General features: G+C 46.7%; 8 protein-coding genes across 14 annotated transcripts; 4 read left to right on the top strand and 4 right to left on the bottom strand.

Moving 5' to 3' along the window:
• Window positions 1–2,257: 2,257 nt before the first annotated feature.
• KLHDC1 (kelch domain containing 1) lies at window positions 2,258–23,527 on the bottom strand. 3 transcript variants are annotated; one of them, XM_028719674.2, is made up of 13 exons: window positions 23,247–23,527; window positions 20,723–20,793; window positions 18,374–18,491; window positions 17,391–17,509; window positions 16,696–16,774; window positions 16,492–16,575; window positions 15,492–15,575; window positions 14,319–14,377; window positions 12,923–13,035; window positions 10,866–10,938; window positions 6,513–6,597; window positions 5,930–5,982; window positions 2,258–4,830 (listed from the first exon to the last, which is right to left on the bottom strand). In XM_028719674.2, the coding sequence occupies exons 1-13, from the start codon at window positions 23,385–23,387 to the stop codon at window positions 4,656–4,658; spliced, it is 1,254 nt and encodes a 417-aa protein (XP_028575507.2). In that variant the 5' UTR covers window positions 23,388–23,527; the 3' UTR covers window positions 2,258–4,655. The 3 variants fall into 3 exon arrangements, with proteins under 3 accessions (XP_028575507.2, XP_028575745.2, XP_077781836.1); XM_028719912.2 differs by lacking the exon at window positions 5,930–5,982 and having other exon boundaries at window positions 4,677–4,830; XM_077925710.1 differs by lacking the exons at window positions 2,258–4,830; window positions 5,930–5,982; window positions 6,513–6,597 and adding an exon at window positions 7,891–8,083.
• Window positions 23,528–38,121: 14,594 nt separating this feature from the next.
• On the top strand, window positions 38,122–70,333 carry POLE2 (DNA polymerase epsilon 2, accessory subunit). 3 transcript variants are annotated; one of them, XM_028719068.2, is made up of 19 exons: window positions 38,122–38,280; window positions 41,734–41,834; window positions 43,454–43,529; window positions 46,726–46,803; window positions 47,631–47,724; window positions 48,839–48,913; window positions 49,575–49,658; window positions 49,874–49,930; window positions 52,766–52,814; window positions 54,159–54,231; window positions 54,982–55,154; window positions 55,288–55,377; window positions 57,302–57,356; window positions 58,104–58,163; window positions 58,263–58,340; window positions 58,549–58,657; window positions 60,599–60,775; window positions 61,901–61,968; window positions 70,181–70,333. In XM_028719068.2, exons 1-19 carry the CDS (start codon window positions 38,210–38,212, stop codon window positions 70,197–70,199), a joined length of 1,587 nt encoding a protein of 528 aa, XP_028574901.2. In that variant the 5' UTR covers window positions 38,122–38,209; the 3' UTR covers window positions 70,200–70,333. The 3 variants fall into 3 exon arrangements, with proteins under 3 accessions (XP_028574901.2, XP_028574723.2, XP_028574811.2); XM_028718890.2 differs by lacking the exon at window positions 60,599–60,775; XM_028718978.2 differs by lacking the exons at window positions 38,122–38,280; window positions 43,454–43,529.
• A 7,077-nt stretch (window positions 70,334–77,410) lies between these two features.
• On the top strand, window positions 77,411–98,519 carry DNAAF2 (dynein axonemal assembly factor 2). Its single transcript, XM_077925301.1, has 3 exons — window positions 77,411–79,625; window positions 92,555–92,701; window positions 95,317–98,519. The coding sequence occupies exons 1-3, from the start codon at window positions 77,430–77,432 to the stop codon at window positions 95,833–95,835; spliced, it is 2,862 nt and encodes a 953-aa protein (XP_077781427.1). The 5' UTR covers window positions 77,411–77,429; the 3' UTR covers window positions 95,836–98,519.
• Window positions 98,520–98,896: 377 nt separating this feature from the next.
• MGAT2 (alpha-1,6-mannosyl-glycoprotein 2-beta-N-acetylglucosaminyltransferase) lies at window positions 98,897–100,880 on the bottom strand. The gene has a single exon (XM_028719196.2). It carries the CDS (start codon window positions 100,558–100,560, stop codon window positions 99,169–99,171), a length of 1,392 nt encoding a protein of 463 aa, XP_028575029.2. The 5' UTR covers window positions 100,561–100,880; the 3' UTR covers window positions 98,897–99,168.
• A 4,578-nt stretch (window positions 100,881–105,458) lies between these two features.
• LRR1 (leucine rich repeat protein 1) lies at window positions 105,459–121,663 on the bottom strand. The gene is made up of 4 exons (XM_028719326.2): window positions 121,403–121,663; window positions 111,889–111,987; window positions 109,573–110,300; window positions 105,459–106,698 (listed from the first exon to the last, which is right to left on the bottom strand). The coding sequence occupies exons 1-4, from the start codon at window positions 121,577–121,579 to the stop codon at window positions 106,446–106,448; spliced, it is 1,257 nt and encodes a 418-aa protein (XP_028575159.2). The 5' UTR covers window positions 121,580–121,663; the 3' UTR covers window positions 105,459–106,445.
• Window positions 121,664–127,003: 5,340 nt separating this feature from the next.
• Window positions 127,004–128,394, top strand: LOC114592422 (small ribosomal subunit protein uS14). Its single transcript, XM_028720594.2, has 3 exons — window positions 127,004–127,162; window positions 127,894–127,993; window positions 128,242–128,394. Exons 1-3 carry the CDS (start codon window positions 127,101–127,103, stop codon window positions 128,248–128,250), a joined length of 171 nt encoding a protein of 56 aa, XP_028576427.1. The 5' UTR covers window positions 127,004–127,100; the 3' UTR covers window positions 128,251–128,394.
• Window positions 128,395–132,028: 3,634 nt separating this feature from the next.
• Window positions 132,029–138,378, top strand: LOC114591300 (zinc finger protein 213-like). Of its 3 annotated transcripts, none has more exons than XM_028718416.2 (4): window positions 132,029–132,117; window positions 133,407–134,205; window positions 135,916–136,051; window positions 137,197–138,378. In XM_028718416.2, the coding sequence occupies exons 1-4, from the start codon at window positions 132,035–132,037 to the stop codon at window positions 137,898–137,900; spliced, it is 1,722 nt and encodes a 573-aa protein (XP_028574249.2). In that variant the 5' UTR covers window positions 132,029–132,034; the 3' UTR covers window positions 137,901–138,378. The 3 variants fall into 3 exon arrangements, with proteins under 3 accessions (XP_028574249.2, XP_028574422.2, XP_028574504.2); XM_028718671.2 differs by lacking the exon at window positions 132,029–132,117 and adding an exon at window positions 132,124–132,249; XM_028718589.2 differs by lacking the exon at window positions 135,916–136,051 and having other exon boundaries at window positions 137,154–138,378.
• A 3,424-nt stretch (window positions 138,379–141,802) lies between these two features.
• On the bottom strand, window positions 141,803–142,961 carry LOC114592341 (small ribosomal subunit protein uS14). The gene is made up of 3 exons (XM_028720493.2): window positions 142,801–142,961; window positions 142,236–142,335; window positions 141,803–141,955 (listed from the first exon to the last, which is right to left on the bottom strand). The coding sequence occupies exons 1-3, from the start codon at window positions 142,860–142,862 to the stop codon at window positions 141,947–141,949; spliced, it is 171 nt and encodes a 56-aa protein (XP_028576326.1). The 5' UTR covers window positions 142,863–142,961; the 3' UTR covers window positions 141,803–141,946.
• Between the last annotated feature and the right edge of the window lie 81,384 nt (window positions 142,962–224,345).

The raw sequence follows: 224,345 nt of genomic DNA, 5'->3' as shown, positions 1-224,345 counted from the left end.
TCTTGGCTGGGGAGGGCGGGGTATAAATAAATTATTATTATTATTATTATTATTATTATTATTATTATTATTATTATTATTATTATTGTTATTTTCATTTCTACCCAGGGACTTCAGGGCGGCTTCTAGATGAGAGTGATGTGTTCTCCCTGCTCAGAGGGAGGCAGGGAAGGGGGGGGGATGGTAGAATCATAGAATGGTAAGGGAACCCAATCTTGGGAGAAAAGCAATGACAAACCTAGACAGCATCTTAAAAAGCAGAGACATCACCTTGCCAACAAAGGTCCGTATAGTTAAAGCCATGGTTTTCCCAGTGGTGATGTATGGAAGTGAGAGCTGGACCATCAAGAAGGCTGATCGCCGAAGAATTGATGCTTTTGAATTCTGGTGCTGGAGGAGACTCTGGAGAGTCCCATGGACTGCAAGAAGATCAAACACATCCATTCTTAAGGAAATCAGCCCTGAGTGCTCACTGGAAGGACAGATCCTGAAGCTGAGGCTCCAAGACTCAGGAGAAGAGAAGACTCCCTGGAAAAGACCCTGATGTTGGGAAAGATGGAGGGCACAAGGAGAAGGGGGCGACAGAGGACGAGATGGTTGGACAGTGTTCTCGAGGTTACCAGCATGAGTTTGACCAAACTGCGGGAGGCGGTGGAGGACAGAGGTGCCTGGCGTGCTCTGGTCCAGGGGGTCACGAAGAGTCAGACACCACTAAACAACAAGGGAACCCAAAGATCATCTAGTCCAACCCCCTGCAATGCAGGAGTCCCAACGAAAGCATCCATGACTTATGTGTTGCTCATTCAAGGAATCATAGAATTGTAAAGTTGAAAGGGGTCCCCCAGGGTCATCTAGTCTAGCCCCCTGCAATGCAGGAATCGCAGGTGAAGATTCCCTGACTGGGGGTCATCCGTCTTTGTTTTTTTAAACCTCCAATGAAGAATGGTGATGAGAAGCCAAGCCATTTTTGCTTCTCCCCCCCCCCCCCTTTCATGCTGTCCTCCCAACAACCCTGTGAGGTAGGTTACGCCTGAGAGCCAGTGGCTCACCCATGCAGGTCTCCCAGGATTTGAACCCACATCCTAACCCCACACTGCTTCACACTGATTCTCACCTGCCTGTGCACGCAGAGGATTGAGATGCAAGCTGTTTTGCAGAAGAGTTTGTATTTGATATCCTACTTTATCACTACCGAAGGAGTCTCAAAGCGGCTCACATTCTCCTTTCCCTTCCTCCCCCACAACAAACACTCTGTGAGGTGAGTGGGGCTGAGAGACTTCAGAGAAGTGTGACTGGCCCAAGGTCACCCAGCAGCTGCATGTGGAGGAGCGGGGAAGCGAACCCCGTTCACCAGATTATGAGTCTACTGCTCTTAACCACTACACCACTTGCTTGGGTTTCTTGCGCGCCCACTCTGGAAAGTGAAAGGGCTGTCAGTTAATGAGGGATTATGACAACTCACAGGCACCAAAAAGGGGGCCTGGATTCTAAACCTAAATTCTAAATTCGAGTGTTCAAGTGACTAAAAGTGTGCAGCCTAGTATCCTCTTCCTTCCATTTTCCTTGGGGTGTATGGATTTAGTTTTCAGTGGACACACATATCCTTTCTTCTGGTCTCAACCATCCACTTCACTGTCTACCTGACTTACCTGCACCCCTAACCCCCATTCAGTTGCCATAAATATTCTGTAAACTCACAGGCAATGATGTTGTTTTTAAGTGTGATTTCCTTTCCTTCTATAAACTATGTGCTTCTGAATTCCTTGACTATACTCCTGCCACAGTGTGCAGCTCATTTTATGGGTTATTTGTTTTTGTACTGTATTGCTATTTTGTACTTTGTGTTCATATTTTGTATTTTTCTGTTGTGTTGTGAACCACCTTAGGATCTTCGGATGAAGGGCCGTATACAAATTTAATAAGTAAGAAGCCTCTTTCATTTGTTTCCAAACTAATAAAATGTTGTTGCAGTGTGGAATGCTCCATTCCTTTCCCTTCTCCCCCTTGGTTTTCCACTTCTCTGTCCCCTAACAGTCTTCTATGGCCACTGAACATGCCGAATGGTCTGTTTGTGCGACGGTCTTCCCTAAAGCTTCTTGAGAGTGGTGGTGTGGGTACTTCTGCAAACTGTACGGTGACTGTATACCTGCTGACAACTTGCTTGTGTGCATGGTGTGGTTTCAGCCCCATAATAATCGTAAGTTTGCCATCGGTAAACAGGATTACTGTATATAATTGTATAACAGAAACAAGATCGTCAGAATTCCATGTTTTTATTGCAAGAGAAAATTTCATCTTCTGCAGATATTGTAAAACACACATGAAAACATAATAAGGCAATAAAGGCACTTTTCTTTGGAACTGATTCTGAACCCAATTTCAATATGAAAAACTTAGCGGATACTTCCCTGTCAAAGTTTTCTAGCTCAGGTATGGTATAATCATCAATGTTGCCACTGAAGTTCAGAGTCAAGTTCCCCTGACTTTGACCTCATCAGGATTTGACCTTTTAAGTAGCACCACTGCTATTTGCAAGGTTATCTGGAAGTCCATAGAATTCTCACACCAATCCTAAACACATTATGTAGAGGTTCCATTAAAATAAACGACCATCACTTCAAAATACTGTCGCAATCCACTGAAGTTTTCCTGCTCATGTATGGGAGCTGCTCCCATTTGTTCTGCAGAGGCCTTGTGCAGAACATCCCAGTGGATTGCATTTTAATGCTTGAGGCGTATGGCACTCTTGAGTAACCTGCATGTGCTGGGGACCAGAAGGCAAGAACTGAATGCTCCTGTGCAGCATTCTCCAATGCCGTAATTTCCATAACTGGTCAGATCAGTTCTAATAATGCAATAAAGGGTTCTCATCCTACTAGGCTAGTTTTGCCAGCTTTTCTTTTGGACGGACTCCTTTTGTGTTTTAACAGCTGTGCAACAAGCAGAGATTCAGAGGAAACTAACTCGTTACTTCACCTGCACATCAGAAAAGCTTCCTCTGCTGAATTTCAGCTTGTTAAAAGCACAGAACTTCCAAACACAAGTTTTCAGCCTTAACCAAAACATCTGCCAGGATGATCATTAAAAATACTTCAAGAGAAATATTTGTGACATCTTGATTTGCTCCAAGACGGCTTCATCCGTCAATGCCAAGTGCAACATTTTACCTAGAAGGGAGCAGAACTGGAGTGAATCTCATGACGAAAGGTAGATAAAAAGTCACTTGCTACCTACAATACGTTCAAAGTATGTTATGCCATTGTTCCACAACAAAGGTTGGCATTAATGACTTCACTAAACTGCTGCATCTATTCAGGTGCTTGAACCACCCGATTCCTCTGATTTTCAGTCATTCACATATTAGGTCCAAAGTCAAATATCTGAAACATAGCTCTATATTTGATAAGTCACATACTCGGTTTTGGGAGTAAAAGCCCACATTCCTTATTTTAGCTTGTAGGTTCTGCACTAAGAACAAGGAAGCAAAGATCAGCTATATAAAATCTGCATCACCCCTTCCCCAACAGAAGCAAAACTGCTATGGTGGGATTCGCCTAAAAAGTCCCATTAGCACAAAGATTTCTACTTGCGCAATGGGCTCCCCACACCCCAGGTTTGAGGGAGGGAGTAGGCAAGGGGTTGTTCCCTCTGGGGAACTGAAATGCATGTGCTGGTGGAATGATCAGAAGAGGGTGATGTTGAATTCCTCCCCTGGTATCAAAAATATCCCTAAAGAGATATATGGCTTAAATGTGATACTGAGTTATTAAGCAGCATATCATGGCATGACTCCACCTCCTCCTAATACCACATGTGCTTAGTTATTACTGCAACCAGCCTGAAGGCAACTCAAAGTAGATGTATAAACAAAAAGATTTTCCCCCAAGATTTTTGCTCAAAATGGCAAGTGAGTAAAAGTATTCAGAGTAAGATTCTATTCAAAACATAACAGCAAAATGGTAACAACAGGGTCCCTATTAGCTAAATACCTAAAACTGATAGGAAATTTGTATTTTATAAATACTTTACAATAAATAACAAAAAAACAGCTAAGTTGAATACAAACCTTACACATTGTGGTCTGTGTAACATTTTTAAAATTGTGATTATTTACAGTCCATCAATGTTTATTGCAACAGTAAAACTTTGCCCAGTAAAAACATTTAACACAAAAGTGCAACTTTAAAGTGTTTCTATAAAATAGTGCCAATACCCGGCCCATGCAACTTTCAACCAAGTTTTTTACAGTGCTGTCGAAAGAAGAGAGTTTTGCGGCTTCAGATGTATTAAAGAAATCCCCCTCTTCAGACAATGGCTAAAGTGTAGCAATACGCAGGAATATGACCAAATAAAGCTTTGACTGTCTGAAGCCTCATTAACATATTTAGCTTTAATAATAATAAATGGCTCAACTAGCTTTATGAACTGGCTCAGTAAACCCAATAAAGTTGGTATTAACCTCCAGAGCCCCTAAGTGGAGCTGTTATTACATCAGTAGACTCTGCTCCCATTCCTTATGCACCAGCAAATCAGAGTGCCTTTCACCCGATCTGACCCAACCTTAGAAATTCAGCCCAAACAGTCAAAAGTAACATTTCAAAATTATCCCCAAGAAGGGTCTGTACTGTGCGCTGTATATTCATGAAGAATGGTTGCTAAGAGACATTAATCTGCTCCTGTGCTGCTGCTTCGGCTTTTCTTTCTCGGCGATGGCTAACAGCAGCCCAAAAAGTTATTTTATCCATAGCTTCCTCCAAAAGTCTAGATGGTAACCAGGATAGTTGGTTCTCCAAGAGGGCAGCATTTTTACCAATGCAGTCAAGGCTCAGTCTGAAAGAGACAATGCCAGATTACAACGTTTTGCAGGTTAAACATTAAACTATATAGAAGAAAACAGTTTTATCCATGCGTGTACCTAGGTATTCTCATCTCAACTATGAATTTACCAGGTGGCTTTAGGCAAGTTAATATGGCTTAGTTGAAACATCACGCCAAACTGGTTTGTGCTATCTGCAGTTAAGACTCCACACTGTGATTTGGACGTCCAACATTAAACCATGGCTTAGAGCAGCTTTTGTCTTCCATCTGCTCAGCTTTGCAAGTTTGCTCCCATCCACATGGTGTATTAGCCTTCTGAAGTAGGTCTGTGTTTTCAAGGGTTTGATAACTGAAAACCACAGCCCACATCAACTGTGGTTTGCAAACCAGCTTCAAAGAGAGGCTTGATATCATAGTTTGACAGTGTTTCACACACCATGGTTCGTAAACCGACATTGGTTCAGATACAAAGATAGACAGGCCATGGTTTGGAGCCGACGACTGAAATGCTGTCGCAACCTCAGCCCTGGCTTCTTACCTGCAATATGGGGACTAAAGTGATTAATTCAACTCTGTGCTAAGGTGATCCTCCTGTCAGCTCGTCTGATGGAATGATCCCCCTTCCCCCTGTGCACTGTTCCTGACACCCACCCACACTAAGACAGTTTGGAGTGTGGGAGAGGTTAGTGAAGAGGTGGTGGAAGCAGCCCTATTGCACAAGGCTTCCGCTGACGGGACTCATCGGCTGCGTCTCACCCATAACGCTGACCTATTTAAAGCGATGTTGCAAGGATTATCAAGGGAATGGAAAAGGCTTTGGACTCTTCAAAGTCGCACACTGTTTTGTATGTGGTTTTGAGTTTGAGGTCAACAGATGCGCAACTGAAATAGAAATCATTGCACTGTGTGTGGAGCATTCCCTGACTCCCTGAACAGCCCCTGTATGGGTACAGCTTAGTGTGTGTCAGTGGCTCTGCATGTGCTCTGAAGCCGCTATGTCAGGATAGTTACCGCTTAACATTTTGGAATATACAGTTGCTTTTAAAAAGTGTTGGACTCAATTAGGCTCACGGCTTTATAATATTGTTATCTGAGTAATTTCTCAGCTCACCTGAGAAGTGAGTATGGTTGTGTCTGAAAAATCAATAAATCGCTGCAGTGTCCCTAAGCAAGAACAACAAAAAATTCAAATATTTATGAGTTACTTTGCAACAAAGGTACTTATAGCAATGCACAACAATAAAACATTGCATTAAAATATATGCAATTAAAAATAACATAAAATCAACAATACCAACGTGCAGCAGAAACAGTTAAAAAACCCCAGCAAAACTGGGTAAGGAAGAACAACTAAATATTTTAATGAGGTATTTAAAAACATTGGGCTAAGCCAACAAAGCAGTTCTGATAATGCAAGGATTTCAATTTGTGAAATGGAATATCCTCACCCTCTCCTCAAGCACCCCCCCAGGCGCCCCCCCCCCAAATCTGCTCTGGAGGGTTGTGGGAACCCCAGAAGAGATTTAGGGGTGCACAGGGAAAGGAGAGGGAGGAGTAGTTCAGGAAGGATCAAAACTCCTCTCATGTGATCTGATTCTGTTTACCTAAATTCTCTCCATAAAAATATTTTTAAATTTCAAATAAAAGATTTATCAGCACAATGGTGACATTTAACAGGTGTTCTATTTACTGACCGTGTCCATGAAATGCAAGTCGTCTTTACTTCCTCCAAAGACCATCACTTCACCTTCTTTACCAAGACAAGCTGTATGCCACAATCTAAAAGTATATTATAGTGAGAATAAATACTCAAATAACTGTGCATTAAAAAAAAGTTTTCAGGTAGCTATCATAGGGTTTTAGTGCATTTTGTAGGCTATTGTAGCACTCTCCCCCTTTAATCTCTACGACATAGTAAATAGATTTATTTGAATGGAGCTGTCTCTCAGCTCTTGAACTAACTAACTAGTCCACTCAAATGGATTCTAAAAACATCTGAATTCATTAGACACAAATCAAGAATTTACTACCCTTTTACTACTTACCATGAGTGGGCTTACTTTTTTTGTTAAACACAGCTGTTTAATAAACGTTTAACAATGTATGCATTCCAATTCTTAAAATGATGCTATCATAAAGCCCAGCAAGATAGATTTAAATATGAGGAACACAACCAAAATAGTTCTCTTGTGAGTGCAGATTTAAAAAGTACCTTTAGCAAACACAATTAAAAATGGCTGCTGTGATATAGAGGGACTTGATTTGAGAGTAGGAATGGCCATGGCAATGATTTAAAAACTAGGCCATCGGAGAGAAATCTTTCTTTCTTACAGATCTTGGCCTTCACTCAAAATCATAGGGTGAAACCCAGGCACTGATTCTTGAACTTGCTTATTCTGAAGGGCATAATTTGAGAGTTGGATAAAAATCTCTGGGACAAAGAAAGCACCTCTCTTCCCTCCTCTGTCTCAATTCAAAGGAATCTGACAAGCACTGAGATGGAATATGTTACCTTAAAAACACACTTGTGAAAAAAAGTACAAGAAGAGCTTGGTAATTTAGTTTACATACCAGCTTTCCACAGCTAGAGTGAGCTGCTAAGTTCAGCTTCTCCTCACCCCACCCCTGATATGTCACTGAGGTCAAAGGAACAAAGGGTCTTTAATCTCTCATCCCTCCTTTCCATCTTTCAAGAGGTGGAGCTTTCTGAATGTTAATGGTTTACAAAATTATGCTAAAGGGAGTAAGTTTTCTTTTTGCACATGCCAGTGCAAAATAAACAAATGGGTATGCATGGATACACAGCAGTTCAAAATAGGACCAATTCATATAGGTTTGTAAAGAGAGCTTCACTGCACTGAGCTGAATTTTCTTTCAAGAATTAACAGACTGAGTATAACTCACTGAGGTCAACAGGATTGCAGAATTTGTCCTCTTTTGTTTATTTAACTATTGCAAAAATATGTGCAAGATGACTCGGTACTAAATAGCACTTCTTACTTCATTAATTTCAGCAATTATGCACTGTTCTCCTTACACTAAACTGTATCCCACCTGTTCTCTTCCTCATACCTGTTGATAGGTCTGCCTCTGTCTTATCTGCATTAGGAAAACTCTGGCCTGGACTGGATCATCGCAGAACACTGGAAAGCCTTTCCTGCCTTGACTCTGTGCCTTGACTCCTAGCTTGAAACCTGAAGCTTTTTTCTACAGACTGATAGGTTTATGTCCTCTCACAGCTGCTCTAACTTAGCACCTAGACATTCTAATAAAGCATGTTATTTGCATCACATATCAGCTAGATTAACGTCACCTTTTAAAATAAACCCTCCACCTAGAATTATAGTACTGAGTTATAACTGAATTCTACAAAGTATTCTGCGCAACTGTCAGGGATGGTATCTTTTATTACGAAAAAAGTACTTATCAGCAAGGGCCAATATCGCAACAGGAGTGGCAGCTGAGTCCACACTATGAAAAAAAGAATGAAGTCTAGCCCAGCAGATGTGCTAAAGCACAACCAAGAGAAGGCCAGGCTGTTTTAAGTCTTAATGAAATCACTCTGATCCTTAACCTTTACAGAAGGGTGAGATCAAACACAGATGTTTATCAGCTTATAGGCTGTCATGTAAGGTGATAACTTGGAACAGGCATCACAGGGTAACACCACAGACAGAGACATGGACATCCATCCCAACACAGTATATTTTAAATGGATGCATTCATGTATTCATCTTCATATATTCACGAAGTGTTAAAAAGTGATAGTTTGGGTGTTTATCTATTTAGCAAAATAATTTTTACACCACTCTTCAACTATATTCCCCCCCCCCCAATCAATTAAAATGTAAATAAAGGAAGGAAGGGTCGGTCAAAGCCCACAAAATCATAAAAGCAGCATAAAGCAGTCAGCAGGTTTTGGGAAGCCCTTCACCTTGCCCCAGATATCACATACTCATATGTAAATTTCCTGATCGCCTAAACCATGGTTGGGAGAATGGGACTGCCCCACAGACACAAGCACTCCTTCCTCCCTTCTGGGCCTAGCCATGATGCATCAGTATGTCTGCACCACTGCTAATGCTACTATTGCAATCATGGTTAACAGTAGGGTAGCAAACTCTATGTTGAGCTAACCACAGTTAACAATAGTATCAGCTCACTCAGACCCTGCAGCATGGTTCATTCCAAAAAGGGAAGAGCGTGTGTGTTATGGGAGAAGAGAGGAAGGAAGGAGAGCACAGGGCTGCGGAGTTCTCTGAATATTGATTCTCTGGATTAAAACCTTTACTTAAAAATCTTAGCAGAAATGCAAATGCACTTTGGTTAATGTTTGATTTCCTGGAGAGGACCACTACCTGCTGGTAGTTTCCAGTTAGCAGCTAGTTTTACAAGAGGCTGAGAGGCCCACCTCTCCAAAGGGGTCTGACAGACCTTCCACACAGCTCTCTTGCCTCCAAGGTATTCCTCAGGAGAGCAGATTTGGCCATGGGGCCAACAGTTGCTGATCCCTGCCCAATACTGCATGGTGATGAAAGGGCACAGAGGAAGGAGTTTCTTAGAAGGGTATGTGCATATTTTTCATATTCCTAGTGGCTTGACTGCAGTTCAAGCTAAGGAGAAACCCCCTACATCTGCATTTCTAAAGCAAATATGGTGGAGGAGAAGAAAAATCTCACTCTGATTTCAATCTAATTTTATATAAAATTGCTTTAATACGAGAAGATCTAAGTATCAAAATACATTGTGGTTAGTGTGTGCTGCTGCACAGTCTACCTAAACCATTGGGGGTGGAGACTTCATTAGAATGGAGGGTGAAGATGATAGTTTGGCTCAATTTGAATCAGATTCTATCTACTGTAGAGACTAGCTGTGGTGTGGGAGTGTAATCGCATCCCCATGGGTGGCGCCTGTTCAGTCTTCAGTGATATATTTGCACAGGGCCTGCACAGCTAAAGTCAACATGCAGGCCCTCTGAAAACATGCATATCAAGAATGTTTTGTTATAGTGCAGCCTACACCCACACACCCACACAAATAAATAAATAAATAAATAAATAGAAGGTGTGGATGCAATCTCACTCCCTGACCCATGTAGATATATTCATTTGAATCAGGGCTTTAAGGTCGCCATCCCGATCGCATGAACCAAGCAAGCAGTTTCTCCTGAAGTCAATGTGCCTTTCTTCCAAATAAGTGTGTTAGGGTGGAAGTCAAATAAAATTCAAATAAATGTCCATTAGGTGCATGATTAGGTGAAATTCATCAAACATTATTTCTTCACAATCGTATGTATCTATACTGATACCTTTTTAGTATCACCTGGAAAATTATATTACTGGTTCAGACAGAGATATAGGATAAAGTTAACTGAAAATGTGCACAATTCATTTTGGGGGTTTTTTTTAAAGATACCTGGTTGGATTCTATGAGATTTCCATTGGTCTAACAGGGCTGTCCTGCCTCCACTCTCCCATTCCAGAAGCTCAGGGGACTCTATAGGACAACATCTGATGTGAACAGAACTTCTGCCTGAACACAAGTTTATACCTGCACTTGGCATCACTGGATCCAAGCCTATGCTCCGATGTTGAACATAACATAATGATTTATTCATACTTTCTTCAATTCCAGAAAAAGTTGACTAGTTTATTATATCCAGAGGCATGCCTAGGAGCCCTTAAACCATTGGAAAGGAATTGTACTGGCCCCCTGCCCCCCAAAAAACCAACACTTTACTGCAACAGCCACATTAGAAATGACTGCACTTTATGTGACCCAACTACTCAAAGCATCTGGAGTGAAGGCAGGGCAAGGAGGAAGAGCAAAAGAATTAGCATGCATTTGTGCCATGGTGCAAAAAGGACAGGAAGCTTCTCCTACGTTTGATTTCACCACGACAGTGGAGGCAAGTCACTACACACACCTACACCATACACTCCACAGTCTGATAGGTGTTTTTTGCATGCCTCACCCCCCCCCCCCGGGGCCTGCGCCCCTGGTTGGGGGCTGGTTTCACCAACCCCCAGGCACGCATCTGATTGTACCTCGGTATGCTCTTTGGTAAGTATTTAAGTTGTTGCCATTTGTTTGTTGCGACATCATAAATCCAACCATCACCTGAAAATAAAGAAAGAGGAATAATTACTGCTATTTATTTTCTTTAAACACACACAACTTGACAATAAGAGACCATTTAAGTTATGCAATGTATTATGTTTCGTGTTTAAACATGAAATGATACTGAATATGAAAAACTAGGGCAACTGTGGACAGGACCCAAGGAGCAGCTTGTACTAACCCTATGGGCTTTTGACACCCTCCTCCTACAGAACACTGGACTTTAGTGCCCTATCAGAACTAAAGGTAAAGGTAAAGGTACCCCTGACCATTAGGTCCAGTCGTGACCGACTCTGGGGTTGCGGCGCTCATCTCGCTCTATGGGCCAAGGGAGCCGGCGTTTGTCTGCAGACAGCTTCCGGGTCATGTGGCCAGCGTGACTAAGCCGCTTCTGGCGAACCAGAGCAGCGCACAGAAACGCCGTTTACCTTCCCGCTAGAGCGGTTCCTATTTATCTACTTGCACTATGACATGCTTTCGAACTGCTAGGTTGGCAGGAGCAGGGACCAAGCAACGGGAGCTCACCCCGTTGCGGGGATTCAAACCGCCGACCTTCTGATCAGCAAGTCCTAGGCTCTGTGGTTTAACCCACAGCGCCACCCGCGTCCCTTCATATCAGAACTATCTGCTTTTAAAATTCCCTTCTGTTACAAAAGTGGTGGCAAGGAGGGATGTTGTAACTTGAAGCCTCCTTGAGCACAGACTTGACTAGTTACATGGTTCTATGGGCTGGGACCACTCTGTTTTTCACAAGCATTCAGCATCTCTGCTTGGGCGAGTCCTCTTCTTTTCACCACTTTTCCTTTCTGTCTGTTGTGACAGCCTGCAGACTAGGCTGCACATTTCAGACTTCTGCTGCAGAGGCAGACAATAAACTAGTCTTGGGAGGCAGGGGTACCATTTTAAAGCCCAGATATCTTCAAAAGGGGACACGGGTGGCGCTGTGGGTAAAAGCCTCAGCGCCTAGGGCTTGCCGATCGAAAGGTCGGCGGTTCAAATCCCCGCGGCGGGGTGTGCTCCCGTTGCTCGGTCCCAGCGCCTGCCAACCTAGCAGTTCGAAAGCACTCCCGGGTGCAAGTAGATAAATAGGGACCGCTTACTAGTGGGAAGGTAAATGGCGTTTCCGTGTGCGGCTCTGGCTCGCCAGAGCAGCTTCGTCACGCTGGCCACGTGACCCAGAAGTGTCTCCAGACAGCGCTGGCCCCCGGCCTCTTGAGTGAGATGGGCGCACAACCCTAGAGTCTGTCAAGACTGGCCCGTACGGGCAGGGGTACCTTTACCTTTATCTTCAAAAGGCCTATTGGCTGGAGATGGAAAGTACCCAGAACTCACAGCAGCTTTGTTAGAAGGAAAGGTGCTCTGAGAGTCACTTTTGTGTGAAGACCTGGATAAAACTGCTTTCAATAAATAATAATAAAAATTTATCCTATGTCTGTTTAGTTAGAAGTAAGCTCTGCAGATAAATAGATTTACCCCTAAGTAACTGCAGCCGATGCGTTATAGTACTGTTTTTTAAAATGCCAAGTCTGAAACTAAAAACTAAAGGAACATTTTAAAAAAACATTCTGACACTGATTTTATCTTCAGCTGGCTGCAGTTCTTTGACTTATAAAGAAAGCCACAGCAGTTTCCTTCTGAAACATGAAATCTTCTAGACTTTGATAAAAGATGGATTGAAATATTATCTTTAAGTTTGCTTGTAGTCAGATTTGGAGCAGGGGGACAGGAGCCTGGATGGTGGCAAGTCCTTCAAGAATCATGTATGCAGAATTTTTCTGTTGGTATTGTGCCAGCAATTCATTGACAAGCAAGTTTGTAATTTATCTTAGCATTATAGTTTGTTAATAATGTTAATAATAATATTATAGTTTGTTAATAATAAAAACAAATCATTCAGCTTGAACTTGCTTCCCTCTTAGCATAGTGTACGCAATAATTTTGAATAAATAAAGTGATAACAATCAATTAATATCAAACTACTTACTTAAGGGTACATTGTCTGAACTCAGCCCACCAAACAGGAAAAGTTTACTGTCTGTTACAGATGTCAAAGTATGCCATGATCTGTCTCCTGGTTTTTCTCCATTTGTACAAATTCTAGGAAAAGCAAGCAAAAAACAAAAGGCCTACATATTTCAAGAAACAAACAAAATAATTATTGGGTGGGCAGTTTAGCATCTTTCAGGTGGGGGGGAACAACTATTTTGCGAAGTCAGCATTCATGTCAAGTGATTTGCTTACAGAGCGCTTGCTTACTGCACCACTGCCAGTGAGAGTCCTTCCCATGGGTAATGCTCTATTTTTCAAGTCTTTTTGCTCTTGGGAACCTCCTGTTGGGACATTCTTAAAGGTAAAGGTAAAGGGACCCCTGACCATTAGGTCCAGTCGTGGCCGACTCTGGGGTCCCGGCGCTCATCTCGCTTTATTGGCCGAGGGAGCCGGCGTACAGCTTCCGGGTCATGTGGCCAGCATGACTAAGCTGCTTCTGGCGAACCAGAGCAGTGCACAGAAACGCCGTTTCCCTTCCCGCCGGAGCGGTACCTATTTATCTACTTGCACTCTGACATGCTTTTGAACTGCTAGGTTGGCAGGAGCAGGGACCGAGCAATGGGAGCTCACCCCATTGCGGGGATTCGAACCGCCGACCTTCTGAACGGCAAGTCCTAGGCTGTGTGGTTTGACCCACAGCGCCACCCTTGTCCCATTGGGACATTCTTAGGATCCATGAAAATCCCAAGGTCTGTCTGGGGACTCTCCTTGTTTTTCAAAACCAGGAATCCATAGCTACCAAGGAGGCAGGCTCCTAACAGAAGCACTATCTGATACTGGTGAGAAGGGGGCTACAGACCCTGTTCTCCCTAAAGGCTTTGCATGTGTAATAAATGTGTAATATGGTAATAAATTCATTGGGTCTGAGGCCCAGAACAATAAATACTACTAATTTAACATCAAACAAAATTTAAACAAAAAAATTAAAGGAGGGAATCTGTCCTTATAGAATTCCTTCCTTCCTTCCTTCCTTCCTTCCTTCCTTCCTTCCTTCCTTCCTTCCTTTACAAAATACTGTTTTCCCAGTCTGAGAACACTCATAAGAATGGATAAACGTACTTCAAAGATATGTCAAACTGAGATTTCCACACAATCCAAATAAATGTTCCCCCAAACCATATTGCTGTTCACCACCCTAAAACAATTATCTAAAAAGGGCATCGTTGTTATTTTAAGCATAACAAACAGCAGTTTTTAGCTCAAGCTCCCCCAAAAAAGAAAACCAAAGGGGGGAGGGGAAGTAATGATGGGAGTATTCAGGACAAAATATACAAATACATTGAACATGAATTGTTACATACAACAGAGCTATGACATGAGGAAAAACTTACTTTCCCGACCAAACCCAGGTATCCAAATTCAAATAATGTAAATCATTCATTCTTTTTTGCTGTTAAAATAAAAAAGTTTAATTAGGAAAATATGACAATACAGCCTTTCAGAATGATTTTCAAAGGAAAGCCAAGTAAGATATTCTGTCTGAGAACTCCTCAAATGTGCAAATTGCAGCTGTTTCAAGACAGATTGTGTTCTTTATGGATTAAGGCAATATTCCCTGACCTGGTAACCTCCAGATGTTCTGAACTACAACTCCCATGAGCTCCACCCATGATCAATTTTCTGATTTCCTACCTAGCCCCCTCTCTCTAACTTAAGGCACAGTTCCGATATATTTCATTTGGTCAAGAGGAAAAGCAGGATGGTGAATAGGAAGAACTTTGGCTTCTTGTATTGAATACTGCTGGATGGAGAAAGGGAGCTCCACAGAGGATATCCCTTTATGTCTGCTGGCTGCACTCTCATTAGCAGGAATCATATATTTACGTTATTATTCTTGATCACAGCAACTTCAAATGCAATCTGCATTTTCACAAAAATAAATAAGGGCAGCCCTGCTGGATCTAGACCACCATTCAGCTCCACTAACAGCCCACCAGATACATGGATGGGAAGGCCTCAAAGAGGACCTGGGTGCAAGAGTGCCCTCCCCACTTAATTGGATTTGCTCCTCTGTATCCTGTCCACATAGAGATGCCTTTGGGAAATCCACAAATGGCCCCAAGGGCAAGAGTTCTCTCCTGCTGATACTCGGAGGCAGACTGTCTCTGGTCCTGCAGACAGCAGAAGTATAAACACACTTGTAGCCTAATCTTGCTAAACATTACATGCATACATTAGTACCAACTACAATCCAAAGTATTTTCCTTAGAAGATATATTTTGGGGAGCAGTATCTGGTGACTGCATTCAAGATGTCACTGGCAATACAACCTGCCTTTGTAGTTTTGGAACTCTGTTACTTTGGTAAAGGCTGGCTCACTTTTCAAAACACTGCAGCAATTTTAAAAAAGGAAAATAGGCTCTCTTTCCCTCACAGCAGGCCTCACCATTTCAAGACTTTTCTCTTACAGTATTTTTATTTCAAAGCTGAGTGCTTTTCCCTTTCCAGCACTGACACGCTCCTTTCCCGTTTTTTCATAGTGTAAACATAAAATCAGTACAAACCAAAACACGGCCTCCAAACACGTAACCTTTGTTTCCTAGGACTGTGCATGAATGTGCTGCTCGAGGCTGAGGTGGAACTCCATTCTGCAAGCAAACACAAAAGAAGTACTGCTGTGATTCTTAGGACTGCTGTATTGCATTTGAGCCAGGACTGCCTTTGAAGATGGTTTAGAAACTTTAGTTGCTGCAGAACGAATTGACTGTCTACATTCTGGTATGGACCGGAAAGTCAGAACATTAAATCAATCCTGTCTGTGAGTTTCTGGGGCCAATTTAAAAATTGTTGTGGTAACCTAAATCCCGAAAAGTTTGGGATCAGGTTATCGGCTTCGCCCATATGATTTTTGCCTGCACATTAAGATCTGCATTGAAGGTCCTATGTGGATATGGATATCTTACCACTGGTAAGATCAACAAGGTTGCCTAGCACAAGAAGACAGGATGGGCACCCTTGTCTAGGTTCACCTGTGATGTCTCTTCTGTGTGGATTGCATTGGCCTCTTCAGTTCAGGCATTCAAACTGGCCTCAAAACCAATTTGGTTCACTGCTGTCTTCTCCTAAGACTGCAATAGGTTTTTATTTCTTAGAAATACTTTAAAATGTCTAAACAAAAAAAATTCCTTCCAGTAGCACCTTAAAGACCAACTAAGTTAGTTCTTGGTATGAGCTTTCGTGTGCATGCACACGAAAGCTCATACCAAGAACTAACTTAGTTGGTCTTTAAGGTGCTACTGGAAGGAATTTTTTTTGTTTTGACTATGGCAGACCAACACGGCTACCCATCTGCAATTTAAAATGTCTGTGTTTGCAGATTTGTTTTTTCACTATGGTAGAGCATTACCCTTAAAAGCAGCCTAGAAATACTTCGATAAATAAATGATTCAGAATATTCATATCAATCCAAGAGCATAAGGAAAGATATGTGAGATTGTGTTTGGAAAGCCTCTGGAGGACAACGAAACATGACAACAACAAATCCAGAGTTCAAGTAACACTTACTTTAATTTTTGGCTGATACCAAGTTTGCGTAGTTGTATCAAAAACATGAACGTCATTGTGCCATCCCCAGAATATCCGTTCTCCCTGAAAGAAAAAAGAAGAAGTGAAACAGTAGGTGAGAAGGAACAAAAGACAATAAACCCACTGCTAATATTCCTTCCAACACAGGGTCCTCTTTATCTGAAACTGTAACAGATCTCTTACCCAATATGCATCATGAACATCAAAACAGTCACTCAGCTCACTCTGCTTTCTACAGCCATAGCCACCAAAATAGATGAGCCTTTAAAAAAAATCAGAATTAAAATTTACAAATTAATTCCTGCCATTAGATTGAAGAGGTCAGATGCCCCAATTTAATTCCTCTAGAGCAGCCTTCCCTAACCTGTTGCTTTCTACACCTTTTTGACTACAACTCACACACCTAGAAGGCAACAGGTTAGAGAAGGCAGCTCTAGAGTTCTTTGACACTTGCAATCATCTTGTTTCAATTCTCCTTGTGTGTGAAACCTTCCCACCCTCCAGTGTGCAAGGAACTACTGGAGCAAGGCATTTATGAGTAAAAGGACTTATCTGTGCTACCAAAATGCAGATCAATCAGCAGAGAAAAACTCAAATATGCATTCATATTTTAATCATCTAACATTTCTAAGTCAGTGAACCACTGTCATTTAACAAGGTTTTAATATTGCCTTGGGCTCTAATCCTATCCAGTATCATGCCTCACACATAATTTGCAGGCTGTCGACATCAGGGCAATTCTCATTTTATAAGTGAAGGAACAGAAGCACAAGTGAATTAAGGGAAGACAAAGGTCATCAAGCCACACAGAATTACAACCTGGTCTCTTCACCAGCTAATGCCACCTCCCCATTTGTGAAATCACCCATGACAATTACCTGTCTTTATACACCCAGCAGGCAAGTTTGTCACGTGGTGTAGGAGGCTGACCTTTAAAGTCTGTGATTTTTTTCCACAAATAGGTTCCATTTCTTGTTCGCAAATTAACATAATAGAGCTTAAAAGGAAATTAAGACACTTTCAACACACAGCAATATTCTGGAAAAAATGAAGTGCCAACTGGCAAAAGTGGTGTCTGGAGAGAACCACCAGTAATATTTAGTCCTTTATAGTTTTAATAGAAAAGGCTTAAATTCTTCTTCCTCCACTTCCTCACTGCTAATAATGAGCAGCACTTCTCATTGCAGGGGGCTTCCGTATTCTAATTTTAACTGTTGAAAGTCAGACTGTCCTTAACCTTTTCCACAACAGCAACATAAATTCCAAAGAAATAAAATGAAGCAGAAAGGCTTAACCTCTCAATTTGTTTGGTCACAACTTCTACTAAAATTAATTACTGTAATGCCCCGTCATAAAGAGTTATAGAATCTAGTTACTCCACAGAATCTAGTCAAGATCAGTTCCTAAACATCGGTGTCAAGCAGAGTCCCTCTGACATCAAAGGGCAGCTCTGCAGGCTTATAAAAATTTTGAATGGCAGCATAACAAACAGGTCATCAAATTTACACTGACATGAATGAGTTGCTGCCCTTCTTTTGGTAGCAGCATAAAATGCACAGAACTGCAAAACAAATTACACACACCCAATCAGGCTGCTTCTCAAACATAACCCCCCACATCACATGGCAAACAATTATGGAAATTAGGAGGAGGGTTAAAAGATTTTGTGTGTGTGTGTGATAGGTTCTGCGGTTCAAATACTTGGGCATACCCTTCAAGCCTGTTACATCTGTGTGAAAATAAAATCAAAACATAATGTTAAGATTTCTTGAACAGTTTAATTCTCACTACTATACTATTTCATCCTTAACAAGCTTAGTAATTCTCTCTGAAAGTTTCTAAAAATAAAGGAACCCTTTACCCGATTGCTGTATCCTTTGTCATCATATCCTCCAAAGATGTACAGCTTTCCATTAACAGATGCTCCGCAACTTCCAGACATGGATGGAGGCAATTCACCTTCCATCAGATGCATCGACCTGTAAATCAGCGAGCATAAGAAATCCCATAATTTGGCCCACAGATTCAGGAGAAAATTCCTTCAGGAGCCCTCATGGGAAGCGATTCATGAATGAAATATGTAATAAAATACAGGTAGTAGTTAGCGAAGGGTAGACTGAGGCTTGTTGGGCAGCGCCCCGTTTGCCCTAATGGACCAGACTCCACTGGTGCCATGCCTAGACACAACCTACCATTGGCATGTATCTCTGTCTCAAGAGACAATGGAGTGTGCCTCTGGGAATGAAGTCAAACTGCTGCGTTAGGAGCATCAAAGTGACCTCCCTGGGGTGCAAGCCTGGGCAGTGTGTATGGAGGTCCTGGGGTGGTCAGATGACAATAATAATAATAATAATAATAATAATAATTTTTATTTATACCCCGCCCACCCCAGCCAAGGCCGGGCTCAGGGCGGCTAACAAGCAATAATAAAAACAAGTTGAATGATTACAACTTAAAAACAAAAATAAAATACAACATTAAAATAATGGAACATTAAAATATTAAAATGTAGCCTCATTGCAGGAGGAGAAGGAAAAGAAAAAAGAAAGAGAGGGAGGGAGGGAATCAAATTGGCTCCAAGCCAAAGGCCAGGCGGAGCAACTCTGTCTTACAGGCCCTGCGGAAAGGAATCAGATCCTGCAGGGCCCTGGTCTCATGAGACAGAGCGTTCCACCAGGCCGGGGCCAGTGTTGAAAAGGCCCTGGCTCTGGTTGAAGCTAGGGACAAGGGCCTTCTCTTCGCCTTGCTACGGTCCAAAGAAAAGCAGAGCAATATGTTCAGGCCAACCGTCTTATGGACTCCTCTCCAGATTTGTGTCAGGTTTACTCCTTAACCTTTTCTTCTCCTGAAGATATCCCACAAGGCAGCAGAGGTTTAGGGTCAGAGTTTTCCTTCTCTTAGATGGGCTACATTCCCATGCTGCTCCTCACTTCCCTCTACAGCAGGGGTCAGCAAACTTTTTCAGCAGGGGACCGGTCCACTGTCCCTCAGACCATGTGGGGGGGCTGGACTATATTTGGGGGGGGGATGATGTAAGAGCACCACGAGCCCCGGTGACTGCTTACCTGTGTCTTGCGAGCGGCAGGGGCTGGCGGTGACGGTAGGGCGACGATGAGCGGTGTGCGAACAAAGCCCATCCCCCTTCCTCCTCTAGGCAGGGTGGGGAGAAGCCAGGAGGAGGGAGGGAAGGAATCATAGAGTTGGAATAGACCACAAGGGCCATCGAGTCCAACCCCCTGCCAAGCAGGAAACACCATCAGAGCACTCCTGACATATGGTTGTCAAGCCTCTGCTTAGAGACCTCCAAAGAAGGAGACTCCACCACACTCCTTGGCAGCAAATTCCACTGTCAAACAGCTCTTTCTGTCAGGAAGTTCTTCCTAATGTTTAGGTGGAATCTTCTTTCTTGTAGTTTGGATCCATTGCTCCGTCTCCGCTTCTCTGGAGCAGCAGAAAACAACCTTTCTCCCTCCTCTATGTGACATCCTTTTATATATTTGAACATGGCTATCATATCACCCCTTAACCTCCTCTTCTCCAGGCTAAACATGCCCAGCTCCCTTAGCCGTTCCTCATAAGGCATCGTTTCCAGGCCTTTGACCATTTTGGTTGCCCTCCTCTGGACACGTTCCAGTTTGTCAGTGTCCTTCTTGAACTGTGGTGCCCAGAACTGGACACAGTACTCCAAGAGGCGCCGTCACCACCATGAGAGGGAGAGGGAAAGAACGTGCATGCTGGCGATCCACGCGGTGATTCCCGAACCATCCGCGGGCCAGATCCAGAAGGCAATTGGGCCTGATCCGGCCTGCGGACCTTAGTTTGCCGACCCATGCTCTACACTACAGCATATGCAGAAACCGCCTTCTTGACTATTGGACCCACCGTTGGTCTCGTCTGCTCAATCCGCCAGAGCCTGCCTTTCCCTCACCCATCAGCTACCCTCACGCGTTTTGGCCGGCCTGTCAAAGCCACTCCTGGGGTGTGTCCATTGTCACATGCTGAAAGCCTCCAGGACTAGTCGCAGCAATACAATAAAAAGGAAGGAGAAACACTGATACCTATTTTCCAGCACATATTATGCAGAAAGTCCATGAAAGTCCATGGGATTTACTTTTACCCAAGGAATTTAGGATCATGCCTTTTGAAACAGTATTGAAGGCTTGTGATACAAAGGCCTTGTTAAAAATTGTCAGTAAATAATATGACTTACCATAATCCACTGTCAATTTCATAGATCCACAGCTCATCGTTAGGTAAGTAAACTTCATTTTCTTCAATTGACTAACCAAAATAAGAAAGAAAATCACAGGCATACAAATGTTTCATCAGGGTCACTGGAAATCTTCCTTTTTACTAACAAGCTACTTTTCATTTCAAATTATAGCTTCTCAGCAAGTGATTTGGATTGTGGAAGCAGTGCTGTAATAATGCACACTCATGGAATTATCTTCCTGTATATAGGAGTTTTGCTAGCTACCTAAGATACTCTCTGCTCAGAGTTCCACCAAATTAAATTAAGTCTGGTTCAGCAGCAAATGGGGAGCAGGGAAATCGAGGCACTCCAAAGTATTGTTAAAAGCAATGTAATAAAGAAATTCCTATTTTGAAGAGTTGCCCATCGTGAAAAGTATTAGTGGTTATCAAGACTTTCGGGAAGCATTAGGCATTAAAACCAGCCACCATAAACTGGGATATTTGATGCCTAATCTCATGGCACAAGGCAATCAGGATTCTGGAGCTAGAGAGGTGGAGACTATGCCACTCATGTGGAATTATTATTTTGTACTAAAATCAGTGTAAGATCTTTGTGCCTGAACAAAGGCAGGGAAAGGCAGACTAGCCATAGCAAGGCACAACCTTCTCCCGCACTCCCGTAAATCTCAGCAAAAGGTCAGCCACTGCTCTTTCTGCACTGCTGTTCTGTGATCATTTAGCTGCACACAAATGGCGTATTTGGGAGGATGTGCACGTGTGATATCCATGCAGAACCAAGAACTGTACTTGTGAAACTGAAATGGCATCCCTCCAGTTTGCTAGCAAAGCCAGAGGAGAGAAATCACAACCAGAATCAATCATCCAGCTAATGGCACTGTAAATAATTATTTGAACGATGAAGTTTTGCATATGGGAAGTGGTGGTTGCTGCCAGAGGTCCCTGGCTAATGCTCCTGTGATTTCCTGCAACTGGTATTCAGAAGCATGGAGGCAGAGCACAGCTATCAAGGCTATTATTCTCCAGGAATATGTCCAATCCTCTTCTAAAGCCACTCAGGACCATCTTGGCTGTGAGTCCTGGAAGGCTTGTCCCGTGCAATGCTGGCATGTTTGTGCTGGCTGGGGCTGACAAGGTAGGGCAGTGGTACCTTGGTTCTCAGACTTAATCCGTTCCAGAAGCCTGTTCCAAAACCAAATTGTTCCAAAACCAAGGCGCGCTTTCCCATAGAAAGCAATGCAAAATGGATTCATCCTTTCCAGACTTTTAAAAACAACCCCTATAACATCAATGTAAAATGAATTTTAGAATCTAACGAGACCATGGATCCATAAAATGAAAGCAATAAACAATGTACTGCAGTCACACAATCAATCAATCAATAGCTGAACTGGGTTCCACACAGTCACAAAAACAAAAAAAGAGAGCCGCAAAAACAAAAATGCAAAATAAATAGCAAAAACAGACAGACCTCAGCATAACACTAAAAACGGAAGTGTGGCACCCAAAACAGAAGTGTGAAACTCAAATAATCAGCATAACACTCAAAACGGAGCATGTTTGGCCTCCAAAAAAAGTTCGCAAACCGGAACACTTCTGGGTTTGCAGTGTTTGGGTTCCAAGTTGTTTGAGTACCAAGGCGTTTGAGAACCAAGGTACCACTGTAGCCCAAAACATCTGGAGGGCATCAGGTTGGGGAAGGCCACCCAATGCTATGGCCCCAACAAGGCTGGGATCAGTTTACCTGCAAGGTCGCCTCACCCTATAATTGCCCACCCAGCAGCTTCAACTGACAGAACTGGCACTGTTAAAGGTGTCCCATGAGATCTGTTCCACATTTGTAATAATTTCATTTTTTCATGTGGCGGCACCTACACGTTGGAACTCCCTGCCTATTGACATCAAGCAGGGGTACCCTACACTGCACTTCTACACCTGCTAAAATCATTATTTACACAAGCCTGTATTCGAGTTTTCATGTTTTAAGATGACTGTCATTTCAGCTTTCTGAAAGTTTTTAACCAGTGTTAACTTTTCTTGCTGACAATTTTACTGTTTTATTATTATATTTTGTAAACCGCTTTCAGGTTTTCTTCAACCCCACCCCCCCAAAAAAATCAAGCGGTGTTTGAATCTGATGAAATGAAATGTTATTGGCGAAAGAGTGCGAGTGGCGGGGAACCAAGTCGCCCTTTTAATTTATTGAATTTATACACCGCTCTATAACGAAGGTCTCCTCAGAGAAAATAGGCCGGCCGCCGCGCCTCGAAAAACCAGCGACCAATAGGCGACGTCGCTTAGGTAAACGACGGCCCCTCTCTCCAATCCCGCTTCACCTCTACCTCCAAACCTCCACCCCTCCGGGGCCTCTCGCCCTGTTATGCTTTCCCGCCCATTTTGCTCTCCTCAGCGAGCGCCCGAGTAGTGGGCGGAGCCAGCGCCCCTTCACCGTCTCCTCACGGGATGTTTTGTCGTCGGCCGCCCGGAGCCTCCCGCCGCCGCCTCCCTCGCTCCTTCCTTACCACGTATCCCCCCCACACGTAGAGGCAGCCGCCGTCCACCACGGCGCAGTGCCCGCTCCGCTCCTCGGCCACGGAGAACTCCTGAAGCGGTGGGGAAGCGGCGGCAGCAGCAGGAGGAGGAGTCGCCGCCGCCGCCGCCATCTTGACGCGGGGTGAAAAGGCAGGCTGCCGTCGCCTCGCGTCGTCCCCTCAGCAACCGCGCGACGCCCGACCGCTCGGAACGCGGGCCTGGCTCGGGAGCGCGGCGCCGTTGGCCTCGGGGAGGGGAGCCGTCGCGGAGCCGTCGCGGAGCCGCTTCTTCCGCCGCCGCCTCCTCCTCTCTCCCTTGGCGCGGATGCGCAGGACTCGCCTCGCGCCAACCGCCCCGAGAGCCGTTTGAGGAGGGGGAAAGGCGGAATACGCCAGGGAGAAGGCCGAGGGGGGCGGGGGGAGAGAAGAAGAATAAATATCAATAAACTGACGGGCTGGTGTCTTCGTTCTTGTCTGTTCGTAAAACGGCGCTGCGATAAGGCAAACCCCACGTCCTTGGAAAGGAAAACGAAATGAGTGTTAAGTTGATGCAAGAGTGAAAGCAAATGTGGCATCAGTAAGTTAGACCAGTGTTTCCCAACCTTTTTTGGGCAAAGGCACACTTGTTTCATGAAAAAAATCTCGAGGCACACCACCATGCCAGATGGGGAAAGGTCACTTTTTACTTATGTAAAAAAAAATAAAAAAAAATAGTAACAGCATAGAAGGTAATGGTTAGGCTAGCATCCCTCTTCCAAATATGCTGGGTTTTTATTTGCAGGGACTGTTTTACATGGGAAAGCATTCAGCACTGTCATTCTCCCATCTGCCATCTGAATTGGTACTATTCTGGGTCAACTTACTCTGCTGCATGTGTAGATGAAAATGGCACCAAGTGTGGGGGAGGGGGCAGAACAGGTTTCAGATACAGGATATTAAGCATACACGTACTTCAGATTGAACTGGTTGCTTGCTTTGCAAGTTTTCATTTCCCAAATGACTGCCTTGGCAAGCGCAATACCTACCAGGCTCAACGCCGGTCTCGCGCTGCTGCTTCCCGCGCTCTCAAGGACCCGGGAGGAGGAAGGCGTGAAGGGAATCCCGAAGGCGCAAAAACCTCGCGCATGCGCAGGCCTTCCGCCTGCGACAGCCCAGTAGGCCGGCCGAAGCGAGCGGCGATGGGATGTGGGAGGGAGCTCGCTCGCCGCCCCGCGTGTGCCTATGTGGGGCACGTTACAGCCCCGTGATGTCAGCGCCACGCAGGCAGCCAGGCAGGCAGACGGCGAGAGCCCCGCGCTGGGCGGCCTCTCCTCGCCGCCGCCGCCCCACCTCTCGCCGCCCGACTCGCCCGCCTCCCTCCAGGCAACATCTCGCGGCACACCAGGCAACGTCTCGCGGCACACTAGTGTGCCGCGGAACACTGGTTGGGAAACACTGAGTTAGCCAATAAGAACCTGAGAATAGGTGAAATTGGAGAAAAAAGTTAATTTTATATTGGTTGAAATTATGCCTAATTAAGTACTTAAGTGTTTGGAAAATAAATTTAAAATTAGAGGTATAATATGGGGAAAAATACAAATAAGAAACTAAAATAAGGTGATAATTTGCTGTAAAGAATTTTACAAACCTGGAAAGCAGGAATGGAAGATGTGAGGAAGTCCAAAGTAAGGGAAGCATGAATACCAAGAACCTTGATATGATGTTACAATTTTGTTTGTTTTCTTTTTCTTTCTTTTTCTTTTATGTATGTATTGTTATTATCTCTTTTGTGTTTGTATACTGTACTGTTGGGTATGGGATTATATATGTTGGGTGATAAATGTGAAAAATCTTGAATAAATATTTTTTTTTTAAAAAAAGGAAAGGAAAACGAAATGGCCTCTGGCGCAGCCGCATTGGAAATACCGGCGCCATGGGGTCGCCTCATCCAAAAAAGGGTTGGGAATGTTGGCTATTTGCAGTTGAGTTGCGCTGCAGAAAGCTTGCTGGGGAGACCACCCATTACAAGGAGCTCAAAAATAACTTCAACAAGGTTTTAATAACAAAAGCAAAACCTCCTTTTACACGAAATATATCAACAAACATGACCCAACCACCAACCCATCCCCCAGGGTAATGAGAGAGCTAGGTGCTGCTCTTTATATACTACAGTGGTGCCTCGCAAGACGAAATTAATTCGTTCCGCGAGTTTTTTCTTCTTGCGAGTTTTTTCGTCTTGCGAAGCACGGTTTCCCATAGGAATGCATTGAAAATCAATCAATGCGTTCTTATGGAAACCGCCTTCAGACCAGGTCCGGGGACAGTCTGTCCCCCGACCTCTTCTGAAGGCGGGGGGGGGGGGGACAAGGGCTTTTCTTCCCACCGCCAGCCTTCAGAAGGCTGTTCTGAAGGCTGGCGGTGGGAAGAAAAGCCCTTCTCCCCACCTCCCGCCCCGCAAGCTCCGGGGACAGGAGGGCTTCGCTGCCGCCCGCCAGCATTTTAAGGTCGCCCGGGACAGCGGAGAAGTCTCCGCTGTCCCGGGAAGGCAGGCGGGGGGGGGGAGCAAAGACTTTTGCCCCCCGCCGGCCTTCAGAAGAGGTCCAGGACCTCTTCTGAAGGCCGGCGGTGGGCGAAAGTCTTTGCTCCCGACGGCCAGCATTTTAAAAGCGGTCCGGGAAAGCGCAGCGCAATTCCCTGCTATCCCGGACCGCTTTTAAAATGCTGGCGGTGGGGAGCAAAGCCCTTCGGCCCCCGCCGGCCTTCCTGGACCTCCTCTGAAGGCCGGAGGGGGGCGAAAGGCTTTGCTCCCCACCGCCAGCATTTAAAAGAGGTCCCCGGAGATCTCCCTTTGGGCTTTCTTCTTGCAAAGCAAGCCCATAGGGAAATTCGTCTTGCGGAACGACTCAAAAACGGAAAACTCTTTGGTCTTGCGAGTTTTTCGTTTTGCGAGGCGTTCGTCTTGCGAGGCACCACTGTACAGTGGTACCTTGGGTTACATACGCTTCAGGTTACATACAGTTCAGGTTACAGACTCCGCTAACCCAGAAATAGTGCTTCAGGTTAAGAACTTTGCTTCAGGGTGAGAACAGAAATCGTGCTCCGGCGGCACGGCAGCAGCAGGAGGCCCCATTAGTTAAAGTGGTGCTTCAGGTTAAGAACAGTTTCAGGTTAAGAACGGACCTCCGGAACGAATTAAGTACTGAACCTGAGGTACCACTCTATACCCAATTGCTGACACAGCTTAATTAACACAACTTAGCAGCACCTGCTATACTGTTTCACAGCTGTAAAACGGTCTTGTTATTTGCTCTGACCACACATCTTGTGGTCACAATAATGATCCTCCACATTTAAAGAGACCATTCAACAGGGAAAAGGGCCAGAAAAGGGAAACCCAAAAAAACTGAGGGGCTGGAGCGGCATCCCTATGAAGAAAGGGTTCGACGTTTGAAGCTTTTTAGTTCAGATTGAAAATAGCGAGTAAGAGGCAACATGATAGAAGTTAATGAAGTAACACATGGAAAGGGCATTATTTCATGAAAACCAAGTACAGTGGGACCTCGGGTTACATATGCTTCAGGTTACAGACTCTGCTAACCCAGCAATAGTACCATAGATTAAGAACTTTGCTTCAGGATGAGAACAGAAATCGTGCTTTGGCAGGAGGCCCCACTAGCTAAAGTGGTACCTCAGGTTAAGAAGAGTTTCAGGTTAAGAACAGACCTCCGGAACGAATTTAAGTACTTAACCCGAGGTACCACTGTAACTTTTTAATATTTTTTTTAAAGTAAGCAGTATATCATCATCAAACCTTTACTGGCATCACAAACATTCAGAATAAATAGGCCAGTGCGATCTCGTTGCCATTTCAACAGTACAGTCGTTTGCCAAAGGGAAGAAGAGGAGTGCGATCTATTTCAAAGCAGTATATAAATCTTGTTAAATAAATAACCCAGTGTCCAGTAAGGGTTACTCGTCATCCTGGGGAAAAGTGGAAGCGTTCTGTCCTGGACAGGTTTTTCAATGTCTTTATAAATGACTTGGATGAAGGAGTTGGGATGCTCATCCTCCTCCGGCGATCACTCAAAGCAGAGTAAAATTGTCTTCCATGAGTCTGTAAGTGACCATGGAAGCCAAGTCTGGATCCACATGTCCTTCCACAGTGGGGACATTGGTTTCCAGGCGGGAGTTGATCACAGTGAGGGTTTGCCAAGCGTGCCTTCCTCTTAGCACGTTTCGTCCTGAGGATGCTCATTGTTGTAAATAAAAATATGCCCTTTTCCCTTATGGGGTATCCAAGAGCCCATATAGAGTCCTTACATAGGTTCCCTATTGGTAGGAGAAAATAACAGAGGCCAACCAGAGAATATTGAGAAGCAAAGCAGCTAGTAAGCTTGATCTTTATTGATCTGTTGCAACAGGGTGCTCCCTCACACGCAGGAGAGGAGGAGGACCCAGAAAGATGGTGTGCAAGACTTTATAAAGACTTTTGAAATTCCCATTATCTAGATCAAGACCACCCCCAGAAACATTATGCATACATCACAGAAGGGGTGTAATCTAAGACCACCCCTCAGATACATCCCACCTACATCACAGAAATTTAAATGTTGTTTTTCTCTTGTTACAGTTTATCTCCTGTCTGGCAAGTTACTTGATTGGATTTCCCGGGGAGCCTGGCCATTCTTTAGTGGTAAAATACTTATTTCCTGGGCCAGGTCACAGGCTCACACCTTATTCAAACAGACATATCCTTGAGACAGGATTTGTGAGGAGAGAGACAATGGGGAGACTTTTCCAGTTTGACCTTGCAGAGACAACATTTGGTCAGTTTGGGAATCAAAATGGTTCCAGGTTGGCTTTCCTGTGCTGATCTATGTACGTGTGGTTATGAACGTTGCCATATATCTAAGACCAGTGTTTCCCAACCGGTGTTCCGCGGCACACTAGTGTGCCGCCGGACGTTGCCTAGTGTGCCGTGGGAGTAGTGGCGTAGCGTGGGGGGGTGCCAGGGGTGCCAGTCGCACCGGGCGCAACATCTGCGGGGGGCGCGAGTCCAGAGGGAAGGGACAAGTTCCTTCCTCCGCCGGGCTCCCCGCCGCCACCGCCAGCCTTGCGCCCTAGCGCGCGCGCCCCCCGCCGCCGCTGCGGCTGCGCTCCACTCACTGCTCGCAGGAGGAGCAGCCACTGCAGCAGCGCTGACACCGCCACCGACGCCTGGCCGGGCACGGGCAGCCTCCGCACCCCGACGCCGACGCCATCCCCTTCCCCCTTTTTTTCCAGAGCTGGGGGAGGGGGAGGTTTTAAAAGGGGGTCTTGCATTGGCGATCCTGCAGCACTTTGGGCCGCACGACGCGAGCGCGCAGCACGGATCAGCCACGACCCCACCCCGTGCATTTCCCGGGGAAAAGTGCTCCACGTGGGAGGCGCGTTTCCCCTTCATTCCCTCTCGTGCAAATCCTCCTTGGGTTCCCTCCCCCGTCTTTCCTCTCCCTACCTCACAAAAGCCTCACCTCGTCGCCTCCTCGCTGCCTCTCGCCTCCGCAGGAGCGTTTCCCTCCGCGGAAGAAGGAGCAGGGCGCTTTTGCAACTTTGCCTTCCCCGCCCCACCACGGAGCACATTTTCCTCGCCCCCCCAACCCCCGCATGTAGAATAGAAGCCCTCCAGCCTCCACGGTGCACAAACTCTCCCCTCTGCAACGAAGCGCTTTGTTGCATATCTTTGGTGAGGTTTTTAGGCAGTCTTGGTGCACCTTAAATCAGCGCTAATTGCGCCTGGACGCAGTATTTACTTCTGAGTAGGCCCCCTTCTCCCCCCCCCCCCTGTAGCACCTGACGTTGCTATTCGTATCATCAGGTTTGTTTGTTGATAATTTAATTGTTTTAAAAGCATCATGCTAAAGAGCTCTCTCCCACCCCCAGACCCTTGGGCAAAACAGAAACACACACATACACAAACACAGAGATTGAGCCCTGCAGGTTTTATGAAATGAATGGATTCTGAATGCCTGTTTCAGTGGCTTGTCCGCCTTAGGCTGCTGGGCCAGACACCTGTTACACGGTGCAGTCCGTAAGCTGTGAGCGCTGCTACCTGCCGCCGAGACCACGTAACGACAGTCTTGAAAGACCTACATTGGCTCCCAGTACCTTTCCGAGCACAATTCAAAGTGTTGGTGCTGACCTTTAAAGCCCTAAGCGGTTTCGGTCCAGTATACCTGAAGTAGCGTCTCCGCCACCATCGTTCAGCCCAGACACTGAGATCCAGTGCCAAGGGCCTTCTGGCAATTCCCTCACTGTGAAAAGTGAGGTTACAGGGAACCAGGCAGAGGGCCTTCTCGGTAGTGGCACCCGCCCTGTGGAATGCCCTCCCATCAGACATCAAAGAGATAACCATTACCTTCTATGCTGTTACTATTTTTTTTTTTTTTTTTTTTACATAAGTAAAAAGTGACTTTTCCCCATCTGGCATGGTGGTGTGCCTTGAGATTTTTTTCATGAAACAAGTGTGCCTTTGCCCAAAAAAGGTTGGGAAACACTGTCTAAGACCATAAAATTCCTATCACATTATCCCCCCTTTGGGGCTAGAATTTTTCTTAAAAATTTTTGCCCCACAAATAATAACATCGTATATTGTAAATGGATGTCTTTGGATGTCTTTGTATAAATATATCATATAAAAATAACACATGTTGCATTTTGCTACTAAATTACTTGTGGCATTCTAACACTTTGGGAGAGACTATTTACTCAATAGTGTTCTATGCTTTACACCTAGCAGGAAGGTCCACTAATGACTGAAAAATGCAGTTGGTGTTTTGTCCTTCGCCATTTTTGTGTGTTTCTCAGGTGTCAAGCTAGCTCTTCTGTGGTCTCACACTGACATAGTGCTACAGCAACACATCCTGTCTGTTGAATCCCCTCGGGGCTTTCATTTAACCATGTCGCCTGGCATTCACCATAGCTGGCACAGGTTTGGACATCTCGTGAGGGAGATGCCTTGGCCTTGGCCTTTCTATGGGATTTTATTATAGGCTGTGGTCTTGCACTCATGGGAAGTTGCTCACTTGCACTTAAAGGACCAAAAAGCTAATTGCAGCCTGGATACACTTGCCCAATTCAAACTGAGTCCAATTTGAATTTTTTTCTTGCCCCATGGTTCTCAACTTTTCAAACCAATCTGTTAAAACAAACCCATTCTTAAAGGGCACTTGTCCAAATAAGTCAATTTAACTCTATAAGGGATCATTCCTGCTAAATCAAAGCATATCCACCTTCATGTTTCTTAGAAGCTTCTCCTTGGTAAAGCAAGTTTTGGCACATTTTTTTTTTTAAATGGGTAGGGAAGGTTGGCATAGTGCCAGGTGGAACAATGAAATGTGGTTATAAATTGATCTAAACATTGGACTACACAATAGTGTGAGCTATTAGAAAGTATAAAATGTATGAGAGTCCTCCACTGGGGTGTAAGGAATAAGACATTAAACATAAAAACAATTACACACAAAAATAGCCCCCCCCCCCCCTTTGTGGAAATAACACACTGTCAGACACATTTCAACATCCTTACGTAATAACACATAATACAAAATAAACTAATTAAGTATCAGTTGCATATCTTGAGACAATTGTGATATTTTTACACATGTATCTTCTCAATGCTGGAGCACAGTCTTGAGGTTCAAAGGTGAGAAAATGTCCTTGCAATTCAACTCCTCCCCCCTTTGTCAGCCCCACTCCCCCGTCAGTCTATATCCTTTGAAAGAAGATAGCTGTGGGCACTTTGAAAACTTTGGTGTCTGTTGCTGCAGGTGGTGGCGAAGCTTTTTCATCATAGGTCTGTAGTAACACATCTGTAGAAGTGACATCCTGTTAGGGGGCGGGGGTTTTAGGGACTTAAAAGACAGTTAGAAAAAGAAGGGGCAAAAGCCCCCCCCCAATCTCCTTGAGTTATTAGCTGCAAATAATAAAATCTTAGCATGTTAAGCATTTTACTCATTTTAATATTATTATCACATTTTCATATAATTACTGTTATTATCTGCTAAGTTTGTTTGCTTTCCTTCACTTAGTTTTTGTTGTTCCCCCCCATATTATTACATAAAAAATTACTCCACGTGTATAGAAAGAGAACTGTAAAAAATACAACAAAGGTTAAAAAATAAAAAAGAAAGCAAAAAATTAGATTACCAGTCAGATGAAAACATACTTGACACAAAGACATCAAATTTAGAAAAGAATTATTATTAAATAATAATAAGATATTATCAAAACCACACAGATTACCACTGGACTGAAAAAAAATGGGAAAACAATGGAAAAAAGGTTCAAATTCAGCATGTACTATCTGATAAGTAGAACTTGATGAAAATGACTTTCAACATGTGATGGACATGTCCCCAAAGTAAAACACACACACACACAATGACCTATGAGGAACCAAAAATAAATAAATGCTAAGACACACAATTTGTTTTTGTGTGTGTGTTTTTTTGTTTTTAACCTGAAGTCACCTGAAGTAACTTGTTTTGGCATTCTAACAACCCAATGAAAAACTGATTAATAAATGAAAAACAGATTATTTGTAACCTAAAAAAGTGTCAGAGATAGAGGAAAATCAACTAATATAGCAGGGCTTCAGACTTGTTTTGCTGAACAGAAAGAAAGTGACTGTTTGGCTTTAAGGGAAGAAAGACAAAAGAAATACAAATACAATTACTTTTTATAGAGTATTTAAATCACTGTTTGCATCCCCTCATTATCATTTGTGCTGTGGGAGAAAAGAAGGGACAAACACTTTGTTAATGGGGTTCACATATCCTGTTAAAAGGGGAAATTATTTCATGTGAGAAGTCTGTCAGGAAATGCTGTTCCTAAAATGCATAGGCATATACACACACACAAAAAAAACTGTTATAAAATTTAAATCCCATTGGGGAGGCAAACTACTCAAGAGAGGAACTCACAGTGGGAGTGCTTTGATATTTACCTGTGAAAAGAAATCGGCATGTCAAGACCTGAAACCTGGCAACCTCTTGACCCTTGATGGTCCAGTACCCAACCCCTTTGTCTTAATTAGCCCCTGGAGCAAAAGACACATCAAGGATGATCTCCCCCAATGGTTCCAAGTTCCACACAAGGAAATTTGAATAGGTTTCTTCCCGCAGCACACTCTCCAAACCTCCTCTCCCCCCTCCTTCCTCTCTCTCTCTCTTTTAAGCTGATCTAGCCTCTGTGCATGTGCAGAGTTCATGTCTCAGCAAACCTTTTATACTATTGAAAATGTTGCATCTTTTGGCTAAATTAGAATTTGAAGAAGGGAAGGGAAGGGTAAGGAGTAGATTTTAAAAATAGGGTTAGATTTTAAAACAAAAAGGAGAAACTCAGCAATTCAAGTATTCACCAAAGCTAGCAATTGCAGCCCAAGCAAAGGACTGCTTCCTTTATGTACAGGAAAGGGCTAATATCCCTCTGGCTATTCGCGGAACAATGCCACGCCCTTATATATGGGGGAAATGGCCAGAGTCAGAATTCATAGGATATTATTATTATTATTATTATTATTATTATTATTATTATTATTATTTTAAATATTCTCAGTCATTCCAGCCTCACCATTTGCAGACAAATTTTTCTGTCCTTTATTTACAGGTTGGATGGTTAAGGCTCATTCTACTTGACTATATGAATTTTTATGTGCTTAAACTTTGAATAGACTTTTAAGTTTGATTTTTGTAAATAATAGACAAAATGATAAATACTGTAATCACTCAAATGCTTGATATCACCAGTTGTGCTTCAAAAACATCACGGCTTTCACCCCTCACCTTTTAAAAACAAAGAGCAAATCTGGGCTGAATTTCAACTCATCAGCCATAAATTGGGAAAGTTGAAAGGGACCTGGGGTCATCTAGTCCAACCCTAAAATACAGGGTTCATAGCAAGATTTGTACTACCAGAAACACACATTCTTATGTACAGACACAACTGGGGAAGAGACCACAAGCCATGCACCTATCACAAGCCATGCGCATATCATGTACTAAGGAAGAGGAAAATAAAAGTACCCAACTTTATACAGAACACCCTTTTAGCAGATCTTGAAGCTAGTTTGAGTGAGAGTTTACTTCCTTAGACTAAAGAGTGCAAGTTCCTAGAGAAGTTATCTTTAAAGGAAGATTGAAGTGAACATTTTCCTAAGATAGGGAGAGGGTCTCTTATAAAGCAAAGTTAATTCAATTGATATAACCACTCACAAATAATTAAAACAGCCATAGATTTGATTTAAAAGGAATACAAAAGTGAACAATTTCTCCTGAGCTTGCAGAGGAGTAGTAAGCCTAATCTATGCCCCCCCCCTTGCAGTTTCCTTTAAAGGAAGCTTACTCGGGAGTAAATTTACCTGGCACAGAAGTAAGAAGGAAAAAAAACCTGAAAGAGACAGAATGAAATGGGGGGGGGGGCATTTTCTAAGAAAAGAGGCCAGGAAGTCTTATAGAGACTGATATCTGGACTGGACTCATAGAATTTTGCTGGCCATGGAAGCCTCTACATTTAATAACAATTTTCTTAGAAAGAACACCATACTTTCATAGGCATGTGCTTAATGAAATACATACACTGCATTTTAGCTTGAGACAGCAATTTTGCTCAACTAGGCTTTTGCAGCAGAAACATTAGGTTAACTTCACATTCCAAAATAGACTGGAACACAGGTGTACTCACAAACTCAAGTTACAACACAACATCATTTACCATTAGACTTAAAATCACTCTCCTCACTTAAACTAGAGGAAGGAGGTGGGGTAATCCTCCTTTCAGAACACAAGTAGCACGTATACAGGATTTTACCACTTGGGAGAAAAACTCTTTTAGAGCCTCTCTCAAATAACAAACATTTGCACACTTCATTCTCAATTTTTGTCTTGTTTAAGATTGATAAGGTTCAACATGGCTTTCTTAGATTTAGAACTTGGAGCAAGCTTGCATTTTTATTTTAGATGGCACATTTAAGATAAGCAGCTGCTGGATGTTACCTAAGTACAATTTAACCACAGGAAAAACGTTTCTGTCAGAGTCCAGGCGGGAAGTAAGCACCAATTGGGCTTCTTTCACGCCAGGGGTCTGAGGACTATTTTTCTTTTGATTGAGGTGCACCCATTTTCAATTAAAAGGGGTTTGGACCTGGGCAAAACTCCGAAGGGTCCGGAAAAGGGGAAATCTGGACAAAACCCCGAGGGGGAAAAACCTGGGGATACCTGGGGATACCTGGACAAAACTCCAAGGGGAAAAAACCTGGGGACACCTGGACAAATCTCCGAAGGGGAAAAACCTGGGGACACCTGGACAAATCTCCGAAGGGGAAAAACCTGGGGACACCTGGACAAATCTCCGAGGGGAAAAACCTGGGGACACCTGGACAAATCTCCGAAGGGGAAAAACCTGGGGACACCTGGACAAATCTCCGAAGGGGAAAAACCTGGGGACACCTGGACAAATCTCCGAGGGGAAAAACCTGGGGACACCTGGACAAATCTCCGAAGGGGAAAAACCTGGGGATACCTGGACAAATCTCCGAAGGGGAACCTGGGGATACCTGGACAAATCTCCGAAGGGGAACCTGGGGATACCTGGACAAATCTCCGAGGGGAAAAACCTGGGGATACCTCACTTAATCTCTATTCTACAACCCACAGCAACCTCCCTGCCTCTTACAATCTAACTCAGAGTCCCTACTGAACGCTTGCACACTTGCAATGCCAGATTGAGACTCTGGAATATGAAAGATGGAAAGGAATTCAGCGCCCTTGCGTTCTCTGTTCACAGGTCATTTCTAACAAAGATCGCCATGGCAGAGGTGCGGCTGCGCTGGGAGTTATAGTTTTGGGAATTATAGTTCTCAGTGCAGAAGAAATTGCACAACCTTTCTGGGCAAAACTCCGAAGGAATAGGTTGGCATATAGAATTAAGTGGAAGAAATCACACACAACCTTGTGCCTGGGCATACTCCGAAGGGCTAGGGCTGGTGTTGAGATCAAGAGGACAGAAAGGAGGAGAAGGCAATTTTTCAAGAGTTAAAGTGAGGAAAGAAGTAAGGATTTGAGAAGTATAGGTTTGCTGTGGTTTTCAGAATCCCACCCCACTACCCGTTTTTCCTACTCATACTCACTTCGCAAGCGCTGTCCTGGTGATCCCGGGATCTCTTGACTGGTTGTTTAAGGCCGGCCTGATCAAGCGTTGCTTCCTCTGGTTAGCCCCGCTGAACCTCCAGTTATTTCCAGACCCTGGGATCGATGGAAGACTGGTTATTCCTCCTGGCAAACTGCCTGGTGCGCGCTGGATAACCAGTCCTTCCTCGCTTCCAGAATCTGGGTAACCAAAAGTCCCTTCGTGCGTGGTCGCCATCTGTTGTAAATAAAAATATGCCCTTTTCCCTTATGGGGTATCCAAGAGCCCATATAGAGTCCTTACATAGGTTCCCTATTGGTAGGAGAAAATAACAGAGGCCAACCAGAGAATATTGAGAAGCAAAGCAGCTAGTAAGCTTGATCTTTATTGATCTGTTGCAACAGGGTGCTCCCTCACACGCAGGAGAGGAGGAGGACCCAGAAAGATGGTGTGCAAGACTTTATAAAGACTTTTGAAATTCCCATTATCTAGATCAAGACCACCCCCAGAAACATTATGCATACATCACAGAAGGGGTGTAATCTAAGACCACCCCTCAGATACATCCCACCTACATCACAGAAATTTAAATGTTGTTTTTCTCTTGTTACAGTTTATCTCCTGTCTGGCAAGTTACTTGATTGGATTTCCCGGGGAGCCTGGCCATTCTTTTGTAGTGGTAAAATACTTATTTCCTGGGCCAGGTCACAGGCTCACACCTTATTCAAACAGACATATCCTTGAGACAGGATTTGTGAGGAGAGAGACAATGGGGAGACTTTTCCAGTTTGACCTTGCAGAGACAACATTTGGTCAGTTTGGGAATCAAAATGGTTCCAGGTTGGCTTTCCTGTGCTGATCTATGTACGTGTGGTTATGAACGTTGCCATATATCTAAGACCATAAAATTCCTATCACATCATCCAATTTGCAGGTGACACCGAACTGGGAGGGGTAGCTAATGCCACAGAAGACAGAATCAGAATTCAAAATGAGAACCTGGCGCAAGCTAACAATGAATTTCAATATGGACAAATGTCAGGTTCTGCACTTAGGAAGGAAAAACCTGGTGCACAAATATAGGATGGGGGACACCTGTCTTACTAGCAGTACAGTGGTACCTCTGGTTGTGAATGGGATCCATTCCGGAGCCCCGTTTACAAAATGAGCAGAACGCGACTCGTGTCTGTGTGGGTTGTGATTCGTCACTTTTGTGTGTGTGCGTGCAATCATTTTGAGCATGCGCGAGCGGCGAAACCCGGAAGTAACCCTTTCTGGTACTTCCAGGTCGCTGCGGGACGCAACCTGAAAAGATTTAACCCGAGGCAAACGTAACGAGGTATGACTGTACATGTGAAAAGGATCTAGGGGTCTTGGTGGACCACAAGCTGAACAGTGTGTCAACAGTGTGATGCAGCAGCAAAAAAATAGCTAATGCTATTCTAGGCTGCATCAACAGAAGTCTAGTGTCCAGATCAAAGGAAGTAATAGTCCCACTCTATTCTGCCTCCTGAGAAATCTCTATGTGGGACAAGAAGCTACAGTTAGAACTGGATATGGAACAACTGATTGGTTCAAAATTGGGAAAGGAGTACGACAAGGTTGTATTTTGTCTCCCTGCTTATTTAACTTATATGCAGAATTCATCTTGCGAAAGGCTGGGCTGGATGAATCCCTAGCCGGAATTAAGATTGCCGGAAGAAGTATCAACAACCTCAGATATGCAGATGACACAACCTTGATGGCAGAAAGTGAGGAGGAATTAAATAACCTTTTAATGAGGGTGAAAGAGGAGAGCGCAAAATATGGTCTGAAGCTCAACATCAAAAAAACGAAGATCATGGCCACTGGGCCCATCACCTCCTGGCAAACAGAAGGGGAAGAAATGGAGGCAGTGAGAGATTTTACTTTCTTGGGCTCCATGATCACTGAAGATGGTGACAGCAGCCACGAAATTAAGAGACGCCTGCTTCTTGGGAGGAAAGCAATGACAAACCTAGACAGCATATTTTGAATTATCTTTTGATGCTTTTGAATTCTGGTGCTGGAGGAGACTCTGGAGAGTCCCATGGACTGCAAGAAGATCCAACCTCTCCATTCTGAAGGAAATCAGCCCTGAGTGCTCACTGGAAGGACAGATCCTGAAGCTGAGGCTCCAATACTTTGGCCACCTCATGAGAAGAGAAGACTCCCTGGAAAAGACCCTGATGTTGGGAAAGATGGAGGGCAGAAGGAGAAGGGGACGACAGAGGACAAGATGGTTAGACAGCGTTCTCGAAGCTACAAACACGAGTCTGACCAAACTGCGGGAGGCAGTGGAAGACAGGAGTGCCTGGCATGCTCTGGTCCACACGAAGAGGCGGAGATGACTAAACAAGGGAACCCAAAGGCCATCTAGTCCAACCCCCTGCAATGCAGAAGTCCCAACGAAAGCATCCATGACTTGTGCGTTGCCCATTCAGGGAATCATAGAATTGTAAAGTAGAAAGGGGAACCCCAAGGGTCATCCAGTCCACCCCCCCCTGCAATGCAGGAACCGACTAAACGACTCAGCAACAACAACAGATGCAGATCTTGGAAATGCATATATTTCTCTGCACTTTTATTTTTATTATTTATATTTAATTATTTCGGATGACGACGATGCGTCTGCCCCGTCCAGCCCAGCCAGCCTCCGCAGAGGACCCTTCGGGGTGAAGGAAGCGGAGGCGGAGGCGCCGCGGCGGGCCTTCCCTCCTCCCGAAGGGGCCGGGCTGACGAGGGACGAGGAGGAGGCGGCGGCCTCGGCCTTGGCGGGAAAACCTTTCAAGATGGCGGCGGCGGAGAAGCTGAGGGGCAAAGTGGGCGCCGCCTTCAAGATGCACGGCTTGCTGCTCCGCGCGTGAGTAGCAGGCAAAGAAGGGGGACCCTCTCTGGCAGAAACACCCCGGGGTCCGGGTGGGGGGGAAGCAAGACTCTGCCCCCCACAACCCACGCCCCTTGAATGAAGGGGTGCGTGTACACGTGTACGTGTGAACGCAGCCCCAGGCGCGCGCGGGTGCCGCCTCCCCCCTGCGGCTCCTCAGGTGGCTGAGAAAGAGATGAGAAAGGGTGTGTGTGTGTGCAAAGAATGGATCTTTTTTCGCCATATCTGAGGACTTGGTGTCTCCTCGTGTGAAATGGACAGGCAACGCTGGGGCGGCGCACACAGAGCCAAACTCGGCCCTCCGTATGGTTGTTTTTTTTTGGGACTACAACTCCCATCATCCCTAGCTAACAGGACGAATGGTCAGGGATGATGGGAGTTGTAGTCTCAAAACATCTGGAGGGCTGAGTTTGCCTATGCTTGCCCTTGGCCATGTGAGCTTATGAGGGTAGAGTCCCACAACATCTGGAAGAAATAAAAAAAATGGTCCAGTAGCACCTTATAGACCAACTATATAACAACAACAACAACAATTTATTATTTATGCCGCACAACAACAACAACAATAATAATTTATTATTTATACCGCAGCCATCTGGCTGGGCTTCCCCATCCACTCTGGGCGGCTTCCAACAAAATATTAAAATACAGTAATGCATCAAACATTAAAATCGTGCATGCACACGAAAGCCTATACCAGAACAAACTTAGTTGGTCTATAAGGTGCCACAGGACAATTTTTTAATTATTATTTTTATTTTGACTGCATCAGACCAACATGGCTACCTACCTTAATCTAACATCTGGAAGGGCTGCCATCAGCCACAGGTCGCAAGGACCGTGGGGAATTTGGTGCTGCAAGATGTGAGAAAGGTTTCTACGTACTAGGTTAGAAAGCTGTTAGAAAAAAAGAGTTAAGCCAGGCATCCCCAAACTCGGCCCTCCAGATGTTTTGGGACTACAATTCCCATCATCCATGACTACTGGTCCTGTTAGCTAGGGATGATGGGAGTTGCAGTCCCAAAACAGTTGGAGGGCCGAGTTTGAGGATGCCTGGTCTATAAGGTGCTACTGGACAATTATTTTATTTTATTTTTATTTCTTCCAGATGTTGTGGGACTCCACCCCCATCAGCTCACATGGCCAAGGGCAAGCATAGGCAAACTCAGCCCTCCAAATGTTTTGAGACTACAATTCCCATCATCCCTGACCATTGGTCCTGTTAGCTAGGGATGATGGGAGTTGTAGTCCCAAAACATCTGGAGGGCTGAGTTTGCCTATGCCTGCTCCAAAGGAATAGCTACAGTGGTTTTCCTCCAAGGACGCCTTCCGCAGTTCTGGGGTGGATGAAAACGGAATCACTTACAAATCTCCATGTGTTTTCTGGGCAATTAGTCTGAAAACTTCAGGCATGAGAGTGGTGCCCCAGAGCAGAAACATGCAGTCACAGAAAATTAGTTGCGTACTTAATTTAAACCCAGCATGCACATCCAGGTCTTGATTTTAGCCCTTGGCTTCAATAGTTCTTTCCTTGCGTCCCTGATGGTTTTTGCTCTAGACACCCATTTGTGAACCCATGTTTACTATGGGTATATATTCATATGAATCTTGAGAATGTAAAAAGGTAAAGGTAAAGGTACCCCTGCCCGTACGGGCCAGTCTTGACAGACTCTAGGGTTGTGCGCCCATCTCACTCAAGAGGCCGGGGGCCAGCGCTGTCCGGAGACACTTCCGGGTCACGTGGCCAGCGTGACATCACTGCTCTGGCGAGCCAGAGCCGCACACGGAAACGCCGTTTACCTTCCCGCTAGTAAGCGGTCCCTATTTATCTACTTGCACCCGGGGGTGCTTTCGAACTGCTAGGTTGGCAGGCGCTGGGACCAAACAACGGGAGCGCACCCCGCTGCGGGGATTCGAACCGCCGACCTTTTGATCGGCAAGCCCTAGGCGCTGAGGCTTTTACCCACATTTGGTGCTTGTTAGAGGTTAAGCAGGATCTCTACAAGGCAGCACCTTTAAAGTTGATTTTGTGGTGGGAAGCATTAAAAGGGATTCATGACAATCATTCCTTCTGATGACAAGCTAGACTTGTCAGTTGTGAAGGAGCCCCCACCCGCTGCCACCAATCCTGGCATCTTCCTTAGACATAGATGTCACTCTTGCAAAACTGCTCCCTCCCAGAACGCATTGGGTTTGGAGAGGGCTGGCAAAATTGTTTCCCCTGATAACAAGCTAGATATGTCAGTGACAACAGGACACAGTTTGGGGATGCCTGAGCTAGGCAAATTCAGGAAGGAGGAGAGAGGTCCAGCCGATGACTACTTGGGAAAGCAGCTGAATGAAGTCTCTGGAAGAAGTCTCGCTCCAAATCAGGTCATCAGGGCACATGCTCCCACAAAGCCCTTCCTTCGGCACCCACAGGCAGTGCCAGGTTTACGTATAAGCTAAACTAGCTATAGCTATAGCCCCCCCAAAAATTAAAGGAAAAAACCAAACCCGGATGTACATTTCCAAAATATAAGATAAAAAAACAAATAAAACCTACAATTATTATTTCATGTTATAGCAAGTTTCTAGAGACTAGATTATTGCCAAATGCCAAAGTGTTTGCATTATTAAGTTTGTTATGAATAAAAAATCACTTTAACTTGGAGCTTAATAAAAATCTCACTATTAATATACTTAATTGTATTTCACTGTTAATATACTTCTAAATTGTATTTCAGTTCAACAATTCCTTTGATAAAGTACATATTTTGTTATGTGTAAATGGCTTTAGAAACCTTGTTGTTGTTTAGCCGTTTAGTCGTGTCTGACTCTTCGTGACCCCATGGACCAGAGCACGCCAGACACTCCTGTCTTCCACTTTAGATACCTATTAGGTCCATAAATGACCATATAGCATATACTCAACACAAAAAGCAGCGACAATTTGTTGTTGACAGCTGGACATAAAAAGGGCCCCATTACCTTTAGTAGCTTAGGGCCTCATCAAACCTAAATCTGGCCCTGCCTGCAGGTCCCCTCCCGCTGCTGAAATTAGCAATATACAGTCGTACCTTGGTTACTGAACGCCTTGGTACTTGTACATTTTGGTTCCCGAATACTGCAAACCCGGAAGTGAGCTTTCCGGTTTACGAACTTTTTTGGAAGCCCAACGTCCGACGCGACTTCCGCAGCTTCCAGTTGAGTGCAGGAAGCTCCCGCAGCCAATCGGAAGCTGCGCCTTGGTTTTTGAACGTTTTCGGAAGTCAAATGGACTTCCGGAACAGATTACATTCGAGAACCAAGGTATTTTAGTCGAAAAACTAATGATTCAATGGGGGCCATTTTCGTGTTCAGGTTCACGTCTGTATGCCATCGTCATGTGCATTATTACGATCATTTCAATCACATCTTGACTAATTTTGTTCTTTATTCTTTAATCAGAGAAGCTACCAAGTATCTCACAGAAGCTCTTCAGACAGTTAATGAATCGGAGCTTGAAGACATGATAGAAAATATAATTGATGCTGTTGAAAAGCAGCCTTGTAAGTAGAGTTTTGGTCATCTTAAATGCTTTGAAGAGAAAAGAAAGTTGGATTCTTAAGAGTTTTGTGGCGTCCTTATGTGGATGTGATGCTCATGATAATCAAATGTGTTAAAGTTCTATGGATCTAATAATTGGCACAATATATGGCAGGGGCAGAACTTTGGGTCAGAAGGCTGCATGTGCAACCAGCAAATAGAGGATTATGTTCCAGTTAGCATCTCATTGCTAATAAGATTGCAATTCTACTATGATTTCTCTTGAAGCAAAGGTACCGTATTTTTCGCTCTATAGGACGCACCCAACCATAGGACGCACCTTGTTTTAGAGGGGGAGAACAAGAAAAAAAAATTCTCTCTGCTCAGCGCCCCTTCTGTGAAGTGCTCCCTCTGCGCTTCGGAGGCTTCGCGTTGCTATCGCTGAAGCCAAGGAGCCTGCATTCGCTCCATAGGATGCACACACATTTCCCCTTAATTTTTGGAAGGGAAAAAGTGCGTCCTATAGAGCGAAAAATATGGTATTTTAAAATGCTTTGTGAAATACTTCTTTAGCCTGGAGATGCATAGGTTACCATTTTAATCTTTTTTAAAAAAAAAAATTAGGAATTTAAACAAAACATATTATCTTAAAACATATAATCCTTAATCCCCACCATAAAACAACCCCCCCTCCCTGCACCCCCCCTGACTTCCCTCAGTTCCAATCTCTGGTTTCTCTATAAATGCTATTCTCTGCATGTTACAAAATTGTATAAATCCTTAATTTATCTAACTGGTTATTATCAATAAAAAGTTTGTGGGTGTTTATTCAAAGCCTGCCAAGGAGTCCAATTCACTTTGTTGGATCTTTAGATACTTTGTAAAAGGTTCCCATTCATCTTTAAAATCACAGTTATCCTTGTCCCATAGTTTATGTGTCAATTTTGCCAATTCTGCATAGTCCATCAGTTTCCCTTGCCATAATTCTTGAGGGATTTCCTCAGTCTTCCATCCTTGTGCTATTAAGACTCTGGCCGCCATTGTTGCAAACATGAAGATATTTTTCAACTTCTTTGGCAGGTCTTTTCCTACAATCCCTAACAAAAATGCTTCAGATTTTTAAGCAAATGTTAGATGGAACATTTTCTTCAATTCATTGTACAGTGGTACCTCGGATTACGTACGCTTCAGGTTACGTACGCTTCAGGTTACATACGTTTCAGGTTACAGACTCCGCTAACCCAGAAATAGTACCTTGGGTTAAGTACTTTGCTTCAGGATGAGAACAGAAATTGTGCTCCGGTGGCACAGCGGCAGCCGGAGGCCCCATTAGCTAAAGTGGTGCTTGAAGTTAAGAACAGTTTCAGGTTAAGAACGGACCTCCGGAATGAATTAAGTACTTAACCCGAGGTACCACTGTATATCATTTCCCAAATTTTTTAAAATTTCATTACAATCCCACCACATATGGTAAAATGTCCCCTCCTTTTCCTTACACTTCCAACACATATTTGAGCTAGTTTTATACATTTTTCCTAACTGCACTGGTGTCATATACCATCTATACATCATCTTCATATAATTTTCTTTCAACAAAGAACAATCTGTAAACCATTTTAATCTTTTGAATTGTTCTCTTCAGTGACATGTAATATGATTGAAAGAGCCATGGTGGAAGCAGCAGTCCTGGAGTGCAGCCAGTCCCCAGATGAGACCATGTAAGTTGGCATCAATTCACATAGAGGAGTAAACAAACCGCTGGGAACATTTCTGCCATCGAATTCAGTTAATTGCCATTTGTAGCCCTCCCTGCTGATATTTCAGATTTAAAACTCATTAACGCTAGCCCCTTATTTAGACTCTGAGCAATTGTAATCTTGTTCTTACATTAAAATGGCATGTCTAGGGCACTGTGTGGCTTTTACCAGAGATCATTAGCTGATAGCATTGGGAAGAAAATGTTTAAAAGAACGTTTCCTAAAAACCCAGAAGCTTTCCTTCTGGGAATAATAACAACAGAAACCCCACAACATTATGGATGTTTGTGACTACAGCGGCCCGAACTCTGGTAGCACAAACGTGGAGAACAGATGCGGTACCATCACGGGAAGAATGGCACCTTAAAATATTAGATTATTTAGAACTCGCCAGCATGACAAACAGATTAGGAAATAAGGACGATAAGAAACTATAAGAAGATTTGACAATATATTTAGGTTATATGGAAAAATACTATAACAAGAAAATAAGTGCAACAGGCTGTGTAAATACTCAGCAGTAGACGTGACAAAGTGGGATAGTGTATGGCAATGGAAACAATTTAGTAGAGTAAGAAAATGCAGTTTGAAAAGATACCAGATAGAAAACCAGGGAAAGAGTGAAAGGGGAGTTAATGTCAATGTATATAAGAGTGGAGGAATAAGTTATGTTGCGATTATTGCTCATATACATATGGGTTATATTTAAGTTATTTTTCTTCTTATTACCTTGTGCTTGACTGTAACACAGTATGCATTGATGGTATGATTACCAAGCAATTATACAAGCAAATAAGCAAATAACAAAAAGAAGAATATCTTTTTTTAAAAAAATCCATGAACTTGACTGTCAGTTATTTAAATGAGATAGAGGACTCAGCTATACAGCCACAAATAATAAGTTTTAAGTGTGTTTTAAGTGCAATATACAAGGTGACACTAGATCGCGATGATGAGCCTTAAGGAAAATTCAATGTTTTTTAAAAACGCTTTAAAAAAAAGCATTTTCAGGACAGTTTTTATGTGTGTGTAGATTCCACCTCTGACTCAGTTGGATACAGCCCTTTTCCTGTTAGGCTGCTCCGAAGGCTGGCGGCGGGAGGAGGTCTCTCCGCCCCACCGGCAGCCTTCGGAAGGCTGCTCCGAAGGCTGGCGGCGGGAGGAGGTCTCTCCGCCCCACCGGCAGCCTTCGGAAGGCTGCTCCGAAGGCTGGCGGCGGGAGGAGGTCTCTCCGCCCCACCGGCAGCCTTCGGAAGGCTGCTCCGAAGGCTGGCGGCGGGAGGAGGTCTCTCCGCCCCACCGGCAGCCTTCGGAAGGCTGCTCCGAAGGCTGGCGGCGGGAGGAGGTCTCTCCGCCCCACTGGCAGCCTTCGGAAGGCTCCTCCGAAGGCTGGCGGCGGGGCAGAGAGACCTTCTCCCTGCACCAGCCTTCGGATGGCTGTCCTAAATGCTGTTCTGAATGTTGGCGGTGGGGAGGAAAAACCCTCCTCCCACCGCAAGCCCCGGGAACAGAGGAGAAGCGCTGCGCGCCTTCCCCTCTGTTCCTATACCTGTCCTGAAGGCTTGCCGTGGGGAAAAAAGCCCTTCTCCGCACCGCCAGCCTGGCAAGCGGTTTCCCTAGGAACGCATTAATTGATTTTCAATGCATTCCTATGGGAAACCGTGCTTCGCAAGACGAAAAACTCGCAAGAAGAAAAAACTTGCGGAACGAATTAATTTCGTCTTGCGAGGCACCACTGTACAGATCTGTAGGCGCAGACCATCCCCCGACTCAAACTAGTTCGTGAACAAAATCCCCAAACTCGGTTCCATGGGTGACTCTGGGTCATATCTATGCGGTAGCTTATCTTAAAGTTTTAAGTGTTTATATGCTTATCGCATTTATAAATTTTAAATTTATTCTTGTACATTGCTTTAACTTTTTTCTTTCTGGGAATGTACCCCCAAGTGTGTTTTATAAGCTGGTCTCTGACCGTAATAAATTATCTATCTACAGCCCAGTAAGTCTGGAATGCTCTTTGACTTAAAGTCCTATTCAGATGTTCTACTTGCGTGTAAAATCAATACGAGGGCAGGTAGGAGAGCACTAAGCTTGTAATCTGAACCATAAACTATGGCTCATTTAGCTGTGGTTAGCGAAAGCAAGCCATCTTCATAAACCGTGGCTTAGTTTCACTAACCATCAGTAAGATAAATCACAGTTTGTCCAGGAGTGGACAACTAAACATCCCCTCTGTTAGTCATCACACTGCAACCTGGGGGATATCCAAAGAAGATGAATGTTTGGAAATTTAGGAAGGAGAAAAAGAAAGTCCTTCTTCATACAATGCACACTTAAACTATAGAACTTGCTGCCATAGGAGACAGTAATGGTAATCCACCTGAATGGATTTAAAGGAGTCTTAGACAAATTCATGGAGGATACTGCTATCAATGGCGATTAGTCAGGGTGGCTGTACAGTCATACCTCATGTTACGTCTGCTTCATGTTACGTTCTTTCAGGTTACGTCCCACGACGTCCCGGGTGTCCCGGAAAAGGTTACTTCCGGGTTTTGCCGCTCGCGCATGCGCAGACTCGCAAAATGACATGCGCAGAAGCGGTGAATCACAACCCGTGCGCCACTGCGGGTTGCGTTCTTTTCATGTTGTGAGCGGGCCTCCGGAACGGATCCTGTTTGCAACCAGAGGTACCACTATATTGCCTCAGAGGTGGCACGCTCCTGGTCACTTGCTGGGAATCAGAGAGTGCTGTTGTGCTAATAATTCGGTTTGTGTGCTTCGTATATAGGCAAATGGTTTGCTACTGTGAGAAAATAGGCCTTTGCTCTCATCCAACAAGGATTTTTTGATGTTCTTAGGATGCAACAAACTGGTTAATCAAAAGGGAAAGCTTCTGAACTCCTTGAGCTGTGCCAGGGGAGTGTTTGAACCCCGAGGGAAGCCGTTTATTTGTGTCTGCTAGAATAAATTGAAAATCAAAATAACTGTATTCTCACTGTTCAAGCAAATGTAAAGTGATTTTCTTGTAAATGTGAAAATACATGAATAAGATACAGTAGGATAATGAATCAAATTGTTTTTAAAGTGATTCCCCCCCCCTTTAAAATGCATTCATATGTATGTGCCTTACTGTGTATGTCTTTGTTTTAACCCCCAGGGAACATATTTTCAACATTATTGGAGCATTTGATATCCCCAGATACGTTTACAATTCTGAAAGAAAGAAGTTTCTCCCGTAAGTTCTTGCTTTGCAGTTTCGGAAGAGCTGGCATCCCAAAGTTTCCCCATTTCCTCAGACCAGGTTTGACTTATAATATGCAAAGGTTTCCTAGTGCCCTATTTTAGCACGGAGGCGCAGGTCAATTCTATGTCCAGGGCAGCTGTCTACTAGCTCCACCTGGTACACCGGCTGAGACGCTTCCTGTCCACAGACTGTCCTGCCAGAGTGGTGCATCCTGTGGTTGTCTCCCGCTTGGACTACTGCAATGCGCTCTATGTGGGGCTACCTTTGAAGGTGACTCGGAAACCTTAATAGTAGCCCATAGATCAAAACCATTAGGGGAGGGAAACTTAAGGGTCAGACTGAGTCCAAACCAAAGGCCAGGTGGAACAGCTCTGTCTTGCAGGCCCTGCGGAAAGATGTCAAGTCCCGCAGGGCCCTGGTCTCTTGGGACAGAGCGTTCCACCAAGTCGGGGCCAGTACTGAAAAGGCCCTGGCCATAGTTGAGACCAGTGGCGTAGCGTGGGGGGTGCAGGGGGGGCTGGCCGCACCGGGCGCAACATCTGGGGTGGTGGCGCTCGCACTTGCAGTGCTAAAATCCACGGGTTAGGCGGCGCAAATTACTTGCCTTGCCCCGGGTGCTGACAACCCACGCTACGCCACTGGTTGAGACCAACCTAACCACCTTGCGACTTGGGACCTCCAAAATGTTGTCATTTGTGGGCCTGAAGGTCCTCCACGGGGCAGACCAGGAGAGGCAGTCCTGTATTATTATTAGTGCACACTTTTTGTGCTCACTTAAAATCCACCTTTACACAAGTCTCTGTAAAAATTGATTTCAGCCTCTCAATGACCGGCCATTCCGCTCCAAATTTATTTGGCTCTGCCAGGGATAAAGCAGAACTGTTTCGTGAGCGCTACATCATCTTGCAGCAGGTAAGATAAAGTGGGGAAATACTCCATCAGATACATGTTAATGCCATAAGTACACGACAAGAGTGCTGCTGAATCGGACCCAAGGACCCATGTAGCCTAGCATCCTATGCCCACAGGGGCCACTCAGATGCTCCCAATGCCCACAGAAGGACTTGAGGGCAGTAGCCTTTCTGTGCTGTTTGCCCTCCAGCAACTGATATTGCAAAGTATGCTACCCCTGGACAAGGAGGTTCCACTTAGCTGCCATGGCTGACAGCTGCTGATAGTGTCCTCTTCCTTCACGAATTTGGCTTATTCCCATCTTAAAACTACAGTCATACCTCGGGATAAATACGCTTCAGGATAAGTATTTTCGAGTTGCGCTCCGCTGCGACCCGGAAGTAACAGAGCACATTACTTCCGGGTTTCGCCGCTCGCACGTGCGCAGGCGGTAAAAATGACATCATGTGCGGAAGCGGCGAAACGTGACCCGCGCACACGCAGATGCGCAGTCGTGTCTTACGTTCTGTTCAGGATGCGAACGGGGCTCCGGAATGGATCCCGTTCGCATCCCGAGGTACCACTGTATCTGTAATAGTGGCTGCCACCACATGCTGTGGCAGCAAATTCCATGAGTTGATTAACGTATTTTTTGCTCTATAAGACGCATCAGACCACAAGACGCTCCTAGTTTTTGGAGGAGGAAAACAAGAAAAAAAATATTCTGAATCCCAGAAGCCAGAACAGCAAGAGGGATCGCTGCGCAGTGAAAGCAGCGATCCCTCTTGCTGTTCTGGCTTCTGGGATAGCTGTGCAGCCTGCATTCGCTCAATAAGACGCACACACATTTCCCTTTACTTTTTAGGAGGGAAAAAGTGAGTCTTACAGAGCAAAAAATACGGTATATGTTAAGCAAGCAACTGCAGTTTCCTTCCAAATAATTAACTTTGTAGATGTGGAACATCATTTCGTTTTACCACCAAGCTTGTAAAGCACATATCCCAACCATAGTAGGCTAGGACTGTGGTTAATGTGAGATAATAGCTTGAGGGCATCATTGCACGGGGGGACATGTTTTAACCCTAACTGCACGGTGCTTTCCCTTGCTACCTGGCTTGTGTTTCCCACTGTGCAGAGAACGCATAGGCACGAACTGTTCACACCATCTGCTATTGGCGCGCCTGCAGAGGAAAGCAGAAGTAAATTCCAGGTAAAATTTAAAATGTTTTCATTTACTTACTTAAATATTTACAGAATGTATATCCTGCACCTTGCAACACGAAGGCATTTTGGAGACTTTGGGCATGCGTTTCTCAAACAGCAGCTCCCATTTTTCCTGAGAGCAAACTAAAGATAAAGGTAAAGGGACGCCTGACTATTAGGTCCAGTCGTGGCCGACTCTGGGATTGCGGCGCTCATCTCGCTTTATTGGCCAAGGGAGCCGGCGTACAGCTTCCGGGTCATGTGGCCAGCACGACTAAGCCGGTTCTGGCGAACCAGAGCAGCGCACGGAAACGCCATTTACCTTCCCGCTGGAGTGGTACCTATTTATCTACTTGCACTTCATGCTTTCGAACTGCTAGGTGGGCAGGAGCTGGGACCGAGCAACGGGAGCTCACCCTGTCATGGGGATTCGAACCGCTGACCTTATGATCGGCAAGTCCTAGGCTCTGTGGTTTAGACCACAGCGCCACACGCGTCCCACGAGAGCAAACTAAGGAGTCTTTAGAAACCGCTGAAAGCCGTTTGCATTAGGGCACCAGGGACTGACATTGAAAGGGGGTAAAGTAGCTCTAAGGGCCGTGTAGCTAATTTATGAATCTGGGAAACGCAGGCCTTAACTAATTTAATTTATTTATCTCTGGTTGTAGCTCAAAACTATAGAAACTCTCTTGGGGAACTCAGCTAAAGTTAAGGAAGTTATCGTTCTGGGGATGATAACCCAGCTGAAAGAGGTAAGGCGGGCCACAGGAAGGCTCTTAAGATGACTTTGCTGTTCAGTGTTCTGGTGGCGATGCACATGATTTGTGTTAAAATGTGACCAGGGGAATGGTCCAAAATATTCAACTAATATAAGCAGAAGTATAGTTTTTTACAGTTGCATGACCTCAACGGGAGTGTTTTGAAGCTGAATGGCTTGGCCCTAACTTATTTTATCCATATTTTTAAGGGAAAATTTTTCTTGGAAGATCCAACAGGAGTTGTCCAGCTGGACATTAGTAAAGCAATATCCTTTTACATGCATCCTAAGTAAGAAAAGAGACTGAACAGTGAGATAAACTCAGATTTCCCCTTTTGCATTTCTTTGTGGACTTTCTACTTGTTTTCCCCCCCAATTCTTTTTTCCTACCTGTAGTTTAATCATTGTATAGGGTATAATAATAATAATAATAATAATAATAATAATAATAATAATAATAATTTGCTTTCTTTTTTCTCATCCAGCTGCTACAAAGTTTTCCTTTCTCCAACTCCCTTTTCGTTTTTTTCACATGTTGATTTCTAGTTGTTAACCCTGTGGACTGGGGCATTTCATTCCTGTACAGTACCTAGTCCTCACTTGTCTCCTCTGTTTCAAATGGCCAGACACTGAGTGTTGCTGCTTTTGCAGCCAAACAGCTGGAAAGGTTTAATTAAAAACATACTTCTTCCCACCCAACAGTGCTTACACAGCTGCCTTTTTGTCTTTCTAACTATCAACTTGCCATGATCGCACACAGCTGTAGTCATCATAACCGTCTTCCTGGAGATTCACCTAGAAATGGAAGTTTTCTGTTCCTGCACTTAGAATCATAGAATCATAGAGTTGGAAGAGACCACAGGGGCCATCGAGTCCAACCCCCTGCCAAGCAGGAAACACCATCAGAGCACTCCTGACATATGGTTGTCAAGCCTCTGCTTAAAGACCTCCAAAGAAGGAGACTCCACCACACTCCTTGGCAGCAAATTCCACTGTCGAACAGCTCTTACTGTCAGGAAGTTCTTCCTAATGTTTAGGTGGAATCTTCTTTCTTGTAGTTTGGATCCATTGCTCCGTGTCCGCTTCTCTGGAGCAGCAGAAAACAGCCTTTCTCCCTCCTCTATGTGACATCCTTTTATATATTTGTACATGGCTATCATATCACCCCGTAACCTCCTCTTCTCCAGGCTAAACATGCCCAGCTCCCTTAGCCGTTCCTCATAAGGCATCGTTTCCAGGCCTTTGACCATTTTGGTTGCCCTCCTCTGGACACGTTCGAGTTTGTCAGTGTCCTTCTTGAACTGTGGTGCCCAGAACTGGACACAGTACTCCAGGTGAGGTCTGACCAGAGCAGAATACAGTGGCACTATTACTTCCCTTGATCTAGATGCTATACTCCTATTGATGAGGCCCAGAATTGCATTGGCTTTTTTAGCTGCCGCGTCACATTGTTGGCTCATGTCAAGTTTGTGGTCAACCAAGACTCCTAGATCCTTTTCACATGTACTGCTCTCAAGCCAGGTGTCCCCCATCTTGTATTTGTGCCTCTCATTTTTTTTGCCCAAGTGCAATACTTTACATTTCTCCCTGTTAAAATTCATCTTGTTTGTTTTGGCCCAGTTCTCTAATCTGTCAAGGTCGTTTTGAAGTGTGATCCTGTCCTCTGGGGTGTTAGTCACCCCTCCCAGTTTGGTGTCATCTGCAAATTTGATCAGGATGCCCTTGAGTCCATCATCCAAGTCGTTGATAAAGATGTTGAATAAGACCGGCCCAAGACAGAACCCTGTGGCACCCCACTAGTCACTCTTCTCCAGGATGAAGAGGAACCATTGATGAGCACCCTTTGGGTTCGGTCAGTCAGCCAGTTACAAATCCACTGAGTGGTAGCATAGTCAAGACCGCATTTTACCAGCTTCTTTACAAGAATATCATGGGGCACCTTGTCAAATGCCTTGCTGAAATCAAGGTAGACTACATCCACTGTGTTCCCTTCATCTACCAGGCTTGTAATTCTGTCAAAAAACGAGATCAGGTTAGTCTGACATGACTTATTTTTCAGAAATCCATGCTGACTATTGGTGATCACAGCATTCCTTTCTAGGTGCTCACAGACTGTTTGCTTAATGATCTGCTCCAGAATCTTCCCTGGTATTGATGTCAGACTGACTGGGCGGTAATTATTTGGGTCCTCTCTTTTCCCCTTTTTGAAAATAGGGACAACATTTGCCCTCCTCCAGTCTGCGGGGACTTCGCCTGTTCTCCAGGAATTCTCAAAGATGACTGCCAGTGGTTCTGAAATCACATCTGCCAGTTCTTTTAATACTCTTGGATGCAGTTCATCTGGCCCTGGAGACTTGAATACATCTAGACTAGCCAAGTATTCTTGTACTATCTCCTTAGTTATTCTGGGTTGTGTTTCCTCTGCTGAATCATTTGCTCCAAATTCTTCAGGTCGGGCATTGTTTTCTTTATCGGAGAAGACTGAGGCAAAGAAAGCATTGAGGAGTTCAGCCCTTTCTGTGTCCCCTGTTTGCATTTCACCATCTTCTCCTCTGAGTGACCCCACGGTTTCTTTGTTCTTCCTTTTGCTACGAACATACCCATAAAAGCCTTTTTTGTTGCTTTTAACCTCTCTAGCAAGCCTGAGTTCATTTTGTGCTTTAGCTTTTCTGACTTTGTGTCTACACGTGCTGGCTATTTGTTTGAATTCCTCTTTGGTGGTTTCCCCCCTTTTCCATTTTTTGTACACATCCTTTTTTAATCTTAACTCAGTTAAAAGTTCTTTAGATAGCCACCCTGGCTTCTTTAGGCTGACAAAACCCCCCAATATTTTTGTATATGAGCTCTCTGCGGACCCTTCCCAATTTGCATTTTTACAACAGTGAGAAGGCCTAAATGTTATTGTTCTGTTTTAACCAATACAGGGAAAAATTTAGACTGTTGGCTTTCATCTGGAGAAATGCAGGTGCAAAGAATATTCACAGCCTTGCCTAAAGTCTGTGTTTTCAGCCACAGCTGTTCATTTGCTTTGATTAGAACAATTAGAGTCATTTCTATAGTGCTGCCTACATAGCAAGAATATCTTCCTTAACTGTTTTGTACCAGTTCCACAGTGGCTTATACACAGAGTCATGCTTCGTTTTAACAGAAGGTAAGCCAGATCATTTTTCTTCTTCTCAAGCTTCACTCTTTTCAGTAAGGTCAGACTTGTTCAGCTGATGTAACTACTGGCTCTGTTTGCATGATAAATCCAGGGATCTGAACAGATAAGGGTGGGTGGAGAGGAGAGAATTGTACCAGAGGACGCTGCCTAGGTGTTGTTCTAAGGCTTTGAACAGAACCTATTCATGTAGAAGTTGTGTACACAATCCATACACGCCAGCAGAGTACAGATTGCATCAACAACTTATGTGTTGTTATTATTATTAATTATTATATTATTGGGGACGTGGGTGGTGCTGTAGGTTAACCACAGAGTCTAGGACTTGCCGATCAGAAGGTCGGCGGTTCGAATCCCCGCGACGGGGTGAGCTCCCGTTGCTCGGTCCCTGCTCCTGCCAACCTAGCAGTTCAAAAGCACATCAAAGTGCAAGTAGATAAATAGGTACCACTCCAGCGGGAAGGTAAACGGCATTTCCGTGCGCTGCTCTGGTTCGCCAGAAGCAGCTTAGTCATGCTGGCCACATGACCCGGAAGCTGTACGCCGGCTCCCTCGGCCAATAAAGCGAGATGAGCGCCGCAACCCCAGAGTTGGCCACTACTGGACCTAATGGTCAGGGGTCCCTTTACCTTTATTATATTATTATTATTAACCTGCCCTTCATCATGAGATCCCAGGGTGTGGTCTAACAATTTAAAAATGCAATATTAAAACAATTAAAATGGATTATAATTCAGAGATTAGGGTGCGTCCTAAATTATCTTGGGTGCCAAAGGCACCTAGACTGGTGACTGGGAGCTGCCTCCGGGACCATATAACACCAGTCCTAAAAGATCTACAAATTTCCCATTTAAATAGATGGTAAAATCTAAGGGCTCTAAATAAATTAAAAAATACACGAGCTGTTCTTAAACATCCAGGAAAACAGAAATGTTTTTATCTGGCGCTGCAGTGAGCGTAAGCAGACCTCTATGTGGGCCTCCTTGAGTAAGACATTCCTCTAACCAGGTTATTTCTCCATGCTTCCAACTTGCTTCTTCTTGTGTGGGAATTTTCCTCTGTCCCATATGGAAAAAACCAAATTCGCTTGCGAAAAGGTACTTAGGGATCAGCTTCTTTATCGCATTTATGAATCAGTAGGCGATTAGCTTGTGGTTTTTCTGTTCGTGTATCATTTACACATTTGAGAACCTGGGAGAAAAATAATCTAAAATATGTTCAGAGAGCCTGGCGTCTTTGGTGGAGGAAGTAGCATCAATGGGAGTGATAAGTTTAAAGCATACCATGGTTTTTTTGAATTTGGAAAAAAAAACACATGCTAATCTTATTTCCTAGGCTGGTATGAAGATGAAATATTTCACGTCAATGCGTTTGGCTTCCCCCCTACGGAGCCTTCTACAACAACTAGGTAAAAAACTATAAATTTTCATTCTGCTCCACTGTTCTGAAGGAAAATCTTAGGTGTAAGAGTATACAGTTTATTTAATCTCTTGAGGAACTGATGCTGGGATGGATTTTGTAATGTGGATTATTATCAGCAAAAATTTGCATTTCAGAAACTTTATGCAGGTGAGGGGCAGAGCGAGCTGGGTTGGGGAGTCAGTGATCAATGCTGGAAGCTACAGACCCTCAGTTAAAGTCAAACTCTTTGCAACCAACAAGTGACAAACTGAGGACGTGATCTGGGAGAGGAATGAGCTTAACTTCCTTCTGCAGGGCCTGTAAGACAGAGCTATTCCACCTGGCTTTCAATTTGAACTTAGCCTGATCTTTTATTCCCCTTCCTTCCCTCCCCCTCCCCTTTTTATGAAGATTACCCGCTCTGGGATCCCACAGCTAATTCTCCCCTGGTTTCCTCGCTGGCCCAAATAGGACTAATTTAGCCAGCTAGCCCTGGTGATCATCTAATGTTTATTGGATGCATTTCCCCCCTAAATTGATTTTTGAATTCTGAATTTATTGTTATTTACGTTTTATACTGTATTTTATTGCATTAATTAAGTGTTTTAAATTTGTTGTTTGCCGCCCTGTGCCCGGTTTTCTGAACCGGGAAGGGCGGGGTATAAATAAATTATTATTATTATTATTATTATTATTATTATTATTATTATTATTATTATTAAATGGAGCCTTCTGGCATTTGCTGTTCATGCTCTAGGGCGTATTATGGAAACACAAACTTTTTTGGAGGGCCTTCTTCGACCTCTGTGAAATCTTCTGCGAAATTGAAACAGCTAGAAGAAGAAAATGAGGACGCCATGTTTGTGTTCCTTTCGGACGTTTGGCTGGACCAAGCAGAAGTTTTGGAGAAGCTGCGTATTATGTTTTCAGGTAGCTCTGTTGACCCGTATTCGTCAACCGCTTGCTTAAAGGTTTTGGTTGAAATGTGAAGCAATATGTAAAAACAAAAAAGATGCGTGCTACCAAACCAAAAGTCAGTGACGTTCTTTGTTCCTCTAACCAGGTTACTCCTCCATGCCTCCAACCTGCTTCTTCTTCTGTGGGAACTTTTCCTCTGCCCCATACGGAAAAAACCAAATTCAGTCGCTAAAAGGTACTTTGGAGTCAGCTGCTGTATTGCTTGTTGTGAATAGTTTGTGGTTTTTTCTGTTTGTGTGTTATTTAAGCATTTGAGAGACAGTTCTGTAGAGAGATCCATGGTGGGAATTTGTCATGAATGGGAGGGCTAAGGCTAATTTTAATAATAATAATAATAATAATAATAATAATAATAATAATAATAATAATAATTTTATTTATACCCCGCCCTCCCTGGCCAAGACTGGGCTCAGGGTGGCTGACACCAAATACAAAATACAGTAAAAACTTTTTAAAAACAAACAAACAGTTGATTAAAATATAGGTTAAAATGCTGTTTAAAATACAGCTTAAAATGCAGCCTCGTTTTAGTGGTAGCCCATAAATCAAGATCACAAGGGGAGAAAATGTGAAATATTCACCAGGGCCAGCTATCCATGCTGGTCATACATGGGCCAGCAAAAAGAGCCGAGGGAAAATTTATTTACAAAATCCCATATAAGGGGTTCCATCAAAAAATAAAAATAAAACAAACAAACAAACAAACAAACAAACAAATAAGTGACTGGTGCAAACTTGACATGCTTTGAATGAAGCTGGTGGAATGTGGTGGCAACTGAGCTGTTTCCATTATAATATAGTAGTAGTAGTAGTCTTTGTCCATGGAGTTTTCTTGGCAAGGATACTGGAGTGGCTTGCCGGTTCCTTCTCCAGGTGGATCACGTTTGGTCAAAACTCTCCACTATGACCTGTTCATCTTGTGTGCCCTGCTCAGCGTAGTTCATAGCTTCTCTGAGTTCTTCAAGCCTCTTCGCCACGGCAAGGCAGTGATCCATGAAGGGGGGATGTTTTCGAGGTTACCAGCATGAGTTTGACCAAACTGCGGGAGGTAGTGGAGGACAGAGGTGCCTGGCGTGCTCTGGTCCATGGGGTCACAAAGAGTCGGACACGACTAAACGACTAAACAACAACAACAGTAGTAGTAGTAGTAGTAGTAGTAGTAGTAATAATAATAATAATAATAATAATAATTTATTATTTATACCCCACCCATCTGGCTGGGCTTCCCCAGCCGCTCTGGGCGGCTTCCAACAAAATATTAAAATACAGTAATGCATCAAACATTAAAAGCTTCCCTAACCAGGGCTGCCTTCAGATGTCTTCTAAAAGTCTGGTAGTTGTTTTTTCCTTTGACATCTTGTGGGAGGGCGTTCCACAGGGCGGGCGCCACCACCAAGAAGGCCCTCTGTCTGGTTCCCTGTAACCTCACATCTTGCAGGGAGGGAACCGCCAGAAGGCCCTCAGCGCTGGACCTCAGTGTCCGGGCAGAATGATGGGGGTGGAGACTCTCCTTCAGATATACTGAACCGAGGCCATTTAGGGCTTTCAAGGTCAGCACCAACACTTTGAATTGTGCTCGGAAACGTACTGGGAGCCAATGTAGGTCTTTCAAGATCGGTGTTATGTGGTCTTGGCAGCCACTCCCAGTTAGAAGAGTTTACCCATTTCAATAGTGATTGAAGCGGGAGGGCAGCATATGGCAGCAGGCTCATATCCTAGAGAATGCCATGTTTATTAGAATATGCAGAGCCCCACCCCCCTTACTAGGGTTCTCAGTGTGGCTTCTCACCCAGAAGTGGCTGAAATGGAACTACAGTTTTGCCCACCTATAATTGATATCTCAATTTAAACTTGCTTAGGTTCAGTAATAAAAATACTGCCTTAATGATCTTTGCACTGTGAGAAACAGCTTCCACAAAGCCATTTACAATATAACCAACTGGTTTAGTTACTTAAGGTGGGGGGAAATAAGAGGTGTTCTGCGTAACTGCTGTCCAGCTGTCGATGTAAGATGCATATTGGTTACCTGGGGATAAGATGAGAAAATGTAGGAATAACTATGCAGTTTCATAGGAAAGCTTTTATGGTTGTACCTTTAGGTTCACTGAAAGCCCTTGCAAATATCATCTGTGAATACCCCAGTATCCATAAGAGGTATGTGCTCTGTTTTTATTTGCTTGGTGAAAAATCTTACTGAAGAAGATGTTCTTCAGATTTGTCAGTTAGAGAAAACATTCCACCCTGCAGAATTTAGTCCCCCTTAAAGAAAGAAAGAAAAACTGGGTCCATTCACACCAAGTATTGTATTCAGAATTTTGATAACAGCTACTAAAAAGTTCATTCTCCTTTGTTCAGCCACACGTAAATATTTTGTTGTTGTTGGCAACCTGTCTGTCTTGGGAGACAATGGGGACTGTCCTTTGTTAGCTAGAAACTCCTAGGTAAAGTGTAAAGGGGACCCCTGACCATTAGGTCCAGTCGTGGCCGACTCTGGGGTTGCGGCGCTCATCTTGCTTTATTGGCCGAGGGAGCACGCGTACAGCTTCCGGGTCATGTGGCCAGCATGACTAAGCCGCTTCTGGCGAACCAGAGCAGCGCACGGAAATGCAGTTTACCTTCCCGCCGGAGCTCAACCCGTCGCAGGGATTCGAACCGACGACCTTCTGATCGGCAAGTCCAAGGCTCTGGGGTTTAACCCACAGCGCCACCTGCATCCCTAGGTAGCTTCAAAATCCCCAAAAAGCCTTTCATTCACCTGTCATAACTGGAGGTTTATGTGGCCTGCCATCCACTTCTAAAACTCTGGTTGTATTTGAGTAATGTTGCCATTTACTTTACTGATGCTTTGATTTTTACCTATCAGTTATGTTAAATGTAGTATATGTATTCAACTATTTATAGCAGTCGATTTGTGTTTGTTCCTGGCTCTGAAGACCCTGGCCCAGGCTCAATTTTGCCAAGGTATGCTTGTGACTTGACAATTAAGGTGATTCATTCAAACATCCAACTTTGAGAATACACACAATTATTTCTAATACATACCACACAAATTTATTTCAGGCCACCACTTCCTGAAAACATTACTGAAGAGTTCAAACAGCAGGTGCCATTTTCAGTCTTCACTACAAACCCTTGCAGGTATATGTCCCAATTTAAAAGGGATGTTTTAAATTGAGACCTTTAATATGTGTCGGATTAATAGTACACATAATGCTACATATTTGTGTAGGGTTAATACTCTGGGTATCCGGGGAGAAGTCTGTGTGTGTTTCTGCCTTGCTGATGGTCTCTCCTGGATGCCTGTTTAATCACCCTGAAAAAATAAAATTGCGCTTCTTCCTTCCAGAGTCCAGTATTGCACTCAGGAAATAATAATCTTTAGAGAAGACCTGGTAAATAAGATGTGCCGGAACTGTGTCCGTTTTCCTAACAGCAACTTGGATATTTCTAATCACGTAAGGCAAAAAAAGCACGAAACATTTGAGGATAAGCTTCTGCTGGTTAGGTCGTTACTATTATTCTAGCATGGTTATTTTTAGTAATAAAGTAAGAAATTGAGGAAGAGATCCCGTGTGATGTGATCAGGCACCTGCTTCTCATTCCTTTCCTTACCTCTGCATCTCCCTCGCCTCCAGCTGCTCTGAAGGGTGGGGAGGAAGCAGATTTGGAGGATATGGGGAGGGCTGGAGAGGGAAGAAGAGAAAACTGAACTCCTTACAGTATATGCAAGCAGATTTCTTCATTGCTTTTATTTTTTATTCAACTCCTATACTACCCTTCATCCAAGGATCACAGGGCCGTTTTAAATAAATGGGCTGTGCAAGTGGACTGCCGCATTTGGATCTCACCCAGAGAAAACCATCTAATAATGTTAATAATAATAATAATTTATTTATTTATACCCCGCCCATCTGGCTGGGTTTTCCCAGCCTCTCTGGGCGGCTTCCAACAAAGATTAAAAATACATTAAAATGTCACACATTAAAAACTTCCCTGAACAGGGCTGTCTTCAGATGTCTTCTAAAAGTCTGGTAGTTGTTTGTCTCTTTGACATCTGGTGGGAGGGCGTTCCACAGGGCGGGCGCCACCACCGAGAAGGCTCTCTGCCTGGTTCCCTGTAACTTGGCTTCTCGCAGTGAGGGAACCGCCAGAAGGCCCTCGGCGCTGGACCTCAGCGTCCGGGCAGAACGATGAGGGTGGAGACGCTCCTTCAGGTATACTGAACTGAGGCCGTTTGTGTCTGATTACCAGCGGAGTGGACTCCCACTTGTACTCTGGGTGATATTCAACACTGTGCAAGGAGATTTCTGCTCAAACAATGAGACCTTCCCTTCTCTGCTGCCCCCCACATGCCCTCCCAAATCTGCCGGGGCAGGAGCAGAAGGGGAACTTTGGGTGTCCTGAAGAATGCAGTATGTTCAAAGTAGCCGCCTTATTTTAATCTTCACACACCCGAAGTTCTTTTCTGCTCCAGTGCATTTCTGTGCAAATAATATGGGACACATATACAAGAGTTCTACCGAGGGAGTAGTAGTCTTCATTGAAAAGAGAGAGAGGTGCTGAAATTTCAACTCCTTTCTTCTGCATATACCGTAGAAACTTTTTAATATACCGGTAGTTAATGGAATGTGTGGATGGATTCTGATGACTAAATTGGATTCCAAATGGTTCATCTTCCATACAAGAGGCCTTGCAGCTGCTCTGCTCTGAAAAAGTATAGCTTCCCCAAAGCATGGTCCTCAGAGATCACTTCAGATGCTGTTGGTAGCATGGGAATTTCATTGGGCCACAGTAGTGTTCCCCAGGGACACGGGTGGCACTGTGGTCTAAACCACTGAGCCTAGGGTTTGCCGATCAGAAGGTCGGTGGTTCGAATCCCAGCGATGGGGTGAGCTCCTGTTGCTCGGTCCCAGCTCCTGCCAACCTAGCAGTTCAAAAGCACACCAGTGCAAGTAGATAAATAGGTACCGCTCTGGTGGGAAGGTAAACGGCATTTCCGTGCACTGCTCTGGTTCGCCAGAAGTGGCTTAGTCATGCTAGCCACATGATCCGGAAGCTGTATGCCGGCTCCCTTGGCCAATAAAGCGAGATGAGCGCCGCAACCCCAGAGTTGGTCATGACTGGACCTAATGGTCAGGGGTCCCTTTACCTTTACCTTAGTGTTCCCCAAGTCACCGCACAACCCTGCAAGACTGCAGAGATTTGAATGAGTCTCAATTCTGACTTAGTTTACCAGATTTAGAACTCAAAATGAAGCATATAGTACTATTTTTAACATGTGCTAATCATCAGGAAAGGAAGATGGTTTTGTGATTTATATAGGAGTTTGAAAAACAGGATTTTGCTTTCAAATGGAAACCAAAGTAATTTGTGTGCCCTTGTTCTTTGCCTTGCAGTTTGTAAAGACTATTTTATCACAAGGGCATCTGACTCCATTGCCCCTTAATGTTAGTCCTGTCTACTGGGCTTATGACTATACATTGAGAGCCTACCCTCTGCCGGATCTCATTGTCTTTGCTGACAAATATGACCCGTTCACTGTGACCAACACTGATTGCCTCTGCATAAATCCCGTAAGATCCTATCTCTCTATCTACCCTTTCCTTCCTTCTGTAAGCATGATGAAAAACAGTCTCTAGTAAGAAAAAAAATGTGTTTAATGTATTGTTAGTACACACTCTTAGTTGGGATTCTTCCTACTTAGCACCGCTCATTCTGAACTAAACATTTATTTAGTTTTTCCAAAACCAAAAAATGGCAAGTTAACTGAAAGTTATTGTACCTGAGTTTCCATTCCTTCCTTCCATTATTATTCTTAAATTAAATGCTGCCAGGTGCTGGTGACTAGTACTTACTCTTATGCAAGCAGCGCACTGTTGTGTTAATGTGGAGTTTCAGATTCTACTTTAGTCTGGTGCTAGAACAATGTGTCTTTGAAAAGAGTGGCGTGGATCAGCCTCTTGGAGGTGTCCCCATAAAGCTGAACAAATTGGAGATGCCTTGTGTTACAGGGAAAGCTACTGGTTTAGCCTTTCCAGAATCTAAATTACCGTATTTTTTGCTGTATAAGACTCACTTTTTCCCTCAGGGGAAACGTGTGTGCGTCTTATGGAGCGAATGCAGGCTGCGCAGCTATCCCAGAAGCCAGAACAGCAAGAGGGATCGCTGCATAGCGATCCCTCTTGCTGTTCTGGCTTCTGGGATTCAGAATCCTTTTTTTCTTGTTTTCCTCCTCCAAAAATTAGGTGCGTCTTGTGGTCTGGTGTGTCTTATAGAGCGAAAAATACGGGTAGGTCCTTTTAGAAAGATCCAGGCAGGTACGCAATTGGCGTTTCAAAACAAAAGGCAAGTGTAGAGAGTTCCTGGGACATCCTACACAAGGTCAGGCGATAGACCAGCCATGGGGCATTTCCTGCTCATTAAATCTATTTTATCACGGTTCTATTGCCACAGCAACAAGAACACAGGAAGCTGGTTTTACATTGAGTCAGAATTGGTCTGTGTTGTCCATGTTGATGATCAGTGGCTCTCTAGGTTTCAGATGGGATATTCCCAAGCCTTTATAGAGATGCAGAGGACTGAACCTTCTGCATGCAAAGTAGATGATGTACCGCTGAGCTACAGCCCTTCAGAAGTTCTTAAGAAATCCAAATGACGAGCTTTAAAAACTAAAATCCTTTCTTACCCCCTCATTCCAGGGATCTTTCCCAAGAAGTGGCTTTTCATTCAAAGTATTCTACCCATCTAACAAAACAGTGGAGGACAGGTAAGGTCTTGTTTTTTCATATCAAATAGTAAGTGTGAGAGATGTTTTGACCCTCCCTGCTTTTGCAATACAAATTTCACCGTTATTTGGGCTGCCATCTGTTGTAAACTCTTTGTTTGGTGGAACAAAGAGTTTGGTGTTTGACTGGAATAAAAACAAACTGTTCAATATATAAAGCATGACTACAGTGAGCCTGCAACTTAGGCACATTTAATTTGAGCGTATTCAGCTTTATGTGCTTGGCAAAAAAAAAGTAAAAAATTAAGAAGTGGACGGACGTTTGGGTAAGAAGGCTTTGGCAACCCCCCCCCCCATTGAACCTAGTGTGTCTTAACTATGTAAGATTTTGGCTTTTGGTGCATTCCACAGAATGTAACCCCTGCATGAGTTGCGGGCTTACTGTACTTGCAAGGAAAAATCCATACCCAAGAATTTCAGCACCATAGTGGCTAACAAGGTGTCTGAATAGAAGGGTTTTAATACTATTCAAAGGAAGATAGAGATTCAGACAAACCTTTCCAGGGAGGGAATTATGAAGCTTGTCTACCCTCTATATACCAAAAGGAAATTACCCAAGAATGTGCCCCCCACTCTGCTATTTTGCTCTGCAGAACTTGTGCTTTTGCAAGTGCCCCGTCATGCTTGAGAACCCATTCTTGAGAACTTCCTGCCCATTAATATTTCGCAGGTGCCTTCAGTGAATTGTTCTCCGTGCCTGCTAAGAACTTTGTTTCGGCAAGCCCTGCCTAGGCCTATAATTCTAGCATTTCAGTTTAACAGGAGTACAGTGGTACCTCGCAAGACAAAAAACTCGCTAGACGAAAGGGTTTTTTGTTTTTTGAGCTGCTTCACAAGACGATTTTCCCTATGGGCTTGCTTCGCAAGACGGAAACGTCTTGCAAGTTTGTTTCCTTTTTCTTAACACCGTTAATACAGTTGTGACTTGACTTCGAGGAGCAACTCATAGAACGCGGTGTGGTAGCCTTTTTTTTTTTTTATAAATATTTTTATTGCTTTTCTCAAATACAAAAATCAAGTCAGGTACATAACATTAAAAAAAGAAAAAAAGAAAAAAAAGAAAAAAAAATTCCATCTTTTCAAAACATTTTTTCCATCACCAACCGGACTTCCCCACATCCCCCTCACCCTGCATTCTTTATAATAAAAATATCAGCAAATTGTTATCTTGTTTCATGTATTGCTTTGTACTTTCAAATAGTTATATTTTAGGTTTAAAATACTTATTCACAATTTACTTTTATCTTAATATAAATGTAATATCATTTTAAACTTTAGTCCCTTCATAATTATGACTTAATTTCCCATAACACCGAACCTTGTTGCTGAAGCTAGATTTTTCAAATCATGCAAATTTTTAGCATTCATATAACTTATAATATTTTTGTAAATAGTCCTTAAACTTTTTCCAGTCCTCCTCCATTGTTTCTTCTCCCAGATCTCGGATTCTGCCGGTCATTTCAGCCAATTCCATGTAGTCCAACAACTGCGTCTGCCACTCTTCCAGTGTGGGCAAATCTTGTGTCTTCCAGTATTTTGCAATAAGAATTCTTGCTGCTGTTGTTGCGTACATAAAAAAAATTCTGTCCTTCTTTAACACCTTCTGGCCAACAATGCCCAGGAGGAAGGCCTCTGGTTTCTTAGGAAAGGTGTACTTAAACACCTTTTTTAACTCATTATAAATCATTTCCCAGAAGGCCTTCACTTTTGGGCAAGTCCACCAGAGGTGAAAGAATGTCCCTTCAGCCTCCATACATTTCCAACATTTATTATCAGACAAATGATATATCTTAGCAAGCTTGACTGGGGTCATGTACCACCTGTATATCATTTTCATAATATTCTCTTTCAAGGCATTACATGCCGTGAATTTCATACCGGTGGTCCATAACCTTTCCCAGTCTTCAAACATAATGTTGTACCCAATATCCTGAGCCCATTTTATCATTGCTGATTTGACTGTCTCATCCTGAGTGTTCCATTTAAGCAGCAAGTTGTACATTCTCGAAAGTACTTTGGTCTTTGGTTCTAACAATTCTGTCTCTAATTTCGATTTTTCCACCTGGAAACCTATTTTTTTGTCCAACTTAAAAACCTCTTGGATTTGAGCATAGTGAAACCAATTTTGCACCTTATTTTTTAGTTTTTCAAAGCTCTGCAGCCTCCAAGTTTCTCCAACTTTTTCTATGATTTCCCCATATTTTGGCCAGCCAACCTCCATATTGGGTTTTTTCCAGGCCTTGGCCTCTGCTGGTGATAGCCACCTCGGAGTCTTACCTTCTAATAAGTCCTTGTATTTTGTCCAGACCATAAATATTGATTTTCTGACAATGTGATTTTTGAACATTTTATGAACCTTTGCCTTGTCGTACCACAAATATGCATGCCAACCAAAAGCATTGTCAAACCCTTCCAGATCTAGGACATCAGTGTTCTCAAGAAGTAACCAATCTTTCATCCAACTGAAGGCCGCAGCTTCATAGTACAATCTCAAGTCTGGCAGGGCAAACCCCCCTCTTTCTTTTGAGTCAGTTAATATTTTAAACTTTATCCGGGGCTTTTTGCCCTGCCAAACAAACCTTGATATATCCTTCTGCCACCTTCCAAAACATTCCACTCTGTCCACAATCTGTAGGGTTTGAAACAAAAATAACATTTTCGGCAATACATTCATCTTTATAGCTGCGATTCTACCCAACAAGGAAAGTTTCAGTCTTGACCAGATTTCCAAATCTTTTTTGATTTCCGACCAACATTTTTCATAATTGTCTTTGAATAAATTCAAATTTTTAGCAGACAAATGAACCCCTAGGTATTTCACTTTTTTAACCACACTTAATTCTGTCTCCTTCTGAAACCCATCTGTTTCTGAAGATGTCAAATTTTTAACCAAAACCTTAGTTTTTTGCTTATTCAACTTAAATCCCGCCACCCGACCAAACTCATGAATCAATTCTAAAGCTCTTTTTGTGCTAGATTCTGGCTCCTGTAATGTTAAAACCAGATCATCTGCAAAGGCTTTCAGTTTAAATTGTTTCACTCCGACCTGTATTCCTTGCACCAACCGGTCCTCCCTAATCATATTCAGGAGCACCTCCAGGACTGAGATAAATAAAAGAGGGGATAAGGGGCACCCCTGTCGTGTCCCTTTTTCAATTTTGAACTCATCTGTCACCACATTGTTCACTATCAGTTTGGCCTTTTGCTCTGAATAAATTGCTTCTATTCCATTTTCAAACCCCCGTCCCACTCCCATCCCTTCCAAGTTTTTCTTCATAAACATCCAAGAAATGTTGTCAAAGGCCTTCTCCGCATCAATAAAGATTAACACAGCTCTAGTATTGATATTTGCTTGTAAAAGTTCCAAAATATCAATAATGTTCCTAGTATTATCAAACATATGTCTACCTGGGAGAAAGCCTGCCTGGTCCTTATGAATTATTTCATTTAGCACTTTCTTAAGTCTACTTGCCAAAATGTCTGCAAAAATTTTATAATCCACGTTTAAGAGTGAGATGGGACGGTAGTTCTTCAGTTGAGTCTTTTCAGTTTCCACTTTAGGTATCAATGTGATGAAAGCTTCTTTCCACGTTTCCGGTGCCTTCTTCCCCTCCATAATCTGATTACAAACCTCCATTAGTGGTTGTATCAGGTAGTCCTTTAATGTCTTATAATACTTGGAGGTGAGTCCATCTGGACCTGGAGATTTGCCCAGTTGCATATTCTGAATGGCATCCTCAATTTCCTGTTGTGTTATTCTGTGATTCAGGATTGCTATCTTTTCCTGAGGTAATTTTGAGAGTCCATTAGTTTTTAAAAATTGATCTATCTCAGTCTCTTTCTGAGGCCCTTGTGTATAAAGTTTTTTGAAATATCTCTGGAAACACTTTCTAATTTCCTCAGGTTTCTGTATGTTTCTACCTTCCACCTCTAGATTGGTAACAACGTTCAATTTTTGTCTTTTTTTCAACTGCCAAGCTAGCAGTTTCCCACACTTATTCGCTGATTCAAATGATCTTTGTTTCATTTGTTTAATCTTCCATTCCACTTCTTGATTTATCAATTTCGCATATTGTGCCTGATGAAACTTAATTTCTCTTAGAATCTCTTTGGATTTCGGTTTGGATCTCAATTTTTTCTCACCATCTCTTATCTTCTCCAATATCTTGTCCTTTTTTCCATTCCAGAGTTTTTTCTTAATTGTATTCTGTTGTATCAGAAACCCTCTCATAACTGCCTTACTTGCGTCCCAGATTGTTCTCTTTTCCACTGAAGTGTTCAAGTTAATTTCAAAATAGTCTTTTAAAGTTTTTTGGGCCTTCTTTACAATCTCCTGATCTCTTAGTAGAGTGTCATTCATTTTCCACCTGAAGGAACCGGTTGAAGTAAGTCTCAATTCCACTTTCAGAGCATTATGGTCGGAGCAAGTTTTAGGGCAGATTTCCACTTTTCTGGTCTTAGGAGCCAGCCCTCTAGATGTCCAAATTTGGTCGATTCGTGTCCATGACAAATGGACCTCAGAAAAGAATGTTCCTTCTTTACCCAAGGGGTTCTTTGTCCTCCAAATGTCAATCAGGTCCATGCTGTCAGTTAGTTCAAAAAACGTCTTGGGTAGTCTGCCGTCCTTAGTTAAATTTTGGTTCTGTGACTTATCCATATAAGTAGAGACCACCCCATTCATATCTCCCATCATAATGATGTTGGTAAAGTCCAGATAGTCCAGCATTATCTCATGCAGCTTCTTGTAAAATTCTGATTTTCCCTCATTTGGTGCATAAATTCCTAATATCAAAAATTTTTCTCCTTGTATTTGTATTTCAATAGCCAAAATTCTTCCTTGTTCATCTTTAAATAAAAATTTCGGTGACAGGTTCTCCTTTGCGTAAATCACTACGCCCCTCTTTTTAACTTTATCTGATGAGATAAATTCTTGACCCAATCTTTTATTGATTAAAACTTTCCTGTGGAGCCTAGTCACATGTGTTTCTTGTAAACAAATAATGTCCAATTGTTCTTTTTTCAATATCTGAAAAATCCTTCCTCTTTTTTCCGGGGAATTAATCCCATTTATATTCCAACTAAGGAGCTGCAGAGACATCCTGGTTTAATATATGAGTCCTATAGGGGTGTATCTTCCTTTTCGTCCGGGACTGGCCCAGGTGTTGGCTCAGGTTGGGGTGGCAGCCAAGCCCCTGCTATTCCCTTCTGAAGGTCCTCTCCGTGGTCGTGTAAAAATTTTTGCTGGTCCTCTGGTGTTCTAATTTTAACCTTCTTTCCTTTAAAGTTGAAAGATAGTCCTTGGGGAAATTCCCACCTATAGAGGATTGAGTTGTTTCTCAATAATCTTGCTAGATCTGTGTATGTAACTCTTAAATCCAAAAGCTGTTTCGGGATATCTCTGTAGATCTCTGCCCTCTTGTCCTGGATCACCAGTGGTTTCTTAAAGTGCAGGCCTAGGATTTTATCTCTTTCTTGCCTAGATCTCAAAATGATCAGGCAATCTCTAGATCTGTCCTTTCTCACCAATCTTCCCAATCTAAAAGCGGTAACAATTTTAAAATCCTTATCTTCTTCTATGCCCCAGAACTTTGATAGTTCTGATGTCAAATAGCCAATCAAATCTTCTCCTTCAAGTTCTGGAATTGCTCTAAGTCTAAGATTATTTTCCCGATTTTTCAATTCCACCATAGACAGATAGGCCTGCTGGTCATTGATCTGCCTGCACAGTGGCCTTACTTCCTTTTGTACTTCCTCAGCCTTCTTGTTAGCTTGTTCTGCTTTTTGGTTCGCTTGCTCAGCCAATTTGCGATTTTCTAAAGTTGTTGTTTGAAGATTCCCAATTACTTGTGTATTTTGGGAAACCTGCTCAGTCAGTTTATTAATGGTAGTTGTAACTTGATCAAACTTTGTATTTAAAGCTGCCAACTGTTCCAAGATTTGTTTAGAAATTGGGTCAGACCCTCCCGAGGCCATATCTTCTGAAGTTGGCTCTTGAACTGTCTGAGCAGTTTCTCTTTCTTGCAATGTCAGAACAGAGGGAATAGTGGGAACAGATGATCTGCGTTGCTGAACAGTTAGTGTTGTCTGTAGCAATTGTTGTACAGTTTGTTTTGCTTTCGATTTGGCAGCTCTTGCTCTCCCTGTGCCACTCATTCCACAGCTGTCTATGTGTCAAGGTCAAATTGTAGATCCCATGGGAAAAACAATCCAAAATATAAACATCCACCAAAAGGATAATCCAAACAAAAAGGCAGTTCCCAGAGATTTATTAATCCCAAATCCACTAGGGGGAGCTTCCTTGTATCCTCCAGCGCTCAAAGTAGCTACACCATCTGATACAGTTTCCGCAGTTTGACAGTTCCTTAGTAACACCGGCAGCCCAGAGATCCGGTATTTAAACTTTTATAATCCACTCAAAAGAGGGGGGATTTCCATTCAAATCCAGTCAATTCCTCTGTTCTTCTATCTTGCCAATTCAAGCTTAAACAATTTGCACGAAAAAGAAAGTCTCTTTTTAAAATCCCTTTCACAGCGCTTCACGCTTGGTAAAGACTTTGCTTTGATCTAAAAGCAGTGTCGGGAGACTGACTTCCTGTTTCTCGTCTCCCGCTTTCAGCCGAAATTTACTAATTTAGTCCCAACCAAATTCTTAAAGTCCTTACTCACGAGTATGAAGTTTGGAGCCTGATGTTTTCAGAAAGAAAGGACAGCGCTCATCAGCAGCAGCCTCGCGGCTTCACTTCCGCGGAAAGAGCGATGAACTCACAGCACCGCTCCCCCTTCCACGTTCCGGGGCTCCTTACGGGGTCCCTTCAACGTTTCTGGGGTCGCTCCTGGTGCCCGCCGAGTCCCACGGCCACGGGCTCACTCTACCCGTGGTTTTTCTGGATGGGTCGTCGCTGTGCCGCAGCGCACGACCCTTTTCCGCGGAGCCCCTCTTCAGCAGCTGAGGAGGACAGCCATTGCTGTTTCGCGCCGCCTCCGGAAGTCGGTGTGGTAGCCTTTTTTGAGGTTTTTAAAGACTTTGGTGATTTTTGAAGCTTTTCCAAAACTTTCCCGACACCGTGCTTCGCAAGACGAAAAAAATCGCAAGACAACAAAACTCGCGGAACAAATTAATTTCGTCTTGCGAGGCACCACTGTACATTAGCTGTTCACCAGTTTTAAGTCTGTTTTAAACTTTCATGTCACCTGCTTTTAATACTTGTTTTCTGTTGGTGTTTTTGGTATTTTAACTGTTTTGTTGTTAAACTGCTTTGGGGGCTTTTTTTTTTTTGTTCTGGTAAGTGGTAAATACAGTCTTGTTAAATAGAAACAAATAAATCTCAGTTCCTGTTTTGGAACTCTTGCCCTTGGGTAACAACATGAATTTGGACCAGTCTGCCTTGTGAATACATCTGTGTAGAATTCTCAGTGGTGCATTTGGTTGAGCACTTTTAGTAAGAGGATTTTCATTCACATGTTTTTATTCACAGAATGTAGGCTATAAAAGATGAATATAAAATATAGTCTATATAAAATGTAGATACAAGATATATTAGAATATAAAAGACTGACACCCTAGCTTAGTTAAGAGTGGGCATTACAAAATTTGTATTTCCCCCCACCTTCCCACATATTTGTAACACAACCCTGAAACCTTATTCTGCGTAACTGGCAGTTATTCTCTTAGGTACATTTGTGATTTTCAGACCAAGCTATGGCTTTTAAAACCTTTCTTTTATAACTAAGCTAGTAAACTTTCAGCGACCCCAGCCATCTGGAAGACAGCCAAGCTGAGTTTTAAGGGAATTAAATATGGAAGCATTAGACTCAGCGATCAGAGGCAATCTCGGTAGCCTTCCGTGTGAAGTGTAAAGGGTTCCTTTTTTTGTTGTATTAAACAGAACTTAATCCTCAGGGCCTGGGACAAAGCATTACAAATCTGTGTGAAGCGGGCTCTTTGTGTCCCCATCAAGTGCACTAATCTTGGATCTAGAATATTCACGTAACTTTAATCAAATGCGAGGGTTTAATTCTATGTAACCATAGGAACAGAGATATCTTAGTATGGCAAACTCCTTTGAAGTTGCTAGTGCTTATTTTACAAACTTTTAAAAAGCAAGCATTAAGGCCAAAGAAAGAAGATAAGAAGTTAAGTTTCAAGAAGCACCAATGTAGTTATGGTAACTTGGTTTTTTTCCCTTCCCCCCAGCAAACTTCAAGATATTTGAATCTCAGGAAATAGCAGTAGATCAAGTATTCTGACCTTAATACCATGGAAGCACCACTTCTGGAATCATGGATTTTATTATATGCTGCTGTTACAGATATTGAACGTCTTGTAAATAAACTTTCAAACAATGGATGGAATAGGCTTGTGGCATACTTGCATACGTCTTACAGCTCTACTTGAAACAGCGATGGCGCAATAGCCCAAGAACTTTTTCTCTTAAGTGATTTTTATTCAGACAAAAAAAATTGTGGCTGGATTCTGACTTGAGAAATGTGTGCCCTTTTGCCTTCTGCTGCCATAACAGTTCAACTATTTGTGGATGGCTTTTCTGAATTTGGGGGGATGGGGGAACCTCTCCAAAGGGGCTTGAGAACCTTCCAATACGTGAAACATCAGTTCTAAGCAGACAAATGCTCATTTTACATTATCCAAAACTGGGGTCTCTTAACAACTGAAGGGGATTGGCGTCATAACATGGCCCTACCTAACCACAAACTGGCTGAAATATTTAGCATAGCAGGTTTTGGAACTTTGCTGTGGATGGATGTGCGGAGCTCCCATTTATTAGGCAGTTGCTAAGACTAACTCTCCTGTGCCTATTCTGCTAAAAGCTCTTCTATAATGTGGAACAATTACAGTTCTCCCTACAGCTGCAAGAAGCCCCACACCAAACCCTGTTGGTTTATTGCATTAATATCCTGCCTGCCAGTCTTCCATTATACCGGACACAGCGTACGTATCCTTGAGGCAGTCTACCATCCAGACATCGATCACTTCCGCAAAGTTGCTACTGTATGTATCTTCAGCCCACATCCCAGTCCTGAGAATACACACCAGCAACAGCACTTCAGGCTAGTTTTCAGAATACACAGTGACTGATAATGGGATTATAACTTCTGAATTTACACAGACTCATCAAAACAAGGTAGCCAAGACTGATAGCATAAGAAACAAGATGTTCTCTCAAGTTTCTAGGACCTATGCAGCTAATGTACTGGTTCATGTAGCATATCAAAAGGTATGTTCTAGCATAAGAAAGAAGATTTGGTGGGGAGTATTACTCAGGTTGTGCGCAACTGATGGATGGGACTTGATACTTTTTAAAGCTTAAGTGTGTGCCCTTTTAAAAAATAACTAAGTGGGGCTTCCTGTTCCCGGCGGTGGAAAATGGCAGATCCCACACGATCGGACCTCAGCCGTTCCGATAATTCAGGGCTGATATGGGGGTAATTAGCCCTGGCAGCCTCCCCAGGGCAGCGGAGGACTGTCTCGATGACCCGCGGTTTACCCCAGATTGCCAATGTGGCAGACGGCAGGGGCACTGGGTCACGGAGCAAGGGACGGACTGACACTCCTTCAATGCCACTCCATAGCCGGACGCATCTGTTTGGGAAAATATAAAGATTTGAAAAACAAACAGACGCTCTTAACCGATGAAGCTGGGGAAAAAACCTGCGGTATGTACAGTCTCTGGTGCAAAAGATCGAACTTCAAAGAGATCACATTTGGAGGGGCTTGGTATGTTTTTTTCTACTTCCTTTAACAATCCGTATTGCATGCCAAGTCTCATTAAGAACCTAAATTGTTCTTCAAAAAGTGAGTACAGATGGACTTTCATGTATAATTGGGACCTATTCGCAGCTGCTTTTCTTCTAAGATTTGAAATGCTTGATAAAGACGAAAACAAAAACAAAATGGTTTCTACCCACCACGCACTTACGGAATACCTGAAATACTTCCCTGATTAAGAGAAACAGGAGCTAACTGATAGTTGGTCATAAAGACTGGAAACAATATTATATATACAACTGTTTGCAAAAAGGAAGTTTTTTATTATGAGCGAGAGAGAGGGCTAAATGGATGTCTGGCAGCCCCCCTCTAGGGCCCGGAGGGGGGATTGGATTGGGTAGATTCCAAAGGCTAATTGTTAACTGTCTGATATATGGCTACATTGCAATCAGTCTGCTCAAGAATAAATCAGCAAGGAATTTCAGAAGGAGGTTTCTCTCTGTTTCTTTGATAACACCTGGAGGGGAAAGATTAACGATCTGGGAGCTGCCAAAATAACAACTCTCAAAGAGCTGGACAGAACTCTGGAATTGGATGCAATTAAAGAAGCGGTGCGATGAAAAAACAAAAACAGCTGAAAGAGTACAATATACGGACATATCTGCACTCCATAGGAAAAAAAGTACCGTATTTTTTGCCCTATAGGGCGCACTGGCCCATAGGGCGCACCTCATTTTTGGGGGGGGGAATGAATAAAAAAAAATTATCCCCCCCCCAGCCGCGCTTCCCCCGACCCCAGCACAGGCTGCTATCCGCAAGCCTTGGGAGCCCGGCGGGAACTCCCGCTGGGCTTGCAAGGCTTGCGGATAGCTTCCTGAAGCCTGGAGAGCGAGAGGGGTCGGTGCGCACCAATGCCTCTCGCTCTCCAGGCTTCAGCGAAAGCCTGCATTCACCCCATAGGACGCACACACATTTCCCCTTCATTTTTGGAGGGGAAGAGGTGCGTCCTATAGGGTGAAAAATACGGTATGTGTTTTCTGACATGAATGAGGATCGCAGAACCAGAGTCAAAACGTGGAGGAAAAGATTGGATACGGAATTATGAAAAACATCGATGATGATGAGAGGCAGGACTATGATGTTGAAAGCGCTTCAAAATTCAGACCGTGGGAAGCCAAAACCAAAATTATCACAATTTGGAAGACAATTGGACTTTTTTTTATTTTAGTTTTTTATTGGATTTGATTTGATATGTTAATTAGATGTTCTTATTGGAAAATTAATAAACGCTTTAAACAACAACTGTGAAGAGAATTCACTGAAATGTGTGGGCTTGTTCACCTTTTTTTGGATGATTTTATTTATTTTTCATGGTACAGAAGATACATTTTGAGAAAACAATTGCTACAGCAGTAAACAACAAAGTTGTCCTGCTAGAATTACAGACTTTTGTCATGCTGTGTGATAAAGTTTCATTTGATTCCTCTAAGAGATCACACCACATTTTCCCATGAGTGTTGGGTGGATTCCTGCCACAGTCTGAACAATGTATGTATTCACTAAACATTTGCCATATGTTATAAAAGGAATAGGGATTGTGTTTGCCCTTTGCTGCTCTGACCTGACGTGTTAGTTTCTCAGCCAATGCTATTGACCATACTATGGTATACCAAGAATCAGTGTTCAGCCCAACACCAGTTTTCCAACAGCGGTCAATAGAAAGGCTAAGATGTCATCACTGTGGTAATCTTGAGCAGGTGGGATCCTAAGCCCAAGTAGTGTTAGCGAACGAGACAGTTCAATTGTTTTGTTATATATCAAGTTTACAGTGGTGCCTCGCAAGATGAAATTAATCCGTTTTGCGAGTCTCTTCGTCTTGCGGTTTTTTCGTCTTGCGAAGCACGGCTATTAGTGGCTATTAATGGCTTAGCGGCTTTAAGAAAAAGGAAACAAACTCGCAAGACGTTTTGTCTTGCAAAGCAAGCCCATAGGGAAAATCGTCTTGCGGAACGACTCAAAAAACGGAAAACCCTTTCGTCTAGCGAGTTTTTCGTCTTGCGAGGCATTCGTTTTGCGGGGCACCACTGTATTTCTTTGAATACAGCACTCAAGAAAGATTTGATGAGGTCACACCACCACAATGGCTTTTTCACCATTTTTTTATAAATATAATTTATATTTTATGTTTTACAATTTAAAATAAACATCTTACAAAGTTTATAATGTCCAATTACTTCCCTTCTTCTCTTTCCATGGTTCATTTTACGTATCCTAAGGCTTGTTCACCATTTTTAGTCATCCTGTTTCTTTATGGAACCAGCGTTGATGGCAGCTACCAATCCTATCCTCTGCATTTGTTGCTCCAAATGCTTCAGTGTCTTTATACTAAAAACCAAGCATGAGTAACATGCCATTGTGACCAAGTAAGGAAGTCTGTAGCCCTGAAGTTCATGCCCAGGAGCTGTTGCTCTTTTCATCTTACAAGGCAATTTCATTAGTCTCAAAGGATAGCGGGAGTAGAATTAAAATAATTGGTTTAGCTCTTGCTGCTACACTTCTGAATTAAACTGCGTACTGCTGAAAGTTCAAACCCATTTGACTTTCCATTAATACCTTACACGTGCTTTAGCAATTCATGTCCTCAGCTGTTCACCATGAAGCAACCTTGTGGAAAGTACTTTTGTTCACAGTGGAAGTCTGAATGACTTCAAAATGTTAATGACCAGGAAGGCTGCCCTTGATACATGAGCTTTGTAGGAGATGGGGGAATAACGGTGGTTGCATTTGAAACTTCCTTGCAAGCATTTTCCTCTGGAGAAGGGCCTCACCGCGGGATCACGTTCACCCAGTGCTATACCAGCTGTAACTGGCTCCCAGTGGAGTACAGGATTAGGTTTAAGGTGCTGGTTTTAACCTTCAAAGCCCTATATGGCCTAGGACCCTCGTACCTACAGGACCGCCTCTTCTGATATGCCCCACGGAGGACCTTCAAACAACACTGACGATCCTGGGCCCCAGAGAAATTAGACTGGCCTGGACCAAAGCCAGGGCCTTTTTGGCCGTGGCCCCAGTCTGATGGAACGCTCTCCCACAAGAGACTAGGGCCCTGTGGGATTTGACATCTTTCAACAGGGCCTGCAAGACGGAGCTGTTCTGCAAGGCCTTTGGCCACGGGGCCAGTCTGACCTATTTTTCTTTGCATAAGAACAAGCATGAAGGAAGCCTCCCAGCCCGTTCACAGGTCCTTATATGATCAGTGAAAACAGTTGGCCCTGGCAAGTATTAACTGCTCTCAATCTTCACCTGATAACTGCCATTTGTCCAGATTTTAATTTGTCTGAATTAATTTTAAGATGTATTTTAATTGATTCCTGTTTTTATGTATACTGTGATATTTGTAGTATGATAGCCGCTCCGTCACCTTGACGTCACCTTGCCAACAAAGGTCCGTATAGTTAAAGCCATGGTTTTCCCAGTAGTGATGTATGGAAGTGAGAGCTGGACCATAAAGAAGGCTGATCGCCGAAGAATGGATGCTTTTGAATTATGGTGCTGGAGAAGACTCTTGAGAGTCCCATGGACTGCAAGAAGATCAAACGCATCCATTCTGAAGGAAATCAGCCCTGAGTGCTCACTGGAAGGACAGATCGTGAAGCTTAGGCTCCAGTACTTTGGCTGGGAAAGATGGAGGGCACAAGGAGAAGGGGGCGACAGAGGACGAGATGGTTGGATAGTGTTTTCGAGGTTACCAGCATGAGTTTGACCAAACTGCAGGAGGTAGTGGAGGACTGAGGTGCCTGGCGTGGTCTGGTCCATGGGGTCACGAAGAGTCGGACACGACTAAACGACTAAACAACAACAAGCCGCTCCGTAACCCCCATAGTCGCCTTTGACTGGACTTAGCCGTCCAGGGATCCTTTTCCTTTGCTTATTTGGTAATCCTGCACTGCAGCAACCTCAGTACCATGGGCCCCAAACCTCCCCACTACGCATCCCAGAAAGCGATGCCCACCCTTCCCTCTGCACATGGCCAGAGTTTCCAAAGTACATTGTGGACTATGCCATTCTGGGCGCTGCAGGAGGAAAGGAAGCGGCAAGGTTTTGACTGCCAGCCAGGCAGCATCCTGCTTTTCTCCCAGCAGATTTATGCTTAAGGATTCACTATGGTTAGGTAAACATTTTTAAAGAAAGAACCCAACGCACACTTGCTGTTTCAGAAATGGTTTTCAGCTGAAGACAGAACTGTACCATTAGTTTTAGCAGGTTAGCAAAGGGCTTCGCCTGCGGTTTTTATTAAGCTGCTGGGGAAACCTGAGGGTTCATTCTGGTTTATTTGAACAGAGGAGCCTGCAGGATCAGGCCAGAGGTTGCCATTAATTTGATCTGAACTGATTTTATAATGAACTGATTTTAGAATGTTGTATTATTTTACTGTTGTTAGCCGCCCTGAGCCCGGCTTCTGCTGGGGAGGGCGGGATATAAATAAATTATTATTATTATTATTATTATTATTATTATTATTATTATTATTATTATTATTGCTGGGGAGGGCGGGATATAAATAAATTATTATTATTATTGCTGGGGAGGGCGGGATATAAATAAATTATTATTATTGCTGGGGAGGGCGGGATATAAATAAATTATTATTATTATTATTATTATTATTGCTGGGGAGGGCGGGATATAAATAAATTATTATTATTATTGCTGGGGAGGGCGGGATATAAATAAATTATTATTATTGCTGGGGAGGGCGGGATATAAATAAATTATTATTATTATTATTAATATTAAATGCAAGAGAAAACTTTTGTCCAGTGCCTTTTAGCTACTCAGGGCGGGAAGTCCCATTTGCAGCGCTTTGCCCCATCACCCGCTCCGATTCTGCCTCTTGACCTGACATACCCTATCTGAAAGGCAACGACCATCAACTTGGGGGGCGGCCCCCTCAAATATTTTATTGGGGGAAGAAGAAGGGACATTGGCTCCCACGATCTGGCAGCTCCTCCCCAGTTCCCCGCCTCTGCCAGGAAGGACAGCGAGACGGGGAACGGAAACTCCTCTCTTTCACACTTCCTTTCCGGTCTAGGATCGGAAGCTCTATTACCGCTATTAACCCTTTCAGGACGAAGCGGCAGGAACCTCCGGGCCGCTCGGACAGACGTAAGAGACACTTGCGGGGTGCGCGTCACCCCCAAATATCTCATTGGGCGGTGCGAAAATACCTGGCACCTAGGTCGGCAACGCTTCTACAGCGACTGCGGCCTCCGCCATTTTGCTTGCCGCCGTCTCCACGGCGACGGGCCTCGCCGCCGCCATTTTGCCGGGGTCGTTTCTATAGCAACGGCGGCCTCCGCCATCCCCGCCGCCATTTTGCCGAGGTCGTTTCTATAGCAACGACGGCCTCCGCCATCCCCGTCGCCATTTTGCCGAGGTCATTTCTATAGCAACGGCGGCCTCCGCCATTTTGCCGGGGTCGTTTCTATAGCAACGGCGGCCTCCACTATCCCCGCCGCCATTTTGCCGAGGTTATTTCTATAGCAACGGCAGCCTCCGCCATTTTGCCGGGGTCGTTCCTATAGCAACGGCGGCCTCGGCCATTTTGCCGGCCCCCGTCTCCATAGCGACGGGCCTCGCCGCCGCCATCTTGTTAGGGTGGCTTCCATAGCAACGGCCGTCCTCCTCCTCCATCCCCGGTGGCTTCCCGAGGGCCGGCATGGCGGTCCGCTCGAGCCTGGAAGCCCTGGATCTGACGGGGGACGAGGTGGATCGGCTGAGCAAGGCCTTCCAGGACGAGGGCTTCCGCAAGCTCTTCGCCGACTACGCGGCCGAGCTGAGCGACCCGGCGCAGCGGGCCGTGTACGAGGCGGAGGTGTCGGCCCTGGAGCGGCAGCGGGGCGTCGAGGCGCGCTTCCTGCACCCGCAGCCCGGCTGGGTGCTGCGGACCAGCCAGGCCGGCTCCCGCCGCTGCTACGTCAACGTCTGCGGCAACGCGCTGGTGGCCCGGCCCGAGGCCAGGCCGGAGCCCGGGGGCAGCCGCTGGACGCTGCCCCACTGCCTGGCGCCGGCCCGGGAGGAGCTGGGCAGCCGGCGCCGGCCCGGGGAGCCCCGAGGCCCGCCGCGCCTGGTCTACGACGTGCTCTTCCACCCGGACGCGCTCCGCCTGGCCGCCCGCTCGGCCCGCTTCCGCCGCCTGGTGAGCGACACGGCCCTGGAGGCGCTGGAGAGCCACTTCGCGCCCGGCCTGGACCGCGCCAACGCCGTGCCGCTCCGGGGCGTCAAGTACAAGGGAGTCCCGCAGGCCACGCTGCTCCGGACGCCGCTGCCCGGGGCCGCCCCGGAGGGAAGCGGGGAGGAAGAGAGCCCCTCGTCGCCGCTGCCGCCCTTCCCCACGCCCTACGCCTACCCGCCTCGCCCGGCCCAGCCCCCGAGGCCGGCGCCCCAGCCCGCCCCGGCGGCCACCACGCCGCGCTGGAGCCTCCGGCAGCGCTCCTACGTGGACCTGCAGGACTACCGCTGCTGCCGCGACTCGGCGCCCAGCCCGGTGCCCCGCGAGCTGGTGGTGACGGTGGAGCTGCCCTGCCTGGGCTCGGCCGCCCAGGCGGAGCTGGAGGTCCGCGGACGGGAGCTGCGGCTCGAGTCGCGGCGCCCCGCCGCCTACAGCCTGCGCCTGCCGCTGCCCTACGCCGTGGACGAGGCCGCCGGCAAGGCCACCTTCAACAAGGCCAAGAGGCAGCTGGTGGTCGTGCTGCCCGTCCTGCCGCCGGCCGGGCAAGAGCAGGGGAGCCCCGGCTGCGGCGAGCAAGGCCGGCCGGAGGAGGAGGAGGAGGAAGAAGGAAAGGAGGAAGAGGAGGAGCCGCCGCCGCTTTCGGAAACCGGAGGCTCGGCTGAACCGCAGCCGGGCTGCGCCCCGATCCAAGCCGCGGAGCAAACGCCCCTTGCCGCCCACGTGGAGGCGAGGCCGGGGTGCGCCGCGGAAAGCGCTCCGGCCGCTCCCGAGCCCGGCCTCTCCACGTGTCCGGGGCACAACGATTCCGACGATCCTCGGAGCCCCGCGGCCAGCAGCCCGGAATATCCCGCGGAAAGCGACCCGGCGGCTGACACGCGACCGACCGTCCCGACGTGCGCCGGTACGGGTTTGCCTGCTGCGCCGCGTGAAGATCCGTGCGTGGACAGCACCGTGGAGCTACCCGGCCCTGTTGCGGGAGTAAGTCAGGGGCTGCTCTGCGCCGACATGGATCTGAACGAAAACACCCGTGTCACCAGCGACGTGGTGCCCTCCTCGTGCCCCGGTGGCATCGTGGCTCCTCCACATGTGTCCCGCTGTGAGGGCCTGGATCATTCCGTGGCAACCCTGTCGGGTCCGGACTGCTCTACTGTAGATGAGGATCCGATGCCCTCGACAAGAAGCGAGCTTCCTGCGCCGCCAGCGTGCCCCAGTACCACTAGCATCGTGCAGATTTCTGCACCCGCCTCTCTGTGTCCTGCAAACATAACCTCTGGTTCTCCTCTGCTGCCCACGGAGGGCCCCGCCGTTGATCCGGATTCTGCCAAAAGCCCTGCTAGCTGCCTTGACTCTCCAGTGCCCCCTGCAAGCCCAGCCGCCCGGTGTCCCCCTTTCCAATGCACTCAGGATGAAAACTCTCTGAGGCTGATCTTGCAGGTGCCAGGCATTGCTCCCCAGAGCCTCAGGGGGGAAGTAGGAACAAATTGCTACAGAGTTAGTTTTGCCAGCAAAGACTTTGCTTCTTATACATTCGTTTTGCAGTTTCCTCCAGAAAATAGACTGAGTCCCCCTGAGTTTGGACTTGATGTGTCCCCCGATAATGCTGTTATTTCCCTCACCAAGTCTCTCGAGACCACTGGACTTTGGAGAAAGATGTATTTCGGCCCAAATGGTGATTCCTTGCAGGTAAAACTACATTTCATATTACTCTCACCCTCAGGGTGTAGCAGAATCAAGGGTATATTTTTGAGGCCCTTATTTCGTTTTTATTCTGCTCTTCTTCTACTTGGGGCATTGCGCACTCACTTGTTATCCCATACATTCTCACAGCTACACTTTGAAGTTATGCTGAGACTAATAATGTGATAGGCCCCACATCACCAGTGACCCTCATAGCTGAGCAGGATTTGAATGTGGGTCTCCAAAACTTTCCCCACTAGGCTCCTTGCTAAATGTGTGAGCAACAGAAAGGCGTCTGGGTTCACACAGTGCATAGTTAAACGATGGAAATGATGGCCAACAATTTGGATAGCGTTAATAGGAGACTAGACAAATATGTGGAGTATAAGGCTATTTCTTATGCCCGCTGCCAAGGCAGTGATAAGGAGTGCTGTTGTGCTCATGTGCTTCCCTGAGGCATCTTGTTGACCACTGTGGACAGCAGAATGCTGGACTTGATGAGTCTTTGACCTGATCCAGCAAGGTTCTTCTTCCATTCTTAGGATTTGTGGGAGTAGTAAAGCCCTTTAAAGCCCTAAATGGCCTCGGTCCTGTATACTTGAAGGAGTGTCTCCACCCCCATTGTTCTGCCCGGACACTGAGGTCCAGCGCTGAGGGCCTTCTGGTGGTTCCCTCCCTGCAAGAAGTGAGGCTACAGGGAACCAGGCAGAGGGCCTTCTCGGTGGTGGTGCCTGCCCTGTGGAATGCCTTCCCAGCAGATGTCAAGGCAATAAACAACTATTTTACTTTTAAAAGACAACTGAAAGCGGCCCTGTTTAGGGAAGTTTTTAATGTCCGATGCTGTATTGTTTTTAATGTTCAGTTCGGAAGCCGCCCAGAGTGGCTGGGGAAACCCAGCCAGATGGGCGGGTAGAAATAATAATTTATTATTATTATTATTATTATTATTATTATTATTATTATTATTATTATTGTTATTATTATTATTATTATTATTATTATTATTATTATTATTATAGCAAGTGAGGCCCCAGTTAGTCCTTTACCTGAAGGCCAACTAGATCAGGGGTCTGCAACCCGCGGCTCCAGAGCCGCATGTGGCTCTTTTACACCTTTTCCGCGGCTCCAGGGCAGATACTAGCGAGGGGAGGAGGCGCATTGTGCGCCCCAACACTCCCCACTGTGGCGGGCGCTGTACTGGCTGTGATGTCGCATGGAGGCGGTGCATGCGTTAGTCACGCACCGTCCCGACGTCACCTTCCCGCCCGCTGTCAGATCGCGGCTCCGGAGATATATTTGTTTTAAATGTCGCAATGGTTTTGCGGCTCCCAGATTTTTTTCCCCTTTGGAAACAGGTCCAAGTGGCTCTTTTTGTCTTAAAGGTTGCAGACCCCTGAACTAGATGCATGTGATGTTAAGTTGAAGTGGTTGTTTTCTTATTGCCCATAGCTATTGGGGTATTGGGAACATTTTCCTTCCCTACCACAGTGATGAAAAGAAAATAACCTCCATAGTAAGTAGTGGCTGTTACGTACACCCTTTTAGTATGGCGACCCACTGCTCTCTTCCCATTCTCCTTGCCTCCGAAGGCTTGAGAAGGACCTCTGAGGATGGTTGGCAGTAGTTGAGTAGGCTTGTATGAGAGAGAGAAAAAGTCATTCAGGAACCTAAGTCCCAAACTGTTCAGGGCTTTGCTTCAAGATTGCACCTGACCTCCTTTGGGCTGAACTGGAGAAGGCGCTGTCAGAACACAAGCACCTCATAGTACTGAAGTGAATAGTGTGTGCCTAACCCTACACAGTAGAACTCGTCCCCTGAACTTGCTTTGCTACTTGTTTAGTTTTGTTGTTTAGTCGTTTAGTGGTGTCCGCGTCTTCGTGACCCCCTGGACCCGAGCCCGCCAGGCACTCCTGTCTTCCACTGCCTCCCGCAGTTTGGTCAAACTCATGCTGGTAGCTTCGAGAACACTGTCCAACCATCTCGTCCTCAGTCGTCCCCTTCTCCTTGTGCCCTCCATCTTTCCCAACATCAGGGTCTTTTCCAGGGAGTCTTCTCTTCTCACGAGGTGCCCAAAGTCTTGGAGCCTCAGCTTCAGGATCTGTCCTTCCAGTGAGCACTCAGGGCTGATTTCCTTAAGAATGGATAGGTCTGATCTTCTTACAGTCCATGGGACTCTCAAGAATCTCCTCCAGCACCAGAATTCAAAAGCCTCAATTCTTCGGCGATCAGCCTTCTATTTATGGTCCAACTCTCACTTCCATACATCACTACTGGGAAAACTATACCTTGAACTATACAGACCTTTGTTGGCAAGTTAATGTCTCTGCTTTTTAAGATTCTGTCTAGGTTTGTCATTGCTTTTCTGCTTTGCTACTTACCGGTGTGTAATATGCTATAAAGTTTCTCCTATTTGATGTCAGCAGGGGGCTGAAACTGTCATCCTCCTTCTGACACCTGTTTAGTAAACAAATGTGTGGCCATTTGCAGTTTCGTCATCATGTTTGTTTAGAAACTGAAGAGGCAAAGTAAAGTATGCTTCCTCTCTGTTTCAATACTCAAACTAGCTTAATTTGCAGTTCTGCTCCTTGAAGACAGCATTTCTTGTTATAGCTTCCACCTTTGTGAATAAACATTCCAGACCGAATGCTCATGAATCTGTAGACTGATTCTCTGGAGTTCTGTTGCCTAGAATGTTTCTTTGCATTGGGAAAAAAAAACCTCGTATAAAAATTGTAGAGGGGAGGAGAGATCTAGGTTTGGTCTTCTTGCTGACACTGGGGCTATACATTTTTCCCTGTTGAAGAAAACACACACATTTTTTTACCACTTAATCGGAGTATTGAGTCAGCTCTCATCAACATGAGATACTATTAGAGCTACGGTTGCATTCTGGCAAGGCAGAACCCATGTATGTCAGGACTCAGTAGCTTCAAAATATCACTTGCATTGACATATAATTAATTATTCAAACTCACATAAATATTAATTATATGCCAGTACAAATGACATATTGAAGCTACTGAGTCCTGTATACTAGTGATGACTAAAATAAGCTCTGTACTTTATATAGGGGTGTTTTGCAGGACCTTTTCACCTGTCAGGCTTGGTTTGCTGGGCTAGAAAGCTTTGCCGCTCCTGAAATAGAAGTTTAAAGTCCTAACCAGCACTTTGTTTTGGGTCTGGATATGGGCCAACCCTCAGTGAAACTCTTGTAATAATAATAATAATAATAATAATAATAATAATAATAATAATAATATATTTATTGTCATTGCCCCCTCTCGGGGACAAGAAAATTACTTGGCTGCTCCATCCACCCAGGTAGGGCACTCCACACAAAATCAAAACAACTATAAAAACACTAATTAAAACAATACAGTATAATACAGCAAGGAAGATTAGATGATTAGATTAGATTGTAATAGTGGAGCCACACGTTCCTGATAACTGGCTCCAGTCAGCAGTCTGGCCACAGCATACTGTGCCAGCTGAAGCTTTCAAACAAAAGCTAGCTTAGTTGCAGTGCAGGGCGTGAGGTATCCTGGCCAGATCTGACTTTTCTAGAAACAGGTGAACACCAAGCAAAGTTGCGCAAAGACACTTTTGCCCACATCCAGCTTCTGAACATCCAGGTTCAGAGTGCAAAACTCAACTTTAAAGTGGGGCACAATCCAGACTAGCTGCTGCTTGCTTTTGGTTTAGTTGAGAGTAAACTGATCAAATCAAGCCCTTGCTGTTAAATAGAAACATGTCGAAGAAGAGCTTATAAGTATATAGTGACCTGTAAACCATCACCAAGGGACGCGGGTGGCGCTGTGGGTTAAACCACAGAGCCTAGGGCTTGCCGATCAGAAGGTTGGCGGTTCGAATCCCCACGACAGGGTGAGCTCCCATTGTCGGTCCCTGCTCCTGCCCATCTAGCAGTTCGAAAGCACGAAGTGCAAGTAGATAAATAGGTACCACTCCAGCGGGAAGGTAAACAACGTTTCCGTGTGCTGCTCTGGTTCGCCAGAAGTGGCTTAGTCATGCTGGCCACATGACCCGGAAGCTGTACGCCAGCTCCCTCGGCCAATAAAGTGAGATGAGCGCCGCAACCCCAGAGTCGGTCACGACTGGACCTAAAGGTCAGGGGTCCCTTTACCTTTACCTAAACCATCACCAAACTCCCCTGTGACTTTGCTCTGGTTCTAGAACCAGGTGAGGGCGCTCTGCAGCATGTTACTTTTTGGGGATGGTGTTTGGGCTTCTGTCTTCTGGCAACAGAGACATCTTTATCCTTTCTCAGGTGTTTCAGTTGTGGCCTTGAGTAATTTCGCTCCTGTTCTGGAGTTCAACCCGCCACTTTGTGGCGGATCTTGTCTTGTGCTGGAGTGCTAGTTGTGTTGACCTTCTGCTCCCATCTTAAACTGCACATCCTCGGTTTGGAAAACCACGGCAGTTTTTAAAGAAAGAGACTGAGCCCTTGATACGGTTGGACTTTCCCCACTGCTATTCCTGCAAGGGTTGCATCTCTGAGAGAGGTAATGTGACCTTTCGTTCTGAAGTTCCTTAAAGGCCAGCAGTTTGTTAAATAGGGTTTTAACAGATCAAATGCACTTTTGATTAAAATTTTTAAAATTATATTATCTCATTCAGTATGGATCATTGATGGCAAGGAGCTAAAAAATAACTGTGGCATTTCTCTCAGAGGCTGGTGAAAGGTCATTAATCTAATGCTTTGCAGAAACCATTAACTCCTTATGTCAGGCATTGCCGCTGGCTGGGTGAGAGGACTACGAATGGGAGAAGGTTCAGTTGCAGGTGACTGGTTTCATTTCGTCAGATTTTTCAGCCAAGTAGTACAGTGGTGCCTCGTGATTCTCTTCGTCTAGTGGTTTTTTCGTCTTGCGAAGCAACCCTATTAGCGGCTAAGCGGATTAGCGCTATTAGTGGTTTAGCGGCTTAGTGGCTATTAAAGGATTAGCGGCTAAGCTGCTAAAAGGCTATTAGCGGCTTAGAAAAAAGGGGGGGAAAGCGGGGGGGGGGAATCGCAAGACTAGCAAGACGTTTCGTCTTGCGAAGCAAGCCCATAGGGAAAATCGTCTTGTGAAGCAACTCAGAAATGGAAAACCCTTTCGTCTAGCGGGTTTTCCATCTTGCGAGGCATTCGTCTTGCGGGGCACCACTGTACAGCAAATGCAAATAAGTTTTCCATCATACAGAACAGCTGACACCTGGAGGTTGAAGGTGTGTCCCAGTGAGCAAGATCTGTACTGCCAGCGTTGGCTCAGCTGTGCTCGTGGGTCTTTGCCTTCCGCAGCCCATGGATGGGGCCTGGTTGCAGTGATACCCCTGCAGTATGGACAACAACTGGCCATTTTTTTCTCCAGGGAAGATAGAGAGATATAAGAAATAGGCATGCAGGAAAGCATAAATTCCAGACATGAAGCCTTCAGGCAAAGATGCACTGTTTAGAATGAGAAAAACGGGTTTATTTAGTGACCTTCTCGTGGAGAGAGATTCAAGATTACCCACGTCTTGGTCCAAGAAACCAGATACCTTCTTGTTACAGTATAAACAATTTTAACAGCAGCTCTAGTTTTCCTGTTTCTAGCCTTCCCACATATCTAGATTCTTTTGGAATTAGCCAGTGGAATTAGTTCTTGCTTGACCTCCACCTAGCAACTGAAAATACTTTCGTAGGAGAATGCTTAGAAAAAAATAAATATTTTCAGGTTATACACTGACATTGTAGCATCTGGTTAACTGACAGAGGTGTGCTTAAGAATATATGGTGGCTTTATAAGTCATCCTTCCCCCAACCTAGTTTGAACTACAATTCCCATCAGCCCTAGTCAGCACCATTAGTTCCCGAACACTGTAAATCCTGTCCAATAGCTGCCGACTGTAGTTGAAGAACATACTGGAGGTAGTCGAAATGAATGCCAACCCTTGCAAGAAAGGATTAATAACACTAATAATTTAATGCACAGTTGGGAACAATTTGCTCAATATTAGAATGACTCTTGGGAAAATTAGTCTGGATTGTTGTCTCTTCATTCCATAACTCTTGTGCTAATCATGTGTTGATATGTGTATGAGTCAAGAAGGGAAGGGATTCTACTCCCCATAACAGTGGTTCCCAATTAGCTTAGTACTGCAGGCCCCCTGTTTTTCAAAAGGCAAGCCATGGAGCCCCTACTTCTGAAAATTTTGATATCTCTGTGGTAGGTTTTTTTATGTGAATGGTGCCACAGACTACCCCCTGGGTGGGTTATGTAGACCCCCTGGGGTGTTCGGACCTCCAGTTGGGAACTACTGCCCTACAAGAAACTGATATATTAATTGATTTCAGGCTTCTCATATGCATCTGGTTGGACACTGTGAGAACAGGAAGGTGGACTACATGGATCATTGGCCTGATCCAGGAGGGTCCTCTTATGTTTGTTGTGGGGGAGGAAGAGAAAGGAGAACATTTGAGACTCCTTAGGGTAGTTATCAAATCCAAACTCCTCTTCCTCTTCTTCTTCTTCTTCTTCTTCTTCTGTTTACCAGCACCCACAGAGATCTTTCCTTGTGCCTACAGGGTCTCCTCCAACCTCTGAAATTAAACTTGAAAGGAGCATTCTATATCAGTAGGATAGATTGAGGTCTGTCCGTGGTTGCTGTTCGTATTTGGTGCTCCCAACAGGTTTAAAAGGTTGATGACGTCTGGTTTAATCAAACAAACCCAATTCAAAACATGGTTTATGAAGCTGACTTGTTTCAGTAAACCATAAATAAGATTAATTACATTTTGTGTTTGGACCTAACGCTTGGCTGTGGTAAATAGAAAATGGAAGTGGAAGCTTCAGATGTCCCCATGACTGTGGAGGCAGAGTGTATAAGCCAGGGCTGGGCGATACCTGGTTTCCAGCATCACAATATACCAATGTATGACAATGTCTGAAATAAGGATGGAGCTAGGTAGAGGCACTGGCTGGCTTCACAGTTTCTTCTGCATCGTGATTTTTGCCTGCGCCTGCTCTTGTAATTCGCTGCCCCCTGCATTACTGTATGATACAATAATCATGACTGCACATCAGCTAAGAAATACAGACTAAAATAAAAGTTTGTGCTAATCTACATGAAAAACTTTATGTAAAATATAACCCACAGAAAAGAAAAACGACCTTTCTCCTAACACCACGCCTTTGTGAGTAACATATAGTTGTGGGTTCCAGTATTTCCAAGCTGATACCATTAGCAATAAGCACATAAATAGTTTAATACTCATTTACTTGTATCTTGCATGTTCTAAAATGGCGCGCATGTTACTGTGGAATCTCTTGGGTTTCCCAATGCCTTGGTATTTTTCTGTGGTGCTGGGGTTCTTCTGGGATCCTTTGTTTCTGTCAATCCACAGATTACATGTTTGCCTAGTTGTTCCTTTCCAAAACTGAGCAGTTAGTTTCATGTTTTGCTGGCAGCAGCGGAAAATTGCCAGTTCTTGATGTTTTCCAAATGAGTGGAGAAATGCCAACTAGAATTGGTTTTGGCACGTGGGCGTTTAAGGGGATTGCCATGGTGAAACGCGGTTTGCTCTTCAGAGGGGGAAAATTGTTGCTCTCGGCGTCACCACCAGCAGATAGGCAGTGGAGTTCCTCGCTCTCTATGTTTCTCCCAAGAAGCAGGGGTTGGTTTTTAGTGCTGTGAGAAGGCAACCTACATAAATGTTTTAAAGCAGGATTCCTTTTCGCTTACACATGGTGGCACTAACAGACCGGAGACCGTATTTCACTCTTCTTCACCTGGGAGGAATTCCTGTGTGTTTACTCTTCCAGCTGGAACCGAAGGAGGCTCACACATCAGGGTGCAACCATAGAATCATAGAATTGAAGTGTTGGAAGGGTCCCTGAGGGTCATCTAGTCCAACCCCCTGCAATGCAGGAATATGCAGCTGTCCCATACGGAGAAGCAAACTTGCAATCTTGACATTATCAGCACCAACTGAACCATCCAGGATCTTATGCAAACCAAACCTTTAGAATGCTAACTGAAAGATATTCAGATTGATTAAAAAAAGATGTTCCTTCCATCTCTTTGTATTTCAGCAATGATGTAATAGGCAAATGGGTTCCAAGCCATTTTGTAAGCCAGGGTGTAAGCAATAAATCCCCCTTAGTTAATAATACACACTTTCCCCATAAAACTATGTCCACAGTGTTAATTCCATTTTAATGCCCAGTTCCCCAAATCAGCTTTAGTCATCTGAATGGATTTGCAGTGGGTTGCTAGGATGGAAGTATTTGGTGGCAGCTTTGCTCTAGGCTAGTCTATACTTCAGATAGACAGGAGCATTAGACTCCTGAGTAAGCTTAGCTGCCGTGGGATCAGAGGAGAGGTCCTCTTAAAAGTAAGTAAATGGTTAAGGAACAGGAAGCAGAGAGAAGGCATTAACAGACAGCTCTCTCTTTAGCAATGCTGGGATGGGGCAATCGTGCACAACTTATAAAGGTTTCATGCAGACCTGTATAAAGCAGTTCTTCCCCCCTCTTCTTTTTTCTACAGCAAATTAGTGTAACAAGGAGCAACTCTGAGACAATCACAAAGCGAAAAACACACCTCTCTGAATGGCATGCCCTTTCCCCAAAATAAATAAATTTGTCTAGCTAGTGTCCTCCCTAATGTGGAGCAAAGTAGTCAGTCTTTCCATTTCCTATCCTTTATAAATATCTGATGAAATTAAGTCCACATTTCCACATTTGTCACCAGATTTTATTTGTTCAGTTTACAGTGGTGCCTCGCAAGACGAAATTAATTCGTTCCGCGAGTTTTGTCGCCTTGCGATTTTTTTTCGTCTTGCGAAGCACGGTGTCGGGAAAGTTTTGGGAAAGCTTCAAAAATCACCAAAGTCTTCAAAAACCTCAAAAAAGGCTACCACACCGCGTGCTATGAGTTGCTCCTCGAAGTCAAGTCGCAACTGTATTAACGGTGTTAAGAAAAAGGAAACAAACTTGCAAGACGTTTCCGTCCTGCGAAGCAAGCCCATAGGGAAAATCGCTTGCGAAGCAGCTCAAAAAACAAAAAAACCCTTTCGTCTAGCGAGTTTTTTGTCTTGCGAGGCATTCGTCTTGCGAGGTACCACTGTATTTAAAGCTCTTTTTATCCTGCCTTTCTGTTTGAAAATGCTCAGAGCAGCCAACAAGCAACTCCCTAAAAGTACACCCCATTAGCACATAAAACTGTTCAAAAACATTGTAAGATGCAAAACAGTGTTTTGAAACATTTGCGTAAACCAAGCAGTGCTAAAAGTAAAGAAAGGAGCCCCCACATGCTGTTACGTACTAATTTTCAGTGGTTTATAGATGTTTGCTTTGGTGCCGTTGTTGACCTTTGCTTTGGAAGTTTCTATTTATCTAAGCATTATTTGTCAAAGCAGAGGCGTAACAAATATAGAACTGGGATTAGAATATTTATTGTAACATGGTATTCAAAAATGGGAATGACAGGAGGAAATAAACCCAGGGCCATTTCAAGTCATTTTGCCGTCTTGATGCATCACAGAAACTAGAATAAAGAATAGAGAATACATTTTGAAAAGAAAAGAAAAATCTACCCATCAAAATTGTTACTGATTTAATCGCTGATAAGAAGCACCATCATTTTCTAGAAGCCATTAATATTTAAGTTTCATGTGCCGCCTTCCTGGTATGGGAAACTTGTGTCACCAAAGTTATTAACCTCTTGATTAAGCTGCCGAAAGCCTTTCTGGAGATGTCTTAATTCTGGCCATTGCTAATACCCCCACTGCCCCCCTTTGTGGCTTTCATCTTCCATTGCCGTAGAGACTCTGACTTTAGCTGATCTCCTCTGCAGCAGGATTTGCAAAAAGGCAGAGAGGCTCTGAGATCTAAGTTTCTTTTGAACCTGTTTCCTGAATTCACCACAAAGGCACCTTAACTTAATTTAGATCCAGCGCATGACCTACTTTTGAAATGCCTGCAGTCTGCTGGAGAGAAACTTTCAATTCTAATAACTTAGCACTGGGTATTACTGATAAAGGGGCAAAAATGGATCTGTTAGCTTTATTTCTTACCATTGGCAATTGCTCCAAAGACTACTGTGAACCCCAAATGTGCTTTCTTAGTTGTTTTTATTTCATGCCCTATGAACAGCGTGACATAGTGCTGACATATCGTGTTAAGTCCTAGACATACATAGTTATTGTGGTTTTGTGCAATATTCTCAATATGCCCAGTTGGGTTCAGTGACTTCCCTATGAGTGATGTTCCATCTTGCCATTGGCCTTCTGTTGGTTGATGGATTTGTGTGTTATTTCTGGGCTGGACATGTATTTATTATTGCAGGTTTTCTTAACATTGTGGTTCTATTAGAAGTTTTTTATTTATCTTATTCCTGTCGAAAGTTGTATATTTATAAGGCTGTAAGCCACACTGAATGAGTTCATAAAGTTATCCTATGAATGTTATAAAATAAAAATTTATCTTAATATATGTGAAGCTTCTTGAGAGTGACATGTTCCAAGGGCGCATGTGTGGGTTTTGTTAACTCTGAAACAGTGGCGACAGTGATGTAAGGTTATGAGAATGAGTCTGGGGGAGCCTCTGGCACCTCCCTCTCCTCTGGAAAAGCCACAAGGAAATGGAAGCTCTTGTTTCTGTTTTCAGTCAACTGTAAATACTTATTTTGTTGAAATTGAGGACCATGGTCAGTGTTAACTATAGTTAATACACTGCATTTTGAAGGCAGCTTGTTCTCTGAAATATAGTTAACATTCATCACAGTTTCCCCTAGCTTTGGACATGAGTCACTATGGTTTTCTGCAAATGGTAGCAATCACTTCTGATTTCCTCCTCTTGGTTGTCCTGGAGGAGGAGAGGGCAGGGGAGATTGGCAGGGTATAGATAATAAAACTGTTATTGTTATTATTAAACTACAGTTCAGCATTATGTGTGAATCAGGACAGCATGTGGAGCCATCTCTTTCCGTGATGTGCAGACAGGGAACATGGGCACAAATAAGGAAAGTGAAATCCCTACTGGGCAGTTTGCTTCATCAGCGAACCTGGACATTTTACTTTAGCTTTAAAGGCCAGATCCAAAGACCTCCTTGGGGCATCCATTCCATTTGCTGTTTTCTTCTAGCTGGAGCTCTTCAGAGGCTTCTCCCAGCTGTCCTCCGAGTTTGAGGAAGTGGCAGCCCCAGGCCTTTTGGCTCCAGGACAGAGCATGCATGTACCTGCAATCCAGAAAACAGCTTTGGGCACTGTTGCCTTTGTACTTGCCTTTTTTCTAAACTGAAAAGTCCCAAATGTTGCAACATTTCCTCATAGGGGATCTGCTCTACCATATTTTACAACTGTATGACAAGCAAAAATTCACTGGCTGAAGATTTTATTGCCACATGGTCCAGTTCATTTACTCCATGTGTAAAAAGCTTCACCTGTTGAATTTCTCCTCACCACACAGTTGTACAAGGCGCTGGTGCTTTGCCAGAAAAAAAGGTTGACAAATTTGCATAGCCTCTGTTTTTCTCTCATTGGTGAATGTCTTTTGGGGTTGAGTAATGCAGCACTTTTGCATCTGGAGTCCTGCTCAAAGGCCTTAAAAAAATGTATGCAGCCTAATTGGCCTGTTACTGTATATATTGAATCTTCATCCTGACCTTCAGACCGGTGTACAGTTGGGTGTATCACAGCATAAGCACAATAATGACACAACAGATAAAATGGTTAATCATTAAAATGTACTACATAAGGTTAAAATGCTTCTGTGAGCAAAAACACCTTAGCCTGGTGCCGAAAGGACTCTAATGTGGGTGCCAGGGAAGCAAGGCTGTGTGTGTTGTTGTTGTTGTTTAGTCGTTCAGTCGTGTCTGACACTTCGTGACCCCCTGGACCAGAGCACGCCAGGCCCTCCTGTCTTCCACTGCCTCCCGCAGTTTGGTCAGACTCATGTTCATAGCTTCGAGAACACTGTCCAACCATCTCATCCTCCGTCATCCCCTTCTCCTTGTGCCCTCCATCTTTCCCAACTTCAGGGTCTTTTCCAGGGACTCTTCTCTTCTCATGAGGTGGCCAAAGTTTTGGAGCCTCAGCTTCAGGATCTGTCCTTCCAGTGAGCACTCAGGGCTGATTTCCTTAAGAATGGAGAAGTTTGATCTTCTTGCAGTCCATGGGACTCTCAAGAGTCTCCTCCAGCACCAGAATTCAAAAGCATCAATTCTTCAGCGACCAGCCTTCTTTATGGTCCAGCTCTCAGTTCCATACATCACTGCTGGAAAAACCATGGCTTTAACTATACGGACCTTTGTTGGCAAGGTGATGTCTGTTTTTTAAGATGCTGTCTAGGTTTGTCATTGCTAAAGGCTATGTAGCAAGGGCATTTGAGAGTTCAGTTGTCACTGCCAAGACTTTTCTTTCGTTGGAGTTCCATGACATCCCTCAGACAGATGCACACAAGGAAGAAGGGCCTTGGCAAAAAGACTTTAATCACAGAAAAAGGAAACAAAACCAAGCCAGCCCGGCGCCTGCCCTTGTGCCATTTGCCAGCATATGGAAAAAGCACTATCACCTGCAAGCATGCAGCTCACCATGAAAGGCTTGGCCAAAGGATCTGCTTGAAAATTAGGCAGCTGTATTCTGGTTTCTAGTATAAGTAGGTTGCTTGAAAAGGGAGATAGAAATAATGGTAGCTTAAGGAAAGCATCACTTTGTTGACTAACACGAAGTCTGTCTGCCCACAATAAAATCTACACCTTGTTGCTGATCCAATTGGTTGTGTGTGACTTTCTGATTGAGGGTGCCACAGCTCAAGGTTTCGTCCGTTATTTAAGAATGCCAGCTTTAAGGAGAAGAAGAGAGCTGGGGATTGCGGCAGGTTTGGGGTGCCTAAGGGCTGGTGTTTTGTAACTAAAGGGAAAGTTTAATCCTTGCACTTGTTTCTCCCCTTCAGGAAAGGTGGTTTGTCACTGAAGACAATGTGGATGAGTTTCTGGGCAGTCTTTCGAGGATGTCCCGTTCCAGCCTGTCTGAGATGGAACATCAGCCATTAATTGAAGTGTTGGATGTCTCGGAGGGCAAAAGTCAGATCAGATTAAAGGTAAGGCATTGTTCAGCAGGCCTGCCTTATCATCCATGAACAACACTGGAGTAACCAGTCACTGTCTTACCTGTCTCCAGTTCCATTTGCCCAACACCTTGCTGCTTGTAAGGATATTTTTACCTGTGCCTTAAGGGCGCTCATTGATTCTGAAAACTTCCAAATTAAATGTTCAGCAAACATGGCAACTTGCTACTCCACTGTATTAAGCTCCCCCACCCTGGCATGTGTGTGCTGGGAATGTTCTGTGTTTGAATGAGATTGCCATGCTTGTGCAAAAACATTGAATTTAAATTGCAGAGAGAGATTTAGGATAAGCAAGAATGTTTCTGATGGCCATGAACATGCTCCCAGAACAGACCACACTGTTCCACTGCATTTGGAGAGGATCTTAACTGCATGTCGGAAGTCAGATTTTTCTCATCTTATTGCGGATCTTGTAAGCTTTGTGATTTTGAAGCCCTTTTGGAGAGCATGAAGACTTGTCATCTTAGAAGGAAGAGAAGTCCAAAATCAAATATAAACAGAGGCAGCAAAGTCCAAATTCAAATATAAACAGAGGCAGCTGGCTGGACTGACACCTAATATTTAGAGTCTTTTGAAAACAGAGATAATTTTAAGAATTACTTGGTCCTGTGTGGCGGTTTCTCAAATAGCCTGCTGTAACAAACAGTCAGATTCCCATCACAGAATGAGGGTTTCTAGGATGTCACTCCCCTCCCCTCCTCCCAACTTAATCTGCAGAATCATTACAAGAACTTCGCAATTTGTAAAATTATAGCATATCCCAAATAATAAATGCGGCAGCAGATGAGTTGTAATCTCTTCCTGAAATAGACGGAACAGGGTGTAGCTCCACACGCAGCATTTGCAAATATTATTTCAATAATCATGTGCCTCAGCCAGCCTGTATCTTGGATCAGACTCTGAAAGTTCAAGGCCGCAGTCTGGACTTTGCTCCTGGGGGTGGGTTGCAAGGTGCACTCTCTTTAATTGCCTGCACACAATGAAATGAAAGATAGAGCAGACATCTGTATTTGTAGCCCAGCTCTGCTTACGGACTCTGGGGGCGTTTCTGCTTCCCCTACTGTGAATTAAAAGTGTCTCACACTTTGTATGTGTTGTCAACTTACAGCTTCCATTCAAAGCCTCAGAGGCTGCGTTGCATTTCTACCTTGGGATCTGGCACCTGTTGTTTGTTAGCTGTTGGAAACTTGCCAACTGCAACGAATATCAATATTTGATTTTCTACATTTAATTATTGAAAGGAGAGCAGAGCTTGATATCGCTTGGATGGCAATTCCAGCCTGCACCAGACCTCTTGGTTGGTATCTACGTGGTGTGTTTTCCCTTATCTGTGCTCTCATTTTTCTCAGTCCCACACGAGCAGAAGAGCTTTTTCCATTAACGTTTGCAGCCAGCACCGTGGCACAGACCACCTTGGTGTCCTAGATTGCAGAGGGCCAAGAATATTGAAGTTGGCAACCACCTGCTGCTCATATCCAGGCTACTCTGCCAGCCACCGCGAGAGTTTGTGCCTTATTCTGTATCAGGACTGCTTTATTTGCCAGTGAAAATGAGAGCTGGTCTAAAGTTTTCTGAGCATCACAGAATGTGGCCCGTCCTGCTGCATAGGAACGATTGGAAGAATGTTGACATAGGGACCTTGGCTACCAATCATTGGCTGCTTGTGGTCATTGTCATAGAGGGTCCTTGGAGGATTTAGATGCAGTCCTCCTCAGCAACAAGGTGTTGAGGCTCAAAACATCCCTTTGCCCCAATTTAGACTATATGCATTGTTTTACACTTGTTTGCACTGAATTGCATTTGCCATTTTGACCACCCATTCACCCGGTTTGGTCTTCACAATCTCCTTTTGTTTCATTATCCCTGAACAATTTAACATCACCTGGAAACTGGGCTAGGAAACTAGATTGTTTATGAAGTAGTTAAAAAGCATAGGTCTCAGTATCCATTATTGAGGGACTGCACTTTCTACATCTCTCCATTCAGAGAAATGGCCATTTCTTCCTACTCTCCGCTTCCTGATACTTAACCGATTCCTGATCTGCAAGAGGACCTCTCCAATTATTCCATGAGCTTACTGAGGTGTCTTTGGTGAGGTTCCTTGTCGAAAGTCCAAGTACACCATGTAATCAGAATAAAACCAATTAGTGCACCACTTATGACTTATGCACATTGAGTCTCCTCAGCTGAAACCATGACTCCTTCTCTGAAATGTGCATGATCTAGATGGCCCCAAGGCATTGGGTAACTACGGCTCTGTGACAAGCGCAAGGCATCTTGCACAACCCAGCCAGAATCATCCTTCCTGTGAGGAGCACACAGTGGGCAGCCACCTGGCAGAACTCTTGCAACTTTGCCTCTGAGCACGTTCCCAGAGCTTTGTAGGTCAGGGTCCACTGCCAGGCCTGCAAAAATCTCCAGCCCTGTTTACTGGAAACATTGCAAGACGGTACGAACTTAAAAGGGAGACCTGTTTGGGAGGAAGCCCAGGTTGTTCCTGTTTGGTGGCTGAGACCGTTTTCAGCAACACTTCTCTCTACCTTTAGCCTACAACTGTAACAAACAGCTCTCCCCCTTTCTTTTCACAGCCGCTGGAGCAGAACGGCGTTGAGCTGGGTAAAATGCAAGAAGGAGCTGCTCCCAAGGGAGAGGATGGTGAACAAGAAAATGGCAGTGAACTCTCAGCAGACGCAGAAAGCTGCCCCGCACAAACAGCTCCGCTCACATCCATGGAAACAATGGGCCAAGTTGGCGGGGGACCAGGCCATTGTTTGGAGCTTGACCCCAGCAACCCCAGCTTGGCAAGCCCTGGGAAACAGCAGATAAGGGAGTGCCGTGAGTCAGAACGTGCTTTTGCAAGGGAGGAGGAAAGAGCCACGTCCACACCACAAGCCCAGTTTAACTGGGAGGAGCCTGGCCAGACCAGAGGGGGGGAGGGTGTGCATTCAGAGTCAGCACAGAACAACCAGGGCCAGGACAGGAGCAGGCCGGCTCCTCCTGTGCTAAAGGAAACAGACATGCGGGATGGAAGTGTGCAGTACATTACCAGCCACACAACGCACTGTGCAGTCGCCTTTCAGAATGCTTTGTTGTATGAACTGGATTAATGTGCTGAGCTCCCAGCCGGGCTCTGCAGTGAGAAAAACCTCAAGTTTTACATTTTGCATTTCCTCCAAAGAGCACAGGAAAGGGACAATGCAGAACCCCAACCACAAGTCTTGGCGGAAACAGAGCACCGGTCCCATCTGCTCAAAAACGTTCACTTCCATTTGGGAGATTTGAAAGGATTGGACTCCAGGAAGGGGTTACCAACACAGTGCTCTCCAGATCAGCCCCAGCCAAAGGTCAGGAATGAGGGAAGTGGCCGTGCAGCAACATCTGGAGAGCAGTGCCTTGGCAGCCCTGGGTTTAGTCGAGCATTCAGCAAGTTGCAGAATTTCAGAAAGAAACTGGCAGTTCATTCAAGTCAAAATCCCATTGCTGTGAGTAGTCAGGGGAACATACAGGTCGTGGTCAGGCTACATCTAGGTTTGTTAAACTGAAATAGGAACATGCCTTTTGCCTGTGCACACAACCAGGATTAAACCAGGAAGTCTCTAATCAATTTCCCATTTCCCATTCTCAACTGGGAGACTATAGTTACTTTGGAATGAGGACCTTAAACCAGACTTTGAAGTTTCGTTTAGGATCCTGGCTTGTTCTGAAGCCGGTGACTGAAACAGGGAGACTTCTTGGTTGTGACGTCTTGCTCCCTGGAAGGGCAAAGCGAAGAGGCTGACTGTGTGGGCAGAAGGCTAATTCATCTCTCGGCTGAGCCAACTGAGCCATGCTCTTGCGCAAGGCCTCGTCACAACTTCAGGGTTTCATAATGCCTTTATTCCAACTTCCCCTTCCTCCAGCATTCCCATTTCTTCTCCGCTGATGGGGAAACAACAGCCCACTATTTGAAGGGTCCTCCTGTCTCAGAAGCCTCACATTTCACAAGGACTTGTGCTGCCACAATCACTTTTAGGTGTGAATTTGTATGGCTTGCCTTTGGGGCATCCCTTTCACACTCCGCAAACACCCTTCAAACAGGTAGATAAAAATGCAACAGCACCAGCTGGGCAAAAACCAGCTTGCTTGCTTTCATGGTGGATGCTAAAACCAGTATAAATACCCTGAGTTGCTCTCTGTTCATCAAAAACCATGCAAGTCTCCTGAACGTCAAGTGTTGCAACTGTCTTGGGAAATCCCCTGGGTGCTTGCATGAAAACTGTTTTTGGGGAACTCAAAACCTTTCTGTAATGTATGCAGCACAATCTATTTTGGATCGGGGTGTCATAGCCAGATTGTAAACTGCATTCACAGGAAGATAATCCTATTCATTTTAATGGAATTGATTTCAAAGTAAGCATGCCCTCAAGGGACAGGGCTGTACCCAACCGTTGCAGTTCCACTGCCATTGGGACAGAGAATAGCACACCCCACAAGCAGCGACTGTACATAGATCTATTCCCGGCTCTACGTTTTACAGCAGAAATGTGTTTCGGGTTTTCTGTCGGCCAAACTAGTTTTCACAGTTCAAAGACTATTTTAGAACTTCTGCTTAATTTGTCTACCCTAGCTAGGCTGGATGCTTTTGAAACTGCCTGCATTTTACAGGAAGAGATTTTGTGCCAATTGTTTTAACAAAAGTCATCAATACCCTGGATGTGGCAGGTACCTACCATGAAGCTAAAACTTAGCACATTTTAAATGGAAGAATTGTTCCCCAATGATCTGCATCGGGGCTCAACAGTGCTCTCGGTTGGAGCAGGACTGTAACCCTCTTCTCAGTCCCACAGATTTCACCAGAACCCACTCTCAATTAAGACCTGCTTGAAAACCCATCAGCACTCTTCTAGCCATTAAATTAGAAGTTCTGTCGACATTAATTAGCATGTTCAAAATTGAAATGGAGAGCAAGGGAGAGTAACCTAATGAAGTCTTTCCCCTCTTGTAACCTGAAGAAACACATTTGCATCCCAGAAAGTCAAGTTCTGGAAAACACTCAGCAGTTAATTATGTTAGACAGAATTCAGTAGTTTCCACTAATTGGATTGTCCTGTAAAATCTAGGAACACACTAAAATTCACCAATAAAGCGTTTTGCTGCAGGTCTAAGGGGTGCCTTGGAGATGACTTTGCCATCTTGTGTTTTCTGCTGCTATCTGTATTACTCCACCACAATACACAAATGGGCCTTTGTTACATTTTGGGCATAGAAATGGATTTCATCTTTGGTGCCTTTTTCCAGAGGCAAGGAAGGGCACAATCCACTGGGAAGTTCTTTGGCACAAGGCCCATTTACTTTACGAAGAACGTGTGCAGGAGAATTTTCTGATGGGATTGCGCTGTAACATTCAATACATAGTTAAATTAAATCTGTGCTCTTTCATCAAGAAGGGCTTTTGAAGGTTACTGAGCCTCTTAACACAGATGTAGACTAGGCTCTCAATTAGTATATCTTTTCTCCATATGCTGTTACTTTACATTGCTTGGGGCTTTTAGCTCTTGGATGCTCTCCTCTGTTTCTTCACCCAGCCCTGTTTTTAATTATTCATTAAGCTGGGCTGCCTACGCAGGAACCTGAATTGGTTCTGTAACAGGAGGTAAATGGTTGTCATTGTTTTCAGTTCAGTTCTTCAAATGTTATGTTGTTAATTTACTTTACTTTGTATCATTGCACTGTGCCGTCATTACCATTGTTGAAGCTGTTCTTTTAATTTGGCGCTATAAAAATTAAAAGGGATTGTTTCGGATCACTGAAAGACTTGTATTACAAAAAACATGATTTTTTTTTATTTTGGCAGAACTAAAAAAAAAAAAGTTGCATATTTCTACATTTAAGTGAAAAGAAATGGATTTCCAATTTTCTCATAAGCACATAGCAAATAAAATAGAAGGCTTTTGCAGGTATTAAGGTACCAAATTTCAAGCAAGCATGTACAAGATTATGGAATACTGAATGACTGATTCTCTCTAGTAAGATAAGTGGTTGGCAGAGAGAGGGTGAGGGGTTGTTCAGAAAGCGCCAACCAGTTCAGAACTGGGGGGCTCCTGAGTTGCGGACAGGGGGCCCTGGTCATCTTAGGCACTCGCTCAACCCTTTGACACCCAAACTGCAAAAGAAAAACGGAATTCAGGGTTGTTTGAAAGTGTCACAAACACTTTATAAAAAGGCCTAGGTAAAAATTGTCAATTATTTTTCCAGTAAACAAGTAGCATTTATGTTTATTTTTAACATTCCCCTACAGGACCTTTCTGCCTCAGAAACACTTCTTTTCTCTCTCTCTCTCTGTAATAACCACTGTCCCTATTAAAGCAGAAACCAATCAATACATTTTCGCCGCCCCCCCGTAATAGATCCCACAGGCCCGATGGGGGAACGGCTGAGGCTCCATCCAGGCCCGGCTGGGCTCACTGCAACCTGCGGTAACTTTTGCAGAGCTCGTGGTCCCGAATGTCTCCCCAACCGCCGTTCTTGACGTGGGGGCTGAGCGGGGCCAGCGAGTACCTCTTGCCCACCACCATGGTCTCGGGGAACAGGTGCTGCCGGTTGGCGTCCAGCAGCGCGTCAACTTTGGCACTCTGGGCGGCGGGCTGGCACTGCCTCTTGTGGTGCATGCCGCAGTCGCCCGTGTGGAAGACCCTGGGGATCTCGGGCACCAGCACCTTCCAGAAGCGCGGCAGGCAGCTGACGGTCAGGTGCTGCAGGGTCCAGTCCCAGTTGTAGTCGTCGTAGGTGCAGAAGGCCTCGGCGCAGCCCATCAGCTGCTCGTAGGTGTCCCGCCCGAAGGCCATGCCCATGTTGTGCTCAGTCGACTTCCAGGTCTTCAGCTCCAGCTTGTCGGCCCGTCCGGAGAAGGGTCCCCGGACCGGCGCGTAGGTGCCCAGCGACAGCACCTGGCACTCGGGGCAGTCCCTCTGGCGCGCGGACCACATGCGCTGCAGCACGTGGTAGAAGTCGGGTGCCAGGTAGTGGTCCTCCTCCAGGAAAAGCACCAGCCCCGGGTGGCGTCGCAGGGCGCGCACCCTCTCCCAGACGAAGTGCAGCTTCCACCACCAGTGGTGCTTGGTTTGCGCAAAGGCCGCCTCGCGGTAGTGGCCGAAGGCGTCCGGGTATTGCGCGTTGAGGCAGCCCAGGCGCAGCGCAGCCGCCTGGCCCACGTCCCGGGCACAGTCCCGCGGATCGGTGCCCGGGAACTCGCCCGGGTAGAGCTGCAGGCTGAAGGGGAAGAAGACCTGCAGCACGGCGCAAAAGTCCACCGACGCGGCCAGCGCGTTCAGCTCGGCCGACCACACGTCGTGGCTCAGGACCAGCAGCACCCGATCCGCGCCCGGAGCGCGGCGCAAAGAGGCCAGCAGCAGCCGGAGGTGCTCGGCGCGCTCGTGCACCTGCACCACCACCGCCACCGGCACCGCCCCGTCGCCGCCTCCCGCCGCCCGCCAGCGCTCCTCGTTGCGCACGGGCTGGTCGAAGTTGAGCCGGTAAACCAGCGATCGGTAGTGCAGCGTCCGGTTGGCCGATGCCCCCGCTTCTTCCCCGGGGAGCCACGCCGGAGACGACGCGTTGGGCAGCCGCTGGCCGGACCGGGCGGGGAGGATGCTGCTGCTGCTGCTGCTGCTGCTGCCGGCCGGTACCCCGGGCTGGTCTCCCGGCGGTGGCGGTGGAGGCGGCGGCGCCCGATCGTCCGCCTCCCGCTTCCCTCCGGCTTCTCCGGCGCCTCCCCAAAGCGCCAGGGCGCAGGCGGCGGCGGCCAGGGCCAGCAGCAGCGCCAGCACTTTGCGCTTGTAGATGCGGAGCCTCATGGCGGCGGCGTCTCCGGCTCGGCCGCCCCTTCGATCACCGAGGAGCCGGGCCCGGCGCGGCCCTCCCTCCGGGGCGCATCAGCCGAGCGGCCGGGCGGCCAACGGTGCCCTCCGCCGCGCGCGCGGCATCTTTCGTGGGCTCGATCTCCCTCCCTGCCCGCCTTCTTTCTCTCCGGAGGGGCGAGCGGCCAGTCCCCGCGCCGAGGCCGGATGGGGCGTGGGCGGGCGGGCGGAGGAAGGAAGGAGGGAGCCGGCCAGCCAGCCAGCCGCCCCGCCCCGGACGCGCCACCAGCCGCCACGCTCCGCTCCGCCGGGGCTGCAGCAGCGGCGACGAGGGCGCCGCCTCCGGATCCGCCTCCTCCTCCTCCCGCCGCCGCCGCTCTCCGCCCTCCACGTGCGGCTTCCGCATCCGGAGCCACTGGCTGGCCGGCCGGGGAGAGGGGAGAGCCGGCGCTGGGGGTGGAGGGCGGCCTGGGCCCCGGCAGAGCGGGGAGGCAGAGGCAGCCGGAACGGGGAAATCTCCAACATTTCTCCCCTGAAAAGAGGGACGGGCCATTCGAGCCTAATGGTTTTATTTGTCACCTGCCCATCTCAATGCGTTGCCCCAGCCACTCTAAGCGGCTTCCAACATACATATAAACATTTAAAAAGCTTCCCCCCCCTACAGGGCTGCTTTCAGGTGTTTTCTGTTTCCCTGCCTGGGGGGGTCGCATAACTCCCTACCGTCCAACATTTCTCCAATGAAAATAAGGACATCCTATTCAGTGAGAGATTTTACTTTCTTGGGCTCCATGATCACTGCAGATGGTGACAGCAGCCACGAAATTAAAAGACGCCTGCTTCTTGGGAGGAAAGCAATGGCAAACCTAGACAGCATCTTAAAAAGCAGAGACATCACCTTGCCAACAAAGGTCCGTATAGTTAAAGCCATGGTTTTCCCTGTAGTAATGGATGGAAGTGAGAGCTGGACCATAAAGAAGGCTCATCGCCGAATAATTGATGCTTTTGAATTATGGTGCTGGAGGAGACTCTTGAGAGTCCCATGGACGGCAAGAAGATCGAATGCATCCATTCTTAAGGAAATCAGACCTGAGTGCTCACTGGAAGGACAGATCGTGAAGCTGAGGCTCCAGTACTTTGGCCACCTCATGAGAAGACTCCCTGGAGAAGACACTGATGCTGGGAAAGATGGAGGGCACAAGGAGAAGGGGGCGACAGAGGACGAGATGGTTGGAAAGTGTTTTCGAAGCTACCACCATGAGTTTGACCAAACTGCGGGAGGCAGTGGAAGACAGGAGGGCCTGGCATGCTCTGGTCCAGGGGGTCACGAAGAGTCGGACACGACTAAACGACTAAACAACAACAACAAAATTCAAGGATGATGATGATGATGAGCTGCCCATCTAACTGGGTTGCCCCAGCCACTCTGAGCAGCTTCCTATATTATATAAAGTCGCTTATCTCCTTGGCTCCAGGGTTGCATAATTCCTTACCTTAACGCCGTTTACCTTCCCGCCGGAGTGGTACCTATTTATCTACTTGCACTTTGACGTGCTTTCGAACTGCTAGGTTGGCAGGAGCAGGGACTGAGCAATGGGAGCTCACCCCGTCACGGGATTCGAACCGCCGACCTTCTGATCGGCAAGTCCTAGGCTCTGTGGTTTAGCCCACAGCGCCACCCGCGTCCCCAATAAAAATAGGGACATCCTATTCAATAATGATGATGAGCTGTCCATGTAACTGGGTTGCCCCAGCCACTCGTAGCAGCTTCCAATATATATAAAAACAATAAACATTAAAAAGCTTCCCTCTACAGGGCTTCCTTCAGATGTCTTCTGAAGGTTATAAAGTCGCTTATCTCCTTGGCTCCAGGGTTGCAGAACTCCTTACCCTCCAAAATTTCTTTGATGAAAATAGGGATGTCCTAAGGCACGGATCAGCATCCTAAGGCCCATGGGGGTCGTTTAACCAGCCCATGAGCTGCCCCCCCCACCCAAGCCATTCGCTCAGCGAGTCCCTGCGCACTGTGCTAAACCGGCGCAGCACGGCGTGGGGACTCACTTCCGCAGCACTGGAAATTGCACCTGTGCAGACGCAGACATCGAAAATCGCGCACGCTATCTGGCCCACAGAGGGATCTCAGCTGGAGTGAACCGGCCCAGGCAAAGGTAAACCTTGCTGACCCCTGTCCTAAGGAGAAGCAGGACATTCTCGGATCAAATCGGAAACCGGGACAGCTCCTGTAAATCTGGGACTGTCCTTGGAATACAGGGGCCCATCATGGAAGGTCTACAATATTAGACAATTGCCCCTCCTCCTCTGCATCTTTAATCAAGTGCAAGCCCCGCCTCCCCCTTTAACTCAGTGGGGGATGGGGTATCATAGAGCATGTGCAGAGTCTTCAGCCGTGCAAAGAAGGGGGGAAAGAAGGCGGCGTCTCCTCTACCTAGAACTTTTCCCTTGCAGCTGGTTGTTAGAAGAATCTGTAAGGAAGAACTGGAACTTGCATATTTCCTCCTCCCTTTCGACCAGCTTTCCTTTTGTGTTGTGCCTTTTTAGGATTGCACACAAGAGGATGTGGGTGGCTGTGTTTTTGTCGATCTGCCAAGTCGCGGCATAAACGTTATTTAAATAAAAGAGGAGTTGCTGACACCAGGCTTTGAGATGGGTGCAACAAGCGTGTTCATTTTAATCCCTCCCTGCTTGGGAATGGTGTGGCCTTGCTTTCCAAAACATCTGCCTGCTGCAGCTGATGCATGAAGCGCCAGGTGGAACTCAGAAGCAAATGCAAATTACTTGGCAGTTTAAAAACAAACACGTCCAAAAGAAGCGTCTGGCTGGAACTACAAGACTGAAAAGGAAAATGTTTGTGTGTTGCATAGAAGGAACTGGGGAAGGTTGGAGAGTTCAGAAGAGGAATTTTCTGAAACCTCGGTAGCGGATTTTAATTCTGGAAGGGAGCAGCTATATATTACAGCCCCACTATTCCTTTTGACACTTCATTCTGACAAAAAAAGGGATCTGTGGAACTCTGAACTTCTTGTGCAGTGTTCTCCCCTCCGCAAGCCCAGATATGTCCTTGGCAGTACTCTTAAAGCAGCCCAGGCCTTGACCATAGAACACCTCTCCTGAAATTCCTGGGTCATTCCATATCAAGTGATCCAACTTTTTTACTTCATGTCATCCAATTTCCTTAATATTTTGTACATTTGTGGAATGATCAAAACTAAGTTCAAATCTAAAATTTTATTTTTTTATCTCATTCCGTTTGTGAGTTATGAGGGTTTGAAATTTCAAAAAATTGACCATTTTGGCCTTTAAACCTTTAAAGCTCAGCCCAGGATTGAGATTTGTCAAAACTCAAAACACCAATCTCTTCAGAACTTTAATGTATATCACATGATGGGTGTACTTTAAATTTTAAATTTGTTACAAAATCTAATACGATTAAAATTTCCCAAGAAATTGTGTTATTTAATATTTCTAAGAGCTACCTGCAAAATTTCACCTTGGGATCTCACTGGGATCACATTAATTTTTATTTTTTGTACATACATGTCTGCTTTATTGGGCTCCATTTAGGATAAACGGGTCTCTTTGGAGTAAAATAAAGCAGAATAAACAAGACCTATCATATCAGTTACCTCAGGCAGTTCTTTAGAAAGTTATTCAATTAAAAGGTATCTGAAAAGCTAGTCAGATTTTTAAAAAATGTGTTCCATAGCAGAGCGATGGCTTGCTGTTGCATGATACAATAAACACTTTGAAACAATTCTTTAGTACTTAACGAGAATTCTTTCAAGGCGTTAATTCTATTGGCTGAAGTCTTGCTTATTTTAGATTTGAACTTAGTTTTGATCATTCAACAAGTGTATAAAATATTAAGAAAGTTGGATGACATGAGGTAAAAAAAGTTGGGTCACTTTATATGGAATGACCCTCTTACACTGGGTCCCAGTACGTTACCGAGCACAATTCAAAGTGTTGGTGCTAAACGGCCTTGGAGCATACCTGAAGGAGCATCTCCATCCCCATCGTTCAGCCCAGACACTGAGGTCCAGCGCCAAGGGCCTTCTGGGAGTTCCCTCACTGGCGCCTGCCCTGTAGAACACCCTCCCAGCAGATGTTGAGAAGATAAAGAACTACAGGTACTCAACTTTTAGAAGACATCTGAAGGCAGCCCTGTACCGAGTTTTTAATGTTTCAGGCTTTATTATAATAATAATAATTTATTATTTATACCCCGCCCATCTGGCTGGGTTTCCCCAGCCACTCTGGGCGGCTTCCAACTGAATATTAAAAACAGTACAGCATCAAACATTAAAAACTTCCCTAAACAGGGCTGCCTTCAGATGTCTTCTGAATGTCAGGTAGTTGTTTATCTCTTTGACATCTGCTGGGAGGGCGTTCCACAGGGCAGGCGCCACTACCGAGAAGGCCCTCTGCCTGCTTCCCTGTAACCTTACTTCTCGCAATGAGGGAACCTCCAGAAGGCCCTCGGCGTTGGATCTCAGTGTCCGGGCTGAACGATGGGGGTGGAGACGCTCCTTCAGGTATACTGGACCGAGGCAGTTTATTATGTTTTATATATTCTGTAAGCCACACAGGGTGGCTGGGGAAACCCAGCCAGATGGGCAGGGTATAAATAAAATCATCATCATCATCATCATCATCATCTCCGTGGGGCTGGAAAGCAGTACAGCAGCCCCTGAGTTAAAGAGGCCATTCAGTTCTAATGGGCCAAAGGTTTCTATCTGTGCTGTCACTGTATTTTGTGAATTTAGACCCTTCACCATCCTAAAGAGCAGAGACCAGGGAACAGAAATATGCTGGTGCGATCTATGTTGTTTCTAAAGCCCAGCTCCGTTTAAGAGTAATGCAAGACTCATTTCACACCATTTCAGACTCTTAAGCATTTATTTGTTCTTTTTAAGAAATAAAAGAGGCTTTCAGAAGTTAACTGATGCAAAACTTGCTTCATATGATGCACTCCATAATAATTCTTGCATACAGAGCACACATTTTACAGGCAAAATCCAGACTAGCAGGGGCCCAATCCTTTCCCATTCTTGCATCACATACCCCTGTCCTTTCAAACTACAATTTCTGCACGTGGGCACCATTCCCAAAACACTCTGTGCCTGCATCTGGTACTCAGAAAAACCAGTTCCTTCATACAAATTTTAATGTATGATGAACTGGCCACCACAATATTTTGTTTTGAAGCACATTAGTTTTGCATCGGTTCTTCAATAGCAACACAACAGGTTGTGTGAACGTGACAAACTTCCTTTTGACAATGGCATGAACGTTAAAAAATCAGCATAAACTCTGTGTTAACTACTAATACTGTCCTGTTCAGAGCGAACACCATTTCAGGGAACAGATTTTGGGAGACTGATAAAATAACCTGGAGCTTGTCTACTTCTAGACACACTTTGAACATGTTCTGCTTTAAATAACAAACAGCTAACTATTTTTGTAGGTAGAACAGTGTTCTTATAATGCACAGGAGAGGGAAATCAGGTTCTTGCTTGGGGGCACGACAAGAAGAGTCCTCCAGCTCAATCATAGTGATGAACAGGAAGGTGAAGGAATATGATATCCACATCTTGAACATAACCTGCCACTCTCAGGCAAGGAGCTTCCCTGATCTATGCAGGCAAGAGAGTTTCATAAAGAACCTGCAGCCTTTGCTAAACTGCATTCTGTTTAGAATGCAAGCCTGCCTCCCTTGCTCCTTCTGGATGATGAAAAAAGGAAAGGCCTGGGAGACAACTGATCTCTTGGCTCTGCTTCCTCGTGTCCCAGCATTGCTTTCGATATCAGACAGCGTCTGTTGCTGAGTGAGGCTTCTCAGACCACATGCGGTTTTCAGTTTCAGGTCATCGGATGCTCTGCAGATGTCTGTCCAGGAACTGAGAGTAGCAAGTCAGAGAGCAGAAGTAGCGGAGGAGGGGGGCCTCTGTGCTCCCCATGTTGTCCACAAGGACAACTGTGTGCGCCACACTGTGGAGATTCATGGTCACGGTCGTCTGAATGAAGCTGCTTAGGCAGGCCCGCCCACAGTGACAGCTCTTGGACATGTCCAGATCGTGACAGAGGTGAGAAGGAAGGACGTGGCAGCTGTACGGGAGCCTGTGAAAAGAGAACAAGGCCGGGATGTGAATACAGTTCGTGCTGAGCAGTTTCACAGAGCCTGGAAGCCTGTCTTGGAAAGAAGCCTGCAAGCATTTTAAATTAACATATTGAATGTATGCACCCCAAACACACTTCTGAGCCAAAGTGACCATGCAAGACCTTCATACTGCTGAACCTGGAATCTCCTTAGGTGGTAAAAATAATAATGTAGCTTTATTAAAATGTAAAATCCATTTCGCCTTCCTTCCCCTGTCCTGGTGGCCTCCAGCTGCCTGGAGTAATACATCCTTCAGCCCCGGTCAGCACAGCCATGCTCACTGGAGCTGACGGGAGATCAACTGGAGGGCACTGGCTTGGGGAAGACAGGCTGACACTTCTGTGCTGAAAGAGAGGCCCAAAGCAAGCGTGTTGACTTGACATTTAATAATAATAATAATAATAATAATAATAATAATAATAATAATAATAATCTGTGAACCGGGGAAACTGTAAGTCTATGCAACACAGTCTTGGTATGACGCAGTATGTGGGCACAGGCTTGCCGGCACCCAGAAGCTTGGGGCGCGCTGAGCTCAGCTCACCCCAAGCTTCGGGCTTCACACAGCGCTCCGCTAGCCGTGGGAGAGCCGTGCGGCTCTCTCACGGCTTGCGCATAGCAGCCTGTTCTGGGGGCTGGGGTCGGGGGAAGCTCGGGCTTCCCCCGCCCCAGCCCCGCACTTGGGGGGGAAATTTATTTTTCTTTATTTCCCCCCCAAAAAACTAGGTGCGTCCTGTGGGCCGGTGCGTCCTATGGGGCGAAAAATACGGTATTCAGGCCTATCTTAAGGGGTGGTTGTAACTGAGATAAAGTGTTGTGTGTGCTCCAAACGCTGAAACATATTGTAAAAATGCAAATGTCTGCAAGGCCAGGGACAGGAGGGTGTTAGGAGTCATTCTGCAAAGAAACAGAAAAGAGGATTGTAACTTTAAGAACTGTTTCTGTGAGTTCTGGGAGTGGTTTTCTAGGCTGATTAGGTACAGCTGGTGACGACTACAAAAGGAGAAGCTGCAGTTTGAATTTGTCTGCAGGGAGAGAACACCCACATGCTTTGTGTTTGTTGTTTTTGTATAGCTGTAATAAAACCTTTGTTTGAGTGTTTTACACTGGTCTCGTGGTTCTGTCGTCTGCCACCAGAAGAAAACCCCCATCTAACAGAGGGCAGCGGGAGTGGGGAAGGAGGCAGTTCTAAATAGAGACACCCCACCTGCCCCAATCAGACCCAAAGAAAGTGTCTCACTTTGATTGTTTACAGAAGATTCTGTTGGCATATTAACTTTTTAAAAAAAACATTAAGAACAGCAGTACCTAGAGCAGAGCTGGAGAACCTATGGCCCTCCAGATTTTGTGGGACTAGAAATTCCATCACCCCTGATGATTAGCAAGGCTGATGGGAGGAGGAGATATTGATCTACAGAGCAACTAGTTCTCCATCTCTGAAACTAATGTTATTTAGGCAGGCTCAGTGGCATTAAAAAAACCCAAACTTTTAAAAAAATGAGCATATCATAAATTGTTTGGGTAAATCTCAGTTCCTAAAGAAGTTTGTTGTCATGGACAATGGCTATTTTTGAGAGACACGAGGCCAGTCTCCTCAAGCATGCACATCCAATGGTGTCATTGCTTGGAGTCTGGCCCTTGACACCTTGGGAAGCCAAATTCCCTTCCAAACACCAATAGCCTTACTCATGCCACAAAGTTAATTCTGTTGCTATTATGCAACAGAACTGTAAACATCTGCCTTAGATGACAGTGACTGAGGGTGTGAGATACCGGAAGTTCTTGTTGCACAAACAAGCGTTGGTGAACTTGCACAATTCCACTTCCACTACACTGCAATGAAGGGGAACTGGTTGCTGGAGAGGCAGGCCAACTCAATTCAGCCACAGAACCCATTGGGTGATACTGGATAGTGGCTTAACCTCTCGCGCAGAAACAAAAACAAGATCTGGATCTACAGCAATGTTCCTCCAGCCATTGCCAAGAGGGTTAAGACCTAAACTGATTTTGGGATCGAAGAGAAATTTCTCCCAATAGCTACAAGTGCCTAATGAGCATGACAATTCCTCTGCTGATTATGGATAGCTTTACATTACTGAAATTACCAAACGCCCAATTCAACAACTTAACTGAAAACCCGTAACAGATTCATTCTGATTTATGTGTAAATACAGGGCCATAGTGAGTCAGATGTCTGGTCTCTCTAGCTCAATACTGTCAACACAATAAGTTGCCCTTTTTCCCCCTTTTGGGAAACCTCTGGAAGATTGCTGGAGGTCTCAGAGGATTACTTAATGCACTTGGTTCCTCTTCAGCATCAGCATCTTTGCCAAAACAAACACTGTATTATGAAAGTCCAGGGCTGCGGAACAGAGATCCCAAAGCTTTCTATGGGCCACGTGGGTGGAGGAGTGGAGGGGACCTGTGGCCCAAAGTCCACAGTTTGAGAACGTAACTGCTCAGGTCTACCCTGACTTGCAGAGACTTCCAAGGCTTCCACGCCAGCCAGGCCTGCTTCCCAACCCTACCTGGAACCGCCAGGGATTGACTCCGGGATCTTCTGCAAGTCACTAAATACTGTATTCGTATAGGAAGCCCCACAAATGCACATCAGCACATCATCCTAAGGCCTTTCTGAAATTCTTCCATGAGCTTTACCTATTTTTCCTTCACGTTACAATTGTTTCTTACACTCAACAATAATCTCAACACTTTATAACTGAAAAGTCCTAAAGCGCCGATATGATTATGGACTGTAAGAAACCAGAGGAAGGAAAGGGATGCACCGCTTCTGGGATTCAGAAACTTCCCCCCTCCCCAAAAAAACCCTTTACCTGTAATTGATCGTTGCTCTAGCTGAATGTTCCCACAAAGTCAGTGGTATTTTTAGCTGTATGTCGGGAGCAAGGGGATTGGGCTGCTCAAAAGGATTGCCAAATAAATCCAGGCTCTCAAGGGAGAGTTTTCCAAAGCTGTTGGGTAAAAAGGGGAGCTTGTTCCGAGCCACGGACAAGAAGCGGAGCTGGCTCAGTTGACCGATCTTGAACGGCAGCCTGATCAGATCGTTGTCATCCAACTTCAAGTGAACGAGCTCCCGCAACTGGCAGAACTGGGCTGGAAGCGCTTTGATTTTGTTCTGGCTGAGATCCAGAGACTGGAGCGACTTTCGGAGGGTGGAATTACAGAGGGCTGCGCCAAAGGACTCCAGGAGGTTGCCTTGTAGGCTGAGCTCCTGGAGGGACACGAGATCCCCAATTGTGACTGGCAGCTTCTTGATAAGGTTGTGGCTCAAGTCCAGTTTCCGGAGGCTCTTCAGGCAAAGTATGCGCATATCAATGCGGGGTAATTTGCAGTAAGAGGCCTGGAGTTGCTCCAGAGTGTACGGGAAGCTCTGGGTGAAAGGATAATCCTTCCTGGATGTTATGGTCATCTTTGTCTTTGGCTTCTCAACTTCAGAAGCTTTCGGAGGGGCCAAGGTGGACAGCGGTAAGCTCTCCTCGCTGGTGCCTCGGTCAGCCAGCTTCATTGCAGAGAGGAAAGTCTTCAGGTGGCCGACATTTGCCTGCAGCCAAATAGGACACCAAGATAATAAGCATTTGCAGATTCAACGCTTTTGTCAATGCGCTGGCACTTTCTGAACCATGACACCAACACGTGGGAAAGGATCAGGTGGCAGCCTTTGGAAAGCGAACGGGGAAGAAAGCCCAATGCATTTCTGTCTAGCATCGTCTCTGCCACAATTAACAAGCCACACTGTCAACAGGGGCATCGAGGGAGGCTGGGCAAATACTGCTCTAATATTAAGCGGGGCCTGTAAGAACAGGACTAACTATTGAGACAGCAGGAGAAAGCTTCAGCATTGTCACACTGTACAACTTCCATGAATAATCTGGTCCTACAAACCGAAACCTGCATTGTTCTGAAGCACAAAGCTTAAACTTAAAAATCATTCTCAAAACGACGAGAAAATCTCTTATCTACCTCATTTCTAAAATGATGCAAATATAAAACTTGCCAGCCAGAATCAACATTGATGAAAGGTATTTTTTAAGTTGCAAGATATTGCTCCCAATCTGTTCACTAGCTTAAGAAATGAAATATATATGGGGACCATAATAAGCCCAATGGCCCATCTGGTCCAGCACCCTGTTCTCACAGTGGCCAACTAGATGCCTGTGGGAAACCTGTAAGCAGGACCCGAGAGGAACAGCACTCTCCCCACTCCTGGTCCCCAGCAACTGGCAGTTATGTATTTAATATAGAGAGAGAGATATACATATAGCGTGCACGCTCGCTCTCTCTCTCTCTCTCTCTATATATATATACCGTATTTTTCGCTCTATAACACGCACCAGACCATAACACGCACGTAGTTTTTAGAGGAGGAAAACAAGAAAAAAAAATATTCTAAACGAAATAGTGGATATATGATTTTTGTGGTTCATGCTGTGGCCACAGACATGTGATCTGACAGTGAGTTTGGAATAGCCCAATGCAAAAATCCTGAGGATCCATGCTTTGTAACCACGGAGGAGGGAAGGAAGGGGAACCATGGATCCTCTGCTCACGACTGCAGCAGATCCCCCCCGCCACCCGCAGGCATTCGCTCCATAACACGCACAGACATTTCCCCTTACTTTCTAGAAGGAAAAAAGTGAGCGTTATGGTGCAAAAAATACGGTATATATATATATAATGATATCTACATAATGTAAACAAGTAGAATCATAGAATTGTAGACTTGGAAGGGACCTCAAGGGTCCTCTGATCCAAGCCCCTGCGATGCCAGAATCTCAACTAGATCATACATGACAGATGGCCATCCAACCTCTGCTTAAGAATCAATGAAGCACATACATTATGATGCATTTTTATCTCTTCACTGTGAGACGGCCAAGACGTCACAAAGCTCCCAACCGCTATTTCTTAACCTTGGAAGATCAAAGGAGAAGCTAATGAGCTTCCTGCTGCATCCAAACTCCTGTGAATCAACCCCAAATTTAATCATTTCAGCAGAGACAGGTTAGAGGTTGGGGAGGGTACATGTCTTTTCCTGTCATCCAAGAAGGGCTACCTTGACACCACCCTAATTTGGCAAGTGAGAACACGCAGTTAGAAGACCATCTGCTGCCCCTGGCCTGACGCCATACCTTGCTGAGACAGATGTCCACGGCTGGCTCCTTCAGCCGCACGGTGGCTTTTCCTTCCTCCACGAACTTAGTAAAGAGCTGTTCTATGTTCTCTCTCAGCTGTTTTCAAAAGGAAAAGAGCACAATAGAGCCATGAGCCTGTAAGTAAACATTCCCTGCTGAGCACCCAAAAACAAGCTTCATGTTCAAATTGCCAACCAGATATTCCGGCTTTAAAAATGTGGGAAGGGATTCACAATCTGTTCATTTTATAAAGCCCCTTGTGACTGGACAGTGTCCGAAAGCTGAGCCTGATTCAGCAAAACTCTTCTTAAAATACTGGTGGCACAGCTTCCCACTCCTCTGGAGCAAATGGCACCTTAACCCTCCACTGTTCCCTATTCACCACTGCAATATCCCAGATCTGCCCCATGGCTTTTCAAACCAGGACCAAGGTGATAAGGACTGAAAGCACAAGTTCAGAGCAGGAAGACGGAGGCCGCCGAATAATCATATACAAAGCTAATATTTGACAAAAGCAGCTTTGGAAGGGCTTCTGCTTCCCAAACAACATATTATCTGTAATTTTCAAAGCATTTTACACAGTGGCCAAGTAATTGCCAATTCATTAGTGGAATTAGTATCCGATTTCAGTGTCCTAATCTAGTTCTTCAGCTCCAGGAAGTACTTCACCTTGAGTATCTGGGGACTTCAAGCCTGATAAATTTTTGCAGCCCCTTTTCTTGGGCACGTCCTCCAGCTTTGCTAACGTGGCTGTTGCCATGTCGCTCTTTGCTTCTGTTCTCTGCCTCTTAAGGGACCCGCATGTTCTGATCAGAGCTACAGATAAATCCAAGTAACTAATAAAGAGTACATTTTCCAATGCTCCAGCAGCCCTCACTACAGCTTTCTCCCTCAGGTGCCAACCAGGTGACCCTTAGAAATAGCTGTCAACGTTTCCACTTTTTAAAGGGAAATCCCCTTATTCCGAATAGGATTCCTCGCAATAAAAGGGAAAAAGTGACAGCTATGCCCTTAGAATACCGGTATGTCTGAAGGAGCGTCACCACCCACATCGCGCAGCCCGGACACTGAGATCCAGCCCTGAGGGCCTTCTGGCAGTTCCCTCATTGAGAGAAGTGAAGTTACAGGGAACCAGGCAGAGGGCCTTCTCGGTGGTGGCGCCCACCCTCCCTTCAGATGTGAAGGAAATAAGCAGCTATCCTCTCTTTAAAAGACATCTGAAGGCAGCCCTGTTAGGGAAGTTTTTAATATTTAATGCTGTACTGTTTTTAACATTTGATTGGGAGCCGCCCAGAGTGGCTGGGGAAACTCAGCCAGATGGGCGGGGTATAAATATTATTATTATTATTATTGAAGCTTACAGGCAGGGCAGGATGGGAGTTGGCCTCTATTATTCCCTAGGTCCTGCTTGCAGGCTTCCCCTAGGCACCTGCTTGGCCACGGTGAGGCAGCCAGGCTCTTCTGAGGATGCTTGTTGACAGCCAAAATAAATGAACGGCACCCTCGTCTTGGTCCTCATTACATGCAGAGGAGGGGCTGCTGGCAGTTCTGGGCAAGAGTCTCATAAGAGCTTAAGAAGAGCTTCCTGGATCATCAGTCCAGTGGCCCATCTAGCCCAAAATCCTCCTCTCACAGTGGCGAATCAGAAGCTCACCAGAGGAAGTTAAGACCCAAGCACAATAACAGTCTTCCCTCTTGCAGTTTCCAGCAACTGGTATTCGGAAGCATGCTATCTCCATCTGTGGAGGGCAGAGCGCAGCCATCGTGGCTAGTATCCATTAATACCCTCTCCTCTATGCCTTTGCCCAATCCTCTTTGAAAGCATCCAAGCTATTATCTGCCGGGACCACATAACACCGGTCCTGAGAGATCTGCATTGGCTCCCAGTATGTTTCCGAGCACAATTCAAAGTGTTGCTGTTGACCTTGAAAGCCCTAAACGGCGTCGGTCCTCATGGAACTTTGAAGTGTCAGGCATAGCCCTATTGGCTTTAGCCCAAACGTAGCAGAGTTTTTCCTGCACAGCGAGGAAGCTAGTTGCGGCAGTAATGACAAGTCAGCTAGACTCAGAATAACTATTTACAGGATTTATTAAAAGGAGAAAATAAAACCAGCAGAGTTTCTGCATACAAAACAAAGCAAAATAAACCCTCTCTTTCTCTCTCTCAAAACCATACACAGCACTTCTACTCCTAACACACCTCACTTCAAACTGAGCTAGCAATCCCTTGATAACAGAGTTGAGTGCTGGTCGTTGACCAATCAGAGTAAGTAGTTTCTAGGTCAAGCAGACCTGGGCTTTCTGCCAAGAGTAAATTGACACCAGCCTGAGTTAATTGTGCGAAGCTAGAATCTGCAAGTTTCCCACGAGAACCAATTAACAGAAACTGAACACCCCCTCACAGATTCTGCTGAACAATTAACATCAAATACACCTATGTAGGAGATCATTTTTCCAGCAAACCTAAACCCTTGCACATTCGCTTGTTCTTTATCTTTGCCAATGGTTTAGTTAACACATCTGCTACATTTTCTTCACTTGATACATAAGTACAGGTGATTACATTGTCTTGTACACAGCAACGTACATTTTGGTATTTTACAGAGATATGTTTGGAACGCGATTTGAAACCCTCTGTTTTACTTAAGGTTATACAAGCTTGATTATCAATGTAAACTTGTACTGGTTCTCCACAATTTACATTTAAATCTGCTAACAAATGCTTGAAATAAATCACCTCGTTGCACAATTCACTCAATGCGGCGTACTCTGATTCCGTTGATGACACACTTACAACGTCTTGCTTGCGTGACCGCCAGCTGATTAAAGCTCCACCGACCATTATGACTAGTCCTGTGACAGATTTTCTATCCGGCAAATTTCCCCAATCACTATCACAGTAGCAACTCAACATTTCATCCTCTGAAGAATTTAATTGTAACATATAGCCAATTGGCAGACCAACACGGCTACCCATCTGTAAATATAGCCAATTGTCTGTTTGAGATACCTCAGAACTTGTTTTACCCCTTTCCAGGCATTTAGTGTGGGTTTTGAGACCAATCTACTTAATATGCCTACTGCATAACTAATATCAGGTCTGGACCACTGTGCTAGATACAATAAACTTCCAATTACAGAGTGATATACATCAGGATGTTCAAATTCAGGACTCTCATCTGTATGAAGTGTTTTTATGAAACCTGGATCCATAGGCACCACTGCCCCTTTGCAATCCTGCATCCTGTATGTAGTCAGTAGTTGTTTAACTTTGTTCTGCTGACTAATTAGGCAGCTGCCATCTTGGGCCCAGCACACTTCCAACCCTAGATATGTCCTAACCGGGCCTAAGTCTTTCACTTTGAACTTACTGGACAATTGTTTGGCAAACCTTTTAGTTTGTTTATCTGTTTTGCATGCATACAAAACATCATCTACATAAATCAGACAAAACTCTTGATCACTGCCTGTACCACGTACATAAACACAATTGTCAGCTGTACTCTGCTTGAAACCAAATGACACTAAAGCCTCATGGAAACATTTGTTCCAAGATCTTGCAGCCTGTTTGAGACCATATAGAGCTTTGTTTAATTTCAACACTTTATTGGAACCTGTCTCATAACCAGGCGGTTCGGCTAGATACAGGTCTTCTGATATTGATGCATGTAAATATGCAGTCTGGATATCAAAATGGTTTAACAGGAGTTTTCTCTTTGCTCCAAGTGTTAAAATCAGCCTTACACTGTCCCCCTTAGCAGTAGGGGAAAAAGTCTCGTCATAATCTTTTCCAGGCCTCTGAGAGTATCCTTGAGCCACTAAACGAGCTTTGTATTTGTACTCTCCTGTCACCAGAGGTTTAAGTTTGTACACCCACCTGCAGCCTACAATCTTTGCCCCCTCAGGCGCTGCTACTGGTGTAAAAACCTTGTGCTCATTCAGAGAGGACATCTCTTCCTCCATTGCCTGTTTCCAGCGCTCTGCCTCCTCTTTTGGTAACTTTAACACTTCCTGAAAACTCTTAGGTTCTGCAATTACACTAAACACATTTGCAGTATCTGGGGAAAAACGCACCGGAGGCACTCCTTTGTTTTGTCTTTTAGATCTTCTGGGAGAAAATTTTTCTTCTGACCCACTTTCCTCCTCAGAACTACGACCTCTCTTTTGTTGCTTAGCAACTGGTCTTTGGCTAACTCCACTTTCTTGAGAGCTCTTATCTGAACTTTCCTCCCCCTCAGACTCTGACTCCCTGTGTCTACCTTCAGAGTCATGAAGCTCCTGGGAAGGTTCAAACCAAACCTCAGTATTGGCATGTAGTCTCTCCCAGCCACTATGTTCACAAAAACTGGCATTCCTGGAGATCACAATGCCATTTGTCCCTTCAGCAAAACGGAAACCTTTTCCCAGCTCCTGGTAACCCACAAACACTAACTGTTTGGTCTTAGAATCTCCATTCTTCCTCATTTGTTTCGGAATTAATACCCAGGCTTTCGATCCAAACACATGCAAATGGTCAATTTTGGGTTTTTTCTGAAACAATTTAAAGTACGGGGTTGTACCTATTGTTTGATGAAAGAGCCTGTTTTGGAGATAACACGCGGTGAGCATGCTCTCCCCCCAATAAGACATGGGCAAATCAGCATCATCAAGCATGGCAAACATCATATCTTGTAAAGATCTGTTTTTCCGCTCTGCAACGCCATTCTCCTCTGGGGGAAAAACGTTCGTTTTTCTATGCCCAATGCCACGCTTTTGTAACCAATCTTTAAAGGCATTTGACATAAATTTGCCACCTCTGTCCGTCTGAATCCTTTTGAGTTTAATGGACAGAAATCTTTCCACAGATGCCACCCAGCCTTTAAACTTAGTGAACACGTCACCCTTATTTTTCATGGGAAAAACCCAGGAGTAACGCGTGGCGTCATCCACAATTGTTAGTGAAAAACGTGATCCACCCCTGCTTACAGCAAATGGACCAATTACGTCCATGTGAACCAGCTGTAGCGGTGCCTCACTAACTCTGTCGCTTCTGGGGTAAGAGACTCTGTGGGTTTTAACCTTTTTACACACATTACAATCAAGGTACTTGTTACAACTCTTTAAATTACCCCCATCAGCCAATTCAGACATTTTTAGTACACTTTTCCAGCAAGCATGCCCCATTTTCCTATGCAATAAGTGCACACAGTTGTCATGTATAGCTTTGTTATTCACTGCAGGCTGAGATTTACTGACTACTGCTGCAACTTGAGATCCTGCTTTAAGCCAAAACAAGCCTCCCTCTGACTTAGCAGTGCCTAAAATCTCACCAGCCTTCTTAATAATGCAACTGTCTCCTTCAAAATACACTTTAAACCCAGCTTTTAGCAAACAATCTACAGACATCAGATTGCTCCTTAATGAAGGCACACAAAGTACATTTTGCAGGCATTCACGAAGACAAGGAACAAAAACTGCACCCCCCGAAATCACTTCGGAAGTACTTCCGTCTGCTAGAGCCACCTGGCTGCGCTGTGCTGAGTTCTTGGAAACAAACAATTCATCTGTATTTACGATGTGGCGAGATGCTCCCGAATCGACCACCCAGACCGCTTGTTTCTCATCAGCAATCTTGACCTCGCCGGTCACCAGCTGAGCCGACTGTTTTCGTTTGAAGAATTTCTTTTTACGCTGCTGCTGCTGATCTCGTCTCTGCTCCTGCACTGGCAACTGGGACTTGACCAACTCCGGACATTGTCGTTTTAGATGCGCTGAAGACCCACATTGGAAACAACGCCTAACAGCAAACGCTGACTCCTCACCGGTACGCTGCTTTTGCTTCACCTCTGGCTCGGCATGAGAACTCCTTCCAAACCGCCCACCTGTAGAAGCCTCTGCAGCCAACGACCTTTCTTGCCTCTTCTGCCATTCTTCAATCAAACGCCCAGTAACGTAACTGACTGATAAATCATGCTCCTGCATGCCTTCTAGAGACAAAACTAAATTATCCCAGCTTTCCGGGAGAGAACTCAAAATAATAGCCACCTTCTCTTGCTGGTCTAACGCACAGTCTCTTTCCTGTAGCGCAGTAAACTTTAACTGTAAACTGTGTAGGTGTTCCTGCATTGTAACCCCAGGCTGTAACATTGCCTTGTACAATGCCTTGCGAATGAACAGCTTGGAAACCGCTGTCTCACGCACATGGAGTTCTTTAAGTGCTTGCCACACATCTCTAGCTGTCTTGATTCCCCTCACATACGGCAACTGGGAATCTTCCAGCCCCAAGACAATTGTGGCCCTTGCTCTTTGGTCTTTATCGAGGTCTTCATCATCAGGCTTCGCAGGAAACTTACTCACCACTTGCCAGAGACGATCCCTCTGCAGCACTGCCTGCATGCGTTCCGACCACAGCAAGTAATTGGAGTCGTTCAGACGCTCAAAAGCCATCTGAACTGGTTGTGAGGCCATCTTGAGAGCGATGTCCCTGGAACCCGGAACCAGCTACTCACGACCACCGAGAGAGAAAACAGGAACCACAGCACCCAGCACTCACACGCTGCAGCTGTTGTCCTTGTGTCCGCTGCGTCACCAGCTCACCACAGTCAGGAACCAGCCAGTGTCCATCTGCTGCACCAACAGGAACAACAACTTCTGGAACTACTGGAACCAACGCCGTTGATGATGACACCACCGCAACTCAGGCTGGCAGCACAATGCCCATAACCTCATGGAACTTTGAAGTGTCAGGCATAGCCCTATTGGCTTTAGCCCAAACGTAGCAGAGTTTTCCTGCACAGCGAGGAAGCTAGTTGCGGCAGTAATGACAAGTCAGCTAGACTCAGAATAACTATTTACAGGATTTATTAAAAGGAGAAAATAAAACCAGCAGAGTTTCTGCATACAAAACAAAGCAAAATAAACCCTCTCTTTCTCTCTCTCTCAAAACCATACACAGCACTTCTACTCCTAACAACACCTCACTTCAAACTGAGCTAGCAAACCCTTGATAACAGAGTTGAGTGCTGGTCGTTGACCAATCAGAGTAAGTAGTTTCTAGGTCAAGCAGACCTGGGCTTTCTGCCAAGAGTAAATTGACACCAGCCTGAGTTAATTGTGCGAAGCTAGAATCTGCAAGTTTCCCACGAGAACCAATTAACAGAAACTGAACAGGTCCAGTATACCTGAAGGAGCGTCTCCACCCCCATCATCCAGCCCGGACACTGAAGTCCAGTGCCGAGGGCCTTCTGGCGGTTCCCTCACTGCAAGAAGCAAAGCTACAGGGAACCAGGCAGAGGGCCTTCTTGGTGGTGGCACCTGCCCTGTGGAACGCCCTCCCAAGAAATGTCAAAAAGAACAACTACCAGACTTTTAGAAGACATCTGAAGGCAGCCCTGTTCAGGGAAGCTTTTAATATTTAATGCTGTATTGTTTTTAACACTTGATTGGGAGCCGCCCAGAGTGGCTGGGGAAACTCAGCCAGATGGGCGGGGTATAAATAATAAATAATAGTAATTATTATTATTATTAGGACTGCAAAAGCTCAAGGGCTGCCTCTCCCTATGGGAATGGACCCAGACCCTGCAAGCATGATCTGAAGGCCCTTCTTCATGCGCCTCCTTCATGAGAGGTCCAGAGGGCAGCAACACAAGAACAGGATTATTCTGTGGTGGCTCCTTGCTTGAGGAATGCTCTGCCCAGGGGCGCTCACCTGCCCCCTTTTTACACATCTTTAGGCACCAGGCAAAAACATTCCTCTTCTCCCAGGCCTTTATAATAATAATAATGAATAAATAATTTTTTAAAATTTATACCCCACCCTTCCCGTTTCAGAAAACCGGACTCAGGGTGGCTAACTACAAATGTAAAACAACCGTAGAAGCAGCATAAAATACAGTATAAAAACATGAATAACAACAAAATTCAAAAGTTCAAGAATCAATTTGGGGGAAATCCATCTAATAAGAATTAGATAGTCACCAGGTGGGCTAGGTGGCTGAATTGGTCCTACTTGGGCCAGCGAGGAGGCCAGGGGAGAATTAGCTGTGGGGTCTCAGAGCGGGTAATCTTCATAAAAGGGGAGGGGGAGGGAAGAAAAGGGAAATAATTAAACCTAGTTAACCTAATTGAAGCCTTTTCAACTGTGTGTGCGTGCACATGCATGTAGGGGGGTGTTACTGCTTTTGTCTGTTACTATGTTATGTATTTTTTTGTTTTTATATTTTAAGCTGCCATGTGATCCTCCGATGAAGGGCAGTATAGAATTTTAATGAATAAAAATAAACACTATTAAATTCATTAGTCAAAGCAACTTCCCCAAAAGACAAACCATACGTATGTTAAAACCCGAGAGGGGGAGGGAGGAAAATACATTAAAAGCTTCCCCCACAAAAAAAACCCTGTAAAAGACTTAAAGACCAATAAGACAGTGAAAAGCCAAAGGCCTGATTAGAAAGGCAGCTTGACTTATGAGGGGAGAGAGGCGATTCTTTGCTCTCTTTTATTTCCTTCTTTCATTTGCTTTCCCTTCTTTGCACACGAAGAAAGGGCGCTGGATGTGCAATTGGGTCCCCCCCAAAAACACCTCTTCTCACTGTGGCCAACCCACAAGCATGATTTGAATAAAAGAGCCCTCTCCCCTCCTGCCATTTATACTGGGGGGAGCAAGACCGAGCTATCTGCTCAGGCAGTTAGTTAAGTATTTTTACTGATTTACTTGAATTAAGGGGGCAGCTGCCCCCTGACCCCCCCTGGCAACGCCCATGTGACTTTCATATTTAGGTATCCCAGGCAAAATTAGATTGATTTCCCTTCTTTGCATGGGAAGAAAGAGTGCTGTATATGCAATGGGGTCCCCCCACATATTATTACTATTATTATTTATACTCCGCCCATCTGGCTGAGTTTCCCCAGTCACTCTGGGCGGCTTCCAATCAAGTGTTTAAAAACAGTACAACATTAAATATTAAAAACTTCCCTAAACAGGGCTGCCTTCAGATGTCTTTTAAAGATAAGATAGTGCCACAGGGCAGGCGCCACCACTGAGAAGGCCCTCTGCCTGGTTCCCTGTAACCTCACTTCTTGCAGGAAGGGAACCACCAGAAGGCCCTCAGAGCTGGACTTCAGTACAGTGGTACCTTGGGTTAAGTGCTTAATTCGTTCTGGAGGGCCGTCCTTAACCTGAAATTGTTCTTCACCTGAAGCACCACTTTAGCTAATGAGGCCTCCCGTTGCCGCTGTGCGATTTCTGTTCTCATCCTGAAGCAAAGTTCTTAACCCGAGGTACTATTTCTGGGTTAGCGGAGTCTGTAACCTGTAGCGTATGTAACCTGAAGCGTATGCAACCCGAGGTACCACTGTAGTACTAATAATAATTAAAATACTTTTATAACAAACGGGATAAGGCGACCCCCCCCCGTGGGGCTTCCCAGGAACGAGGAGGAGCCACCACCGAGGAGGCCCCGAGGGCTCGGCTCTCCCTGCGGGGAGAGAGAGAGAGAGCAGGGCCGTGTCCCGGCCTGCCTGCCTGCCTGACCTGGTACTTGGCCCCCGGGCGGTGCCGGGCGGTGCTGACCAGGAGCCAGACTCCCCCTCCTCCTCCTGCGGGCGGCTTCCCGAGGGCCAGCACAGCCCTGGCGGCGCGGCCCGGCGCTCGCAGCCCCGCCGAGGGGAGCAGGCGGCTCGCGACCGACACCTCGCACGGCAGCCGCATCTCCGCCCGGCCGCCGCCTCAGCCGCCGCCAAAAAGCCGCCAAGGCGACCCAGCGCCTTTCCCGCCTCCTGCGCGCGCATCGCGCCGCCGGGAAAGGAATCAAACCGCCACACAGCCAAAGCGGGCCTTCCTCATCCGGTCGCTTCCATACTTACGCAACGGCGCGGCTGTCCACAGCGCTGCCTGCCTGATGAATCCCCGTCTCCCAATCTCTACGCGGCAGCTGCCCCCTGCCGCCAGATCCGTTTCTTTTCCCTAGAGTTGTGGCGCGAACTTCGCTTCTCTCTTCTCGCCCCCCCCTTCCCGCCCTCAGAAATCCAAGTGCAGCAGGCGGATTAGGTAGACGCCTCATCTGCCTTCAGGACCCCCAGTGCGAACCCGCCCGTGGGATAAGCGACGTCTGATTCCATAGAGATGGAGAAAGGGTAGAAAGCAACTCTATGGTCTTCTGCCGTCTCTACTACAGTATCTTCCCGGCAGGCTATAAAAGCCAGTTATCGCCCTCTAGCGGCAGATGATGGTATAGCATCCAACTCTTAACTTCATCAATCTAATTTTGTTTCCAGTAGCACCTTAAAGACCAACTAAGTTAGTTCTTGGTATGAGCTTTCGTGTGCATGCACACTTCTTCAGATACACAGTGTGTGTATCTGAAGAAGTGTGCATGCACACGAAAGCTCATACCAAGAACTAACTTAGTTGGTCTTTAAGGTGCTACTGGAAGGAATTTTTTTTGTTTTGACTATGGCAGACCAACACGGCTACCTATCTGTAACTAATTTTGTTTGGATACTTAAATCTGAAAGTCACATGGGCGTTGCCAGGGGGGGTCAGGAGGCAGCTTCCCCCTCCCTCAATTCAAGTAAATAAATAAAAATGCTTAACTAACTGACCGAACAGATAGCTCGGTTCTGCTGCCCCCAGATTGTGGGTTGGACTCAGTGAGGAGGTTTTCTGGACCAGTTGAGCCATTGGGCTGATCCAAACACAGGCCTCTTCTTATAATTTACTAACAAGTGGGAGGCAGAATAAAAATTTATAATCATCATCATCATTTATTCTTGCTACCCCACTCATCTGGGCGGCTTCCAACAAAAGATTAAAAATACATTGAAACATCAGTCATCAAAAACTTCCCTAAACAGGGCTGCCTTCAGATGTCTTCTAAACGTCAGATAATTATTTATTTCTTTGACATCTGATGGGAGGGGGTTCCACAGGGCGGGCGCCACCACCAAGAAGGCCCTCTGCCTGGTTCCCTGCAATCACACTTCTCGCAGTGAAAGCCCTCGGCGCTGGACCTCAGTGTCCGGGCTGAACGATGGGGGTGGAGACGCTCCTTCAGGTCTACTGGGCCGAGGCTGAGAAGACTTCACCACTGAGTTATTTTTCTGTACCCTGTCCACAGCTTCCCACAAATGGTGATGAAACCTCTGGAGGCAATGGCACAATCCTGGATGCATAACGTTATCACTGAGAGATGTGCCATTCATTGCTTATAGCTGAAATATTGTTTACAGCCTCAAATGCGGGAATGCTGATGTCGATATCTTGACTTCTGCTTCCCTCTGTATGGGACAATAATAATAGATTGTTGAACTGCATTGCCCTCTGCTGGAATCCCAGGTAAAATCAAAGCTGTATTTCCATCTGCAAGCCAGAAGCGACAGGGAGCTGTATGTGACTTTAAAGAATGACAGAACCATAGAGTTGGAGGGACCGCAAGGGTCATCTAGTCCATCCTAAAACGCCTTTGACACCTGACATGCATGTTTTTAGGCCCCATCCTATTCTATTGACTGTAATTCATTTTGTTGTTGTTTAGTCGTTTAGTCGTGTCCGACTCTTCATGCCCCCTGAACCAGAGCACGCCAGCACTCCTGTCTTCCACTGCCTCCCACAGTTTGGTCAAACTCATGCTGGTAGCTTTGAGAACACTGTCCCACCATCTCGTCCTCTGTCGTCCCCTTCTCCTTGTGCCCTCCATCTTTCCCAACATCAGGGTCTTTTCCAGGGAATCTTCTCTTCTCATGAGGCGGCCAAACTCTTGGAGCCTCAGCTTCAGGATCTGTCCTTGCAGGGAGCACTCAGGGCTGATTTCCTTAAGAACGGATGCGTTTGATCTTCTTGCAGTCCATGCGACTCTCCAGAGTCTCCTCCAGCACCACAATTCAAAAGCATCCATTCTTCGGCGATCAGCCTTCTTTATGGTCCGGCTCTCACTTCCATACATCACTACTGGGGAAACCATGGCTTTTACTATATGGATCTTTGTTGGCAAGGTGATGTCTCTGCTTTTTAAGATGCTGTCTAGGTTTGTCATTGCTTTTCTCCCAAGAAGCAGGCATCTTTTAATTTTGTGACTGCTGTCTCCATTTTATTCATTTTACACCATTTTATTAATCTTACACCATTTTAATTCATTTTACACTGTTTTTAATGTCTCAGAAATTGCTGTAACCCGAGATGGGACCTTATGGTGAAGGGTAGGGAAGAAATACAAATCAGTAATAACAAGCAGGCGGAGGATAACTTCTTAGTTTGCCCACCTAGCAAGATGGGACTTAATTACAGGTGTGGGTCTCTTAGCAAGGAGGTGGGACAGACTGTCTCTCAGGTGCTGTCAAGAGCCATGTCTGACCAAAGGACTTTCAGTGGCACTGGTCATGGGGCTAGAAGCTGGTCTGGTAATTTTGCAAATGCTATATCCAGTGCTTTCTTCTTCTTCCAGGGGAGCACTCAATGGTACGCAGTACAGGTACCTCCTTTTTTTGGTTAAAAAGTGCAGCACTTACCGTAACAACAATATGGAAACAACAAGGAGAAGCAGGACTAAGATGCAGAGATATGCTCCAGAGATCCAGACTGTGGGGAGCTCTAAGAAATTAATAAATTCAATTTGGACTATAATTTGATCTTTTTTATTTTCGTTTTTTATTTTTAATTGAAGCATTAATGTTGGATATTTAACTGGATGTTTTTTATTGGAAAATCAATAAAAATGATTTTAAAAACAACAACAAAACTTCATGGTGAGAACCAGCACCTCTTTTTCTAGAAAAAAGCACTGGCTCTACTTTGTGCATACCAGCCAGTTTCCTTAACTGCATCCTTTTCTTCAGCCTCTCTTGTGCTTGTACCTCACGCTCATTAAAAAGAGACCAGCCCACAACGATGTTTGTCAGCTTTTCCTCTAGTAATGCATAATCATCCTGAAAGTGCAGTCCGCCTGGCAGATTGGCATCCGGTAGACTAGAGCAAGAGCGATTCTACCTGTCCGTGCGCAGCTCTTGTGCCTCCGGAGCGCCGGTGCATTTATGTTTCACATTTATGTTTCACAGGGTGCGAAAGAAGGGCTTTGCACCTTTATACGAAATGCCTGTGTGCTTGGGCCCAGGGTCTTTCGCCTCACCATCCCCACTACTGACTCCCTATTGCTACTAAGTTTCAATAACAAAAAAGTGTTTCCGGATACATTGACAAATATCTGGTAACCATACCTTAAATCGCTCCCGCAAAATCCTGGCAGTCTCTGGAGGCACCAAGGGACTCCAGGATGCCCCACGAAGACCAGGGCCCTGCAAGGGTGATGATCAGGGGTGATGGGACTTGTAGTCCCAAACATCTGGAAACCAGTTTAGGGGAGCTTCAATGGACCGTGTCTGGGAATCGGAATATGCATTGTGGGGGATCACGTTTTTCCCCATTTCTAAATAAAGCCGAGCTTGCTCATTTACCCTGTGGTTCCACTTCTGGAAGGGTTTATCTGTTTCCGCAGCTAAAAGATCCTAAAAGCATCTTTCTTCCCACCTTCATACACCGGAGCGCTGCTGCACTGACCCCTGCTGGCGGCTGGGGGAAGTGCGCGCGGCCCGAGCGGCACTTCTTCGCTCTGGCCAGGAGGAGGCGGTCGCGCAGCGCAGGAGCCCATTGGGCTCTGTCCGGTCAATGGAGAAGTTCTTGGGAGGAATGCAGCCCAGCGGGGAGAGAAGGGGCTGGCGAGCCGCCGAGCAAACTCCCTTTCCCGGCCAAGAGTCCCCAGCCCGCTCCCTCCCCGCCATCTCCGTGTCAACGGAGCCCGTCGCTTTTTCTGCGGGCTGAAGAATTCCTGCAAGCGGTCTGATCCGGGGGGCAAAGGCGGGGGGCGAGTTCCCTTGATGGAATCTATTGTTCTGCCCTTGTGGAATAAATGCATTTAGCATTGTTCGTTCTGCAGCGCCTCTCTCCCAATTGCCCTTATTAATATTATTATTACTGTATTACTCTTTCAATGAGCAAAAGAGTCTGGGTTTGGCTGTGTTGCCCCGGCGAGGCTTCAGCGCCTCTCTCTCTCTGCCAATTGCCCTTAATATTATTATAATTATAATTATAATTATAATTTTATTGCTGCTGAATGCAATAAAAAGTCCTCTCTCAATTGCCCTTAATATTATTATTATTATTATTAGTCTTTCCACCAGCAAAAGAGTCTGGGTTTCGCTGTGTTGCCCAGGCGAGGCTGCAGCGCCTCTCTCTCTCCCAATTAATATTATTATTAATATTCTTCTTTTATTAATTCCCCCGGCAGCAAAAGAGTCTGGGTTTCGCTGTGTTGCCCAGGCGAGGCTGCAGCGCCCCTCTCTCTCTCCCTCCCCATTACCATTATTATTATTATATTGCTGCTGAATGCAATACAAAGTCCTCTCCCCATTGCCCTTCTTAATATTATTCCTCTTTCCCCCAGCAGCAAAAGAGTCTGGGTTTCGCTGTGTTGCCCAGGCGAGGCTGCAGCGGCTATTCACAGGCGCGGTCCCACTACTGATCGGCACGGGAGTTTTGACCTGCTCCGTTTCCGACCTGGGCCGGTTCACCCCTCCTTGGGCAACCTGGCGCGCCTCGGCTCCCCGGGGCTCGCCATATTGATGCCGAACTTAGTGCGGACACCCGATCGGCATAGCCCACAGCAGCCCCGAACTCCTGAGCTCAAGCGATCCGCCAGACTCAGCCTCCAGGAGTAGCTGGATTACAGGCACGCGCCACCGCGCCCGGCTGGGAACGAAGCAGGCAAAAGAGGCTCTTGGCTCGCCGCGCCCTGACGTCAGCGGAGAGGGGGCGGAGCTCGGGCGGGGGCGCGGCGTCAGGGAGAGGGGGCGGAGCTCGGGCGGGCGGGGGCGCGGCGTCAGGGGAGAGGGGCGGGGCCTGGGCCGGCGCGGGGCACGACGGGAGAGCCTCCTCTTCCAAGAGAGGTGGCTCGGCGCGCCGTGACGTCACGGGGGGCGGGGCTGGCGGGGGCGCAGGGAGACGCGGCGTCAGGGGAGAGGAGCGGGGCCTGGGCCGGCGCGGGGCACGACGGGAGAGGCTCTTCCTCCAGGCGCAGAGAGAGGGGGAAGAGACGCTCTTGGCTCGCCGCGCCGTGACGTCACGGGAGGGGGGCGGAGCTCGGGCGGGGGCGCGGGGCACGCCGGGAGAGGCTCTTCCTCCCCTCCAGGCGCGCGTGCGCAGTGGGGCCCGGCCTTTCCCTCCACGCTAGGCGCCGAGCAAGATGGGGCACCAGCAGCTCTACTGGAGCCACCCGAGGAAGTTCGGCCAGGGATCCCGATCCTGGTGGGTGGGGGGCGGGGGAGGGAGCGGGGGGAGGGAGGAGTAGGGGGGGGGAGAAGAATCAGGGAGGGGGGCGGAAGAGGGAGGAAGGAGGGAGGGAAGGAGCCCCGCCGCCATGAGGCGCCTCAGGGAGGGAAAGAGAAGGAGGAAAGGGCAGCCAAGCCCGGGGGGGGGTCTGAGGGGAGGGGGGGAGGAAAGGGAGGCGGTCCCCCCGGCTGACCCCCAGGCCTCTCTCTTTCACTCCCCCGTGGGAGGGGGCGCTTCCTCCGAGGGGAAGAGATGGGAATATAGGGAGTGGGGGGTCCCTCCTGCCCCCCTGCTGACCCCCAGGCCTCTTCCTCTCTTCCCCAGCAGCGTGTGAGGGAGGGAGCCCCATCGCCATGAGGCGCCTCAGGGAGGGAAAGAGAGCGAGGCCCCCCCTCCTCTGGGGCTCTAAGGGGGGGGAGTAGAGAAAGGGCAGCCAAGCCCTGGGGGCGTCTGAGGGGGAGTATGGGGGTCCCTCCTGACCCCCCAGGCCTCTCTCTCCCCCGTGGGAGGGGGGCTAAGGGGACTCTTCCTCCAGGTGGGGGATGGAGCAGTACAGGGAGTGGGGGGTCCCCCATCCCGGCGGACCCCCAGGTCTCTTTCTTGCACTCCCCCGTGGGAGGAGGGCTGAGGGTGCCTGCCACGGGGGGAGTGGGGGGGGCCCTCCTGCCCTCCAGCTGACCCCCAGGCCTCTTCCTCTTCCCTCCCAGCCGTGTCTGCTCCAACCGCCACGGCCTGATCCGCAAGTACGGGCTCAACATGTGCCGCCAGTGCTTCCGCCAGTACGCCAAGGACATCGGCTTCATCAAGGTGAGATGGGGGGCAGGGAGGATGGAGGGGCTCTGGGAGGGGGGGGGGCTTCTCTTGGGAGAGAGGCCAGCGAGGGCCGTCAGCCCTGCTCCTTGTGCTTCCCCTGAGCCTAAAAGGCGGGCAGAAGGGGTGAGGAGCGAGTTGCTCCTTCCCAAGAGGAGAGATGCCCCAGAGTACAAAAAGGGGCCTCTTGGGTCCTGGAGAAAGTCACACTAAAGGTCTTCAGTCTTCTCTCTCCCACTTTTCAGCTGGATTAAACATCTGTCCACCCGCAGAGATGGCCTCAAGAGGACGGCAAACATGGAAGCTGCTTCAGCCAGATGAGACCCTCTTGCCGCACATAAGATGCTTTTGTGTACAGAAAAATAAAAAATAGGGACTTGTTTGCCCAGATTCTCAAACTCTGATGTGATGCTCGTGATTTGACATAGTTCTATAGTCAGAGCAAATAGCGCTTGGAAGGAGGAGATAGCAGGGGTTGGATCCAGCACCCAAAAGGGGCCTTGTCATATCCATGGTATGAGTTAGGGGCCCAACTGAAGGGGAGTCTTAGTTACAGAGAGACTCCTCCGTTTCCTGACTCTTTTGTACCCGGTTGCTTCTCATAACAACATAAAAGAGTTCTGCATCTGGTTCAGGCTAGTGGCAGCATCCCTATCCTCACAGTGGCCAACCTGGCACCTATGGGAATCCTTTAAGCAGGACCTTCCTGCAGTTTCCAGCAAATGGAGTTCAGAAGCATGGTGTCTCCGGCTCTCCTTGGCCCTCACTTCCTCTTAGGTTCTTCAGCAGGAGAGTCATCTCAGCAAGTGAGCAGAAGTTTATAACATGTCAGGTTGGGCGCAGGACATACGTTTCAAATGTCCAGTTTTCTCCAGGCAGGGGTGGAAGTTGTCGCCTTCTAGTCAACTTCACACTCCCATCTAAATGAAGGTTTCAATTCCCAAGTTTTGTGGTTTATATTTTATTTCTCTTTTGGAAAATATTTGCTGCCAATTTTACAAAGCAGATTTGTTCTATGATCCACAGGGCTTTGTTGTGGGTGTTTTTACAGTGGTGCCCCGCAAGACGAATGCCTCGCAAGACGAAAAACTCGCTAGACGAAAGGGTTTTCCGTTTTTTGAGTCGTTCCGCAAGGCGAATTTCCCTATGGGCTTGCTTCGCAAGATGAAACGTCTTGCGAGTTTGTTTCCTTTTTCTTAAAGCCGCTAAGCCGTTAATAGCCGCTTAGCCGCTAATAGCTGTGCTTCGCAAGACGAAGAGACTCGCGGAAAGGATTAATTTCGTCTTGCGAGGCACCACTGTACATCAAAAGAGGTTGGAATCACTTGCAGTTTCACTATAGATAACATTCCCCACATGGGACTGCCATTTTGTGTGGCAAAGTTTCTTGACTGGCATGATTTCATCCTTCCTTTTTCAACCTTGTACCCCTCAGTTCCCAAAGGGTAGCCTGAGCATGCATGCCAGTTGACCATAGACCCACAGTGCTCAAGGCATCTACCAGCCTCAGCCTGCGAAGGAGCTAGAATTATAGGCCTTTGCCCAGCTGGTTTATATCCTCTAGACATAAGTTTGAAACTTGTTAAGGTGATCTATGCAACAGCCAGTAGATGGCAGGAGAGAGAGAGATTATACCTGCTATTAAATGTATGTACTGTACATCTAGAATTTTTAAGGTGTGGAGTTGTAGCGATGAGATCTGCTGGTGCTCAAGGCAGCTAGGAAGCCATTTTCTCTAATGCAAGCTTGGGGGGGGGGGGAGAGTGAGAAACCAGGAAAATTTATTTTGCAGGTGCTAAAATGAATGGGTAAAGCAACTGTAAAACAGGCAATGAAATGCCAGTTGAACCACTTCAATTCAAAGTCTGAATGTCATACCAGACTGCGTTGGAGGACCTCACCAGGGCAATCTCACCACAGATCGGTGGGAGTCTTCTCAAATCCACATGTTGAAGGGGCGAAGCTGGAGGTCCTGGGTTCAAGTCCTGGCCTCCGAGTAGGCTGAGGGAGGAGCCTTCCTGAAACTCTGGAGAGCTGCTTTCTGCCAGTCTGCACTAAAGAGATTGATTATTTCAGTGGTTTTCAACCTGTGCCGTAACACCCTGGGGTGCCTTGAAGGATGATCAGGGGTCCCGCAGGCAACACTGGCCTCTGTCCCTCTTTCCTTCTCTCCGTCCTCTGATGCCCTCTTTTATCTCTGCCTCCCCAAGGCTTGCATGGCTGTTTGTTGCAGCAGCCCTGGCTACAAGCTCTGCAGGCGAAAGGTGCCTCTGGGGCTGGCCAGGGGGTGCTTCCCAGGCCCATGTAGGGCAGTGTGAGGAGGTGCCAATCTTTGGGGTGGATGGGGGCAGCTCAAAGACCAGTGGCAGAAGCTGCGGTTGCCCAGAGGAGCAAAGAGAGGTTGAGGGAACACTCCACAGGGGAGGGTGTTCGAAAAAGGGTGAGGGGCTGCCAGCTCTGCAGGCAATGGGGTGACCTAACTGGGTTCCTGAGCCCCACAGGAATGCCGCAGAAAGAATGGAGTAGGTCAGGGGAGCTGTGGACTCAAATAGGTTGAAAACCTGAATTATCTGATTCAGTATAAAACAGTTTTCTATGTTCCTGCTCATCTATGACTTTTTAAGAATGTGGGAGAGAGGTTTTTGGTTTGTTTTTGTTTGATTAGGTGTTTTGTGAACTGCCCTGGGATCTTTGGGGTGCTTTTGAGAGCCAGTGTGGCTTAATGGTTGGAGAGTCGGACTGGGACTTGGGAGACCAGGGTTCAAATCCCCCACTCAGCTATAAACTTCACTAGGTGATCTCAGGGGCTGGTCATTGCTTTCTCTCTTCTTGGAGGAAAAGGAGGGATATAAATGCAATAAATAAATAAATAAATAAATAAATAGGTAAATGATGGTTTGCTGCGGGGGGGGGGGGGGGGCTTCAGTTTCCTGAGCTCTTTCTCTGATATCCAACACTTTTAAATTCAGCTTCTGAAAATAGTGCTCCATTCACTTCCTCTTCTAACATCTTCAGTTTGTGTCTGGCCAGGTAAAAATAGCTCCCTGTGCCAACTTTATGAACCACCTAGAAATAAACGCCTTTATCAGCTCCAAGCCATCCTTGCACCCTCCTCTAGCTGGGACCAGAGATGGATTTAAAGGCAGAGCATCAAGTCAAGATAGCATCCAGGGGCTTCCCAAAAGCCATTAATGGAATATGCCAAGGAAGGTTGCTGAAACAGCTGCAGACATGTGCAGAACTAGCCCATGATCAGGCAGGGGAGAAGAGCAGAGAAGTCTGGCTTCTGGATCCATCCTCTTCTGACAGTAGTCAGACTCTCCAACAGAAAGAAGCCCACAAGCGGGACTGGAACAGCAGCAAATCTCTCCTGGCTCAAATTCATGATCTCCTGCCTCTTGTTTCTGTGTGGATGTGATACTGTGCAGTACCAGCCATGCTAAAAATTACTGGGTCATATCCAATTAAGCCGCCCATTCATTTCATTTCCACAGGCCCCATTTTGAGCATGATTAATGTCCGTAGAGTTGGGACCCCGAGAGTCATCTAGTCCAGCCCCCCTGCAATGCAGGAATCACGGCTCAAGAATTCTACATTGCCTCTGCTGTTGGGCGCAAGGCAATAAATTATGTCGATCATTTAAATGCCCAGCTGTCTCCCAAAGTTGCACGCAAGAATTTTTTAAGAGGAAAGTATCGTTAAGATATTTGAAGCAATAAACAGAGCGTCATAATACGAAACAGCAGGAGATCAGAGCCAAGGGTTGAGAACAGGGGGGAAATCCCTCGCAGGCCAAAGAGGACTCTGCAAGCTTGCAAGGTTTTTAACTGGGGCAATCAGAATAAAATGCACTTTTTGACTATTGATTCAAAACCCTAAAATGTATTCTATATAACTGACTTTTAAGTTTCCATTCTTTGCATATCGTATTGTTGCTTTATTGCTATGGCCGCCGCAAATAAAGATCCATCCATTCATTCATTCATTCATTCACAAAGAGCAGCCATGGCGACGTCTCCTATCTCTCTAATCTTCTCCATGGGAAGATTTCACTTCCGTTCCGGGGCGAAGGAAGGAAACGAGCCCGGAAGTTCAGCCCCAGACAAAAAGAAATACATACAGTAAATCCTGCGGTGACTCTAGACTTTTCTTATCTCTATGCGAAGCCGTGGCTGGGGAAGGTTTGCTACTAAATAGCGCAGCAGCAGAGAAAGAGCCGGACCGGGGAGGAAGGCGGGGGGGCACCTGCAGAGGTGAGATGCAGGAGAGGCATTGCAAAGAGGGAGGGGAGGACAGAGGGTGGCCAGGTCCTTGCAAGACCCCCCCCCCGCCCACCATTCAGCCCTTCTTGCAACACCCCCCCCCCATGTAAGATGCCAGCTGTGCAGCATCAGTGAATTTGTCTGGGGAGGGGGCGCTTTGCAAGGATAGGGGAGGGATCTAGGCCCTTGGGAACCCCAGTGGGGTGGGAAGGGAGGGGGGCAGAGACGGGCTGTTTCTGTATCTAGGTAGCCCTGGCTATGGAGATGCCTGGGGAGGGGGTTATTGGGTTCTTGTTTCTATTTTTATTATGTATTTTATATTTTTCTACTGCGATCTTATCTTGTGAACCACCCTAAGACCAACGTGTATAGGGCAGCATAGAAATGTGTCAGGGCAGAGGGTGTGTGGGGTGTGTGTGTTTAGAGAGGCATCTCCATGGAGAGGGGCAGGTATGGGGGGGCTGACCCATGCACCTCATGTAGGGTGAGCAGGCCAGGTGGGGGACCATTGACTTTACTAGGCAGAAAGCAGCTTTGCACGCTCCCAGAAGGACCCGCCCTCCATGCCAGGCAAAGCAGAGATAGCTCTGCACCCTCCCTGGATCAGAGCCCTTTCTTCCCGGGAGACACATGCCCAGAACCCTAGTGGGAGCATCCATCTGCCCTTGCAGTCCTCAACTGGAGAGGCAACAGCTGGATGCTGTAGGTGGGCCTCTTCTTCATGATCTTATCTTCCCCATCTTGTTCTGCCGTAGGCAAGATTTTGAGGGATTTGGGCTTTCTTCACCTTTCATCCATAGGAGGCCTATCTGACCACTGCCATTCTCACCTCTTTTTCTCCTCTTTGATCCTTGGCCCCCTCCTGAACCTGAGGATCCCAAGATGATGAATCTGGGTTTGGGAAATGATTCACTTTCGAATTTACTCTGAGTGCTCAAACAGCAGAAAAGAGACTGTAGTTAGGTAAAGTTCTGGCTGCATTTACAAAATAAATAGGATTTTAAAAAATCTTTGGGAAACCCTCTAAAACAGGCACAATGTCCATGTTATTTGCTGTATGGACAGTTTGTTGAGAAATAAAAGGCGAAGGGTCTTCTGGAGGCTGACAGCTCCTTTGCTCCAATTCTGCCTTTCCTCTTCCTTGACAGGAGCTCAGCGCAGCTGTCCAGATTGCTGTCGTTTATTCCTGAGCTGCTGGAGTTATTGGCGAAGATGAAGATGGAGGAAGACGCTGCGACAGGAGGCGCCCCAGAGGAAGCAGGAAGAGACCAGGACCAGGACACTGTAGACTGCAAACCCAAGATGGAGGACAGAACGCAGCCCCCAGAAGCTCCGCAGCTGGTGAAAGAGGAGCCGGAAGAGGGCTTCTCCCACCAGTGGGAATCCCAGTGGCAGGACTTCCTGAGGACGGTGGAGCCCCCTTGCCAGGGCCCAGAAGCCCAGCCTGAGGAGCCCACGCCATGGGGCGACACAAAGGCCTTCCTGGCCTCTTTTGAGCAAGTGGCCGCCGCCTGCCGCTGGCCCCGGGAGGAGTGGGTGGCGCGGCTCTTGCCGGCCCTCCGAGGAGAAGCCGAGTTGGCCTTTGGCTTGCTGGAGGGCAGCGACCAGGAGGACTACGGGAAGGTGAAGGCGGCCCTCTTGCGCAGAGATGCCCTCGGCCGGGAGAGGAGGCGGCAGCACTTCCGGCGCTTCGGCTATGGGGAGGCCAAGGGGCCCCGGGCCGTTCATGGGAGACTCCAGGAGCTGTGCCACCAATGGCTGGCCGTCGAGAGGCACTCCAAGGAGCAGATCCTGGAGCTCCTGATCCTGGAGCAGTTCCTGACCGTCCTGCCGCCCGAGATCCAGGGCTGGGTGAGGGAACGGGGCCCTGAGACCTGCTCCCAGGCAGTGGCCCTGGCCGAAGACTTTTTGCTCAGGCAACAAGAGGCTGAGAGAGACGGAAGCCAGGTGATTTCTCCGCAAAGTTCCTCTGTGGTGGGACTTAAGGATATGGGTCCAGAAAGCGCAAACTCCAGGTCTAGTTTTTGGGTACAGCTGTGCCCACAACCTGGCCTGGCCTGACCCTCACAGTTGCCCCACAGAGTAAATAACAGGACACCCGAAATCTAGATGCTCAAGTTTGCATTGCATTCCTATTTTCCCTTCCTTCCGATATAGGTAGGAAAGCCTTATTGGTTAATGATCATGATAATTTTATTATTTGTATCCTGCCTATCTGACTGGCTTGCCCCAGCCTCTCTGGGTGGCTTCAAACATATATAAAGGTAAAGGGACCCCTGACCATTAGGTCCAGTCGTGACCGACTCTGGGGTTGTGGCGCTCATCTCGCTTTACTGGCCGAGGGAGCCAGTGTACAGTTTCCGGGTCATGTGGCCAGCATGACTAAGCTGCTTCTGGTGAACCAGAGCAGCGCATGGAAACACCGTTTACCTTCCCGCCAGAGCGGTACCTATTTATCTACTTGCACTTTGACGTGCTTTTGAACTGCTAGGTTGCAGAGACCGAGCAACGGGAGCTCACCCCGTCGCGGGGATTCGAACCGCCGACTTTCTGATCGGCAAGTCCTAGGCTCAGTGGTTTAACCCACAGCGCCACCTGTGTCCCTTCAAACATATATAAAGACATAATAAAACATTGAACACTAAAAACTTCCCAAGGCCTTCAGATTTTCTTCTAAAGGTGATATAGTTCCTCATCTCCTTGACACCTGATGGGAGGGCGTTCCACAGGGTAGGTGCCACTACTGAGAAGGCCCTCTGTAAATAATTATTTCACCTTTTCCTCCAAGGAACTCCAGGCAGCATACATGACTCTGCTCCTCATTAATCCCCACACCAACCCCCTTGCGAGGCAGATCGGGCTGAGAGGCAGTGGCAGGCCCCTCAGGGTCACCCAGGGAGTTTCCTGGCTGAGTGGGGATTTGAACCCTGGTCACTGAGGTCATAGTCTTACACTCTAACCACTACACCACCCTGGCTTTCTGATCAGCCATGGTCGCCAACCTTTTTGGGACCAGTGGGCACATTTTGAATGTTGAGAAAGTACTGTGGGCTTCCACAGGGAGCGTGGTGTGGAATAATGCAAAATTAAGAAAAAATATAGTCGTTGCTTCTTCTCTCACCCACAATCTTACGCTTGCCATGCAGTCACCCAGGTTTTGCTGGTCCTGACTGTGGGCATCACACAATAGTGATTTCACCCCCACACACATGCAGCATGTGAAGACCGCTAGCAAGCATTAGCCTCTCTCACAAACACTCATACAGATATTGTACCTCTGTCTCTCTTGCGCACTCCTCCCTCTCTCGGATCAAGCGCATCTCTCTCCGTCGCACCCACAGAGCAGGCTGGAGAAACCCATCACCCCATTGAATCTCCTACAGATTCACGGGGGTTGCCCACCTGTTGCCCAGAGAGGCCTCTGCATTAGCCAGAAGATGCATCCACTGAGGGTCCTGCTCTTCCCTCTGTGGCCTCCCCCTGGCCAGCTGCCCCCGGCAGAAAGCCTCCAGGAGCTCCTTTGCTCTGCCCCTGCTGGAGCTGCCCCTCCGGCTGGGGGCCACTTGCTGTGGGTGGGCGACAACCAGACTCCGAATTCATGGAGACAGGCAGCCTGTATCTGACTGTCTGTATCTGGCTTCCTTGCTGCTCTTGCAGGTGGCCTTGGAGGTGGTGGCTGTGAATTTCTCCGAGGTAGAAACTGTTCCTGCTGGTGGGGAGCAGGAGGGGCCCCTGTGCGCTGAAACAAAGCAGGAGGAGGAGGAGGAGGAGGACCAGGAAGCCAGCAAGTTGGGTAAGAGGGGGGGGTGCCTCCTGCTGATCTGAGTTCCTCGTTTCTCTGCAGAAAAGCTCAGGAGATGCTCTTGCCATTAGAATATCCAGGCTCTTTGGGGTTTCTAAGGGTGGGGGGTGGGGACAGTGCCCTGAAAAAACACTCTCTTGATGCAATTTGTATTTATCTCTGGTGGCTCCCATTGTTATCCTCACCAATGCATTAATTGCTGGTGTAATAATAATAATAATAATAATAATAATAATAATAATAATAATAATAATAATAATAATAATTTATTTATACCCCGCCCATCTGGCTTGGCTTCCCCAGCCACTCTGGGCGGCTTCCAACTAAATATTAAAATTCCGTAATGCGTCACACATTAAAAGCGTCCCTAAACAGGGCTGCCTTCAAACCTGCAAACAGATCTATTTAAAACAAAGCAAGCGCAATACAAAGAAGGAGGCGTTCTGGCAGAGATTCGTTCATTCATTCACTCACTGGGAAAGCCTGTAGGAACAAATATATCTTCAATTGTTTCAGGAATGTGCAGATAGTTGGTGCCTGTCGTATCTCAGCAGGAAAGCTGCTCTGCAGAACAGGAGCAGCCATACTTGAGGCCCTGCTCTGAGTAACTGGGGGGCGGGTAACTTAATTGCAGGCTGGTACATTCCTCAGACGTACTGCAGTAAACTACATTAAACCAAACGTCCAGCAGTTATTTAGGTAAAAAACCTAAAGATTGCTTGAGCCTCTCTCAACTCCCTTCTGTGAGCTTGCTAATGCTGTTTCCCCTACTAAATGGGTCATGTTATTGTTTGTTTGCTTATTAAATTTGAATATCACTCCCCACCAAGGAGCTCAAAGTGGCATATGCTCTTATCTTCTCCCCCATTTAATCCCAACAACCACGTGAGCTGGGTTTGGGCTGAGAGTGAATGACTGGCCTAATATCACCCAGTGAGCTTCATGGTCCCGTGGGGTGGGAAATTTGAACCCTGGTCTCCCAGGTCCTTTGCCCCATCACTCTAACCATTACACCACACTGCCTCCCCCTAATGTTCTGATTTTCCACCCTTTATATTTCCCCTGCTTTAAAACTCTTGTTTCTTTTCTCTAGCGCAGGGAAAGAGTCATTTGGGATTCTCTCATTTCTTACGCAGGCAAAGAATGGATGGCAGCACACCAGAGGGAGACGTTCACAGCGGAAGATTCGGGCCAAGCAGGGGTGTCCCTGTGGAAGACGGAAGAGGTGGTTCCCCACTGCCGCTTCCAGGAAAATGCTGCCGCCAGTCAGGAGAGGCCTGAGGGTCAGCTGAGGACCTACTCCAGAGGGGAAGGAGACGGATCTGTACCTTGTGTGGGAGATTACACAGCCCTCATTGTGACCACCGTCCAGGCAGGAGTGGACACAGGGAAGAAGCGGAATACCTGCCGAGCTTACGGGAAAAGCTTCGGCCCGGGTTCCAGCATGCTCAAGAGCCGCCGAGCGGGAGCCAAAGCCCACAAATGCCAGGTCTGTGGGAAGTTCTTCCTTTCCGGCTCCAAGCTCATCATCCACCAGAGGACCCACACGGGGGAGAAGCCCTACGAATGCTCGTCTTGTGGGAAGACGTTCAGGTCCAGCTCGGTCCTGTACCGTCACCAGAGGATCCACACGGGAGAGAAGCCTCACAAGTGCCCCGTCTGCGGGAGGAGGTTCGGCAGCAACTCCAACCTCAATCGGCACCAGAGGATCCACACCGGGGAGAAGCCGTACGAGTGCGCGGAATGCGGGAAGAGCTTCATCCAGAGGGCCAACTTGAATAAGCACCACAAAACCCACCAGGGGGACGGGAAAAGCCGGGAGAGTTTCAGCACAAGCTGAAAGCGCAAAGTGGGTGTGACATGTGTGCACACAGGAGGAAACCGCTTAAGAGACCGGATCGTGCAGCGACACTTTTCAGAGGAATATTTCAGAAAGGGACACAGAAATTCCTGTGTTGCAGCGGGTTGGGCTGGATGACCCTAAGGGTCCCTTCCTACAATTCTGCTTCCACGAACTCCAGAAATCCCAGAGGACTTTTGGGAACTGTTCTGGGTGCATTGATGAGGTGTAAGGTACCGTGGGGGTGAGGGGGGCACTACTGTGAGTGCGCTGGCTGCTCCCCATCATTCGCTCACAGATGCTGAGCGCTTGGGAACGACCCTGGCAAGAGTGCTGTCGCCTTTTGCATGAAGACATCTGCATCCGGTTGCAAAGGCTCCCTATGAAGTGAGGCCTTGTTCTCAGTGCAAGGCAAGATTGTGGGCTGTATTGTATGTTATGTGAAAAAAGGGAGGAGACAAATGTAAACACTAAATAATTTCAGTTGCATCCCTTCTTCAAAAACTCTCCTTGCTTTTTTTTCTTTTTTTAATACTGCCTTTCCTTCAAAATCTCAGCCGAGGCAGCTTATAGTTTAAACATGTCCCTTTCATGTTGAGCTAAGGAGAATGACACCAATAACATGAAGAGAGCAACAGGCAAAGCCAGCGGTCAGTGCAATTGCAGTCGAGCAAATTCAATGTTTTCATCAGTTAGGCAGAGAAAGGGCCTTAGCTCAGTGAGAAAGCACGTACTCAGCATGTAGAAGGAGCCAAGTTCAGTCCCCAATGGCATCTCCAGGGAGGGCTGGAGAAGACCCTCTCTGAAATCAAGGGGGGAGATGATACTGAACTAGTATCTGACTCTACCAGGCAGCTTTCCGGATGAGAAGTTGAGCGTTCTATTGACAGGGATCTCCCAAGGTTGCTTGGAGAGGCAGAAGGTTGTGCATTTATTTATTTTTTAAAGTTTGGGTTGTGTCCAACCGATTCTCAGAGAATCCATCTCATTGAAATTAATGAACTTATGTAGGTCCATTAATTTCTATGGGATGTATGCAGCATAACGCTAAAGCGATCGCTCACTCCAATGCTGTAGAAGCATTTCTGTTTGCCTGATGGAATGATCTCTCCTCCCCAACACCCCTCCCAGCCAGTTTTTGGAGTGGGGGCAGGAGGAAAGTCCCATTGCACTCTCTGATGGGAATGGACTTCCCAGGGGGCACCTGGGGGGCCAGAGCTCAAGAGGGTGATGGATTAGATCTAGAATCTTAAGTCACTAGGTGGACTGTGGGTTGCCTCCTACAAAGCAGCTGATTCTTCTCCAGAAGGGGCATTTTCATCAGTCCAGCACAAACTGAGTGATCCCATCTCTGGAGCAAAGGCACCAACAAATCCCAGGTAAATGAACCAGGAATGGAACCACTGACCATTTTATTTTAATGGGAATTAGCTGAAATGACTGGTTTACGTATTTGTTTCCTCCAAAGAAGGACTTCAGATTCCCCAAACTTGACCAGCTCTCATGCCTGGAAGAAGTTGCAATTGTCTGTGGCCTGGACGATGGAGAGAAATGTTCAGGTAGCTCTTTCAATGTGCGTTTGGATCCTTTGGTGAGCTGAGCATGGTCAGGCTTCTGCAGAGAGGTTACTGAATCCTCCATTATGATACATGCAAAATAAGGCTGCTGACATGGACGTAGCCAGGAATTTTAAAAACCAAGTTATCTGCAACGCAACTGGTCAGTTAAGTATTTTATTTACTTGATGGGGGGCAGCTACCCCCTTTGCTCCCTCCTGGCTATGTTCATGACCCATGGCACCTTGAGATGCATGCAGAGGCTAGTTAAGAGTCTGATGAGTCACTGGGTACAAGAGTTAGGAACACTCCTCTTCCATGGGAGCAATCATTTTAAAGGTAAATCCAAGGTCAAGAGGATGGATGGACAGATCCACAACTTGCTGCCTACAAGGGCATAATTTGGGAAACACTGTGAATTGCCCCTTTTGATGGCAGAAATGCTCAGGCCAAGACAACTCACCAACACACATAATTTTGAAGTGAACTGATTTGAATGTTTCTTTCCCCCTTGGGCTCTGACTGGGTTTCTCTCTTTATTCCAGCAGGTGGTGAAGGGAAGACCAGAAATGAGGGGAAACCGGATAGCATCCCATCAGAAAGAGGCAAGCCCTAGGAAATAAAGGGAATTTTTGCTTCCAAGACGGAATAATGAAGCAAGGGGCAAACTAGATCAGAAAGAGGATACCACAAGTGGGGATAATGAATGTTGTGCACTTGTTGTGCTCAGGTGCTGCTTGCAGGCTTCCCGCTCCTTTGGTGAGCTGAGCATGGTCAGGCTTCTGCAGAGAGGTTACTGAATCCTCCATTGCGAGAACAGGATGCTGGACTAGATGGGGCCCCTGGTCAGATCCAGCAGGGCTTCCGTTTTTTAAAATATTGATTTGGGTTTAGATGAATTTAGGGATGAACTTTTTTATCAGTAGTTAAGGTTGTGTTTCCAAGCTTTTTTACTTGTAAACTTGAAGCGTTTGATGCTGTTTTAAAGATAAGCATCCTATTATCTAGTAACATCTGTATATCACTATGTAATTATCACTTTATTTACTCTTACTGATTAGGTTGTGTGTGTTTTCCTCTTCTATACAGTATTCCCAGCTATAAACTAGAATAAACACACCTTCATTCTAAATTACAAAGAGAACAATTTCTTTAAAGTGAGATCTATAGCAGTGTTCATCTACAAACTGAACACATCATTGAGCATTTATATTCAGACCATCTCACTTGCTCCTGCTCATTCCAACTTACAAGTGGGTTTCCAAAAGCAGTCTCCTTTTCTGAGCCATTCTATACAAGATCGTTTTTTGAACATTAGATGCATAACCAGGAATATTCCACTTGCAGAGAATGTTTTCTACAAATCCATTTTGTTTAATGGGAGCCATGTGATACTCTATATGGCTAAGCCATGTAGTTTGGGAACATTGTCAAAAGAGCCCAGTAAAGTCCTGCTGCCAAAGCAGGGGCCTGCTCTGCTTAAGCAGTTGTAAGATACAACCCATATGGCATACAAAACAAATAATGAGGCGTGTGGGTTTGGTCATAACAATAAAAAGAACTTTATACATGTGGGGGAGTATATTATTTGGAAGAGGTGTGTATCTGAAGAAGTGTGCATGCACAAGAAAGCTCATACCAATAAGAAACTTAGTTGGTCTCCAAGGAATTTTCTTTTTACTTGGAAGATGGTTGTTGATATAATCCAACTGGTTTTGCATTTTTCACCATGTAAAAATATGCAAAGTATGTTTATTCCTATCTTTTCTGTGTCATTTTAATTTTAGTATGTCTGCTGCATAAGGGACCACTCTTATTATTTATTATAAATGGGCATCTAATGGAAGGCTTACTTTTGAAAAATATTAGATGCCATCACATGATACCATTTTAAAAAAGTGGCTCCTAGAAGGAAAATATGAAATTGGTCAGGCTATGTGTCCTAAAAACAAATTCAAAGGTGAAGCATGGAGAACGATAATCAGTTGTTTTAATTGTTGAGAACATAAACCAAACCATGAATTAAGCTTTTAAAGAAACCCCATTTGCTTTAAAAATTAACAGTGTACGTGGAGATACAATGTCTTTATGATCCTGTCTGTTAATGAGGAATATTTCTGTATGGATCTAATTTGTGCAAGTATTTTCAACAAAAATAGGGATGGAAAAATTAAGTACAGATTATTGAACAAATCCTTGCTCATACCATGGATATGGGCCATAAGATGACAAGGCAGATAACAAGGCCCCTTTTGGGTGCTGGATCCAACCCCTGCCATCTCCTCCTTCCAAGCGCTATTTGCTCTGACTGTAGAACTATGTCAAATCATGAGCATCACATCAGAGTTTGAGAATCTGGGCAAACAAGTCCCTATTTTTTATTGTTCTGTACACAAAAGCATCTTATGTGCGGCAAGAGGGTCTCATCCGGCTGAAGCAGCTTCCATGTTTGCCGTCCTCTTCAGGCCATCTCTGCGGGTGGACAGATGTTTAATCCAGCTGAAAAGTGGGAGAGAGAAGAGCGAAGACGTTTAGCGTGATTTTCTCTTGGAGTCCCCCCAACCTGTGGCTTCTTCCTCTGGGCCTGTGACTGCCAGAACCCAGAGGCCCCTTTTTCTGCTCTGGGGCCTCTCTCCTCCTGGGAAGGAGCACAGGCTCCTCGCCCCTTCTGCCCACCTTTTAGGCTCAGGGAAGCCCTCGCTGGCCTCTCTCCCTAGAGAAGCGGCCTCCCCCCCCCCCGTCCCAGAGCCCCTCATATTCCCTTGCCCCCCCATCTCACCTTGATGAAGCCGATGTCCTTGGCGTACTGGCGGAAGCACTGGCGGCACATGTTGAGCCCGTACTTGCGGATCAGGCCGTGGCGGTTGGAGCAGACGCGGCTGGGGGGGAGAGGAAGAGGCCCATGGGTCAGCTGGTGAGGCAGGAGGGACGGGGACCCCCCTCTTCCCCTTGGAGGAAGTGCCCCCTCAGCCAAGCTTCCCACAGGGGGGAGAGAAAGAGAGGCCTGGGGGTTATCAGGGACCCCCCATTCCCTGTACTGCCCCTTCCCCCACTCGGAGGCACCCCCTCCGTCCCACTCCCACGGGGGGGGGAGAGAAATACCTGTGGGTCAGGGGGAACCCCCCTATACTCCCCCCTCCCTATACTCCCCCCTCCCTATACTACCCCCCTCAGACCCCCTCCGGGCTTGGCTGCCCTCCCCCCCCCCGCCCTCTAAGAGCCCAGAGGAGGGGGGCCTCCTTCTCTTTCCCTCCCTGAGGCGCCTCATGGCGGCGGGGCCCCCTCCTTCCCTCTTCCCTGATCCTTCTTCCCCCCCCCCGCTCCCTCCCCCGCCCCCCACCCACCAGGATCGGGATCCCTGTCCGAACTTCCTCGGGTGGCTCCAGTAGAGCTGCTGGTGCCCCATCTTGCTCGGCGCCTGGCGTGGAGGGAAAGGCCGGGCCCCACTGCGCACGCGCGCCTGGAGGGGAGGAAGAGCCTCTCCCGTGGTGCCCCGCGCCCGCCCGAGCTCCGCCCCCTTTCCCGTGACGTCAAGGCGCGCCGAGCCAAGAGCCTCTCTTCCGCCTCTCTCTGCAGCCTGGAGGAAGAGGCTCTCCCGTGGTGCCCCGCGCCGGCCCAGGCCCCGCCCCTCTCCCTGACGCCGCGCCCCCGCCCGCCCGAGCTCCGCCCCCTTTCCCGTGACGTCAAGGCGCGCCGAGCCAAGAGCGTCTCTTCCCCCTCTCTCTGCGCCTGGAGGAGGAGGCTCTCCCGTGGTGCCCCGCGTCGGCCCAGGCCCCGCCCCTCTCCCCTGACGCCGCGTCTCCCTGCGCCCCCGCCAGCCCCGCCCCCCGTGACGTCACGGCGCGCCGAGCCACCTCTCTTGGAAGAGGAGGCTCTCCCGTCGTGCCCCGCGCCGGCCCAGGCTCCGCCCCTCTCCCCTGACGCCGCGCCCCCGCCCGCCCGAGCTCCGCCCCCTCTCCGCTGACGTCAGGGCGCGGCGAGCCAAGAGCGTCTCTTCCCCCTCTCTCTGCGCCTGGAGGAGGAGGCTCTCCCGTGGTGCCCCGCGTCGGCCCAGGCCCCGCCCCTCTCCCTGACGCCGCGCCCCCGCCCGCCCGAGCTCCGCCCCCTCTCCGCTGACGTCAGGGCGCGGCGAGCCAAGAGCCTCTTTTGCCTGCTTCGTTCCCAGCCGGGCGCGGTGGCGCGTGCCTGTAATCCAGCTACTCCTGGAGGCTGAGTCTGGCGGATCGCTTGAGCTCAGGAGTTCGGGGCTGCTGTGGGCTATGCCGATCGGGTGTCCGCACTAAGTTCGGCATCAATATGGCGAGCCCCGGGGAGCCGAGGCGCGCCAGGTTGCCCAAGGAGGGGTGAACCGGCCCAGGTCGGAAACGGAGCAGGTCAAAACTCCCGTGCCGATCAGTAGTGGGACCGCGCCTGTGAATAGCCGCTGCAGCCTCGCCTGGGCAACACAGCGAAACCCAGACTCTTTTGCTGCTGGGGGAAAGAGGAATAATATTAAGAAGGGCAATGGGGAGAGGACTTTGTATTGCATTCAGCAGCAATATAATAATAATAATAATAATAATAATTAATAAGGGCAATTGGGAGAGAGAGAGAGAGAGGCGCTGCAGCCTCGCCTGGGCAACACAGCGAAACCCAGACTCTTTTGCTGCCGGGGGAAAGAGGAATAATAAGAATAGTAATAATAATAATATTAAGAAGGGCAATTGAGAGAGGACTTTTTATTGCATTCAGCAGCAATAAAATAATAATAATAAATATAATAATATTAAGGGCAATTGGGAAAGGACTTTTTATTGCATTCAGCAGCAATAAAATAATAATAATAATAATAATAATAATAATAATAATAATAATAATGACAAATGGGAGAGAGAGAGAGGCGCTGCAGCTTCGCTTGGGCATCACAGCCAAACCCAGACTCTTTTGCAGCTGGAGCTTAATGCAACAAAATAATAATAATGATAAGTGCAATTCGGAGAGAGGGGCGCTGCAGAAAGAACAATATTAAATGCATTTATTCCACAAGGGCAGAACAATAGATTCCATCAAGGGAACTCGCCCCCCGCCTTTGCCCCCCGGATCAGACAGAGGGTCCCTGGCCGCTTGCAGGAACTGCTCAGCCCGCAGGAAAAGCGACGGGCCCCGCGGGCGCGGAGATCTCGGGGAGGGAGCGGGTTGCAGGGAGTGTTGGCCGGGAAAGGGAGTTTGCTCGGCGGCTCGCCAGCCCCTTCTCTCCCCGCTGGGCTGCATTTCTGCAAAGAACTTCTCCACTGACCGGACGGAGCCCAATGGGCTCCTGCGTTGCGCGACCGCCTCCTCCTGGCCAGAGCGAAGAAGTGCCGCTCGGGCCGCGCGCACTTCCCCCAGCCGCCAGCAGGGGTCAGTGCAGCAGCGCTTCGGCATAGGAAGGGGGGGAAGAAAGATGCTTTTCGGATCTTTTAGCTGCGGAAACAGATAAACCCTTCCAGAAGTGGAACCACAGGGTAAATGAGCAAGCTCAGCTTTATTTAGAAATGGGGGGAAACGTGATCCCCCACAATGTATATTCCGATTCCCAGACACGGTCCATTGAAGCTGTTCCAGATGTTTGGGACTACAAGTCCCATCACCCCTGATCATCACCCTTGCAGGGCCCTGGTCTTCGTGGTGCATCCTGGAGTCCCTTGGTGCCTCCAGAGACTGCCAGGATTTTGCGGGAGCGATTTAAGGTATGGTTAGCAGATTTTTGTCAATGAATCCAGGGAGACTTTTTACATAATTGCGAAACATAAATGCACCGGCGCTCCGGAGGCGCAAAAGCTGCGCACGGACAGGGAGAATCGCTCTTGCTCTAGTCTACCGGATGCCAATCTGCCAGGCGGACTGCGCTTTCAGGATGATTATGCATTACTAGAGGAAAAGCTGACAAACATCGTTGTGGGCTGGTCTCTTTTTAATGAGCGCCAGGTACAAGCGCAAGAGAGGATGAAGAAAAGGATGCAGTTAAGGGACCTGGCTGGTATGCACAAAGTATAAAAAGGTAAAGGTACCCCTGCCCGTTCGGGCCAGTCTTGCCAGACTCTGGGGTTGTGCGCCCATCTCACTTAAGAGGCCGGGGGCCAGTGCTGTCCGGAGACACTTCCGGGTCACGTGGCCAGCGTGACAAGCTGCATCTGGCGAGCCAGAGCTGCACACGGAAACGCCGTTTACCTTCCCGCCAGTAAGCGGTCCCTATTTATCTACTTGCACCCGGGGGTGCTTTCGAACTGCTAGGTTGGCAGGCGCTGGAACACTGAGGCTTTTACCCACAGCGCCACCCGCGTCCCTGCACAAAGTATATCCAGTGCTTTTTTTCTAGAAAAAGAGGTGTCGCTTCTCACCATGAAGTTCTTACAGTAAGTGCTGCACTTTTTTAACCAAAAAAAAAAAAAAAAAAAAAGTTGGTGCCGGTACTGCGTATCTGTAACCTGAAGCGTATGTAACCCGAGGTACCACTGTATTCCAAACAGTGCCAGATTTAAGTACAGTGGTACTTCAGGTTACAGACGCTTCAGGTTACAGACGCTTCAAGTTACAGACGCTTCAGGTTACAGACTCCCCTAACCCAGAAATAGTACCTCGGGTTAAGAACTTTGCTTTAGCATGAGAAGAGAAATCACGCGGCGGCAGCAGCTGGAGACTCTTGTGCTTGGGTCTTGCTAGAGTGGGTTTCAGCCACTATGAAAACAGGATGCTGAACTAGCCATTGGCCTGATCCTGCAGGCTCTTCCTATGATTAGGAGGTCCATAGTCACTGAAAAAATGAGTTACGTGAAGGTATTTGACAGAAGAAAGAGAAAGACCATCGCATTGTAGAGTTGGGACCCCAGGGAAGGGTCCCTTATTACAGCCCCTTGCAATGGCTTCATCCAGGTGTTTGGGGAGACGGTACCAGGCGAAAGTGGTGGCAAGGGAATGAGGCATAGCTGTCAACTTTTCCCTTTTCTTGCAAGGAATCCTATTTGGAATAAGGGAGTTTCCCTTAAAAAATGGGAAATGTTGCCAGCTCTGGAATGAGGTCGGAATCTTTGGAGGGAGCAGGAGACCCCTGAATAACTGGGGATGGGGGAAGGGAGCAGCCAAAGCCATTGCGTGGATCCGACCTTCTAAAATCCCTTTATTGTTGTTTAGTCGTGTCCGCCTCTTTGTGACCCCCTGGACCAGAGCACGCCAGGCACTCCTCTCTTCCACTGCCTCCCGCAGTTTGGTCAAACTCATGCTGGTAGCTTCGAGAACACTGTCCCACCATCTCGTCCTCTGTCGTCCCCTTCTCCTTGTGCCCTCCATCTTTCCCAACATCAGGGTCTTTTCCAGGGATTCTTCTCTTCTCATGAGGTGGCCAAAGTCTTGGAGCCTCAGCTTCAGGATCTGTCCTTCCAGTGAGCACTCAGGGCTGATTTCCTTCAGAATGGAGAGGTTTGATCTTCTTGCAGTCCATGGGACTCTCCAGAGTCTCCTCCAGCACCATAATTCAAAAGCATCAATTCTTTGGCAATCAGCCTTCTTTATGGTCCAGCTCTCACTTCCATACATCACTACTGGGAAAACCATGGCTTTAACTATACAGACCTTTGTTGGTAAGGTGATGTCCCTTACCTGGCCCCTCTTGCCCCCAGCCCATGATCAATAAAGCCTAGGAGTAGTTCTGGGAGGTGCAAACATCCACCCTCCCCCGGCAGCATCTTAAACACTGCTTGGCCCTGGGATCTCGCACGCTCTGCCCTTTTGCGAATCGCTTTCAACAGCCGAATCAATATTCCGTGCAGGGTAGTACAAACAGTGGGCTAATGGTGAAATCACTATTTTAATTTAAAACAGAGGAAAAGGAGACATCTATTATCTGTGGCAATAAATATTCTGCAGCCGCTGCGTGCTGGGTTAATAATCCCACGGACGCATATGTTGAACTGAAATTAAATGAGATCATTTGAAGAGGGGGAGTGTTTTGCTTTAATCCTTGTGCCGGATTTCCGAAGGCAGGTGGCAGACTTGCCACGCGGCTGAGGATGCTTTTTGTAATCAGCATTTTGGCGGGGGGGGGGCACTTAAAAGGGGGACTTAAAAGGCCAAGGCCTTTGGCCAAGGCACAGTCTGACCCTCTCCTTCGGTAATCCACATAGAACTCTAGCCCAGTGGTTGCCATTAATTTGATTTTGAATTGATTTTAGAATGAGTTGATTTTAGAATGCATTTCAATTAATTGATTGTTATTTTATGCAAACTGTGTTACATTTGTTGTTGTTAGCCGCTCTGAGCCCAGCTTCGGCTGGGGAGAGCGGGATATTAATAATAATAATAATAATAATAATAATAATAATATGGATGCTGCCCTTCTTTGGGGCTGCAAATGTGCAGCTTCAGGTTCAGTTAAGGGAGCCATAATGAACAAGGCGCTGGAGCAACTCTCCTAGGAGGAAAGGATTCAAAGTTTGGGGCTTTGTAGTTTAGGGAATATTAGAACTTTAGTGTTGGAAGGGACCCTCAGGGTCATCTAGTCCAACCCCCCGCAATGCAGGAATCTCAGCTTAAGCATGCATGACAGATGGCCACCCAACCTCTGCTTAAAATCATCCAAGGAAGGAAGGTCCATGTGGCTGATGGTTGAGGGAGGCGGATTAAATAAAAAGGAAGTGCTTTTTTCCATGTAGCTCGAAGTTAAACTGTGGAACTCCCTCCCACAGTGATGGCAGTGATGGCCAGCAACTTGGATTCCTTCAAAAGAGGATGAGACAATTCATGGTGGTCTGGGCTCTTGAAGGCTAATAATAATAATAATAATAATAATAATAATAATAATAAAAAATAAAATATTTATACCCTGCCCTCCCCTGCCAGAACCGGGCTCAGGGCGGCTAACACCAATAAAATCATAGTAAAAACATAGTCACAACAAAAAAAATTCCTTCCAGTAGTACCTTAAAGACCAACTAAGTGCATGCACACGAAAGCTCATACCAAGAACTAACTTAGTTGGTCTTTAAGGTGCTACTGGAAGGAATTTTTTTTGTTTTGACTATGGCAGACCAACACAGCTACCTATCTGTAACCAGTAAAAACATAATAGGGGAAAAAACCCCAATTTAAAATACAGGTGAAAATGCAATTTAAAATGCAGCCTCGTTTTAAAAGTAGCCGATAGATCAAGACCATAAGGGGAGGGAAACATCAGGGTCAGACTGAGTCCAAACCAAAGGCCCAGTAGTGATGTATGGAAGTGAGAGCTGGACCATAAAGAAGGCTGATCACCAAAGAATTGATGCTTTTGAATTATGGAGCTGGAGGAGACTCTTGAGAGTCCCATGGACTGCAAGAAGATCAAACCTATCCATTCGGAAGGAAATCAGCCCTGAGGGCTCACGGGAAGAACAGATCCTGAAGCTGAGGCTCCAAGACTTTGGCCACCTCTCTGGACAGCCAGAGCAGCAGAACAAGCCTTTGTACAGTTGTTAGATGAAAAATTGCAGTTCACTTTCACAGCCCAACTCCCCCAAGGGACTCTGTGTCCCCCAAGTCCATTGTTGGGTGGAGGCAGGAACCAGTAGGAGAAAAGCAAGGAAGATCTTTATTTTTCTGTTGCAACAGAATCCCCGCCCCCCTTACAAAGGGGTGAGGACTTTAGAAATTGCAGGGCTCCTTAGTCAAAGACCACCTAAAAGCATCACATGAGCATCAACAGCAATTTGAGAGTGTGGCTTGTTTCCCGCCTATCAAGATCCCTGATAATGTTTGCTGATTGCCTTATTCTTTTGAAATTCCGGAGTTCTTGCATCCCTTGTCCCAGACCTCCCCTATTCTTGTGAGAAGGCTTTTGATTTTATCTGTCTATGTTCTTTTTCAGTTTCCTTTCCCTCTGATTTCGAAATTTCGTTCTGCGATCAGGTCTCCACCAAGCCACCCTTACGATTCCAGGAGGCGTGTATTATGAGCAGCAGGACTGGCAGAAGGTGCTAAATTCAGTCCTCGGCACCTGAAGTTAAAAGTATCTTAAGTGTGGGAATGTTCAGGGAGGCAGGAGAGGATATATTGTTTATTAATATCCTTCCTAACTTGCGCTAGCAAGTTCTATAACTTAGCAGAGTTTTACATTCCCCTTTTAAACACACAGCGGATAGTTGGTTGCAGGCTTGTTTAAGCCTCTCAATATTAGATTCCTGTTAAGTTCCCTTAGATCCCTTTTAAAAGAATAAACACGCCACAGTCTTGTGTAAAGTATATAAAAGAAGTTTACTCACATCATCGGTTCACAGTTGGATCCCTGAAGGCAGACTTATATACAGTGGTGCCTCTCAAGACGAAATTAATTCGTTCCGCAAGTTTTGTCGTCTTGTGATTTTTTTCGTCTTGCGAAGCACGGTGTTGGGAAAGTTTTGGAAAAACTTCAAAAATCACCAAAGTCTTTAAAAACCTCAAAAAAGGCTACCACACTGCGTTCTATGAGTTGCTCCTCGAAGTCAAGTCGCAACTGTATTAACGGTGTTAAGAAAAAGGAAACAAACTTGCAAGACGTTTCCGTCTTGCGAAGCAAGCCCATAGGGAAAATCGTCTTGCGAAGCAGCTCAAAAAACAAAAAACCTTTTCGTCTAGCGAGTTTTTTGTCTTGCGAGGCATTCGTCTTGCGAGGTACCACTGTACTTTGTATATGCATATACTTTGTAAGTATGTACATGTGGATCTATCCCATATGGAGATAATCCCAGTGTCCTCTGTGGGCTGAGAGTCAAAAGAGCAATTCTAGCTAAAAGCTGCTCCAACGACGGAGGAAGTCAAAGAGAAAGGGTGTGCTGCCTGACTTGTCCTTTTCTTACCTGGACAGGTAAGGCCACAGATCATTCTATAGTCAGTCCATGCATAAGGTCCATCCGTGTATTAGTGTCTGTTCCACCTGTCTGTTCATAAAGTCCAAACCAGCCACATGAAAGGTTGTTACAGTTCCACAAAATCCTTTCACAGAATCAAGACAAGGATTTCCGGAATGTTGGCTTTGCTTCGCCGTCCTGGGCTTCATCAGTCGTTAAAGCTCTAAGTAATGCAAATACCGTATTTTTCGCCCTATAGGACACACTTTTTCTCCTCCAAAAATGAAGGGGAAATGTGTGTGCATCCTATCGGGCGAATGCAGGCTGTTGCTGAAGCCTGGAGAGCGAGAGGGGTTGGTGCACACTGATCCCTCTCGCTCTCCAGGCTTCAGGAAGCTATCCGCAAGCCTTGGGAGCCCGGCGGGAGTTCCCGCTGGGCTCCCAAGGCTTGCGGACAGCAGCCTGCAGCCCGAAACCCGGGGAGCACAGCGTAGCGCGCCCCGAGCTTCGGGCAGCTCTCCGCAAGCCGTGGGAGCCCGGCACGACTTCCCGCTGGGCTCCCTAGGCTTACGGATAGCAGCCTGTTCTGGGGTCAGGGGAAGCTTGGGCTTCCCCCGCCCCAGCCCCGTGCCTGGGGGGGAATAATATTTTTTCTTTATTCCCCCGCCTAAAACTAGGTGCGCCCTATGGGCCGGTGCGCCCTATAGGGCGAAAAATACGGTAAATACAATATCATGATCTCACATGATACAGCAAAAATAATATAAAAACATAAATAACTGTACATACCATATGTGATATTACAGGACAGTGGATCTTACGACATACTAGTAGTTGCAGTAAGCAGCAACTGTTACAAAGTATGGTTACAGTGGTACCTCGCAAGACGAATGCCTCGCAAGACAAAAAACTCGCAAGACAAAAGGGTTTTTTGTTTTTTGAGCTGCTTCGCAAGACGATTTTCCCTATGGGCTTGCTTCGCAAGACGGAAACGTCTTGCAAGTTTGTTTCCTTTTTCTTAACACCGTTAATACAGTTGCGACTTGACTTCGAGGAGCAACTCATAGAACGCGGTGTGGTAGCCTTTTTTGAGGTTTTTAAAGACTTTGGTGATTTTTGAAGCTTTTCCAAAACTTTCCCAACACCGTGCTTTGCAAGACGAAAAAAATCGCAAGACAACAAAACTCGCGGAACGAATTAATTTCGTCTTGCGAGGCACCACTGTATATGGACAAGCACAATATTGATTGGGTTACAGGTGTTGGCAATCCACAGATACAGAATATCTTTCTTAAAGTGACTCACATGGCACAGCAAAAATAAAACAAACTTAATCCATGTTCAGATGATATACATGTAAACATTAATACAAACTCATACATTAATGTAAACAATTTTTGGATCTAAAGTAATAGCAACCCACAGATGCAAAATTAAGTACTCAAAAAAATCCACTTGGCCCACAGAGGTGAAACAAACATAGTCCATGCTCAGGTGTGCTACATGTAAACATTAGTACAAATTCACAAAAAACAACTATAATCAATGTCAGTATTCAGACCTGAGGGATGTAAGGAATTGAATAAGAAAATGAACAGATAGGTGGAATAGACTCCATTACATGGATGGACCTTATGCATGAACTGACTATAGAACAGGGGTCTGCAACCCGCGGCTCCGGAGCCGCATGTGGCTCTTTTACACCTTTGCCGCAGCTCCGGGGCGGATACTAGCGAGGGGAGGAGGCGCATTGTGCACCCCGACACTCCCCACTGTGGCGGGCGCTGTACTGGCTGTAACGTCGCATGGGGGCGGTGCATGCGTTAGTCACGCACCGTCCCGACGTCACCTTCCCGGTTTTGCGGCTCCCAGTTTTTTTCCCTTCGGAAACGGGTCCAAGTGGCTCTTTTTGTCTTAAAGGTTGCAGACCCCTGCTATAGAATGATCTGATCCACTGGCTCTTCAGCTTTGGTCATTTGTTGAATTTTATGAGTTACTTCTGTTGAAATTTACAATTTGAGACTATGAATAGTATACCTTATTTATCTAAGAACACATCCGGTTACGTCTCATGTGTTTATTGAGGATGCTTTACGTGACCATAGGTTTGTCTGTTGTTGTTTTATTGATCTGATCACTGCATTTTGGACTGGTGAACATTTCTGAATCGTTTCTGAATTGCCTCCAGGGGCAGCCCCATGTAGAGGGCATTGTAGTAGTCCCGTCTGGAGTCTTGCCAGAGCCTGAAATGTGAACCTTGCTTTGCGGCGCTGAAAGCAGGTTCTCTGAATCCAGCTTCTCCTAGATTGTCCAAAAGGCCTGCCTTCGCCCCACCCTCCCGTAAATTGGAAAGTCCCCGGTTTGCTGCAGCTTTGCAGCCGGATAACGCCTTTCGGCAAAAATGTTGTGTTTTATTTTTGTTTTGCTTCTGGGTTGTCACCAGACATCAGCGAGTCTTTAGTTCTCACGGGTTGTTTGAAAGGGTGTATTCATCCCCGACAACATTTATTTATGGCAGGCAAGAAAACCTACTTAAATCGCATCATTTCCATAACTGAATATTTATGGCAGCAGCGACTGGTTGCCGCTCCTTGATTAAACTGAAAACCCTTCACTCACTTTATATAAATGTTTACTTGTCGGGGACTAAAAATTGTCTTTAAACAAACTTGAAATCAAATTACGGTAGGATTTTTTTTTTTAATGGAGGTGGGGGTTGTGTTTCCAAAAGGGACTGGTGGAAAAGAACAAGCTCGATTACGTGCATGCGAACTGGCCACTGAGCTGCAGTTTATTTTAGTCACGCCGACTGGATAGAGCCTCCATATCCAGGCACAGTCTACACCCGAATGGCATGGGTCAGGTGAGCTGCGCTGCTTCTGGGCTTCTGGACACAAATAGGCTGGGAGTCTCAGTGGCACACCTATGGAGGCTTCACCTGGGGCAAAAAACCTGGCTAGCCCCCCCCCCCCCGGGTGAAGCAAGGCAATGGGCCTATAGAAAGCACTATTCAGAATAGCGCTTTGCACAACCCACTAAGTCAGGGGTCAGCAAACTTTTTCAGCAGGGGGCCGGTCCACCGTCCCTCAGACCTTGTGAGGGGCCGGACTATAAAGGTAAAGTACCCCTGCCCGTATGGGCCAGTCATGTCTGACTCTAGGGTTGCGCGCTCATCTCGCTCAAGAGGCCGGGAGCCATCGCCGTCCGAAGACACTTCCGGGTCACGTGGCCAACGTGACGAAGCTGCTCCGGCAAACTGGCACCAGCGCAGCACACGGAAACGCCATTTACCTTCCCGCTATAAAGCGGTACCTATTTATCTACTTGCACTTAGGGGTGCTTTCGAACTGCTAGGTGGGCAGGAGCTGGGACTGAACGACGGGAGCTCACCCCGCCGCGGGGATTCGAACCGCCGACCTTGCGATCAGCAAGTCTTGGCACTGAGGTTTTACCCACAGCGCCACCCGTGTCCCTGGCCGGACTATATTTTTTTTTTTTTGGGGGGGGGAACTTTGAATGAATTCCTATGCCCCACAAATAACCCAGAGGTGCATTTTAAATAAAAGGACACATTCTACTCATGTGAAAACACGCTGATTCCTGGACTGCCCGTGGGCCAGATTTAGAAGGCGATTGGGCCGGATCCAGCCCCCGGGCCTTCGTTTGCCTACCCATGCACCAAGAAATATAACCACACAATAAAATTCAAAACAGCAACCATTAATTGATTGCGCCCTTATTCAACATCCCATTTATAGCTATAGGTTCCCAGAAAAAACTAACTTATAGGCAGGAGGGTGGGACACACAGATGTAAATATATGCTGGGATCTAATCTTTGAGCTAAAAAAAAGAATCTACAGGAAAGAACATTACACGGAAATTGTTTTTACGCATTCTTACTAATGAAACGATAAGGGCGAAGGAAAATCATAGCATAAAATATTTGTATATATGAATACATGCATGAGCACCTACGGTAACGAATTTGTATGAGAATCAATAGCCGTTACCAATAATTGACTACATTGTGACAACTCAGAACCACAAATACAAACAAACTTGACTCAAGACAATAGCTCTGAAAGCGATAAATTAAAGAATGAATCCAGCATCAGAACATTGTAATTTGTACATTTACATTTGTAGGCCTTTGAGAAATATGTGGAATAGAAAAAGGTAATCAAGGACTATTAATGACAGAGAAACTATAGGGTGCTGATGACAAACATAATTTATTCTAAATATTATTTCAGATTCCCTCCTTTCCTTTCCTCTATTTTCTGTTGCATCTGTCTTCTTTCTCTCTGCCAGCTGCTCCCCATCGCATTTTCTTGTAATAAAATAATCAAATTAAAGCACAATGAAGCCACAATATAAAATGACACTTGGAACCCATCAGACAATACAGTGGTACCTTGGTTCTCAAACGCCTTGGTTCTCAAATGCCAAAACCCCGGAAGTAAGTGTTCTGATTTTTGAACGTTTTTCAGAACCTGAACATTGGATGCGGCTGTCGGCTATTGCACAAATCAAAAGCTGTGCCTTGGTTTTTGAACATTTCGAAAGTCAAACGGACTTCTGGAACAGATTAAGTTTGGCGCTTTTGTTTTTGCTATTTATTTTGCGTTTTTGTCTTTGAGGCGTCTTTGGTTAATTTGTATTTGTGACTGTGTGGAACCCACTTCAGCTACTGATTGATTGATTGATTGATTGTGTGACTGCGGAAATGGATAAAAGCCCCCCATCCAAACAATGACTATAATCAGTGCAGGCCAATTCTGGATCCACACGTCCTTCCACAGTGGGGACGTTGGTTTCTGGGCAGGAGTTGATCACGGTGAGGGTTTGCCAAGCGTGCCTTCCTCTTAGCACATTTCTCCCTTGCGTCCTGAGTTCGAGTGTCTTCAAAGCCCAGGACACCTTTGGTCAAGGCTGTTCTCCAACTGGAGCGCTCACAGGACAGTGTTTCCCAGTTGTCAGTGTTTATACTACTTTTTAAAAAGATTTGCCTTGAAACAGTCTTTAAACCTCTTTTGTTGACCACCAGCATTACGCTTTCCATTTTTAAGTTCAGAATAGTTGCTTTGGAAGACAATAATCAGGCATCCGCACAACATGACCAGTCCAACGAAGTTGATGTTGAAGAATCATTGCTTCAGCACTGGTGATCTTTGCTTCTTCTGGTACACTGGTATTAGTTCACCAGTCTTCCCAAGTGATGTGAACATTTTTTTGGAAACACCGTTGGTGGAATCTTTCGAGGAGTTGGAGACGGCGTTTATAAGTGGTCCATGTTTCACACGCATACAGTAAGGTTGGTAGTACAATAGCTTTGTAAGCAGGCATTTTGGTTTCCCTGCGAATGTCCCAGTCATCAAACACTCTGCGTAAATTGGGAGTTTCCTGTATAAGTATTCTTAGTAAGTCATTGGGGAGAAGAGGGCACTGCGAAGCCATCTTCAACCTGCCCTCTGCCAGCTCCTCACTTACCTGTTCATGGCCAGTCAAGGAGTGGCCCTCCCTTTCTCCTCCATAGCCTCCATGCTGCCCTTGCAGATTCAGGAAGGAGAAAACCGGAATTGGTTAGCTTTGGTGCGTCTCATTGCCTCTGTCCCCCACCCCCCCAGTGGGCTCCCTGCCTTCTGCCCTGTGGCACAGCAGCCACCTTTCAAATCAGAACCAGTGAAGGCGGTGAAGGTCCTGTGTGAGTGCCTGGAGGCGGTTGGAGGATGGATGGTGGCTAATGGATTGAGGCTGAATCCTGACAAGACAGAAGTACTGTTCTTGGGAGACAGGGGGCGGGCTGGTGTGGGGGATTCCCTGGTCCTGAATGGGGTCACTGTGCCCCTGAAGGACCAGGTGCGCAGCCTGGGAGTCATTCTGGACTCACAGCTGTCCATGAAGGCGCAGGTCAATTCTGTGTCCAGGGCAGCTTTCTACCAGCTCCATCTGGTACGCAGGCTGAGACCCTACCTGCCCACAGACTGTCTCGCAAGAGTGGTGCATGCTCTGGTTATCTCCCGCTTGGACTACTGCAATGCGCTCTCTATGTGGGGCTACCTGTGAAGGTGACCCGGAAACTACAACTAATCCAGAATGCGGCAGCTAGACTGGTGACTGGGAGCAGCCGCCCAGACCGTATAACACCAGTTCTGAAAGACCTGCATTGGCTCCCAGTATGTTTTCGAGCACAATTCAAAGTGTTGGTGCTGACCTTGAAAGCCCTGAATGGCCTCGGTCCAGGATACCTGAAGGAGCGTCTCCACCCCCATCGTTCTGCCCGGACACTGAGGTCCAGCACCGAGGGCCTTCTGGCGGTTCCCTCACTACGAGAAGCAAAGCTACAGGAAACCAGGCAGAGGGCCTTCTCAGTAGTGGCACCCACCCTGTGGAACGCCCCCCCCCACCTGATGTCAAAGAGTTAAACAACTACCTGATGTTTAGAAGACATCTGAAGGCAGCCCTGTTCAGGGAAGTTTTTACTGTGTGACATTTTAATGTATTTTTAATCTTTGTTGGAAGCTGCCCAGAGTGGCTGGGGAAACCCAGCCAGATGGGCGGGGTACAAATAATAAAAGAGTCCCATGGACTGCAAGAAGATCAAACCTTTCCATTCTGAAGGAAATCAGCCCCGAGTGCTCACTGGAAGGACAGATCCTGAAGCTGAGGCTCCAAGACTTTGGTCACCTCATGAGAAGAGAAGACTCCTTGGAAAAGACCCTGATGTTGGGAAAGATGGAGGGCACAAGGAGAAGGGGACGACAGAGGTCGAGATGGTGGGACAGTGTTCTTAAAGCTACTAACATGAGTTTGACCAAACTGCGGGAGGCAGTGGAAGACAGGAGTGCCTGGCGTGCTCTGGTCCAGGGGGTCACGAAGAGGCGGACACGACTAAACGACTAAACAACAACAACATTACTATTACACCTCTGATCTTCTTCCAGTGACTTCCGGTGACTGGGAACCAGAGCTGGAGAAGGTGCTGCTGCTGTCCTCAGGTTCTGCTTGGGGGCTTCCGATTGGGGCCCCTGGGTGGCCACCATGAGGGCAGGGTACAGGGCTAGATAGGCTCTTTGACCTCATTCCACAAGGCACTGCTTGGGTTCTTATGGGGGAAAGACGTCCCCATCACGGATCGCGTGTTACAGGCCGGCTTTGAGCTCCCGCAGCTCCAGAGTCAAGTGGGGTATGACTGATGCTTGTCTGAGCTGATTAGGAAGGCTCGTCTGACAGAACATTTGTTGGTTTAATTGCCTGCAGGAAGATTAATCTGACTCTGAAGGAGACATTTGGGGCTTCCAGGCTTATTGACTTGAAATATTGTTATTTGCTTGTTTTCGCTCACAAATCTCATTTGGAAGAGATTTAGGTCTCCCCCCCTGAGCTTAATCTCCAGGTCACAGGTGGGCAACTCCTTGTCTGCATCCAGGTGGCTGAACTGATGGAGGAAGCTTTCGGAGGACTAAATCAGAAAAGATCAAAACCAGGCTTTCCCAACCTGGTGCCTTCCAGTTGTTTTGGTCCAGAGGCTGATCTAAATCTTTAGAGTGATTTTGAGGACTGCTTGTACCAAGCGATGCGCACATCAATTCTTGCCGTTCCCACATCTATAAGGTACTGATCTGTTATCAATAATTATGTTCCAAATCATCGTGTTCTAAATAATAGCTGCAAAATTGCAATCTGAATGCAGCTGCAATATATCGATTAGCGTTCAGAAAACCAAGAAGATATATCACCCTTATTGTGAACATTGGCTGCCCCTAATAGAGCCCATAAGGCTTGAAGTTGCATGAAGTCTTCCTGGGATGGGGTGGTCCTTTCTGAAGAATCAAGGAGGCCCCATGAACTGCAACACAAGAAACACAGCCGTCCTGGCTAGTAGCCACTGAAAGTCTTGAATTTGTACAAGTAGCCAGGCATCATCGCACTCAGAAAGTACCGTATTTCTCTCTCTCTGTAAGACGCACTATCCCCCTCCTAAAAAGTAAGGGGAAATATGTGTGCGTCTTATGAAGCGAATGCAGGCTCCATGGCTTCAGGAATAGCCACCCGAAGCCTCCGGAGCGCAGCGGGAACTCCCGCTTCGCTTTGCTTTCGCTGAAGCCAGGAGAGTAAGAGGGGTTGGTGCGCACCGACCCCTCTGGCTCTCCAGGCTTCAGGGATAGCTGCCTGGACGATACTGTAGTTACTTTTCATTGATATGTGAGATGCTCAGAGAGAGCTGTATCCCAGATTCTACCAGCCCAATCTCTTCACCATAGTTAAGAGAATAAAAGCAGGCTGCGGAATCTCAATGTCCCTCTCTCTAGAAGGAATTCCTTGACTATCAGGTAACAGTGGTATTTTTTCTCTCTTCCTGCTTAAGGAGGTTCTGACTCATGAATACTGCCATTCGTATCATGGACAGGGAATCAGATCTTTGGCATTCTCACTGGATGGCCAACATATTCTTGTAAATGGCATGCAGGACGGTACGCACCTCTTGCTCTCCTGGCTTCGCTTCGCTGGAGAGGCGCTGCGTAGCTTTCCCTCTCTGCTCAGCGCCCCTTCAGAGAAGCGGGAGGAGAAATGGAAGGGGCTCCGTCTCTCCTGCCGCTTCGCTGAAGGGGCGCTGAACAGAGAGGGAGAGAATTTTTTTTCTTGTTCTCTCCCTCTAAAAGTAGGTGCGTCTTATGGTCGGGTGCGTTCAATAGAGCGAAAAATATGGTACACATGTCAAGATACTGAAAACTCTGCATTAAAGATTCCTGCAGAGTCTCCAGTCTTCTAGATTATCAACAGATGCATCTTTTTCTTTCTTAAAAAAGAACACTTGGCAGTGCATTCATCACCATCATGATTTTACACACTGCCATTGGCGAAACAGCTAGATGCTTTGAGGAAGGTTTCAGGGAAACGGTTCGAAAAGAGGAGCTGAAATCTGCCTCTTTTGCCCCACTCTAAAGTGCTTTGTATTTTTCTTAGAATCCTAGAATTGCAGAGGGATCCCGGGGGTCATCTAGTCCAACCCCCTGCAATTCAGGAATCTCAGCTATAGCTTCCATGACAGATGGCCATCCAACCTCTGCTTTAAAAGCTTTAAGGGCAGAGGACCAGCAGTGAAAGCCAAATTTGATTACTTTAAAAAAGAAAGGACTACCACGAAGAAGAAAAGCCTGCTGGAATCAAATAGTCTTTATTAACAAATGAAAACCTGCGAGGAAGGAGGCCATTTGTCATATGGCAAGATTTTTTTAGACACCCCATATATGATTTAAAAATAAATAAATAAATGGCCTGCGATGCTCATAAGTGCACGCTGCAATTTCCTGTACGTGTAAGAGCAGAGCAAGAGATTCCAGTTAACTGTTAATATTTCTAATGGCATTAATGGCGAATGTTTCAGAGGGGGAGGAAGGGAGAAGCCATATTTCAGGATTATAAAGAACCAGAAAGTTGTTATATTCCTTTTATAGGAGTGGGCTGGTTACAGATATCCTCTATTATGCATACGGTTTCCTGGGCCAAGGCAGCGAGGCTGCAACTTTCATGTGCAATGAGCCAATTTCTCCTTCATCGTGGTGACATGCCGGTTTGAAAGCGAGATCCTGTACCGTTACGAAAACCAGAGTGAGCCTCCTTCCCATCCTTGGCATTAACTTCCTTGATCCATAATTTATGGGTTAGCGGTCGGATTTGTCATTTCTGACGGAAAGTTGAATAAAGTGGAACAGATTAGATCACAGCTCGTACCTGTTGGGTCGAGCACAATGCGCTGCCGAGGACTGCCAGCCGACGGAGGAATTTTCCAAGGAAATAGGTAATCACTTGCTTTTCAACAGAACCACCTTGTCACTTCTCTTGTGTTCTGAGAAAGGCATTTGGATGCTATTTCTGCATAGAGAAAGAACTTTGTCTCTCCTGCTCCAGAGGGAAGGACCCAAAGGGATGGGTTCAAACGGCAAGGAAGGAGATTCTGACTCAACAGCAGGAAGAATCTTAGAAATGTACCATTGGAAGGGACCCCAAAGGTCATCCAGTCCAAACCGCTGCCATGACACTGAGAGCGTAGTGTCGGAACACGCCTGGGGGGCACTCACAGCCCCCGGACCGAGACAAACCTCTCCGGGCGTCTTCCTTGTGGAGCGTAGCACAGGACGTTCATAAATCTTCAGTCCTGGCATGCAGCAGCGACACATATCCAGGGATATGTGAACACTCAAACAGCAGAGTAAAGCAGGAACGCTGTGGCTCTGAGGTGTGGCATTCTAAGTAATTTATTCAGCAATATATACAGGACAAAGCGGGATGTGGGTGGCACTGTGGGTTAAACCACAGAGCCTAGGGCTTGCCAATCAGAAGGTTGGGGGTTCGAATCCCCACAATGGGGTGAGCTACTGTTGCTCGGTCCCTGCTCCTGCCAACCTAGCAGTTTGAAAGCACGTCAAAGTGCAAGTAGATAAATAGGTACCACTCCGGCGGGAAGGTAAATGGCGTTTCCGTGCGCTGCTCTGGTTCGCCAGAAGTGGTTTAGCCATGCTGGCCACATGACCCGGAAGCTGTACGCCAGCTCCCTCGGCCAATAAAGCGAGATGAGCGCCGCAACCCCAGAGTCGGCCATGACTGGACCTAATGGTCAGGAGTCCCTTTACCTTTACCTTTACAGGACAAAACAATCATGGCATCCTCTCACATCTTCTCCAAGAGAGAGAGAGAAAGAGCAAAGTATAAAAGTACAATACAGTGGAAGAGATAAGACTGGCTTCCATTCTCACACTTTCCAAGTATGGAATGTAAACACAGACATGTAATAATAATAATAATAATAATAATAATAATAATAATAATAATAATAATAAAAATTATTATTTGTACCCCACCCATTTGGGTGGGTTTCCCCAGTCACTCTGGGCTGCTTCCAACAAAGATTAAAAATACACTAAGATGTCACACATTAAAAACTTCCCTTAAGATGTCTTCTAAATGTCAGATAGTTGTTTGTCTCTTTGACATCTGATGGGTGTTCCAATGGGCAGGCGCCACCACCGAGAAGGCCCTCTGCCTGGTTCCCTGTAGCTATGCTTCTCGCAGTGAGGGAACCGCCAGAAGGCCCTTGGCGCTGGACCTCAGTGTCCAGGCAGAACGATTGGGGTGAAGACGCTCCTTCAGGTTTACCGGGCCAAGGTCGTTTAGGGCTTTCAAGGTCAGCACCAACACTTTGAATTGTGCTCAGAAATGTACTGGGAGCCAATGTAGGTCTTTCAAGACAAGTGTTATGTGGTCTCCAGCACATCCAGCAACGGGAGAATGAAATATGCTGATATGTAGTAGCGTCAGCAGGCGCAGAAACCTGTTCAGAGTCAGGGGCCGAAATACGGTTCAAAAGGGAGCCAGGCCCAGCTGCTTTCAATCAGGCAGCCCTGGCCTTAATTTGTCACCTGCATGAAGTGTGTGCCCAGGAAACATCTCTTTCCGGGCAGATGTCCCACAGATGCTCTCTGGGAGGAAAAAGGGTTCCTTTCCCCATCCGCAGCGGCCAGAGCAGATTGATTTATGATTTTTACCAAGCATGGGCAAGTAAGGGAGTCCTGCTGATATGGACTCCGGGAGATGAGACGTTATTCATCATAATTAAGACGCCCGAGCTGCTGTTCGGATGCCTGGCTAAGCGATTACACAACTGAGGCAGGAAGCTGTCTCTGCAGCTACTGCGACTCCAGAAATGGTTGGGACGCAGTGCCTGAATACATGAAGCCAGATGGGATGCAAGGATTGGAGCAGTGAGACTCTGGAGTGATGATGGAAGCCAGCATAGAAGGACTGCAGGCTTGTCTTTCCGCACAAAGGTGCCTCACACGGACAGGAAATTCTGGGACATCTTGGGAGGCAAAACGGAAAATGCTGCCTCCCTACTGCTGCCTCAACCTCTGCAGGGTGAGGACTGTGGGTGTGCTGTGCCCATGAAACGCAGTCCAGGACCGGTCCACAATCCGAAGGGTCTGCTAGGAGTCAGTCTGACAGGGCCAAGGCAGGACATGAGGCAGGAAACCAGGCAAGGACAGGTACAGGATCTCAGGCAGGATCTGGCAAACAGCAATGTTGCTCCTGCAACTTGGGACGGGGTCTGACAGCCTTTTATCTCTGTTGGGGTAACGGCCGGTCCTGATCCCCCGACGACTCACCTCCCTGTTTCGCCTGAAGGTGAGCACTCCTCCTGCAGTACTCAGGTCTCTCCTTCTCTCAGACCTGAGTCTCTGCGGCTCGGGAGACGTCGGTGGGTTCCTAGACCCAGGGGCTGCCTCAGCCTCCCCTGACCCAACCAGTAGTGGAGCAGCTGGAAGTGATGGCCCAGCTGAAGGCAACAAGGTCATATCCGCATCTGGAGCCAGGGCAGGCTCAGGCCCCTGACTCGGCCCAGCTGGTGCTTGTTGCAGGGGAACCTGTGCAGACTGGGACTCTTCAGGATCAGGCCCCAGTGTGCTGGTCCCGGGGGGACGGTTCCCGTTATCGTAGTCAAAGTTCAGTCCTGAGTCACTAGCCTGGAAATAGTTCACAAGTTGCGAGGCGAGGTCCGAAGCAGGAAGCCGGGCGGGGAACAGGAACTCTGGAGGAACAGGACTGGATGCTGGCCGAAACAGCTCTTCAATGACGACGTTGCTCCCGCAACCTGAGACCGGGCTGACTGGCCTTTATCTTCTCTGAGGCCAGGGGTGGCCCCGGCCCCCAGGAGCCCCGCCTCTCCTGGCCTTAAGGCGAGCACTCCTCCTGGGAGAAACCAGTTCCCTCCGCCTCTCTGCCCTGAGCCTCTGCAGTTCAGGAGAGGATGAAGGGTTACTGGGCCCCGGGGGAGACTCACCTGTAGCCACTGAGTCCTCAACCACCTCCGGAGCCAGAGTGGATTCACCTGGTGCCTGCTCCTGAGGATCCGGCACAGGTGCAGGCGCTTCAGAATCAAGGCCCTGCCCCAGTTCAGCCGGCCCTGGAGGCGGGGACTCCTGTGCAGGCTGGGATTCCTCCGGTTCACTCTCTGAATCGGATTCCCAGGCCATCACACCCAGACTTGGTTCAGGAGCCGCCTGAGGCAAAGGATCCGGTGCGGACTGAGACTCCTCTGGTTCCGATTCTGAGCCCGAGTCCCAGGCCATCACAGTGGGAATGTTCAGGGTGGCAGTAGAGGTTATATTGTTTATTGATATCCTTCTCATCTTGCGCTAGCAAGTCCCTTTACTTAGCAGAGTGCATTCCCCTTTACACAGCACTGGTTGCAGGCTCGTGTGAGCCTCTCATTATTAAACAATTCAATCTGTCTCAGACTGAATTGTACATTCTTGTTAACTTCCCTTGAAGCCCTCTTAAAAGAATAAAGACGGCACCATCTTATTCAAAGATAATAAAAGAAGTTTACTCACATCAGTTCACAGTTGGATTCCTGAAGGCAGACTTAGTTACAAATATGTACATGTGGATCTACCCCATATGGGGGAATAATCCCAGTGCTTCTGCTAGCTGAGAGCTAGCAGAGCAGGCCTAGCTAAAAGCTGGTCAATGAAGAAGAAAGTCAAAAAGAAGGGAAGGGTACTGCGTGACTCGTCCTTTTGTTACCTGGACAGGTGAGATCACGCTCACCTTCTATCACATGCAAAAGGAAGGATGCTCCAGCCAGGAGGAAGAGGAAGTTTCGACTGGCTGGACCAAACATTCCAGTGCATGTCTTCTCTAGCATTACAAGGAATGTTGTACTTGACAGCTTTTCATGGAGCACATCCCACAAGAACATCTTCTGAGTGCGCACACGTGACATTGTCATCAGTATACTGAAGCTCTGTGATGGACGTTACGGTATCCTTAATAGCCCTAGTTTAGCTAGGTCGTTTTTGCATAGGCTAGCCTAGGAATTCCTCTGCAGCTTGTATTCTCCATTCATACCCTAAATAATCAAAATCCTACCATTTATTAATTTCTTGTGGTTAGGGGTGTTCCCCCCTTAAATCTATAACACCATATATGTTTATATTCCCCTGCTTTGATATAAGCTAATTGGATACTAAAGGTAAAGGGACCCCTGGCCATTAGGTCCAGTCATGACTGACTCTGGGGTTGTGGCGCTCATCTCACTTTATTGGCCGAGGGAGCCGGCGTACAGCTTCCAGGTCATGTGGCCAGCATGACTAAGCCGCTTCTGGCGAACCAGAGCAGCGCACGGAAACACTGTTTACCTTCCCGCCGGAGCGGTACCTATTTATCTACTTGCACTTTGACGTGCTTTCGAACTGCTAGGTTGGCAGGAGCAGGGACTGAGGAACGGGAGCTCACCCCATTGCAGGGATTCGAGCCGCTGACCTTCTGATCGGCAAGTCCTAGGCTCTGTGGTTTAACTCCCAGCGCCACCCGTGACCCCTAATTGGATACTAGACCCAAGATTTTTAAGAAATGTGGACTAAAGTTGCTTCTGGGGCCTCTCCGGGATTAGGGACCCTGAAATTTAAGCATCGTTAGTTGCAAAGGAGAGTAAGAGACATTGTCAAAGTTCAAGGACCCCCTCCAGCCAAGAGAATGTATCTCAAGGAGGACATGGAGCTGTGCCAGTGAGGGGCAATGGTCTTTGGGGTTGCGGGGGGGGGGGGAGAGTATGGCCAAGGGAAAGTCCAGGGGGGGGGCCAGGAATAGAGGCCATGGGGGGGCCAAGAGGAGATGAGATGACTAGGTCCTGCACACAGACTGTGCCTTACAGTCAGTGCCAGATTTACGTATAAGCTAAGCAAGCTGTAGCTTAGGGCCCCACTCTCTTGGGCCCCCCCTCAAAAATAAAGAAACCTTGGACGTACATTTCCAAAGTATAGGATAAAAAACAAATGAAATAAAACCTACATACAGCAACAGTGTTTTGTGTTGTGTAGGCTCCCATTATGCAAGTCATGGGCCTCGCCTGCTCCCCAAAATATCACTGGTTTGCTCCTTTCTATATATAGGTTGCCTACATAAAATATGTATTTTTTGATAAAAGACATATTTTGTTATGTGCAAATGGCTCTAAATGGGTCCATAAATTACCAGATAGCAGGCATAGGCAAACTCCGGCCCTCCAGATGTTTGGGACTACAATTCCCACCATCCCTGACCACTGATCCTGTTAGCTAGGGATGATGGGAATTGTAGTCCCAAACATCTGGAGGGCCGGAGTTTGCCTCTGCCTGCTGTATAGCATATATTCAACACAAAAAACGGCAACCATTTGTTGTTGACAAAGGACGGCTGAACATATAAAGAGCTCCATTACCTTCAGTAGCTGAGGGCCACATCAAACCTAAATCTGGCCCTGCTTACAGTGCAGTTGGGTTGTGGCAACTTTATCAGGCTGTATCTAGAACAGGAGTCTCCTGTCTGTTTCCGGGATAAATGCGTGTCGTTTGGATCAGGGCCCCGCTGGAAGTTTTGTCGTACAGACCTATGTGGGTAACTTTAAAGATGCATAAATTACGACCGCGCGGTCCCCTCCTGTGGACTCGAAAAATCAATCTTTATCGCTGGATATCTTTATAGCTTTGCTTAATTTATTGCAGAGCTCGAAGAACATCGCACTGGAGACGAGGGTTTTCTGAGCCCAGCTTCCTCAAGCGAAGCAAGGACATGAGTTTATGGGGGCTGGGTGGGAATTAAAGCCACCGACTGACCTCACCCCCAGGAATTGCACCAGGGGGAGGAGGACGGAGGGCAGTGGGTTGGGGTAGGGCCTGGTCTTGCCCTCCGCTGCTGCTGCTGTTCCTCCTCCAGGTCAGAGGCAAATGGAGTAGCCAGGTCCTTCTGCCTGTGATTTTACTACCTGCCTCCCATCGACCTGGCAATTAACCTCATCATTTATTCTAATAAGGTGTTTTACACCCACACTTTCTGGCAAGAGGCTAAGCCTTGCTGAATCGCAGGAGGCCAAAGAAATATGAACTGCGGGCAGCCGAAATCCGCTTTGTCTCCACAGCACCGAGGCCCTCCTGCCTCTTTCTGCTTCTGCAGCAAGCGGCTGCTGTTAAGTTGTGGGTGAACATATCAGACGACACAGCGATTCTTCAAACAGCTCTTGTTTATTCAGAGGCCAGAACAGAACTGACTGAAGGGCTCAGTCAGCCTGCTTATATAGCGCTCCAGTACAACGTTACTGTAGCAACATTCTAAAACTATCCAATCACTGAACGTCACTTTCGATCCTTCATTTGCATAACTATCTACAGTATCCCCCTGCTGGCCCAGGGTGAGAACTTCAGTACATAACAACTGCAACCATCTTGGACATCACTTCTGTGCTCCTCCCTTGCTGACACCCGGCCGAGTCGAGTGGAGTCTGAGCTAAGGTTACTAGATTTTTTTCAAAGAATCCGGGGACACTTTTATTTTTTTGAAAAAAGAAAAATAAGTTATTTTTCAAAAATCATTTTTTTAAAAAATTAAGAAGTAATATCTCCTCTTCTGGGTCTCTTCTGTCGCGTGGACTTCCTCTGGCCCCTGGCCTGATCTCTTGGAGTGCTATCTGCCGGGGAGTAGGCTTGGGTTGGGCCTGGGCTCCGCCATGTGTCCTTACCCTCCCGGCGCTCTCCTAGTCCAAGCGGGAGATAACTAGAGCATGCACCACTCTGGAGAGACAGTCTGCGGGCAGATAGGGTCTCAGCCTGCGTACCAGATGGAGCTGATAAACAGCTACCCTGGACACAGAATAGACCTGCACCTCCATGGACAGCTGTGAGTCCAGAATAACTCCCAGGCTGCGCACCTGGTCCTTCAGGGGCACAGTTACCCCATTCAGAACCAGGGAGTCCCCCACACCTGCCCGCCTCCTGTTCCCCAAGAACAGTACTTCTGTCTTGTCAGGATTCAACCTCAATCTGTTAGCTGCCATCCATCCTCCAACCGCCTCCAGGCACTCACACAGGACCTTCACCGCCTTCACTGGTTCCGATTTGAAAGAGAGGTAGAGCTGGGTATCATCTGCATACTGATGGACACCCAACCCCAAACCCCCCTGATGATCTCTCCCAGCGGCTGCATGTAGATGTTGAAAAGCATGGGGGAGAGGACGGAACCCTGAGGCACCCCACAAGTGAGAGCCCAGGGGTCTGAACGCTCATCCCCCAACACCACTTTCTGGACACAGCCCAGGAGGAAGGATGACAGTGCCCCCAGCTCCCCTGTGTGTGTTCTTTTTTTTGCGGGGTGGGGAAAAACGTGCTTCCAATGTTCTGATGTGTACGGTGTTTATGAAGCCTTAGATTATTCAACGAGGAAACCAGCTTTAAGAAATATGAAGGGCCATTGATCCTCTACTCCATTGATCCTGCATTTTGCTCACTAAAATTTATCACTCCGTGTGAAGGACGGCAGCTGATCCGAAGCTTCAAATGAAGCATTTGGCATGGAGGGTTGGCAAATTTACACCCATGGCTGGTGTTGGGCTTTTAAATTTACTCGTATTGAGAAAATACACTTAGGTATAAACTCAAATATTGACCGGGAGTTCACATAGACGTGAGGGAACATATCCCATCTACAGGGAGAAATATAATTAATGGGATCATTAATTGAAAGGTTCAGGCTGACCGTTCCGTAGGAGTTTGCTTTGCAATGCTGACAGCGAGGGAGAAAGCTCAATGGCAAATGGATTTCACTGTATTCAGGGGGAAGGAGGAGAAAAGGGAAAGTTCTCAGAAAGGCAAATATCGCACAAAAGCCATGAAGGGTGGGCTGGGTGGAAATCAGGGCCAGATTTAGGTTCAATGTGGCCCTCAGCTCCTGAAGGTAATGGGGCCCTTTATATGTCCAGCTGTCCTTTGTCAACAACAAATTGTCGCTGTATATGCTATATGGTCACTTATGGACCTAATAGGTATCTAAAGCCATTTGCACATAACAAAATATGTATTTTATCAAAGGAATTGTTGAACTGAAATACAGTTAAGAAGAAGTATATTAATAGTGAAATACAATTAAGAAGTACGATTAAGAAGGGACGCGGATGGCGCTGTGGGTTAAACCACAGAGCCTAGGGCTTGCCGATCAGAAGGTCGGCGGTTCGAATCCCCGCAATGACGGGGTGAGCTCCCGTTGCTCTGGCCCAACTCCTGCCAACCTAGCAGTTCGAAAGCACGTCAAAGTGCAAGTAGATAAATAGGTACCGCTCCGGCGAGAAGGTAAACGGCGTTTCCATGTGCTGCTCTGGTTCGTCACAAGCGGCATAGTCATGCTGGCCACATGACCCGGAAGCTGTACGCCGGCTCCCTCGGCCAGTAAAGCGAGATGAGCACCGCAACCCCAGAGTCGGCCACGACTGGACCTAATGGTCAGGGGTCCCTTTACCTTTACAATTAAGAAGTAGTATATTAACAGTGAAATAATTATTAAGCTCGAACTTAAAATGATTTTTATTCATAACAAACTTAATAATGCAAACACATTGGCATTTGGCAATAAGAAAAGTTCCTTTAGAAACACAATTTAAAAAGACTCATAATCTAGTCTCTAGAAACTTGCTATAACATGAAATAATAATAGCAAATCAGTGATATTTGAGGGAGCAGGCTAGCAGGCGGGGCCCATGACTTACATCATAGGAGCCTACACAACACAAAACACTGTTCTGTAGGTTCTGTTTTATTTTTATTTTTTTATCTTATATTTTGGAAATGTACATCCGGTTGTTTTTTCCCTTTAATTTTTTTGGGGGGGCCCCAAGAGAGTGGGGCCCTAAGCTAGAGCTTGTTTAGCTTATACGTAAATCTGGCACTGCAAATATCGCACACCAGGCATGAAGGATGGGCTGGCGGGAAATAAACAATGAACAAATAAATAAATTGGTGCTGGGGTGCCCCCACAATTGCCAGGCCTGGGGAGGTTGTGTGGATGCCTCTCCAGCTGTGGCCGCTGGCTGTGGACCGCCTGAGATGTCTCAAAAGGACATGGTGGCTGAGGGGAGAAGCTGACTCCACGATCTTCCTGTGAGGAATAAAATAGCTAATCCTAAATCTTTGGGGAAAGACCAATTTAGCTCAATGGGGGTGCAGCTGGCTTGTATGCAAAAGGTCCCAGATTCAAATCCTGGTGCCACTGCTGGTCAGTGTAGACAGAAACTGAGCTATATGGATTTGTGGTTTGACAGCTTCTTATCATAGCTGTCAATATTTCCCTTTTTTAAAGGGAAATTCCCTTATTCCAAATAGGATTCCTTGCAAGAAAAGGGAAAAGTTAACAGCTATGCTTCTTATGTTTCTGTGACTGTCCATCTAAAGCTATTTTTCTTGCCCTTCGCTAACAAGCATTCGCACACGACACAAGCAGATCCGCTTTTTAGCATCACACGTGAGGATGGTATCATAAAGAAGGCTGATCGCCGAAGAATTGATGCTTTTGAATTCTGGTGCTGGAGAAGACTCTTGAGAGTCCCATGGACTGCAAGAAGATCCAACCTCTCCATTCTGAAGGAAATCAGCCCTGAGTGCTCATTGGAAGGACAGATCCTGAAGCTGAGGCTCCAAGACTTTGGCCACCTCATGAGAAGAGAAGACTCCCTGGAAAAGACCCTGATGCTGGGAAAGATGGAGGGCACAAGGAGAAAGGGGCAACAGAGGACGAGATGGTTGGATAGTGTTTTCGAGGTTACCAGCATGAGTAACCTCGTACACCCCAGGTAGTATGGTTGCTGACCTTGAGCCAGACATCCTGGAGAGTGAAGTCAAATGGGCCTTAGAAAGCACTGCAAATAACAAGGCCAGTGGAAGTGATGGTATTCCAGCTGAACTACTTAAAATTTTAAAAGATGATGCTGTTAAGGTGCTACACTCAATATGCCAGCAAATTTGGAAAACTCAGCAGTGGCCAGAAGATTGGAGAAGATCAGTCTACATCCCAGTCCCAAAGAAGGGTAGTGCCAAAGAATGCTCCAACTACCACACACTTGCACTCATTTCACACGCTAGCAAGGTTATGCTTAAAATTCTACAAGGAAGGCTTAAGCAGTATGTGGATCGAGAACTCCCAGAAGTGCAAGCTGGATTTAGAAGAGGCAGAGGAACCAGAGACCAAATTGCAAACATGCGCTGGATTATGGAGAAAGCTAGAGAGTTCCAGAAAGACATCTACTTCTGCTTCATTGACTATGCAAAAGCCTTTGACTGTGTCGACCACAGCAAACTATGGTAAGTTCTTAAAGAAATGGGAGTGCCTGATCACCTCATCTGTCTCCTGAGAAATCTCTATGTGGGACAAGAAGCTACAGTTAGAACTGGATATGGAACAACTGATTGGTTCAAAATTGGGAAAGGAGTACGACAAGGCTGTATTTTGTCTCCCTGCTTATTTAATTTATATGCAGAATACATCATGCGAAAGGCTGGGCTGGATGAATCCCAAGCTGGAATTAAGATTGCCGGAAGAAATATCAACAACCTCAGATATGCAGATGACACAACCTTGATGGCAGAAAGTGAGGAGGAATTAAAGAACCTTTTAATGAGGGTGAAAGAGGAGAGCGCAAAATATGGTCTGAAGCTCAACATCAAAAAAACGAAGATCATGGCCACTGGTCCCATCACCTCCTGGCAAATAGAAGGGGAAGAAATGGAGGCAGTGAGAGATTTTACTTTCTTGGGCTCCATGATCACTGCAGATGGTGACAGCAGCCACAAAATTAAAAGACGCCTCCTTCTTGGGAGAAGGGCAATGACAGGCCTAGACAGCATCTTGAGAAGTAGAGACGTCACCTTGCCAACAAAGGTCCGTATAGTTAAAGCCATGGTTTTCCCAGTAGTGATGTATGGAAGTGAGAGCTGGACCATAAAGAAGGCTGATCGCCGAAGAATTGATGCTTTTGAATTATGGTGCTGGAGAAGACTCTTGAGAGTCCCATGGACTGCAAGAAGATCAAACGCATCCATTCTGAAGGAAATCAGCCCTGAGTGCTCACTGGAAGGACAGATCGTGAAGTTGAGGCTCCAGTACTTCGGCCACCTCATGAGAAGAGAAGACACTGATGCTGGGAAAGATGGAGGGCACAAGGAGAAGGGGACGACGGAGGACGAGATGGTTGGATAGTGTTTTCGAGGTTACCAGCATGAGTCTGACCAAACTGCGGGAAGCTTTGGAGCAGGAGTCAGCAAACTTTTTCAGCAGGGGGCCGGGTCATTGTCCCTCAGAACTTGTGGGGGGGGCCGGACTATATTTTGAAAAATAATAAAAAAGAACGAATTCCTATGCCCCACAAATAACCCAGAGATGCATTTTTAAATAAAAGGAGACATTCTACTCATGTAAAGACACGCTGATTCCCAAACCGTCCATGGGCCGGATTTAGAAGGAGAGGGGGCCGGATCCGGCCCCCGGGTCTTAGTTTGCCTACCCATGCTTTGGAGCATGTCGAAGCATCTCTGCTGACAATGGGCTGGTAATGTGGAAATGCAGGATCCTTGTAAAGTGATGCCTAGGCAAATCGTTCATTAGGACCCATTCACCTGGGCAATAAAGTGTTTGCCGCAGACCCCCTCCCCACGCCGGCGTTGTTATTCCTCAGGCCTCCCAGCCTTTCAAAAACGGATCACCGTTGCTGCGCTTAAAACTCCTGTTAGGAAACCAAATCAATTCCAAATGGCCCGAACAAGTGCGGGCTCTTGAGTAAATGAGACATCACTGAAATGACAAGTGCCCATTAACGTCAATGGTCACTACTAATCCAGGATAATAGAAATGTCAAATTCAATTTATTTCCAAGGAACGAACTATTTAAAGCTACCTTGGACACATTCACCGTGATTTGGGTTTCTTTTTCTTTTTCCCCAAATCTCTCTCTCCAGACCGGCGGTTCTCAGTCTGTGGGTCCCCAGATGTTGTTGGTCTACAACTCCCACCATCCCTGAGCTCTGTCCTTGCTAGCTACGGGTGATGGGAGTTGTAGTTCAACAACATCTGGGGACCCACAGGTTGAGAAAGGCTGCTCCAGAGCAAACATAAGATGGGTTTAGAGCATGGGTAGGCAAACTAAGGCCCAGGGCCCGGATCTGGCCCAGTTGCCTTCTGGATCCAGCCTGAGGACAGTCCGGAATCACCACGTGGATCGGTGTGGATCTGAACATTCGGGCTGTGCCAGCGTGCAAGTTCAGCAGCGCCTCCTCCCTCCCTCCTCCCGGCTTTTCCCTGCCCTGCCTAGAGAGGAGAAGAAGGGGGCTGGGCTTTGTTGGTGCCAGCAGCAGCGCTGGCGCTCGAGTGGCTGCCATTGTAAGCAAGCTCAATTTGGGGGGGTCACACTCAGAGGTCCGTATAGTTCAAGCTATGGTTTTCCCAGTAGTGATGTATGGAAGTGAAAGCTGGACCATAAAGAAGGCTGATGGCCGAAGAATTGATGCTTTTGAATTCTGGTGCTGGAGGAGACTCTTGAGAGTCCCATGGACTGCAAGAAGATCAAACGCATCCATTCTTAAGGAAATCAGCCCTGAGTGCTCACTGGAAGGACAGATCCTGAAGCTGAGGCTCCAGTACTTTGGCCACCTCATGAGAAGAGAAGACTCACTGGAAAAGACCCTGATGTTGGGAAAGATGGAGGGCACAAGGAGAAGGGGACAACGGAGGATGAGATGGCTGGACAGTGTTCTCGAAGCTACCAGCATGAGTTTGACCAAACTGCGGGAGGCAGTGGAAGACAGGAGGGCCTGGCGTGCTCTGGTCCAGGGGGTCACGAAGAGTCGGACACAACTAAACGACTAAACAACAACAACATACAGGCCAGCCTTCTAAAGGTTTTATATACAGTAGTTACTCATCTCCTTGGCTCAGGGGTTGCACAACTCCATACCCTCCAACGTTTCTCTGATGAAAATAGAGATGTCCTAAAGAAAAGCAGGAGATTCCAGAATCAAATCGGAAAGTGGAACGGCTTCTGTAATTCCAGGACTGTCCCTGGAAAATAGGGACATTTGGAGAGTCTGTATTAGAAAATACAGTGGTACCTGTTATGTAATGAAGTTCTCACCCTGGGCCAGCAGGGGGGTACTGTAGATAGTTTTCATTCAGGTCCACGTATGCAAATAAGGGATTGAAAGTGACGTTCAGTGATTGGATAGTTACAGAAAGTTGCTACTGTTGCGTTGTAGTGGGGCTCTATATAAGCAGGCTGGCTGAACCCTTCAGTTCAGTTCTGTTCTGGCCTGTGAATAAGCAAGAGCTGTATGAAGAATTGCTGTGTTACAGAAGTTACAGAAGTTGAATGGTTTTCTGGAACAGATTACGTTTGAAAACTGAGGTACCGCTGTATACTGGAGATCAGGACAGGAACCACCAGGGCCAATAAGAGAACAGCACCGTTATCAAGCAGAGAATTTATGAGAGGCAAGAAGGCTTCCGCCAAAAATGAAAGTCTTATCCAAATGAACTTTGCCCCCCAATGTGCACGCAGACGGTAACAGATGTTAAAAAAATAATTTCAGGAAAACTAACAGTATCCCTGTTAACGGAGAAATCTGAGGGCTCCCTTGGACAAAAAAACAAGGACACCAGCCAGGAAGACCAGAGCAAAACAGCAGCCAGTAGGCTTGGTCTTGATTGAAGACAGTCGCAACAGGACTCCCACCTGCCAAGATGGAAGCCCCAAAGAAAAGAGCCCCCAAACTTTTATTAGCTGCTAATCCCCATGTTACACCCCCCAAACTACATCACTCATACATCATGGTAACATCATGAAAGGGGAGGTCTGGTGGCAGTAATCTGAGCATCCTGGACCCTGCCCCATGGTTCTCCTTGCCCTCCACCAAACACCCATCAAGTGGAGCAAAAGAGATATTTACATTTCCCTGTTTCCCAGCCAAGTTCATCACACCCTTTTGTCCTCATCTGGGTTTGTTATTTCTGGAATGGCTACCTGTCTGGCATTCAGGTATCAGGATGCCAGGGATTATCACCCAGGCAGAGGGGCTGCTGAGTAGCTGTGCTCACTTGTCTATATGAATTTCTGACGTTTTCCCTGTGAACCAGTACATAGATACATTTATCAGTGAATTCTTACATTTGGTATCGTGCAGCAGAGGCCCTTTGAATAGATAGGAAGAAACTGTTTTGTGGGGACAAATCACAAAAGCGATTGTGCTGGTTTTGGTAGTGGGCTGCATGTGCATGATATCTGCTTGGAGGGGCAACCCCCCCCAAACTATACATAAATTCCTGCAACATCCCCCGTGTCTGAATGTGCCCCTTGCCACATTAGAGCCTTCTGAAGGTGCAGTCACAATATGACAGGTAAGCATTAAGAGAAGAGAAGCACTGAAAAGGACAAAACAAATGTTGGATCTCTCCCCCTCCGCATCTCCCCGTTTGGACTTAATGAGAAATTCACTTGCAGGTTTCTTCTCAAATAGCTCAACAGAGCAGAACAGCAGGATCCCCCATTGGATGTGGTCTCGACCCCTTTTACAGATGGAGGTTTTTGCCATTTGCGCACCCACCAGGCGGCAGACAGGGAGGATGTGCTAGATCAAATTAACGGCGCCATATTTTTTGGCCCAACTGCACGGCAGACTGATTCCTGCCTTTATCTCCCAGTTTCTCTCCTGTGAGCCTGGAAGAATTAATGCTGCCTAATAATGCATAAGGCAGCTTCTTTTCATCTCCCCGCAGATATACGGCCATTCAAATGCCTAATTTCCCCATAAAATTCCAGTGGCAGCTGACGAACAGGGGGCCAGCTTTGAATTAATCAGATGTCGAGAAAAAGGAGAGCTCCGATGGGCGAGTTTGGAGGTGTCTGCAGCAATGGTCTTGTCGCAAATCAGCTCACATCCGTGTCACATACATTTAAAAGCATGTTGATCTCTCCCAAAAAACTCTGGGAACTGTAGTTCACTCCCTATAGAGCTACAATCCCAGAAACCTTAGCAAACTTCCAGGATTCTATATTTCTGGGGGGCGGAAGCCAAATGTGCATTCAATGTATGGCGTGGTTTTGACCCTGGTGCAATTTGGTGTCTGAATAAAGAAATCTGATAGCTGCTGAGCAAACTCTGGTGTGGTCAGAGGGAAAAATACCAGTTTGGAACAGGCCTGGCTTGAGGCAAGGGACATTTGCAGGGAAACCAAAATGCTTGTTTACATAGCTATTGTACTACTGAACTTACTGTGAAACATCGACCACTCATAAACCCCATCTCCAGCTCTTCTAAAGATTCCATCAACAGTGTCTCTGAAAATTTTTACACATCACTTGGGAAGACAGGCGAATTAATACTAATGTACTGGAAGAAGCAAAGATCGCCAGTGCCAAAGCAATGATTCTTCAACATCAACTTCGTTGGACTGGTCGTGTTGTGTGGATGTCTGATGATCGTCTTCCAAAGCAACTGCTCTCTTCCGAACTTAAAAGTGGAAAGCGTAATGCTGGTGGTCAACAAAAGAGGTTTAATGACTGTCTCAAGGCAAATCTTTAAAAATGTAGTATAAACACCAACAACTGGGAAACACTGGCCTGTGAGCGCTCCAGTTGGAGAACAGCCTTGACCAAAGGTGTCATGGGCTTTGAAGACACTCGAACTCAGGACGCAAGGGAGAAATGTGCAAAGAGGAAGGCATGCTTGGCAAATCCACACCGCGATCAGCTCCTGCCTGGAAACCCATGTCCTCACTGTGGAAGGACGTGTGGATCCAGAATTGGCCTCCACAGTCACTTACGGACTCATTGTTAAAACTGTGTTTATGGAAGACAACCTTATTCGGCTACGAGGGATCGCCAAAGAAGAAGATACTGCTGCAAGTAAAATGTTTTAAGCGTGTTGTAAAGGCCAATATAAAAATTTGACACTAGGTGGCGCTGGTGACCTATGGCAAATTCAATATATTTTTCACAGTTTTTTTAAAAAAGTGTTTTCACAGCGTTTTTTAAAGGTGTGTAGATTCCACCATAGTCTCAAGTGTCCGCAGGAGCATTTTCATTAGAACACACACTATATAGGTAAAAATATACATCATCTTTGCTGTTCACCCTCTACCCAACCACCTTTGGCCACCCCAGCACTACATTATTATTTTTATTATTTATTGAATTTATCCCGCCCTATACCTAGAGGTCCCAGCGCACATCACCATCTCTCATCTGACCACAGTCCTTGAAATTCAATTTACTCAACCCATTTTTTTACTGTGTGTGTGTCAGAACCCTCCTTGTACCTTATCTGGAGTTGTTTTTCACTTTAACATCCAGCCATTCCTTTCCCCTTTCCCTGATCCTTGCCTGTCTTGTTTATCGGGTCGCATTCTTGCATATGTGACATGGGCCTTCCTGATAATGAGTCTAACAATTGTCAGTAGTCACCAACTTAAGCTGGAAATTTTTCATCTTATTGGACAAAAAACAGTGTAATTTGGGGACCAAAACATCGTCCAGATCTAAAGAAAGACCTAATAATAAAAATAATTTTTTTTTATTTATACCCCGCCCATCTGGCTGGGTTTCCCCAGCCACTCTGGGCGGCTTCCAACAAAATATTAAAACACAGTGGTCTGTTAAACATTAAAAGGTTCCCTAAACAGGGCTGCCTTCAGATGTCTTCTAAAAGTCTGGTAGTTGTTCTTCTCTTTGATATCTGATGGGAGGGTGTTCCACAGGGCGGGTGCCACTACCGAGAAGGCCCTGTGCCTGGTTATTACTACTTCAAGAAATTCAAACAAAATTGGAAAGGTTTTTAAAAGGCAGCTGCAATCAGTCCTAACAGAATGGCAACGTTTTCATTTTGTTCTTTCTTCCCAATCGTGTTCATTCCTTATGCCACGTGCGAGTAAGATTCCCACGATAAATGTTAAAGTGTTGCATAACCGCAGCCACCGCCCCCACGAAGAATCGTGGCCCATCTCCTGCAAAAGGGCAGGGCTGGCATTTTTATGATTCACGAAAAGTGCAGCTGCGGAAGGGAGGAAGGTGCCTGCCTTTCCATCTGGACTGAATAGGGAGAAATATTTCCATAATCACCACCTCCATAGCTGTTTATTATTGCTCACGCACCCCATAAAGAAAGGTATTTCAGCATTAAAAAGGGAAATGCAGAAAAGAGAGCAGAAAACCTTCGAATACGTTCGAAGGCGCCATATACTGGTGCCAGGACATGATGGCAATTAAAGTAATTTTTAAAAAGAAGCTTTATTCGTACAGAAAGAATTGCAGATCAATACGGCAGAGTTTCTTTTAGGGGGGGGGAAAGGTGTAATTGAAGATGCTAAACCCTCTCCCTGCTGCTTACCTTCCCGAAGCATCTTGGCTGCAGGGAATGGTACCCAACTGAGAAGGAACATCAGGGGGGAGATCGTAGGGAGATAAACTGTGCCAGGGCCCCCTGGTTCAGGCATGCAAATTTGTCTTTCTTTCCCCCCCAAAAAAGGAGAGAGAGAGAAGGTTCTGTTTCTCCATTTGCAGACTCCGTGGGCATGCAGAGAAGGAAAAAGGGGTGGGGGGGGCGCAAAGGGGCTCCTGCAGAACTTCATAAAAGTAGGAGGATCATTTAACTAAACACCAAACACAGCAACAGCAGCATGAAATGCAGTCTTTAAAAATTAAGGAGCACAGATTTTTATTTTATTTTTAAAAAACACCCCCCATCGTTTACCACTTCACAGTAGGCTCTGAAAATGCCTAGGTGGATTGCGTTTCAGAATAGCTCAGCCGGTTAGAGCATAACACACCAAGAGAAACAGCTATATGACTTTTAGAAGATATCTGAAGCAAGCCCCGTTCAGGGAAGTTTTTAGCGGTGGGCTGCATGTAATAATAATAATAATAATAATAATAATAATAATAATAATAATAATAATGATATGTTGCCGGTTTGATCCATGTATGAGAAGACAGCTGCATATCCCTGCATTGCATGGATCCCTCTGGGTCCCTTCCAACTGTATAATTCTATGAATAAGAATGTCTTTGGCACCCGAATGGCATCACAGTTGGTGCCAGGCGACCCCCCTTTTAGGAGAGCATTCCATGAAGGAGATCTCATGGCCAAGAAGGGTGTTCCGAACAACCTCCAAAGGAGGAGACGCCTCAGAGGCTGAACACAGAGTTCTGGGTGACTTCTGAAGCAGAAGGGCAGTCCTTTAGGTACCAGGCTTACTAAAGAGCAGGGGCGGAGGAAGGGGGTGCGGTGGGGGCTGACCACCCTGGGTGCCCTCGCTGAGGGGGGTGACATTTGGCGTGCCGTCCACCCGTGAATCCCAAGCCTACCCCGGAGCCGTTGGAGGAAGGGGGGAACTGCACAATTAATAAATAATAATAATAATAATAATAATAATAATAATAATAATTTATTATTTATACCCCACCCAACTGGCTGGGTTTCCCCAGCCACTCTGGGCGGCTTCCAACCGAATATTAAAAACAATACAGCATCAGACATTAAAAACGTCCCCTTCAGTTGTCTTTTAAAAGTAAAATAGTTGTTTATTGCCTTGACATCTGGTGGGAGGGAGTTCCACAGGGCAGGCACCACCACCGAGAAGGCCCTCTGCCTGGTTCCCTGTAGCCTCACTTCTCGCAGGGAGGGAACCGCCAGAAGGCCCTCGGAGCTGGACCTCAGTGTCCGGGCAGAACGATGGGGGTGGAGACGCTCCTTCAGGTATACTGGACCGAGGCCGTTTAGGGCTTTCAGGGTCAGCACCAACACTTTGAATTGTGCTCGGAAACGTACTGGGAGCCAATGTAGGTCTTTCAAGACCGGTGTTATATGGTCTCGGCGGCCACTCCCAGTCACCAGTCTAGCTGCCACATTCTGGATTAGTTGTGCCTCCATGGACAGCTGTGAGTCCAGAATGACTCCCAGGCTGCGTACCTGGTCCTTCAGGGGCACAGTTGCCCCATTCAGGACCAGGGAATCCTCCACACCTGCCCGCCTCCTGTCCCCCAAAAACAGTACTTCTCCTTCAGGTATACTGGACCGAGGCCATTTAGGGCTTTCAAGGTCAGCACCAACACTTTGAATTGTGCTCGGAAACTTACTGGGAGCCAATGAAGATCTTTCAGGACCGGTGTTATGTGTGTTAGGATATTTCCGTTCCACCTTTAAAGGGAGCAGGATGTTTGTGTCACAGAGTCTGCGTATTTCCTGTTTCACAGGATGTTTCTGTTGTGTCTTTGCTTTCGTTTCCCTCTTCGTGCCTGAACGCTGAAGCAGGCGGTCATGTTTTTCTTTGTTCTGACCAACGCTGAATAAACTTATAAATAATGCTCTCCTGCGTGCATCTTACGCTGTGCATTATCTGTTGATAAGAGTGTGCACCAGCCCTGGAATGTGGCAAGCTATTTCTGGAGCTCGTGTCACTAATTGCTGATACTGCGTGACTGCGGGAGATCGATGGAACGTCCGGCAGCCGGCTTGGGGGCCATGATGGACTTTGTCTCCCTGGCAGTATCCCAACAACGTGGTCTCGGCGCCTGCTCCCAGTCACCAGTTTAGCTGCCGCATTCTGGATTAATTGCAGTTTCCTGGTCACCTTCAAAGGTAGCCCCACGTAGAGCGCATTGCAGTAGTCCAAGCAGGAGATAACCAGAGCATGCACCACTCTGGCGAGACAGTCTGCGGGCAGGTAGGGTCTCAGCCTGCGTACCAGGTGGAGCTGGTAAACAGCTGCCCTGGACACAGAATGGACCTGCGCCTCCATGGGCAGCTGTGAGTCCAAAATGACTCCTAGGCTGCGCACCTGGTCCTTCAGGGGCACAGTGACCCCATTCAGGACCAGGGAATCCTCCACACCCGCCCGCCCCCTGTCCCCCAAAAACAGTACTTCTGTCTTGTCGGGATTCAACCTCAATCTGTTTTGCCGGTGGCATTCTCCTCTCTCCCTTTGTGTTGACAGCTTGGGAGTCATGAGCGGGTGGTGCCCCACCGAATGTCTGCCATTGGCAGTTCGCTCTGTCCCTGGTTGCAGGGCGCACCTTCCCAGGTGCAGGATGTCAGGGAAACCTTTGCTGCTGAATGTAAAACAACACAATTGGAGTGTGAGAGAGCCCCACACATTCAAAAGCAACTTGACGGATATAAGCTGACCCCACCAGAACTGGGTCCTACTGACCCCCAAAAATGTGAATTTACTTAAGGGTAACTGTGAAGGACGTTGGATTGAAGAGAAAGGGGATTGGGAAATATCCTGCACCTGGGAAGGCACCCTCCGTGCCCCGCCCTCTCGGTAGCACGCCACACCCTCTTTTGGGAGCACGACCACCCTGGGCAGCGAGGCTAAAGAGCGCCACTGCAGTGCAGCATAGTGGTTAGAGCACTGGGCAAAGACCTGGGAGACCAGGGTTCAAATCCCTACTCAGTCATGAAACGCACTGGGTGACCTTGGGCCAGTGACCCAGGGGTCCGCAAACTTTTTCAGCAGGGGGTCAATCCACTGTCCTTCAGACCTTGTGGGGGGCCGGACTATATTTTTTGGGGGGGAAATGAAGGAATTCCTATGCCCCACAAATAACCCAGAGATGCATTTTAAATACAAGCACACATTCTACTCATGTAAAAACACGCTGATTCCTGGACCATCTGTGGGCCAGATTCAGAAGGCGATTGGGCCAGATCTGGCCCCCCGGGCCTTAGTTTGCCTACCCATGGGCCGGTCACTTGCCCTCAGACCAACCTACCTCACAGGGTTGTTGTGAGGGTAAGGTGGGGAGGCGGAGATCTAGGTAGGCCACCTAGGTAGGCCTCCTTGGATGAACAGTGGGATAGAAATGGGACGAAGGAAGTCAACTGGAAGAAGAACTGAAATCTGGTTACATGTTCATTGTCCATTATTTGTTTCGTATTGGTTTTTTGTATTTTCTTTCAAAGTGTTCTTTTCTTTTCCTTTTATTAGTGTTATGTGTGTTGCAAAATACAGTGGTACCTCAGGTTACGTACTTAATTCGTTCTGGAGGTCCGTTCTTAACCTGAAACTGTTCTTAACCTGAAGAACCACTTTAGCTAATGGGGCCTCCTGCTGCCGCCGCACTGTCACCGCGCGATTTTTGTTCTCATCCTGAAGCAAAGTTCTTAACCCGAGGTACTATTTCTGGGTTAGCGGAGTCTGTAACCTGAAGCATATGTAACCTGAAGCGTATGTAACCCGAGGTACCACTGTAAAATAAATTAAAATCAAAAAAGGAAAAAAGGGAAAAGAAATGGGGTGGGGGGAATGAAATAAATAAATGAACTCTCAAATCCATGCCCCCGATGTGCACATTGAAGACTGGCATTATAGACAGCCATCAGCAGGTCACTAGATTAGTGACAGAGCGACCAGGATCTCCAAGTAAGGCTGGGAGTGATCCTTGTCTGAAACCCTGGAGAGTCACTGCCAGTCAGTGTCGGCAACAGTGGAGCCAGATGGAGCAGTGGTCTGACTCAGTGCAAGGCATCTCCCAATGTGCCTTTCCTTCTAAGCATGATATAGATAAATCTGATATAAATGTCTTAGCATAGATGTACTCTAACACACCTGTGCACAATCACACATGATAAACCAGGAGTTGAAACCCTGGTTTGGTCCATGTTTGTTCTCGCAAGCTAGAGTTTAAACAAACCACTGTTGTTTGAGTCTGGACATCACAGCGAACTGTGGTTTGTTTAAACGGAAGCAAAGGTTTCCCATCTCCCCCTCACTATAAGAGGAAAGTCCAAGGCTATGGTTCGAGAGACAGACTAGGGGTCCCTCTTAGAAGGGAAAAGGGATGGAATTAGGGATGGAAAGATTTATTGATTGTATTTTTCTCAATTTCTCATTTTTCACGTTTCTGATTCAATTTTCTACATTTCTGCAGCAAATTGCAGATTTTTCTTTTTTAAAAACCCCACATAAACATTCTTTTCCATTTTAGTGTGAATTTTTATGAGTTTCTGACTAACATACATATTTTTGCAAGCAATTTCTCCTAGTATAATGCATTCCTGTGTGTTGTTTTCACTAATAGATTCATTCTGACGCACACATTTCCCTAAGAGATGCAGTTTTGTAAACACTGGCTGGTTGGAGAACCAACTAAATTTGGTGAGCTGCAAACTTCCAAGGATAGCTGCCTTCCAGCTCTCGTATTGTTTCAGAAAGTGAAAACTTGCTAGGTTTGCCCTTAAATGCAACGGTATCAAATCCCTCCCCCAATCCTAATCGGAAGCGGGCTGTGGAGTTAAAAATGCTTCCTAGAACACGACGGTTTTTCACCAAGAGGTGATCATCACCGTAGGTGGTGATTGAAGCTTATTAAATTCAATTTGCCTCGTAACAAACTCATCTGCAGCTGTCTGAAGCTGCTGGGTTCCATCCTGCTGGGATGCTTGAAAGCCCCGTTCCCTCAGATGTGTTGGCTGGTTTTGCCTCGTCCAGCTCCTTATTTCAAGCTGCGTTGGCCCTCTGGAAGGATCAGAGGCGGCTTTGAACTGAGAAGATTATGAGAAGTCAGTGGGGACAAGTGAAGTCCTAGTCAAATGTGCCTCTGGTTTCACCTCTATCCCCGTCTTCAAACGGACGGGATATAAAAGCCCTCACCCAGCACAAGACCAGCTTTTGATATCTGCCAAGTTATTGCAACAGTAAGTAACACCAAAGCATAGCCCTACCGTGGGAAAGGACCACAGAATAAGAGAGTTGAAAGGGGTCCCAAGAGTCCTCTTCTCCAAGAATCACAGCTGAAAAATTCCTAGCAGATGGCTATCCAACCTCCAAGGAAGGAGAGTATCACCTTCCAAGGTCATCCATTCCACTTTCAAACAGGTCTTCCCATCAGAAAGTTCTGATTTTTAACTTGGAATCTCTTTTTCTGAAACTTGAAGTCCAGACCCTGCCCTCTGGAGCAAGTAGATAGCAGGTTTGCTCCATCTTCCATGTGACAGCCCTTGAGATATTTGAAGATATCTCAAGATATCTCCTGAGATATCTCCTCTTTTCCAGGCTTGAACATCCTCAACTCCCCAAACTGTTCCACATAAGGCTTGGTTTCCAGACGCTTGATCATCTTGGTCGCCCTCCTCTGCACACCTTCCAGATTGTTAACACAACATCCTTCTTAAATAGTGGTGCCAAGGATTGGACACAGTATTCCAGGTGTGATTTGATGAAGACGGAATAGACTGGGACTATGACTTCCCTTGATCTGGACACTAGACTTCTGTTGATGCAGCCCAGAATAGCATTAGCTTTCTTTTTCTGCTGCATCACACAATTGACTCACTGTTGCCCCAGGCCAGGTGTCACGGTCCGGTTTACGGGTGGTCAAAGTCCTGGTGGAGGACGTCGGGACCGGGGGCAAGACGGCGGGGTGGGAACAGGAACAAGAAGCCAGGAGTCAGGAAGTCAAGAGTCTGGGGGTCAGAGAGCTGGGTCAAGAAGCCAGGGGTCCGAGGATCAGGAAGCAAGGAGTCACAAAGTCAAGGGTCCAGGGATCAAGAAGCAGGAAGCCAAATACAGCAAGGCATGAAGAGTGTTGCTGTGGCAAAGAGCCGAAGTGAAATGCTGACTTTATATCCCTTCCCGGCTCTTGCCACCAGGTGCTGTGAGTTGCCAATCTGCCTCACCTGTGAGGCCACGCCTTGCCTCTCCAGAACAAACTTATGAAGGCCCCAGTCCTGCAAAGTCCTATTGGTCACAGGGCCTGGCTCCTGCACGCACTCTTGACACCAGGCCTGTCCCAAACTTGTATTTTCTCCCTCTGACCACACCGGAGTCTGCTCAGCAGCTAGGTCCACAGCCATCTGCATTGAATTGTCCATTGAATGGTACTATTCCTTCCCTTGATCTGGACACTAGACTATATTCTGTGACTCTGGGATGAATCTAGCCGCCGGTGTGTCTTTTCCTAGAACTCATGGGGAACATTTCAGATTGCACCCGCGTGGGCACTGGAAGAAGATTGTGTGGGTCTTTAGATGACGAATGGCCAGGTTTTCTTTTTTGAGGGGGGCGGATTCAAGCAACTGTGTAGTTTGGAATAAACAGCCCCCTTGGTGCCAGAAACGAGCGGCATTTGACGATGCTGACATCTTGCTCCTTTGCTGGGGCTGCCCGTTTCCCTCTGGGCCCCAGAAGGCGGAGAGATGGATGACTTGCCTTTCAGCAGAAAGAATAAAACACATGGAGGAATGAAATTAAAAACAGCAACGCCACCCCTCACCTTTTTGGGATTATTGAAATAGACCTGCAGCTCCGATGGAAGCATTTGTGTAGTACACACAAAGGGCTGAACCTAAGAACGTCTCTGATGGAGAAATCTAGCTCAGCATCCTGTTCCCACAGCAGCCCACTGGATAAAACAATAGAATAATAGAACTGCAGAATTGTAAGGGACCCCCAAGGGTCATCCAGACCAACCCCTGCAATGCTAAAGAATCCCTGGCAGGTGGCCACCCAACCTCAGCTTAAAATCCTCCCATGCAAATCGCTGCCAAAAGGTGGAGAGCGGAATGCAAGATCGGAAAAGTGAGAAACGGAGGGAAACTGTAACAGGAAGTTTTCACCCCTCCCTAGCTGTGCTCATGCATACGGTGGTTATGTGGTTCACATGAACACTGTCCACGGTCCGCTCTAGGGGCGATTGAAGTCCTGGCTGAGGACGTTGGGACTGGGGGCAAGATGGCGGGGTGGGAGCAGGAATGAGAGTCCAGAAGCCAGGGGTCCGAGGGTCGGGAAGCAAGAAGCCACACACAGCAAGGTAGGAAGTGAGTTGCTGTGGCAAAGAGCCGACGGGAAATGCTGACCTTATATCCCTTCCCAGCTCTTGCCACCAGGTGCTGTGAGTTACCAAGCGGCCTCACCTTGTGCGGCCACGCTTTGCCTCTCCAGAACAAACTTAGGAAGGCCCCGGTCCTGCGAAGCCCTACTGGTCACAGGGCCCGGCTCCTGCACGCACTCCTGACAAACTCATCCCAATATTTACAAAACCTTAAGCATTGACTCGCAGTGACCCAGTGATCTCATGGCGGCTTTGCCTCTCTCCCTCATAATAATAATAATAATAATAATAATAATAATAATAATAAATTTTATTTATATCCCACCCTCCCCAGCCAAAGCCGGACTCAGGGCGGCTAACAATACTAAAATAGTGCAACATTCTAAAAACATTATAAAAATTAATTAAAATCACAATTGATGGCAACCGTACTAAAGTTCTGCAAAGATTGCCAAAGGAGGGAGTCAGGCTGCGCCTGACCAAAGGCTTGGTGGAACAGCTCTGTCTTGCAGGCCCTGCGGAAAGATGTCAAGTCCCGCAGGGCCCTAGTCTCTTGTGACAGAGTGTTCCAGCAGATTGGAGCCACAACCGAAAAAGCCCTGGCTCTGGTTGAGGCCAGCCTAACCTCCCTGTGGCCCGGGACCTCCAAGATGTTTTTGTTTGAAGACCGTAAGGTCCTCCGTGGGACATACCGGGAGAGGCGGTCCCATAGGTACGAGGGTCCTAGGCTGTATAGGGCTTTAAAGGTTAAAACCAGCACCTTAAACCTGATCCTGTACTCCACCAGTGCAGCTGGTATAGGACCAGGTGAATGTGATCTCGCAGCGAGGACCCCATAAGGAGTCTCGCCGCGGCATTCTGCACCCACTGGAGTTTCTGGGTCAGTCTCAAGGGCAGCCCCACATAGAGCGAGTTACAATAATCCAGTCTGGAGGTGACCGTCGCGTGGATCACAGTGGCTAGGTCAGGGCGAGAGAGGTAAGGAGCCAACTGCTTAGCTTGGCACGGCTTCTGCAGTCTCTTTGAACCTGCAAAGAGGAAAGTCCCCTTTTCAAAGCCACAGCACTTGTATCTCAATGCAGAATGGCCACGTGCCTTTATTAAAGCGATTTCCCCCAATGCAATGCATTTCTGTATGCTGTTTTCTCTTATATATGCATTTTCAGGTGAACGTTGTCCAAGTAGATGCATTTTGGTTAGGCATTCCTTGTCTGGAGAACTGCATTGGAAAATTAAGAGAAGTGCGAGTTTTGAATCATGGGTGTGTTATGGTTGGTGGGTTGCTCCAGAGCATGCAAACTAAATAGGTCCTCTTTTAAATGCATTTTTTACCAAAATTCTCCCCCATCGTTAATAAGTAATACCATATTTTCCGCTCTATAGGGCGCACCTGACCATAGGGCGCACCAAGTTTTCAGCGGGGGAAATCAAGGGAAAAAATATGATTCCCCACCCCCCCCAGCTCTGGGAGCAGTGGACTTCTCCCAGACCTTCTCCCTGCTTTTGTGGGAGGTGGGGGAATTCCCCCACCTCCCGCAAAAGCCCACAGGAGGGAGAAGGGACTGACTCGGCCAGTCAGTTCCTTCTCCCTCCTTGGGGAAAAGCGCCCAAGAGCGGCGCGCTCCGTAAAGGCTGCGCGGCTCCTGCGGGCTTTTCTATGAAGTGGGGGAATTCCCCCACCTCATAGAAAAGCCTGCAGAAGCCGCACAGCCTTTAAAGAGCGTGCGGCTTTTGCGTGCTTTTGCAGGAGGTGGGGGAATTCCCCCATCTCCTGCAAAAGCCCACAGGAGCCACGCACAGCCTTTAAAGAGCGCACGGCTCTTGCGGGCTTTTCGACCGAGCTTGTGGGGCTGGCTGTGGGGGGAAGCGCTGCTTTCCCCCACCGCCAGCCTCAAACACCAGACTCTCCTGGCTTCAGTGAAACAACGTGAAGCCTCCGGAGCGCAGGCTTCGGAGGCTTCGCGTTGCTATCGCCGAAGCCAAGGAGCCTGCATTAGCTCCATAGGATGCACACACATTTCCCCTTAATTTTTGGAGGGGGAAAAGTGCGTCCTATAGAGCGAAAAATACGGTAATTTCAACCAACATCAGAGCTGCGTGGGATTCGAACCCTTGTCTCTTGCCTGCCACAACAGGCTGCTACGCCCTATGAATTGTGGGTCAACACGGGAAAAATATGGCCCAACGTTTCCACCGGGGGTTGTTTGCTGCTGCGGTGTGACTCCTTTTATTATTGCTGTGTTGTGAGGCTCTTTGCTTCGCACGCCAAGAATCCGTAAAAAGAGCAGAGGCCTGTTTGCGTCTGCGCCAGCTGTGAGTCCGATCTAAGTGTGATAAATGGAAAAAGACACGAGGAACCGTAGACTCGAACCAGAATTGATCACCCATATCTGTCCCTGCTCCTCTCCCAAACCCTGCCCAGATGCTTCCTATTTATCACGCCGGGAGGAAGAGTTCCGAGCGGAGAGGAAAATGGGCTTGTATGAATTCATTTCGCACGCACGCCGAGACAGATCTATTTGGGAAGCCACCACAACTGCGGCCGCCACCGCATTAAATCTGAGAATTCACAAGCTGCATTCGAGCTGCGGATAATTAGGCTCCCGACAACAGCCTGAGAACCAGGAGGCTGTTCTTGGATGCCAGCGAGTAAATCAGAAAGAAGCCCCCAGACATTGTGGAAACGGCGATGGCTGCAAGCCGCTTAACTCCTGAAGCTTCCAGCTGTAATGAGATTTCGGTCCCCAGTACAAGATCCCATTTTGCTGGTATATAATACCTTATCAGCGAAATAAGATGTATAAGGATGGGAATGACGAGTGGTGAAAAGGCTCACCTGCTGAAGGCCGATTCTCCTTGTGTTTGCTGGAATCGCCCCAAATGACAACCTTGGGGATGGAGGGACATGGAACATATACAGGTGTAGATATCTGTATAACTGAGTGCTGGAAAAGGTGATGGGGCAGATGTCCTGGATTTGCAGAAGAAGCGGAATAACGTTAGCCCTGTGTGCCCATATTTGGCGGTTCCCTCACTGCGAGAGGCCAAGTTACAGGGAACCAGGCAGAGGGCCTTCTCGGTACTGGCGCCTGTCCTGTGGAACGCCCTCCCATCAGATGTCAAAGCGATAAACAACTACTTGACATTCAGAAGACATCTGAAGGCAGCCCTGTTCAGGGAAGTTTTTAATATGTGACATATATTTTTTATCTTTGTTGGAAGCCGCCCAGAGTGGCTGGGGAAACCCAGCCAGATGGGCGGGGTACAAATAAATAATAATAATAATAATAATAATAATAATAATAATAATAATAATTATTATTATTATTATTATTATTATTTGTTGTTTAGTCGTTTAGTCGTGTCCGACTCTTAGTGACCCCCTGGACCAGAGCACACCAGGCACCTCTGTCCTCCACTACCTCCCGCAGCTTGGTCAAACTCATGCTGGTAGCTTCGAGAACACTGTCCCACCATCTCGTCCTCTGTCGCCCCCTTCTCCTTGTGCCCTCCATCTTTCCCAGCATCAGTGTCTTCTCCAGGGAGTCTTCTCTTCTCATGAGGTGGCCAAAGTACTGGAGCCTCAGCTTCACGATCTGTCCTTCCAGTGAGCACTCAGGGCTGATTTCCTTAAGAATGGATGCGTTTGATCTTCTTGCAGTCCATGGGACTCTCAAGAGTCTTCTCCAGCACCATAATTCAAAAGCATCAATTCTTTGGCGATCAGCCTTCTTTATGGTCCAGCTCTCACTTCCATACATCACTACTGGGAAAACCATGGCTTTAACTATACGGACCTTTGTTGGCAAGGTGACGTCTCTGCTTCTCAAGATGCTGTCTAGGCCTGTCATTGCCCTTCACCCAAGAAGCAGGCGTGTGCCCATATAGAAATGACTAATTGTGGCCGAACATTTGTCAGGGACGCGGGTGGCGCTGTGGGTAAAACCTCAGCACCTAGGACTTGCCGATCGCATGGTCGGCGGTTCGAATCCCCGTGGCAGGGTGCGCTCCCGTCGTTCGGTTCCAGCGCCTGCCAACCTAGCAGTTCGAAAGCACAATTAAGTGCAAGTAGATAAATAGGGACCGCTTACTAGCGGGAAGGTAAACGGTGTTTCCGTGTGCTGCGCTGGCTCGTCAGAGCAGCTTTGTCACGCTGGCCACGTGACCCGGAAGTGTCTCCGGACAGCGCTGGCTCCTGGCCTATAGAGTGAGATGAGCGCACAACCCTAGAGTCTGGCAAGACTGGCCCGTAGGGGCAGGGGTACCTTTAGCCATATTTGTCCCCCATTCCTTGTTCTGACCTACACACCATTAATGTTTTTATTCACCGAATGCTCTTCGTGGTTTCAGAAAAGGAGTCTATCACAGACCTACTTGGAGATTGAACTCTCTGCATGCAAAATGGGTGCATAATAATAATAATAATAATAATAATAATAATAATAATAATAATTATTTTATATGCCACCCATCTGACTGGATTGCCCCAGCCACTCTGGGCAGCTTCCAACAAATTATAAAACCACACTAAAACACCAAACATCGAAAGAAGAATGAATAATGAAGATGATGGGCTATGCGGAAATGGCAAGGCTGACCGGGAAGAACAGGTACCAAGAGGATAATAAATTTAATAGAGAATGGCATAACTTTATAGAATATATTAGGGAAGTTTTTAATGTGTGACATTTTAATGTATTTTTAATCTTTGTTGGAAGCTGCCCAGAGTGGCTGGGGAAAGCCAGCCAGATGGCCGGGGTACAAATAATAAAATATATTATATTATTATATTATATTATATTATATTATATTATATTATATTATATTATATTATATTATATTATATTATATTATATTATATTATATTATATTATATTATATTATATTATTATTACAGTGGTGCCCCGCAAGACGAATGCCTCGCAAGACGGAAAACCCGCTAGACGAAAGGGTTTTCTGTTTTTGAGCTGCTTCGCAGGACGAATTTCTGGTCTGGTCCTGGTTACCCCCGGGCCCAGCACAACCGGAAGAAATATGAGAGTTTTCAGCATCTAACAATATGTGCAATATGTGCCAGAACCTCTCTAGCACATGGAAGCTGGCAAGTTTGCCACACCCTGGCGATTATTGGCTTTTGGAGGCTGTTGCGGAAGACCTTCTCTGCTGAAATACAAGAGGTCCCAAGACTGCTGCTGGTGTCCTCTGGCACTCCTCTTGTCACCTGACTTGAACCTCTGGTTCAACTGCTGTTTTAACTGTTAATCTGGTTTTTTTTATTTGCATTTTATTTATTTGTTAACATTATTATATTACATTGGTAAACTATAATATAATTTCCAACATGTATACAAAAATTATATATAAATTTTCTATACCTAGAAAGAAAATGAAACAAACAAACAAACAAAAAGAACAAAGAGAAAAAACAAAAACAACCCCCCCCCAAATCATATACATACCAACACACTAGACTTCCTGTCTATCCCATTATATATTCCTTTTTTACAAACGAATGTACTCTTATTATTCTATATTTCATTACATTTTATCTAATACATTCCTATATCAATATGTGGTCTTAGTCTTATTTCTCAACTCATTCTCATTCCAACGTCAATCAAATGCTAGCGTAAATAAGGAACCTTCACTGTTATGCTATTTTAAGACTTATGTAGTAGAAACATCGACAACTGGGAAACACTTGCCTGCGAGTGCTCCAGTTGGAGAACAGCCTTTACCGAAGGTGTCATGGGCTTTGAAGACACTCAAACTCAGGGCGCAAGAGTCTTGGTTGACCACAAACTTGACATGAGCCAACAGTGTGACGCGGCAGCTAAAAAAGCCAATGCAATTCTGGGCTGCATCAATAGGAGTATAGCATCTAGATCAAGGGAAGTAATAGTGCCACTGTATTCTGCTCTGGTCAGACCTCACCTGGAGTACTGTGTCCAGTTCTGGGCACCACAGTTCAAGAAGGACACTGACAAACTGGAACGTGTCCAGAGGAGGGCAACCAAAATGGTCAAAGGCCTGGAAACGATGCCTTATGAGGAACGGCTAAGGGAGCTGGGCATGTTTAGCCTGGAGAAGAGGAGGTTAAGGGGTGATATGATAGCCATGTTCAAATATATAAAAGGATGTCACATAGAGGAGGGAGAAAGGTTGTTTTCTGCTGCTCCAGAGAAGCGGACACGGAGCAATGGATCCAAACTACAAGAAAGAAGATTCCACCTAAACATTAGGAAGAACTTCCTGACAGTAAGAGCTGTTTGACAGTGGAATTTGCTGCCAAGGAGTGTGGTGGAGTCTCCTTCTTTGGAGGTCTTTAAGCAGAGGCTTGACAACCATATGTCAGGAGTGCTCTGATGGTGTTTCCTGCTTGGCAGGGGGTTGGACTTGATGGCCCTTGTGGTCTCTTCCAACCCTATGATTCTAAGCGAGAAACGTGCTAAAAGGAAGGCACACTTGGCAAATCCACACCGTGATCAACTCCCGCCCGGAAACCTACGTCTCACCAATGTGGACGGATGTGTGGATCCAGAATTGGCCTCCACAGTCATAGAACCATTGATGAGTCACTTACGGACTCACTGTTAAAACCATGTTTATGGAAGACAATCTTATTCGGCAACGAGGGATAGAAGAAGAAGCTGTTTTAAGAATCACCTGGTGTATCAGGCCCATCAAGTCCAGCATCCTGTTCTAACAGTGACTGAACAGATCCGTGTGGGGAACCAGCAAGCGCTATTTATGCACAAGAGCATCTCTCCCCTCCTGTGGTTTCCAGGCCACCGGCTTTAATGGGCTTTCATGTTGCACATTCCAATTGGGGGTGTTTGTTGTAACATTTTGATGGAATTGTTTTATTGTGCGTTTTAATTACACGTGGCTATGTTTCCTCTCATTTCGTAAAATTTATGCGCGGCTTGATTGTAAAAATAAAATAAAAATCAGAACGGTTTACTTCCGAGCAAGAGCCTCCTTCTGTGGGCGATGGGTGGGAACCAGGAAGCACAAATGCTTCTGTGTTTTTTTCTGGGTTGGGGAGTCAGGATGAGCTTAAGAACGTACTCTAAAAACCATTCTGCAAGCGCAAGGCCAGCCATCTCAGACCTCGCAGATGTTTCAGACTACATTTCCCATCATGGATGTGCTGGCTGGGGATGATGGGAGTTGTAGTCCCACACCCCCAGAGGGTGCCAGGCTGCGGAAGACTGTGCAATGCTCCCTCCATGGCAACCCTGCCGCTGCAACCGTGGCAGAGCCATGCGCTGGGTGCTCTCCTCCTTTGCACACCGGCATCTCGTTCTGCTGGGGTACTGATCCCCCGCAGCCTTTCGTGACGGCTTTCTACAATTAGATTTTAGGAGGTGAAGTAAATGGAGGCAAACTGCCCCGAGTGATGATGAAGCTTAATGACAGCGCTGTGAGGAACACGGCTTCCTTCCGTTAATAGTCGCACCGGGCATAATGTGCTGCTTTTGCATGTGGCAAGAAGATGCTCTCTGAGCTGGTTTAATATACCTGCGAACCCTCCAGGCCACGACAGAGAAGCAACCGGGGGGGAAATGCAGGAGTATTTTGGTGGGATGTGAAGAGAGATAATAAATTTGCATTAACATTCAGCAAATGTAGCTATGTGTATGTACAGCTCTGTAGTATTGCAAAGTGCTCTTTGGTGATGTAAAGTGCCCCTGGACAGTTAAGTCCAGTTAAAGGTGACTGTGGGGTTGCGGTGCTCATCTCGCTTTCAGGCTGAGTGAGCCGGCGTTTGTCCACAGACAGCTTTCCGGGTCATGTGGTCAGCAGGACTAAACCGCTTCTCGCACAACAGGAGACTGTGACGGAAACCAGAGCAGCGCACGGAATCGCTGTTTACCTTCCTGCTGCAGCAGTACCTATTTATCTACTTGCACTAGTGTGCTTTTGAACTGCTAGGTTGGCAGAAGTTTACCTTCTATTTAAGGTAAAGGTACCCCTGCCCGTACGGGCCAGTCTTGACAGACTCTGGGGTTGTGCGCCCATCTCACTTAAGAGGCCGGGGGCCAGCTCTGTCCGAAGACACTTCCAGGTCACGTGGCCAGCGTGACAAAGCTGCATCTGGCGAGCCAGCGCAGCACACGGAATGCCGTTTACCTTCCCGCTGGTAAGCGGTCCCTATTTATCTACTTGCACCCAGGGGTGCTTTCGAACTGCTAGGTTGGCAGGCGCTGGGACCGAGCAGCGGGAGCGCACCCTGCCGCGGGGATTCGAACCGCCGACCTTTCGATCAGCAAGCCCTAGGCGCTGAGGCTTTTACCCACAGCGCCACCCGCGCCCCTACCTTCTATTTAGAAGACTGTTAAATCTAGACTAGGTTAGGTCTTTACTGATAACCCACTTAATGGCTGGCAGTGCAACATCTTTGAGACTATGCCATGAAAATGCAAAAGATGATCCCTAGCTTTCACCATGTTTAACTAGCAGTAGGTAGATGAACAATCAGCACGCATAGAATTGCCTTGTAAGGTAAAGGGGTAAAGGGGCCCCTGACCATTAGGTCCAGTCGTGACCGACTCTGGGGTTGCGGCGCTCATCTCGCTTTATTGGCCAAGGGAGCCAGGGTACAGCTTCCGGGTCATGTTGCCAGCAGGACTAAGCCGCTTCTGGCGAACCAGAGCAGCGCACGGAAACACCGTTTACCTTCCCGCCGGAGTGGTACCTATTTAACTACTTGCACTTTGACGTGCTTTCGAACTGCTAGGTTGGCAGGAGCAGGGACTGAGCAACGGGAGCTCACACTTGCAAATTGTTTTTAATTTAATTAACTGCTAGGTTGGCAGGAGCTGGGACAGACAACAGGAGCTGACCCCATTGTGCGGATTCGAACTGCTGACCTTCTGATTGGCAAGCCCAAGAGGCTCAGTGGTTTAGACCACAGCGCCACCCCTGCAAAACACTCACACAACCAACCTTCCAGGATTTTGCCTAATTTGGCATTTGATGGGAACAAGAGCCTCAGCAATGGACTTTGATCTCTAGTGGCCATTCCCAGCCACTGAAATGTGTGCCACATCATCGCATGCTGCTGCCTTCCCTCTGACTCCCTGACCCCCTGGTGGTGACTGGGCCAGGGCGTGTGTTTCCTTTGCTGGGCTTCTGCGACTGTGGATGTGCTTCCAGGTGCATCTGTGGCTGCAGCAGGCCCTGAAAGAATCTCCGCGATGACCCCGAGGTGGCTATCACCGGTGGAGGCCAAGGCTCGAAAAAGACCCAATATGGAGGCCTACTGGCCAAAATATTGGGAAATAATTGAAAGAACTGGAGATAATTGGAAGTTGCAGAGCCAGGATAAACTAAAAAGTAAGGTGTGAGACTGGCTACATTATGCTCAAATTCAAGAGGTTTTTAAAATGGATAAAAAAGTTGGTTTCCAGGTGGAAAAATCGAAATTGGAGACAGAACTGTTAGAACCAAAGACTAAGATACTTTCAAGAATGTATAACTTGCTGCTTAAATGGAACACACAGGATGAGACAGTTAAATCTGCCATGATAAAATGGGCACAGGATGTCGGGCATAACATTATGTCGGAGGACTGGGAAAGGTTATGGAACACCGGAATGAAGTTCACGGCATGTAGTGCCCTGAAGGAAAACATTATGAAAATGGTATACCGGTGGTACATGACCCCAGTCAAGTTAGCTAAGATATATCACCTGTCTGATAATAAATGTTGGAAATGTCAAGAGGCAGAAGGGACATTCTTTCACCTGTGGTGGACCTGCCCAAAAGTGAAGGCCTTTTGGGAAATGATTTATAACGAACTCAAAAAGGTATTTAGATATACCTTTCCCAAGAAACCGGAGGCCTTCCTTCTGGGCATGGTGGACCGGAAGGTGTCAAAGAAGGATAGAACTTTGTTTATGTATGCAACCACAGCAGCAAGAATTCTCATCGCAAAGCACTGGAAGATACAAGATTTACCCACACTGGAGGAATGGCAGACGCAGTTGATGGACTATATGGAATTAGCTGAAATGACTGGCAGAATCCGAGATCTGGACGAGGAAACAATAGAGGAGGACTGGAAAAAATTTAAAGACTATTTGCAAAAACACTATAAGCTGTATGAATGTTAAGATTGTGCACGATTAGGAAATGTTATGCTTTAGCAATTTGATTAAGTAAATGGTAAAGTAAGTGATAACAAAAAAAGAGGAAACAAATGTGAAACAAATATATTATGTTTATTTTAAAGGTACTAAAATTGAGTTACAACATTTTGAATTTGGAAACATAATAATTGAAAGTTACAGTAAGTTGCGAAATAAGGTAACAAATTGCTGACATTGTTATTGCAAAGAACGCAAGGTCTGGAAGATGTGAGGAGGTCCAATTGGCAGTGATAAATTATGGAAAGATGATTTGTTACATATCTATTCTTTTTTATTTTCTCCTATCTTTAAAATCTGTTTCTTGTTTCTTACTTTTGTATGCTTCTGAATTTGTGAACCTATGGAAAGAAACGCAATAAAAAATATTTTTTTTAAAAAAAGAATCTCCGCGATGGAGGTGTAGCCCTGGCCCAGTCGCCACATACAACGTTGCACCATGACATCATGATATCGGGTCACTTCACATTGGGTGCCCACAGTCTGGGGCCAAAGCCAGCGCTGCTGACTGCATGAATATAAGATGGGGGGGACAGGACACCTGGCTTAGTAGTAGTACACGGAGAAAGGATCTAGGGGTCTCAGAGGTCCACAGGCTTAACACTGTTACCCTACAAAGTGGGTCCGGAAATATGCTGGTTCTCTTTAGTCAATAAAGACAACAGAGTCGTGGAAAGAATTCACAATTATTGCAGGCTGCAGCAAGAATAAATGATCCAGAGGAATTCTCCCATTTCTGGACCCCGAATTCAAAATTCAAGACATTTTTATAACGTTCTCTTTATGTGGTTAGCTCGGGAACGATCCCTTTCAGCAACATGATTGGATAACAGAACGTGTGGACAGCTTGTGGCGCTGTGGTCTAAACCACGGAGCTTCTTGGGTTTGCTGATCAGAAGGCTGACGGTTCAAATCCCCGCGACGGGGTGAGCTCCCGTTGCTCTGTCCCAGCTCCTGTCAACCTAGCAGTTTGAAAGCACACCAGTGCAAGTAGATAAATAGGTACCACTGTGGTGGGAAGGTAAACAGCGTTTCCATGCGCTCTGGCTTCTGTCATGGTGTCCCGTTGTGCCAGAACTGTGGATCCAGAACTGACCTCCATAGTCACTTACAGACTCTCTGTTAAGACCGTATTCATGGAAGGCCATCTTACTTGGCTACGAGGGATCGCCAAAGGAGAGCCTACAAAGTCCATTAAGTAGGGAGTGCGTAAGGTTTGGGGATGTGATGCCCTCCCTAACAACATGAACACAGGAGGGATCACAGTGGCGTTGTGTTTCAGGGAAAGAGGTTTGGATCATCCAAATCCCCTTACATCACAGTTCCCTATAAATACAGTTAAACACAGAACAAAATATAATGCAATATGTCCTTCCATCCATTTTACCTTTTTTATCTATCCAAAGGACAGAGGCTGGGCTTGTGTTTCCCGTAACTTCAAAGCCCTGTAACTTCAAAGTCCCTTGGGGAAAGCGCAGCAGCGAAAGAGATGAAATGTCCAAATTATAGAAAGGACTTTTGTGTGTGATTGCTGGGAATATATAAGATATTGTTTTCCGCTCCCTGATTCCCCCAAACAATAGCAAGCTTCAGGTGTGACCTTTCAACAGATTAGTTTCTTTGGGATGAGGAGCAGTGGAAGTGAGTCCTGGCTTTTATTTTATTTTTTAAGTTCAATCCAAGGGCACTCCATCCCCTGCAATGCAGGAATCTCAGCTCAAGCATCCATGACAGCTGGCCACCCAACCTCTGCTTAGAAACCTCCAAGGAAGGAGAGTCCACCATCTCTGGACTCTGTTCCACTGTCGAATGTCTCCTACTGTCAGAAAGTTCTTTGTCATGTTTAGTCAGAATCTCCTTTCTCATAACTTGAAGCCATTGTTTCGGGTCCTACTCTCCAGATCAGGAGAAAACAAGCTTGTTCCATCTTCCATGGGACAGCCCTTGAGATATTTGAAGATGGTTCTCATATCTCCTCTTCTCCAGGCTAAGCATACCTCAACTGTTCCTCATAAGGCTTGGTTTCCTGACCCTTGGTCGTCTGGTCGCTCTCTTCACACTTCCCAGCTTAGAATAGCATTAGCTTGTTTCGCCGCTGCATCACACTATTGACTCATGTTGCAACCTGGCTGTCGTTACCTGGGACCCAGGTGAATGTCATGACTTAAGACTCACTGGGGTCAACAGAGCAGGGAGACATTTCTGAGCATACATTGCTCTCGTACATTGCTTTCACAGCACTAATATTTCTCCTTTGAATCAGTTTCTACTGAACAATAGCTTACTTCTTTGGCGATCCCTTGTAGTTGAGTAAGATTGTCTTCCATAAACACGGTTTTAGCAATGAGTCCGTAAGTGACTATGGAGGCCAATTCTGGATCCACACGTCCTTCCACAGTGGGGACATTGGTTTCTGGATGGGAGTTCATCACGGTGTGGATTTGCCAAGCGTGTCTTCCTCTTAGCACATTTCTCCCTTGCGTCCTGAGTTCGAGTGTCTTCAAAGCCCAGGACACCTTTGGTCAAGGCTGTTCTCCAACTGGAGCACTCGCAGGCCAGTGTTTCCCAGTTGTTGGTGTTTATACTAAATTTTTAAAGATTTGCCTTGAGAGAGCCTGTAAACCTCTTTTGTTGACCACCAGCATTACGCTTTCCATTTTTAAGTTCGGAAGAGAGTAGTTGATTTGGAAGACGATCACCAGGCATCCGCACAACATGACCAGTCCAACAAAGTTCATAGAATCATAGAATCATAGAGTTGGAAGAGACCACAAGGGCCATCGAGTCCAACCCCCTGCCAAGCAGGAAACACCATCAGAGCACTCCTGACATATGGTTGTCAAGCCTCTGCTTAAAGACCTCCAAAGAAGGAGACTGCACCACACTCCTTGGCAGCAAATTCCACTGTCAAACAGCTCTTACTGTCAGGAAGTTCTTCCTAATGTTTAGGTGGAATCTTCTTTCTTGTAGTTTGGATCCATTGCTCCGTGTCCGCTTCTCTGGAGCAGCAGAAAACAACCTTTCTCCCTCTTCTATATGACATCCTTTTATATATTTGAACATGGCTATCATATCACCCCTTAACCTCCTCTTCTCCAGGCTAAACATGCCCAGCTCCCTTAGCCGTTCCTCATAAGGCATCATTTCCAGGCCTTTGACCATTTTGGTTGCCCTCCTCTGGACACGTTCCAGTTTGTCAGTGTCCTTCTTGAACTGTGGTGCCCAGAACTGGACACAGTACTCCAGGTGAGGTCTGACCAGAGCAGAATACAGTGGCACTATTACTTCCCTTGATCTAGATGCTATACTCCTATTGATGAGGCCCAGAAGTGCATTGGCTTTTTTAGCTGCCGCGTCACACTGTTGGCTCATGTCAAGTTTGTGGTCAACCAAGACTCCTAGATCCTTTTCACATGTACTGCTCTCAAGCCAGGTGTCCCCCATCTTGTATTTGTGCCTCTCATTTTTTTTTGCCCAAGTGCAATACTTTACATTTCTCCCTGTTAAAGTTCATCTTGTTTGTTTTGGCCCAGTTCTCTAATCTGTCAAGGTCGTTTTGAAGTGTGATCCTCTCCTCTGGGGTGTTAGCCACCCCTCCCAGTTTGGTGTCATCTGCAAGTTGATGTTGAAGAATCATTGCTTCGACATGGGTGATCTTTGCTTCTTCCAGTATACTGGGATTAGTTCGCCTGTCTTCCCAAGTGATGTGTAAGCCCATGCTGCAATCCTGTGAACATGCCATACTTACTTCTGAAGGAGGACTGGGCTAATAACATTCCTCCTGAAATGGCTGCTTTGTCAACAAGGCAAGGGCGCTATTTAGCGAGCACACTCTGCCCCGTGGAGATAACACACCAGCCTTTCCAGAAGTTTCTCTAGCAGTAAATGTGCACAGATGATAGCAGCCTGGTGACAAGCTCCTCCTCTGGCTTTATGCACAACCACTTGTACAGTCTTCCCAAACCTGGCGCCCGCCCGGTGTCCTGGACTACAACTCCCATCAGCCCTAGTTCCAGTTCAAAGCATACAGAGGGGGTCAGGTTTGGAAAGTCTGCTTTAGAATGTGCCCCAGGGTGAAGGCTCTGCTCAGAACTTACGAGGAGCGTTTGGAAGCTGGGTCTGGGGAGGTCAATTCCCCAAGCCGCCTGTGCATTTAGACACCACAGATATCTTCTCTCAACAGGACTCATGTGAAACAGAGATGCTAACCAGTTTGGAAACCACTTTCCTGGGCTGAGACCCTACCTGCCTGTGGACTGTCTTGCCAGAGTGGTGCATGCTCTAGTTATCTCCTGCTTGGACTACTGCAATGCGCTCTACGTGGGGCTACCTTTGAAGGTGACCCAGAAACTGCAATTAATCCAGAATGCGGCAGCTAGACTGGTGACTGAGAGCGGCCGCCGGGACCACATAACACCAGTCCTGAGACATCTGCATTGGCTCCCAGTACGTTTCCAAGCACAATTCAAAGTTTTGGTGCTGACCTTTAAAGCCCTAAACGGCCTTGGTCCAGTATATCTGAAGGAGCGTCTCCTCCCCCATCGTTCTGCCCGGACACTGAGGTCCAGCGCTGAGGGCCTTTTGGCGGTTCCCTCATTGCAAGAAGTGAGGTTACAGGGAACCAGACAGAGGGCCTTCTCGGTGGTGGTGCCCGCCCTGTGGAACACCCTCCCTTCAGATGTGAAAGAAATAAGCAGCTATCTTATCATTAAAAGACATCTGATGGTAGCCCTGTTGAGGGAAGTTTTTACTATTTAATGCTGTATTGTTTTTAACACTTGATTGGAAGCCGCCCAGAGTGGCTGGGGAAACTCAGTCAGATGGGTGGGGTATAAATAATAAATTATTATATAATTATTATTATTATTCAAATTCAGGCTTGTGATGGATGCAGCCATTTTGCAAATGGAGGCCCTTGACTCTTGCACTTGTGCCAGGAGTTTGCAACCTTTTTGGATCAGCGGGCACATGAGGAATTTTGCAGAAGTGCCACAGAAGTGCTTATCTAGTCCCCAAAACCATTCAGTGGTACCCTGGTTCTCAAACGCCTTGGTTCCCAAACGCCAAAAACCAGGAAGTAAGTATTCTGGTTTTCGAATGTTTTTCGGAAGCCGAACATCCAATGCGGCTGTCGGCTATTGTTTCCGGAGCACCTGCACCAATCAGAAGCTGCCACTTGGTTTTCGAACATTTTGAGTCAAACAGACTTCCAGAACATATTTAATTTGGCACATTTGTTTTTGCTATTTGTTTTGCATTTTTGTTTTTGAGGATTTTTCGGTTAATTTGTTTTTCTGACTGTGTGGAACCCAGTTCAACTACTGATTGATTGATTGATTGATTGATTGTGTGACTGCAGAAATAGATAAAAGCCCCCCATCCAAACAATGACCATCATCAGTGCAGGTAAGAAGAAAAAAATATTTTTTTAAAAAATCATCTACAATACTGTCTTATTTATTTTATAGTACAGTACATTGATTATTGCTTTCATTTTATGGATCAATGGTCTCGATAGATAGTAAAATTTGTGTTAAATCGCTGTTTTAGGGGTTGTTTTTAAAAATCTGGAACAGATTAATCTGTTTTGCATTACTTTATATGGAAAAGTGTGCCTTGGTTTTAGAACGCTTTGGTTTTGGAACGGATTTCCGGAACAGATTAACCGTGAGAACCAAGGTACCATGGTGCCTAGACCAGGGCAGTCTAACTTTTCATACCAAGTGGTCTGCAAGAATACTTTGACCTGGAACCCACAGGCCATGCAGGGGAAACAGTATTCCAGGTGTGTTCTGACCAAGGCAGAATAGAGTGGCACTATTACTTCCCTTGACTGGACACTAGACTTCTGTTCATGCAGCCTAGAATAGCATTAGCTTTCTTTGCTGCTGCATCACACTCTGAACTCATGTTAAGCTTGTGGTCCACCAAGACCCCTAGATCCTTTTCACGTATACTACCAGTAAGACAGGCTAATGCGGGTGGCGCTGTGGTCTAAACCACAGAGCCTAGGGCTTGCCGATCAGAAGGTCGGCGGTTCGAATCCCCACGACGGGGTGAGCTCCCGTTCCTCGGTCCCTGCTCCTGCCAACCTAGCTATTTGAAAGCACACCAGTCCAAATAGATAAATAGGTAGCGCTCCAGCGGGAAGGTAAACGGCGTTTCCGTGTGCTGCTCTGGTTCACCAGAAGCGGCTTAGTTATGCTGGCCACATGACCCGGAAGCTGTCTGCAGACAAACGCTGGCTCCCCCGGCTTGTAAAGTGAGATGAGCGCGCAACCCCAGAGTCGTCCGCGACTGGACCTAACGCTCAGGGGTACCTTTACCTTACTAGTAAGTCCCCCAACTTGTATCTGTGTAGCTGGTTCTTCCTACCTAAGTGCAGGAAAGGGCCTAGAAGCCAAGCCTGATGAGGAACAGTTGAAGGAGTTGGCTGTGTTTAGCCTGCATAAGGAGATACTGAGAGGGGATACGTGAGCCATCTTCAAATGTCTGAAGGGCCGTCACATGGAATATAGAGCAAGCTTGTTTATTTTTCCTGCTCTGGAGGGTAGGACTCGAACCAACGGCTTCAAGTTACAGGAAAGGAGTTTCCAACCCAACATCAGGAAGGACTTTGGGACAGTAGGAGCTGTTCAACAGTGGAATGGTCTCCCTCTGGAGATTGTGGATTTGCCTTCCTTGGAGATTTTTAAGCAGAGGTTGGATGGCCATCTGTCAGGGATAGAATCACAGAATCATAGAGTTGGAAGAGACCACAAGGGCCATCGAGTCCAACCCCCTGCCAAGCAGGAAACACCATCAGAGCACTCCTGACATATGGTTGTCAAGCCTCTGCTTAAAGACCTCCAAAGAAGGAGACTCCACCACACTCCTTGGCAGCAAATTCCACTGTCGAACAGCTCTTACTGTCAGGAAGTTCTTCCAAATGTTTAGGTGGAATCTTCTTTCTTGTAGTTTGGATCCATTGCTCCGTGTCCGCTTCTCTGGAGCAGCAGAAAACAACCTTTCTCCCTCCTCTATGTGACATCCTTTTATATATTTGAACATGGCTATCATATCACCCCTTAACCTCCTCTTCTCCAGGCTAAACATGCCCAGCTCCCTTAGCCGTTCCTCATAAGGCATCGTTTCCAGGCCTTTGACCATTTTGGTTGCCCTCCTCTGGACACGTTCCAGTTTGTCAGTGTCCTTCTTGAACTGTGGTGCCCAGAACTGGACACAGTACTCCAGGTGAGGTCTGACCAGAGCAGAATACAGTGGCACTATTACTTCCCTTGATCTAGATGCTAAACTCCTATTGATGCAGCCCAGATGCTTTAGTTGAGATTCCTGTATCTCGGTTTTAGATCTTAATTTGTTCCGGAAGTCCGTTCTTAACCTGAAACTGTTCTTAACCTGAAGCACCACTTTAGCTAATGGGGCCTCCTGCTGCCGCTGTGCCACCAGAGCTCGATTTCTGTTCTTATCCTGAACCAAAGTTCTTAACCTGAAGCACTATTTCTGGGTCAGCGGAGTGTGTAACCTGAAGCGTATGTAACCTGAAGCGTATGTAACCCGAGGTACCACTGTATTGCGGTGGGCTGGACTTGATGACCCTCAAAGTCCCTTGCAGCTCTACAATTCTATGATTCTAAGAAAAACACAAAGCACTTTAGGAGAACAGAGGCAGATTTCAGCCTCCTCCATGCTGAATCCAATCCAAAGCTGTGTCTAATGGAGAAGCAAGATTGTTTGGGGTGTGAATTCTGAGCCACTCCATCTTCTGCTCAGGTTGTGTATGCGTGTGTAAATAAAAGGATATCTCTTAAAAACATCCTTTTCTCCGCTGACCTTTGCGAGGAAACCAAACCTCTGTAAGTGCCTTGCGAATCCCTGGAGTCTCTCCCAGCTCAGAGATTGGGCTGGAGCGTAACAGTATTTAGCTTTCTGAAAGCCCTTCTTCTTGCATTTCAGATTACAGCCGAAACGCCGTGTCTGTGGCTAAGATGGAGTAACTCGCAGTTTTAGAGTACATTTCCAGGGTGCGCAGGCTGTCATATCCTTCTGTCTCTCACCTGCCTCCCCAAATCTGCTTAGCATGAATGACTGAATTATTATCTCTTCTGTACAGTATTTAATAGACTTCTGGGCCCTTCTGTTCCCCAAGCTAAAGACACGTCTTTCAAATGGGGAAAAAAGAAGAAGAAATCAGCTAGAGGCTTTCAAACAGTTTGAGTCTTTCATCTCTGTTAAATATGTAGACTGTTTTTTTTCCGTAAGAGACACATGCACAATGCAGGCTCATTGCGGCTTTTAAAGCAGAGATATTCGGAAGACGCTACCTTGCCACTAGGGACGCTGGTGGCGCTGTGGGTTAAACCCCAGAGCCTAGGACTTGCCGATCAGAAGGTCGGTGGTTCGAATCCCCGCGATGGGGTGAGCTCCCATTGCTCGGTCTCAGCTTCTGTCAACCTAGCAGTTCGAAAGCACGTCAAAGTGCAAGTAGATAAATAGGTACCGCTCTGGCGGGAGGGTAAACAGCATCTCCGTGCACTGCTCTGGTTCTCCAGAAGTGGCTTAGTCATGCTGGCCACATGACCCAGAAGCTGTCTGCGGACAAACGCCGGCTCCCTTGGCCAATAAAGCAAGATGCGTGCCGCAACCGCAGAATCGGTCACGACTGGACCTAATGGTCAGGGGTCCCTTTACCTTTTTACCTTGCCACTTGGCTACTGTAAGTCTGTGAGCTGAAGACAGTGGCCAAACACACCCGTAAACGCAACTACCCTTACATTTGGGATGCGGAAAGGACCAGGTAGTAGCTGCTCTGCTGACAGGACCCAGGTATATGGTAGACCAGGGGTTAGCAAACTTACTGTGCCTTGGGACAGTGTCTCCAGTGCTGATCGCGCGGCGGGCCGGAGGGCAGGGAAGTGTGTGCCCATACGTGTGCACACATGCTATTTCCGGGTCGGAGGAGCACCGGAAATAGCTTGTGCGCATGTACAAGGAACTCCTCCGATCCGGATGTGCACCAGAAATAACGCTTGCACATGCACACAAACTATTTCCAGTGCTCCCCCGACTTGGGCAGTGGCGCAGCACAGCACCGGTAAGAGCAGGTGGCGGCAGCGGGGGTCACCGCGGGCCGAATAAATGAGTCCCTCAGGCCTTATCCAGCCCGTGGACCTTAGTTTGGGGACCCCTGTGGTAGACCCATAAATCATTGGGGGATTTGGGAGCCAAGGGCCATTAGGAGGCGCAGGTCAATTCTGTGTCCAGGGCAGATGTCTACCAGCTCCATCTGGTATGCAGGATGAGACTCTCCCTGCCCACATACTGTCTCTCAAGAGTGGTGCATGCTCTAGTTATCTCCCTCTTGGACTACTGCAATGTGCTCTACGTGGGGCTACCTTTGAAGGTGACCCGGAAACTACAACTAATCCAGAATGCGGCAGCTAGACTGGTGACTGGGAGCAGCCGCCGACACCACATAACACCCGTCTTGAAAGACCTACATTGGCTCCCAGTACGTTTCCGAGCACAATTCAAAGTGTTGGTGCTGACCTTTCAAGCCCCAAAGGGTCTCGGTCCAGTATACCAGAAGGAGCGTCTCCACCTCCATTGTTCTGCCCGGACGCTGAGGTCCAGATCCGAGGGCCTTCTGTCGGTTCCCTCATTGTGAGAAGCAAAGCTACAGGGAACCAGGCAGAGGGCCTTCTCGGTAGTGGCGCCCGCCCTGTGGAACGCCCTCCCACCAATGTCAAAGAGAAAAACAACTACCAAACTTTTAGAAGACATCTGAAGGCAAGTGAAGATCTGGACCAACCTGCTGGCCAGTTTTATCCCCGCCCCCTCATCCCGAATCTCTTGCCCTTTTGCAACTTGCTGAGTTCTCTGTCCATTTCAGCTTCTTCCCTTCCTCCTTGAAGGCAAACACACAGGAAAAATATACGCAACATTTGTCACCTTCCCTTTCCAAAATGTTATTTGAAAAAAAGAAGAAGAAGCCTTGCTGCGCCTCAAACTTTATCTGAATTCTACCTGAATTTCAATTAGTGGAAATTAATTAAATCTAATTTCATCTACTTGAGTGAAATGCAATATCTTTTGAATATAATAGTTTATGTGAGGAGACGCAAGGCTCATTTAATTAAAAAACGCTTAAAAGGAAGTGAGTTTCAAAGAGTGATGAGGAAGGACATGCGGTCTCGTTTACGTCGATGGGGAACAGAGGTCTAGAAGCCACGAAACATCTGTCTTGGAAGCTGGCCTAGAGAAACGCTGCCTACGAATCTCTGCCTGTGCTTGAGAAGAGCCATTGGGCCGAAGTCACGTGTCTGGTGGGGGGAAATGCAAACCATGTCTGTTGGGGGAGGGGGCTCTCCAGTGGGAGCGATCGGCTGGTGGATATCCAGATGATTTTCAGAAGATTGCTTCTTCCCATTGTGCAGAGTCAAGTTCTCTCCCCTAGGGAAGCAGCGATGGTCATCAACTAGGATGGCTTTATAGGAGGATTAGACAAATTCCTGGAAGAGGACAAGGCTTAGGGCCCTCGTATTTACAGGACCGACAGCATCTTAAAAAGCAGAGACACCACCTTGCCAACAAAGGTCCGTATAGTTAAAGCTATGGTTTTCCCAGTAGTGATGTATGGAAGTGAGAGCTGGACCATCAAGAAGGCTGATTGCCGAAGAATCAATGCTTTTTACTTATGGTGCTGGAGGAGACTGGAGAGTCCCATGGACTGCAAGAAGATCCAACCTATCCATTCTGAAGGACATCAGCCCTGAGTGCTCACTGGAAGGACAGATCCTGAAGCTGAGGCTCCAATACTTTGGCCACCTCATGAGAAGAGAAGACTCCCTGGAAAAGACCCTGATGTTGGGGAAGACAACACAAGGAGAAGGGGGCAACAGAGGATGAGATGGTTGGACAGTGTTCTACTAACATGAGTTTGACCAAACTGCGGGAGGCAGTGGAAGACAGGAGTGCCTGGCATGCTCTGGTCCAGGGGGTCACAAAGAGTCGGACATGACTAAACAACAACAACTCTCCTGGTCTGCCCCGCAGAGGACCTTAAGGTCCATGAATAATCATAGCTTAGACGTCCCGGGCCCTAAGGAAGTCAGATTATCCTCCACCAGGGCCAGGGCCTTCTCGGTGGTGGCTCCGACCTGGTGGAATGCTCTCTCCCATGAGATCAGGGCCCTGTAGGATTTAACTTCCTTCCTCAGGGCCTGTAAGACAGAGCTATTCCACCTGGTTTTCATTTCTCCCACCCTCTCTTCTATCCACCCAGGCAAAAGTGTTTGAGGTGCGAAGGAGGGCCATAGCCTGGGGAGAGGTATGAGGGCCACATGGAGAGGTCCAGAGGTCCACATTGAGCCCCCAGGCCCAAAATTCCTCACCAAGGAGTCTGTTCTCAAGGAAGGTTGCTCAGAGCATATTTATGCCTGAAAGTAAACAGGTTTCCGTAGAGATCTGGACTTTGGAACATCAATAACGTTTGTTTCAGCTGAAAGGAATCATCATATAATTTCAGATTTGTGGTGTAGTAGTAAAGATTGAAAGGTAGGAACCTTTCGTAGAGCGGGGTGGACTTGGAGCTGCTGTTTTCTGCATATTATTGGTGAGCATTTTGGGTTTTTGCTGCTCTTATTTTTAATGTTTGCCTTCACATCCCTGATCATAGTTTAATTAGAAATGCAAACCATCTTGTAAAAAAAATGTTGCCATTTAAACATAATAATAATATTTCTTATTTATACCCCGCCCATCTGGCTGGGTTTCCCCAGCCAGTCTGGGTGGCTCCCAATGGAATATTAAAAACACGATAAAACATCAAACATTAAAAACTAAACACTAGATTGAAGTACGAACCTCAGTAAAGAACAGAAAAGAAGTATCCTGGCTCTTCTCAACCACCTCCCTCATTCCCAGACTTCCTCTGTACTAATTTCATGCCAGCTTCAATGTATGTGTTTGTTCATATGCTGGAAGTCGCTTTGGGTTACCTTGGTTAAAAAAATGATCACCATTAAATGTAATTAATAATAATTTCTCACAAAGAAACTTGAAAGCCTTGTTATCGCCGTGTTGCCTAACCAGAGCAAGAAGGCTAAGTCAATTCCGGTACCTAGGCCTCCCTGGAGATGGTTTCGACATCCCAACGTCTCCGTTGACAACCTTTATCGCTTTATATTGTTTCTTTAGATCTCTGCAATCCCACTTTCCTCAGCCTGGGCTTCTCTCGCTCTGACGCATGAAGCATTCCTGAAATAGCTCCCCACTCCTTTAAAATAAGTAAACTGGCAGCTTTCGAGAGGAAAAGCTTCATTGGGGAGCACTGTTATTTTTACTGCTCCCCTAACCGTGTTAGAATTCAGTTGCAGATTTATTTCCTTTTCAAGGTGCAGGGTGTGTGTATATATATATATATATATATATGTATATATGTGTATGTGTGTGTGTGTATGTGTGTGTGTGCGTGTGTGTGTGTGTGTATATATATATATATATATATATGCAGGTTTTGGTGTCCTCGGGTGTCTTCCCGTGTAGAAGTTGGGGTGTCTAGGCGACGTTTCGACGAGGTCTCACTCGTCATCTTCAGGCTGGTGCTTTCGGCTTCTTGTTACTGGAACAGAGCAGGATCTCAGTGTTTGAGTTCCTATAAATACTGTTGAGGGGTGTATAGCCTCCAATGTTCTGGGCCGAGAGGAAGTTCCCAGGCTAGTGTGCCTTTTCTTCTTTTGTTCCTTAGTTGCTTGAGGGATATCTTGAGTGATTTCTTGAGTGATATCCTGAGTACCACTTAGGTGGGTCATTAGGTGTGGATTAGTTGCTAAAGCCTTTGTGTCTTGACCTCTTGAACTTTGTGAAGAGTTTTTCTGAGAAGATGGCTGTAGTTGTGCTCTGGCTTGGCTTCGTGTATAGGGGCGAGCTGTGGTTTTGTGGCCTGTGCCAGCCAGATCTGTGTAGGGATTGCAGGGGGGTGCAGCATCCGGAGGTGCCATCATGGTTTGGCTACTGGATGGTGTCTGTAATTTATCTGTGGAGAGGGTCTGGGTTTGGGTCTGGTGTGGTTGATTGGTGATGGCGTTCTGTGTGCCTCTGGATCTGGTGTCAGTTTTTGTGGGGAGGGCTAATTTCCAGATGTCTGGCAAGCGGGATGTGTCGTCACGCTTGTTCATGTTGTGAGGGTGTTTCTCTATCTCGATGGCTTCCATGATTATTCTCTTGTGGTGATGTTCCATGTTAGAGAGCAATTTGGAATCTGCAAAATTAATTTCGTGTCCTGTTTCTTTCATGTGTTGGAAAAGAGAGGAAGCTTTTTCTTCTTTTTTGACGGCATTCTTGTGTTCTGTGATACGTGCATTTATTCGTCTGTTTGTTTGTCCAATGTACGTGGCTGGGCAGACTTTGCAGGGTATTTCATAGACCCCTTGGTTTTCCAACTGGATTTTATCCTTGGGGTTTCTGAGGATATTGGCTATCTTTTGGTTGGCGCAAAAGGCTGTTTTGATATTGTGTTTATGGAGGATTTTGCTAATTTTATCTGTAGTGCCCTTGATATAAGGAAGGAGGGCCATGCCATTGTTTTCTTCTGTGTCTTGGTTTTTGGGGGGTGTTTCTTTTTGGATTAGCTTCGTAACCCTGTTTTGCTGGTATCCATTGGCAATTAACACATTTGAGAGATTCTGTAACTCAGTTGTCAAGTGGTCTTTGTCAGCCAGGCGTTTGGTTCTGGAGATGAGAGTCTTGGCTACGGAGTTTATTTGTGCAGGGTGGTGGTGTGATTGTGCATGTAAGTAGCGGTTGGTGTGTGTTTTTTTCCGGTAGATAGTGTGTCCTAGGGAGCCATCAGGTTTTTTGTAGATTAGGACGTCAAGGAAGGGAAGTTGGTTGTTGGCTTCTATTTCCATAGTGAATTGTATTTTGGGGTGTAGGCTGTTGAGATGTGTGAGGAAGCTGTCCAGTTTTTCCTTCCCGTGTGGCCAAATTACAAAGGTGTCGTCAACATATCTGAGCCAAAGTTTGGGTTTGTGTTCTGACTTGTCTAAAGCATTGGTTTCAAAGTGTTCCATGTTGTGATGAACACATCGGACTACCAAGCAAAACTATCAAATCTACTCCAAGACCCTACCTACCAACCTATAAAAACAGATCCCACCACCTATCTGGAAAAAACCACCAAATCCAAAATAAAAGCCTCTCCTATCAGTGAAGAAATCCAGCTAAGAATCATCCCCAGAGAAAAATCATCCAGATGCCCCAAACTCTACGGCCTCCCCAAAATACACAAAGAGGGAACACCACTCAGACCAATAGTCAGCTCCATAGGCTCACCTCTACAAAATCTCGCTAAATTTCTCGCCAAGCAACTTCAGCCCTATGCAGAATCCATCTCTTCACACGTTCCAAACTCCTTCCAGTTCATAGAAACAATAAAGAAGCAAAACCTACATCCCAATGACCTACTTGTGAGCTTCGATGTTGTATCTCTCTTCACACAAGTGCCCATTAATGAAGCCTTGACAGCCATTCAAAACAAATACAATCCCCCCGAATACATCTTGGACCTGACCAACCACTGCCTAACCAACACGTACTTCATCCACAATGGACAAAGATACAAACAGATAGAAGGAGCACCTATGGGATCACCCCTCTCACCGGTCATCGCAAACCTGTACATGGAACACTTTGAAACCAATGCTTTAGACAAGTCAGAACACAAACCCAAACTTTGGCTCAGATATGTTGACGACACCTTTGTAATTTGGCCACACGGGAAGGAAAAACTGGACAGCTTCCTCACACATCTCAACAGCCTACACCCCAAAATACAATTCACTATGGAAATAGAAGCCAACAACCAACTTCCCTTCCTTGACGTCCTAATCTACAAAAAACCTGATGGCTCCCTAGGACACACTATCTACCGGAAAAAAACACACACCAACCGCTACTTACATGCACAATCACACCACCACCCTGCACAAATAAACTCCGTAGCCAAGACTCTCATCTCCAGAACCAAACGCCTGGCTGACAAAGACCACTTGACAACTGAGTTACAGAATCTCTCAAATGTGTTAATTGCCAATGGATACCAGCAAAACAGGGTTACGAAGCTAATCCAAAAAGAAACACCCCCCAAAAACCAAGACACAGAAGAAAACAATGGCATGGCCCTCCTTCCTTATATCAAGGGCACTACAGATAAAATTAGCAAAATCCTCCATAAACACAATATCAAAACAGCCTTTTGCGCCAACCAAAAGATAGCCAATATCCTCAGAAACCCCAAGGATAAAATCCAGTTGGAAAACCAAGGGGTCTATGAAATACCCTGCAAAGTCTGCCCAGCCACGTACATTGGACAAACAAACAGACGAATAAATGCACGTATCGCAGAACACAAGAATGCCGTCAAAAAAGAAGAAAAAACTTCCTCTCTTTTCCAACACATGAAAGAAACAGGACACGAAATTAATTTTGCAGATTCCAAATTGCTCTCTAACATGGAACATCACCACAAGAGAATAATCATGGAAGCCATCGAGATAGAGAAACACCCTCACAACATGAACAAGCGTGACGACACATCCCGCTTGCCAGACATCTGGAAATTAGCCCTCCCCACAAAAACTGACACCAGATCCAGAGGCACACAGAACGCCATCACCAATCAACCACACCAGACCCAAACCCAGACCCTCTCCACAGATAAATTACAGACACCATCCAGTAGCCAAACCATGATGGCACCTCCGGATGCTGCACCCCCCTGCAATCCCTACACAGATCTGGCTGGCACAGGCCACAAAACCACAGCTCGCCCCTATACACGAAGCCAAGCCAGAGCACAACTACAGCCATCTTCTCAGAAAAACTCTTCACAAAGTTCAAGAGGTCAAGACACAAAGGCTTTAGCAACTAATCCACACCTAATGACCCACCTAAGTGGTACTCAGGATATCACTCAAGAAATCACTCAAGATATCCCTCAAGCAACTAAGGAACAAAAGAAGAAAAGGCACACTAGCCTGGGAACTTCCTCTCGGCCCAGAACATTGGAGGCTATACACCCCTCAACAGTATTTATAGGAACTCAAACACTGAGATCCTGCTCTGTTCCAGTAACAAGAAGCCGAAAGCACCAGCCTGAAGATGACGAGTGAGACCTCGTCGAAACGTCGCCTAGACACCCCAACTTCTACACGGGAAGACACCCGAGGACACCAAAACCTGCATACCTATACCCGTGAAAATCTACGAAAGCATATATATATATATATATATATATTTGCTTTCGTAGATTTTCACGGGTACAGGAATGCAGGTTTTGGTGTCCTCGGGTGTCTTCCCGTGTAAAAGTTGGGGTGTCTAGGCGACGTTTCGACGAGGTCTCACTCAGCCTGAAGATGACGAGTGAGACCTCGTCGAAACGTCGCCTAGACACCCCAACTTTTACACGGGAAGACACCCGAGGACACCAAAACCTGCATATATATATATATATATATGACACAGGTGGCGCTGTGATCTAAACCACAGAGCCTAGGACTTGCCGATCAGAAGGTCGGTGGTTCGAATCCCCGTGACGGGGTGAGCTCCCGTTGCTTGGTCCCTGCTCCTGCCAACCTAGCAGTTTGAAAGCACATCAAAGTGCAAGTAGATAAATAGGTACCGCTCCGGAGGGAAGGTAAACGGCGTTTCCGTGCGCTGCTCTGGTTCGCCAGAAGCGGCTTAGTCATGCTGGCCACACCAGCTCCCTCGGCCAGTAAAGCGAGATGAGCGCCGCAACCCCAGAGTCAGTCACGACTGGACCTAATGGTCAGGGGTCCCTTTACCTTACTATATATATATATAGTCATACCTCATGTTACGTCTGCTTCATGTTACATTTTTTTCAGTACCAGAAAGGGTTACTTCCAGGTTTCGCTACTTGCGCATGCACACAAGCGCCAAGTCATGCTTTGCACATGCGCACAAGCGCCAAATCGCGCCACACACCTGCACAGATATGGCGCTTCAGGTTGCGGGCTTTTCATGTTGCGAACGGGCCTCCGGAAAGGATCCTGTTCACAACCAGAGGTACCACTGTATAGACACCCCCCCTCCCGCAAGGTGTTCCGAGTGGAATGATGATTCTCCAGTTCTGATTTCTCCTGCATCAAACAGAAGAAGGAAAACCCTCCCCATCTTCTCTCAAGTAGCATTTAGGAAGGTTGCTCAGAAATGCAAACAGTTTTACAGCGCTTGTGGGACTCTGGAATCCAGAAGGTGGTGCTGTTCCTTCACTTTTGCTCCAGAGCCGCCCTGCTCCGGACTGACCAGGCAGGAGAGAGCCCAGGGCTGGGTTCTTGTTCCATTGCATTTTACTATGCTGACCAGGCAGCGGCCGAGTCAGACCACCAGGCTTTGGAATAATAATAATAATAATAATAATAATAATAATAATAATAATATTTATACCCCACCCATCTGGCTGGGTTTCCCCAGCCACTCTGGGCAGCTTCCAGCAAAAGATTAAAATACAATAATTCATGAAATATTAAAAGCTTCCCTGAACAGGGCTGCCTTCAGATGTCTTCTAAAAGTCAGATAGTTGTTTTTCTCTTTGACATCTGGTGGGAGGGCGTTCCACTGAGAGGGCGCCACCACTGAGAAGGCCCTCTGCCTGGTTTCCTGTAACCTCACTTCTCGCAGGGAGGGAACCGCCAGAAGGCCCTCAGCGCCGGACCTCAGTGTCCAGGCTGAACGATGGGGGTGGAGATGCTCCTTCAGATATACACGACTGAGGCCCTTTAGGGCTTTAAAGGTCAGCACCAACACTTTGAATTGTGCTTGGAAACGTACTGGGAGCCAATGTAGATCTTTCAAGACTGGTGTTATGTGGTCCTGGCGGCCACCCCCAGTCACCAGTCTAGCTGCCGCATTCTGGATTAGTTGTAGTTTCCGAGTCACCTTCAAAGGTAGCCCCACGTAGAGTGCATTGCAGTAGTCCAAGCGGGAGATAACCAGAGCATGCACCACTCTGGCGAGACAGTCCGTGGGCAGGGAGGGTCTCATCCTGCGTACCAGATGGAGCTGGTAGACAGCTGCCCTGGACACAGAATTGACCTGTGCCTCCATGGACAGCTGTGAGTCCAAAATGACTCCCAGGCTGCGCACCTGGTCCTTCAGGGGCGCAGTTGCCCCATTCAGGACCAGGGAGTCCCCCACACCCGCCCAGCCTGTACCCCCAAAAACAGTACTTCTGTCTTGTCAGGATTCAACCTCAATCTGTTAGCCGCCATCCATCCTCCAACCACCTCCAAATGTGCTCCTTTTGTGTGGTGTTCCTTCCATTGGTCCCCACCCCTGCTGCTGGCACTCCGCTCTCGTCTGTAGCTCCTAGAATCTGCCATAGAGGGCCTCATCCACTTGGAAAGGGAGCCCTAGGAGAAGGAAAGCTCTGACCCTAAACCTCTGCAGCCTTGCAGGATATCTTCGGGGGAAGAAAAGGCTCAGCCATGCACCCTACACAAAACTGGAGCGGAGTCCCTAAGGCGGTTGGATGGTGCCTCCTTCCTTTGGACCACATTAGCCAGGCTGAGAGGGGGGTCTTGTCGTCTGGGCGGCCCAGGACCTCCAGACACACAGCTCAGGCTTCCACCCACAGGTGCCAGCAGCCACACTCTGGGAATGGCTTCATCTGGCTGGCCAAACCGGGCGAAGACAGGCTCCAGCGGACGTTGCTGCCGGGACCAAGAGTTGGGTCCGGCGGGCAAGAAGGCAGTTTTTGCACCCTAGGGAGGCTCGCTTGGTGCCTTCATTACATATCTATAGGTGCCAGGCAAAAGCATTCCTCTTCTCCTTGGCCTTTGGCTAATTAAACAATCTATGGCAGTGCCAACCTAGCAGTTCGAAAGCACCCCCAGGTGCAAGTAGATAAATAGGGACCGCTTACTAGCGGGAAGGTAAACGGCGTTCCGTGTGCGGCTCTGGCTCGCCAGATGCAGCTTGTCACGCTGGCCACGTGACCCGGAAGTGTCTCCGGACAGCGCTGGCTCCCGGCCTCTTGAGTGAGATGGGCGCACAACCCCAGAGTCTGTCAAGACTGGCCCGTACGGGCAGGGGTACCTTTACCTTTACCTTTATGGCAGTGAGAGATTTTCCTTTCTTGGGCTCCATGATCACTGCAGATGGTGACAGCAGCCACGAAATTAAAAGACGCCTGCTTCTTGGGAGAAAAGCAATGACAAACCTAGACAGCATCTTAAAAAGCAGAGACATCACCTTGCCAACAAAGGTCCGTATAATTAAAGCTATGGTTTTCCCAGTGGTGATGTATGGAAGTGAGAGCTGGACCATAAAGAAGGCTGATTGGCGAAGAATTGATGCTTTTGAATTCTGGTGCTGGAGGAGACTCTTGAGAGTCCCATGGACTGCAAGAAGATCCAACCTCTCCATTCTGAAGGAAATCGGCCCTGAGTGCTCACTGGAAGGACAGATCCTGACGCTGAGACTCCAAGACTTTGGCCACTTCATGAGAAGAGAAGACTCCCTGGAAAAGACCCTGATGTTGGGAAAGATGGAGGGCACAAGGAGAAGGGGACGACAGAGGGCGAGATGGTGGGACAGTGTTCTGGAAGCTACCAGCATGAGTTTGACCAAACTGCGGGAGGCAGTGGAAGACAGGAGTGCCTGGCGTGCTCTGGTCCAGGGGGTCACGAAGAGTCCGACACGACTAAACAACAACAACATGGCCTTTTAAACTGCATGTGGAGGAAGGATTGTGGTTTTCGTTTGCTACTACGGTATGCATTTTTGTGCTTTCATACTGCAAGCCGTCCTGTGATCTTCTGATACAGGGCAGTATAAATTTAATTCATCATCATCATCATCATCATCACTTGCCAATTTCTGAAGTTCCGAGACCACAGGACCTCTCCGTCTCCCGAGTGTGTTCTGGGCTCCTGGACGGATTGCGTCCTACGGTTGCCGACCGTCGAGCAAATAGCCTGAGATCCAATTTCCGTTCCTTGTCTCTCCGGCGAGAGCCACTTTTCAGTCTAAGCCCTGCCGCTGGAACGCTACAGGGAGCCACATTTCCAATTTCATACCTCATTTCACCTGGATTCCTTTTTCCAGGGCAAACTTTTGGGTTACGTGCGTGTAAACCACAGTTATCTCTATCAAACGCTGCTTGTGCGACAACCTGGGGGAGGCGTCGCGGATTCGCCACGCCACTTTCTGGAGTGCGTGTTTTCACTTTTGATGAATTGGAGCACCCCGGGCCTGGGAGGGACCGGAAGGCGGCGGAGTCCAGGCCAGGGGCTGCCAATTCTTGCTTGAAACAGCGACGCTGGATTACCCGCTGGAGAATTTCTAGGCAAATCAGTGCCAAGAAAGCGCTCTCTCCAGGAGTAATGCTAGCAGAGGACTGAGGAGAAAGCCCTTAACAGCCTGGGACCAATTTACCTACAAGATCGACTTGCCCCACATGCGTTCACTCGACCGCTTCGACTGGCACACCTGGCACTCTTACGGGTGTCACTGAACACCTTCACTGCATTTGCTAGGACTCAGCCATTTAGTGTGGCAGCACCTATACTCTGGAACTCCTTGCCTCATGAGATTGGGCAGGCAACTTCACTGCCGTCTTCTCGGAGGCTGCTGAAGACCTTATTTAGATGAGCTCATTATTTTTTTAAAAAAATATTTTTATTGGTTTTTTCCACAATTTTATACATTTTAACTTAACCATATCAAACATTAAAATAAAAGGTTCTTTTGAACCTTCAGACTTCCTTCCCCCCCTCCATGGGTTCCATATTTAAGATTAAATTTACTCCATCTTTTACCATTGTCCATCTGTTATATTTACCTTGATGGCAGAAAGTGAGGAGGAATTAAAGAACCTTTTAATGAGGGTGAAAGAGGAGAGCGCAAAATATGGTCTGAAGCTCAACATCAAAAAAACGAAGATCATGGCCACTGGTCCCATCACCTCCTGGCAAATAGAAGGGGAAGAAATGGAGGCAGTGAGAGATTTTATTTTCTTGGGCTCCATGATCACTGCAGATGGTGACAGCAGTCACGAAATTAAAAGACGCCTGCTCCTTGGGAGAAAGGCGATGGCAAATCTAGACAACATCTTAAAAAGTAGAGACATCACCTTACCAACAAAGGTCCGTATAGTTAAAGCCATGGTTTTCCCAGTAGTGATGTATGGAAGTGAGAGCTGGACCATAAAGAAGGCTGATCGCCGAAGAATTGATGCTTTTGAATTATGGTGCTGGAGGAGACTCTTGAGAGTCCCATGGACTGCAAGAAGATCAAACGCATCCATTCTTAAGGAAATCAGACCTGAGTGCTCACTGGAAGGACAGATCGTGAAGTTGAGGCTCCAATACTTTGGCCACCTCATGGGAAGAGATGACTCCCTGGAAAAGACCCTGATGTTGGGAAAGATGGAGGGCACTAGGAGAAGGGGACGACAGAGGATGAGATGGTTGGATAGTGTTCTCGAAGCTACAAATATGAGCCTGACCAAACTGCGGGAGGCAGTGGAAGACAGGAGTGCCTGGCGTGCTCTGGTCCATGGGGTCACGAAGAGTCGGACACGACTAAACGACTAAACAACAACAATCTGTTATATATCCATAGTTAACATAATTGATTCCACATTGCAAGTGTCATTAAAAGTGGTCTTTTCAATAAATTAAAAATTTACTCCAGTCTTTTAGAAATACTTGATCTTCCTGGTTTCGGATCTTCCCTGCCATCTCTGCCTACTCCATCAGTTTCCACTGTCATTCTTTTGTTGGTACTTTTCCTTCCTTCCATCTCTGGGCTAGTAGCATTCTTGCTGCCGTTGTTGCATTCATGAAGAATCTTTTATCTTCTCTTGGTATCTCTTCGCCTATTATTCCTAACAAAAAGGCTTCTGGGTTTTTTTTAAACAAATGTGTTTTTAAACATTTTCTTTAATTCCTTATATATCATCTCCCAGAAAGCCTTTACCAGTGTACATGTCCACCACATGTGTTGAAAAGTACCTTCCTTCCCTTTACATTTCCAACATAAATTTGAGCTGAGACGAGCTCAACTTTTATGGTTTTATCTTTCTTCGTAAACCGCTTTGAGGTTTTCCCCTACAATCAAGTTGCGTATAAATCTCCCGAAACAAACGAGTAAGTGAATAATAGTCTTCTCCCGCCGACCTGGGCGGGCAGTAGTTCAACACCCAAAAACCAGCCTCGCGTGCAGAAGGTTTGTGGTTCAGTCTCCAGTGCCATCTCTACTGGGAAAGAACCCTGTTTGAAAGCCCGGACAGCAGCTGCCAGTCAGTGCAGACATTATTGAACTAGAGGACAGGGAGAAGAGGTTTCTGGGGTTGCCAACTCTGGAGCAAACTTCTGTTGTCAAGCTGGAACAGCCAAGAGCGTCTGAGGTCAGGAAAGTGCAAGCCTTTGCCTACATCTCCACAAGGGATTTTTTTTGGCATTAAATCCTTCTGTCTGAGGATGAGGATCTGTGTGTGTCTTGAAAGCTTGCACGTTTGTTGCGGCCGTTCATTCCTGCATTGCAGGGGGCTGAGGGGGCTGGGCTGGATGATCTCTCGGGTCCCTGCCAACTCTACAGTTCTGCAGTTCTGTGAACCTGCTATTGTCTGGTAAATAAAGAGGCTCAAGTAACGGCAGTTGTGTGTCTGAGTGTGTACATAACATTTGAATTCTGGGCTCCAATGCCAAAATCCTTTGTTTCCCAAATAAAAGGTAAAGGTAAAGGTACCCCTGCCCGTACGGGCCAGTCTTGACAGACTCTAGGGTTGTGCGCCCATCTCACTCAAGAGGCCGGGGGCCAGCGCTGTCCGCAGACACTTCCGGGTCACGTGGCCAGCGTGACAAAGCTGCATCTGGCGAGCCAGCGCAGCACACGGAACGCCGTTTACCTTCCCGCTGGTAAGCGGTCCCTATTTATCTACTTGCACCCAGGGGTGCTTTCGAACTGCTAGGTTGGCAGGCGCTGGGACCGAGCAGCGGGAGCGCACCCTGCCACGGGGATTCGAACCACCGACCTTTCGATCGGCAAGCCCTAGGCGCTGAGGCTTTTACCCACAGCGCCACCCGTTGTTTCCCAAATAGGATGCATTAAAAAACAACAACTGGCACATGACATCTAACTAAATGTGTGTAGTGGTTCTAGGGGTTGCTTGTGCGTAAGCCGGTGCCCACACCTGGCTGGGTTGCCTGAGTGAACCTTTTCTGTCCAGACAGCCACTCTCCCGTGGCTGTCTCAATCGCTGGCAGAATCCGTCAGTGGGCGTTTCTTAAACTTCTTCCAGCAAAGAAGCTCTTTGACGCCTAGTCTCCTCCTACTCTCTCTGCGCGAAAGCCTTCTGTGCAAGGAGGGCGTGGGCAGCGGAGGACCCCTACTCTCCCCGCTGGTCCCCGGCAAGGAGTCCTGGGACCGCCTCGCCACTTCCCCCATCTGCCCCCCTTCTCCACTGGTGCTACGCTGATTCTCTTCCCCAGAAGATGGGCTGCCTCTCCCCATCCCGGGACGCTCTCTGGAATCCCTCTGGATTTTGCTGTCTCCCTCCGGCACTGATGGCAGTCCCCTGACAATGTGTATCATTTATCATTAATTGCTAGGTGGTTAGGTTGGTCTCAACTAGGGCCAGGGCCTTTTCAGTACTGGCCCCGACTTGGTGGAACGCTCTGTCACAAGAGACCAGGGCCCTGCAGGACATGACATCTTTCCGCAGGGCCTGCAAGACGGAGCTGTTCCGCCTGGCCTTCGGTTTGGACTCAGTCTGACCCTTATGTTTCCCTCCCCTTATGGTCTTGATTTATCAGTTATTTTAAAATGAGGCTGCATTTTAAATTGCATTTTAACCTGTATTTTAAATTGGATTTTTCCCCTATTATGTTTTTATTGTAATTTTATTGGGGTTAGCTGCCCTGAGCCTGGCTCTGGCCAGGGAGGGCAGGGTATAAATAAATATTATTATTATTATTATTATTGAATCATAGAATTGTAGAGCTGAAAGGGACCCCAAGGGTCATCTAGTCCAACCCCCTGCAATGCAGGAATATCAGCTAAAGCATCCATGGCAGGTGGTCATCTGAGCTCTGCTTAAAAACCTCCAAGGAAGGAGAGTCCACCAGCTCCCAAGGGTGACCATTCCACTGTCGAACGGCTCCTCCTGTCAGAAAGTTCTTCTTGATGTTGAGTTGGAATCTCCTTCCTTGTACCTTGAAGCCAATGGTTCGGGTCTTACTCTCCAGATCAGGAGAAAACAAGCTTGTTCCTTTTCCATGGGGGCAGCCGTTCAGATATTTGAAGATGGCTACCCTATCAGGGGGACGCAGGTGGCGCTGTGGGTTAAACCACAGAGCCTAGGGCTTGCCAATCAGAAGGTTGGCGGTTCGGATCCCCGTGACGGGGTGAGCTCCCGTTGCTCAGTCCCTGCTCCTGCCAACCTAGCAGTTCGAAAGCACGTCAAAGTGCAAGTAGATAAATAGGTACCACTCCAGCGGGAAGGTAAACGGCGTTTCCATGCGCTGCTCTGGTTCGCCAGAAGCGGCTTAGTCATGCTGGCCACATGACCCGGAAGCTGTACGCCGGCTCCTTTGGCCAATAAAGCGAGATGAGCGCCACAACCCCAGAGTCGGTCACGAAAGGACCTAATGGTCAGGGGTCCCTTTACCTTTACCTTTACCTTTACCCTATCAGTCTCCTCTTTTCCAGGTTTAAACACCCCCAACTCCTTCAACCATTCCTCATAAGGCTTGGTTTCCAGACCCTTGATCATCTTGGTCTCCCTCCTCTGCACACCTTCCAGCTTGTTAGCATCCTTCTTAAATTGTGGTGCCCAGAATTGGACACAGTATTCCAAGTGTTGTCTGACCAAGGCAGAAGAGAGTGGGACTATTACTTCCCTTGATCTGGATAGTAGACTTCTGTTGATGCAGCCTGGAAAAGCATAAACTTTTTTATCTACCTATATGTTTTCTGTGTCTAGGGAATGATGCTACGGTACTGTTGGTGATGACCTTTAAAGCCCTAAACGGCCTCAGTCCTGTATACCCGAAGGAGCGTCTCCACCCCCATCGTTCAGCCTCGACACTGAGGTCCAGCGCCGAGGGCCTTCTGGCGGTTCCCTCATTGCGAGAAGTGAGGTTAGAGGGAACCAGGCAGAGGGCCTTCTCGGTGGTGGTGCCCACCCTGTGGAACGCCCTCCCTTCAGATGTGAAGGAAATAAGCAGCTATCCTATCTTTAAAAGACATCTGAAGGCAGCCCTGTTTAGGGAAGTTTTTAATATTTAATTGCTGTATTGTTTTTAACACTCGATTGGAAGCCACCCAGAGTGGCTGGGGAAACTCAGCCAGATGGGCGGGGTATAAATAATAAATTATTATTATTATTATTACTCCAAGGAATGGGATTCTGGTTAGTCTTGCTATGGACTGGCAATTACCTGCTGGTGCTGATGGCCGACTTTCCCACTGGTAGCGCCAGTGCTACGGAATGTCCTCCCTGCTGAAATTCGAGAGGTCCCGACTCTATTGACATTCCACCGGCTTCCGAAGTTGCACCTGTTTTCACCGGCGCTCCCTTGTTCTCTCTACACTCAAGTCTCCTGTTCTTATTGCTGCCTTGTTGTAATGGGATTGCTTTATCACGCATTTTAATTATGGATGTTTATTTTTTAATGTTTGAAGGGGATTGCTTTATGGAGGATGTTAATCATGGGCGTTGATACTTTAACATTTGTGCAACTGGCTTTTATATTTTGCAAGGTGATTTTTGCATTCAGAGGGCTCTACGTGAATTAAACGCTGCTAATAAACCGTGTGCTTCTGTTCGCCTCTGTGTGCTCTCTGAGGGCCAGTGAACCCACTCAGCTGGGGATCAAACGCCTCTGGTGGAGAGATGTGCACTCATAATGCGCCACCTATGCCTGAAGGAGCGTCTCCACCCCCATCGTTCTGCCCAGACACTGAGATCCAGCTCCGAGGGCCTTCTGGCGGTTCCCTCGCTGCGAGAAGCCAAGTTACAGGGAACCAGGCAGAGGGCCTTCTCGGTGGTGGCACCCGCCCTGTGGAATGCCCTCCCACCAGATGTCAAGGCAATAAATAACTGTTTTACTTTTGGGAAGCCCCTGGATGCTATGTTGACTTGATGCTCTGTCTCTAAATCCAGCTCTGGTCCCAGTGTAATGATGGCTTGGAGCTGATAAAGGCCTTCATTTTTAGGTGGTTCATTTGAACCCTGGTCTCCCAAGTCCCAGCTCGACTCTCCAACCATTAAGCTACACTGGCTCTCAAATGCATCCCAAAGATCCCAGGGCAAGATGGAAGAAGTAAAATACTAAGATCACACATGGGTGAAGGGGAGTGGGGGGGTATATGGGAACCTATAATATCATTTATAATATAATGTGTTCATTGTGTTGTATTTACATATAGCAAAGGGAAGCCTAGAGCAATTAGATATATTTTAATTTTGGTAATCTATGTAATAGGCTTATGTTAGAAAATGAATATGGATTTTGAATTTGATGTTTGCAAGTTTTTTTGGTTTTGAAATAAAAATAAAAAAATAGATCCCAGGGCAGTTCACAAAAGAAAAACACATAATCAAACGAAAACAAACCAATCATCTCCCTCCCACAGATTTAAAAAGCCATAGATTAGCAGGAACATAGAAAGCTGTTTTATACTGAATCAGATAATTCAGGTTTTCAACCTATTTGAGTCCACAGCTCCCCTGACCTACTCCATTCTTTCTGCGGCGTTCCTGTGGGGCTCAGGAGACCAGTTAGGTCACCCCATTGCCTGCAGAGCTGGCAGCACCTCACCCTTTTTGGAACACCCTCCCTTGTGGAGTGTTCCCTCAACCTCTCCTCTCCCCTCTCCTTGCTCCTCCGGGCAACCGCAGCTTCTGCCACTGGTCTTTGAGCTGCCCCCATCCACCCCAAAGATTGGCACCTCCTCACACTGCCCCACAGGGGCCTGGGAAGCAACCCCTGGCCAGCCCCAGAGGCACCTTTCGCCTGCAGAGCTTGTAGCCAGGGCTGCTGCAACAAACAGCCATGCAAGCCTTGGGGAGTCGGAGATGCAAGAGGGCATCAGAGGATGGAGGGAAGGAAACAGGGACAGATGCCAGTGTTGCCCATCATTCAAGGGCACCCCAGGGTGCCACAGAACTCTGGTTGAACACTCCTGCCTTACCTCATAGATGCATAGCTGTCACAGATTTGAAAATAAGGGACCAGCAGCCTCGAAAATAAGGGATCAGCAACCAAAATAAGGCATTTTCCAAGCACAGGTATGTTCAACTTCTGAGCCCCTCCAAGCCAAAGGCAGAAAGCCCAGCCAGCAGCCAAACGAAGCCTCAAGCGGTGGTTCCCACAGCACAGCAACCCGGCAAAGGGGATGCAGCAAGGAAAACCACCGTCACCTCTCCGCTGGGAAGCGCTGAGCAAAGGCGAGTCCCCAGGCAACGTGGCCGATTTGATCGGCACAAGTCATGCAAGCTCCACCCCCCAGTCATTCTTAGACTCCTTATTGGGTGAGCAACGCAGCCAAGCAACACAGTTGGAGCCTCCCTCCTCCCTGGCCGGCAGGGAGGGAGAGAGGGAGAGGAGCTGCTTCCTTTGAAACCTGGGAAATTTAAGGGACATCATCAATAAGGGACAGTAGCGGGACACGGCGCTGGGATAAGGGACTTTCCCGCCAAATAAGGGACGGTTGACAGCTATGCATAGATGCCCCCTTGACTGCTTTCATCAGCAGAACTGGAACTATACATGTGCCATGCAAGACCCACTCTGCATTTGTAAGAAGTCGATGTTTTAGTGCTGCAGCATCTACTATACTTTGGAACTCCCTGCTGATTGACACCAGGCTTCCTGGAAAGCTGATGTGAGTTTAATAATAATAAAACAACAACAATAATAAAACAGTGGACGCTCGGGTTGCGAACATGATCCATGCGGGAGGCATGTTCGTTCGCAACCCGCAGCGTACGCAACCCGCAGCGGTGCATCTGTGCACATGTGGGTTGCGATTCAGAGCTTCTGTGCATGCACAAAATGCAATTTAGCGCTTCTGCGCATGCGTGACTGCCGAAGCAAGGAAGTAACCTGTTCCAGTACTTCCGGGTTTCGGTGGGTCTGTAACCCCCAAAAATGCAACCTGAAGCATCTGTAACCCGAGGTATGACTGTAATAATAATAATAATAATAATAATAATAATAATAATAATAATAATAATTTCTACCCCCGCCCATCTGGCTGGGTTTCCCCAGCTACTCTGGGCAACTCCCAACAAGAGATGAAAAACAGAATAAAGCATCAGTTATTAAAAACTTCCCTAAACAGGGCTGCCTTCAGATGTCTTCTACACATCAGATAGTTGTTTATTTCTTTGGCATCTGATGGGAGGGCGTTCCACATGCCTTTAGTCTATCGTTATGTTAACTTTTCGAAAGTCTTAAATTAGTGTTGCTGATTCTTCCTATTGATTTTTTTTGTTTTATCTTTTCCATAAATCGCATAGAGGGCTGTTGTCTTTATGTAAAATTAAGCGGAGTATGAATTTTAGCAAACCAAACCAAACCAGAAAACACTCTATATGGGAGACGAGTGCCCCCTCCCCGACTGCACAGCCGTCCGCGTCTCCCCAGTCCTCTGCCTCCGTTTTCCAATGAAGGAGCCACCACGACTTCTAGAGGAGAGACAGAGAGTGGCTTCTTTATAGCAGAGATGCTTGGTTTCCAAGCTCCTCTCAATTCTCCGAAAAAGAGCCTCTCCTTCCCTTCCCCAAGCCATTGGCCTGAAACGCTCACATTTTACTGGCCTGAATCTTTTAAAATAAAAAGACTATCGTCTTCCTCCGTTCTCTGTTTTGCCAATTCCCTCCCCACATTTTCACGCTGTGTTAACTATATTCCAGGGTTGTCAATCGATTAGCAGATTAATCATCTGCTGCATTACCAATTAAAGATTTGATTAAATTTCAAATAGGCTTGCGGGTGATCAAAAGCTCAGCTATTGCAGCTGCTGCCGTTGAAGATGGTAAAGGGAGTGTGCTGTGAACCAGTTGCGATGTCTGGAGCTCTCAGTGTCTTTCCCCTTCTCGAAATTTTTGTGGGTGGGTGGGGGCAGAATGGGGAGAGAGTGTCAGGGGTCTGGATTTGGGAAGATTTCCCAAAACCTTTGTGCCCCAGTGACAGTTAGCCGACTTAAATTGCT

This window comes from Podarcis muralis, chromosome 1 (genome assembly GCF_964188315.1).
Source record: "Podarcis muralis chromosome 1, rPodMur119.hap1.1, whole genome shotgun sequence".
Classification (NCBI taxonomy): domain Eukaryota; kingdom Metazoa; phylum Chordata; class Lepidosauria; order Squamata; family Lacertidae; genus Podarcis; species Podarcis muralis.
The sequence above is the reverse complement of the archived record's forward strand: the minus strand, read 5'-3'. Positions and strand labels throughout refer to the sequence as shown.

Excerpts from the sequence above, each read along its gene's own strand:
- KLHDC1 (XM_028719674.2), bottom strand. The coding sequence starts at position 23,387 with ATGGCGGCGGCGGCGGCGACTCCTCCTCCTGCTGCTGCCGCCGCTTCC. Across the intron at positions 14,378-15,491 it reads TGTTTGGAGGCCGTGTTTTG|CAAAAAAGAATGAATGATTT; the intron begins GTTTGTACTGAT and ends TTATTTTAACAG. Across the intron at positions 6,598-10,865 it reads TTACCAAAGAGCATACCGAG|ATTGTGGCATACAGCTTGTC; the intron begins GTACAATCAGAT and ends ATATACTTTTAG.
- POLE2 (XM_028719068.2), top strand. The coding sequence starts at position 38,210 with ATGGCGGCGGCGGAGAAGCTGAGGGGCAAAGTGGGCGCCGCCTTCAAG. Across the intron at positions 58,164-58,262 it reads CCAGGCTCAATTTTGCCAAG|GCCACCACTTCCTGAAAACA; the intron begins GTATGCTTGTGA and ends AATTTATTTCAG. Across the intron at positions 60,776-61,900 it reads ATTGCCTCTGCATAAATCCC|GGATCTTTCCCAAGAAGTGG; the intron begins GTAAGATCCTAT and ends CCCTCATTCCAG.
- DNAAF2 (XM_077925301.1), top strand. The coding sequence starts at position 77,430 with ATGGCGGTCCGCTCGAGCCTGGAAGCCCTGGATCTGACGGGGGACGAG. Across the intron at positions 79,626-92,554 it reads CAAATGGTGATTCCTTGCAG|GAAAGGTGGTTTGTCACTGA; the intron begins GTAAAACTACAT and ends TCTCCCCTTCAG. Across the intron at positions 92,702-95,316 it reads AAAGTCAGATCAGATTAAAG|CCGCTGGAGCAGAACGGCGT; the intron begins GTAAGGCATTGT and ends TTCTTTTCACAG.
- MGAT2 (XM_028719196.2), bottom strand. The coding sequence starts at position 100,560 with ATGAGGCTCCGCATCTACAAGCGCAAAGTGCTGGCGCTGCTGCTGGCC.
- LRR1 (XM_028719326.2), bottom strand. The coding sequence starts at position 121,579 with ATGCGGCTGCCGTGCGAGGTGTCGGTCGCGAGCCGCCTGCTCCCCTCG. Across the intron at positions 111,988-121,402 it reads GCCCGGGGGCCAAGTACCAG|CTGAGAGAGAACATAGAACA; the intron begins GTCAGGCAGGCA and ends TTTTGAAAACAG. Across the intron at positions 106,699-109,572 it reads AGAGCAACGATCAATTACAG|GCTCCCGTACAGCTGCCACG; the intron begins GTAAAGGGTTTT and ends CTCTTTTCACAG.
- LOC114592422 (XM_028720594.2), top strand. The coding sequence starts at position 127,101 with ATGGGGCACCAGCAGCTCTACTGGAGCCACCCGAGGAAGTTCGGCCAG. Across the intron at positions 127,163-127,893 it reads GGCCAGGGATCCCGATCCTG|CCGTGTCTGCTCCAACCGCC; the intron begins GTGGGTGGGGGG and ends CTTCCCTCCCAG.
- LOC114591300 (XM_028718416.2), top strand. The coding sequence starts at position 132,035 with ATGGGAAGATTTCACTTCCGTTCCGGGGCGAAGGAAGGAAACGAGCCC. Across the intron at positions 132,118-133,406 it reads GACAAAAAGAAATACATACA|GAGCTCAGCGCAGCTGTCCA; the intron begins GTAAATCCTGCG and ends CTTCCTTGACAG. Across the intron at positions 134,206-135,915 it reads CTGAGAGAGACGGAAGCCAG|GTGGCCTTGGAGGTGGTGGC; the intron begins GTGATTTCTCCG and ends CTGCTCTTGCAG.
- LOC114592341 (XM_028720493.2), bottom strand. The coding sequence starts at position 142,862 with ATGGGGCACCAGCAGCTCTACTGGAGCCACCCGAGGAAGTTCGGACAG. Across the intron at positions 142,336-142,800 it reads GGACAGGGATCCCGATCCTG|CCGCGTCTGCTCCAACCGCC; the intron begins GTGGGTGGGGGG and ends TCTCCCCCCCAG.